This window comes from Pyrgilauda ruficollis, unplaced genomic scaffold (assembly GCF_017590135.1).
Source record: "Pyrgilauda ruficollis isolate IOZ18807 unplaced genomic scaffold, ASM1759013v1 scaffold38, whole genome shotgun sequence".
In the NCBI taxonomy this organism is placed as follows: Eukaryota; Metazoa; Chordata; class Aves; order Passeriformes; family Passeridae; genus Pyrgilauda; species Pyrgilauda ruficollis.
Window position 1 is genome coordinate 5,188,579 of NW_024525267.1, and position 243,126 is coordinate 5,431,704.

The following is a 243,126-nucleotide window of genomic DNA, read 5'->3' on the forward strand; positions in this document are numbered from 1 at the left end:
GAAGATTGGAAATACCTGCGGCTGTTGTGAGAGCGTGGTGGTACCTCCACGTTAGGGAGCTGCTGGCTGCCTGAAGGAAGAGCAGGTTTCTCTAAGAAGGTAAAAGGATTTCATGACCCAGCTCCTACTGACTTTTCTTATTTATTTCAGTGGGATTTCAGCACAACTGCCTCGATCACCTGGGCCCTGGTTGTGTAGGCTTCTTTGGGAATCACACAGCACCGTGCTCCTGTCAAAGGCTGATGCACGAGGGGATTGTGCAGTGGCAGAATGAAAAACAGGACCTGACACCCCAGATCTTCTCACAGCTCTTTCTTAGACAACAGTGCTCTCCCAAAGCTCAGCAAGAATCTCCTCCAGAGCAAAACTCTCACACGGCAGCATCCCAGTGCCCACAAGTTCTTACAGTACCTGGATGCAAATACAGTTAGATAATGTCTTGACTCATGTCACAACTCATTACCAAATCAGAGCATGCAGCCATATCAATGCTTAATGATCTTCTGAAACTTTAATTCATTTTACTCTGTAGCCATTTTCATTAATTAGCTGCATTAATTTTATACAGATTAAAAATGTAAGTCAATCTCTTTGAAGTAGAAAAGTGGCATTTTAAAATCTACATTCTATCCCAAGCCTATAAATACATCTGCCTCATAGAAATCAGCTGTTTATGGTAGTTCTTATAGCAGAGAGGGTGACTCAAAGAGGCTTATGTGCTGCATTAGTTTTATCAGAGCTGAAAAAAACCTCCCAAATTCCCTGTGAATTAGAAGGATCAGTGACTATAGATAGATCCTATGCTCTTCCCCCACCAGCTGAAACATGGCACTGGTTTTGTATAGTCTGGATTCAAAGCAATCGCACTAGCAGAAAACAGTCACATTTTGTTGCACTTTTACAGAATACTTTCTCAAGTGAAAATCAACAAAGCAGCAACACCACAAAGGCTGCTAATTGCTCAAAACACAGTCAGTGTTTTCCTCCATGCCTGCCCCACTTTGTTGTAGAAAACCTAAGAGTGGTTGAATTCAATTATACAGCCCAAAATAATATTAAAAGATCATGAGTAAGGCTGCAGAGCAACCCATGCAAAAAGCTAGGGATTCTAATAGAATTAAGGCACTTTCTGAAGCCATTAGTTGTAGGATAAATAAGGCTGAGTAATGAGTTCAGGGATAAGGGACGGAGGGTTGAGGTCCTAGCTGGGTCTCACAGGAGTCTGGAGGTCACCAGTGGCGTCCTGGCGCCTGTGCTGGTACTTGTGCAGCTCAGTGTTGTTATAAATGACCTGGAAAAAGGGCTGAGCACTTTGTCAGGGGAGTCTGCTGATGGTGCACAGTTATTTATGGCACTGAGGATGGGAACAGGTTATAAGGAACTATGGAAGGACTTTATTGGTGAGTCCTGCCTAGTGACAGGCTGGGCAATAAAGCGCAGGTGGAACTCACCCAGATAAATGCAAAGGGTTACCAGGGGCAGCCTGTGGGAAACTGGGAGCTGATGGTGCTGGGGCTGCAGCACCAGGGCAGAGGAGCTCTGTGCTCAGCTGGCTGCCCCAGGCTGAGGAACACCGTGAGAGGAGCACTATCATGCTCTGAGGGAAGTACAGGCTTGTTCCTCCTCACAGGAGCTGTCTGAAACCTCCTTGCAGAGCATGACTGAGGGGAGCTACTCTAGGAGATCATTCCCATTTACTCCAATGTCCCACTGTACTTTCTTGCCAGTGGTGGGCTAAAGCTCCGTGACACTTCCCTAACATGTAATGGCTGCTTGCTGCAAGTCAGAGTCAAGTTAGAGTTGTGTTTTCAACCACATAATAAGATTTATCTTGCAAAACTTTAGTGGCTCTTAACAGTACATTTGCCCACTTGTAAGATCATTATGACTTTGTTTCCTAAACATTTGAAGGCCTTTGAAAAGCAGAGGGCTTGCTCAGCTGTGTCCATAAACATTCAAATTATACTTGACTTATTTTCTACCCTGTATTATCCTCTGTGTGTGCATGTTGCTGTTTAGCAATGCAGCAATCTTCAGAGACTGATGACGGGAGAAGCCTCCTACCTGCACTGCAGCCTGGGCAGCTAAACCTCCTGGCTCCATGCTTGAATCTGGGATGGACCAGAGAGTAAGCCTTTTAAATTACTTATTTGAGCACCAGTGCATGCCAAAAACAAGGGCAGCAGCCACTGGAGTGCCAGGAAGGCACTGCCAAGGGCACTGCCAGGTGGCAGCTTGGTTTGCAGTGGCTGGTGGAGAGCTGGGCACCCCTCCCTGTGCTGCCACTGCCCCCCAGCCCATTGCCTGCTCCAGGGGCTGGGATCCGTGGCTGCAGCAGGGAACAGCCCCATTCCCACCTGGCAGCTGCAGTGTCCTTGGGAGGCAGCACGGCTCAACAGCAGCAGCTTGTTTGCAGGCAGTGGGATTTTACAAGGACTTTTAAGAGGCAGCTCTGGGAACAGGTGACACAGCAAACACTGGTGACGGTGCTCTCCCCTGCCAGGCACCACGCAGCTGTGGGGTTTATCTGCTCCACTGCTCCTGACCACAGCTGCCCATCATATTTCAGTGTATTTATGACAACTATAGGTCCAACTCTTCCACTTCTTTTGGAAAAAAAAAAGCAATAAACACACACTACAATTTGCACAAAAAATTTCAACAGCCCAGGCTAAAATCAGTCTTTATGTGCTTGGAATTTATTTAAAATAATTGCTATTTATGCCTCTTTTTTTTTTTTTTTTGGCTTTTTACCTATTTAATCAGCATAATTTGACTGTGCTGGAACAAATTTACAAGACTCCAGAACTGCTCTTGCAGATCATGCAGATTAAACATGAACTAATTAGTAGATTTCTGGATTTCTAAATCCACAGCTTTGGAAAAAGCTGACAATGCCCATCAGTCTTCACACAACAAGAGAGAGGCAAAACCCAGACATACAAGAAAAATGGCTACAGATGGACATATGTGTCAGAAATCTTTGCAAAGGAAAAGGATTGAAAAACAAAACCAAAAACAACAACAAAAAGATATTGGGATAATAAGCAACAGCATTTTGGGGTTTTTTCCTAAATATTTCAATAATAAATTCACGTCTCTGCTTTTTCTGTCTTCAGTTCACTTTTTTGTGGAAATGAAACATGGTTCTGTAAGAACTAGAGGCCATAAACCACCGTGGGATAAAAAGGAAAAAGTAGCAGAAGCTGCGAAGATGAATATTGAATTCACCCACGAGTTAGTCTGAGCACATCCAAAAGCCATGACGTCAGTAAAAAGGAAAAAGCCTGACTATTGCCCTGGGAATGAAACCAAAAACTTGCTTTGCCAATATGTGAAGGTTTCTGAAAGTCTTCTAAAAGTTTCCTCAGGAGACAACAATAACTCGATTAGAAATGTTCCAGCAGATGATGAAGAACAATAACAGCTGCTCCAAAGCTCACTGCAAACAATGGAAAGTCCCCGTTGATTTGTTCAGTCTTGAACAGGGTCCAGAATTCACAGAATTTCACAGAAGAGGTAAAACCAGCTGTCTGCCTGTGACAGCAGCGTTCACGCAATGAGGGGACAGGAATGGCCCCATAATTCAAGCCCTGCCCAAAAACTGCCACTGACAGGCAAGAGCCTACAAAGAGGCACTGGAAAAGTGGGTTCAGTGCTGGTCTGGAGGAAGGATGCTCTCTTCCCAGGCTTGATGGGATAACACAGACAAACTCAGAAAGGTCTCTCTGGGATTAAACCTGTCATGTGCAAATTGACATTGTTAATTTCCTACGTGCCTTAAGGAGGTGGTTTTTCTTTCCTGCTTGGTTAGTCACACACAGTCAGGATGTCCACCAGGTTTATGGCAGGTCTCTCAGCTGCATTTCTTGGCACTGAGCTTATTAAATTGCCCATGGGGGTTGAATGGGCTGGGCAGGCTCTGCTCTTTGCTCTGATCTGATAAACACCCCAGTCTGTGTCACCTTCTGAGCTTACTTGGGAGATACCTGTACATAAGTTGGCTCTGATGATTTCCCCTTGTCATCGCCATCTAAAGCCTCCCTTGCTTGGCTTCCAAGAGCAGGAAGCTGCCATGTCTCTGCCCAGAGCCCCCATTCCCATGCTCAATGCAATTAGAGCCTGTTGCCCTATGCAGTGCAATTAGAGTTAATGAGGAAGTTTAAACCAATGACATCAGAAATGTGTTTGGCTCATTATCTTTGAAACACAGATAAAAGAAGCAAGACAGCCTCAAAACCATATGACAAATGTGACAGTGCTGGAGTCTGAATTCCAGGACTGCACCAGCACCCAGGGAGTGCTGGGCTGAGCGGCACAGGCTGTGGGTGACGGGACAGCCTTGTAAGGAATTTAACTACAGACAGGGAACTGCTGGGGCAACAGAGTAAGCAGTGGGTTTTGCCAGCAAAAGGACAAATTCCTCTTTCACCTCCTGGGGACCTTGGAGTAAACCTGCTCAGGGAGGCTTTGTGCCTTCCCACAGTTCAGAGAAGCTTTGTGCCGCAGCACAGGAGCTGGGCAAAGTCAGCAGGAATAAACTGAATCCTGATAACATCTGCTTCACTTTCCTAGCTCGTCCCCCACCACCACTTCACAAAAAGAGAAGCATTTGGAAAGTCCAAGAGATGCTTTCCCCATGATGCAGCTTAAAGTTGGTTTCAAAATAAAACCACATTTCTGTGCAAATGAAGCTTTAACTGCAGTATTATTTACTTAACAAGCCAAAGACAAAATAAAACTTAACCCTGTTCCTCAGCCTTTCACTAGGTACATATTTATTTTGTCCTTTCTCACAAAATTATGTAGTCTTGTATTTGAAGACAGCTTGTGTTGCTCATACTTTTTTGGCCAGGTACAATAAATACTCCTAAAAGTAATCCTAATAAAGCTTGTGCAAGCATGCACACACTAAGCATGCACCCTTCCCAAATTCCTGCCCCATGGAACTGAAATCACGCTTTTTCCATTACATGGTTAAAGCCTGTGCACAGGCAGAGCAGAGGCTTTGGATCCTTGTCCTAGTAGTTAAAATCCCTCTGGAATTTGTGTCAATTTATCCAAAGGGCTACTTGGAAATACTGTGCAGGGCTTAAACCCCCCTCCTCTGCGCTATTTTCGAGCACAAGCTCTAGCAGCTCTGAAGCATTTATTCCCAATTGCACCCACAACTTTTCATTTTGGTCTCTTTAATGTGTCAGTTTAAATCTCTTCCCCTTCCTCAGGCAGCTCTCAGGCTGTGCGGTGGCGTTGGGGCTGATGCCTGAGAGCAGGAACTGTGCAAAGTGTTCTCACAGCAGCACTTTCTCATTTCATGGCATTGCACATCTTGGAAGGCACAGGAAAATCTGGTTTATGCCCCAAAAGGCACACCGGCACTTCAGCATGTGCCAAGGCCATGCAGCCTTTGCTTTAGCTCCAGAATCACCTGTACAGCTTCACCTGCCTGAGTCCTGTGCTGCAAAGTCAGACATCAGTTATGGGTGGGGTTTTCTAGCATTAAAAGTTTTATTTGGGGAAAACAAATCAGTTGTACCTGCACCACAAACAATTCCACTCAGCCATCAGTCTGCACTGGCAAAGCAACAGAAAGTTCCCCCCTGAGGTGGATGTTCCCCAGGGGCAAAGCTGCTGTGAGCTGCAAGAGCAGGAGGATCACATGTGCGCCGTGCCCATATGTCCCTGTCACCTCGTGGGACACTGCAGGGAACGGATGTTATCCCACTGGAGGAACCATGCTGCCTCCACATCTCTCACCAGGAGCTCACGAGGAGGGAGGAGGCAATTTCAGAAACTCACACCCCAGAACTGGGAAGGCTTTTTCCATGTTCCTTGCTGAAATTAGTCTTTCCACTTCTCTGCCAGTCCTCCTCCTCCCAGTCAGGCCTGTCACTGGGGAAATGCTAACTCCAGGAACGCCAGTGCGGATTTGGTGCACAGGCAGGGAGACTGCTCCTGCCTCTCTCTGGGGAATGAATCCCTGCATTAGCAGGGCAGTTTATTGCAAATTCAAAACAAAGAAATCAAGGAAAAAGTGATTACCTACAGGAAAGCTTCAGCTGATGGAGCGGGGCCAGTGTCCCTGTGACTGTGTCCAACCTTGGATGGGCCACTTGGGTCCTGCACAGCCCTGTCACAGGCAAGGGCTCTGCAGTCAGCCAGCACAGGGCCAGGCACTGCTGCTGGCTCTGCCCTTAGTGTTCTACTGTTCTTTTATTATTCATATAAAGCCTTCTAACATGCTTGTTTATAATATTACTTTCTACTCTATGAAGGCCGTATGGACATGATGATCGATTATATGCTAAAAGCATAGTGAAGGGTGCTTTATAAAGTCAGCTTATTAGGGGTTTATTCAGTAAATTTATGTCTTTTAGAATGCTTATGTACACAGAAACAAAGATGCCTCGTAATTACATCACTCAGGTCTACAGTTTATAGATCTGAAAGCCAGGGAAAGTTCCAATATAATTCAGCCCCATCTCTGCACAAAATAAGGAGTCTGTACTGTTCATCTAATAAGAGAACAAAGTGTTCGGAGGTCTCTGGAGTAGTAGCCAAATTCAGCTTTAACACACACTATCAGGGAGCCAGATGAGCTTGTGGTAGCACATACCATGAAGGGATTCATGTGATGCAGCCCTGGGGCGTCTCCTCTCACCTGCATCCCACAGGCCTGGGTACACAGGGGCAACGCTTCCCTTTAGCAGAGAAAGTGTTCTGTCATTTTTCTCCAGATCGTCACAAGACATAGCCTGTTCTCAGTGTAAATATCAAGAATCTCAAAAAGTTCTCCCTCACACACAAAGGTAAATGAAAATGCCCCTTCCTTGGAGCTGGCAATGTTTAAAAAGCCTTAATGAGCTTTTCTTATTCATAAAAATGCCTTGTTTTTAAAAGCTTGCCATTTCCTTAACAGCTTTAAATGTGTCTTTTGCATCTCTCCAAATCTGCAACTCTTTTTCCTCCCACTTTCCTCCAAAGTCCATGTTATGGAGTATGCATGATATGGTCTTGCAGCTGCTTCTCCCTGAGGAAAGTCCAACAACTCACAAAATGGCAACAAGGAGAAAGTGTCAGTGGGGAAAGTTAATTTTAATGAGAAGAAAAGAAAATGCCCAGAGATAAAAATCAAAGCTAGGTTGTGTTGTAAGTGGAAACCACTTGGTTCTGTGGGACACCCAGAACACACACTCAGAGAAGCTGAGTCACACATGCACCTTTCTTGAGCTTTCTCTTAAAGTCCAGCCTGACACAACATAACATGGACATCTTGCATGACATCTCTCAATTCTGCCTGCCTGCAAAAATATTGAAGGATTTACATTCTCTTGTTATTTTTTTTTCCAAACAAGAATTATTTTTTAATTACAGGTGTTAAGATGATATAATGTCCCTCCTGTGTTCTCAGGCACCCTGCTGTTTTGCAGAGCAACAGTAATATCTGGCAATGATAAGATCTTTATAAACCTGATGTCCTTGTCAAACAAAGAGGACTTTGATTCTACAGTAACATTGCGTTTGGTGAAAACCTGATTTGCAGACAGTCTTTTCCCATCAGCCTGCTATGAAACTCACCCCAGTGACCTTCAAGGGCTTTTGAGTTCATGTCTAGCAAAGCAATGGCACAGTGAGCACCTGACTTTCAACCCATTTGTCAGACCTGCCACTGCTGGCCCCACCTCTGCCTGTAACCTTCAGCCATGGATTTGGAGCTTGTAGTCAGCTCTTTTACCACCTGAGCCCTTTGAAATGCCTTTCAGCCCCATTGCAAATGGCAATACAAAAATGGTGATAGAGGGAGATTAAAGGCTGATGGCAGGTCTCAGAGGAACTGTGCTATCTCTCCAGTTCTCTGCCAATATTTTCCAGGAACTTACTTCCTCTTATATAAGTTATAGATATATTTTTAAAAAATTCAATCTGCCTTATGCAAATATTTCTTATCAGCAGATAATGCACTTGCAGCACCAGACATATGTGATTAGGGAACCTGGGCTCGAGGTGACACAGTGGTAGCTCATGGTACCATGCAGAACAGCAGCTGGACTCCTTCCACCTAAAAAGTTATTTGTTCTAACTATAAGGAATGAAGCATTAAGCACAAATGACCCAGTGAGTAAAATGCTTTACAGACCACCACTCAGTGGACCCTCCAACATAGCCTAAATGTGCCAGTTCAGAAGTGGGGTGAGGGGAAAATGTGGCTTTACTCCCTTAAACTCTTGAGATGAGCAAAATAATGTAAATGTGTGTGATCCAAATTACATGTCTGTGATCCAAGGTGCTTGCTGCTGTGGCCCCCAGAAAGTCACCAGCAATGCTTCCTTTCTTCTCATGACAATAATTTGTGGACCAGTTTTTAAGGGTGCCATGCATGAAGTGTTTTTCTCAATGAAGCCATTCTCAGAATTTGGAGGTCAGACCTACACCCACAGACATCACTGGCAACCCTCCCATTGACTTCAGCAGCCTTTGAATCAGCCCCTCGTTTCTGTGGGTGCTGTGGGAACACGGATGCACAGTGCTCTGGCAGCAGCCTTTTAAAAATGTATTTGGGATAATTTCTCCCTCTGGCAACCTCGAGTTTAGCAGCTTAATCATCAGACAGGAATAAGAGTAGCAGAAAGATTTTCCACCTTCCTACAATGAGTTAATTCTCTCCCCTGCTATATTAGCCGTCATACATCTATATATACTGTCATTTGTTTCTCACCCTCCTCCAGATCAGAGAGCTGCTTAATCACTGCCTGTCAGCTCCTGCCTTGCCATATTTCAGCCTGTTCATTTAAAATGTTGTTATTTGCTCCCTGGGCAGCCAGTAGTAAACCAGAGAAGCAATCAATAAATGTCCTTAACCGGAGCTCAGGCTGCAAGCGGAAGCATTGTCTAAAGCAATGGGGGGAGGATAAATCCCTGTTTCCTTCCCCTGGCACTGCTGATTGCACATATGCACTGATTCACTTGTCAGCTTGCCATCAGCACACACGCTCTGCCTCCCAAAGCAAAGGGGTTGTGAGAGGAGAGAGAGCAAACCCCACACAGAACAGCCACTGTTCCCGTGGCTGAGCCGTCTCCTCCCTGGCTGGACACCTCCAGGACACCTCTCCCTGGGGAGGGCTGCGTGCCTGTCCCCACTCCCAGCACCTGGGAGGGTCTGGCACAGGCTGGCATGTCCCAGCCCCACAGCATCCCACGGGCAGGCCACACTCCAGGGAAAGGCCATGGCATGGCAGCAGCACACTGGCGTGGTGCTCTGCAAGCCAAGACACCAAAGTGAACCCGACCCAAGGTGACCACAGCCACAGCTGGTAGCCCTTGCACCTGCAGGTTGGAGCTGCTGCCCCTTCAGAAGGGGGGAGGAGCTGGTCTCCTCTCCATCATGACAGCTGGTGCCATGTTGCTCCATCCTTCCCACCTGTTGCCTGCTGTGCAGGAGCCAGGAATGTCTTTCTAGCCTTGAGCAGCACCCCAAAGCCTCCAGAGCCACAGATATTGTCAGAGCTGCAAACATTGCTCAGATGCAAGCAGCATCCCCTTTCTCCTGCCCTCCCAGCCTCCCGTGTCAGGATCCTTTGGATGCAAACTAACGTTGTGTCGCTCCTGCCAGCCATCCCTTTGGAAACTAGAGGGATTCTTACTCCTCTTACCAGCATTTTGCACTTGGACAATACCACAAGACTACAACAAAGCTACATGAGCATAGGTGACTTAATCATGTAGTAACTAATGAACAACAGGACAATGTTTCTCTAATATTTTGCATCTTGTGAAGGTAAGATTGAAATAGAGGCATGGGTAAAAGATTATTATCTCTGTAAAGATTTTCTTACATAGACAGATATTTCCAGGAACTTGGTATTTTTCCTTTCAATTTCCGTTTTCAGATTTTTGTATCTGTAAAGTGAAAGCTATAGGCAAATACAAGGTAGAAAATTGGGAAATGGCTGGGTTTCAAAATAAATGCCAAGGTAATGTCAACTTTATACTGACATTTGTCAGATATAAAAAGGTGGTGAAGAGACAGTTCTGCCTGGGATATGAAGAACCATTTGGCAGGGGGTGGAGATTGGGGGTTTTGTGTTTTTGGTTTTTCATTGGGGGCTTTGAGTTGGTTTTTTTTGGTTTTTTTTTGGGGTTTTTTTTTTTTGTGTTTGTTTGGTTGGTTGTTTTATGTTTACCTAGGAAAAGACATAGGGCCTTCACACTACCATTTAACAAGGTCGTCCTTTCTGAGGCTTTGATAATGCTTTAACTTGCACACATAAAATGTTGGAAAACGGAGCCAAAAGGCAAAAGCAGGCTTTGCAATTAAATCCAAATAATACTTTCCAGACAGTGGTCAAGAGTAGGAAAAAAAAGCAAGAACAGTGACAGAGGTCTTCATTGAGGCTCAAAGGTTGGATGGCTCCTACAGTATAGTATTTAAGAACTGAATGAGTTCGATTCTTAAAAACACCCAAGTTTTCTAGGAGCCTTTATGTTGCTGTTTCCAAAAATTAGTTTGCATCCCTTTCTCTACCCAGTCTTCCTGGAATCCAAGTCTGTCAGCTTTTAATGGTCAATCAATTTTTTAATCAATCCTGAGTGTTGGCTACTGCAGTTAAATTCAAAGTTGTGGTCCAGACTGCGAAGCTGCCTCCTGTTGTAACTTGGCAATTAAGTAGCTGTACCAAGTGGGTCTTTAAAGGGCAACCTAAATAGGAGCTGTTAATTCCACTGCTGGCACAACCAGTAACTGTTTGGAAAAGGGTTGGTGGGTGAAAAATGTGGTAGAAATCAGTTTTATTTTATTCTGCCATGATGGAACCCTTTTAGATGGCTCAGTCCCTGCCAAAGCTCCCATCAGTCAGTGTCTGGGTCACCACACTCCAGTCTGGCCTCAGCTCCTGAGCAAATGTTTCCATGCCATTTAATGCCACCGTGATGAACATCATAAGGCATAAACCTGGCATTAGGTGAGCAACAGGGACATAAGCTATCCCTTCTGGGGCTTTTGAAGAGCCAGGGCTGGAGGAGCTGCATGCTCTGGGACATGCCAAATGTGGCATAAAAGGGCCATAGCACAGCCACTTTGTCCCTGGGTGTACAGACTTAACTGCAAGACCAAACTGGTTTCTGTGCTCAGTGATGGGACCTGGGAAACCCATCTAGGGGCAGATGCCAGTTAGTTATTATTTTATTTTTAGTTCAATACTTAGGCTCTGATCAACACTGTTGGTCCAAACACAGCATGACAATTCTCCTGCAAAACCAGAGTCAGTTAGATGAGAATTCCTTCCAAGTCAGCAGAGGGATTCCCAGGGGTGCTAAAGTAGATCATGAAGTAGATAAACATAAAGCAGCTGTAAGTAAGAGAAGGGGAAAATATTGTAGGAAAAGAGTAAAGGAAACAGAAGGTTACACAGATACCTCAAAATATCCTTTCATTCCTGCCAGGTATTAGTCAGTTTTGTCTCCAACCATAACATGTCTTCTCCCAAAGAAACACCATTCTCTATCCTCCTTCTCCAAATGTGATCCAACATCTTCTGCCTTGACACTGGAAGTGGGGAGCAGGCACCAGCTGTCCCATTTGCAGCTGCCAAGATGGAGACAAAATCCTGGCTGATGCCCCCATGCCTGCCAGGGCTCAGCTGTCAGCAGTGACTGGCTGTCCATGTGGTCCTGTCCCATGCATTCTCTGAAACCAGAGAGCTGCATGCACAAATGGACCTGGCCCACACCTTTAACAATTTTTTTTCCTTCTTCCTCCATCTTCTCTTGTAACAAACCATCTCCCTGATGCGTCACACGACAGCAATACTCCACTGCAGCAGCACTTATGCAGCGTAAGAGCATAAGACTTTTGTCTTATGTATAACAAAACTTTGAGAGATGCTACCACAGGACTGCTTAGAAGAAAAAAACACCTTGTAAACTCCATTCTCAGATGATAAAATGTGTCACATGAATCACCCCATCCCAGCCCAAGAGCACTATTAGTGTCAAGGGCAATAATAAAGAAGATAAGGAGTGCAGAAGAGCACATGCAGCCCACTCTCATTACTCCCATCACTAACAAGTCAATGAATCAAAGCATGAAAGTGAATGCGTGCAAAAATGTGTAGAGCTGAAGAAAGCATCCCTTATTCCCTGACAGGGAGGGAGAATGCCTGTGTCAGCAAAACAAAGCTTCAAAAGCAGTATGGAAAGTTGAGCCTGAAGCTGTGCTGACAACACTGTGCCCTTGGGTTACTTGGATAATGTCTATGGTCGTTCTACAAAATATGGATGGTGCCTCCTTTGCTGCACTGGTGCTCATCTGGATTTGGTCTTTTTCCAAGTTCCCCTGGTAGGTGACCATTCTCTGCCCAGCACACAGGAACTCCCACATTTAGACAAGAATCCTCAAAACCTAAGTAAAATCCTCACAAACTGTGCTTGGCTGCATTACACACAGAGGCAGTGGGGCAAGAGGCTCTGTAGGGGGCTGAAGACTGCTAGATGTCCCTCGGAATCAAGACAACCCTGTGAGGAGACTGCAAGTGTTCTATTTAGTACCCTTTCTCCAACACAATCATCATTACTGGTCCAGTATTCATTACTGGTCTTTGTATTCCACTCTCTTTTCTCCACTTCAGAGGGCCTTGTGATATTGCAGCAAATTGGCAGAGAATGAGAGCATTCAGGCAGTTTTTAATCAAACCATGCAATGGTTTTCCTTCTTATTCTGCCAGACAGGGACTCTCACCATCATGCTTTGTAAATGCCCTCTGCTCTGGAGCAGGAGCATCAGCCTAGACCCTGACTCAGGTTCTCCATGTCTGGAAGGAAAGGACTCATTCAGGACCTGATTCAGAGCCTCCTGACACTCAGGGCTCATTCCAGTCCTGATTCACGCTGCTGTGATCTGATTCAAACCCTCCTGGCCCAGCAGGGAAGTGGGACCATGACTCAGATTTCTAGGTTCAGAGCAGGGTGACCCAGGACATACATGGACCACAGCTGGGACAACTTCTCCAAAAACACCTCTGCTCCTCTGCTACCTACTGGGGGACATGCTGCCACCTGGGCACCTGGCTTGAGCTGTTCCAAGATGCACTTTGGACCAGGCCAGTACAACTTCTCTGTACGTTCAGAGAAGTGTGGCACCAGGACATTCAGGCTGAAGTTGTCCCCTGGGTAAACAGGTGCTGATCCACCTCTGGCAATCACTGCATTTCCAACTTGTTGCAAGGACCTGCCTGGCAGAGCCCCTCCTCCTGACACAGTGCCAGCCCTTGTTCTGCAGGCGCTGTTGGACTGATGCCCTTTGCGTCCTGCCGTGAAGAATGCAAGGAGCTTTTTCAGCTTCAGCAGCTCAGGGCTGCTGGGTTTTGTGCCTCGTGCTTACACTTATGGGACCTGACAGTGACTCTTTAATTCCTAATCCTTCTGAGAAGCAGACTGTGTGTTCTTCCAGCTTGGATCCGTCTGGACCTCATTAGCTCCTCTCACTCGGTTGTGCCCAGAGGAGGTGGCAGATGAACGGACCCAGGAAAATCACAGTCCGTCACTCTGGTGTTACTGTGATCCAGCCCTGTGAATTTTATACTAAATTCGAACTGAACTCCTCGATACAGCTCCTGAGGCTTTCCTGGTATTTCTGATTATCCTTGATATACTTTCTTTTTTTGCCTTCCAGTTTCCACTTGTGTTCAGAACAGGTGTTAGACTGGACCACAGGATGCAAAGTCAGTGGTCTGTGTGAGGTCCTTGCTCTCAGTAATGGTGGGTGTTGGCTGGCCCCATATTTTTGAGGAAAGTATGTGGGCATGTGTACATGGGGGAGGCTGGAAGCTTTAGAAAATCTTTCCTGACGTCATTGATGAGCAGTGAGAAGAGCAATTAAAGGCTTTAAAGTATCCAGGGCATGATCCATAATGTTATCTTGTGAGCAGGAAATTCTACTGGTGCTCTTGGTAAGCACCCTCCTTGCACGAGGCCTGAGCAGGTCAGCTTGCAGGGGGCTCAAGGCATCAGCACATCCCATTGGATCCCAATGCTCTCCCCAGGAACAGAAATACATTGCCCATTGCTGCGTGCTTGGATAGGGTTGGACCAGCCTTCCCTTGGAATCTCAGATATGCAAACCACACACAAAAAAGTGAAAAGAAGAGAAGAGAAGAGAAAGAAGAGAGAGAAGAGAAGAGAAGAGAAGAGAAGAGAAGAGAAGAGGTGCAAACCACACACAAAAAAGTGAAAGAGAAGAGAAGAGAAGAGAAGAGAAGAGAAGAGAAGAGAAGAGAAGAGAAGAGAAGAGAAGAGAAGAGTTGTATCTCACAGCTGCAGAAAAAATTAGCTGGGAATGGAGGTGGATTGTTAACTTTGTCATCTGGTTTGTATCTGCTGGGACCAGCCTGGTACCAACAAACACCATGCCTACAGATTGGGCTTGTGGAAGCTGTTAGGTACTCCAAAAGGACCAGTACTGATCAAAATCAAACACACATAAAAATATCACTAAATATAGCAACACTTGACCCCTCCCCACAGGCCTGGGAGTCAGGAACCAAAGAAGGAAACCAGGATGTCTCCAACATCAGCTGCCTCTGGCTGTTAGCAGAGGGCAAGAGTAAGTGACCAAGCTCTCTGGCTTGAAGCCTTTACACTACTGAGGGTCCAGCCTCCTGCAAGGAGAATTGAGGCTTCAAAAGCCCTGTTCATAGCAGACCCCAAGATGCAGTGAGACCAGTGAGAACTTTTACCATGGAATTTTATACCAAGAAATGCAGAGTTTCCTTCTGCTCTTAAAGTTTACTTCTGCAGACTGGTGTCTAGTTCTGAAAGGGAAAAAATGCCTGGCAGGCCTGAGTGCTGCCTGAGCACTCAGAATGGAAAGAGGCAGAGCTTCTCCTAGGCACCGCAGCCCTGGAATTGTTTGCCTTACTAAAAAAAAATAGCAATCCTAACTTGTTTTAACCCTAAGATTCCCATCATTTTCCACAGTGCACATCAGACCAGTCACAGGGAGCTGAGGCTGAGGGCTTGGCATTGCAGATGGAATTGTCCCCAGCTCAAGAGAAGTCCATCTCTATGGGCAACAGAAAACAGGCAGGGTCCTTTGTCTAGGAGGAACAAGATTATTGGATTGGCTTTCCAAAGAAGCAAGCAAGGACCAGAGCCAGGTACCAGCATCACTTCTGAAAAATCCACTTTTAGGAACTGAGAAAGGATTCATTTTTATTTGCTGCTTTTGTCTTGGCCCTGTTACATTAAGTGTGGCAGGGCCAGAGAGGAGGGGCAAAGTTTTGTTAAGGAGTTAAGCCTTCACACTGGATCTCAGGGAAACTTTATTTCCCTTATGTTGCTCCTACTGTGGGACTTCAAAATGCACCAGAGTCTTGGCCACCAAGCATCAGCCTCCCAACAGTTAATGCAAAACACACTGTAGCAACATTAAGTAATTCCTTCTCACATGATGCAGCTGCAATCTGTCCTTCATTGTCACTAAAACCAAAAAGAGCTGGGAGTAAACTGTTCTAGGGCAGAGCTAAGTGGCCAACAATTCTGCTACTATGTTGACCCTGAGTGTATTTTTTTCCCAGAGATTGATACAGGCTGAGATATTTGCATTTGCTCGCTCATTCTCACATGATCAGCAGTGTTCCACTCCCCGAATTTTCATCACGAGAGGTTTATTAGCAGATAAGTAATCTGTGCAGCCGCGTTACCATTTTGTTCTCTGAAGAGCAGCATGTGCACTGCAACAAATCACTGGCACAGCCAAAAAGCATCGCTCCAGGCAGCAGAAGCAGCAGAGGTAACAGCCTGGCTTTGCACTATCAGCTCTGCTCCCCGTCACATCCAGCACCTTGGGCGACCTTGCTGACATTTCAAGCAACACAGACCATTTATCTGAGCACTGTGTGAGCCAAATGTAATCCCACGTATGATAAACTGAGCCACAGCTGCCTGAGTGAGAGCTGTGTGTCTGCAGGTTGTCCTTTTTCTAGGAAAATACTTCCTGTCCCCTTTTTCAATAGGGGCAAAACCGGTAAGTTGGGCAGAGCCGAGGTAATCTGTACACAGTCAGACAAATGACTGGCCATGTGGTTTATCCTAATTAATAACCTGGGCCTCCACTGATTTCATGGTTGTAGCTCCACTGGTTTCACTTGCCTTTTTATGTGAACTTTCTTTTTGGCCCACTCAAGACCCCTTTGTTGAAAGGATGCAGCAGCACATCTCTGTCACCACGGCACCTGCCCCTGCCCTGTTCCCAGCCTCATCCTGAGCACAAGTCTGCTGATGCCAAGGGTCTTTGCACACTGCAGACGCTTGCTGACATTCAAGTCACTCCCAAGATCTTTCTTTTAAATTAAGAAATCAGGAGGACATAAAATCATCAGAGAAATTATGCTTTTCTATTATCTGCTGCCCATCTTTGGAAGGTGAAGGTACAATAAAAATGCTGTTTGTGGAAAAAAATAGCCCTTAGCTGAAAGAAGTTCAGGCTCCTGTTCCTCAGTCAGAGAAATCCCAGCCTAGTTATTAAAGTCACAATCATCTTTCTTTACTTCTGATTTTTTTGTCCAATATACGCACCAGCTCCCGGCCCTGCTCTTATCTGACCTTTACTGAAAGACCTTTCTTAGGCCTGGCTGTTCTGTACCATGCTGCCAAACATCTCCCACCTTCACCAGCTGCATGGGAGCTGATTTAATTGCTCTTTAAAAAACCATCTTCCCCTAGACATTTCTTCTTGTAATTACCCAAGCCTTTGTTTCCCTTTCACTGCCTGATAAGTGCTATTTATATCCACAGCTGCTGAAGTATCTTCTTCCCAATAGCAGGTGAAGAAGATTCCTATCACAGCACATGCTCTAAAAATCCTAGTCTGTTTTCTCAAGCCATTTGATGCTACCTGTCTTTTGCCTGCTGGAAACTGCCTCTCTGTATTTTGGTGGCACATACAAAATGACAGGACTGTCCCTGGGAGGGGGGAAAGCAATGAAAAGTGAAGGAAAGCACCAGGACAATACAACTAAGCTGATTGCAGAGCTGAAAATGGTGGTCCCACCTCCCCTCACCTACAATGAGGCACTGGGGTTTCTCCAGGTATGTGGAGGAACCAAACAGATATTCTCCTTTTCCTTGTGGGATTAGTTTTTCAGGTTGTGCATCTGCTTAAACCTCCTCACTCTACTGGCATGAGAGGAAAAGTGGAAGCAGCAAGGAGAGAGGATGTTGGAAGAAAACAACTATCCCATACATCCCTAGAAGTATGCTTGGGTCTGGAGATCTTTATCCTGGGGTAATTATTTTGATGGAGTTATAAATCTCCCCCATCTCTGCTTAGAGGAGACGTGTGGAACCATACAGTAGTGATTAAATTAAAGTCCATCCTAGACAAATAGAAAACAACACTACAGAACTGGCTGAGAAGGGAGCCATACATGAGGTCAGTTGCTCCTGGCCTTGTGGCCTGTGTTGCAAACCTTATGCAATGCTGCAAACCACACTGAGACTATGCTGAAAGCCTCACCCAGACCCATTCCACACAGCTACACCCAGGCAAACATTCCCAGGGTCAGCAACACCTGTGCTGCAAAGACCAGAGTCAGATTTTCAGCTGTGGTATCAAGAAAATCAAACTTCATTAGACCTGGAGATGCGGGGCTCTGCCATTTGTTTGTCCTACCACAGGGCAGAATTCACATCTGAATTCAAACGGGCTTGGATCCCTTTTGTGTCTGTCAGTCTTCAAACCAATTGTGGTTAAAATTAAAGCTTGTGTTAAAACTGACCCTCATATTAGCAATTTCACTGTAATTATGGAGAAGCTTTTCCATTTAACCCTGCACAACAGTCCCTTCAGGCTCCACTGTGTGACCAGTGATTAAAATTAAAAAGTCCATCCTAGACAAATGAAGAACAACACTACAGAACTGGCTGAGGAAGGAGCACAAGTAAAGCACTCTGTAGCTTAAGGGCTGGTTTCTGCCACTTGTGAATTTGCAGACCAAAGCACAGAGGCTCTGGTAAGAGCATGGAAATACCCACTGCAGCTGTGTGCCAGGCAGCACAACTGATACAGGTTAGTCCCATCCATACCTCGATACCCAAGGGAGCCATTGCAGGATTCATCCTTCAGAATCCATGCAAATTGCCTGGGCATACAAAAGGGTGAAGCAGTGTGCAGTGATCAGTGCTCAGTCTTTAGAAGTTTGCAATTGCTCCTTGTACCAAAGGAGGAATGACCACTGTGGGTCCATCTGGAGAGAGATCAATGAGCTGCACCCCAGCAAATTGCTGATGGTGTCTGCTGGCTCCAGCTTTATCAGGGGCACTGCAGGCACCAATGTGCTACAAAAATTAATTTTAAGTCCCAGCACCTTGTGCTGAAGTTCAGTGTCCTGGCCTCTCATGTGAGACTGACAAGATGTATCACAGTTCTGAGAGTTCTCTTAACTCTCCAGTGCCAAATACTTTACAGGGATGTTGATGCTAAAGGGATGCTCTGAGTTATTTGCACCAGAGGCAGCTGGATTGAGCCACTGTAACATCCATGGGGACAACTCCCCAAATAAACATAAAAAGTGCAGAACACGTAATGATGTGTCACATGAAAACAAAAAGCAGGCACTGCTGTGATCCCTGAGTTCCATGCCATGAAGAGAGGCAATAATTCCATATTTAAAAAGCTACAAGGTTATCCAAGGAGGGGAAAGGGTAGGAAGTCAAAACAGAGTCATGAGAAAAAGAGAATAATCTTCCTGTTAGAAATGAAGGAAAAGTCTTCAGAGCTAAATCAGCCATGGGGAGCAGACCCAGCCCTGGAAGGGATCTGAAATGGCACAACGAGAGCCCTGATAGATCACAGTATGACCACATGTGTCTGGACTCTGAGGGCAAAAGTGCCAGTTTTGTGCAAACACCTTTGTCAGGACAGATTTATTGTGGTTTCTACCTACAGTGCCAGGCCAGCATGCCAGTCCCTGTGTGTCAGTGAGAGCAGAAGCCACTGTGAAACACTGTCCTGGGAATGCTGTACACACGTGTGCACTGGGATGAGGAAACGTCTGGAGGCACACTATGTGTCATTGGAACCTAATAACCTCTACTCACAAAAGTCACTCTGATTTTGGACCTCTCTGCCCTGGAGAGCCAAGTCTAGCACACATGAAGATGTCTGGAGAAACTGCCAGGTAAAAAGCAGAGTCCTTGGGAACAGAGGGGCCTGGATGCAGCAGCCACATCCCTCAGTAAGCACCATGGAGCCAGCAGGAGGGACCAAGGAGGGACAGCCCTTCCTGCACCAGGACACGGCAGCAAAGGCCATGCCACAGGCTGACAAGGACAAGGTGAGAAAATGCCCTTCCTCAGGATCTGTTGCCTCCCCTGGTGCCTTCCCCGGGCCTTTATCCATGAATACTTTGTAAACAGAGGTGTGTTGGCTGCAGTGTGTTCCCGACTGGGCCGGTTGGAGCTGCCTTGGCAGGGCAGAGGGTGAAGCATCCGCCCTTCAGGTGCTGCAGGACAGGTGCTGGTGGCACGGTGCCAACACAGCCATGCCACGGCTTTGGAGGCTCCTTGCTGTTCTCAGAAAAAGTCCACATCCCCCAGGGGGGTTGCAAGGCATCCCTGTCTGTCCCTGAAGCCCCATCCACATTTATATGTGGGCACAGAGGGGCTCCCACCCACAAGGTGCTCTGAGCTCCCCTGGGCAAGTGCTGACCTTCACCCACCACATGCATCCCTTCCTCCTCAAAGCATCCCCCCAGTTTTCACCAAAATGACCTGACCTCATTCCTAGTGGCATCCCCAAAGGTGGCACACATGGTGAAGACCTCTGCCTGTGCCCAGCCCTTGAGGATTGAGTCCCCCTGCAGCGGCCCAGGGCTGGGTATGAGAAATCCCGTCTGCCCCATCCCCTCCCAGGACAGATTTGCATATTGGGTCAGGCAAGTGTTTCCAGCCACTTGATTTCCAGGGGATAGTATTATTCATGAAGCTTTGCAGTCCCCAAATCCTTGGTTGCTGTTTGTTGTTTTCTTTCTCACTCCCTCTTCCCTGCTTTTTACCTCCCCTTGGCTGTTGGTCTGTTAAAAAAAAAAAGTTTCCCTTGGCTGCACTTTCAGTAGGACATTCCAAAGTCAGGCTGAGATGTGTATTAAATGAGGATAGATGCCAGGCTCCTTTTCACTACATCCCAAACTACTAGAATAGCACTGAAAGCTGTAAATTAGGTCAGCTTTGCACAACAGCTTCCCGAGTCTTTTCTGGGAGCGACGCTGCACAGCCTGCGGGTGGCTGTCGCTTTAAGCAGATCTGGTGCAGCTTGTCTTGGGGGACTGGTGTGATGCAGTGGCAGCTCTCCCAGGGCTGCCCCCTCCTCTATATAGACACAGTTTGGGACCCAGAACTGCCCCTCTGAGGGTGCACAGTCAAGGGGAGGCTCAGGAACCCCACAGCACCCCAAGGCTGCAGCCTGATGGTGATAATGAATATGGGGCAGGAGCCCAGCCCGCAGAGGGGACAGGGTGGCTGCAGGCAAGATGGGCAGCAGCAGCTCCTGGAAGAACAGCAACAGGCTGAGCAGCTGGGGTCTGAGATTGACTGGGGGAGCTTCCCATCAAGTCCTGCATGGCTTCCAGTATGTCACTGAAAAGCCTTGTTTTTGGATATCAAAAACTTCTGCCATCTGCATGAGCTCTCTTTTGCCAGATAAACCATTGCCACCTTGGTACACTGTTCACAAGGTGAAGCCAGTTCCCTGCTCCCTGTTGTGGATGATTAGCTCCCATATTTTGAAAACCTGGAAGCAAGCAAGTGGGAATATGTCAGGGGATATTTTGAGAAAAATTCCTGTGGAAGAGAATTTATGGTCTCATATGATTTTTCTGACTTTGCAGAGCACTTGCTGCTGCAACACTGAAAAGAGCTACCAACAGAGCAAAAATATGGGCTCCATTCCCAGAACACTCACCTGGCCCTGCAACCCACAGCTCAGGGACGTTCTCATTCAGGGGTCATGTCTGTGTGTTTAGTAGCCCTGGGCATATTTGCCTTCAGTGAGTTTGTCTAATTGCTTCTTGAGCCTGTGTAACCTTGGGGTGACAAGTCCCACCCTTCACATTTGTGTTTGGGCAATGTGCAGGCTGTCTTCTCTCTGCTCACTTGGATTTCAGAGTCCTGCCCCATCCCATGTGGCACCCTCAGCCCCAGCTCTTTGCTGGGGACAGGACTATCTCTGGGCCAGGAACAGGTATGCTGGGAGGAGAGAAGGAAAGAGGAATGGGTCCAAGTCCTCAGCCATTAATGGAAACACAGGAGCACAAGGAATGTAATTAGCATCTTGGCATAGTGCTTGGGAAAGGCAGAGAGGCACATCAGAGAGGGGAGGAGAAAGGGATCAGGGGATAAGCCAGGGAGCAGAGATCACAAAAACAAAAAGCAAAGCACAGGGCCAACATTGTGAGGCCCTTGAAGGCTTGGGCAGCTCCACCATGCCTCTTCTGGTGGCTTCAGGGACCTGTGGGACCTCTGGGGATGAAGGAGACAAAGCCTACAGTGTGAAAGGGCTCTTCAAGGACCTGCAATCCTTTCCAAATCCCTTCTACCCCCTGAATGCAAATTCTGTGGTTTCCACGGAAATGTCAGCAGCAGGAGAGGGAGCAGAGGTCCCTGCATCCTGGGTGGGATGGGCAGGACCAGCAAGAGCAGTCTCACTCTCTTACACATATTACAAGTCTAAGCAAGTACACAGATACAGATTAGATAGGAAAATCTCACTGCCCTGACACTTGCAGGAAGCACTGTGAAGGTTCACACATGGTGTCCCCTGGAGACCTTTGCAAGCCAGAGAATGGCGAGAGGAGATGGAGAGGAAAACAGAGAGCTCCTTACTACCCTCCAGCTGAGATCTCCATGGCAACATGGTCAAAAACAATGAGAAAACAACCACTTTCTACCCTCAATTGCAGCAGCAGATCTTCAGCAAAGCTTTGAGTTGGTTTAAATTGCAGGAGTGAGCTGCAGCTTGGCTCACCAGGGCCACCTGTCCCTGCTCCCTCCCCAGTGATCTGTCATCCCACAGCACAGCCATTGCCTCTCGGGACAAGCACACACGGTGCAAACAGGGAGGAGAAAAGGCTTGGAGTTCACTGCTGAGTGTTTATTTGCAACATGCTGTTGTGTTTGGAGAGAGTTCCAGGCAGGATGTGTCTGCAGTAAACACAGGAAAAGGGCTGATGCTGGAGGCCAGTGGAAAGGCTGGCAGTAGTCTCAAGTTTAATTAAAATGGCCCCTCTTGGGGTAGCATGTGACTCCTGAACGATGGCTGATAAAGCCAGGCCAGCTGCCAAGGGCCCATTTCTCTGGATGCTCTGGAGGAGCCTTGGCCTTTTGAGTTTTCTTTCTAGGAATGGCCCAAAGAGATACCAGATACAAACACACATATGGATTTAAACACTGAAACATCTGATAACGCTCTTCTACCTCAAAACCAAGTGTGTGTCAAGATAGAAACAAAGCCTGAGTTGTGCAGAGAGAGTTGTAAACAAGCCTCTCTGGATTGCAATCATCCTGGACAGGGAGTAAGAGGGATGTCAGAGAAGAACCAGGCTGCTAGGTCAGGCCCTGAAATGTCACGGTTTCCATGCTCAAAATGGCTGAAGGACGGTGGATGGATTTTCCATAGAGCACTGCCCCCTGCTGTGGGCTCACCATTCCCACACGTTCCACTCCTCACAAAACCTCCTGGTAGGAAAATTCTGCAAAATCATGGTGGCCTCCCGAAATTCTGGGTCATTCGCTGCCTATGTGTCAGCTCGATGTCCTGAGTGTCTACCACAGAGCAGAGGCTTCCTCAGAACGTGAGGAAGAAGTAATTCCAATAAAATTACTCAATAAAATGCTCATTAACATGGATGCAGGACTGGAAGGAATACTAAGTTTGCCAACACTAAATTGGGAGGAGCTGTTGACTCCCCCGAGGGCAGAGAGGCCCTGCAGAGAGACCTCGACGAGTTAGAGATGGGCAATCACCAACTGCACCAAGTTTAACAAGGGCAAGTGCTGGATTCTGCACCTGAGACAGAGCAACCCTGGCTGTGTGTACAGACTGGGGCATGAGGGACTGGAGAGCAGTGCCGTGGAAAGGGATCTGGGGGTCCTGTCAATGGCAGATTGAGCCAGCAGTGCCCTGGCAGCCAAGAGGGCCAGCCCTGCCCTGGGGGGGATCAGGGACAGCATGGCCAGCCGGGCAAGGGAGGGGATTGTCCCAGCCTCACCTCGAGTGCTGGGGGCAGTTTTGGGTGCCACAATATAAGAAAGACATAAAACTGTTACAGGGCTTCCAAAGGAGACCATGAAGATGGTGGAGGGTCTGGAGGGGAATCTTTATGAGGAATAGCTTGGTCTGTTCAGCTTGGAGAAGAGGAGAGAGTTCATTGTGGCCTTCAACATCCTCACAAGGGCAGCAAAGGGTCAGGTACCAATCTCTTCAGTGACAGGACCTGAAGAAACAGCATGAAGCTGAGTTGGGTGGGTTTCTCTTGCATATCACGAAAAGGTTGTTCATGCAAAGGGTGGTTGGGCACTGGAATAAACTCTCCAGGGAACTGGTCACAGCACCATCCCTCACAGAGTTCAAGAAGCATCTGGACAATGCTCTCAGGCACATAGTGAGATTCTTGGGATGTCCTGCTCAGGATCAGGAGCTAGACTTGATGATTCTGAATGGTCCCTTCCAGTTCAGCATGTTCTGTGAAAACAAGAGGAACAAGGGGCAAGAATTCAGTCAATGTATCCCTTTACCTCCACAAAATCCCCAACTGATACCTGAGATCTGGGGGCATCTGGGTGTGCAGCAGCTGCAGCCCAGGCCCTTGACACCAGGACTCCCTGCAGCGAGGCACACTGCGTGTCTAACGCAGCCGCTGGTGACAGATGGGACCAGTTGAGCCCAGCTGCACAAACCCTGGGGCAAGCCCACATGCTTGACTTTACTGCTCTGCAGGGATGGAGAAAATACACACCTCTAAAGCATCACTCGTCCTAGTGGCAGTGAGGTGCTGGCACCAAGCTGAACCCTGAGCTGGGGTGCTTGGGGAGTTACAGCCCTGCACAGCACCGGGAGTGGCACCCGGGAATGTTCAGGCTGCTCACAGGGATCCATGCTGCAGGAGCTGTGTTCAGCAAAATGCTGCTGTCACCAAAACTCTCTCAACCAGTCAGGACATAAGAATGCCCCCCAATGACATTATATCTGCAGCCACCAAACCTCTCACTTGCTGGCACAGAGCATGTCCATTTGGAACAATAACAGGATTTTCACTCTGTGATTCTTTTCTCAGCATTTGCCAGGACTAATGTGTAAAGCTCAGAGTAAGTGTGGTAACTCACAAATGTGATTCCTGGTAACTCGATCTGCTGTTGAGTGAGTGATCTGCCTGCAGCTGTGCTGCTGGATGGACAGCTTTTTATGGTGGATAATTTCTTTTGAAGGAGAAAGAAGAAGGAGGAAGACCAGCATCACCCTATGGAGGTCTCATTTCTGGTAGATGAGCGTGGTAGCTAAAGACTCGGCCTTTCACCTGCTGAAGTCCGTCACAGCTTTGCCCTTGTCTTCAGGAGAAGCTGGTAGCAATTTTCAGTTAAAGAAGGAAGAGAAAAGGTAGAGGAATGAAATAAAGTCTTGTTAGAATCCAAGCTGCAGGAGGAAAAGCTGGTATTTTTATAAAGAGGATACGGGGAGCACAGGAAATTTTGGAAACTGCATGGATTTTAGATTAAATGAGCTTAGTGTACATTTCCTCTGAATAAACCATGAAATATCTTGTCAAAAGTCCACCCTACAGTAGATTGTAAAGTATTACATGGCAGATTATAAAATGACTAGTGGGAGAATACCTTGATTGGCAGATAAGAAGAGGTGGCTGCTGTAGTGAGATTCACAGAACGAAGCCCCGGGGCACTGCTACCTACAAAGAGCAATTCCACCCACACCACAAAGACATGGCTGCAAGCAAAGGAAAGGGAGAGGAGAATTTCTTGCATGGCTGTAATTGGGACCTTGGGGAAGCAGAGATGGAGATGGCTCTGAGAGAGATTTTTTTTTTTTTAGCCAGGAAGAAGGCTTTTTTGGTTGACATTCATACTTGGAAAACCTGTTGGTGTTGGTGAACTGCCAAACAATCAGAGAACCATTGCATCATTCCATGCTGGTTTGGGAGACACAAGGTTGGATTCTGCAACCAGGTGTCTTATTCCTTACGTCAGCAACTCCCAGTAAAAGGCTGAAAATTTATCTTTGTAGTGACATCTGTGGCTGAGTTAGGAACTGAAATAGCAGCTACTGAGTAACTGCTCTGCTGGCCTGGAAAAGTCACCAAGGTAGTGCAGTGTAAGGTGTATTTCTGCATTCTTCATCCACTTTGCAGTCTGAGACAGCCAAAAGAAAAGGTTTGGGACTTTTTTTTTACCCTTCCCACTTCCATTTGTTTTCTTTTTGATGTGGCTCAATGTTGTCATTAAATTAAATGTATCCAGGCTATAGGAGAGTGAATTTGTTCAGGGATTAAAATAGGCTAACATTATGCCATTGAAAAATTCCTTAGCTTGCAACTGAATGAAAGCTCAGTGCTGACCTGCACAAGTATTTCTGCCCAGGAACAAAAACAGGTCTAAAAGACAGAACTGAGAAGACAGCTGGCAGGATGAAATGAAGAAAGAGAATGTCAGCTGCCTCTCCGGGGACCAGGCCTCTTTGAAATGAGCCCTGCCAGACAAAACAGAAGTCTTGTTGCTGGGCTCTAGCAAAATGTTAGCAAAGGCCGGATCTGGTAAGCCCCAAGGCTGGGGTATATCAGTGTATGATTAGTGGTAGGAGTGGAAATGTGAATGCTCCAACTCAGCATTAATGCTCACTGCTGTCTGCTCCTCAGCACACCCAAGAGAAAATAAATGAGTTTGCCCTGGCTCCAGGACTGGGACCCATCAATGCTGAGGGCAGTCTCTGGTGTCTCCCTTGTGCCAACCCCCTGCAAAGGACCAGGGGCAAGGAACTGTGCCCAGTGAGTCAGGAAGATGGACAGGGAGACCCAGCATGGGTGTTCTCCCACAGTGCCAGGATCATCTGTCTCAGGTTTAAATAGGTTTCACACTAAGAAGCCACTCTGTTAGCTGGTGTAGGTGGACTTCACATGAGCTGAGGATCTTCTTGAAATGCCACCAAAGAAGAGAAAGGTTTTCCTTTCTCATACTGGTATGACTGAAATCTCAAGGCCAGAAGGGTTTTGGACAGAAGGAAAGATTGTAACCAACCTCTGGCCGTAATTATTTCAAGACAGCTGTTCAGACAGGGCATTGGCACTTTTTGTCCTGCCATAACTATTTTTTGCAAGGTGTTGTTTTGGGTGTTTTTAATTGATGCATCCTGGAAACAAACTATATAGGAAGTTCACTGTTACAAGATTCATGCTGCTAGCCATAAGGGTCCATACTGTGTCTGCTACACAGGACAGATTAATAATAAACCTGTACTTACTTCTGTATGGATAAGAATAAATATTCATCCCACTAGCTGGTAAATCCCATTTCAACTACTGTATATAGTTATATGACTAATTCCCTTAGTGCATAAATTGTTCTGGTATAACGAGTATATCTATTTTAGACAAGATTCATTTAATTTATCTACATGAGTAGCTATCCCAATACAGATGTATTTATACCAGCACATCTGCAAGAGAGCAGATCTACCCCACTCAAAAGGAGTTTTGCCATGTTAACTGTGTGCACAGCTCAGCTTGAGGCACGTTCCAGTCAGCAAAAGCTGATTGTCAGAGGAAATACAGCCTGCTATAACACATGCTCCTCTGCAAGACCTGGTGAGTCCCTTTCCTCCAACAATACAGGGAGGTGAACAACAAGTAGAGCCAGTGTTGGAAAAAAAGTAAAACAGATGACCCCAGACATCAAGAGAGGTTCAAAGAAATTGTGTCATTCCTCCTGTGGGGAAAGTAGAGCTGTTTATTCCTCTTTTGGTCCAGCAGCAGTGGATGTAATTAAAGGCATGGCCCAATTTGTTTGACTCATTGACAGCCTGAACAGCCACCTCACGTTTCGTTTGACCACACCAGAAGCCAGCCTGTTTTGCAGGCTGGGGTTTGATGGGTGAACAGCCCCCATTCTCAGGAGCCTCTCTTTTCCCCTGAGCCACCAGGTTCTTTCAGCATTTGACACTTCCGTAGAGCTATCCCCCCCGTGGGCTTTCCACAAGGCTATTTTTGGGAGATTTCAGACTTGCAGCACAACCTTCGCCTGTTCAGCTTCTCTCTGACTGTAATAAAGCCGCCCTGCACCCCTAATCATCTCAGTGTTTGGTATTAAATTATCCATCAGAGCTTCTTTGGTAGCAGAGGGAGTTGATTGTACTGTTTTTACAGAGGATAAAAATAGCAACCATTGCAGGCAAGGGCAGTGGGGAGGGCTGAGGCAAATGGAGGCAGCACTTCTACTGTGACTGAAGTTTGTGCCTTCACCTGCAGACAGCAGGGATTGGTAATAAAGGATCTAGTTTCTGAAATAGATTGAAATATAAACGGTGCTGTCTGAATTCACGCTGATAACTTTGATCTGTTAGATGCAGAACAAGACACTGGATGCTGAAAATTGCCCTGCAGTACTCTGAAAAGTCCCAGTCACCAGCTCAAAACCCCTTGCTGTTTCTGCATCTGGCTCCATAAAACAGCCCTGCTTCCCTTCTCAGTGCCAGCGCTGCCCCAAGCTCGCACACCCCAGCCTTGCAGGAGGCACGATGAGCTCCTGGGCTCTGACGGGACAAAACAGCTCCCTGGAATTTCTGCAGCTGTTAAATAAGTGAGACACTCTCCTGTGCTGCTCTGATGAACCCCCAGCCCCTGCCAACCCCCTTCCAGCTGCTCTGCTCCTAATCCAGGCTCTGCCATCCCTTCTCCACACGCCCATTGGCATCATCAATGCTCTGAGGCAGCTCTCTCTCCAGAGCTCGCTGACAAACCCACTGCCTGTAGCCCAGAGGCAGGGCTGACATGCAGAGGCAGGAGTCATCTGCTGATGGCGTGTCCTGAAGTAGGGAGGAGGTGGGATTTGCCTCCTGAAGCAGGGAGGAGGTGGGATTTGCCTCCTTTGGCCCACACACCCGAGAGCCCACAGTCGCCAGAATATCGTGTGCCGCTTTCCTGCTCCCTCAATGGGCTGGCCTAGGAGAGGACAGCCATCTGGCAGCTCCCATGTGTGAATGATGCTGCTAAAAAAACGAGGATTTCACATTCAGATCCCTTTTTTTTTTTTTTTTTTTTTTTTTTTTGCAGAAGTGCCAATCAAGCATGTGCTACTTGGACTGGGAAAATGGTTTAAGAAGTTTGCCAGGATGAATGGAGCTTCATATCAGTTGAGTGGAAAGAAAATCAATAGGAGCACGTTCCCCTGCAAGGCCAGGTAATTCTGTGTCCATAATTCAGTTATTCTGGGGCTAAAGGCTAAAGAAAGACCCCAGTTATCAGGAGTACTTCAGGAGACAGCAGAAGAATACAGTGCACCCAAGCACAGATCAAAGTACACCTTTGGGTAGTGAGTTTATATCTAGAAAGGGATGTGCTTTGGTAGCAGGCAAAAATCAGTTCTCCTTTTCACTAGGATGAGGTACTGGTAGCATAAATGTCAGGGATCTGAACCTACATCTTTGGTACAATAAGAGCAAAAAAAATAGGTAGTGAATCCTTTACTGTTTCCTGTCACTTTTTAGGCCACTGTCAGAACTTACACACCCTCTCAGACACATACCTCTTCATCAGGACCTCACAAGGGACATACCATTTATTGATCTGTGATCTCCTTTTTGCAGTATTAAGCTTTCATTGACCAATAACTGGATGGCTGTGTCTCAGAAATACTGATGCTGTGCTATTTCAGCACTGCACACACAGCCAAGGGAAATCCTTCCCCAAAAAGCACTGAGCCCTGTCCATCCCTACCCCACGAACTTTCTGGGAGCACCTGTGCTCTACTGACTCAATCTCTGAGAGCACACTTTCACATGCAAAAAGCTATGGATTCCATTGGAAGTGAGACACAGTACTAAATTCCCAAGAACTTGCTTGGAGTCACAGTGCCAAGCCACCAGTGCCAGTGCCTCAGGCCAGCTCCTGAGGCTGTGACTCACAGGGAGAGAGCTCAGTGGTCCTGCATGGGTGCAAAGGAACACAACTCAACACGTGCAGACATCTGCAGCCTCAGAGGGTACCCAAACAAGGAAGATTTGCCAAGTCCCCCGTGCTTCCAGCAGCTCAGATGTTTCCAGGACCAGTGCTGAATGCAGGAGACCCTGGGGTGGGGGGAGCGAGGGGCCACACTTGGGCTGAATTTGTTGCTCACCAGCTGTGAGAATCTGCCTTTGTGCTTGTGTGGCTAACCACAAGGTAGGTATTCAGCCCAGCAAAGTTTTTTAACTGATGGAGACACTAAGGCACAAAAGGAAAAACAGTCTGAGATGATCCTGCTTTGCTAAAACTTACATCTGCAACTTATAAAGCAAATTGCCATGGCAAATAGCGATCAGTGAGGCTGAATCATCTCCCCATCCTCTGCACATTTTCACTTTGACATTTGTTGTCCTTCTTTTTCTGTTTAACGAGTGACTGAAAGATATTTGAAACTCAAGTCAGGGCGTCCTCGCAATTGAAAAAAGTATTCTAAAGAAAATAAATGCATTTAAAAACTGTTTAAAGCTTCTCAGTGTACACTGAGTAAATAGAATGATTTACCTGTGCTATTATGAATTTTATTCTGGTCTGCAGCAAGTCAGAAATAATAAATCTGAAGATCTAAAGCAATTAATACACTGCTTTCTCTCTGCCTTTCCTTGTCATCAACTCCATTAAATTTTACTCGGGTAAATTGAGCTTTGATACTTCAGCTTTATATATTATGCATAAGAGACATGCATTGACATACAAATAGATATAATCTAAATATATTTATATATACATAAAAATTCTGAGATAATGTATAAATAAGTATATAAATAATAATAATTATAAAATTAACATATGTAAGTTCTGAGATATATTATTTAGGAGAAAACTGAAGTCTCATGGCACCTTTAAAAAAGATGAGCATTTCATACAGATGAGTTTTGTGAAGATAGCAATGTGATCACTGGTCTCTGGGTTACTAACACTCCATTAGCTCTTTTTCCAGCCTATTACTCATGTCAGGAAAAATGTGTCTTTCTGAATAATCTTCATTTGAGTGCCATGTCACCCAGAACTTCACAAGGCAAATATCAAATTCAAGGAGCAAGAGACACTGGATAAGAGACTTTATACTCTCTGTGAATATCCCAGTAGTGTGCACACAATACCTTTGCTTTTTTAAATGGGAATAAATTGTTGCAGATTCAGAGCCAAAGTTACTGCTAGTGCAAGCTAAGCAACTCTTCACTGACTTGAATAACTTGCAATAAAATATGGCAGGAACAAATCAGACCTAAATCCAGCCTGGAAAATATGGAACAGTCAACACAGTTTTTTGCAAACCTGGTGATTGGGGTGGTTGGAGCAATGGCTTGTTCTGCAGAGAGGACCTGTGACATGATGCTTAGAGCTGTAGGCTCAGTTGTTTATGAATCCTTGGGAGATTGGTGGGGATCCTTGTCAAAACCCGAGAATGAGTTGAGAACATGAGAAAGGAGCTCATTATACAAATAAAGAGCTGTGCTTGTTCCCCAGTGCCAGCAGAACCTCACCTGTGAAAGCCTCTAGATGCTTTCCCTGACTCCACGAGGTGATGATCATGGAGCATGGCACGGATACTGAGCTGGGGACTAATGCCACCTATGGAATTACCTGTGCCAGTGTGCAGTGCAGGTGCATGGACTGATTCCATGGCTGTGCAGCCCTGCCATGCCTGGCCTGCAAGAGTTAGTGAGACACTGAATGACAGCGAGCACAAGAGGGGCAGGGGACCCTGTGGGACAGAAATGCCATCCCTGTGACAGCTGTCTGTGGCAAGCAAGAGAGCTGCCCAGCCAGGCGTGTCAACTCAAGGGAAACAAGCAAGCAGGACAGGAGGAGGGATGTTGAGGCATGGTCTGAATGATCTAGCACTGCTATTAAAGTGCAAATTTAAACAGCAGATGGATATACACATTTATAGACAGAGTGCATAGATGGAACTGCCTGGGTTTGGCTGGTACATCTCTGCATGAGAAGCAGAAGATGAGCCCAGACAATTTTACCTTGAAGGGAGCCCTCCAGGTAAGACTTTCAGTTATGCACTACTCAATTCCAGTCACAACCAGCATCCAGTTGCCTGAAATTCCAGAGGGACATCAAACTCCTCCTGACACATGCTCATCTTGCCCAAAGCTTCAGTGGTTGCCATGTCTTGCGTTCCCAGTGACATTTCCTTGCCCAGAAGCACCCGCTGCCCAGTGAGGGACTGGAACTGCCAGCAGCACTACCTGAAGCTACCCATTTTTCCATGACTGATTTTGTTCCTTGTACTCAGAATGCCCTTTTATTTACAAAGGGAAGAAGAAAGAATGTTTGCTCCACAGCCCAGGGAAATGCTGCAGTCAGGTCATACATCACTGCATAAGAAAGTCAAATAATTATTCCCCTGACAGATGTGTGACACTTTTTGCAGAAATGTTCTACACTTAGTTATTATGCCCAAGGCATCACACTTTCCCAGGGATAACATATGGCAGCATATTTATCCCAGGGCTTGTAGGGCTCCATCTTATTCTTCATAACTCACAGGTATGAAATTTGTCTTTGTGACCTCATGACATTTCAAGACAACACAAAATCAATAAAGTACATTGAATCATCAGCCAGCTTAAAAAACTAACCCAGCTGCAAGCATCATTGTAACAGCGACAGATGAACATTACTATTAAACAGTCAGAAGTGTCATTTGTCCCCAACCTGCTCCACAGCTTTGGTCTTTGGGGTATTTCGCAGCAATTCCTTTCCATCGTGTCATTTGAGCAGTAAAGGGGAATCTTTTATAAGCTGAGAAAGGGCTGTGCTAGCAGCTGACATGATTTATGTTTAATAAAGGCCCTTTTAGCGCCAGGAAAGAGGGGCCCTGCCAAATCTCAGGCGTCTCTCGAGCCGCTGCTATTGTCCCTGGGGCAGGAGCACTTTTGAGGTTCCCTCTCCATCCCTGTGAACAAAAGGACAGCTGTACGCTTGGCTGGCTCGGGACGGGGCGCTTTGTGCGCGATTAGCACCCCGCGCACATCATTCACGGCTCTTGAATAAAGATGACCTCTCGCAGGACGGGATGAGGGGAAAAAAGCCTCTTTATTCGGCAGGGCATGAATTAGCATAAGGACAAGGAAACCGTTCCTTGGAAGTCACAGGATGAGCTAGATAAATAAACAAGCAAACTACAGGTTCCCTGCAAACAGTCGGTGTTGAGGAGTTGGGCCGGGAGCTGTAAATCCCGGGGAATTGTCCCCACTGGCGGTGGCTCACCTGTGCCACCCCTGGCTCACCTGCAGCTGGGGAACAGCTTCGCCACGGAGGCTGTGGCCCTAAGGAGGACAAACGAAGCACGCAACGTGGCCAAGGCGAGCCGATTTCCCCCACCTTGGCCCCTCCACGTCCCTCGGGCCGAGGCAGCGGCGGTGGCTCCTGGAGCCGCCGCACTATTTGCCTTTATTTCCCGCATCGTGCGCGGGCTGGCGGGCCAGCGGCGAGCACACAATGACAGACCGCATTTTTTCACAGGCTGGCTCTCCCGGCCGCTGAAAGGCAATTCAGCGGCTTATCACCATGTATGCCGCCGCAATTAAGAGCCGTGGGAGCAGCGGCAAACGAAGCTGTCCTCCCCCAGCCCCTCGGCCCCCCGGGCCACAGGAACGGGCTGTCTCTCCCACCCACCGCAGCAGCACAATCGCCAGCCTTGTGCTCCGGGCTGGGCTCCGCCGAGCGCTCGGTGACCCAGCAGCCGGGCATGGCAATGAGCGCCAGGGAGTCCTCCAGACCCAGCCTTCGCTTCGGATTAGTTTTCAGCCGGAGTCCTGCTGCGTCAGCTGGAATGGCCCTTAGAAACGCGAATTTCTCTCCTGGAAGTCTTGGCAACAGCGGAGTTAGCTTGGATTAAAAATTAGGCAAAGGCAGAAGATAAGGAGTGAAACAGAGTTTAAAGTGAAATTAAATTCCAAAACTGTTTTTAAAGCAGCATTACCACTTTATTTGGTTTTCAATGCTCACAGTAGTTGCCCTTTTCCTACATGTTTCACCTCTTGAAAATTATCCCATCCCTCTTTTTTGCTTTTTAGTTGCACTCTTTTTGCTGGTAAAAAAGGAATATGTGGCACTGGCTGTAGTTGGAGGCTCCAAGTAGAGGAGAAAAACGTGAAAAAATACGTTATTTCAGAATTTGTGATTTTCAAGTCAGTCTCGTTACTTCTAGCCCTCTGCAGACGACAGCACAATGAACAGACCAGAGTCTTTACTGTCATTCTCGTGTTCTGTAAAAGTTTCATGACTCTCCAAAGAGTCTGTGGAAGAAACATGCACAAAACCACGAAACAAGGGAAACTAATGAGATTGCATCAGCCTCCTCCAGTGGTCTGGGTTACTTTGGGGTGGAGATTGACACAGGCCAACTCCAGTGTAGGCAACAAAGTGATTTACACAGGTGGGGGTTCTCCTCCTCACTCAAAAAAAAGGACCAGAAGCCAAGTGTTTTACCCCTAGGGTGTGGTTTATCATGGGAAAACTAAGTAGTAGGACATTACCACTCCATGTAAAACATGCACATACATGGAAGGACATGGCACACTGCAGACTTCTGACAGTGGGTGGTCAAGAAATATTGCTGGAATAAAGACATTTCCTACTGTGCATTAGTCCTTGTACTTTAAATGAGCATTTGTAAGATATTATGAGCCATTTGAAAGATATTAAACCACTTGCTTGTTTCCTCCCACTCTGGCCTTCTTCCGGCTCCTTACCCTGCACCTCAAATGTGTCTAATTTGTTTCAGTTCATCTCGTGGGGAAAAGAACAGCCTGAGTGTGACTGAGGCTAAACTCAACATCTGCAGCAGCAGCCACTGATGTGTGCGATGGCAGCACACCTGCACCACTAACAGCCATGCTGGGGCTGCAGCAAGCAATGAATGAGTCCACAAAGGAACTGAAATACGTAAAAATTTCTCAATGAGGCTGTGAGAAAACTCAAGTGCATCAAGGGGGTTGCACTACAGCTGAATGAAAGAACTTCTGAGGCGAGTAGCTAGTGAGCAAAGACTATGGAAAGTGCGTGTCATTGAAGAATGTTATTAATTGGAATTCCTGCCATCTTTGGAAGGTCTTTGCCTCTCTGTTTCATTATGGAAATGCTTCCCTCAGGCCCCATCTGCCTGGTTTTCTGCTGCAGATGAAGGTGACCCCAAGGGAAACACATCTCCTACGGCACAGCCAGCCTCGCTGCCAGGCAGGCAGCACAGCCCGGCGAGGGGGCTCTGACAAGCACAGGGCTGACAGGACACCACTGTCAAACAGATCCCCATGTGACAGTTTGTGCTTCCTCCTCATGCAGCTGGACGCCTTGGCAGCAGGCAGGGAGTTTGGGAGAGCGATATGACTCATGTAGGACTTTTTCAGGGAACATGCTCCAACAGGACACAAATTATAGTGTGTGCTTGGATCAGGCACTGTCCTGGACACAGGCAAGACATGAAGCTATATGCAAAGGAGATGTCTTACCAGAGAAATCAGGCAAAATGCTGCAGGTCCCAGTCAGGGAATATATGTATTTATCTGTCATCTTCCACTGCTCTTCTAGAATCATTCACAGATTAACCATGCAGTCCAGCTGGGAGTACTAAAGCAAGCTTCACTAGTCAGTGTTAGCAGAAAAAAATGGGGCATAAAATGTGAAGTATTTCATTAAAGGCCAACAAGAAGTCATAAACAGACCTCCTGCCTGTTTTTCAGTACTCATGACAAAAAAAAAAAAAAAAAAAAAAAAAAAAAAAAAAAAAAAAAGAAAAGAAAAGAAAAACCAAAACCCAAACAAACAGTGGAGCTAGGCTTTGCCAGCTTTAAAGGGAAAAATAAAATACATAGGGACAGACTTGGCAGTAATAGAAAATTCCCAGGTGAGGCAGAGGGGTGAGACCCTCAGCCTTTAAGTAAAGCCAGGGCCCACATGACAATCAGATTTTGAATAGAAGGCACCTTTTACATAAGTAAATTAGACAAAATTAATAATCTCATAGTTTATGTGTGTCATAAATCAGGGAGATGAGAGATGGGTAGCTGTATCTCAAGCATTGACTTTATCATGGAGAACCAGGATTTTCTGACAACCTCTATGCCAGGTGCATTTCAGCTGGGTCAAGCAAGCAGCTGAAGGGAGCTCCTTGCCAAAAGGCTCAGTCTCATAAAAACTGTTGGTAGAGTTACACACCCATGTGACTCAGCTTGTTCAGCTTTATTCCACAATAAAAAGAAACACAGATAGACCCTCACAGCTTAGACCAAGAGTATTTAGGAGGGCCTGTCACCCTGCAGGTTGTAGTGCCGGCCCAGCAGCTGACTGACATCTCTGCGCTAGTTCTTGGAGCTCCAGATGGGATGGCTGGACACACGCACAGGAGACGCTCAGTGGCTCTGGGGGACTTTGCCCTGTGGTTCCTCTGCTGCTGCTGTCAGAGGGCGAGGGCCTGGCAGAGGAGATGCAAGTTACCAGGAGTATTCCCAGCAGAGGATGAGCTCAGCATCTTTTCCAGCAGGATGTGGCACAAACATCAGTTCAGGAGAGGTTTGGGAAGGAGATTCCCTCCTCCATCAGGCATGCCTGCTCCAAGCTGTGGAACACCACGCCCTGTGCAAAGGTTACCCAAGGAAGGGCCATTGCCTTCTCCCCAGTGTGCAAATAGTTAGACATGGGCAGTAGTTCATTTTTTCACATATCTATGGAGCTGACTCGCTGTCTTTCTGGCAGTTTTCCATCTTTACTAAGCCCCAGCAGCAGCTGAGGGATGCAGCCTTGTGGGGCACATATGGGAGCAGGAAGGGGATCAGCAGCATGTGCTGGAGACTCCACATCACCAGTGGGATAGGGAGCCTGGAAAAATGGGATGTCAAGTGTTGTTTTCTGCAGACTGGCTTATAACCCTCAAGATTTATAATCTGTTGCAGCAGAAAAATTGGGGTGCTTTGTGTGTCTCTTGCCAGCTTTGTATGGACTTTCTCCAGCTTCTTGAATTTCTAACCTAGTTCTTGCTTAAAAGCCTTGATTTCAGTGTGAGGCCACGAACTTGGCCTGGTCTGTGGCATGAGCCACATGAAGAGCAATGGCAGAAACTCGTTTTTTCTGGTGGGATGGCATTCGAGTGCCCCTGGTTGGAAAGAGACATTCAGGAGGCTGGGCATCTCCCTCACTGCCCTTTGCTGTGGCCTGTTAGAGTGAAAACATTGGCAGACACACACCCAACCATTCTTTTTGGAGTATGAGTGGCCCTTAAACACCTCATTAAAAAGAGACTTATCTCAAGCTCCGACACTGGCTTTAAAGTGCTGAATCCTAATCTTTGCTGTAGTGTGGCAACTTGATGCAGTGTTTGCAAACATTTGCAGGCATAGCATGATAAAATAAATTCCACCAGTCCTCCAGCAAAATGCACGACTTATTTCCTACTTTACACGCAAATATTTGTGCTGTTCTGTCTTTGGGAGCTGCTGAGTGAGAGCAGTGAAGCAGCTCCTCCAGCCAGCTGAGCTCAGCCTGTACACAGCTCCTCCAGCCCCACATGGGCACAGAGAAAATGTGAGTGCTCAAACTGGGACCAGCCTGGCTCCCACAGTGGCAAATGTAAAAATGCATTTTGTACAGGCTGTTATCTTTCTGAAGGAGGAAAGATTATATTTATACTAAGTAAAAACCTATATGAACTTTGGAATGTTTGGGGTTTTTTTTGATGAGAAATAATAAGATACTGTTTATAGGTCATCCAGGCAGAATTAGTGGCAGATATATGAGGCAAATTTAATGAAAAGCTTGTAAGCTTCTAAGTCTATGTAAGACTGTGAAAATTTCCCCAAACTGTCCAATCCATCCCATCCTTCTCCCACCTCCCCTGCTGCCCTCAGTGTTGCCCAAAGGGCTGCCCAGGCAGAGGGGCAATGGGGAGGGTGCCCAGTCCCTCTCCCCCCAGGGGGAAAACCAGCAAAGGAGCATTTTGTTCCTTCTCTCACCCTCCCAGCACTGAAGCAGCTCACAGAGGATTGCTGGGAAAGACAGATCCCACAAACCATCAAACCACCAGCTGGAAAAAGTGCAAATAAATGCAAACATGGTTTCCTTCCTGTCCACAGCACTGGTAAGGGGTTTTTCACCACAGGCGGATGGGAGGGGATATAAATACATTTACAGCTCAGGGGAATTTGCTGCATCACCTCTGCCCCTGCAAGCCTCTCTGCAGGCTCCTGTTTTAGGGAGATTATTTCTCCCAGGTCCCAAAAGGGAGGTTGCCCTTGCCAAGGGAGGATTTATGCGAGGATGTGGCTGCGCAGAGAGGTCAGCTTTGGGGCAGCCTGGCATCCTCACCCCAAAAAGGCATCAGGGGAGAGTGGGCAGCAGGACACCAGCCCTGAGCAGCACAGCAGGGTTGAAGCAGACCAATCCAGCACCCACAGGGAGACATGGGCTGCAGGGACAGCTCAGCTTTCTCAGTCTGGGGCAGCTCCCAAAGCTTCTTTGGTTTCGTGCAGACAAGAACTTGGCCTCTATTTCTCCCCTAAAGCATGTTTCCACTCGTCATCACTTGTGTGTCCATGCTCCATTTGCTTGGACCGATGACATGCACCCTGTCTGGGCAGCAACCACTCACATTTACTCACCAGGGCAGGCTCAGATGGGGAGGGGATGAATCCCTGCAGATCTCAACTGCTCACTATGCACTTTGGTTCCCTTCCCCAGACAGACTGAGGCAGCTCATCCCTCCATCTGGGCATTGCTGGGAGGATTAGTTAGCATACATGACATGGTTACCTGAGATAGCCCAGGGCTGGATTCAGTGGCTGAGGAGCTCCCTCTGTTTCTAATGTTTGCACAGACTTTTAAGCCAGAAGCACTAAGCACTGCACATAAATGTGCAGCAAACTGTTTTGAGGGCCAGATGCTCACAGCAAACATGGATGCAGCTGGGGAACGCTGCCAATGGATACAATGAGCACTTGGGAGGAAGGGGTTGGAGTCTGTCTGTTAGCAGGAATGACATTACACGTATAGCTTTGATTTCTTTTCCCTGCAGAAGGTGCACGTGGCGGGGTTTGCACCCCAGGCTCCCTCTGCAGCTGCGGTGGCAGCACCCTGGGATGCTGCAGCTCCATGCACCAGCATCTGACCTGGTGTTTCCCCTCCAGGGACCTTCCCCAGGCTACCCACACCTTGCCACCATCTCCATGACATTGCCGTGGGCAATGAACCACGGGGCCCCTCTGAGAGCACCCAGGAGAAAAGGGGAGATGACAGGGACAGTGGCAAGAGAAAGGGGGTGCCTGAGGGCTGTGGCAGCCTTGCACCCCAGCACCAACTCTGGTCAGGGATTGCTTCCCATAAAGCATGGGTCACATTAGTCAGACTCAGTGACTTGATTTCTTTTCCTGCCTGAGCTGTGTCTAAGTGCCTGGCCATATGTTGGCTCGCTGGCAGCTCTGGGCACCCGGGGTGTGCTGTGCCTGTGGTCAGATGGAGAGTGGCTTCACCCCTGCAGGGAGCTGGCTCTGAGCTGCATCCTCAGGTGCTGGCTCTGCTTTCCCATCTCCCATGTCACCAGCTTTCACCACAAGCCAGCCCTGACTGTGGCATTATGCCTTCCCAAGTGTCACTGGGGGACCCTACTACAGCTTCCAGCCCTGGCAGAAATCACACGTTGGCCTCTTTGGGATGCTTAAAATGAGCAGAGCAGCCTGGCCTATTTTACAGAGAGCTGCTGCTCCGAGTCCCAGTCCTGCTCTCACGCTTAGCTGGGAATTTGCCTTGCCTGTGATTGCCTCGTTTCTATTTCGCTGCTGTGCTCCCAGCATCGCTGCCTGAAGATGTAAATATCTGTAAAAAGCAATCCCTGTGCAAGCATCATCTTGCACCGTGTCCCACAGCTCTGAATAACACCGAACATGGGACTGCTTTGTGGTCACTATCCAGCTGCAGCTTTAAGAGGGACACCATGCTAAAGGTCTTCCCACTGCTTCCCAGGAAGAAAGGAGAGAGAAAAGAGAACAACTAGACCTGATTAAAAGCTTTTTTTTTTTTTCTCTCTTTTTCCCAAAGCGGTCTCCGCATGCAAAGATTTGGTTCAAGGAGCATTAAAATCACTGCTGTCAGTTGAGAAAGAAGGGCTGAAGGGAATCTGGGCCATTGGCATTGTGCGAGGGTTGCTATGGCAATCCTGCAGAAAGGCAGCTTAATAGGCTTTCTTCCCAGGAAACTCAAAACTGCAGCTCGCGGGCTGCAAAACGGCGCGTGCAAAAATATTTTCATGAATAGCATCTCTGTGGAAAATTTTGTTAGCTGTTTACACCCTCCCTTTGGAAGCAGGACAGTGAGGAAGGCGGTGGCAGATCAACTAGCGGTGGCTGGTGACATGAGGAGGGGACAGGACCCTGCCAGGCAAATCTCTGCCCAGCACAGGCGCTGTGGATGACTTAAAACACAGACGGAGGTGACCGCCCTGGCACAGAGAGAGATGCTTTGGTGAACAGGCAGGACCAACAAGGGGCTGGTTGCCCCGAATTCTCTGTCTCCATTCACTGTTATCCCCAACACAAAGTTTCGCTGCCTCTCCGCTCTCCCCTGTAATATTTATTGTCTTAAAAAAATAATGGCAGCAGCTAAAATATTCATGAGTGCTAGCTGAACACCCTGCTCTTTTCAGAGGAGGCTTCAGAGAATTCCAGTGATTCAGGGCTTACCTGAAAAGGCCTTAACTGTTGTGGATTAGGGAAACATATTTTATCTTAATGGAAGGAAAGAAAGACTGGGGATTAAAACATGAGACTGCAAGAGAGGATATCTCTGGCTCTGGCAGAGCTGCATTTCGTGACGTCTGGCGAGTCACATAAATCCCTCTGAGCTTCTGTCCCTCCCTACCACCTGTAAGCTGCTAATATTATAAGCAGTTATTTACTTTTCTGGGTACTCTAAGATTTCATTGTTTTGGTGTTCTTGACTGCATGTTATATAATATATAATTTAACATAAAGAAATTACAATCAAATATGTATGTGTCCATCGTGCTGGGGAAAATATAAACTGCTCACCAGCCTGGCATATGGCAAGGAAGATTTTCCCTTTTCTTTGGCAGTAAATGCTTTGCACTTTGGAGCAAAGAGAGCTGAGTATCTCTTTGCTAAAGCTAAAGGAAATTCCACCTTATCACAATGTGTAGCACAGAGCTAACCCACAAGTCTTAAAAGGTCATGAGTTAGGTTTAAGCTACTGTACTTTTTGCTGTAGCTCTATTTTCCATTTCATCTGCAATTCCAGTGAATCTCTCTCAGGGCACCAATAATGAGTGCATCAGCTGAATAAAAACCTGCACTTATAATAAAAGACAGCTGTGTGGCCAGGAGAAAAAAATTAAATCAGAATTACTTTATATTTGAAAATCAGAAGAAAACATAGAAAAAATTAGTTGGGATGAGTCAGGATAGGAAACAATAGATAATGGTCTGAATGCTTTGCTCCCCACTGAGTTCGCAGCCGTCTGGCAGAATTATGCCATTTCCCCTGTTATGTAAAGGGATTACTGCCCTCACAACATTAGGAGGAAAGTCTGAGCTCCTAATTTTTAGATTCAAAGCCAGGGTCATATAATAAAACAGAAATCAGAAAAGAGTGAAGACTTTGGCGTCTGTGACTTTTTTTGTGGGCTCACCTCAGTTATAGAAAATTTTAACAATTAATTACAAAGAAGGGGTAGAAATGGCCTGCATGTCTTTTACTTCTTTTTGTTAAGAGACAAATCAGATGTAGGAAATCCCAAACAAGCTACAGCAGCCCTTCCTCTGTCACTAGCAGACTGCGATGCCAAAAATGTAACACATTAATTTGTAATAGCTGGGGAAAATTATGTCTGGAGGAGCAAAGCAATGCCTCAAGGGCCCACAACCTGTGAAGATTTCTTGAACTTCTTCTTGAGCTTCAACATTGAACTTCTCTGTTAACTTGATTATGTAACTTAATTAGATTATGTATTACTAAAATTTCAGAACTTGGTCTATTCTTTAACCTATGAGGTAATGAAGAGATGGAGGCAGAGCTGCAGCTGCTTCATTGTACCCAGGTGTGCAGTGGGAAAACTCCTACAAGCTTATCTCTGTTCTTCGTAGTGAATGACTACAGGACAGTGCCCTCTGTTTATCTTTCAAGCCCTTTCAGGTAGTTAATGCACAAAAGGTGTGGGCTGATCGATTTTTCAGGTGCCAGGCAGCACATTAATAATTTTAGCAAAGTCTTCTTGGAGCCAAAGCTAGAGGAGAGGATATAGACCTTCAGGGACCTCTAAATTCAAAGCTACAGTGAATCCAAATGAAAAAAAAAATGCAATTTACATGTGATTATAACTCATCTGCATAAAATGAAGTTGTTTCACTGCTATTTTTGGCAAGCTTAAGCTTCAACAAGTCCTTTTCTTCGCACTTTCAAAACGACTTGCTTGCATTTCTCATTTTCTCACCTTTGTTTCCCTGCAGCCCTGAATGTCAGAGGATGAAAGGATTATCTGGGTTCCCGGCTGCGGGGGTGCCTGGAGCCTGCACTGGGACCTTGCTTCCCCGAGCCTCCAGGAGGTGTTTGGAGCTGAAACCCCACTGCATTATCTGAATAACCGGGGCTTCCCTGCATTCAGAAAACCCATTCTTACAGCAGCTACGAGCACTTAATCCACTCAGTTTTGCTCCCTGAAGATTCAACCAAAGTTTATCCAGTGCTGGCTTGTCTGAAGGCATTCAGAAATTGCCATAAACCCTCCTTTGGAGCAGCAGCTAAAGCGGCCGGGTGATTACAATGGATGAGCTCATGCTTTTGCCTGTAACAAGCAGGGCTTTGTTCACGGCTCCGGGGATGGGAGCCATGAATGGCAGGGAATACACTAAATATCAGGGTCAGATGACTCAGGAGTAAGGAATTAAATTGTTTTCTGTGGTGAGTAGGTCAGAAAAGTTAAAAAATATGTTTTATAAATATGCTGGGCAGAAGGGGGGAATATTGTGCAAAAACCGTTCAGCCCTGCTGTCTTCTGCGTGTGAGTAGTATTTGCCATCTGCTACAGAGCCTGATCTCTCTCCCATTGATGCCAGTTACAAAATCCTGCCTTCAAGCAGCAGAACAGCGATTTTATAGTCTGCAGTGCTGTTCTGCAGTGCTTACCACGAGTCCTTTCATTTCACCCTTCAATTGCTGTCACTGCAATTTTTCCTGTAGAAGCACTACTGTAGAACCAGCACACTAATAATAAACTGCTGCTGGTATATCAAAGTTGAAAATGCTCTACTGCTAAAAAATTATCAAGGAGCAAACCAGGAAGGCATTTGAAATATTATGTTTTTATCTAGATGTGTAATTCTAGAGGAAAAAAAGCTCTCAAGTGAAATTCTCCTCAAGTGAAGCCTCATGCAGAACAATAGCAGAGACTGCAAATACCGTTAAATGGCTGACAAGGTTAAGAAAGGATTTATGTAAAAAAAACTGGAGATCATTAATTCAGGTTCCTATTTTGAGATCAGCTTGATGATAGGAGATTAAGACAAAGACAGGCACAAACGCAGAACAGATGCCAAGATATGCCAGTTTACTACAGGAGAACAAATAGTGGAATTATTCTACTTTAGCAAAAATATAAAGCCACATAATAAATATTTAGATAAAGAAACATTAGGAAAATATGTCATTTCTGTACTTCTCTTCTTGGACTCTAGTGCATTAAAACAATGCAGTAGCTGGATGATTAATTTTGCAGGAATAAAGAAAGGGAGTTAACCTGATATGAATCACAGCTCATGAAGCTTATGTCATATTCTTGAATTGAAGGAATTTCCTCCATCCCAGGAACATGGTGAGTGACAGTTCTGCTGAACAGCATGCTCAGAGTGCCACCTGATGGCTAAGCCCTGCTTTTTCCTCATCCAGCTGCCTCCAAAATGAAACAGGGCCACCCCTGGGCTCATCACTGTTTTCCTAAGTAATAAGAAAAGTATGCTGCTTAATTTGCAAATGGTCCTTTGCTCTGGAAGGTGTATCCTCGGTGTTACACTCCCTCCAGTCTGATAAAGTAGACTTTGGTTCACTCTGGATCTTCATTTCAGCAGGTGCATTTGGGGCACACACTGTGGCCATCAGTGGGGCTCAGTGGGCCAGGGATTGAGCTGAGGTGGGGGACACCCCACATCCAGGGAGGATCCTGGGAGATCATTCACAGCTCCAGGTCACCTCCAGACAGGAAGGAGGCAGCTCCAAGCTTCAGAGAACCAGGGTCCTATGGATTTCAAAAGACACCTCAAAATTCACATTTGTGGATTAAATAGTGACACCCTCAATGTCACTTCATTCTGCCTTCTGAAATCCCCCCAGATTTGCAGTTGAGGATGACTTCTTCTGGAAGCATAGACTGGGTGAGCCAGGTCACATCTACTGAGCTGCAGCCTGGATCTGGTTCCTTTCTATTGATACTGGCAAGAAAACATGAGATTCTTGCCTGACCTCTGCCAAGTCAGCAGGAGCAGCCTCTTTCTTCCTTCAGCACTCCATACAGAAGTGAGATCTTGTCCTTGAATGCCTGGTGAAAACAGGGCCATGCTCCCACCTGCCCTTGCACTCATCATTGCAGGTTTTGACAGAGGGAAGGAGAGCATTTGCTCTTCCCTCTGAGGACAGCAGGCATGAACTTGCTTTCTGGGGAGGGGGTGTCCAGGTCCTCTTCCAGAGAGAGGAACAATTCCAACTAACTTCTATTAAAATATTATCTCATTCTGCTTGATACCCATTTTTAATGTAGAGAGATTCCATTTTGCCACCTGCATGGGCCAGCACCTGTCAAGTCATAATGCAGCCTGAGGTTTGACTTTGTACCTGAACAGCTGCAGAGGCTGCTGCCAGAATACAAAATAAGAATGACTGAAATATTGCTTTGTGCTTCTACATATCTCTGGTTCTCAGGAGAAACTGCAGGCAAGACTTAAACACAGTGAGCCATGGTTTTATCTTTCCCAGAAGGAAGCAAGAAAGGAGCTCATCATTGTTTTTTAAATAACTGTATTTAGTCTTTAAAACAGTGTCTTTCACTCCTCTCCTAGGGCATGATCAGATAAGATTTCAAAATAAGCATTCATTATGCTACTGCTTGCAGGAAACCCACATCAAGGACAATCTTACTTTATTTTAAACCTTGGGGGGTAAAACACAAATCCCTCTAAAATCTCACACTCTACAGAAAAACAGAAGAGGCAGCATTCTTTATAACAGATGAAGATATTGATACAAGCTGATTTATAACAAAACAATATTCGCTATGATGATAGTGGGACACTAGAGCAGAGGAATGGAAACAGGTGGACTCTTCAGTCCTGGAGAAAACTCAGTTGGAAATGCCTTGAGCACCTCAGTCTGAGTTCAGTCAGGCCTCTTTTGGGCAGGAGGTTGGGGAAAATGACCTCCAGGGGTCCCTTGCCCTTAGATCATTCCCCGTTTCTATGATGCAGACAAGGAGACACCCTCTCACTCTGACCAGCAGCCCATGAATTTAGCATTGCCTCTCTCTCCATGGGAAGGCTGCAGCCACTGAGTTGCTGATTCACCCAGCAGTCATGTCACCAAGTCCTGCAGCATCACCCTTTGGGGAGCTCCTCTGGCTGAGGCTGACCAGCGTGCCCGTGTGTCGTCCCACATTACAGTAAACTCACAGAGGTCATTACCACTGAGCAAACACAGTGTTTCAAATCCAGCTGACAAAACAAAGTTTGGGCACCATATAGCACACCCTTTCCTTTTGAAAATCCCCATTAAATGTAGGCACACTTCTTACTCATCACGCTAGCTTTCCCGCAAAAACCTTCCTCCAGTCCATACATCAGAAATTATCCCCTTCTCAGCATCCAAAGGCAAAACTTTTTTATTAACTTCATCTGTCAGCTCATCCAGATGGGCCAAAATGCAGCTCCTGCTGGGCCTTTCTTCTGTGTGGGCCTTTCTTCTGCTCAGATGACTTTTGGTTTTGAAAACCAAAGTCCCTCTGAGATGGACACAATACAAATTTTCAAGAGACACCTTCTCTCCATTCTCTTACAGTAAGTACTCCCCAGTTTCTCTTCAAGTTAGTTTTACATTTATTATCTAAGCTATTTCTGCTTTGTCGTTGCAGCCTGTGAACACATGGCCCTCTGAAAACAATTACTTTTGCACAGTGGATCTCTGCTGCATATTTTGACCAGTTTGGATTGGAAAATTCCTGACCTAACACCTTTTTCTGCTCAATTTTCACTTTATAGTTGCCTGATTTTACAGCTACTCAGAGTTAACTCCTTGCACTGCAAAGCCCTCCAAGGTCTGAAAACCTCAGAGATGGCTGTGGAGGGGCACAGGACACGCCTGATTTGCACTGCAAAGCCCTCCAAGCCCTCTGAAAACCTCAGAGATGGCTGTGGAGGGGCACAGGACACGCCTGAAAAGACACTCAGTGCTCCTTACAGATGATGGTTGACCCAAAGCAGAGAAGACTGGACCTCTCCCCAGCTCTGCTGTCACTGGGGTCCCCCCAGGATCAGAGCAGATCTGGGCTAATAGCATCCACTGTCTGCCCTCATCACCCTATTTAAATTACTCCCACGATGCCAGATATGATTCACAGACTGTGAAAACCAGAGGGAGTGTTGCAGCACTTTAGTGTGACTCCTGAGTAACCCAAACCAAAGTCTCTGCTTCTAACCCCAGCAGCAGAGAATGATTCTTGACTTGTGATGTGGACAGGTATCTGCTGGGACACAAGCTCGTGATGTGCTGCCTCACGTAGAGTTACCAGTAAGGAAAATAAATGGGCTGTGTGTCATGCCCAGAGTTTCATTAAATGGGTACTGAGTAGCCCAGCTTCCCCAGTGAGCAAAAATCTTCAGGAGGTACTGGGACACATCAGCCTCCAGCTGATACCTCATGGTCACCACCCTCCCTCACCAAGGTCACCAAAGCATTTGCCAATGCACCGGAGTTCCTACACCTCTGAGAAGAGCGTGCCCAGCAGAGCTACCAGCTGACACCTTGCTCTTCTTCAAAAATCCTGAGGTTTTAATAGGGAAAGGAAGGGAAGGGATGAGCCCATGTGCCCTGACATCTCTGCTCACATGGACACAGGCTGGCTGAGCGCTTGTGTTTGCTCCTCATCAATGCAACGTTGGAAACAAACCTGCCAAAGCTGAAGCACCGTGTCCTTCCTGCAACCCAAACCAGTACCAGCCCTGCAAGCTCTGGCTTTATAACACTTCTTCCCATGAGCTCTTTATAACTGACTTCATTTCTTCCCATGAGCTCTGTAGAGCTGACTTCTTTCTTCCCGTGAGCTCACGCAAACAGCCACAAGCCATCTCTGCAATCACAGCCCTGATTCCATGGAGGTGAAACAGAAATGAGGGAGATGCCTTCAGGAGCTGGTGGTGGCAGAGGCAATCCCTGGCTGCAGGAGTGTTAATGCACCCACAGAACATGTTCATAAACAACTTCAGCAAGCTCCCTGCTAATCCTCAGTTCTGAAACATCTGTGGAAGAGCTGATAACCTGTACAAAGCGTACATGGGCTGAGGCATGGACAGTTTGTGCTCCTTCTTTCAACCATCTCAAGGGCCCCATGGAGCCTCCTAGCCACCACGCCACCAAGGCAGGAGTGAGTTCACCTGGTGCCTGGGACTCAGTCCCTCCATTTGGGGCTGCTGGGGCACAGGTAACACCCCATGTTGCTCAAAAGGTCTGTGGGAGGAGGTGGACAGAGGCAGATGGATGAGGGGCCCAGGGTTGCAGTGGGGTGCTGGCTTGCTTGTCTGTGAGTCTAATGGGCCTAAATACCTTGATTAAACACTGCTGAAAAGCATCTGTCATGTCTGCCACTGATTTGGCTGGTTAATTCAAGACTCCTGAACAGTTACAGGGCATTGTCTCAAAACCAGAGGAGACATTACATTTGTTGCTTGCAGTACTAAGGAATTGCTGCAAAACTTTTCCTAGGGGCTTCGGAGATAGAAAGCTCTTGGAGTGGAAAACACAGTGGATAAAAAGTGAACTTAACCTCAAAGACAGAAGTGTGGACTGCCTCATGGGAAGCCCAGTGCAGAAAATGCCAGCAGTGGGATTCAGGAAAACAAAAATTTATTGGTGCAGCTCAGGGCATGGAGGTAAACTTTTATTTTGTATAGAGCTGGTGTTTCTGAGTCCCTTTCTCATTGCAGGGAACAACAGGAAAGGCCATCTGCAGTGGATAGCCCACCCCAGGAGAGATGGGGCCTGGATGTCCCAGGTCACTGGAAGCCCCTGGAACATCCCCCACCCTCTTTGGGCTGAAGGCTCATGGAGCCACACCACATCAGCTTGCATCCATCACTTCCTCTCCTTTTATTGTGGTTTTCTTCTTGGAAAAGAGGGGTGATGGCTGTGCCCTGTCTACAAAAATGCTTTGAGACCCTTGAATGCAGAAGTGCCAAGGGGAACAGGCATGTTTGCTGCTGTGGTTGCCACTGCTGCTGTCCTCAGGAAGGCAGGCAGGGCCACCAGGCTGAGCCTCGGCTGATTTGTTAGCAGCTGAATGTGCAAAAATCATTAAATACATGTAAGGCAGAGGACAGGCACCAAATTCCTTTAGTTTATTTCTCAGAAGCACATAAAAAATGTGAATGCTTTCAGATTTCAGCCATGGGGAAAAATCCAGGAAGAGCCTGTTTTTGGCTCTACCTGGTTCTCATTCTCATCATTCTCCCCTGACAGATCTCCTCTTCTTCATATCCATCCCAGCTACACAAACAATGCTCTGCTCTCTCTCCATTCAGCCAGTCTCCCTTACCTGGCGCTCAAAAGCACAAATACTCAGCTGGCTGTGTGACCATGGATGGAGCCACAGCTTGCACAGTGAGAAGACCCATCACTCAGAGAATTAAAGCCCAGGGCACAAGGACCATGACCTCGCAGAAGGCACTCCTGGACACAAGTGAAGCAGTGGTTATCTGCCGTGCCACGCCTGCTCACTTCCAGACTGCTCTGACTATCTCACACCAGAGCTCTCAGAAGCTCCCTGGCTATGCAGGGAATGTGGATTTCCCTCTTGAGCACAGAGCCACAAGCACTTGGAGCCCGCAGCAGGAGCGTGAGTGCAGCCTCTCTCCTCACAGGTGGAGCTGATGTGTTAAATGACCTTCTACCATCTCATGTTGTTTGCAGACAGGCCTGTCAGGCCTGGCTGTCACTTGTCCTGCCAAGTCCCTGAGGCAGATCAGTGTTGGCAAAGAGATGCAAAATTGCTGCCTCCCTTCTTAGCTTTTATTCAGGGATGTTAAAAGAATTCTTCTGCTTACTGGCAAAATTTGTGGAGTTAACTACAGGAGATCAATAACTACCAGATATTTTTATATTGTTTGAGACTTCTCAGCATAAGGATAACAGCTGCTTTTTGCTTCTGAGAAATGTCTAGAAAGAAACCATCACTCAGCTATTCAGCCAGGTGCTTCTCATCAAATGAAAAGTCATTTGCTTCACAAGGCAATGCTTCTAAATTTGGATTTACCTCATCAGGAGGTACCAGGTATGTGCACTCTGCTGTGAAAAAGGTCAGAAGAAAAATCCATGCTTCAAGCATTAAATACTGGGCTAGAGAGGGTGGACACTGCTGGGGTAAAAAATTAGGGAACGCAATATTAACAAAGGTAAATGAACATTAGGCAGTGCTGTGTGCTGGTACCAGTGTGACAGCAATACACCCTCTGTGGTAAGCCCTGTACAATCCTATTTTTATCCCTTTTCTTTGAGTCAGAAACAGCAAGCACAACACTCTGGCGCCGTCTCCAGACAGTAGGGCTGGTTCTTGACAAAACATTCCTGTTAGAGCATCTGCACCTCTCACACCTACCCGCTTAGATTCAGCATCTCCAGAGAAAGTGGGCAGTTTTCCAGTCTCCTGTGGAGGAGCAAGAGGATTTACTTTTCTCAGTGCCCTGGGCATTATCTGTGTGCTGCCAGGTTGGTTTTGCAGAGGCAAGGCTGGGGCTCTCCCAGGGCAGTGGGGATGCAGTGGAGGGCAGGAACACCTCTGTGTGAGCGGCCACTGTCTGTGTGTACTGTGACACAGCCTGAACTTACACAAACGGACCAGAGATCACCGTAGGCAAAGTAGCCAGGAATGAATTAGTCCACAGATAAAGCTCTTTCTGGTGAGACATGAGAGACCTTTAGAGAAACAGTGAGAAAGTTGTTTATTGAGAAACGTGCAGGCTGGTGAAATGCGCCCACATGCCTGAAGACAAAAACCCCAAGGAAACCCTACACAGACTGTGCTGGGACAGGCTGCCACATAAACACAAACTGCCCCAGGGAGGATGTGATTTTGAATCTAAAGGACAAAGCCAGCACAAGGAGAAACTTGGTTGTCAGCAAACTTAGGTGGGACACTGCCAGACTGCAGCTGGCAGGGAGGCTTGAGACCAGGGTGATGGGAGTATTTTGGGAGGGAGCTTGATGAGTTGAAGGAGGGGATGTGAGAGAAGTGGTGTTTGCCACAGCCAGGGTCAGCAGGCAGCAATCCCCACAGAGCTGTGCAGGTGTGTGAGTGTTGGCTCTGGTCCTTGGAAGGGCCAGCAGTGCCTGGCCAAGGCTGAGCTGTGTGCCTGGGCACCAGCCCGTGCCCCGCTCTGGCTGATCTCGTGTGGAGGGCTGTGCTCTCAGCAAGAGCTCTGGAGCTGTTTGCCTGTGATAGAGCCCAGGAGCTGGAAGGGTGCCCTGGGCGTGTCCCACTGCCTATCACGCCACCAAGGGCCGCCGATTGCCTTCATTTGCTTACCCTGCTATACAAACAAGATGGACAGCAATTCTTGGAACTGCTGCCCTTCTCCATATGCTAAACCAGCAGGAGTGGAAGAAGGAAGCCCTGGGGTCAGCACACTGTGATTCACAAGGACACACCAAGCAGAAACCCAGGATCAAATTTTTGACTAAGACTTTCTCTGGTCCATTTATCTTCTGGCCATGTTTTTTTTTTTTTTTTTTTTTTTTTTTGTTGTTGTTGTAAGGAAGTCTCCTATCATTCTATCATCAATATGGGGTATTCTTGGTCAGTAAGAGCTGGCTTAGGTTGACCCTAAGGTAAAAGCTCACAGTCCCAGGCAGTGTTTGTTCTGCTAAGCAGGTCATGATGCTGTTACCATCTGGCCTTTCGTGCCATCTCCTGTGCATGGGTTTGCACGTTCAAATGACTTTGCTGGCTGAAGTAACAGAGTTTGCATTTATAAGCCAGAAACAGAAAAAAAAAAAAAAAAAAGCTAGCTAAGCACTAGTGTCATGATAATTTCTGAAAGGAGCTCTATTAACCTAAACCTCCTTCTGCTCACTGGGTTGCCTAGTGCTTCTCCTAATATTTACATTTGTGAAGGGCTTTTAAAAAAATCCTTCATGACAGCATTTATGTTGTTTAGTTGTATTTTAGAAGTAGACTCAGTCTGAAAAATGCAGACACATGCATCTTCTTCCACTTTAGTGTTTCAGTTTTGGAAAATCACAATCTTTTCTTGACTGGGTACATGATGAGACCAGCTGCAGTGCCCTGTCTGCATTTATCAGACCCCTCACAGCCTCACCCCTTCAGGAATTTAGCACCAGTGGCTGAAGACATATCTGCACCCTCTAAACATCTGCCAGTGCTTTCTTGGCACTGTGAGCAGACAGGTTCTCCTCTCCCCCTGCACAGGCCAGGCCACTTGAAGTTAGGAGATTCTGAGGATTTTGCAAGACTGCATTCCAGATGACTTTGGAGAACCATGTGTTTAGAGATGAAAGTCAGGGTTCTTTAGACAAGTGAAGGAGCTGAATCTTGTTCCCTACAAATCCACATGCAATAATCCCTCTGACATCCTGCGCTGCCAAAATGCCATATTTGTTTTATTTCTTCTACTTTTATTTCTTCTACTGTTTTGCAAAAAGGTGAAGCCAACAAAGAAATAAAAGCTCTGCTGCTTTCAGTTAGAAAAGTGACAAGTCAGGTTGGCAATAAAAGCCCTGATGAAAGCTGAGGAACTGCTTTTCCTGTTCTGCACCCTGTGACAGTACAGCAGCCAATAAGTACTGCAGCTTATTTTGAGAAGTGCGTCATGCACTCCAGTTATAGACAGAAAGCAGCAGTTTAGGTTGTGCCCTGTTTCTTTCAAGACTCTCATAAAATTTAGGGGACCAGGCACAAATCTAGTGCCCAAGCACAGGACCATGTCGGACAAAATGGGTAAGCAGAGAAGAAATGGAATTTGTCACACCCTGCAAGGCAGCAGCCATGCTAGCAGAGAGCAAGGATCTGGAGCGATGTACAGAAATAGAAAGCTGGTGCTGTGCCTCCCCCTTCCTTCCCATACGAAACCTATTTCCACCAAGCTGCAGTGACACCTCGACCGAGGGACATGTGGCTTCAAAGTGGAGCCACCCTGGTGAGATTAAAAGGTCACAGCAAATACCAAATCAGAAGGAAAATCAAGGAGCAGCACAAGACACTGCAAGGTGTTGTCAGGGTGGGTTTTCCACCTACAGGGAGGAGGAGAGAGGAGATATCCTACAGCAGAGTGATGTGCTGCCTTGAAGAAAAGAACAATGGTCCCGGCAGACAGGAGACACTCCCAAGACACCCAGCAGCTCATACAATGCCTGGAAGCATCCGAGAGCCTGTTGCAAAGAAGTGAAGTGTTTTAACTCTTTGATGTGAGGGAAGGGGTTGCTTTCATCCATAGTCAGAGGCTTTTGCCTGCACAAAGTCTCCTCAGTCTGAGTCTCAAAAAGAGCTGGGGTTGCCTTTTTAGTCCTGTGTTTCTCCAGGTGGGCTGATGCCCTTTGCATCCACAATGGGAGGAGGGAAAGAGCTTCTTCCTACGAGATGACCTCATGTGAGGGAGAGTCTGGGGTTAAGCTAAGGCTGGCAATCACAAGTGGGAATTGCAGAGCAGGTGTTTGAGCGGGAAGGGGAGAATCCCATGGACAGGCCTTGGAGGGACCAAAGCTGACATCCCAATATTTACATTCAAAACCATATTGGAAACAGGTTCAATGGTCTGTGAACTGCTTGACCTGTGGGAAGGGGTTGCTCTGCTGTCAGTTGTGGTGGCTTATCTCTGCAATGGTGGCTTGTCCTTGCAGTGCCTCTGTGCAGATGCAGCCAGGGTTGAAGCTGCAGCAGGACACTGAAGTCAGGCTGGAAACTCCAGTTCAGCCCTTGGCTTCAGACTGAGGCAGGTACTGAAGTCATGCACAGACATCTACCCTTCTCCCCAGGGTCACCAGTCTAATTCCTCACTGTGCTGGATATTGAACAAATGCAAAGATCTCATCACTAACCCAGGAACCAGCAACTCAGGGCCAGATATCAACAGATTATCCCATGCCTGTAATAATGATTGCCACTCACATTTATCTTCTTCCTTTTATGTATCGTTCCCTTCCATGCTAGAGCACAGATCTGAAAAACAGAGTACACAGAGAAAGCTTCTCCTTAAAACACAGCCTGGCAATCACTTAATGCAAGTGATACAATGCCCTGTCTGCCATAATCCAGACTATGTGGATCAGAATGTGTCCATTGCCAAAGAGCTACACAAGCCTATAAAACCCCAGGGAGAGTGCTCTGGATTGCAGGAGCAGACGAGCATGCCAGAAAGCAGAAGGCACTCCTATTTTCGGCAGCTGAACATGTAACACTAAGGAAGGGTGTGGGAATAAGGAGAAGGCTTGGCAAAATGAAGATTCTAGTGACTATGGACATCTCTTTAAGTTCTCTGTTAGAGCTCTCTGAGCAGCTCTTTTTCTTCAGAAGATGTTTGGGAACTATCTCTGAATGAGGCCTCATTTGGAAGTTTCAGATCAAAAAGCTGAAATGTGCCCAGCACAGCTCCCACCCTTGCTGTGGGCAGGCCAGGGGCAGGAACCAGTGCCAGGAGTCCTGCATGTGATGGGTGAGATCAGACAGGTCCAGGCTCATGCAGGATCCTATGCTGAATGTGAGTCAACTCCGTGATGCTCTTGCAAGGAAGGGGTTCTTGGCTGTATTTATAGGTCCGTCACAGCTAAAATATGAAAGGCAATTATGCCACGCTACTAATTGTCAATGACTCCCTAGCTGTAGTCCTGTGTCCATTTTTGGGAATAATACTTCAAGAAATAGTGAGCATATATGGGAGAGACACCTCAGCAATAGAAATGTAAATAACGTGGGGTTATTCTGTGATGGAACACTGAAGCTGTTTGGGTGCTTAGTCTATAAAAGCAATTGCTAAAAGGAGAGCCGAGGAAACAGCTATTTTCTGTGAATAATAAAGGATTAGTTATTTATTACTAACCATTACTTACTCTCCAGACTCATGAAGATAGAGTAAGAAGAAAAAAAAATCAGCACTATTTAAATCTTTAGATGAAAAGAAGAGTCAAGCTGTTAAGAAAAAACTTGCTAATTATAGAAGTAAAGAGCTAGAACAGAGCTGCCAGCAGAGTATGTGGATTCTCTGAGAAGGTTACACAGATATTGGTCACTCATGATCTGTTGATATAAATCCTCTCTTATTGCAAATGTTTCCATTAAATGCTCTCCTTACATCCCTCCCAGGTTACTAATTCTTTTGTGGTCTAAGTCACTAATTCTGTGATTTAATGTCTGCCAGACTTCTGCTTCCCAGCTTCCTATGAAAAAATGCCTTCATTTGGTGGCTGTGGGCTCCTGAAAAGTGTACTCCCACACAGACAGTGAAGGCATGTTAGAGATGATCATCTAAATTTTAACACCCTGCATACTGGGTATGGTGCAGCTTCTCCCACCGACTGTCTCCAAAGCCAATTAGGAGCAAGGAATAATAACAACCTGAGCTCCCTGGGGGTGTTCTGAAATCAAACTCACCAAAGTCAGTGAAATCTGCTGAGACTGTGATGAAACTAGTCATGGTATACTCAGAGTAGGATTTACATTATTTGCAGGAAATTATATAAATGTGGAGCCAGATACTGAATAAGGCGTTTCAAAAGAAATACTGAATAACTTTTTAAGCATTGTTACTTAACCACATTACCATCACAAGATGGCTTCTTGTCTGTAAGAATTTAACAAAATCTTACAGCTACTCTGAAATGGGCATTATTTCTAAAGCAAGGTAAGATAAATATATATGACATATACTAGTGCATCCACAGAAGACTTAAGAAGGAAGATACTCAAGGACTCAAAGGTATCTTTGGGGTAATCAAGTCTATGCAACATCTCATATACCTTCCTTCTGAGACTGTCTTTTTTCCCCATTTTCAGCCTGGCTCATTTCCATGTATTTGTATCTTTGCCCACACCATCCATTAGCTTAAGTAATTGTTCTTTCATCTTTGATACTTGACCTAGTTAGAGAGAACAATCTTATATTTTTTTCCCTCAGTTTTCATTTTCCTGGGCTACAAAACCCAGCTCTTTTACTGCCTTCCACTAAAGCAGGCCCTTCACTCTTCTGGTCTGTGTTGCATCTCTTGTGGTCACTAATCTTCCTTGAGTGGGAATGACCAAAAGTGAGTATGATATCTCAAAGGGGGTTCCTTACCCCCCTGGGCAATGACAGTAATGTTCCCCTTCTGTCATGGAGATATTGTCTCTGGTGCATTCTAGGAACATCTTCATCATCTTTACGTCCATACCACATATGGGATAGCTAGAAATACTCCAGAAAGCTCTCTGTGAGGTGGTGTCAAAACTGAGATAAGTGACCGCTCAGATTTCCACATGAAGCTCTGTACAGCTTCAGTGAGTCAAGATCAACTGGCCTTGCATTAAATACAAATATTGCATGTGCTAGTCCTCAGGCATACAGCATCATCCTATAAATCATCATCCCAGATAGCATCATCCCATAGTGAGGAAGTCAGAATGCAATTGCATCATGAGCTTTGGATGTACAGGTGTGTGGCTAAATTTGTATCATGTGATCAGAAATTGCACACTTGCTGAAGGTCCAGACCTTTTCCACACTCAGGTCCTTGAGGTATTCAGCAGCTGACTTTGCTCTCTGGATTTATAGGAATGCATCCTTATGACCTGAGACCAACACCAAATTTCCTGTGGTTTAACCTTATCCTGTGGTCCCCTAACTGCTTAGCAGAGTCTGTCGAAAACATTGGCACCATTGACTGGTATCCTTCATTATTTGGAGCTGGGGCCCTGACCCCAACCCTCGGGCTGTGTTCCTGGCCTTCCTCAGACCCGCTTTAGCACCAGCCTTGCCTGGTGATCTGGACTCCTGGCAGAGCCTGGATTTTGTCTCAGGGCCTGCCCTGCTGCCTCCTGGAGCCACATGCCATTCTCCATTTTGTCTCCTACCTTCCATCAGCTGAGTATATCAACAATATTAGTATTTTCAGTCACCTTGTTGGCTGTTATTCTACCTCCTCATGGTTTCTCATTTGTTGCTGCAACCTCCTAACATTCTCTTCTTCTGTACAATGAATGAAGCTCATTAAAGTCCTCCCAGCTGCTTTGTATCTCAAACAGCTGCTTCTCAACTACCAGGACCTGGGTCCCAGAGATCCATAACACAGTAACTCATGTGGAGAACATGTATTTTTTCAGTGTCTCCAGGTCTGACCAAGTGAGGAAAATTTACCTTTTCCAAAGAAATGCACCCTAAATGTCAGCTGTGAGGTTTGCACCAGGACAGAGAAATAACTCAGCCATCAGTGAAGTGGTGGAAACAATGCCCACAAAATAATTAGTAACTTGGGAAGAAACTCGTGCTTGGGAAGAACAAGATGGACCAGATATGATGAAATTTGCCACAGAACTGAATTAATGGTTATAAGTGAAAAGACAGAGACAAATACAGCAGAAACACAATAGCTCTGTAGAAACAAAGGAGACAATAAATTGGCTTCTGCTTTGAAAACAGGGATGCTGAGAAATGTTCCAAAACACTGAGTTGAAATGAGACTATTCTGAGGCTTTCTGAAACAGCCACTGGCTTTATTGCAAGTCAGTAATCTTTCCAGCTAGTATTCTTCAGTCTCTTAATGATCCCTGGCACTTTTAGAAGCTCCCAAAAGGCAACAGTGGGATTTTAATTAGCCACATGTATTTTTGGAGTTTATAACTTGAAGAAGGTTGAAAACCACAGTGCACAACTCATATGAATGTCCACTTGTGTATATACACACAGTAAGATGTTTTTGAGTTTATTAGATATTTTTTCTTAAGACTCTAGTACATTTAATAATGAAAATTTGAACATATCTATACATGAGAGCAATGTAAATCATTCTTCTACACTATGGTCACGCTTAGTAAGCAGTCTCCTATTTTAACTGATGATTTCAAAGACCTTTGCCATGAATTGGAGTGGACTCTCCCTGAAGAACCTTTTAATCTATTTAATCTATTGCACTTGCCTAAGTAAACTCATAATTCCAGTTGAGTGAAATGGTCAGTGAGAGGTTCTGACATAAAACCACTCACACATAGCTCCTTCAAACAACAACACACCTACTATTGATGCAAAACCACTCCAACATAGCAGAGGTTGAAAATGTTTCTAATCCTCTTCTGCACTCAAAACTATCAATCACTAGAATATTCAAATGGCAAAGCAAGCTGGGCATGAAGATAATGCCATGAAGAAAGTACTGAAAATAGGTAATTCACAATTGCAGTGCTACAGAACTAATACTAAAATTTCTTTTCTATTGCCTTTGAAACAATACATCCAACAGTGTACATGTATGGACTCCAAGTTGGAAGTTTTTGTCAGAACTGGAAAAACTCCTGAAAAAATTGCAAAGTGCTACTTATAATTTGGATTCAGAGAATAGAGATTTTCAAAGGAGCTCAGCCTGTTTGGGTGTATTTGCTTGGTAGCCAAGCAAATCCAGAGCTGAGAGGCAATTCAGCTGTGGCCTATAAATATATTGCATACTACACGCTAGGGGAGATGAAAAGCTTCTCATGAATATGTTTATGCTGGAAATTAGAAGGTTACTCAGTCCTCACAGCAATGATGCTTTGGAACAACCTTTCACTGGAGAAATGAGGCAAAGCCATTTCAAGTGGCTTCTTGATTAGCTGCAGGGATGATCCTGTGGCTGTCTGTGACAAGAAATGACAGGGTTTGGGTCGGTGGATGAGCTCCTTTTCAAAACATGCCCTTACTTGTCACGGTGGGAACTTTGGATGCCGAGTGTTTTGGAAAATCTGGGTTTTACTGCATGTCTGAAAGTGAGCAGAGGTCATTCATAAATATCCACTGACGATGGAGCTCTTCAAACCTCCTTTTCATGTGGTACTAACATGGGGCATCTGGAAGGTAAGCAAGAGACACATGATCACAGGCTCCAGGTTGATTTGAATAAAACGTTATGAAGAATTTTCTTTAAAAACCTAATAAATTCAGCATAAACACACAAAAGATATCTTACTCAGACTTGCTAGCAGTTATTACACAACCCCTTCCAATTACTAGTTTATTATAGGGTCTAACCTTCATGTTGCACACTGCCTTATGCAAGCCTTGCTGATATTCTATGGGCTAGGAGTTGCCACGACCACACATTTCAGAGAGAATGAAGGTAATTATGGTATCCCTGGAGATGGGTGGCACCCTCTTGCCCGAGGGCACTCCAAGGCTAACCCCCATCAGCTACATCATGCCCCGGAGGAGCACTTAGGGTGACATAGGCTGGAAAACAATGTGGAACTGCAGGGTGTAGACAAGGTACAACTGCACCAAGCCAAAAGGGAGCTTTGCTTTGCTTGCTTTTCTTGTCATAAAGCTAAATTAAGTTGGTCAAACCTGACAACTACACTAGTTCTTTGTTTTGTTTTCCTCCAGCCTTTCTTGTCTCTCTGCTTCTTTGGTTTGGACTCTTGGTGGCCATGATCACAGATTGGTTTGGGACACATGTTCTGGACCTTACTAAGGACGTTGCACTGTATCATGGTGTTTCCTCCCTCATGAGATGCTTTTGATTAGCTGCCTGAAATACAGGTTTCACAAGGAACTCCTGTGGCACAGAAGTTTGTCTGGCAAAACTAATTGAGGAGAAATGGCCCAATTAAGAAACTCATTGTAGTTTTCCATTTCTAATGGCAAACTCTGCAACAATTTGTGTCCTGTAGGAAGAGTTTGCAGACTTAGAAAAGGTCCTCATTACTTTTTGAGCTGTCAAGCAGTGCAACTCATGCAATCATCTCTGTTTGGCAGTCCCCAGAACCAAACGCTGTGTAGAGAATGGGTAAGTGTTGTGCAAAGCCTTCAACAAAAGCACAGCTCATTCTCAGCTTCTTCAGTTAATGACCAGCTTTTAGCTGACATGTACATGCCTACCACAAAACTGAAGGCATTGTGGACATCACTGTTCCATGTAGCAAATCAGAATCATACCCAGGTCAGCCCCACCACAGCTCAGCAAATCTTTAAACATAATTTCTCAGTTTAATCTAAAACAGATAGCCCGAGAGTGTTTCAGGGAATATTCCCCTAAGAATCCGCTTTCTCAATGAAAGCTCAGCAGCAGCAGAGGAACAGACACTCAGCTCTGAAAAACATTTGGTCGTGTCTCTGCTAGCAGTTTCCTCTAGCAGGAATGTTTTCCTGGATCCTGCCATTTAAATGTCTCCTGCTGGCAGCCAGCTTGAACCCCCAGGCCTTCAATCCATGAGCTCAGTGCTAATGTCCTTCCACTCCTTAAATTCTCAGCTGGGAATTCTCCAAAGGAGAGGATACACCTAAAATAAATATAATAATATATAAATATAATAATATAATAAAATATGGTGTTTTTCCAGTTGAACCATTTCAGGCATCAAAACACACACAAAAAATATTCTTACAAGGTGAATTCTCTTTGACAAGTAAACAGGCAATCAAGACAAACTGGTCAGCAGCTGGCTAAGCAACATCTAGAGCCATGGCCCAGAGGATTTACTGGTCTTTGAAGAATATATTTCCTTCAAATAAGCTCTGTTGTTAAAAGGGAAAGAAGATACAGTGAAGTTGTTACCTATGGGAACATTCAACCTTTATAAACCCTGCTCTTATCCAGTATTTTCTGGACAAGGCTTTTCCAGAGCCTGTGTAGTACTTTGACATGATTGTACTTTATACAAAATTACAAAAACAGACCCTGGCAGTCTTTTCCAACCTTACTGATTCTATAAGGATTCTATGATCACTTGTGACATGATCATGAAAGTGCAGCTGAAAGCTACTGGTTTATTTTCCATACATGATTCATTTGTATTGCCTTCATCATATCCCATTAGTGAAGCAGAAAATTCCTACATCTTTGTAGGAGTCGATAGTTGACACCTTTCCTTCTTCCTCCTTCAGTTATTTAACGATGCAAGTTGATCTAATGACTTGCTGCTACCGAAATTCTTACAATTTGCTCCCTAGCCCATGGCTGCACCACCCACCCCTTCATTTCACAGCATTTCTAAAAGTCAGTTTGGCTCATTAAAGCCCCTCCTCCATTTTTGTTGTTTGTTTTCTCCCATTTTATTGGATTAAATCAGCTCACTGGAGTTGGCCAAGCAGCAGAAACTGCACAAAGCTTTCTGGGCAGAAAGAGAATTCCCAGTTTCCATCAGCGACGAGCCGGTAACGTGGCTCACTGCATCTCCAAAAAACACAGGGAGCCAGCAGGGCAATCAGGAAACCTGCCTCGTGCACAGCCCAAACCCAGCTCAGCTGAGCTCCTGTAAAGGCTCTGGGATCCACACTGACTTTGCAGGAAGAGAATCACGCCATCAGTTTCGCCAGCTCATCTGCTCAGGCAGCATCCTCCAACAGCAAAGTGGCAAGATCTGCACACTGCCACGGGCACTGCTGCAGTGATCAGCCAATGCAACCCTGGAGGGTGCAAAGCTGCTGCTGAGGAATGCAGAGAAAACCAACAGGCACCAGATTTAGCAAGTAGGAGTGGTATCCACACAAAGAACTTTATTTTAATCAATACAGCAGTGAAAAAGCAAACTTTTAAAGAAGAAGGGGGGGGTGGAAAGAGCTTTATGTCTGTATGTTTAACAAAAACACTTCTCTAAGACAAAAATAATTTACATTCTGATAACTCACATTCAAAAATAAATAGAGAAAGGCATCAGGGCGTAACATTCAAATGAATACCTAGTAAAAGCGGTAATGTATTTGTATTAATAATCAAGAATTTAACACTGCAATATTTAATCTTGGATCTGTGAACACAAATGTCAACTACTACACAGCAATAACTGAAGACAGGTACACCATTAGGAGCACAGACACTGACTTCTGTTAAGTTTAAAAGGTAAGAATTGTACTTAACAAAAATCTTCTCCAATGATTTGGATTTCTGTGATATAGAAATCCAGAAAAATCACAGAAAAACCACTCTGAGTGGCAAACAACAAAAAATAAATACTGAAGTAACTAAAGAAAACAAGTTTAAAAGGGAATTTGGTTAACAAATAGGAAACATGATGCAGGATTACCTCTCCCCCAGAATATCCACTATCCACTCGATTATTTTGCTCTAAGGTACATAACGCAGCACACAGAAAAGTTATTCTATTTTAGTATAGTACTAAAACGCAGGCTTTTGCCATTTGGTCCGTTTACATTTTGTTGATTATTTTAGCCTGCTGTATTGGAAAGAGAAGTTGTGTCTCTCTCAGTCTTTGGATATGAAAAACAGAGAAATTACATTCAGCATAAAAGCAAATTTTTGAGAAACCTGTGCATTTCTTTTTTTGGTTTTTTGGGATTTTTTTTTTTTTTTTTTTTTTTTTTTTTTTTTGTTAAGCACATATATTTTATTACTTTCACTCATGCAAAAACTGTGAATTAAACCCATTCCAGATGAGAATTTTACCACAAAATTTAAACAGTCAATTTATCAGAGTACAGAACACAGGAAAAAAGCTTAATCCACATATCTTGATACTGGACTCAGTCAAATTACACTATCCTTACACATCTGCATTCTTAGAGGTGCAGGCATAACAATCCATTCAGGAAAACTAAAAGACACATTTAAAATAGAACAGATCTGATAACTATACTTACTCATTTTTACATAAGAGGCTCAAACGCTTTCTGCCAGGGAACGCAGAAACTGTTTAAACAAACTACAAGTAACCACTGCAGACCTGACAGTAATACTAAAGAAAAATTGTTAATATCATTACAATATCAAATCCTTATCTCTCCTAAAAATGTAAGTGCAAATCACAAGTTGCAATTCAAACATGTAGAGAGCTTGAAATGAGTAAAATAATTCAGGTGTATAACACTATTAATATTCTGTGTTAGCCACATAATATTCAAACAGAGATCGGAATTTTAATTAGGGGGATTTTTTTTTTTTTTAGTGAAGGAGAGTTAAATTCCATGGGGTTGTGTCTCTGAAGGAGCAGGAAGAATCCTCCAACAAACATTCTGTCATTGCCTAATTGTGCCTTAGGCACTGTACTCAATTACGTCGGTTTTGGCAAGTACATTTGCAAAGCAATCACCTGCACAATCACAAACAAAATCTATTCACACTCTGAAGGTATGCAGCCTTCAATCAACATCTCATAGTATGTTATGAACAAATATATTATTCTTGTAGCAATAGGCACAGAAGACCTGCCCAAGTCCCCCCACCTCCACACCAATGCTTTAGTTTTTAAGCAGAATACGAATTTCCCAAATTTCATACTCATTCTCAGGACTCTATAGGGCCACTGTCACCTATTGTATTATGTTAGTTTGACATATACTACAGTAGAATTAGATATATACCTGAAAAATCCAGTTTGCAAAGATTACAAATGTATCAAGCTGCCAGTAAAGAGTTCCTATATCTACATATGACGGTGCAAGTCAGCAGTGTCATAAAGGCACTTGTCTCTCACAGACAGTACTGTCTTCTCTAATCAGTCAAAAATAGATCTTAAAAATATTTATTGTAACATCTGAAACGGTTTTTACTCCTTAAAGTGGTGCAAATCATTGTCTATAGAACACTAATTCCTTAGTTCATCCTGAAAGAGGTGAGTGCAAATTATCCACAATTGAATAGATCTTTACATAGATCTATATTCTTTATATATATCTATATATACTCAAATAATTTTAATGCCATGCTCTCAAAAAAATGCCAAAAAACATGCTATAGTAGAAATGTGATTGGCACTAGCAGCCACAAATAAAAAAGTAGGTGCATACAACAGTACGAGCAAGCTTGTTTACGAAGCTTCTAAAACAAGTGAATGAGTTGCAAAGAGAGACGCTTGCCACAAGTCTTTCCAAGACATGCTTGAAGCCACACCTGACCATGTAGCACACACTTACATCATTAGGGACATCTTTATAGCTGGCTACCTAATTTTACAAAAATAATTCCAAAATGCACATTTCACTTCGAAGTGAAATCTGTTTATGTTTTCGCCAAATGTGAAAACCAGATGCAACAGCGGAGTTTAAAAAGACACCTAAGCAGACACTACATAAAGTTCAGTGCAGTTTTCAAGGGTTTATGGATGGCAGTTTGAAATCCCCAAAATCCCCTTTATCTGTTTGGTATAAACGTACAGATTTTCCTCTCCAAGTCTCAGTACCTTAAAGCAACAACTTGAAAGAATTTCCACCAACAAAAGACCTGGTTTTGCAAATCAAAGGGCTCAGATATTACAAAAATTGACATAATTGGCTTTGCCTATGCAAATGCTGATTTGCAGCTGGCATTATAGCTCCATTAACTGAGATATCTACATGGTATGATGGATGGAATAAATCAAGTACAATCCAAAAGCCAGCAGGCTTTTTGTCCTTAGTACTTTATGTCATGACAGCACATTAACAGTACATCCAGACTGCTGTGAAGTCGCTGGATGGAGCCTCATGCCTGAAACTAATTTTCATGTTCAGTCTCCTTAAATAGTTTTGCCAGTATTGTACCATAAGGAAGTTTCTGTGTCTTTGAAAAACCTGCATTCACTGAACACTGCACAAGGCTATTGAAAAAAACAAGAAAGAAAAAGAGAAAAAAAAAAAAGAAGCTATTTGATCAAGTATTAAGCTATTCCTTCAGAGAATTGCACTTCTTTGCCTATATCAGTGACCAGAATTGCTGATGGTGTACTGACAGTTGCCATGGCAAGTGGGTGACTGCGTGGGATAGCAGACATATAGCCAAGTCAACTGCTTATGCAATTTCCATGATTTCAGCAAGCACAGAATACTTTATTATGTGCTGCCAATGATCTTCATAAAGTGCCAAAGGGAAAAATGTCCTTCTGTGTCAGGCCATGGCTGTTTCAGTATTCCCATTCATCTGTTTTCATGTCCAGATAGTAAAGAATGTTCTGTGCAAGCTTTACTGCCTGCTTCCTGGCAGCCTTACACCGCTCGTCACCTTGTGGGTCAACAGCATCCAGGGCTAGAAGCTGTTTTGTAAGAAGTTCTTCCAGTCTCATGTAATTTTTATCTGTTCTGTTTCCATCAAATGAAATCACCTCTTTCTGAATTTGAGACAAGTTTCCAAGTATAGTCCAAACTGCTTTATGGGACTGATGTTCAACAGCAGTTTGCTCTGGATACATTTGCCTTTTTTCCAGTGCTTCCTTCAAATCAATATATGTTATAAGAGTCTGAACTTCAATTACTGCTCTTCTCCTGGCCTCTCTAATACAGGGATTTTTTCCTGGACTCACTTCATCTAGGTGGGAAATTAGTCCCTGCAACTCTGCTTTGGATCCCAGATACAAATCAGAGGCATTCTCTGTTTTTAGAAGTAAGGAACGAACTTCCTTCATCTTCTTACGGATCTCTTCTATTTTCAGAATAGACTGATTTTTTGCCAAATCATAAGCATGAGTAGAATTTGCTTCTTCATCCAAGTCCAGGTATTTCTGCAATTTGTTGATCTCTTCTACTACTTCCTTTCTGTAGTTTCTTATTTCCGTGCGACCACAGACATCTAGAGCATCCAAATCAGCAATGAGGCCTGTGAGCACACAGGACAGATGCCTGCAGGTATCATTACTACTCACTCCCATTAGAAGCCCAATGAGAGTTCCTCTGGCTTTGTTCACCTCACACATTACCGAGTTAATTTTGGAGACAGAAGGATGAACATCATTAGAGAGTGGCAGGGACAGCTGTTTCTTTGCACCACTCTCTATAATCTCCTGGACAGCACATATCTTTGTCAGAGTGCGGTATCTTGCCTTGCGTAGAGAAACTTTCCCTCCAGTTTTCACCTGGGTAAGCCTCAGCACAATGTCCTGAATTCCTTCTTCAAAGTCATCACCTATACAGTTTCCTCCTTCGTAAAAAGGTGTGATCTTGCGTTCCACAAGTGACTGTGCCTCCTTGAATAAAGCCTCTATTTCCAATCTGCACGGATGGTTTGCATTTTGTTCCAGTTCCTTCAGCAGCCTCTCAGTTTCCTGGGCAGCTCTCTTTCTGGCTTGCTGAATATCCCCTTTCCCTTCGGTGTCTACGGAATCGATCTCAAAAAGCTGTTTTGTAAGGTTTCTTTCCAATTTCTTGTAATCTCGGTCGGTAGACAGACCGCTGAAGACAGCCACTTGCTGTTCAATCTCTTTGACTTCTTTCTGTATTTCATGTAACCGTTTTACGGATGGGTGTTGGTTACCCATATCCATTCCTCTTCCCGGTTCCAGCTGCAGAAGAACTACAAGGAAAACGATAACAAGACTTCCTTAAGCGCTTCACGAGCACACATTGCAACTTTTACATTCTGAAGCACTTCAGCATTACATTGATGATATTTTAAGTATCATCACCAATACGAATAAACCGCTTGGTTGATATTTCACAACCCTTTAATTTTTTTACACCTTTCTCCCGGTCGGGCCGCAGGGGCGACGCTTTAGTTGCCACACGCTCAGCTCTAGGCCGTTCACCCCCAGCCTTCCGCCCTGCCTTGCCCACCTGGAGCCGCCTCAGAACAAACAGGGCACCCCCAGCGCAGGGGAGAACCGGGAGCGGGGGGAGAACAGCGGCCGAACCCGACGGCCCTCGGGCGCCACAACCGCGGGGCAGCGCTCCGTCTCCGCACATACCTTGCTGCCTCTTAGGACGCGTCGCCCTCTCCATGGCCGCAACCTCCCGCCTCCCCCGCGGTGGGGCCCGGCGCAGCGCGAAGAGGAAATGACACCGGGCCACCGCCGAGGCACCTGCGGGAGGCCCGTCCCCACCGGCCCCGCAGCGAACCCGCGCGGCGCCCGCGACCCGCCGCAGTCACTCACTCACTCACCCGCCGCACGGCGAGGACCCGCTGCCCGGCCCGGCGCTGCGCCACGGGCCGAGCGCCGCGAACCGCCCGAGCCCCGCCCGGCCCGGCCGCGCAGAGGGAGGCGGAGGCCGAGGCGGGCCCGGGCCCGGCCCCGACCTGGCCCCGCCCCGCCCGCAGCCCCCGCGCGGCAGCGTCGTAAAGCGCCGGGCCATGGCGGCCGCCCGGGTGCTGCAGGCCGGTGGCTGTTACCGCCGCCGCCCCCTCTCCTCCGCTTCCTCCTCCGCCTCCTCCGGCAGCGGCCGCGCGGCTGAGCGCGGGGAGCGGCCGGACAGCGTGGTAAACGCGGCGGGGGGCGGCACAGCTCCTGCGGGGGCCGCGGGGGAATCCTCGGGGGCTGCCGCCCCCTCGGAGCTCTGAGCGCGGAGCGCTCCGGCTGCCTCCCGGTAACGCCGGCGGGGCGGGGGCGGCCGACAGCAAACCGCGGTCCCCGCGGCCTCTGGTGTTTGATGTGTTTGTCGAGTCCCCCGGTGTTGGTTGTTGAGGGGCGCTGAGGTCCGGGCTGTTGGCTAACGCCAGATGTTCCGAACCGGGCTGGGGCAGGCACACGCCTGTGTGTGGGGGATGCAGGAAGAACGCCGGGCTGAGGAAAACTTAGAATCACAGAATTATAAAATATGCTGAGTTTCAAGGTCCCTACAAGGATCACCGAAATCCGATTCCTGGCCCTGCAGAGAACAGCTCTAAGAATCGCACCACGGAGAGAGTTGTCCGAAAGCTCCTTGAGCTTGTCACGCTTGGGGCCGTGACCCCATCCTCGGGGAGTCTGTTCCACTGACCATCACCTCAGGGTGAAGAGCCTTTAATATCCAGCCTAAACTTCCCCCGACACAGCTTCATGCTGTTCCCTCGGGTGCTGTCACTGGTCACCAGAGGGCAGAGATCAGCGCCGCAAAAAACTTGGATACTTGCTGGTTCTCTAGAGTATCAGTGGTAGAAAAATGAAAACGACAACAACAAAAAAAAAAGTTGGTTAAAAAAAAATCTCATGATTCGTGCCCATGGTCAAAGAGTTCAAGGTATCTTCTCTGTAGCGCATTTGTAAGTAAAAGTAAATTGTAAGTTGTATGCCATTGGTTTTGGTCACAGTAAATAAGCGTGCTTTATTTCTGAACTTGCTATGCTTTCGTGCTTTAAGTTTCCGTGGCGTTTGGGAATTTATTCCAAATTGAGAGGTTCTTCACAAGTTGTGTCTGTGTTTGGCAGGGCCTGGGTTTCCGCCCCCCCGCGCACTCGCACAGCGACTGGATCGGGCCCCCGGACAGGCACTCCAACCTGCGCCCCGTCATCTTCTACGTGCCCCCCGAGGAGTCGGCGCTGGAGCGGCGGCTGCGGGAGGCGCGCCAGGAGGCCCAGGCCAGCAACCAGCGCTTCTGGGCACGGCACAACCGCGCCTTCCGCCAGGTGAGCGGCCTCGCTGCTGCTGCTGCTGCTGCTCCGCCTGCCTGCCCGGAACCGGGGGGCTGGGGCTCGGTTCTGCCCGAAACCGGGGGGCTCGATCTCCCTGAGCTGGGGCTCGGTTCTGCCCGAAACCGGGGGGCTCGATCTCCCTGAGCTGGGGCTCGGTTCTGCCCTAAACCGGGGGGCTCGACCTCCCTGAGCTGGGGCTCGGTTCTGCCCTAAACCGGGGGGCTCGACCTCCCTGAGCTGGGGCTCGGTTCTGCCCGAAACCGGGGGGCTCGACCTCCCTGAGCTGGGACTCCGGCTAACGGAGGAAATGATGGTTTTGTTGTTCATTTATTTAAATGATGCACAAAACTAAAACTCCCACGTGTTTTATTGCTGCCTAGTGGCATAGAGTATTTGCCTTTTTCCTGTCTTGCGCTGAAAGTATAAAGTTGTAGCTGCTCTACATGCTGGACCTGTCTGTGACTAGAGAAGCTGTTGAAAATTATTTCATGGCTGGTTTTTCTCTTGTCATAAGTGAGAGAAATTTGGTGTAATTACCAAATGATATGTCCTATTTCACTGGCAGTGTATCCCAGCAAGGCTAAAATGAGTCTGTCTTTCCTGATTTTAGCATCTCCCAGCCAATGTGGCATTTTTTTGAAGAACAGTAACAGCTCAGTAATTCACCACTGTTTATGATGTTTAACATCATATCCTCTCAAAGTTTGCAAAGATCCCAGAAAAAAAATGAAGCTTGTTTTTTTTTTTAATTTCACAGAACTGTTTTTAAGTCTGTAAAACTCACACACAAATTATTATTATGCTTCCATCTAAATAATTTTAATTTTTTAGGCTGCATGTTTTCCTCTATGCTCAAAATTTCAGTTATACAGTACAGCACATTTCCGTAGTTTGTTTTACAAACTGAAAGTTTGACTTCTGCCAAACAAGACTGAAGTTTGGCTGTAGCTTTAATCCACAAATCAGTTTTATAAGCATCAGTAGGACATTTGCATGAATTAATTGATGAATGCAGGTAGCAGGATCTAAGTGACCAGTTTAACTAACTCCCTGGATTAAGAAAAGTGTTTAGTTGACACTTCCAAGTATAACAAGTATTGCTAGTTATTTCCAAGGGTGTTGAACACCACATTGCTATGTAATTAAAAACAATGGTTAACTTTAAGGACTGATTACATCCCATTCTAATGTGGAAAAACATGTTTTAGGAAAAAGAAGAATTTATTTATTCAAGACTGAAAGCCAAGGGTCTGGAAATGAGAGATGAATCAGGTTAGTGAGATCTTTGTTAATAGTTTAGGATGCATTCTGAATTCTGCTTAACTTTCAGTTTTGTTAGTTTATGCTCTTTATGTTCTGTCACAAGTAAATCTTAGGGGTAGGATTTAGAACTGTTTTCAGGAGTGTGATAATAAAAGAGACAAGGAGCTTTTTGGAGATGTGCATGTGGAGGTCAGATCATCTGTTGCACTGACATCCCTAATTCCTTCCCCTCAGCCAGAGGGAATGTGCTGAAATCCTAGCCCAGTAATATAATAATTGTGTAGCCTGAGGAGGAAAGGACTTTTACTTTCACGCCTCCTAAGCCAGTGAGCTGGCTGAGATAAACATGCAGAGCATTTGCCTCAAGTGCATGGTATGGTTGGGTGGATAAATTCACAGTCTTTGGCTTCAGGTCCCTGGCGTGTCCAATGAATACAATATTTTTCCTTGGGGGAGAGTAAGGCAGCTGCTATCTGCCTGTCTCTGCCTGGGCACAGTTACTGTAAAATAGTTGTCCATCTAATTCATTGTATGAAAATGAAAACAAAATGCCTTCATAATAATAGTGAATTGGGCATTGTAGTATGAGGTTGAACACTTTGTTCACAGAATAATGATCTGCTTGAGTTCAGTGAAGCATCTGCTCTGACGTTCTGTATGTCACAGACCATTATTTTTCTTTTCTGTTTGTATTCTGGTGATCAGTGTGTACTTGAGAAGTAATTTTAATTAAGATCTATGTTGTTTCAAAACCACTTATTTTATATTGCTGTTTTGTTGGGTTTTTTGTTTTGCTTTTATACTCTAGAAGTAAAAGAGAGTGACCACATACTTCCATTAAAAATAAATCTATATCAACTGCATGCCTTTGGTCAGCTATTCTATAATACAGCTGTGAATGCTTGTAAAAATAAAAATATACACAAACAGTTGGAAGGAAACTTACTTTCCTATGTAATGAATCAGTTTTGCTGTACCAGCATGAAGAAACAAATTAACTATAAGTATTAAGCTGGCAGCCTTCAAATGGTTTTATAGTTAATTTATCCCATAGTATGTTAATACATTGTGGTATATTAGTTTTTTAAATAATGACAAATAGAACCAATCAATAATTTACATTTCTGTGGTCAATCTCAAGAGGTTTAAAATGCATTTTGGAACAGTAACAAGTTGAATATTGTAATTCCATTTCCCTCATCATATCCATGCTCCCTGGGGCATTGAAATTTGACTGTCATTTTAGGGACATTTTGTGCCAGAGGGTTTGTGTAGGAATTGTCTGATAGAGTTGAGAATATTTGCTGGTTCTCAAGATTAGACATCTTGTGCTCTAGCCACAGGTCTTCCTGGACCTTTTGTATTCTGGTTATGGGTGACATATTCAAAATCATCTTTTGTATTTGCCTCTTCTCAAAATAATTGCCTACTAGATTGTTTGGAAGTCTGACATCTCAGAACATAAACTTTTTGCCTGAAGTTACTTGAAATTTATTAACAGTAACAGAAAAAGAATTACATCTGAAAATACAATGTTGATTGTGGATAGTGTTCTTTTGAGATTTATGGACTTGCTTTAGGGAGGGAAATGAAAGTTACTAAATGCTCTCATTGGTACTCTTTAGGCTTCAGCCCTGTGAGAAATTATTTTATTCAAAGGATAGATAGTCCTAGATCTATGCACATTTTCATAGGGGTTCACTGGTTTCCTAAATAGTCTAGAGCTGATAAACTTTATTACTTCCACAAGTAATAGAGGTTTAAGAACTATGCCAGCTTCAAGATGATCAGTATTTTTAATATCCTGTGCTCTCTAGATAAGTTTTAAAAGGTTGAAAGATAAAGGCATATTAATTTGTTCAGGTTTACACAGAAAGCTTGTAGGAGCAAGGAGTTAGACCTAGCATCTGAACCCAGTGTTTTGATCCAAAGAATTGCCTTGACTTTGTTACACCAAAACCTATTTTCAGGTCAGAAAGCAACACTGAATGCAGAAGAAATGGCTGACTTTTACAAGGACTTTCTAAGTAAAAATTTAAAAAAGCATTTGCAGTATAACAGGTATGTAAAAGATAGTTATGTTGACCATTATACATTGCAGTTTAAGTGAAAGGTATAAGATCAAGTTTAAAATGTGAACTTTTTTTCTGTAATTGGTAAAACAGCACAAACCCCTGTAATTTTGGGAAAAAAATTAATGCTGTTATTAGCATTTGACAAATCTGCATTATCATTTGAGTTCTGCTGCTGCTTATTGTTGTTTTAGTGGAAAGATAAGCTCAAGTCTGAGATTTAAAGAGACAAGATCAGGCACATTTTATTATCTTATGGCATGGGTCTTTTCAAGCTGCTAATTGAAACTGATAAATATGCAAATAGACCACTTGAAAGTTCTGTATAACAGATTCTAGCTGACTGTTAAATAAGGACAAGTAAATGTGATTTATCTCAAAGGAAAATCATTTAATGGGAGTAATATTTAATAATCCTGTGTCTGTTATTTTGCAAGTGTCTAGCAAAAAAGTGATCAGCTTTTGACTTTGACAAGGCATAAACTGATCACCTGTCCTGGGTAGAACCTCAGCTACAGCTTGGTAAACCCACATCCAACTCTTCAGAGCATCTCCTGCCTTGTTTCAGTGTTACTGTGTGTACAACTCAATAAACTGGATTGGGGATCTGAAAGGGGTGAAAAATTACTTGCAAACACACATACCCCTGCAAGTAGCTGTGCACTCTTGAAAAAGGGCTAGAAATGAGAGAGGAATGGGAAACTGAAGGAAGACAGCACTTAATCCAGGAATGCTGACCACTGAATGTGAAAGCACAACTGCAGTTTCCTCTCTGTACTGGATTGAGAGATTATTGGGCTCAAAAGTGTCAGGTGTAACTGGGTTCCTCATGGTCTAATGCTAGTGAGAGTTCTGCCATCACTGCAACTGATCTGTAACCAATGGTGGCTTAAGTTTCCTTGTATATTGTACTATATATGTACTATATACTATATATATATACTGTATATATGTACTATATGCTATAAATCATAAAATACTATCCTGTAAGAACAATTTAACTAACAAATATTTAAATATATACATCCTACCTTGCCCATGGAGGGGCAGGGGAGAACCTCACCATAACTCAAAGCAACAGCATGAAAAATGCAAAGAAATTGTTTTTAGTGAAAGGATTATCAATACCTTGACTATAATTGATAAGTGGGAATGCAAATAGTTCATCTTAGAACTGGTTACCAGTTGCCATTATTGCAGTGACCTTAGGATAGCATCCCATCTTCAGGGGAAGATAATTCAGGCTTTGTGCTTAAACATGACCTTCCTTGCTGCTGCTATTGCAGTGACCATAGGATAGCATCCCATCTTCAGGGGGATGCTAATTCAGGCTTTGTGCTTAAACATGACCTTCCTTGCTGCTGACTTGTAAAATCAGGTTGTATTGGCTGCACTGTTGTAGTTTCAAAGTGGAACTGCACAGCCCTGAAAACAGCAGAGCGTTTTACAGGCAGTCTGATTCTGAAGGGTCATATTTATAAAAATCTGTTTATGCATTTAGCTGTATGTTCTTTTGCAGTATTGCCAGCTGGCCTGAAAACTGGCAGCTGAAGTGTTGCAACTTCTAAAATGTAGTTAAAATTGAAGCAATGACTGTGCATAGATGCCTTGAATATTTGGTTCAGGGTACTTAGGATGGAAATACAATTTAGTTTCAGAAAAAAATTCAAGAAGGATATAGGAAATTAAACGTGAAGGGGGAAAAGAAACAGTTGCACTGTTAGCATGATACTTTTATTTAACATGACAATTGAAGGGGTAGCTCAGTGCTGCCTGTCAGTGTGAATTTGGCTGCTGTCCTCACTGAGAGGTTGGTATCTCAGGCTTATGTTAGATCTGTGCATGCAAGGTTTGCCCCAGACATCTCAGGAAAAGACCTAAATCCCAGTGTTCTAGTTCTAGAATTCTATGTATCCTATTGCTCCTTGTGAGCATTTTACAACATGGGAGTGAGATTCTTGTTAGAAACTAGAAAAAAATTTGATATTCTTTTAATTTTTAACAGGGGCAAAGAACTTGAAGCAAGTTTGCAGAGGTTAGAAAGGGCTGATACAGACTACACTGTGAATAATTTTAATTGGTTCCAGAAGCCATGCATGATTCATAAAAATTAAATTATTTAAAGATATAAAGACTAACTTTGACAATATTAAAAGTGTTATCTTTAAAAGATACTGCAGTAGAAGGGTTATACAATTAGCCTTTGAAGTGTGATTTGATTTGATTTTTTGCCACCCTTGTATGAGACCAACTCTGCCCTTTTTAACACAGGCATCTTCATCCCCACACAAACAAATTTTACCTGAAGCACAGCACTGGTGGGCAGTCCAGATAGCTTGGTGATCTGCTTTACTTCTGAAACATGAGACATGGTTTTAACTATTTTATCTCACCTGATTCCACGTGAAGTTGCAACCCTGTAACCCATGTGTAATCTGTTCCTGAATGTGGATATACACACAGACTTTTTCATAGGTTATTTAACTCTTATTAGCTGGGAAAGGGTTGCCACAAAGAACAGAAAATGCAGGTCATCAATGAAATATCATTTGTCAATGCCAAAGGATATTTTAATATAATTGTGTATATTTTTCCTGTTCTTGCTCTGTGCACTGATGATTTTCTTGGCTTTGGAATCCTAGAGATTGGTATAAACGTAACTTTAGGATCACATTCCTCATGGGACAAGTAGCACTGGTGAGAGCTCTGAGGTGGCTTCGTCGGAGAAAGAAAAATGTAGAACAATAATCACAGCTCCATGAAGAATGCAACACTGTATGTTATAAACTTGTGCTTTATAGTAATGTTCAAAATCTGAATGATTGATGCAATAATTACTTGAATTTGTTTGTTAAACTATGTAAATAAAAGTCAACACTGGTCTTAATTTATAATCACTATGTAGATTTCCTTTGCCCTTTATTCCAAGAATATCTAAAATGTTTCTGCACTGAAACACAACAAAGAAAACTTTTAAAAGCTGTTCCTTGTTCATGTCAGATGGAATGGGTAATGAGTGTCCTGTTTTTACTGTAGAGTTTTGGCTGCTAAATAATATGAGATTCAGTGTGCTGCACCTGAACTCTGGTCTCAGAATGATGTCTCCACTAGCTGTATTGGTACATAAAGACAAAAATTTTGCAGCAGTGTCTGGCTGGGGCAGTAGCTATCCATAACTAATACAATATAGGTGAAGGAACGAGTTTGATTTGAGAGTATATATACAATCAGTTTAGAATAATCCTCTCTTCAGTGTCATTATCTGCTATTTTTGATAAAGTTTTAAGATACTATTTCATATAAAGTACTAATACAATAGGATCTTCTTAGATTTTTTTTTAATTAAGAGAAATGTGCCTCCCTTGGACAAGAGCTCCTCTGATCCATAACTGGTAAATGTTTTAGTTGCTGAGCAATTAACAAATGTGCTGCCTGTCATTTACCTTGGTAAAGACAAAACTGGTAATTCCTATATGAAGAATGACATTACTACAAGCATGCACTGCTTTCTCGTGGTTCATTTCTTCCAAAAAAATGTGCTCTTCTCGCCAAATTCACCAAAGCATTGAAAATAACTTGCCTGAGGGTTGTTTTTGTGGCCTCCAGGTAGGTAACAGCAATTGGAAGGAGCTTGGTTCAAGTGAAGTCTAAAATGGTATGCCATTTTTAAATTAAAATAAGTCTTATTCCTCACTATCTTCTCTCTGTCCATTTATACAGTTAAATTGCTTTTTTTTTATCCAGTACCTACTGAGAGGTTTCTGTTAAAAAGAATATATGCTGTGAGAGGAAGTGTTTTCCTAAGGCTGTGCTGTAGGGAAGGTTCTGCTTTTGGAAGCATCATCTCAGTAGCCATTGACCTATTTTTTATATCTAAACATGACATGGTTTATTCACAGGCTTTTTCAACTGGAGCAAAAAGAGCTTTGTCCACATCAGCTATAATAATTTGTCTGCAAAATGAAATAAATGTTACTGATACAGTAGCAGATCAGTGTTTCATACAGCTGTGGTATTATCAGGCTAAAGTGGCCACTGAATTGTGATTTTACGTATTATTAGTAAATGAAAATGAAAACTGTCATTAATGGTGTTTGCTGAGATAATAACCAGCGCTTTGAAAATATTTGTGAATGTTACACTGCATCAGTACTGTAAAGGGTATATATTAAAAATTTACAAAATGCCATGTTTAGGAAAATAAATTTTTGAAATAGACTACTGTGGATATGTCATAATTCTTCAGGGCTTTACAGTAAATCATATCTTACAGTATGTAAGCTTTGACCACAATGTGAATGCACACTTTAATAGGTAGTTCTGATCTAAAACAATAATTGGATAATACAAGAAAATACCCCAGAAAGGGAGAGACCAGAGCCCCAGTGGACTGGTGGTTAATGGCCATATGTTCTGACAGCCTGTGTATAACATCCCTAAGGTAGTTTCACATGTGCTTTAAATGGGTAGAGGTCAATCAAAAGCATTTTCATTTTCTGAGCTGCTCACTTCCATTAACACAGACATTTTTGTGTCTGCCTGCTGAACCAGATCAGGAAATTGATTCACTACTCAAACTAATCCAAGGAAAAAACTGTTCGATGTCAGAGGAGTTAATGTGCCTCATCATGCAGATATGTATTATTTGGCGTGGGGGAGCTGTGGGAATTCAAATGGAAGGTTTTGATTGTGCTTCTGTAAATTCACAGTTAAAACTGTTTTCTGAACATGTAATTTTAGTGTTCATCCCCCAAAAACAATATCAGCATACACTGGACCATGCTGGGATTAAGCTGTGAGCTGCTTTGTCTTTTAAGTACCTCCAGGGACAGTGACTCAACCACCTCCCTGAGCAGCCTGTTCAGCTGCCTGACAACCCTTCTGGTGAAGAAATTTTTCCTAGTATCTCAGCTTCCCCTGGCACAACTTGCAGCCGTGTCCTCTCCCGTTGCTTGTGACTTGGGAGAGCGACTCTCACCTCTCCACAACCCCCTCTGGGGTAGCTGTAGAGAGCAGTAACACTCCAGCAGTACCCTCCCTGTCCTTCCTGAAAGGAGGGCCCAGAACTGGACACAGTGGCTGAGCTGTGGCCTCACCAGTGTTGAGTACAGGGGAAGGGTCACTGGCCCAGCTGACCACAGGCTGCCACTGGCCTTGGCCACCTGGCACACTCTTGCCTCATGGTAGACACTACTGAGATGACCTCTGCTTGTCCTTGTTGACCCTCACACCATTGGCCTTGGCCTATCCATCCAGCCTGTTCAGAGACCTCCTGCCCTCCAGCAGATCACACTCCTGCCCAGCTTGGTGTCTTCTGCAGACTGATCCCCTCATCCTGATCATTGATAAAGATATTAAACAGAAATGGCTCCAGCACTGCTGGGGGATGCAGCACCATCCACCAGCACTCTGGGCTCATCCATCCAGACAGTTTTTAACAGTGAACAGTGCACCCATCCAAGCCTTGAGCAGCCAGTTTCTCCAGGAGAATACTGTGGAAAACACTGTCAAAGCCTTACTGAAGTCTAGAAGGCAGCATCCACAGCTTTCCCCTCGTCCTCTCTTCAGGTCATCTTGTCACAGGACATTGGGTCAGTCAAGCAAGACCTTCCATCTGATCATTCTCAGGCACTTCTGGGGTTTCCAGCACATCAATATCCCTCGTGTCACTGCTGCCACATGGAAATCCGTCCCCAGTCTCCATGAGACAACAGATGAAAGGACCTCTCCAGCACACCCTCCCTCAGACACTGGCGTGTTGCCCCCAGGCTATCTCCAGGCCTGGTTTTATCCTTTTCTCCCTTCAAATTCACTAGGATTCTGTGTGGAGTGCTGAGTCCCTTCATCTAAAACCTATTGAGGGAGTGAGGTATTTATGTGTTAGGTAAGTGTTGAGGTCTGATTTAAATAGATTTAAAATATCTAATAGAAACACTGTGAAAATATGTTATTAAAATTAATCTGCCTGAAATTTTGAATCTAAAACTACATACATTTACTGAGATAATTACATTTTCCGAACAGCCAAAAGCTGTATCATTTTCACCAGTGTTGCATTACTTTTGTTGGGTTTTATCCTTGACTCAGAGCAATTGCAATAACACCAGCTGCTTTTAGATATTATTGATCATAAAACCTTTATACATCAAAGGAAAGCTACGGAGATGCCAAAGACTACTAAAAATAATTTTTTTTTATATATACAAAAGCCTGCTACAGTAACTGAAGCTAGTGAAAAAGATCAAAGAGTGACTCTTCTGTGCACATTTCCTGAGTATAGGAAAAATACAGGGGGGGTGTTCTTATCATTTAAGTATTTAGCTAATCCTGTCAGAAGGAACAGCAGTAGTTCATATTCAGTAGTGTCAGCATATGCCTTTTTAGTCTCTCTCATGTGCTCAGTAAGTCCACAATAAAGCAACAGTATTTTGGTAATTTTCAAAAAGTCTTAGTTTGTATTGACTTGAGGTGGTTTTGTTTTGATAAGCCTGTGTGCTGTTTTGCTATTCACTGAATTTCTCTATTGGCCCATTAATTTTGATAGAATATGAGAGGAGAAAGAGGAAGTGTCCAATGGAAATTAAGCTGCAGACTGACTAAAGGCTGGGCTAAAGTGATTGCAGCATCTTTACATATGATTAATAAAGACTTGTACTTAAAAAAAGAAGAGCTTTTCTCAATTTCATTATGATATTTAAAAGCAATGATAGCAGCTATGGAGGAGACAGCTTCTTAGGCATACTATTAAAATCTACTTCAAAACTCAGACTTGCTGTTTAAAAACTGACCCTTCCTGGCCCCATTTCAAGTGTACTGTCCTGCTTGCAATTTTTAGCTTCCACTGTCACTAAGCAAGATTGGTACCCTACAGGGTAATCAGATTTAGCCAAACAAGAACTTAATTTACATCCTGTGCAGAGCCCACGGGCCAATCTTTTGCATAAAGACCTGAAGATTGAAATGTTTTCGTGAAAGGATAATATATGCCTGGAACTGTAATATGCACGAATAACATTTTCATACTAAAAATTATATCCACTGATCACTGTAAACTGATTCACAGAATAATAAACCCATAATTGAATATTCAAGTTCATTTCTCAAAAACAAATTAGTAAGGGAAACAAAGCTCATTTTATTTCTTAACAGTTTATGTCTTCAGAAGAGTTTATAAGTGCATGGAATGTAATCATCTTGAAGCACATACTTATTAGTATTCACAATTATATAAATCACTTCTTTGTGCCTTGGCTTTGCATTCATTAATGGATTAAGATTTACCCAAGTATTGTGAGATTTACTTGACTGATACATTCAAACAGCAGATGCTGTGGAAGTGCAAGAGTAGTACATTGGGCTAGAAATAGTAAAGGCAAAAAAATACATGTTCCCTTTTCAAGTCTGATCTTACTCAGAAGAAGTATTACTATGTAGTGACTTATCTACAGTCAAAATCAGTTTTAGAAGCCATGTAAATGCTCTGAAGACATGGTCCATTTCATACACTGGCTTGTGTTTGTGGCTTGTGGTTCAAACCAAATACCCATTCAATTGAGTCTCCTGTATTTTGCATGGAAAGGCACAGTGATTCTGCTGCTGGTGTATGCAGGTTCTCATCCTTAGGGTGGTCCCAGGTGTGTTGAGACCGCTTGAGACAGCAGGAGGCAGCAAAAATGTCTGTATGGCTCTCCTGAGGCTGTCAGGAGGCAAGGAGCACCGGCCTGAGGCAGAGCAGCCCTGAAGCTGCTGTGATGGACCATGTGTGCCATGAGTTTGCAGCAGCCCCCCTGCCAGCCAAGGCTTTCTGGCGTTCAGCAGCGCTCTGCTCACACCGCTGCCTCCACTGATATGATTCAGCTGCAGACTTGGCTGTGATACTTCCATCAGCTGAGCCAAAACACATTAACAGGCAAAACACAAGTTTCAGAATCATAAGAAATTCAGGTCACTATTCATATCTCATTGTAAAAGAACTTCCTGTTGACAAATTGTAAGAAATCCTTGCCATGGAAATATTCTCATATGATGATCAGGGTTTAGCATACATTGGCTGTTTTTAAAGTGTTCCAGAAAAGCTACAGACTTTAATTCCTGGAATGACTCAAATTAAAAGTCTAAATTCTTGGGAGAGAGGAGAGAGGGTATGTGTTGTTTTGCAAAACAGACTTTGTAGTTAAGGCTATTTAAGAAGACAAAATCCATGAATTTCAAATTTCAAAAGAGACTGTTTTGATTGCTTTCCAAGTGATTGTATTATCCTGGAGTGTCATATAGAAAATAGCTGGTATGACACAGCATAAATATTCTGCAACAAACCAAGTCAAGCCAGTTCTGACCTTAGTAGCTCTACAATAAATACTTAGGAGAAAACACTTATTTGTTCAAAATTTTATAAGAATGGAAGACAAAATGGAAGCTGAGCTCCAATGGATATGTAAGAAAATGTCTTCTGAATTTATCAATCTTTTTTCACATTTACTGAAATAGCATTTCACTTTTACTGTCATGTCTGGAAAACCTCCAGTTTCCTCAGGCCTCATGAAAAATTCCATCATGGAAAACAGAGCAAAATACTAAGCTGACATATGAGTAAATAGCCACAGGTGCCAATTTGTGCCAAGGAAGAAATCCAGCTCACTTCAAAGAAAAAAATCAGTTCTGTCACTGGATATTGTAGAGCAACTTGAATTGACAAGAGATGCTCAAAATTAATTTTGTTTGCTGCCTCTCCCCTGGTGCAGTTTCTGCTGCTGGGTAAAAAGGGCTCTATTCAGTGGGACACCTGAGGGCTTGCTGGGCTTGTCTAAGTTACCACAGTATCTCAGCCCTAAATCTGAGTGCCACAGGACTGAGTAAAACAGGCTGCTGCTGGGACAATGTGGCTGAAGAGCTGCAATGTGCAGGGCACTTTTCCATCTCAGGAAGATTTTTCTCAGGCTTTTAAATCATGAGGTTCACAGTTTCTCTAAAAGGAACAAAGCAGCTTATTACTTACTGACTTGAGTCTATTATTTATAGGTATTATTAAACAGCCACCTAGCACTCAATGTTCAATTTGGTATGTAATTAACAATGTCATTTCAGTATTTATAGCTACTATATGTTTACATGTAAATTAGAAAAGCAATCTCACTTGTTTACAATATGGACTTTGGTTTTGGGCACTACCCAACAGAATTCATAACCAAAAATTCATAACCAAATTCATATGAGTGTTCATATGAATATTCATGCAGAATTCATAACTAAAAAGAGATAGAAAAGAAGTGAAATTAATGAAAAAGATGGTTAACACAGCATTCCAGCCTCTTTTGGCTGCAAAATGAGTGGGATGGGAAATGACAAATGTGTGAACCATCCTTTAAAGGAATTTAGAGTGCTTTCTGCATTGGTGCACAATAAACCTGGCAGCACCATTTTACAGTTATGTAGTTAATTACAAGGATGTGGGGCACGTTCAACTGCTGCCCACAATGGAACCATTTACAGGGTAGATTTCTGGTCAGTGTTATACACTGGGGAAGGAAGATACTGTCACTTATCAGCCTCTTCTGTGTGAGTCATGGCAGCTTTCAAACATATGGTGATGGTGTACTTTGTGGCCCTTCAGCATGTAAGATGAAGTGTAACACTGTGTAGGCAGCACATTTCACTTTCATGGCTAATTTATATTTATCAGTTGTTCCCAGCTTTGTTTTAGTTTTAAGTGAGGCATGTGTCAGTTCCTGCTTGCAGCTACATTATCTTCAATAGGTAGACTTTGATAAAAAACTGCACTATACATGTCTTTGAAACAATTTCAATATATTCAACAATTTCAGTATATTTTGATTTGAGCTTTCATTATAATAATTATTTTAGATATTAAGGAATTATCTTATGTTAAAATACACAGACTCAAAATCTAAAGTACTGCATATGGCATGTTTCAGCAATTCCCCAGGACTTTCCCAGGAGGCTCTAGTTAATTAGTGTGGCAGAGTGAACTGCTCTCTGTAATCAAAACATCTCCAGCAGTCCAGGTGTTTTAGGTGACAATGGTGTCATAGATAACCATGGCAGCATGGATTTTTTTCTTCAAAGAAATTACTACAAGCTCTACTCTGTGAATTTTCCTGTGCCCAGCTGACCACCAAAGTCAAAGGCCAAGGAGTCCTGCTTTAAATTCTTTTTTATAATTGTCCTCTAAAGTAAAACTGTAGTCTCAGAATATCTGTAATGACCTACATACCAATGAGGTAACTGCCTTCTTAGCCAGTTGCTGCATAAATTACCTAAATTGAATCTAGTCTTTGGCACAAGGAAAACCTTCAGAACATGATGTGATGCAGCAGTGTCTGCCAAACTTTTAAAACTAATAGCGTCCCCTCACTGGTTTTTGTATACCTATACTGGTCAATAAAAAACCTCTACACACATGTAGGAGGAATTGCTTTCTTCAGAAATAGACACCTACAAGGCTACTTTCTAAGGCCTCCTTTCACATCCCCTAAATACAGGGGGCACCCTGGGTGTGGGTAGGCTAGGTTAGAGATGGGCCCCATGGAGGGAGATCATCTGTCCTTATCCTGCATCTGCTCTGTTTCCCAGGAGACAGGATGAGGAACAAAATATCTGGCACAGACAGTTCTGTTTGCTATTGATTTTTAGAGTGACTCTGCCCTTCTCAGCCCCATGTCCTGTCTACCATCCATCTTGCCACAGGCACATTCAGAGAAGCCATTTTCTGTACAGACATAATTGGTCATTGGCACAGAAACAACAGAAACTATTGTCACACAGCAGAAGCATTTCCATTTCCCTTTCCCCTGGGGCAAACTGTATTACCATGAAGTCCCCAGTCCAGAGCAGCTGGGTAGTGCCCCTGAAATACCCTCTTAACACAAGCTTAAGACAAACTCCAACAATGAAAGTGAATGTACAATGGCCTGCCATAAAAAATGAGAAATTCCAACCAACATTGAATGCCAAGTGAATTTGGTATAATTCCATATAGACCATTAGCTAAGGAAGAGAGAAAAGCATTTAACAGAAGAAAGGGGTACAAAATATTGGCAATTACTGTGCCATGTGCAGAAAAGGAATACATCCACTGTAAGGGAGGCTTACTGATAAATCTAACTTGGGAACAAGCATTTCAGATAGTGACCATGGCACAAACAATTGTAGCTCTTCAGGCTCAAAAAAGGTGAAGCAAATAGGAGCAGAGAAGGGCAAATTGAATAATCAGGGAGATGTAGAATCTCTTTTAAAGAGATTAAGAGTTCAGTTTGTTTAGCCAAGCAAATTGATGGTCACGAGGGGAGGAAGATGTGCAGAATCTGCTACACAGGTGAGTGGAGGAAGAACCAGCTAAGAGAGTTAAGCAGGAAAGAATCTTCTTTTTCTACAATAATTTAATTAAACATATAAAAAAGAAGTGCTACCTATGAGGACTTCCTTAGAAATGCAAACACATAGAGAAATGGGGCCAATGACTAGCCAGGGAAAAGAGCCAGGAAAAAAATAACACAATTTGGCACAATATCTGTATGTATATATTACCCTTGAGAATGCACAGTGAAGGAGTGATGTTCTTGGGCAGGAAGGGCAAGATGTCTGCTTGGTTTTCAATGGACTTTGATAATTACATTTAGAAAAAGACCAGATTAGGTGGTTATCTGTAATGGCTTTTAGACTTCAGAGATTTAGTTGTCTTTCATCAGTAGGTGCAAATTTCTACTTGGAAAAAGTCACATACAGCCATACACTGGCATTACCATTTCTTGTGATTAGCTTATGCATAAGCTTTAATAAAAGGCAGCACCTGAAAAATCACAGCTTCCTTCTTCTCCAAATGTATGTAGGAACCTCAGTGAGAATAAAGAGACTAGATCTCCTATATCTGTGTGAGGAAGCACCAGTTTTCCTGGTACTGAGGCAAGTTTAGTGCCTCTGCTTGATGTTGATTACAAAAAAATTAGTGCTTTTCCTACATTTTCAGAGTCACTTCTCAAAATAAGAAAAATCTCATACTGCCTTATGAAATTATCCCAGATTTACACTAGCGTGTCACTGAAATTACAGCCCTCACAGTCCTCACATGTTGGTTGTTTTGTTTTGGTGGGTTTTTTTTTTGTTTTTGTTTTGGGTTTTTTGTGTTTTTGTTTGTTTGTTTGTTTGTTTGTTTTGCTGTTTTTGTTTTTTTTTTTAGGAAAAAATATTTTTCATCATAATGAAACTCTGGAGGATTTAGTGAAAAAAAAAAGGTTATCTATAAGTCTTCTTTGCTAAGGATCCTAAAATGACTACTGAAATTACCAAAGAAAGAGCCTCACCTAAACCAATTGCAAGTAATCTGGCAGCCAAACTGGATGAATTAGCAGCTCTCTAAAGGAATGCTGACAAACCATACAGGTAATTAAGAGCTGGTGTTCTAAGAAAGGGAAGGGGATAATGCAAGCAGTAAGAAACCAGACTCTTAGAAATTAGTAAAGGTGATCCTTTTTCCCCCTGCTTTTACCTGCATGTTTCTGGGTTTGAGCAAAGACACATGATGTTGTGTTTGGAAGAGTCTGTTTGTTGTGTTTGTGGAATAATTTTTTTTTTCCCATCAATACTAGGCCTTATCCCAATATAGAGGTAAAAAAGGGAGCTGAGTCATAGTTGGGAAGTAAGGATATAGGAAGATGAACAGGAAGTACTGTACTACAGACTGAGTATTATTATTCCAGTAGTGGCCAAGTGTGATATTCCATCAACAGCATGTTTTTTATTTCCTCTGGAGGATCTAATACACTTCTGCAATGGTTCAGTGGCTGAGGTAGGTGAATACAGAAATAAATGTAACTTCCTGTGACTCATATGCAGAGATTAATAATCCTCATAACTTTGAATGAGCAACTGAAACCCCAGGGGAGAATAAACTCACTGAGAAGTGAAAGTATGGAGGAAGGAAAGGAGGAACCCAAACGGAATGTTATCTTTCTTCATGCATAAGCACTAAAAGTCATGCAGAGTGAATATGGAGAAGAGAATTTTTCCAAGCTAGAAAGGTGCTGGTAGTCAACCATCAGCTGACTATGGAACATGGTGGCAAGTGAGGAAGAAAGTTGCTTCATCTTTCAATGAAATGAGAGGTATGACAGAAGGCAGAACAGAAATTGGTGGTGGTGCATAGTGAGTGTAGTGGTGTAAACATTCCTTTGTAGGGGTGGCAACTTATTCCTTGAATGCAAGGAGTAAAAAGTCTAATTATCATCACAAGCACTCCTCTGTGAATCCTTAACCTGTTCAGAATTTTGATGTTTGAAGTAGGATCTTGGAGAATACTGACAGTGTCTGTAAACTCATATAGCACAGAGTATTAGAACTTGTCAAAGGGTGGAATCCTTAGCTCCTTGATCACTTACTGCTTTGAAGATAACAGTGAAAGTTGGGATATATAAATATAGCTGTGTTGTTGAAATTGTCTAGTATTTTCCTCTATGTTCACATTAATATTGGCATGCAAATTCTCTAGCTTTCCAGTGGTTATTTTAACTGTACTACCTGAGGTTTAGAAGTCTGTTTTTCATAACAGAACTGTTTTAAAGCTAATTGAATGTGCTGCTTAACCTTTCATTCAGTATGTTATGCTCTTTAGCAGGAGCACAGCTCTGTAACAGTTGAGTTGAAAAAATATATTATTAACAAAATGTCCAGTGCAAGTATCCTGCTCTGTTTTAAAAAATATAACAGAAATTAACTATTAAGATTTGAATTAACACTGCAGGTTTTATTTCCTTGCTATTTCTCTGTGGAGAGAAAACAGCAGGGAAAAGCAAACTGGCTTCCATTTGTTACAGCTTCCTAGAAATCCTTGTGACTCTGAAAAAGGATAATTCACTTGCATGTAAATAAAGCTTATTGACTTGGGAAGCAGGATCATGATCAGTGTTTATTCTACTTAGAATTAATGCCTTGCCTGACAGTGGGTTCCCAATGGTAAGATCAGGCATTTGACAATGAGTCAAGCAAAGCAAAACACAGTCCTTTTACCCCAAAGTGCCTGAATTCTCTGACAAAAAGGTAGCTCTGCATGCAGTAATTGCACATAGGAACAAAAGAGTTGGGCTAAAATTGTGCCTAGGACTGGACACTACTTGACACTTCTGAGTCTGATTTTTATGTTTTCTCTTTTCCATAAAGGATGTTCTTGTAGAAAATACAAACTAAAACATATGCAACCATCAAGTGGTTGTGATGAAAAGCCAGACAGGTTGCTGAATCTGCCCTTTCAATATTTATTATTGCCAGGATGCTTTTAAACAGCACTTTAGCAGCAGCTGAAATTACTCCAATGTCGTGCTTTATTGTGGCCATATTTCTAAAATGAAGTAATAGATTTTATAGACTATAAGATTAGATTGAAAAAAAATTTCTCTTTTGGTGGGAAGATCCTCTAAGACAGAAGGATGTTTTTTTTAGTACGATGGTGTGGTGGCGGCATTTGGCCAGCGTCAACCCATCACAAATGGTAAAATAAAATGACCCACACTTCTTAAATGAAGTGAACCTGAATTTCTTTAGAGTCTTGCCTCATTTGTGGATGTCAGTTAAGCTGGCCTCAGTTCACTGTGTGTATTTCTCACACTGCTGCACTTCAAAAACCACAGAGCTTTGTGCTGCATTAGTTGAACTGTTTGCTTTTTGCTCCCCCACTGTGAATTACAAACCTCCCTCTCTCTTCCAGGGGAAGAGGAAAATTGGTATATTGAGACTAAAGAATCCAGCACTGTAAATAATGTGTTATGGGGTTTTGTTTTGGTATGCACTCAGAAGTCTGCAGAAAACCATGGTGACCTTGCTGGTGATAGGCAAAGGATCATAGGAGTCACCATCCTTGGAGAAGTTTAAGCAAGACTGGACATGGCACTTGGTGCCATGGTCTAGTTGACAGGATGGTGTTAGGTCATAGGTTGGACTTGATGATCTCAGAGGTCTTTTCCAACCTAATTGATTCTGTGATTCTGTAATATACTAGAGACAGCATGTCTCGATAATTTAATCAAAAAATCAGGGCATGCAGCATAACTACTTCCTTAAGAGAAAATGATAATGTGGGCAGTGAATAGTTTTTACTGCAAGATGAACCTGGATAATTCTCTTTTGATGAGACAGGAAAAACAAGATCCAAATGAAGAGGAACTCTTTGGATATTTCAGGTCAGGCAATAGCTTGAGGAAAAATCATCTTCACTAAGTCTCTCCTGTGTCTAACTTCTGCTGCATGCCATAAACAGAGAGGAGTAACACTGCACTATAGCTCCATTGAGCTAATCAACCTTCCTGCAGGAGGGAGCTTAGAGTGTGTGCTGTTTATGTGGGAAATTGCCAGGATGCAAATACTTGATTAGCCAGCATATTATGAATCAGGGTCATAGCTGGAGTAGTTGCTTTGTTCAGAGATGCTCACATCCCTGGGGTGAGCAGCTAATTGCAGGAAATCTTTTAAAGCAAATGTGTGATAGGAAGAAAGCAATGAATATTGTTTATTCAAAAGGCAGGAGTGGTTCCTTTGAATCAGTTCTCTTGCATAATTATGTAATTAGGGCATGTTCTATTTTTAATTAAATCTCTTGCATATTCATGAGAATACTCTGAACCTGTGAACCAATTGGCATAACTCTTTAAAATGTAGTTTGTGTAAAGGAATGCCCTTCAATCTTTTTTCCCCTTTCATATTAATGTGCAAAGAGATATTTCACATTGTTATAATTAGGTTGTATTGCCTGTCAAAACTAGAATGTGGTTAATTAAACCATTAATATAAAATTGACAGAGAAATGTCTTAAATGGAGATGAAGAATGCAAGAAACTGCTGCTTGTAAATACTTGTATCAATATTGGGTTTTGCTGGACAGCTTGATCTGCGTAAGATATCAACCAGAGAGTGGAATTCAGTAAGTATACTTTATTTCCCTCAGCTTTTCAAATCCAGCAATGATTCTCTGTATTTACAGTCTGAAGACAATCCATGGTCCCCTAACTTTGTTTTATTTCTTGTGGGCTTCTGTGACTCTTCCTGTTCTTCTGCCTCTTTGACAACAATATTAGCTTTGATTCCTCTTCCAACTTCCTGCTTATTCTTAGGAGCCTTGCTTTCTCACCTGACTCTTGTTCTCACATCTGCTATTCTGTAGACTTGCTCAGCATTGTGCATGAGGGCAAACATACATAAACTCTGCTTTCCTTGAATATTTTAAATATTACCACTTAGGTGAGGCTTCATATTTTGATTTACCACTATACCTCTGTGTTCTTCTGTTAAGTTATGATTCATACCCTGTGCATACTGCAGGGACTAAATGGCCACTGCAGGTCCCCTCCAACTGAACAATGCTATTCTATTCTATGTGGAGCCCAGGTGATAATCAATATAACAATCACAATATAACTCTTTCATGAAGTTGTCAATAATCCCTGATGATTTACAATGTACATTTTACTGCTTTGCTATATTTAATGTTTTGGGTGTTTGGGTTTTGGGTTTTTGCTGTGTTTTTTGGTTTTTGTTTGTTGGTTTTTTTAAAAAAATTGTTCTTTTTCGTACTTTTTTTCCTATCTTATACCTCAATTCCTTCCATCTTTCCATTCTGGGCTTAACTTCTACCTCGTAGAACATGACACAAAGAAAATACTGTGGCTGTTCCTTCCTCTCTAGCAAGAGTGGGAATGAAATTGGAAGCTGCAAAGAAATAGTTCTTGTGACAAGTGTCACTGAGTTCTCAAGGAAGTCTTACTTTTCATGTGTAAACCTGTGTAAGAGCAGGGATCTTTCACTTACTTCCATGCAGAACAAAGACAAGAGCGTTGAAATATATTAGCAACACACTGAGCTCTATGTGGGGGCCCAGCCTTCAACACAGAACTCGTCCTTCAGCCTGTTTCTCTGACTTGCTCCATGAGCTGCTGCACACTGTGAAGATTTTCAAGTGCATTTCAAGAGGTCATGGTTGGAAGAGACCTTCAAGATTATCCAGTCCAACCATTCACCCAGCACTGCCCCTGTAACTCCATGACCACTAAACCACGCTGCCCAGTGCCACATCCAGGTGCCTCTTGAGCACCTCCGGGGTGGTGGCTCCACCACCTCCCTGGGCAACCTATTCCAGAGAATGATGAGGTTCCTCCTGAGCCTCCTCTTCTTGAAACTAAACCAACTCAGGTCCCTCAGCTATTCCCCATAAGACACGTTTTCTAGACCTTTCATGAGCCTTGCTGCCCTTTTCTGGACACACTCCAGCACCTCAATGTCCTTTCTAAAGGAAGATTTTCGCAGAGGCGTCCAGCTGAGCTGGGGTCCTACAGTCACCATAACCTTGAACTTCTTTCCACTACAGTAGGTCAAACCAGCGCCAAGAGCATCAGCAGTGGTGCCCCCTTGGAGCGAACCCCCCCAGTGTCACCGAGGGCGCCCTGAGGAGCCGCCGGGATCTGCTCTCCGCTGACATCCCCTTGAGGCGGACGAGGCAAATCTTAGCACGGCTTAGCGTGGCCCGCACTGGCAGCCTCGGGGATGCACCTGAAGCCCTGAGCTCCCTCAGAGCATCCCGCCCGGCTCTGTCCCGCTCCCGGGGAGGGATGACGCCATGAGGGGGGGCGGTGGGAGACAAGGGCGCGCGGGCGCTTGTGGGAGAAGGGGGGCGCCGCCATGTCAGGCGGGGCGGGAGGGAAGGAGGGAGGGGAGCGCGGGGCGGGACAGGGGCGGCGGCCGCAGCCGCAGCAGCAGCAGCCGGGGTGGTGGTGGCGGCTGCCGGCAGCTGTCAGCGCCCGCTCCGCCGGCGCCGACCACCGCGGCCCTGCCAGCGCCTTGCGGGAAGCGCTGGGTGCGCCGTGGTGCTGACTCGCTTCTTTCTCGCTTTCCCTCCCTCTCTCCGGTCCTCTCTCCCCCCCAAAAACCCTTTTCCTTCCTCCCTTTCGCCCGCCCATCGCTGACATCCTCCTCCGGCCGCCTCCCCGCCCCGGGCTGCGCGGCCCCCGCCGCCTCAGCGAGCGCTGCGCACATCGCCCGAGCTGCAGCACCGAGCGGTGAGCGGGGGGAGCCGGCCGGGCCGGGGCCGGCGGGCCGGGACGCGGGGTGTGTGTGTTTGGGTGTGGGTGCGTGGGGTGTTCAGTTCCTCTCCCTTTTCATCCGCCGCTGCGCAAACAACAAAAGGCTGCGCGGGCCGCCCGGTCCCCCCGCAGCGCCGCCGCTGACAGCCGGCCCCGTCCTTTCCGCGCCCAGGGCGGGGTGGCTTTTTGGGCAGGCTGTTTTTGGGCGTTTTGTCAGTTGCGCTCAGCGCTCGGCTGCGGGCAGGGGTACGTGCCTCGGGATGGGGATCGGCTCGGCTTTGTCCCCGTTTCCTCGGCCGGCTCCCCTCGGTGCTGCGGCGGGCGCCGCCCTGGGAGGGAGCGGGCAGAGAGGGCTGGGGAGGCTTCGGCCTGCGGCTCCGGGCGTGCGGCGCTTTGTCTGCGCTCCCCCGGCTCTGGGGCTGCGCCGCTGCCAGGGCGGAACTGGTGGAAGGCGAGGCTAGGACAGGTCTTTGGCTTTGTACATAGTGACCGGATTTATACATTGTAGGTCACCTGCCGTGCTGTAGTCGGAGGCGATTCATAGACTTAGGTCTTGTCCGGATTTCTGCACCTCCAAAATAAGGAAAGCATTGGTTAGAAACACATTGGTTAGTGGTTATTCTAGCAAAAATATATAATTGATTTAGTTGATAACTGTGTCTTTAGAGCAGAGATTGATTAGAAGGACACTTTAAAACCTTACTCATTTTCCTTTAGTCTTTCTGATATTTCTGAGTAACGAGATGCCAGATTTGTAGATCTGCACAGCAGTTGTATGTAATCAGAATAAGGAAACTTCTTGACACTTCCTTGAATTCGGTGTTCTAGGCATATTGAAGCACATTTTAATGGCCAAGGTGGTACGACCTAGTGTGGCTTTTGAAGGTGGCTAAATTAATGAATCAATGATGGTGCTCTTAATCCTTTTTTTTTTTTTTTTTTTTTTTGGTGTTAGTGATTTCCATTAGTGGATATGATGAAAAAGTAGTATCAGTACTCAAGATACTGGTCATGAAGTCAGAATACAGACTCAGAAAACAAAACTGGCTAGGAAAAAGCAAAAGTCTGTTTTTACAGTTTGCTTTGAACAGTGAAATTATGAGCTAGTGTCATTCATATAGCATGCTTTCATGTTTACATATAAATATACAAAAAACTAAAACAGTTAAAATTTGTTTTTAGCTGTGGTGTGCTTGACAGAAGGTTTAACAACAATTGCTCTGCAAAGTAATTCTCTTTCACTTCCACTTTTGCATTTGCTCATCACTTAAATAGGAAACTTATGCACAAAGGGTGTCCACTGGAAGCTTAAGAGGAACTGTTGAGATTTTAGGCAGCTTAGCATTTTGATGAAAAAAAGAAAAGCCCAACAAGACTGAAAGCAACACCTTTTAGAATACCTTTTAGTTGATTTAAAACTCTCTTGGAAAATAGCTTTATTTTAATTGAGTATGAATTCCAGAGCTTCAGCGAAACACGATAGAGGATGTTATAACCCTAGGATTACAGATACAATTGAAAGTTACACATTCAGCATTTACTGGCAGCAGAGAGAAAGCTGATCCATCTGGTGAGGCTGAGCAGAAGACCTTAAAAGTCACTTGTGCAATTATTTTTGTGACCACATGGTTTAGGCGGACCTTTTCCATGAAATTAGAACAGCTATGGAGAACTCTGGCAGTTCCATTTAGGCAGGCATTTCACATAATGGAGAAGCATGTGGGTAAATGCAGGGAATTTAAATTCCTGAAACTCACTCACCAATGCAGTATCACTTCTGCATCATGTTGCAGTTAAAGTTTGGCAACCTTCATATTTCTGAAGGATGATGATGGAGCTGGACAATTCCAGTAATCAGAAATTCTAACAGCAATTTGAGCATAGATTCTCTTTACTTGCTACCATATATAACTAAAAAAGAGTATAAAGTTACCCACCAAAGGTCCTGTGAAGTAGCCTCATGAATTGTTAGTCAAATTCCTATGATATGGTTAGTAATGCCTTATTAATGGAAATGGATTATTTTAAAAGGTCTGTGTTTGACAACAGGGTACTCACATACATAATTTGTAATTAAATATACAGGAGTTAATATGAATGTTTTTGACATAGAACAAAATACACTGTACAGGTGTTTAAGGCATATAAGGACAATTGCTGCTTCCTGTGTTTATGGAGAACTTGCCATGCTAATATCAGAAACCTCTCACTCATGTGCTGCTCATACAGTACACATATCTCTCTCTCTAAATCTTTTTGTGTATATACACATACCTACATATGTCTCTTATTTAATTGTGAGTTTGGGGAAATACTGTAGCCTTATATTCAGTTCTGAGTCCATTTAATGCAGCTTCTGTTTCTCTTGAAATGTGGGCTTGTGCAGTTACTCTTTCATCTCTTCTTCTGTTTGACTTCTCTGGCAGACGTGCAATTGAATTTACTCTGGGATTAATAGCATCTCTCCAGTTGCATAGCTCATGATTATTTTAAAACTCAATTCAGTGTACAAATACTTGTAAAATAAAGTTTTTATAAGAGGAGTAAAAAATACAGAAATTTGGGTAAATTCATAAATAAGCAAAGTGTACTCAGTGTACAAAGCAAAGTGTGTTCAGTGTTGAAGAGCAGAGTCGCAGATAGTGATGGGGACAAGCATGCTAGGTCTAGTTAAATAAACATTTTTTGTAGTCAGTATGCCTCCAGGGTGTTGCTCAGTATGACACAACTGTTGTAAAAATGGACCATTTCCATCATCATCACAATAAAGTGGATAGCCACAGGCTTTCTCTTAATTCAGCCTTCATAATATTTCATGTTTCCAAAGCATTTCTAATTGTTTTACAAGAACACAGTATTTACCTTGACCAAAGTTTAGAAAAGCGTTTCTTTTCAATGTTAACTCTGATTTTCCTTCAAGCAAAAGCATGACAGACATCATGTCTCAGATGTATTTGTTGTACCCAAGTACCAGTCAGAGACACCTTGTTCACTCTTAAAAGAATCCTGTTTGACTTCAAAATAGAACTGGTTGTAGCTGTTACCCTGAGTCAGAGTCAGCTTCAGGTGTTTTTGAGGTAATAAAGCCTTCCCAGTGTTTTATTCAGTGAAACATTTTTCTTTCTGAAAGTAGGATGTAGAAGGAAGTGTGGTTCCTTTGAAAAGTTACTAAATAAATGCCTGACCAGAGAAAGGTGCCCTTTTTCTGGCTTGGATTTGCTGAGATATTTGTTGTCGTCATCTTCCGGGATTTAAATTGGGCACTTCGTTACGAGGATTAGAGCCAGAATTGCAGATGCTTTCAGTGATACAGGAATTACTTCCAGAGGATTCTGTGTGAGGTGTTTTGTATCATCAGGCATGAGATGACACTATACGTGGGGCTTTTTTGTGCTAGACAATTAACATACTTAATAGTAAGAGGCCGTACTGAAAGGGCAAGCACAAGGACTGAAGGTTGTATGTGTGCTTCTAGTACCCATAATATATTGGGGAATGTGAACAAAGGATGAACACTAAAGCACAGTTAACATTAGAGATGCTAATTTCTTTAAATGTATAAAGGCAGTCTGTGATAATTGGCAGTTTCTTCAGATTCAGTCAGCTAAGAAAACAGATGCAAGTAACAGTATCTGTGTGTTGATTTAATCACTGTTTGTTTCTTTGAATCCAGCTTATCTCCCAGGGATGCTGCTACTTAACTGCAGTAAGAAATCTTTACTCTGGAAGTTGAATATTGGCATGTGGCATGTATGTAGAATTAAAATTAATTTAGTTTGTCAAATAATTATTGTTAGTTGTGTTTCTTGCTGAAAATGAGGAAACATGAGATCATGCCATCTTATATTTCCAATATGGATATATTTTGTACATGATTTCTCAATATCAAGTCTTCCTTACAAGTGAAAGCAGTAGAATATCTTTTGTGGATAGACTTAAAAGTGAGCAGTTTCATATTTTGATTATTTTGTAAATACCCACCATAAACCCAATTCATCATGTTTAGATTTTCTTTCTGAGATTATGTTGGAAACCTAGCTGATTTTATTAAATTCTAGAGTGACTAGAACAAAGGATGTCACTAATCTAGTGGGTAGTACTGGCTTCCTTATGTATCTGTAGGGTTGGGGTGGTGGCTAATTATATTATATTTACTATTGGATGTACCCCAGCAATCAAGTTGAAAAGTTAACACTGCACTTACTAATGTTCAGAAGTTCAAGAAATGTCTGACATAATCCAACTTTTTGATACTACTTAAAGTGTTATATCTACAAGTTAGTCTTTTTAAAGGGCAATACATATATTTTTCAGGATTACTGGATAAATTATTATCTTCATTCTTGTCTGTGTTTGTATGTAGTAGTTAAGCAGTTAATGTTAACAGAAAATTAAGATTACTGGCAGTGTGCTATGGTTTGAACTTGTGAGCCATTCCTCAGTGCAGAGGGTGGTGGTTTTAAGCTTTGTAAAGGATTGCAGTAATTGCATTCCTGCCCTGTATTTGAGTTTGCTCCTTCCAGTTGACAGTAGCTGAATGATTTGCAAACCATGTCATACAGATTAAGGACTGGCAGGGAGGAGCAGGGTGTGTGTTGGTGTGGTTCTGTTGCCTTCATTTTGTTTTTCTAAGTAGAATATTGTTTTAAGATTAAGTGTTTTTATGGATGTTCCTTTATCAGACAGTGTCAGCCTGAATAGTGTTGGAAAGCTGCAGTTTCATCTTTCTCTTCTGGCTTGAGCAGCTTCCATTTCAGAGACTGCTGTTACTCTGTCGTCCCTCCTGTCTTTGCCATGAGTGGATTTTAGTATATCCCCACCTTTAATGTTTCATTTGTTCATGTGCTTAAACTGGATGTTCCACCCTGCTCTCCCCCAGCTCCCAGTCGCATTTAGTGTGTATTTAAAGGGAGGGTTGATGAAAGAAGTGGATTCATCTCTCCCTCACAGTGCCAGAGTGTAGTCAGATTAATCCACCTAGTGGGATGGTAATATGTGAGGACATAGGGGAGGTTATAGTTTTGAGCTAGGAGTGGGACTACAACCTCCTGTAATGTTTCTGTTGACAGAATAGGAACATTTAATTGATCTCTAAGGATGTAGATGAAATGTTCCTCAATCTCAGTGCTGGTTTACGTTATTCCACAAGTCCTGCTGCTTGTTCCCTTGTCCTCGTTTTATTAACACAGCTTGCTGCATGGCAGCCTGGGGAAATAAGTGTATTTTGGTTGGCCTGAACCTTTTTTCTTTTCTGTCCACTCACTTCTGACAGTAAAATAATCCAGTAAAAGGCACATGCCTTTATTTTGAATTATTATGGACAGGGATGTGAATGAAATGTGTGTCTGGGTGAGGAGCATTGCCAGGTTATGATGTCTAGCTGTAGCCTTGGTGAGTGAAAGAGTGCTCATGGTCTGGTGTTTGCAGGAAGCCAGACCAGATGATTCAGTTTCTAAATTCCTCTGGACATAGAAGACAATAATGTGTGGAAAATAAAAGAATGTGCTATCATTTGTATTTACCATTTCCTTGGATATAGTGGCCCAATTCAGTATAGTAGCATTCAGTATAGTGAATATTACTGTACTGAAACGTGGAGGGGTGCAGAAGTCATGATGATGGTTGGAAGTGTTATCTTACATGATAGTGACCTAAAGGTCTTACTAGAGGTATAAGGGAATGAATCCCCAGAAAGACATGTTAATTTTGAGGAATGTTGTATTTTGGGAAGATCAGGACTATGCCTGTGGTAAGGTGGAATTGTGTTTATCAGAGAGGATGTAATAAAACTGCTTAATAAGATTCTGGTCTGGGAGCATTCTGGAACACATGATACTGGTCCTTGGTAGGCACTCCCAAGGGCTTAAGAAATCATACAGAGATGATATGTAATGTTTTCTCATGGTACTTACAGGTGTCATAGCCAGGTGTCCTAATTTTTAAAGAATTTGTTATCCATTCTATACCTTTTGAAAAAGACAAGAGGCACCAGAGGGTGACTTTGTCTCAGAGTCTCAGTAATTTGCTGTTACTTAAATACATCTCCTTTCCATTGTTCAGAAAACAGATAAAGGCAGATTAATGAATCAATTACTTTGCTTTTAAGTACTTTTGATTCATTTAGTATAAATTTCTCTCCCTGGAGTTTTAAGAAAAAAATCATATTCTGCATATTGATTTTAGCCCACACTTAAAATATTGCTGTTGGAATACATTGTTGAACTAAACAAAAATATCTTAGGTTTGGTATTTGTGCTGAATGCAGGTGGAGAGCGAAGATGCACAGACCATTTTTGAAGGCAGCAGTTGGTGGGGTTTGAATTACAGTGACTGCTTGTACTTTGTGTGACCATTGAATCCACACCCATTTGTTAGGATAACAAATAGCTTAAAAATATGTTTGCTGACTTCTATTTTTTCTTTTCCTTTTTTGTATTGCAGCCTGTAGTGTGGCTGCACAGGGAGCAATGCTTGCAAGCGCATGATATGGTGCTTTTAATGGCATGGTTGTTTTAGGAGGCCACTGTTCTGCCATCCTCGGGAGGGGGATGCTTTCAGAACAGATTATCCAAGTGAGATGGTTTAAAAAACAATATTCAAATGAAACTTCTAGCTTCTGTGTTTGTTTTCCAGTTTGTATGCTCTTGTTCTGTGTCAGTCCACCAGAAGAGCGGTGTCCTGCAGCAGGGTGGGGGGAGCTGTCATGCGAGTGGTGTAACCACAACGAGGATTTCAGGAGTCCCAAAGGGACACTCTGTGCCCAGCACTAGCTAAGGTAAATTAGGAATGTGAAAGATCACTAGAGAACAGTTGGAACTATGGTTTGGTCCTCAGGTGTGAGTGCAAAGAATGCTAAGGTGCCTTTGTGAAGTGTTGGGTTAGAGCCTGCTTTATTGCACAGTACCTCCTGACCCAGGAGAGTTCAGAACATCAGAATAAAGCCTCCAGATTATGGAGTACTTAACAAGGAAATTATTTCTAGCCTTACAGCTAAATCAGCTTTCTGCAGTTGTAGGTAAGAATCTGTGAGTGATATGCAGTTGTTTTTCTCGATGGTTGTATAATTTGCTGTGCTTTCTGTGAACTCAAATATGTAAGATATAAAAAAAAATTATTCTCATAACTGGTAGTTGCCATTGAAAGTATTGATTTTAATCTAATATCAAATGGGTTAGCATTAATTCTTTCTCAATATTAAGGATTATGACTGAACAGTTTAATTGTGAAACTTTTTCTGTGGTCTTTTTAGTTTTGCATTTCTTTTTTTAATTATTGAAGGGTAAGCAGGAGGAAGATACTTTCCCTAAAGCTTGAAGAGACACTGCACCATTTGTGTGTCTTAATGTAGACTATTAAATAGCTTCAAAATCCATTGTAAGGATTTGTTGAACCTAAAGGCTACTGTGTGCTGAAACAATGTTAGTGGATGTTCCTTTTATGTCTGCAGAAGAAATTGCCTTTTTTTCTTGTTTCAGTCCAAATAACCCTTTTCTTCAATGTCATCAAGCATGTAAGAGAATTGTAGTCAGTACTCACAGCAAATTGTCAGCAGAGCTTCCCACATGGATCCAGTGATAGGAGGCAAGCTGTGGCCTTCTCTGCCCTTCCTGGATGCATTTTCTAGATCTTTATGGGTATGCTATAAAAAGTAGATTTGGTTAAGATAATAGAATTGATGTTAGTAAGTGGAAGCTGATAGCATTTCTAATGTATTCTGGAAGACTGATTTGATGGGAACATTCCTGTGCTTCTACTTAAGTGCTGTTTAGAGATTAGATAAATAGATAACATAAATGGATGCTTACTTTGATTTGTCAATAAAGCAGTTCTTGTCCAAAAATAACAGTACAAAATGTAAGAACTAGAGTTAAGCTGAAAAAATGTTTTCTCTACACTATTGACAGCTTCAAATTGCAAGGCAGGTAGCTTTTGATGTTGCTGTAATTCCTCTTATGCTATGTGCCCTAACCCTATTCCAGTATCAAAGGCTCTCACATCAGCAAGAATCACCCTTATCAAAACATTTATCAAAATTCAGTGGAGACCTGTTTGCACAAGGTGGCCAGTCCGTGAAGAGCCAAGTGCTATTTTCACACAAAAATCAATGCAGGTTCTTGGAATATTGAGGGGAAAAACTGTGTAATTTGATAGTGATGATGGATCTGTTACTCAGACTTTCTTGACAGTGTTTATTTTAAAATGCAGTCAAAATTTCCTTTCAATCCACTTAAAGTAGATAATTTATGAAGCATGTCCTTGTAACTACAAAATACTAAACTACAATACAATTCTTGAACAATTAGCCTAGATTTCTCCTGATGTATCTTTGATTCTTGTGACAAGACTTTATAGTAATTAAAGGTAATTATAACTACTTTTTAAGTTGTTACACCTCTGCCTTCTGATTCATTTAAGTAAGTTTATTCTGTCTTTATGTAACTGCTCTTAATACAGTCATGATCTTTTTGTTAAAGTGATACTGAGATGGGTTTTGTTGTTGTATCTCACAGGAGAAGGCAAATCTCCTGTGGCCTAAACTGGTATGTTGTGTCAGTGTTTTAGGGAGGGAAAAAGCCCTCCTTTCTCAACATCCATTGGTGGCTGCTTGGAAGTGTTTATTAGTGCTCAGAGAAGCTAAGGAAGTGCTGGCTTTGCAGAAGACCAGCAGACGCTGCTTCTGTTGACACAACAGTGGTACAGAAGGGAGACAACTCCCTTGCTGCAAGGGCTAGGAGACTTGGAGATTTGCAGCCTGCCTGCCTTCAGAGATTCCATGGGCATAACTAAAATCTATTTTAAAAAATCAGCATTAGATTTCGCCCAACGCTACCAAACAGCAGAAGAGGGTTCAGTTTCGTTATTCTGGAAAATAATTGTGTTTGGATCTTGCCACAGGGCTGTTTCAGATATTGAGTAAGGAAGTTATGTACCACCAGCATGTAAGAGATGATAGCAGCCTTGATTAACAAAGAGTTTACAAGCTGTACCTTCTTGAAAGTCTGGCTTTTAGTGTAGCTCCTCTGGACTCCTGACTGGGTCTGTGGAACTGCCTTAGACACACACGCCTGTCAGATTGCTTTTGCACTTGTTTCAGCTTTGACAAAGCGTAATCTTTGATGTGATACCAAATGCATAGAAGGGTCTTAACATCCATCCAGTTTCATTTGAAATCTGAGGTATTAGAAGGGCTTGGGAATGTGTACAGAGAATGAATTTTTCTCTTACATGCTTATAATACATCCAGACCAATTGTAGTATCTAACACTTCTCAGAGAATCTACAGTGATTTTAGGATATGTCTGTGTTTCAGTCACTATATTTTTAGGCATTTGGAAAGGTAAAATGCAGTTGATGAGATATGCAAAAAAGGGGATACTTTCCCTTGATTCCTTTCACACAAATAATTGGAATAGGTATAGTAATGTGTAAGGAGTAGTCACATCATCTGAGGGTCTCAGTCTGCTGCAGTATCAGAACAGGAAAAGCAAGATGGGATTTGGCCTGCAGCATTATGGAATTCCAGATATGTTTGAGTCTAAAAGAGATTTAGGAATTAGATGGGCAGGTCATCTGGATTGTCTGCAGTTAAAAGGATACAGATTTGCTGTATCATGATAATTGAAATGCTAGCTAGTAGCCAGTGTTTATTCAGTGCAGCACAGTCAAGGGATTGACACCGTAATCTTTTCTTTAAGAGGAAGAATAATCCGTGCAGTTAAAAAAAGCTTTTATGTCACTGAATACTTTTATACTGTATACAGATTTTAAACTCAATTAACTATTTCATCAGGAAGTAATAAATTTAATGAAAATAGTTTGCTTGCTGCAGAGGAAGAAGGCTGAGGGCTGAAATAACTTTCAAGGCATTTTTGCCAGCTGTCTTTAAATGTGCAAAAGTATTTTTTTCAAAATAATATTAAATTTGTTACCTTTAAGAATCCAGGTATGATTGCTAAGAAAGTGTTCATTAATGTTGAAGTAGCACACTACAGAAATCTAAATCAAAGGACTCTGCAGCAGAGCAAATCTTCCTAGCTTGTACTTTCTCAGCAGTGCAAATCATCTTAGCTTGTGCTTTCTCAAAGAGAATTGTCAGCATCACCCTTGCTAAGGGTTTTATAGGAGCTATTTTTGCTATCATCTCTTTTTTTTATTTTTTTTTTTTTTAGCAAATATGGTTTGTTAGTCTGTGTTTGTCTGTAATAAGTTTTTCAGAGAATTGAAAATTTTCCAAAGAATCTGAAGATTTCTCCTGAAAGGTATGATTTTAAGTTTTTTTAATAGCAGGCCCCAACATGAAAACATTCTAAGCTTTATCAAGGTAGATGTACAGTGGCTGTGTTCTTCAGCTAAACAAGTACATAATCCTCTTCACTTAAACATAGTTTAATGCAGTGCACGGGCTTATTGGTAGCCATTGGGGTTTTCTAGAGGCTGACAGTGTTTTTCAGAGGTGGATGCTGCTGTGATGCAGGGGTAGAATGTGAGGCCACACAGCCTCCTCCCACTGCTGCCATGTGGAGAGTAGGCTGCTCCTGGCAGTCATACGAGAAAAGCAACAGCTTTGTTGGAGATGTGGAAATTTCTGCCAGTATTCAAGAGGTTTTTTTGTTTTACTCCTTTTAGTCAATCTGTCCTTTACTTATTATTAATGTCCCATGCATTTCTTCAGAAACCTCTGGGCTTGCCTTTAAAAATGCCAAAACTGCAAAGGTTGAGTGTTTGTCCAATTTACTTACCAACACAGACATTTTGTGATGTTAAGGCTGTAGGTCAAATCCCAGATGTGATTCTGAGCTTTTCTTGGGATATGTGCCCTTGACATTGAAGAAGTACAAATGTCCTTTTTACAGTATTTACCTAGCATACCTTCACTTTAAACCAAATGGTAGGGCAGACTTCTGCATTCAGGGCTAGCTCTGAATTGAAGGCTGACAGGAGGAGCACAGAAAGATGTTCTTAAATTCAGATGCTTACTAGCTGGAAATTGGTAGAAAAAATGACTTCTCTTGGAAGGGTGAGTTTCTCTGTAGCTTTATATTGGTTGCTAGGTCATGTGCAGCTCCATCCTCTTACCTGCTTCTGGTCAGTGATTTACAGCCTCCAGAATGCGCTGCTAATTGTCCTCACTGAGTTATTTTTAAGGTAGCTCGTGTACCTGTGTGTTAAATGCTGAAGGTGCTTTCTGAGCTCACGCCTTTGGAAACCCGAGGCGGTGCAGAAGTGCAGCAGTGTTCTGTTTATAGAACTGGGTCAGCCAGTGTGCCTTAAGTCTGACCTCCACCAGGACACTGTTTGCAGGTGCAGTTCCAGATTTTCTATTTTATGCAGATTCAAATATAGATGATGGGAAGAGTGATGACTAGTACTGGCAGGAAAGCTGCAGTCCTGAATATGTCAAGAGGGAAAAGTTACTTTCCTCTGGGAGTTTAGAGATCATGTAATGGAACAAAATTCCTGACTATAAGGGATCATTTTAAGTAAAAGGAAGGCAAACCAGACAAAAAGGGAAAGATTATAGATATTCCTTATGGGAATATGACTTGTGACAGCAGAAGTAGTCTCACAGGTAAAGAAAAATTTAACATCTTAAATTTGAAAAAAACAACCACAGGTAATCATTGTTCTTTCAGACTTGGAGATTCTGACTGAAAACCATAACAGCAATGTAGTCCAAATTGGATGTTTATTTTCTGAGCGCTTTTACAAATACCTTTCTCAGCTTATGAAAGACATCCATGAGTGATTCATCCTTGTCATTTCTTCTGTTCCTGAGCTGCCTGCAGGAGGGGTGTGGCTAATGCAGTGTTTGACACACTACTAAGTCCTTCCCAAACTGTTTTTCATCTCTTACCTTTGTTGCTCAGTTGTTTTTTTTTTTTTTTTTTTTTTTTTTTTTGTGCTTGGAACAGCCTGTAATGTTAATGGTTGTTTGAGAAGGCAGTTTTCCACATTATGAAGATTAGCAGTTAAAGCAGCTGGTAGTATTTGAAGATGGTGCCTTCCCTGATGTAATGAGACGTGTTCTTGCTCTTAGCAGGGAATTAATGACTTGTAATTTGCAGCTCATATAAAATTGAAACAAGTACATGGCAGATGTAGGATGCTGAACCTTGCCATTTAATTGGAAGAACTAAGAGTGAAATTAGGGTTAAAAGCCTTGAATAGACTGATTACTGTTAGGAAACAGTGAACTGTTAGGTCCCTATTAGGGATACAAAAAGCTCAAATTAGTTTAGCTTTTCACTGTAACTTCTTGGAATTTGCAGTGCATGTAGGTGACAGAGCCCCTAGTTATGGCTTGAGCCAGTCTTGCAGCAGCTTTTACTGTTGGGAAGATGATTTACTCTTTTATATGCAAACACATTATTGTTCATTTTCAGCTATGTTTACTGTTAGCTGTAGATTCAGAGAAAAAGTTTAGGGAGAATTTCGCTTGCCAAAGCATTTTAGACTTGGGAGGGTTTATAATTTATTTATTTAAAATTGTGTTTTGCAACAATTGTGATCAGATGCTAAGTACATTAAAAATTTATCATCCAGGCTTTTAGTACTTGAAGCCCATTAAATAATAAAAATATCAATACAGAGAGGGGAAGTCCTTAGGGATTCATAACAAGGAACAAAAATTAGAATAGTTTTATTTATTTGTTTTTAGGATCCATGCAAATCTTTAGTCAAGGAAAAAAAATAGAATAAAATTCTTTTTTGGTAAGTTTTCTTATGCAAAGAGGGATTAATATATGTTTTGGCATAAGAATATTTTGAGGTGATCTGCAGGAAAATGACTCTTCTTTAAAAGCAGCTGGGTAGAAAAAGCTCTGTAAGAGGTGTTTAAATATGAGCTGGAGAGCTTAGGAACTGGCTGTGGTATGTGTATGTCTGTGGAAGAATTTAGGCAGAAATCTGTGATGTCAGCATTACTAGTGTAGTTGGTTTGAAAGTTTTATGAATAACAAAATACTTAAACTGATTACAGATAACAGCCACTTAAGTTGTTTGTATATGATGAGATTATCCCAGTGGTTACACGACTGAAAGGCTTGGCTTTGCTTTCTTTGTGCTTTTTTTGGTTCAGACTCCTGCTATTATCAGTCCATTTCTTTGTTTTGAGTTTATGTTATAAAATGTTGTGGAAACCTCTTTAGTTGCAGGGCTTTTTATGTTGATCTGTCAAAATAAACTCATTTTTGTTGTGTTTTAAGGCAGTGGCTTGATTTTTCTAGAAGTTGGAAAGCATTAAATGAGTTTTGGACTTCAGTGCAGTCAATACTATCAGAAACAAAGAAGGAGGATAACATTCAAGATCTACACAGGCACATACTTAATATAATGGTTAAATTTCTTAAGCCAGTGAGTGAGTCTGTAACTCTGGCTGCATTGCATATTTGTTTTCCTCATCCAAAATTCTGTTTTATAAACCTTTGTACATCTTAGTTCTTTGATTTGTTTTCAGTCATACACGGAGCTAAAAAGTAGTATTTGAATCTAAAATTCCTGCCCAGGTAAAATTTGCAGTGCAGTGGAGTGCAGGACAAAACTTACAGGAGCTTGAGAAGCCTTTGCCTGCTCCATTTTTTTCCTGTAGGGAAAATGTATAGGAAGAAAGAGTTAACATTTTTTGAGAAGTGACAATAGAAAGGCTGGCTAGGTTTTGTCTCCTTTCCTCTGTATACATCCTGCATACAAACTTCATTTGTTTGCTTCCTGTGTGGCGTTTGCTGCCTCAGGATAGTCAAATCTAATTTACAGAATCACAGAATATGCTGAGTTGGAAGGGACGCACAGGGATCATGGAATCCAAGTCCTTGCCCTTTACAAAACCCTCTGCAGTTATATGATTATATATTCAAATATGGGCTTGTTTGGTGAACAGGCAAGGATCTTTTGTAAAATACATTTTAAAAACATCATGATAGCACCACACCTTCACTTACTACCCTTAAAGACTATTAGATATTTATTCATAAATTTTACTCCTACAAAGAGTCAGATTTGATAGCAGGACAAATTATATGTTTGTTATCTTCCTGTTTTCTAAATTATTCTCCCAAACACAATCTATAAAACTGAACACCAATAGACATCCCTCAAAACTTACCCCAAATTATTTATTCCTTGCTTGTCAGTGGGAGAGACTGGGATTCTAACAGTGCATCAGTCTGTGTCTTGATGCAGCCTTTGGCTTGGCTCCAGCCCCAGTGGATTCCTTGTACTGGTAGTGCAGAGGCAATGGAAGCTTTTAGCTACATTTGGCTTGGAATGAGGCAGCTAAAAAATCTGGCACACTGGATTGAGACAGGAGGAATGTATTCATAAAGCAGGTCTGCTGCTGGGATGGTTTTAGTGTGGTTTTGCCCCATCATGTTTAAACCTGCTTCTCCTCTTTCCAAAAGCTGCTGTGCTGGCTTAGCCATCTTCATTTGCAGCTTCAGTGTATTCAGCCAATACTATGGACCTTTTAATTTATCTGTTAATTTATGGGTGTTAATTTATCTGTATTCATAATTTACAATTAATTTTATTTCTACTGAGGTGTTTAAAATTTGTATTTTTTTTAAAGGCAGCATCTATGCGTGCATCACATATATGTATGTAAACATCTGCTTTTCATTTTTGCTGTGAAATGACAGAATATTGAGGCATGCAAAAGGAACTGCTGCTATCTCTGTTCGTATAAGATACACAAATAGTCACTTTATTAGATGTATCTGCTTATTTTACTTCCATATAACCAAAGGTTCAGTTCTGTGCATTCAGGATGGAAATTGTTATTTGAGGCTGTGAAAGTGTGCCAAGGCTAATTAGGGTTGAGTTGTGTGCTCAAGTTAGCATAATCTGTAACAATTTCTAATATAACTGTGTGTTAGAAGCATTGATTTGCAAATTTGGTCCACATTAAATTGCAGTTCATTTTTCTATACAACTTCAGAGAGTCTGTACTTTCAAACTGTCTTTTTAAGCATAGTTTTCGGATTAGAAATGGGAAATGTGTAAATATCATTCTCCTCATCAGGTCTTCATGGGTTGATTTCTTATGTCGTGCTAGATTAGTTAATTTATACAGATTCATATGTTTCATATTGATTTATTTGTGAATATGAAGTTACTGTATTAAATCTGGGTAAAACCACGCTCATGCTTCCCCAAATTCTGTGTTTTCAGACAATAGATTATTACAAAAAAAACACCTATTGTCATCTACAGCTTTTGTTTGGTGACAAGTGACTATGCCTCTTGGGTATTGTATTGCAGGAGATCACAGAGAGGGTAATTTCAGCACATAGAAACAGAGCAGCCTTTTAATATAATTTTTAATATAATACAAAAGTATAAGAGCACATCCTTTGGCTGCTGTCATGATGTGCACATATGCATCTTCTTACAGCAGTTTTAATTCAAGACTTAAGTGGTTCTTATTTTTTTTTGCTTTCTCCTAAAATTAGACTAGCTTTTGTAATACAAAATTTTAATACACTTTTAATTAATTTTAAATGTTGGTTTGTCAATGCTTACCCAGGTGTCTTCACATAAATGGGATAATTTATTGCTTTTGAAAAATCTTTCCTATTGTATTCTAATTTATACTTCCTGGTTCACTGAAAGATTTAAATATCTGAGGTATAGGGGAGTAATTTCTCAAGTCTTTATTTTCATTATAGAACATTTTTCTGGTGACATTTAAAAAGGGTCAAATGGTTTGTGTGTCTTCTCTTTACATTTTTACTTTTATAAGCTTGTTTGTCATTTCAGTAACAGCATATGTGATAATTAGAGTGAGTTTCTAAACTTTTTTGGGTCTTCATTTGCATTTGGTAGAGGTGTTGGCAAACATCCAGAAATTTACTCTCTTTAGTGTAATGTGTTAGATACTGATAAAATAGCACAGTGGAATGTTTTTTGCTGCAAGGGGTTGTATTTTACAAACTGTTTTTTCTGGCATCAGACAGGTGTTGCATCTTCATCAAAACAGCTGCATCTCAACCTGTAGGCAATTGAATATCTATGTGTTAAGTGCAGAGTTAAAATAATGAATTAAAGTTGTCCTAGAGGGTAGTTGTGATGTTCAAAATATATAGTGGTAAGAGCTTTTCTAGTCCTTGGGAAAGGATGAGGCTGGTGTTACGTTTTTACAGGAGAAAGATGACTTTTCTCATGACTGACTGATGAACTCTTTCAGAAGGCTGTGTGGTATTTCTTCAAATTCTTCAAGCTCCATTTTGTGGGGTTTTTTTTAGAGAACTACAGTTCAGTGGCATCTGCAAATAGCTATATTTATTGTAGTGTGTATTTTATACACCACCTACTTTGCTTTTTCACAAACCAGAGTCCTGGATATGCAGCCCTGTTCCTCAGTAGTTGCTACAAATTCTAATGCCATGTCACAGTTTGTGTTTCATTATATGTTGTTTTTTGGTTTATCAATGAGTGTTAATATTAAATCTGGAGATAGAAACTGGGCAAGTTGAAACTGTTCAAACTCAGGATATGAAACACTGTAAAAGTTGTGCACAAATATAATTGTATTCTGAATATACCTTTCAGACTTTATTCACTTACATACTTACATGCTTATTTTATTTTTCCTTTTGTATTAACTAGCATACTCTTCCATTTCAGAATGTATGAAAACATGTCCACAATGGTGTATTTAAAGGAAGAGAAGTTGGAGAAGCTTACTCAAGATGAAATCATTGCCAAAACTAAGCAAGTGATTAATGGACTAGAGGCACTGAAGAATGAACACAATTCAATTTTACAGAGCTTACTTGAAACATTGAAATGTTTGAAGAAAGATGATGAAACTAATCTGGTTGAAGAAAAATCAAACATGATTCGGAAGTCACTGGAAATGCTGGAGCTTGGCCTTAGTGAAGCACAGGTAAAGTTGTGGTAAAAATGAAGCATTTCAGACTTTTCTCCCCAGAAATTAGTAATATGCTGGGACATTTACATTATTCTTGGATATAATGGACAAAAGCTGCTGTAATTAATAGAGGTAATTGCTGTACATCATGCTGTGTTACAGAACTAATTATGTGGTTAGTGTTAAAGCACTGAAACTCATGACTGGGCTCCACTTGACATCAGGGAGACAGTAACGTTTTCTGTTTAGACTTTGCACATCAGGCATTAGGTGGGTAATGTTCGAGCAGCTCAAGAACTGAGCAGTGGCATTTTAACTCTAAAAGATGGCACAGAAAGGTCTCAGACAAGCACACATATAATAAATGTATTTGCTCCAGCCTTTGAACTTTGGTGTAGCCTTAAATTCATGTTTATATTCCCTTGACTCAGATTTTTTTTTATAGTAGCACATAATGCTTTTAGAACTTAAGAATCTCTGAAGTTTATTGAACATTTTACTAAACCAAAATTGAAACTAAAAGCATTTTAAACTTTAAGACCTGAGTACAGAATCTGAACATCTTTGATGCATTAAAGAGAGGAGTCTGAGCTAATTTCTATGGACTCTCAGTCAGTGAAGATACCATCTGCAGAAGATAAGTGAAAAATTGTATGTTTATTGGGTTGTCAGGACTATATTTACAGTACAACTTTATGATATTTTGTACTAAGTCAAAAACCTGAAATGATGTGATATGACCGTCACTAGTGTAAAATGGAAGAGTGTTTGCAAATGAGTTGAAATGCCAATGAGTTAGTTCTACATTAATAGGCTTTCTCTTGGTCTGTAACTGTGCTCAGGCTTCTCTTCTGGACTGAGCTATTATTGTGTGGTGATCTGGAAGTTGTGTGCATTGGATCATGGTGAATTGAGACTGAGAGAATGAAATGTAGGTTATCAGACAGGAGAATGTAGAAGCTCTGGACAAATTGTCAGCCTTTAGTGTATACAGTGTACAGTCTTTGATGGGAGGAAAATGCTAGAAGATACATGGGTTGAGTTACCTTTAATGTTCGTTTGTAGATGTGCAAGTGAATGAGTAACTTCTGTGTAGTATTAGGACTCTGAGAAGCCAGTTCTGATTCTTGACTTGTCAGGAGCCTCAGTTGCAGATGTTCCTGCCTTGTTTGCCTCCCATGGTACTTTGTGAACTGCAGTGGTGAGGAGCCAAGAAGTCTGCATTTGCTTCCTTTGTTAGGAAGCCAATTACACTTCAAACTGCTGCTCTCAGACCTGATAAGGTTACTCTTCCTGAATGCTTTGAGTTGTAACAATGTAGTATTTTTTTAAAATTTTTAAATATAAGATACGGAAATAGATTTTTTTTTTTGTGGCATGCATGTAGGTCTGGTGATGTGTTATTTCCATGAAAATGAAACTAGTTTTGCTGAAGAAGTAATCAGACTTTTATTTCAGTTAATTCTAGTAAGACTACAAAATATTTCAGTTTGCCATTGTAGCTTCTTCCGTGTTTGAATACGTTGACCCTATTATCACAATTTTCTAAATATGCTTTCTCATTATATAAATGCCACTGTTTGAATTGACCAAGTAATTAAAGATATTAGAACAATTTTTAATATGTAAATAGGTAGGTGCTGAAGTCTGGAGTTTTGGACTGGTATTAGGAAATTATACCTGGAGTTTTCCTTACCTTTATAGGAAAAATTAGTTTCTAAAGGCTTAGTGAATATTTTGACACCTGAAATTTCAGCTAAGGACACCATCTGTTTCACATGAAATACTTAGTTTAAAACCACTTAAAGATAACGTTGTTTTTAAAAAAACCATGAACTTGAGGAGATGAAATACAGGTAACTTGGATGTCTAACAGATTTGAAAGATTTGTACTCTCATCAGTGGTCCATTCTTGCAAGGTGTGCATCCTGGGACTGCTGCCAGCTGTTCTACATGTGTCAGTGGGAGATTGCATAAACAGTGAAGGGAGAATATCTTCTGCTGGTAGTGTTTGGCTTTCACTTAATAAGCTCCTTTTTCATTTAACTTTGCTCAGCAAAAAACACCCAGTCCAAGTAAGCTGCTTTTATAGGTGTTCTATTTTTGCCCTTAATGTGACTGTGTTTGAAAGTCTGCACACTCAAGCTTATGGTTAGTAGTATAAAGTGCATCTATAAATTGTGTGTTAAATTGCACATGCAGATCTCAGTCGAATAAATATCCATTTCAAGTGTTACCATTATGCTGAGGTGTTCGTCTTTAGGAGCTATAAGCATGTATACAAATCCCATTTTTGTCTGGGAGGTGCTAAATTAGAACTCTGTGTTAGTTCTTAGGTTATTTTTATGATCGTGCAAGTTGAAAGTATTACTGCTCCATTTTATGTTAGTGGAACAAAGACTTCCAGTTCAGTAATCTAGTTCAAATTTTTAATGTATTTTAAGATTATATTTAATGTTCAGGGAATTCTGAAACAATTTTAACTTCTGATAGCGTCATGGAAAACAATTATTTAGTAAAGAGTTTCTCTAGGTTGGGACCCCAGCAAGGGAAGGACATGGACCTGTTGGAGCAAGTCCAGAGGAGGCACATGATGACAGTCAGGGGGCTGGAGAACCTCTGCTCTGGAGACAGCCTGAGAGAGGTGGAGAAGAGAAGGCTGCAGGGAAATCTTAGAGCTTCTTCCAGAGCTAGAAGGGGTTACAAGACAGCTGAAGAGGGACTTTCAAAGGTCATGTAGTGGTAGGACAAGGCAGAATGGCTTCAAACTGAAAGAAAGTAGGTTTAGATTGGATTTGATTTAGGAAGAAATTCTTCCCTGTGAGGGTGGTGAGGTAGGGGAACATGTGCACTGTCCCTGGAAGTGTTCAAGGCCAGATTAGATGGGGCTTTGAGCAGCCTGGTCTAGTGGAAAGGTGTCCCTGCCCATGGCAGGGAGCTAGAAAGAGGTGACCTTAGAGGCCCCTTCCAACCCAAATCATTCTAAATGGTAAAAATTGGTTTAGAGGACAAGCGAGAACCATATCTAAAATGAAGAGAAATGGAAATGTTTACCAGATTTCATAGCTGACATAGGTTTAAATAATGAAAGCCTTGTACATTGTGAACAGGAGTGCATTCTAGGGGAAGTATGCCATGTGACACATTCTGCTTTTCAGGTAATGATGGCTTTGTCAAATCACTTAAATGCAGTGGAGTCAGAGAAGCAGAAATTGCGGGCTCAGGTTCGCCGGCTGTGCCAGGAGAATCAGTGGCTACGGGATGAGCTCGCCAATACACAGCAGAAACTACAGAAGAGTGAGCAGTCTGTGGCTCAGCTGGAGGAGGAAAAGAAACATCTAGAATTCATGAATCAATTAAAAAAATATGATGATGATATTTCACCATCAGTAAGTACCTCCATAGTAAAACAGTAAAAGCACCTTGCATTTACATGTGTTGTAATCTGCCTATTTAACAAGAAATAACAGATACATTTTATTTTCCATTAGATATATTTGTCATTAAAATACTACCTTGTACTATTGTCACATAGTTTGCAGAATGATTCTGAGCGCTCATTCTTATTTTAAGAGAGTATATATTTTACTGTCTGCAGATAATAAAATACATGAGGAACAAAATCGATAAATGCTCATTTAGTAGCTTAAAAATGTGAAGAACTGGACTAAAGCAAAAATCTCACTTCTATAAACTCAGCAGTTAAAATAAGTGAGAAATCTAAGCTGTGAGACATTTTACATACCTAGAGGACATGGCTTATTTTGACTGCAGGAAAAATACTTAATTTTTGTATTGTGAAATCACTGTATAGCTTTTGTATCTGTTGAGATACAAAATTATTATTTTATGTTATTGAATCCCCTTTCAGGACCATCTGCCAGACACTGTGATCATCTGCATGTATACAAGCCTGTTGTGTTACATATTCTTAGGTTCAGAGAGAAAATGGACACAACTTTAATTTACAGAAGGAATTTACTACTTAAAAAGACTTCATATTTATTTGCCCTTCATTTTATAATTTATTTTGCTTGCTTAGGTTAGGTGGCGCTGTAGAGAAGGATCTAATTTTGTGTGTTCAGATCTTCTCAGTGGTGTCTTGGAAAGTGCAGTTTTTCATAACTAATTATTTCAGCAATTTTAATGGTTGAAAATGGGTGTGATTTAGTCATGCTTAACTGACTGCTTGACTAATCCTTTTTAACATACTGTACATGGCGAGAGTGGTCAGTTGCACCCCAAATTTTTCAGTACTGTTCCATGACTTGGTTTAGTAGATGGATTTGCCAGTGAAGCCTGTTCAGAAAAGGGGCAGAGGAGGGAATATTGGGATTGTGATGTGCTGTGTTGCCAGACAATACTCTGCAGATGAATTAAATAGCTCTGTTATTTAACAAATAGAGTTCAAGTAAGCCAAGCATGTTTATAGTTTTGCTAACCATATGGACAGTCTCTGTTTCTAGCCTTTGTAATAGTTGTATAGACTCAGTATGAGGTTGGAATCAACACTTAAAATGATGAACGTCTCATCTGAGATGTTGTCCCATCAGTTTGCTGGTTTTACAGTGCCCTTACTCTTCCATCACTGAATTTGAATGCCAGCAGCAGCAGTTGGCTTTGTCCTCATCTGTGGAAAAAGGTGTTGAATGGAGAGCCAGAAAAATAAGAATGTGTTCTGCCTCTGGGTTTTCTCCTTACTGAGCCCATGATTTCTGAGAACTTCAACTATTTATATTGTGTACGCTCAACATTTAGAAAACAGGACTGAGGGATGGTCTGTGTCTTCGTTTTACATTTCAGATGATCTTTGGATGCTTAAAATAATTTTAAACGGATGGATTGTGTAGAAATTAATGTTTCCAGATGGAGACTAATGGAAATGAACTTCATTTCAAGTGTTCTTGTTTTGTTTTATTTTGTTTTTTGATTTTTTAACCGTCCAGACTATAATTGCAAAATCTTATTATTTGTACAGAAGTTGAGTACTCAGAAATTGAGGTCTCCTTATTCCACTCCCCTGCCCAGCTATAACTGTGTTTATGACTAAGAGAGGTACCATGGACAGTTCTGTACTGAGCAGTGCTTGCTCTTCAGTGGGTACTTTTATGAGACCTAGTGCCTCTGTGAGAGTGGCAAATGTGTTCTTGTGTGCTTAAATTGAGACTGAAATCTAGGAGACCTCATTTGTATTCCTGGCCCTTCTGAAGGTGTCCTGTATTGTTTTGGGACAGAGTGTGTAAATACATTAAAATATAAGACCTTTATAAAACTTCAGTGAGAAATGTTATTCTTATCAGTTCTGAATGTGGTGTTTTCCTTTTCATTGCTGGTTAACTGGCCTGTCCTCTCATGCCTTAGATTTAATTTGTTGGGTTTGGGGTTGTTCTGTAGGAGGATAAAGATACGGATTCCACCAAAGAGCCTTTGGATGATCTATTTCCCAATGATGAAGATGACCAAGGACAAGGAAGTAAGTGTACTTCAGGTTACATTGTTGGTGTGTTTCTGCAGTGCAGAATATAAAGATGCACTTTACAAAAATGTGTCCATGCTTGGGGATCTCTGCAACACAGCTGGAGTGATGAATGTCTCTGCTAGAATAAGGAATCCAGTCCTTGATATGCATTCTGTACATTGGTGTGTACAGAACTGGGGCCTAGGTTTTCTAGAGCTTACTAGCTGCTGTAAAGTTCAGACTGATTTAAATAAAGAATTTCTCCTGTTATCCTTCTTTGGGGCCTCAGCATGGTTAGTTGCAAGTGACTGAGGCAGATTCTGACCAGATAGCGAATTCTGTTAATAACCTTTTTAATGATCTCATTTGAGATTTTTGTGTCAGGTTTCAGTATGAAATCTTTTTTATAGTCTTTTGTCCTTCACCAAGGTTGTCTGCATTGGTTTTAATACTAATTGTGGAAGCATTGTTTGTCTTCAGGTGAGCAGGACTGAGGGATGTGCTGTGGAACTTGAGGTAGATGTTTGGTAGTGTGATTGGAAAAAGCTCTTGGTAGATAAGTAAGCTCTGCTTAGTGGAATGTGGTTTTTGTATGTTTGTAAACATAGAACATATTGATGTTGTGGAGTCAGTGCAGTGTGGTGGGAGCAGAATGGTTTTGACCAGACAAATGACTTGAGGGAAAATATCTGAAGGGACCCACCTTTGCTATCAGCAAATTTCAAATTTCCTTTACGGGCACACTGCATTCTTGTCAGCATCGTAAAGCAACCCATAGCCAGCACTGAAGGGAAGGCTTGAAGAGTTTGCAGTAGGTCAGTGTTGATCATGAGCTCCTTCCCAGCTCATCCTTGCTTCCCTAGAATTTTGTAGTTGGAAGGTTGAGAGGCAAAGCTCCCTTACTTCACTTTACAAAAGACAAAATTGACATGTCAGTGATTCCTCTGACCTTCCAAAAATAATGCTGAAATTCTTCAGTGCTTTGGCAGGCAGTGATTTTGGGTATAGGCTTGAACTTGTGTGATTCCACTGACATAAAAATGCTTCCACGTTCTGTGAGAGTGGTTTTTGCTTAATAAAAAGGAGAGAATAAAACCAGGCTCAGAGAACGATAAACTCATTCCCTAGAGTTTAATGAAAATGAACAAGACAGAATATTCTAAATCTTGGGAATTGTTCAGGTGAAGAGAAAAGGAGTAGTACATTTTTGGGGGCAGTGGGAGAGTGACAGTTGTGACAACCAAAGGTTAGGAGCTACTGGAAAATAAGTGGCTAAGCTTGAGGGTTAGTGAGTAAAACTTAAAGGTTGACTTTGACTCAGGGCCATTTGTCCTGCAGCTGTTATTTCTGGCATCCAAGGTGTTTCAGTCCTTTATGTGCTAGCCTTAAGTGATCCTTGGCATAGCAGACAAAGGGAAACAAAAAAAATTTGTATGTTTAGAGTAGAAGAATAAAGGAGAAAGTTTTTCTGCAGGTATTCAGCTTATGTATGTTAGTGTTCCTTTCCGTATGAAAACAGCAATAGTTTTACATGCAAAATTATGATATAATCTTGAGAATGTTAATGGTTTGCTGAGCTGAAATAGTTTCCTGGTTTCTTCATTTGTTTATTACATTTAGCTCTTTAAGCTACAAGAATTGTAAAAATAATAGCAATACAATACTGGACAGGATATGAAGAACAAAACAGTCATACTTCCACTGTCACTGTTGAAGGCAGCCTGACTGCTGTGGGGTATGTTCTAATGCTAATTCTGTGTATTGAAGAAATAAAATTCAGTGAGTCTCATTTTGTGCCACTGAGCACTCATGTGAGATGTTTTATTTAGAGTCATCTTTTCCACACGTTGACTTTTTGTGGATTTCTTTCAGTTCAACAGCAGCACAGCAGTGCAGCAGCTGCTGCCCAACAAGGTGGCTATGAAATTCCAGCAAGATTACGGACCCTACATAATCTTGTTATCCAGTACGCTTCCCAAGGTAGATATGAGGTTGCTGTACCTCTCTGTAAACAAGCTCTTGAAGATCTGGAGAAGACTTCGGGTCATGACCATCCTGATGTTGCCACTATGTTGAACATACTTGCTTTGGTGTACAGGTGGGTATACTGACAGTTACCAGTGAAATAAATACTTAGTATTTGACTGCAACATTTTCACATTCAGACTAGATTTTTTTCCCCTGTTTTCCTTTTAAAATTATTATTAAAACTCCCAAGAAGTTCCTAAAATATTTGTATGACTCCCTATACTTAAAAGTCAAACAAGTTGCTATATTTTTGCCTATACCTTTGCTTTGGGAGTGAAGCTGGGTTTGATTTTTGGTTTTTTTGTCTTCTGATTGGGCGTGTCTTGATTATCCACTTCAAGGTAATCTAGGGATAGAAATTGGACATCAATGTAGAAATGGTACATGCTCAGTATAATCCTCAACTACTAAACTATTTACAGTGACAGGCTTCAGGGTTCTACTTCCTAATTTATGAATATATACTCAATTATTCTTCTTTTGTAGTAGCATCTTTAGGTCAATAGTGAACCCAGCTTAATTTTTATGGTTTTTCATTCCTGAATCCCCAGTGTTAATTACATCTCTTTACAATTCAGAGACCAGAACAAATACAAAGATGCAGCAAATCTCCTGAATGATGCCTTGGCCATCCGTGAAAAGACTTTGGGCAAAGATCATCCAGCGGTTTGTATACATGCGATATCATCATTTTAGTTTGGTTTTCACTCAACCTTTTTCAACTAATTCTAATGTCAAACTCAACAGGAAAGGTTTTAAGACCTGGCTTGTCTTTAAACAGTACAGGAAGGAGGCCACATTCTATTCAGTGCTGTTTCACCATAAATAATTTGACCACACTTGATTTTCGATTGCCTGGTTTTTTTGTGGGAAATCAATCTGTGAAGAAAGATTTTTGCTTACTCAAATCTCTTTACTATACTCAGATTGAAGGGGCACTTCTGGTTTCATTTACTGCTGCTTATAAATGAAATGTAAATCAAGCATTTGGAAAATTCATGTGATACTTTCGTGGCCTGTGGAACGAAGGGCAGCTCAAAGTGTAGATGTGAGAGGTACCTTTGTAAGAAAAAAAACCCATGAAGATGTGTGCACTAAATGACATTTCCACAAAGGAAGCAAAATTATTTTTTCTTTCTCTGTTGTGTATGTATGCTTTTAATAATAATTATTTCTTCACTTCCAAATTTCAAGAGGTCTGTCCTGTGCATGGAAAAATTTAATAACATCAATGCCTTGCAGATGTGCTCATTTGTCAAGTATTTGTATCAGCAGATTTCAGTGTACTTAATGTTTCTCTGCTCTTGACAGGTGGCAGCAACTCTTAACAATCTTGCAGTACTCTATGGTAAACGAGGAAAGTACAAAGAAGCAGAACCGTTGTGTAAGCGAGCTCTGGAAATCAGAGAAAAGGTATGAGTGATAAATGCAGAGCCTCTAAAGGGACTTTGTGAAGGGTAAAGGCAAAGTTAAATGCTTACTTTTTTATGCTTTGATTGGGTAGATCTGTCAGATAAACCCCAGAATTAACAATGCCTAGTAGTTAGGAGTGTCTGAAATTCAAAACAGTAGGAAATTCCAGTAGTGCTACGGAATTGCTGGAGCACTCTGGATATGTGCTAAATTCTGTACTTTGTGAGAAACCTTCTTTACCTTTTTCGTTCCCCTTTGATAGCTAAATAATCTTTGATTTGGCAAGAGCATTGGAATTATAAAATGAAACTTAGCTAAAATTTTTAAGTTGATTATTCTCTATGTGGATGTTTATTTTAGTCCATGAGATTGCATCTTCTGGTTTATATAAATAATAATTTCCCTATAATGTTGTTTTACTACTTATTTTGTTCCTCTTCTGGATTGTTCTACATCATTCTCAGTTTGCAATAGAATTGAGTCATTTTCATATCTTTGAAATGCAGCTTTTGCTTTTGTTGAATTGAGGAGGAATGAAACTAACAGGATGTTTCTAAATGATTTTTTTTTGGACTGTGATGTGATGATTAGAGAATATTTTAATACAGTGTATTTAATTTCCAGGTCCTGGGGAAAGATCACCCTGATGTTGCCAAGCAGTTAAATAACTTGGCTTTGCTGTGCCAGAACCAGGGTAAATATGAGGAGGTTGAATATTACTATCAGAGGGCACTTGAAATCTACCAAACTAAGCTGGGACCAGATGATCCAAATGTTGCAAAAACAAAGAATAATCTGGTAAGCCTTTCCCAAAGTAAACCTAAGACAAAATTTCTCATTAATTGAAATTCACTTCTGTCCACAATGTATTGTATTTCTTGTTTACAACGACAAATAAAGCAATGTGCTGATATTTTTGGGGGGTATTTTGTTTTTAGGCATCCTGCTATCTAAAACAGGGCAAGTTTAAGCAAGCGGAAACTTTATACAAAGAGATTCTTACTCGTGCTCATGAACGGGAGTTTGGCTCTGTAGATGGTAAGAAACTGAGTCCCTCGATTTCAATTTAAGTTTTAGTTTCGTAGTTATGGAATAAAATTTTTTTAGAAGTCAGTAGTGTCCTGATTAAAATTGTTGTCTGCTTTAGGTGGACTTAAAAGATAAGCTGATAGATGTGTTGGAAGTAACATTCATCATAAGAAGGCTTTTAGATACAGCAGCAAACATTTGATTCAAAAACATGAGGTAGACTTAGTGGGTTTATATTTTATGGATTTTGTTTCTGGCCTAATTTATCTTACACCCTACTAAACACAACTTTGATATTTTTATAGAGGCAAAAAATGTACATTATTTTCCAGTCACAGGGAAAAGTCAATGCAGGATTTTAGTGACGTAAATAAAGACATTGTTAATGCAAGTTCTTCGTTAACATATTTAAAGAATGGGGAAATACCTTTAAATTGAGAATTACACTGTACAATGAAGTCGTGCATTTTTTAAACTAAAAATCCCACTGAAGCATTTTCACTGCATTCCATGACAGTAGCATATGCACCACTTAGTAAATGACAAAGTAGTTGTTAGGATAAAAGAAATAAATTCATGTTTTCTAGCACAGAACTAGACACATGACAAATGGGTGGCAGTATATACTGACTTCAAAGCTTCTCAGAAGTAACTGTTTCTAAGTTCAGATAAGAAAAGGAGACAGAATTGTAAAACTGTAAAAGATCTTTGTGTCTTACTTATCTGCTGCTTGTAGTATGGACAGTAAGGTTTTTTTGTAGCAATAGTACAATTCCCTGCTTCTCAGCTTCATTTCAGAGTAGTGAAAATCCAGCAATCAACACCTTGTAGTTTTGTTCTTCTATGAAATACTTTTCTTGTTTTGCCAGATGAAAATAAGCCTATCTGGATGCATGCAGAAGAGAGGGAAGAATGCAAAGTAAGACCATTGTTGTAAATCTTTTTTGGAGCTTGTAATTCTTTAGGTTGCAAATCAGATATTTTTTTCAACTATACCTTTGTTCTAGGGAAAGCAAAAAGATGGCACATCTTTTGGAGAATATGGTGGCTGGTACAAAGCTTGCAAAGTTGATAGGTGAGTAACTTCTTTACAGGACACACAACTCATTAATACTCAGTGTCTCAGATTAAAGCATTTTTAAAAATGGAACCAAAGCAACTCCTTGGTTAGGACTATAAAAACGAAAGTATTAAAAATTCCAGGCTCAAGAGTGGTTTTCAGGAATACAGCAGCAGTTTTCGAGTCCTGAGGCTGCTTTTACTCGAGGCTGGTTAGATGCAGTGGCATGAAATTGCACCAGTTGTGTTCTTGGCAGTCCTTCAGGTGGCAGCGTGGGTCACCTTTCCCTCTATTCCAGTCCCTGGCACGTCTGCCCTCCCTGCCCCTGCAGGGCCTTTGGAGAGGGCCAAAAATGAGACTGCAAATAACTGCACCTTTAGTTACCTAGCTGGCATAAGAAAACAAAGCTAAACTGCCATTTACTTGAGTTTCTAAATTTTCAAGATTATAGTTGTGTGAATGACAATGTGTTCTTTAAAATGAAAGGAGAGAAATGAGGATTTCAACTTGGATTATAGTTGGTGAAATTTTTTTTGTTTCCTCGAATTTTGTTCCACTGCAGCTTTTTTAACATGTAGGTGGTGCAATGTATGAAAACTAGTACTGATAGTCAGTGAGAATTTTTTGTTTATTGAGTATTCAAATGCTCATGTTTAACAAGAATCAGAGCGCTTGCACTGTTGAAATCTTTTTTTCTCTGTCCTGAGTTCTGTGTACAATATATTTTATTGGTTTTTCATGTACTTGTTCATTCTAATGCATGAGAAGATCTTTTCTCTGTTGTTAGTGGAGCGAAACTTCATCCAAAAATACTATGATTGAGCTAATTTTGTGCCATTGAAACAAAAATGTCTCTTTTGTGAGACTTGTTAATGAAATGGGCAATTTTTTGCTTTAGTTGTTCAAGCACATTAGAAAGCATAGAAACTGCAAATAGGTGTTAAGTAAAAGCTGGTGAAAGAAGCTGTTAATTATTTTGTGACTAACACCTGCTACATGTGGTCTCTCTAATGGTCTCTCTATGCATGAATAAGCATTTTTTTGAAGCTGCACAATTATTCAGTTGGATACGCTCATCTAGAGCTAAATTGTCACCTTGAGGTGCAGCTGAGGAGCACAAGCTTTTGGCATTCCAGTTTCAGGGATGTTGGCTGGGCACAGAGACACTGATGGACTTTGAAAGGGGTCAGCAGGTTATTCTGTGTACATGTAGTACAGTATCGTGCATTTCAAGCGAGAATAAATTCCTACAAAAATATGATAAACACTGTATTAATTTAAGCTTTTATTAGTGAATTGAGAGGAGTTTACTGTGTGAGTATATACTTTACATCAAGTTATTTTTCTTTTCTTTCAATAGTCCAACAGTAACAACTACTTTAAAGAACCTTGGGGCACTTTACAGACGACAGGGCAAATTTGAAGCTGCTGAAACATTAGAAGAGGCAGCAATGAGATCTCGTAAACAGGCAAGTATGAAAAGTCACCTGAATGATGTTTCTGTACCGTGGTCATGCAGATGTTCAGCTTCTGTATGCAGAATATAGAAACTTTCAGTGCCTGGTAACCCTCTAATTTCAGACTGAACTGGTGACAAACTGATACATCTTAACACTTGCAGTTTGGTTAATTGTTAGGGCAGTGGCACCATATATTGGGGACATGATTCAAACTGGGGATGCAATTATGTGGAAAATGAAAGAGCAGAAAACATTGTGTTGGCCAGCAGTCCTCAATTAATTGGCTGCTTGTCTTGGGAAACAGACTGTAGCTGGGGGAAAATGGGGAGGTTCTGCTGGAAATCTCCTTTGCCAGTCATGCTGTTCTATTTTTAATGAGGAGCTGTCAGAATTAAAAATGTTCAGTTGCTTTATACAACTGACTAACAGAAACCTTTTGTTACTTCTGTAAAATAATGGGATAGACATTACAGTTTCAGTGGGGACTTTCTTGTGGTGTACTCTCTTTGTGCTCTCAGATCTACTGTTCAAGTAACCCTTTCTCTCTTCTCTTAAAAGGTAGAAGAGAGGTGGGGTTTGTTGGGGGTTTATTGGCTTTTTTTTTTTTTTTCTTTCTCTCTTGGATAGTTTGATAAGTGACATTTAAAAGACACTTTTAAAAGTATCTAAAACTGGGCAAGAAAATATGGGTTGTCAGTTGGTGTTAAAATGGAAAGCAAAGTAAGAAAATGCAAGTAAGCAAGCATCATGAATGTTCAATTTTAATTCAATTATTTTTTAATATGAGAATAAATAAGACTTGCATTTTTTCTAGAAGCTTGCTGCTGACTCTTTATTTTTAAGGATGCTTCAGAATTTAACTGTGCATCATATACCACCTATTCCATTAATCCATAATATATGGCAGTATATATACTCCTAGATTTCGATGTGTAGGAGACAATGCTGTGTTACAGAGGCATTTAACACTACCTTTTTATTCTGGGTCATTCAAGTAATGCTCTTCACTTAGAGAGAGACAGTTACATGGGAACAAGAACCTGACATGTCCATGCCACTAAAAAAACTTTCATGTTTATTCATGCACTTTTAAGAACTTTGGTATCCTTTTCACTTTCTGTATTGTGGTTGGCTTTATGGATTTGCCACACACATCCCTGCTGCATTTGCTGCTAGTGCTGTAGTGCAGAAGATGCAGAATATTTTGTAAAGTATAAGGCATTCATCTGGGATCTCTTCCTGTCAGCAAATACTGGTTATGATGTGGAGTAGATTTATTATAAAGAATACAAAACTGAAAATAAATATGATTTAAATTTTGATATTGTCTAGTTTCTGTGTTAAAGATTTTGCCTTTAGTGCTGTGTTTTTGTAGAAGGTACTTTAGCACTTCTGAGATATTTTAAAAATCATTTTATAATTGATAGGCATGCTTTAACACAAAGTAAATATATTAACCTTATATTTAGTATGTTCATCACAAGTTTCTAGTCTATGTCATTTTTTTCTGAAGGAAAATTACATTAATGCCAGGTGTTTTAGGTCAGTATTTTTAAATAACACAACCTGTTTCTGAGGTATTAGATATACAGACACCTCTCCAAAGGCAGGTGAAAACTGCACCATTTGATGGGTGGAAAGCTTGAGAATTGCATTGATGGTTGATGATCTGTAAATTGCTTCAATATTTAGCTGCTTGCCAGATTGCTTCGGGTAAGTGACATGAGCACCACAAGGCCTGGGCAAGTGATAAGAAAGGCAAGTCAGTGAATTCTCAAACTGCTAAACTGCTCACTTCATGCTGTGTTGATCCTTGCAACTTAGAAAGGGAAACTCAGCTGCCCTCTGAAAGCAGAATCGGGCTGATGGAACTGTGGGTTGGTTTTACTCCTTGCTCGATGCGTTTGTCGTGTGTAAGCTGTAGCCTAACAGAGTTTGTAACAAGATAAAGCCTCTTCCAACTCTATCAAATTCTCAGGGTCTTGACAATGCTCACAAACAGAGAGTGGCCGAGGTGCTGAATGACCCTGAGAGCATGGAGAAGCGGCGGAGCAGGGAGAGCCTCAACGTGGATGTGGTAAAGTACGAGAGTGGCCCTGATGGCGGCGAGGAAGTGAGTATGAGCGTAGAGTGGAACGGGGTAAGTACAGTACACAGTTGGACAGAATAGCCTAGAGCTCATCACCTAACAGCTCACCAGCCTGCTGTGCTTTCAGGAGTTTCCTGCTTGATCTACCTTGTATTTTTTAATTTTGCAGAATCAATTAAGAAATGAAGAATAACAATTTTTTCTATCATAATGCTAAAAAACTCATAATATTTTAAAACAATATTTTAAGACATCCTTTGTGTTGCTGTCCTGAATGGTGACATTTCTGCAGGATTCCCAAGCAGTTGTATCTAAGGCCAAGTTGTGTAATGCTGATTGAGTGTCCTGGTTGTGGTCTGGTGTACAATTGCTTGTCAGTGGTTTGTTTTTACTGGTAGAAATATTCTTGCAATTAACTCACTTTTGCTTTTTTCCTTTTGGTGCTGTATTTGCTTGTAATTTAAGTGTTTATTTTAAAAATGCTCCATCAGTTGGAATCACAAAAAACATTTGCTATGGAAATATACTGAGTGTTAGCAGTTTCAGAGTTAATTAAAATGACCAGTCTAACACTAAAATAATTCTAATCTCCTCCTTACCCAGCTTGCTGGAGGATGGAACACAGCTTTCCAAACTGCTGTACAGTCCATTTTAAGAGGCAGTGCCATCACATAACAATGTGATGGTGACTTCATGACTTTCCCATATTAAAATTTGTCTGGAGCCAGGGCTTGTTCCTGTTTGTTTCCCATATATTGGCTTCCCTGTGTTACACTGATTGTCATAAAGTAAAAACATAACATATAATATATATATATAATGTGATTACATGTGCATTTTTCTAACCATTGTTTTCCTTTAATTTGAAGGACAGTGCAAGCTTTCAGTTATTACCTGGCTTATGTAGTTTGCTTTTGTCACCAGCTTTCCCATGCTTTATCCCATTGCTGGCAATGGGATACATATTGCACTCTTAACTAACTCCCAGCTGCAGTTCTGCTGAAAATACTTTTAGATTATAAAACTGGTGTTGCTTTTGCTGTATGGGAGGGGAAGTAGCCTACTTTGCAATATTGAGTGTTCTGAAGCTTCATTTCTCTTACAATCTCTTTTTTTCCCCATCTTTTTGTAAGCCACATCAGACAAAGCTTAGCATTCCAAAGCAACCTTGAGAAAACATGTAGTGCTTTAGTCTTAAAGGAGAATGTTCTTTCCATCTTTGCTTTTGTCTCTTTGTTACTGTTTTCTTGGCATTGGTGTTCTCAGTGCCAAGACAGTCAATCAGCATCTATTGTGAATTAATACTGCATCATTAATAAAGCCATAGTCAGGTTGAATAACTCTCTTTTTAATTCTCATTTTGCCCATTCAGCATTAGAACTGTGTACTGTACTCCTCCCTTAATTTTCACTATACTTTGCATGACTGTATATTCTAAATGAATTAAACTTTTTTCTGTTATAGACATTAATGCATGCAGGGTTTGGATGGAAAGGGCCTCCTGGGGAAAAGCAATAGACAGTATTTCTAGGTCAATATTTGAATCAAACTCAGTAAAATTTGCTGGTCTGAAAAACTAAATTTTGACATCTGAGGGTAAGCAAACTTCATTTTTAGTGTTCTGAAGTGGCATTGCTTCATTCTCATCTTCGTTATTTCTTTTTTTCCCCCCTCTTAAGAGAAAGTATTTTGTATTACTTGTTTTATGTGAAGTGGGCAACTCTCTCTCCCTCCCCCTGCAAGTGTTTCTATCTCAGTGATGTTCTTTCCTCTTCTTTATATTGTGTAGGTTTTTCTACCCTTGTGTGTTCCCTCCAGACAAAATACTCTGATTCATAAAGTGGTGTAGGAGCTTTTATTTGTGTCTGCAGAACCTGAAGAGAGGCCTTTTCCATTTAAATTCTTTTGAAGTGGTCAAGCTGACTCTGAGAGAATAGGTGGAGTATGCAGAGGGACAAACTCAAAGAAAATTCTGTCAGAAGATGTAGTTAAGGCCTTCCATATATAATGTAATCCACAATAAGCATTGTAGGCTTTGATGTAATATCTTACACTCTTACAAAATATCAGAAGTACCTATTGAAGTAAATCAGCCAATAACCATTAAAACAGACACATTTAAGTGAGGTGTTATAATGCATCTTTACATGTCAATTTTAAAGTTCATGACTTAAAGTGAACAGAAGATACTTCAAAATGCAAGGAAGTACTTGTTCTTAAAAATATAAGGTGGGAAGGCCAAGATTTGGATCTCTTACTATACTTTTATATAAAAAACAACAGTGAGTACATGGAACTGGCATTTTTTAACTGATCTGGCAGCCTGCTGCGAGACAGATCAAAATCCTTGTGCTACTTATTATAATGTTTGTAGTGTGAGGAATTATCTTTTCATAACTCTAAGCCATATGCTTCAGAGAGACAGGCTTTTGGGCATGTAAGTGCACTTCCAGGTGTGAAGGGATTTCACTGCCATCGACAAGAGTTACTCTTGTTTAAATAAGTGCCAGACAGAGGGATGTTGTGGCAGACAAAGTACAGGAGATGGTGAGATGGTGGGGAGGTGTAAACAGCAGTAATAAGGTGATTCTCATTCTGAATGACATAAAAATTGGCAATTAAACTTTGCCATAAAAACAGCTTGTGAGTTTGGTTTTTGTTTCCTCTGTAATCAGGAATATGTTTTTTTGTTTTTTTTATCCTGAGCTCATGTTTTAGAAGTGTTTTGTTAATCAAGCAGTCAGTGTTTAACTTAGGAGTTTGATACTTTTATTTTAGATTTGAAGTACCCAAAAGCTTGTCTGCTTATTCCTACTATTCTAGTTAGGTTTACTGTATAGAGTTACACTCCATACGTACCAAATTTGTTTTGCCTTTGGATCATTTTCACTACTCTAGTATTGCTGATTGTAAACCACAGGAATAATTAGCCTTTTCACTGATCTGATACTCCTAGCTGGAATTTGGACTTCAGTTTATTCAATCTTGCAAAGCTGAAGTCTGTCTTTAAGTGTGAACAACATATGCAATTTATTTGAAACATAAATACTCAGATTTAGATCTTCTGATCACTTGGTAGGAGGACATTTTGCCATTTCCAAGGATAATTTTAATTACTGTTCATTCCAGTTGTTATAAGTCAAGGCTCTCAAGACAGGTATCATGAACCCGTCAGTAATGGTCTCTGTACTTGTACAAAGAATGAAGAGTGTGCAAGTTGAACCACAGTTTATTTTAAAGGTGCATTGTTTCAGCTGCCCCTCACTGCATTATTAGGGACAGTAGAGAAAATTCCACTTGGATTATATATATAGACACAAACACAGATATGTTCTAAAAATACTTGTGAAAGTGAACTGACCCAGGCCAGGTGGATTCTAGTTCCTTAAGGGAATGATGAGAATTTTGTCTGGAGGTTAGGTGAAGACCTCTTTCTTCTTGCACTTTTGTTTCAAGGAAAATTCCTGACAGAAGTTAAAGCTGAAATGAATGCACTTTGCTCTATTATTTTTTCTTTTTTTTTTTCCTTTTTTTGTTGTGTTAATGTCAGCTGAAAAAAAAATCCTTTTTTTTTTTTCTTGTTTATGAAATGTAATAGCGAAGCTATTTCTTGTTAAAGGTGTTCTGTATTTGATACAAATTCTAACTGGAATGCACAGCATCAGTCATGCTCATTTGTCAGTCCCATCTCAGTGGTGTAGGTGAAACTGCATAAAGATGTAGCTTCTGGTAATTGCAAGGGCCTGCACTTCGTACTTAAGGGCTGTCCAAATAGCTACTCTGGAAAAAAAAAGTTTTGAACATGACCTAGAAATACTGTAAACTAACTGTTCAAAATTGAAAACTGTTGAATTTTTCCCAACAGTTTCATTCAGTTTTTCTCTCTCCATTTCTGACAGGCCTAGATGCCTTTTGTGATTCTTATACTGTCTCCTGCATGACGGGCGTGCACCATCTTCAAGCTTTAACTTCTCTCTTCAGTACTGACTGCTGTGTTTTAGCAAACCCCTTAAGATTCTTGTCAGAGCTACACTTCCCTGTAAACTGGCCATTCCTTCAGTGCTGGTGTCGTTTTTGGTTTTCTATTTCTGTACCTGTGTAGCTTTGCCAGATATGTATCTAGTCATACCAAATGTTATTACAACCATTTGCTGTGTAATACATTAGTAAAAAAAAAACCAAACAAGTAACGATGACCTTTATAAGTAGCTGTTCACTATGGAATAAAGGTAGTTAAAAGTATCACACAAGGTATTACTGAAATGGCATGATGGTGATCTTTACAGGAGAAAAACCAAACCCGTAAAAGTAAAGCATGTTCTCCAAGTGCTTTAAAATGTATTTAGAGACCTATTATATGGTTAACATCAATATGGAACTCTGGATGTCTTCACTTACAATTATTCTAAAGTAGCATTGCTGTTTAGTCTTTGTGTGAGATTTTGGCAATTATGCTTTTCTCTACTAATCTTGGTGTTCAGTGATTTGTGTATTTGTCTTTCTAACTTCTAATAAACTCACTCCAACTCAGGTGTCTGTCTTTGCTTAGTAGTGCTTTTTTCTTTTTCAACTCTTCTTTCATAATCACATAGGTTTTCTGTGGAATAGGAAATGGTCACTTCTAATATTACTAAACTGTTGGGGTTTTGTAAGAGCAAAAACATTTAAAAATAGAATTGTGGTCACTCTTGCGAGTTCCTCTGGCTCAGCACAAAAGTGTAAAACATGAATGCAATATATGAAAAATTAATTTCATTGTAGTTTACTTTTTTTTTGGTAAAAATTAAAAACTAAACACAGGAACTTGGCTATAAGTATTTCTGATCAGAAATATTTTTGTTTAGGGATTTTAGGGTTAATTAAAAATGTTTGCAAGTAATACAGCTGTTTAGAAAGAACAAAACATGTTTTTTTCTTAGACTGATGGAATGCTTTTGCTTGGGGTTTATACTCTGTTAACCATGGTGTGCTCATATGAAATGGTGGTGGTGAATTGTTGGACTACTGTGGTGGGGCTTTATTAATGAAGAATTGTTGCTTGGGCATGTCTTCACATGTAGAAATCTTTGTTACACTTTGGAAGGATCCCTTTTGCTTTGGTAAAGTTGTAGCTATATGGTATTACATGTTTAGGTAAATGTATGTAGTATAAGCATATATTAATAGCAATTAAAAAGTAATAATTCATCACTGAAATGTTTTCAAGCCAGGCTTGGGGGAGGGCAGCAGGCTCTTGCAGTTTCACATGTGTTCAATTTCTTTCAGGATGGCACTGGATCTCTAAAGCGCAGTGGTTCCTTTAGCAAGCTCCGAGCTTCCCTTAGGCGCAGCAGTGAGAAGCTGGTTAGGAAGCTGAAGGGAGGAAATTCCCGGGACAGTGAACCAAAGAACCCAGGGTAATTCATTGTCTGTTCTTGGCTGTGCTGCTGTCCCTTGCTCTGTGCCCCTCTGGAGCCCAGGGTAGCTCCCAGGGCACTGTTCCCTTCCCTGCTTAGCTAACTGCATATCAGACACAGCTATAGCTTAAAGAAAAATGAAATGGGAAATAACTTCTTAAACTTCCATTGTAAGTTCTGTAACATCTGAGGATTTATATTTGCTTATAAGAATTAACTCTATTAAATTTTTTTTCTTTTTGCTGTTTTACTTACTTGAACATTAGAAAAGCTTCATAGAACTACTGATAAATGTTAGTTACCTGCAAAACTATTCACATAGCAGTGGAGAACAATAAATATTACTGGTTTCTACAGTAAAAGCCTGAATACACTAAACCTGCAACTAACATTCTTGATATAGCTTAATATCTTGATATATTCTTGATATAACTTTATATGTCGCTGTGACAATGAGAATTACCAACTGAAGCCCCCCCTTAGTTTCTGTTTTTGGAGAACTCAGATGTCAGAGAGCAGAGGAGAATGTTGCAAAACTTGAGCCTAGTTGTGCATCTTACTAACATTTTGGCTCCAATGAAATCTGGTAAAAATCCACATTTACTGAGTCTGACTGTTTACTCTTCCCAACTAACCGTATGATGAAGGATTTGAATGTAATATTTCTAATAAATCCATAGAATCATTCATCACTTCTTGGCTGCTGCAGAGAAGTTGAAATGTTAAAACTTACCTACTTCTTTTCATAGTGGCACTTCTAGGGTGTTCCACTCACCCCCAACACAATTGCAGTCAATTTTACAGGGCTTTTTGCCCTTGTTATGAAAAACTAGAACTCATTTAGTTGACAGGAAACTGACAGTGTGAACTTGTGCTTTAAAACAGTCATTTTGGAGAACTTGGGGTAGTTTTTGGTGGAGCAGCTGAATCTGACTAATGTAGATGATGATGATGGTTTTACTTAAGACAGTTACCTGGAGGCAGGGTCTCACTGTGTTTCTGGAAGTGCTCCAGTGAAGTTTTGTCTTTTTGTTTTTATGGCTGTAAAACATTAAGTACAGCAGCAGTACATGTAGAATTAGCTTCCTTGCATATCTGTTCAGATTCAGCCTCATCTGGATTTTAGAGTTGGTACTTAAAATTTCACTGCCAAACACTTGATGTTGAAGGCATTGAACAGAATTGAAAGTCAAAATTCCTTTGCATTTATTGATGCATCATTAAGAACTACCTCTGAGATAAGAGGTTGGGAATAAACTATGGAGAGCACATGATTAGAAGAAGGAAATGTGTAAATGTAAAAAGCTTTAGGGAAAACAAACAAAGGCAAGCTGAAATAGAATAAAAGGGAGATTTCCTTGTTTTTCTTCAGTATTAGCATTTTTATACATTGGTTTTCTCTTTCTATTAAATTCTGTCCAGAGTTCATACATCATAGTTCAGGTATATTGTTGTATGAATAGATACATTCATCCATAGCTAAATTCGCATTTTCTCCTCATTTTTGTGAGATGTGGAAAGGCTTTCAGTTTCACAAAAGCCAGGAGGCTTATTCCTTATTCTCTGTAGTATTTGTAGCTAGCTCTTTCTGCAGGTAAAGTAACTCCATGTTTATAGGTGTAGAAAATGATGCTTACATAACTGAAGATGTTTGGCTTTGCAGTGCCTGTGAGAGCTCAGCTGCCTTGTTACTGCCTGCACCTGAGTTGTGTTCCCTGACCAGAGTCCTCTGTCCCTGCTAACATGAGTTACACTCTGGGGTCTGTCTGTAGCACCAGATGAGATTTCCTCAGATGAAGGCATTAATGTGAAACAAAACTGAAAGCAAAGCAGCATCTTCCTTGCTTTCCCTTTCTGACAAAATCATCTTGTTTTTACATGTCACCAGAGTTCTCAAGGAATAATTTATTCTTAGAACTTGCAGTAAGTGTATTACATTGACAGGCTTTTCTGTAGATAGGCACTTTGAGTGTATAGAACAATAAATACTATAATTTCTGTTCTTGTAATAAATAAGAGTTTTAAAATCCTGATTTATATTAGCTGGTTTTAATAACAAATGCAGATGCAGAAGTTTCTGGAATTAAACACCAGCTTTGTAGGTCATAAAGCATAGCTTACATATTGATATTTCAAGAAATCATTTTGATTTCGTTTTATGAAGAAACTTTAGTGAATAGAATTAATTTTTTTTCTTCCTCTGAGTGTAGCAAAAGGCATGTTCAGTTGTTACCATGCAGACCTTTGGGTTTTATTATGTTTGACAGCTGAATATTTCAATACAGCCATTGCACACATATAAATCTTCTTGCTGTGAAGGCAGCCACTTCAGCTAGAACACTTCTGTGCCTCCCTCCTTAGCAGTGCATTCCCTGCCTGTGTCTTGAGGAAGGCTTTACTCTGAACTTGATTTACACCTCTTGTTTGTACTCTGCTTCTCTAAATAGAAATTAGCAGTGCTGGTGTGAGCACTGACTGAGAAATACTTGAGTAACAATGACTCACAGGATGAAGGAAGGACTTGGTGTCCGTGTTGTTACTTGATACAGAAGGTTGAAGAGAACAAAGTGGAAAACTCATCAGGGAAATTGTTTCTTTACAATCCTGCAAATGCCTTTTTGACAAAAAAGGTATCTTAAAACTGGTCTTTGAAACGTGCAATACCTGAAGCAAGGTATCAGTTCTTTATAATATTTCAGAATTCAGTTCTGTAATAATTTAACTTTGATTAATGAGTATTTTTTATTTTTTCACTTCAAAAATATTGACCACACAGCAAAACAGTAAGGATTTCTAATCTAAAAGGGAAAAAACAAGCTTTCATTATTGTTATTATTTATGCACCAAAAAAATGCCTTCATGTTCTTTTTGGAGTTATGTTTATAAAATGGAGGGAACTAAAAGTGCAATTGCCAGACTTAAAGTTCTTAAAAATGTTGATTTAAACAAGCTCAAACAAATAATAGACCAACACACAAACAAAGTGGTATCTCAGGTATTGATATTTTTTTTTTTAATTGGCACTTTAGCAAGAACCTAAAATACCCTTGTGAACTTTTACTGGTGGATTTTCTGTTTCCCTGGAAAGGTTTTCCATAAACCTTTGTGCTCTTTTGGAGAGTTTCTGTAACATTTTGTTTGTTTTACAGATTAACTTCCTTTGGCTTCCATATATAACCCCTGTTGTACCTGTTTCCTTGAATAAATGAGAGGTGTACACCATGCATGAGTCCTTGCTTTGTTGTTGCTAACACTCATGTCAAATATTTGAAATTGTGCTTCTGGCTTTGGAAACACCCAGATTTAGTGCTGGGGAGAACCAGCCAGGCTGTGTTGTGTGGCAGCTGCTGCCTCCTCTTTTGGTTCATTGTCCTGCTAAGCTTTTGCTTTACCAAAGCATTTAAAACTTGTGCTTTGACTATTAGCAATGTTGCTTCAGTAGAAAGAAAATCTGGTTAATGTCTAACTGATCTGTATGGATAAACCTTTCCATGTTACGGGAAGGCGTTGGAAAGTTTGCTTTAGTCAGTTGTGCCAAGCTGCAGGCAGCACTGCAGGGTTAGGGCTCGTTGTCTTGTGACCAGTTCATCAAATACCTATTCAAAGCCCTCATTTAGTTCTGAAATAGTTAAAGAGCTCATGAAATATTAGAGCAAATGCAGAATATTCAGAGGAATGGACAGGCACTGGTGTAAAGGACAACAGACATTCCATGATAGGAATCTTCGGGCTGATCATGAATTTCATGATGCACACTTCAAAATATTTTTTGTTTTGTGTATATTTGAGAAATGTAGGTAAATTATTAATCCTCATTTGAAACAGCAGCAGATATTGCAGTTAATGCAGTGATATTTTGACTGTCAGTAGCTCCTGGGCAAGTGATTATTTTTTTCCCCTCTTCCATTGCTTTCCATACTGTATTCCAGGGTGCTTCTTACCATTGCTTGGAGTGTTGTAAAGCCAAAAGCACAACCAAAGTTAACAGCAGCAACCATCTTATTTCCTTTCACTTTGAAGTAATTAAAATAAAATATTTTAAAATGCTTTTAAAAATTTATTCTGAAGACTTAGCTAAATGAGGCAGAAAGTACCAAACTATCTTGTGTTGTAGCTTTTTCAAGGTAAATGCTGCCTACACAATAAACTCATGTTTCAGATGTTTTTTCCTAAACTGTTTGAATGTTTTGATGCTTTTATAAGAAGCCACACAAAATTGAAACGGATAATTAATTAATTAATTAAAACTCAGTGTGTATTAATTTAATGCACTTTAAAAATTGAGATTTTGAGTTAAATCAATTGCCTGAAATGTTTAAGCTCCGAGGAGCTTGTAATTTTGGGGGGGTTTATATGTAATTAGAATTGAGTGCAAATATATTTGAACTTCTGTAGTTGTTACCTTAAAGGCTGCGCCTCAGGTCAGTGTTGAGGCGTTGTTCCCACTCCCTTCTCTGTGCATTGCTTGTTGTTGTACTTGTGTTTTTAGAGCTGTAGTTTTCAGCCATTCTGATCAGTTTATCCTTGCATGTTCACTGTCCTGGTTGCAGCATGAAGCGTGCCAGTTCTCTGAATGTTCTTAACATGGGTGGCAAGGCTACTGAAGATCATTTTCAAGTAAGAAGCCCTACAATACTCTTACAAAAATAAATACTGTTAGTAGGGTTTGGGATAAAAAGAGTGTGATAAATAATACGCCAACAACCTCACAGTGATTGTACCTACTTCAGTACGGTGTTGGAAGGCTGTGCTTAAGGCATCATTCTCTGACACTTTTGTAAATTATGATTAATTTTAAGAAAGGGTTCAAGTCTAGCCAGAAAAGAGCATTGGCTTTTATGATACCAAGCAGTGTCTGGCTTTGGACTTCTATTACAGTGGATATAAAACGTATGGAATATTACATTCTTGTAAAAGCAACTTAAAAATGCAAGAACTGTTAAAGCCCAACATTTTCAATATTTTTTTACTTCAGCCTGTTTATTGCAAAGAGCCCTGTCATTGTAATTGCTGTATGTTACCAGGTGCCCTTAAACACTTCAGTTGTTTCTGAGGTAGCACAGGAGCAGTCTCAAAAGTTTGTCTGGTCTGTGTTGTGCTTCTGCTAATTTAAAACCTTATTTTGCTTAACTGTTCATGGTGTGCCCAAGTGCTGCTCCTCATTGCCTGTTTTTACCTAACAAATCACTGTTTAAATTGTCAAATGAATGAGCAATGTCCCTCTAAACACTGCTGTGTGTTTTACTAACACAGTAACTGCTACTAATTTTAGGAAGATAAAATTGCTTGCCTACTAACTAAACTGTAGGTGAGGATCTTCATCACCATGTGTCCTAAAGTAGCAGCAGGAAAGCCTCAGCTGTGGCTCTTGTTGTACTCCCCAGTGGTGTAAAGGTGTTGGAGCTGTGTGATCCCTGATGAATGTGCTGCAGAGTTCTCTGTCATTGGAAGTGTGAGCAAAACTTTGCTCAGGGTGAAGTTCAGCCAAAACAAGTCCAGGGTTAAGCACAATTCCTGACTGGATGGATCCCCAGTGTGTTTAATTGTTTAACTGGTGTGACTTCCAGAGGAAGAGCTTTTTGTTGGTGTGTACAACCCAGTAGTAAAATCGGTTCTTTTTTGTGAACTTCTGTAGTCCCTTCACTATCGATACCCATGGCAATTCCCATAAATGGGCTCTTGCATTTCTGGGAAGGCTTAGGCTGGACTGTAAGGATGTGTATACTTTATAGTGTTGCTAGTTAAAAACTGGAGAAAAGATGTTTCTTGGACTCTGGAAAGCATCCCCCTATCCAGCATGAATGGTTCTCAGTAGTAGTTCCCTATGTTCGTTCCCATTTGTTAAAACTGGTACTTTGCTTGTTTGCTTGAACTATCTGGACATCTGCTTAATTTCTTTGTTTGTTTTTTTCCCCTTCACACAGGAACGAAATAATTGTCTGACAGACTCGCGAGCTCTGAGTGTCAGTCATTCTGATCTGGCGCATTGAGATTTGGGACAGAAGCTAGCTAATATTCCTGTGTGAATAAAGAAGCACTGAGACCTTCAAAGCTTTGGTTCCTCATCCTTGTCTATAGGAACACCTAGTTTGTAGATGTTGGTTTTTTTCCAATGGACTGCTGTTTTTACTTTTTAAATAGGGACAATTTTCAACACAGCATTAGTGAGTGTTTTCTTCTAAGGGAAAACTATAGATACATATTGCTCGTTGCACTGCCCCTGCTCATGCTACTTACATAAATTTCTTTAATAGATCTGACTGTTACAGCAGCCAAAAAAAAAAAAGTAAAAAAACAAACACATTCAATGCATACCAAAATGCTATGCTGTTGGAAAATATAAGCAGACTGTGTGGCAGTAAATCCATACAGTCCTGAAATGAGAAATGGATAAATTTATGTGCATTACTGTAGAAATTCCAGTTCAGCATTCTGTAGTGGTTTGCACTTGCACCGCTGATTCTTGTAATGGTAGAAGCCTTGGCTAGCAAAACAGCACTTAGACATGACTGACTTAACCACTAGACTGAGCTATTCAATCTTACAAAAGTGATGACTGGGGGTGAGTTAATTCAGATAGAATGAATAGCAACACCTGTGAACATAACTTCTGATATTGTAAGTCTTAGGGCACAATAGTCAATGGATATAGGATGGTTTGTGTACATCAGGAGAAATGGAAAAAACCCTTTACTTTGTGTGATGAAGAATACTCAAGTTTTGGACTGCAACTGTCCCAGAGCAGCTGCTGCTGCTTTCAGGGGAACATCGAGCCTCAGGTTGACTTTCTCGCTTGTCCACTGGAATTCACAATCCCACTCTGTTTGCTGAAAGTGCCCAACATTTCCTTATGCTGATCCCAAATCCTGCCTTTTTCCACACCAGCTGGTGACAGCAGGAGCAGGCACTGCACGCTGGGATGTCACACTGTGGAGTGGCTGCTCTGCAAGGACCACTCCGTGCTAAGGGCCCTCGTGGCAGCACTCGATGGCCGTAAGTGACCTGTGTGACCACATATCCATGTTATAGGTTAATATATATATATGCTGTCTGTATACAGGACTGCTGCTGGAACAAAGTATGTATGTATGTTTTAAGGATTTTATAGACATTAGGATTTCCTTTTGCTTTTCTGTAAAGCTTGTAATTTTGTTCTTTTGTAAAAATTCCTGTTCGTATGAAGTTGGATGAGAAAGTAAAAAAAAAACAAGCAGTGTGTGTAAAAATGTATTTGTGGTCATAGTTGTGAGTTGGAAAATGTCGAACAAAATTAACTTTGGGAAAAGCTGGAAAATTCATTCAAAATCAGCACCAACTGAAGAAGGTGAAATATAGGAACATAGGAAAGTTTTAGTATTTGAACAGGCTGTGAAAAGTAATCAGAATTAGTACTTAGTAGGAGTTTTTGACTGGGTTTGCACCTGGTTTTAAGTTGGTTACAGTAACTGATGCAGAAGTTGTCTGTGTAATGCACTTAACAATGTTTACCAGGAGGTACCGTCTGAGCATCTCTGCAAAGGAAGCTGTGCATGGTGCACCTGCTTTAGACAGTGTAGGAATGGTGAGAGACAATGCTGCTAATAATTTTGTAGAAGTTTTAGCACATAGTGCAATTCATTAATGAACTCGAGCAGGAACAGGTTGTTGCTCGGTTATCTTAACAATAGATACTCATATAATTTTGACTCTTGAGTTTTAATCTTTTTATTAAGAGCTTTTTATATTAAAAAAATATGTAATATATATACTTCTTTTTTCCCCCTAGAGTAAAACGTGCTCTATGCCCCTGCTGGCTGACTGGGCTCTCTGCACTCAGGCAGACTGAGCTGGCTTTGCTGACAGAACCGTGTCAGGCTGCCAGGCCAGGGGTGCCCATGTCCAGCCCCCACCCCACTGGAGTCTGGCTTCCAAAAAAACCCCACAGAACTATTCAGACACAAAACTGTTTTGGTAGTAGGGAATTACATAAACTGAAGGATGTGATTCCCACATTCATCTTTGAAGCAGAATGATTTTTTGCAACCTCTCAAACCCCTGACCCTGTGTAAATAAGCAATAAATTATGTAACCATGCCAAATGACAATGTACAGTAAGTTTCAAAGTGTAAGACTGTGGTATGTAGAGGGTGATCGTGAGGGAAATTGCCTGGTCAAGATCTTGCTGGTGGTGGCATTACTAATACTGTGCTTCTAAATGTTTTAATCCTTTATATAGTATTTTAAAGTGTGATGGAAGGTTAAGTTGTTGAGCTAATGCATATTAAACAACTTTCATATTTAAGAGGTTCATTTTTTTTTCTGAGAAGAAACAAATTTCAAGACTTCTTTAATCCATAATCCCTGAGAATAGTAGCCAAGTCCTTACTCTTAGGAGCCAGTTACCTGTTACTGTTTGAGAACTTTAAAAAATCACAAACCAAATCAAAGTCAACGTTGCCTGTGTTTGAAGCATGGATGAGTTACTGTCAGGACATGGTTTATGTACATTTATATTTCAGGTGGGCTTCTCAGTTCACTTTTATGCAAGATTTTCTTTCTGGATTTCCTTTTGTAAGGTTAAAAGTGTAGTTATAGCTAAGGGTCTGCATAAAGAACATATCCAGCACATCCAGTTGTATAATTCTGGGATGTCTTCAGCACCAAACTAAATCAACAGCTCTTGATGAAACAAAAAACAGGAAAAGACCTTGAAAATTGATAGACACCTTGTTAGGAAAACTGCAACCTTGGTAGTGCAGTTATGTTTTTAATCTGGCATTTTTGGCCTTGACTAACATTTTAAGGGTGAACTTGAATAAAAATGTAATGAGGACTCCACACTAGGCCTCAGATTTTCCCACAAACAGTGGTGAGTCTGGATGTACAGCAGGATGTGGGATGATTTGTACATGGAATTGTTCCTGATAGAAAGGTGCCTGTTGCCCTTCTGGCTGTGTGCTATATTGGCAATATTCAGTTTTGAGTTTAGATCTTACTAAATAGTCTTGTAAAATGTAATTGTTTTGTGATTTGCTCCTCTTCTGGAGGAGTACCTGACCTGTTGCTGTGGTGTGTCTGCACTTACACAGTGCAAAGAGAGTCAGTTATCTACAGTTTGTACTCACAGTAAATGACACCTTCATCCCCCAAGCACTCCTGAATTGTAGTAAATTAAAATGGTTTTGAGCTTGAGAAGCCTTTGTACTTAAATTGTATCATTTGAATCCAGAGATTTTGCAAATGGTATGGTTCTGTTGTAAATATCTAATAAAAGGTGTGTGCAGTGCTGCATTGACAGTTGTGTTTACAGTAGATTATGATAGTTGGTTTTTGTTAACGTAGGTCACATGTTGTGTCTGAAGGCTGCTGAGAGTGGCATTTTTGGTCATGTTAGTCTGTACTGAGAGAATAAATGTTAACAGATGTGATGCTGACAAGTTTAGTTTCATTGTCATCGATTTACAGAAGTACACAGGGGGTGTGTGTGTGTAAATATTTAGAAGTGAGGAGTATCTCAAACATCTAATTGAATTATTTTTCCCCCTTTAAAACCATTCACAATTGTGCCAGTACACTGAATAGTTAAGGTCAGTTGTTAAAAACCTGAAACAACAAAGCAAGAAGGCAAACAGAGTGTGGGGGTCTGGTAGAGGTCCAAAGGCCCATGCTGGGAGGATGCTTGTGTTCACAATGAAGTTGCAACATTTCCTTGGTTACATCTGCTTGTAAATGAGAAATATTTAGGGAACCATAGTTTCTCAAGTGTCATTTAACATTTCTTTTCAACGTGTAGAAGAATATTTAAGTAGTCTTGCAGGATAAAGACTTAATACATTCTAGACTGTAAATCTTCTTTGTAAAAATTACTTCAATTTTTTTTCTTGTATAGAATACAAATCTCAGTTGTGAAACCCAAAGATGAATAAAGCTCTATAAAGGGAAGGTTCTTAAATTGCATTTATTAAAACTTAAGCACATTTCAACACTTTTGACACAAGGCTTCTGTAGATAGGTGCTGTGTCGGGTTCCTGTGAGGGTTTGCAGCCCCAAAGGTGCCCTTGGGTCAGATGGACACTCTGGGCTGTGCTGGGGGTGGGACTGAGGGATGGGGCAGGAATTGCAGTGATTGTGTTGAGATTTCAGGGTTTGTGTGTGCTGAGCCAGGAGACAAACTGTAATGTACTCTGACTCAGCTGGAGAGAAATAACCAACAAACCAACAGGGTAATGACAGAACACTTGAGCAGGCAAAATGTTACTTCTGTTGTTGGTAAAAGTGTTTTTCACCAGGTAAATCAGAACTTTGATTACAGACCCATCTGTGACTTTTAACAGTTCAGGGCTGTTCAGCAAGCAGCTGCAAGTTGCAAAAAAAAGAGTGATTAAAATATGACAGACTGAGCTTTTGGAGGTTTCACACTGTTCTGGACATGGCTCACAGCAAGGCAAACTCCTGGGATTGGAGCCCAGCATTTGATGAGGCTCTTCTGTAAATGAATATCCAGGTAGGGTTTGATGACTCCATTAATCAGCTGCAGCTCTCTGTGGCTGCTTTTCCCAGTGAGCACAATAGGATGAGCATTACCTTGGCTGCAGTTCCAGCCCAGATGCACAGGGCAGGAACAGAAGAGAACTGGAGTGTTACCTGTGCTGCATTAGTTGATCTTTATTGAAGTTGTTAGGGGGGAGGCACGGAAGGTAAGGATTCAAAGGAGGAGGTGGCCCTGCCTCTGAGCTGTGGCATTCTCACTTTTTCTTCAGAGGACACAAAGGCTTCTAAGCTTCATGGTTGGCTTTTATTAAAAGAAGCTGTGTGGTCATTTCCAAATACAGAGAATTAAGACATTTTAGAAAAATGATTTAGACACAACTTGTGCTATTTGCACAAGGGCCCCTGAGACATCTGAAGGGGTTGCAGAAGGCACTGAAAGCAACTCATCCTTTCTGCTTGATTATGATCTCCTTCCTTAGCTTCAAGCTGTGCCTGTTCTCCTCTGGAACTTCCCCAGGCAGTCACACAGGGTCTCTTTTCCTTTAGTCATATACTCATTTGTCCCTTGAGAAATCTGCCGTAGCTCCAGCTGAGGCAGTTCACAGCCAGACAAAACTTTCCCTTTCAGCTACCCAGCTGCATGCTTCCACATGGAAACAGGATGAATGTCCTGAAGGAGTGTGACTGGGGAAAGGCAGAGGAGGCAGCTTTTCACAAACACAGGGTTCCTGGCCAAGAGACCTGAGCAATGTCACTCCACAAAACACGTGGAGTTCCTGTCTGGGCCAGCAGCAGAAGGAGGGGAAATGTGAGAGCTTGATGAGTGTGTGAGCATCACTCACTGATGAGAGCAGGCACCCACAGAACAGAGGCCTCTGGACAGTGTAACTTCACCTGGATTGCTTTCACATGGAACAGAGCAAAGGAAAAATTCAGCCATAGGAAGAGTGGATGTCATGGCAGTGGTCTGAGGACAGCAGAAAAATGTGACACATAGCAAAGGCAGGAAGAAAACCCATGTGAAGATGTAACTGAACAACAAAAATCCCCTCAGAAGAGCAATAGCATCTGAATGGATGAAAAGAGCTGAAGGTGCCCTTCAGGATCATGGCTGAGCTGAGAGCCCAGCAGCAGGGACACAGGACATGAGAGGCAGCAGTCCAGAAGCCCATGAAGAATGCTGATCCAGCAAAGCACAGAGCAGGGCAGAGCATCAGGAAGAACAGAGACCTTGCCCTGGGGCTGCACAACTTCAGCAATGGGCAAAGAGAACAAGGGGATGGGGGATGTGATTTGCTGTCCTTCAAATAAAAGAGGTTAAAGAGGCTTTTGCTATGAAGGGAAGGGACTGGAAAGCAGGAAAAGAGTGGGAATGAACCATTAAAACAGTTTAAAGAGTGCTATGAAGCTAGATACACTCATCTAGTACAAAGGCAGTGCAATTTTAATTCTTACAGTAAGATGGTAAAATAAAGTATCTTTATGGGATTATTTTCTTTAAAATCTTAATAGGAAGTGGTTTTAAAATAGGACAGCTGCTTTGTGACAAAGAATGGCTATCCTTAATTGGCAGCATGAGACCAGAACCACCAGCAGGCAACGTAAACTGCTTGAATTTCAAATCCTGTTGAGTCTGGAAACAGGGTACAAAACTGCAGTAAAAGCTGTTTCTAGATAAGCATTTAAAATAAAACTGTTCTAGATGAGCTATTAAAATAAAACTAGACATCAGCTCTCCCCCATCATGGGGATTGCTAAAGCCCACTCCACAGTGCAGCCTCCACCTGCCCACAGCTTCCCTTTCCTTCAGAACCTCCAGGACACTCATCACACAAGGAAAAGCTGAATATCCAAGATAATCTTGCACAATGCAGACAGGCTAAATGTAGCCATACCATTGTCACAAGGAGAAGCTGAATATCCAAGTGTAAAAAGATAATCTTGCACAATGCAGACAGGCTAAATGTAGCCATACCATTGTTCATATACTTCACCATCAATTTCTCTCATCTAGGAAGAATTGCATTTCACCGGTAATTCTTCCTAAAGCAAAGTCCTGGTACATTTTTGGAGCAGGAGGCTTTACTATACAAAAATGTTACTCTATTCCTTTTACACCTTCCAACTGTACTGTATAGTAGCAAAAGGATGGAGGGAGATGAGGAGCAAAAACAACACTTAAAGTCCTCGTGCTGGCAGCGCAGTGCGACGCCGCTCCGGGTGCGGGTCCGGGCACCCGCCTGACCATCAGTCTCATCAGCAGCTGGTTGGACCAGGTTATCCCAAGGGCTGGAGTGACTCTGCTACCCACTGCCCTGTAAGGGAAGCATGACACATTTCTGCATGCATGGATTTCATGTGAAATACCTCCTGTTGTAACAAAACTGCACTAAAAGGCATCATTTACTGTTTCTCTAACATACATTGAAAACTATAGGTCTATGAAGACAGAGGTAACAGGGTTTACTCACAAAACTTAGGTTCTCCCTGTGGCAAGGAAACAGCTGGAGGAGAAGTGCTTCTGTACAGAACAGCTGTCATTCTTTCAACTACAGCTAGGGGGAATACCTACCTCCATCTGGACAGGCCTCCCTTGCAACAGGAAAACCACAAGAGAAAAACGGTTAACTTTTAATATTTGAAGTGTGTAACAGTTGGCCTTGGATTCCATTTGCAGGTATATTTAGAAATGTTGAGTAAACAGAACACTGCATATGTGTGACTTTCAACTCAAGGTTTAAAACAATTTTTTTCCTGGAAAAAGTGCAATTTCTCCAGTAAAAGAAATACAAGATAACCAGGCAAAAATAATTATTGAACCTTATCTTTGTTCTGTGTCAGTTCCAGAATCTGAAGGACAACAAATATATACATTCGAATCCTCTTAATATCTTGGTGTCAGAAGATACTATTTTGGGTTTTTTCTTAGCTCACTAACAAAGCTGCTAGGGTTTGGTTGCTATATTTTTTAAGCAGACAGAAGGTACATGCAGTTCCATCAGAACAAGACAAGATGCAGAAATAGTCTCGTGTCAGTAGGTACTGAAGCCATTAACTCCAGGGAATTTTTCCTGCTAACTTGTGATTAGGATTAGGATGTAAATGTATATGACAGTTTCTTCCTCTTCACAGCACGAGCTAGTGCTGATCTCCAGCATTGCTGGGTAAATGCCCCAGTGCCCCTCACAGGATCTTGTAGCCTACCCTGGAGTGCCAAAGAGCAGAATGTTCAGAGCTGTGTTTGACATTGTCACTCTGTGTGGGTGACTCACCTGCAGCTGCACTGAGCCGCTTCCGACTCACTCACTGCATCCGTCACCTGCAGCACAAAAACAGGTTTGCAGCTGACCTGGGGTTCTGGGTTCGTTTTCAGCAAGCAGGAGGGCAGGGAAGGGAACCAAGGCAAGAAAATCCAAGTTATCAGAGCATATATTAAGCCAAGTTAGAAAACACTTATTCTTTCAAGGCAAACTAAAAGGGATTTGGGAATCACAAGCTGAGTTTACAGTGTTAGAGTTACTTAGCAAGCTACAGCTTACATAAATTATACTACTACTAGATGCCTTATTTGTTAAAAAATAAACCAAACCACAAACAAACCCTCCACAGTCACAAAACTGTTCCAGTGGTATAGCTGGAGGTAAAAAGTACAAAAGCCCAGATTTCCCAAAAGTGCCTGTCCTCAATGATTTCTCTACCTTTGAAGTTTCTCAGTGGCCTGCCTGCACATTCCCTTCCCAAGGCCACACTGGAGTGTGAATGCTTCACTTCTAGCATTCAGATGCTCCTTCAGTTTGTGAGTGGACTAAGAGCAGTGTCTTGCCTTGTTTTCTCAAAAGAATACTCTTTCTGATCAGTATCATTGTGGGCTTGTTTTGGTCCAGCTCAAGTCAGTGCATGCACTTTAGTGCTTCAGTAATCTCAGCAGTCACACAAAAGAGTTGAGTTCCACAGAAATGGAGCAAAGTCTCCAGTGCTTCACTGTCTCCTGGAATATAACTGCCTGCAGAGCTCCCAGAGCAATCCTCCTGACAATGGCATTTGAAGCCAGTGATAAGAAAGAACTCTGTTATTTTGCTTTGATGCTCTGTGTAGGTGCTATACATACCTATTTCTGTTAGCTTTAGTGGACAACTTTTGAGAACATTAACAGCCTATAAAAGCTTAAATAATAAACTTTGAGTAGGTAACATTTACTAAAGCACATCAGTTTAAGGAAGCTTCAGTTTCCATCAGTCATCCATCATTTACCATCATCAGTCAGCTGATGGTGGTAAATACACCACCATGAAATCTGCATTTACACAGACTGTTCCATCACCCTCCAGCCATTTATTAAACAGAGTAAGAAGCAATTTGATATCCTACCTGATTAATGCACATGATGGGAGTCCTGAACCTCGTGCTCAAGCGGTGCAGCTGTGCCCCAAAGGTCTGCAGGTAGCGAGCCTTCAGAGCCGCCTCGGCCGGGCCGAACTCGCAGCGGAACAGGGCGGCCATGGAGTCGATGACCACGAGGCGCGCCATGCCCCGGGCCAGCAGCAGGGACAGCCTCCTCGTGATGCACTGCTGGAAGGTGTCCTGCCACACACACAGTGACAAAGGGCAAAGAATGTCCCCTGCTGGGACATCAAGGGACTGAACTGCAGCAATCACCACTGCAGCACGAGCTCAGGGAGTTTTGACTCATGTGGGCAGCTGGTGGATCTCTGAGTCTCACCGTAACCACATGTGGTGGTTTTACTGAGGAGAAAATGGGAGAGACAAAACTGCAACCTGCATTTACCTGCAGCTCTGACTTCACTGATACTTTTAAATCTCAAAGGTGTAGTACCACATTCCTAAACTGTTCTGTTTTCATACAGTGATATAATGTTAAGGGGTTGGGATGGACCTTCAAAATCATCCAGTGTCAACCCCTGCCATGGGCAGGGACACCTCCCACCAGACCAGGTTGCCCAGAGCCACATCCAGCCTGGCCTTAAACACTGCCAGGGATGGGGCATCCACAGTTTATCTGAGCAACCTCTTCCAGTATCTCAGCACCCTCATAGTAAAGATTTTTTTCCTAATATCTAAATTTCCCCTCTTTCAATTTGTACCCTTGCCCCATCAACGTGTCCTTACAGAGAGTCCCTCTCCAGCTTCCCTGCAGCCCCTTCAGACACTGGAAGGCTCCTATGAGGTCCCCACAGAACCTTTTCTTCTCCAGGCTGAACAGCCCCAACTTTCTCAGCCTACCTGGGGAAGGAATGGTTCTCACTGAAACACTCAGGACAGACATAAGACTATCATTAAGTGTCCCAAACCAGTTACAAACTGTGCTGCTCTTCCACTAATGACCCCTTAACAGTAAAATACTGCTTCAAATCCATATTGATCAAGAGTCTTAGAAACATTCTTTGTGCTACTACTTACCAGGTCTGCTGCCTGCTCAACAAAAATACTGTTTCCAAATCTGATCTTCTGTATGATTTCAGCTGGAACATCTGCACGCAGCTTATGCTGTTGATCTATGAGCTGCTGCAAACGTTTGCTTGGGAACACATCTTCTGTACAAATGTAGACAGCTCCTGTAGCCAAGGAAACCACAGGGCTCTTACACACACAGTCTTCTGAACAGCACACAAATTACATCAGACATTCTGCATTTAAAAGCTACACATACAGACCTGGAAGTTCATATTTGTTTGGTTGGTTTGCAGCCACGTTGAATCAGTGATGAACAAAAACCCACTTCTGTGACTTTGCTGCAGCTGCCTGCTCCTTTCTTCAGCACCAGCTGGGACAACTGGATTTTGTACTCTCCACTGGGTGACACTCACTGTGCACAGCTGTGGAGCACCTGATCACCTGCCCTTGGGGATCAGGAGTATCCCAATTTATCCAACCCACAGAGTGACACTGCACAGTCTGCCTGCTTCAGTCAGAAATCCAAAACACAGCACCATGAATTTCAGGCTAAAAAACCCGTGCTAACTTGTGTTGAGACAATACTCCTAAGTAAAACATTCTGGCCTTCTCAGCTACCATGCTTATTTAAGCTGACTGCCTTTGCACAATGTTGCTTTAATGCTGAAAGACAGGGATTTCCCTACCAAGAGTTCTGGGCTCACAGAGAAATCATCTGCTTTCTGAAAACCAGACCTGCCTTAAGCAGGAGGTCCCTTGTTCTCTCCTTGGTTTACTGAACAAGGGTGGAATGTCCATTTCTTCAGATTTCATAGTCACTGGGGTTCTTCCAGATGCACATTTGCCTTTCTAGATAGATTGATGCTCCATTGATTAAATAATTGTATTTTGATCCACAGTTATTGCAACATTCAGAACACTGAAAACACAAGTCACAAGTCCAACAAAACCCCAACAGAAATCAGCAATTTCATCAAATCTGCTATTCAGGCCAACAAATGTGTTATGCTCGTTGTTGACAAAAAAATACCACCAAAAAATCAACCAAAACAGGAATAAAACCCACTAAAACCCCTCAACCTCAGAAAGAACAAATTTTGATTCCTATGATCATAATCTGTCAGGTACCAAACCAGTTTGTTACCAAGAATCAGTAGCAAACATTATTTTCTAATTCAGAATTCTAATGTGGATATTAATTTGTTCCATTATATTCACATATTACTTATGAATATGGGCATATAAAATAAATTCAGCCAACACAACTGACATTCCTGGAAAAGCAGAAAGATATCCTGGAGGCAAAGGAGGCCTTTGTTTACTTTCAGCATTTCTTTGCTGCCAGCCTCCTTGCACTGAGAATTACAATGAAGACTAGCACTAAATTTGATGAAGTAACTGTTTAAAGAAATGTATTTCAACATCACCACTTATGAGAAGGGAAGTTTCCCTTCAGTAAATCAGTAAAAAAATACAGTGCACCATAATTTTAAATCAGTAGCAAAATCTTCCACTGGTAGTGCAGAGTCCTGTGAGAGTTTCTAAGCATTGCTGTTCTACAGTTTGCTAAAGGATAAAACACCTCCCATTTAACCTAAGCTTTAATTGCTGTATTTTTCATGGGAGGCTCAACACGAGAGTACCAGTAGGGTATTGGGCACCTTCCTCTGTTCCTTGATTTCAACACAAACAGGGAGAAGTGCTGGAGTACAGATAAAATGTATTTAAACTATGTGCAGCAGTTAGCAGCAGCACACAAAGGAACAGAACAAAATACAATTGCTTCTGTTCTGATTAATGACATCATGTAATGTAAGCCATGGGCTACTCACAGCCCTTTAAACAAGATCTCACTTTGTACAGTCCATAATTTTTACCACATGGGTGGACAGAGTTCAAGAAATTAGTGAGTTTCCCCACAAGGAGCCACTGAGCTGCCAGATAAAGCCAGTGCTGTGTGGAAGGAGCAGCAAGGTCACAGGCAAAACACACCTAAGGCAGACTACCAGAATTCTCAGAAGTGACACAGGCTTCCTCCCTTTCTACAGCAGCAATAGTAAAAAAAAATAAAATTAGGAGTTAGATTAATATGACAGAAGGGTAAAAAAAACCATACTCAAATCAAAGAATAAACCTGTATACTTTGGTAAACTCAGGAAAATCACAGGCACAAAACCATGTTACTTTTCTTCAATTACATTTCCATCAATTTTACTCTGTAAATCAGTACAATTGTTGTTATCAAAACAAATAATCTTTGAAATTTGAAATCCCCAGCTAGGGAATATATACCATGTACCCAAGATGTTTGTAGAAAGTTATCTGCTGAGCTGTTCTGAGGAGTCAATGAGCTCTCATGACAGCAACACTTTTCTTACATTGCTTGAGAGTGTGTTTAGTTTAACCCACAGTGGCAGGCAGCAAACAACAGCCAACAGCAATGTGGAATTAAGTTATGTTGTGCTGCAGGATGTGCACAGCAAGCTTTTCTCTCTGTAAAGACACATTAGTCACTAACTGGCTTCCTCCTGAAGTTAGACATGCACTGAACATGTGCACCTGCTTTAATGAGGTTCCTAAAGCAGTATATTCCCTCAAATGGGACATGAATCCAAGTTGACAGTTCTGCACTTACCAGACTCTAAGCCACCGTACTTGTAAGGATACTGCACACACAGGCACAGCTGTAAACTGATCTGAGTCTTCCCAGCAGAACTCTCCCCAGCAAGCTCCGTGATTCCCACTACAGGAATGCCTCCTTTTAGCAACTTGTCCAGCACTGAACAGCCCAGGCTCAGCCTCTGGTGCTGGGAGGTGAAATGATCTTTATCTTGGTAGAGCTGAAGTGCTGCAGGGTTTGGGAGTGTTTTTTAATGATTAAAAAGAAAAAAAAAAAAAAAAGAAAAAGGTAGTTTCGTTTATTATTTTTCCAACACACAATGATACAAAATAGATGCTGTATACAAGGTTTATCCCTACAAAAGATGCTTTCTTTGTTGATGGAGAATTTCCCTAATTCAGCCTGGTCTTCCCCACCTCTCTCTCCCCATCAGACCTCTGCTGAATATCTGTACAAAGATTGATAATTTACACAGAGTTCTTTCTCCCTCTCAAACTCTTTTTTTCCTTTCTCTGCCTCTAAGGTGTCCCTGAGGAAAGTTACACTCAGAGAGGATTTTGACAGCAAAGGTTCAAGCACAGCAATTATGGAAATAGAAAGCTATAGCAGAGTATAAAACAGCACAGCAGGCATCTGGTCAAAGCCTGAAGACATATGCAATCACAAGAAAATATGCTTTAAATACAGAGTTGTCATTAAGAATTTGTACAGGAGGAGCTATTAGGTCCTGCTTGTTTTGGAATGACATGTTTATTACAAATCAGTTTATGGAACTTTTAATATATCATATACATTTTTCAACTAGTCTTAGTCCAAAAGGAGAATAGTGAGTGGGAGGAAGAGAGTGTGAAAGAAAAAGAAGAAAAAGGAAATATTTTCTTCCTGTATTTAAGTGTTTCAGACTGGAGAAACATTTTGTCCTGTTTCAATCAGGCTGGATCCTGAAAAACTACACCCATTCGCTTCCATTTCCCCCCAGGGGAGCTGTCCTTAGGATAGTTAAATAATTCACTACAGCATAATTAAAACACTTCCATTCTCATTTTAAACCCACATTTCTGTGTCACTGATGAGCCAGAACCATATTTTCTCCCAGTGACAGTTATTGTGAGTTCTAGAGAGAAGCCTTTTCATGCCCTGACTGCCTTACCTGTGAGCATGCTGTTCCTCCTCAGTGTGTGAGAGACTGTTTTCAGCAGGCACTGGATGTCTGCACTGGAGAGCTTCATCAGCCTCTGCAAGTCTGCTCCAGACAGGTTTAAAATCTCTTTTACTGATTTTATGTCAGCTGAAACAAGAGGAATTTTTATCAATACTTTTTGGCTGTCTGACACAGCAAAGTTTTCCCAATTTGTAATTCTCATTTACTTGAGGTTTATCTATACTGCATTCTTGTATGGTGGGCAGGCAACACTCACGTGGACTGTACCAACACAAGCTGTAAAAATGTTTGGAAATTTTTTATTGAAGCATGGGCAAAACCCAACACTTTTAATTACTCAGAAAACTTCTTTATGAAATACTTAATTACAGTTCTAAAATGTTAGTGTCCATCTGTCTGCTCATACCCACAAACACACAATTATGTCAAGGATGTCACTGTGGTGACAGATCTGTTAGTGAGACAGTGGCAAATTAAATTACCTTTTTTCAGGGCAGCAATTGTTTTAGGGTTCAAGTCAAACTGGTCCCAATCCATCTCCTGACACAGCACAGCAGTGAGCAGCACATCCCGTAATTATCTGTGATTAAAGTGGCTTTTATCACAAACACAGGCATGAAAAAATAGGCATAAATCAGTGTCAAAAGTTTCCATTTTCTATTTTTAACAATATCTTTATCAGTTATCTTAGAGAAGTAACAATTCTGGGGTTATTACGAGAATTATTGATATTACTATTATTATTTTACTGTGGGAAGAGTGTGACCAGCAGGCTGAGGGAGGTGATGCTCCCCCTCTACTCAGCCCTAAGTGAGGCCACATCTGGAGTGCTGTGCTCAGTTCTGGGCTCCCCAGTACAAGAAAGACAAGGAGCTACTGCAGAGGGCCCAGCAGAGGGGATGAGGGGTCTGGAGCATCTCTCTGCTGAGGGGAAGGGAGGGGAGAGGCGAGGAGAAGAGAGGAGAGGGATCCCATCAATGCATATCACAATCCATCTCTCTGCTGAGGGGAGGGGAGAGGAGGGGAGAGGAGAGGGATCCCATCAATGCACATCACAATCCCAAAGGTGGGTGCCTAGATGATGGTGCCAAACTCTCTTCAGCTTCACCTCAAGATGAAGAGGAGCTCTTGTACCGAGGGTGGCAGAGCTCTGGAGCAGCTGCCCAGGAAGGCCATGGAGTCTCCCTTTCTGGGAGAATTCCACACCCACCTGCACTCATTCCTGTGTCACTGCTTTAGGTGAGCCTGCCTGGGCAGGGGTGTTGGGCTGGATGATCTCCAGAGCCCCCTTCCAACCCTGGCTATTCTCTAATCCAGCCCTTTGGCAGAAGTCTTCTCTGATGGATGTTTACATTTATCCTATTGAAGAATTCAGCCAATAATCCTGCAGTTAAGAGCTCCTGGTAGTTTTAATTGCCTGTAATTCTGCATAGTGCTTTTGCTCTGGAGTGCAGCTCACAAGCAAGCTGGACAGTGATTTACTCCTGTCAGTCTTCACACGAGGCTTTCAGTTTCTAATAGAAAAAAATCTCACACATGGCCAGTTCAGGATGACCGAGGATTATTCATGCATTGGACAGTCATTTATTTAGCATACACATATACGTTTATTAGTTAAAAGTAAATTTAATATTGAATCGTTGAAGTCTGTCTGTTTCTTGTAACATTAAATAGCTCTTTTAATACTTTGGTCTGAAACACAACAGTTTAGTCCCATGGCTACCTAAAAGAGGTTCTTAGCATTATTCTGATAACCTTTATAAAGGATTGAAACAGACAGCCGGGAGTTTAAAGAGCATACCCGACTTTATGAACAATCCCTTTTTCAACATGGGGGGAGAGGTTGTGATGGCTGCTAAAAACAGAATAAATCTAAGAGAGGCGAGCTACTTTTAAGTAACACCCATTTAAAGCAACATTCTGAGAAGGTTTAGAAGCCGAAACTTACTGAAATAAGTCATGATTACGACGGCCCTTGACTGACGGGCTCCAAACCATTGCGCGCTCCGCTCACAGGAAGCCGCTCCGGGGATGAGGCCCAGGGGAGAGCGAAACTCCGGGAGCGGCTCACGCTGCAGCCAGGGGGGTCCCACGGTCCGGCAGCGGCCGGGGACAGCGAAGGGCGGACACACGGACGGACACACGGACGGACACAGGGACAGCCGGACACAGGGACGGACAGCGCGCGGCGCCGCCACAGGGCCCTCACGAATCCCCCGCTGCCTGCGCAGCCAATCAGCGAGCAGCCTGCCCGCCGCAGGCCAATCAAAGCTCCCTTCAGTGACTGCCCCGGCGGGACAGCCAATGGCAGGGCGGATCGTTCCCCTCCCGCTGGGCCGGCCGGGAGTGGCGGGGCCGGGCTGGGTCAGAGCCTCGGGCGGGCTCTGCGGCAGCGACCGCGGGCTCTCTGCGGAGCCGCCCCTCGAAGCCGCCCCTCGCGGCCACGGTGCGCCGCTTCCTGCAACTCAGCGACGCGGCCGTGGCGCCCGCGCCCTTCGCTTCCGGGTTGCGGGGAACGGAGGAGGCGGGACTAGCACGCCAAGGGGCACGGGATTGGCTGGCACTCCCTGAGCGTGTGGGCGGGGCCGGAGAGTCGCTGCTTCCCATTGGTTGGACGCCGTGTCCGTCGCGCAGCGCCGCGCGGCCATTGGGCGGTGCCGGCGGCCGTCCCGCGGCGGCGGCGGCGCGCGGGGGAAGATGTCGGGCGGCGACGCGAAGAAGCTGGTGCGCTCCCCCAGCGGGCTGCGCATGGTGCCCGAGCACCGCGCCGCCCGCAGCCCCTTCGGCCTGGACGAGCCGCCCTGGGTGCCCGACAAGGAGGTACCGCCGGGGCAGGGGCGCCGCGCTTCCCTTTGCCCGCTTCCTTTCCCTCTTCCTTGCCCCTTTCCCTCCGCTTTCTCGCTTCCCGTGGGTTAAAGGACGCAGGGACGCGGCTGTCACTCGTTCTTCAGCGCTGTGCGGCCCCGTCGCGAAGATTGCGAGCGATTGGCGATTAGAAGTGTAGCGAGTTGTGCAGTTTTGCTTTAAATGCTTCTAAAGGTGGTTCTGGAGGCCCTGTAGGTTTGAAACTAATTGCATAAATATTGAAGCAGTAAGGCTGAGGTCGAACAGCCCTCCTGGCTCCTGGTGCGAGTGTTCGTAGTGTTAAACTGAACAACTCAGTCTGTTCCAGCCAGCTTCGCTTTTAAATACTTACCGAGTGAACAGCGTGATGGTGATATTTTAAATTCCACGTAACGAGAGTTAATTGTTGCCAGTCGCTGCGCCCAGATGCACATGCAACACAGAACCCATTGTTTGTTTATTTATTTATTGCCACAGCGTTCTGTGGCGTGGCCCCGCGCCAGTGCATTTGGATGCGACCGGAATGAAGATTTGTTTTGGAGGAGGCAGTGAGAATTTCAGGCGGCGTGATCCAGCACGATGTTCCTTGGCACACAGGGACGTGCTGGGTCTGCTCTGTACGGGAACACCGGGTCCTCCTTTGCACAGCAAAGTTTGCTTCTTTCTGTGAAGAGGAAAACTTCTCCCTCTGCCTCTGTCTCTTGAGGCAGAAAGTTCTGTGTAATTCAGCTAAAGATTGTCTGGGGATTGTGGTAGGATCTGTTTAAACTTGTTAGATATATGGAGAGAATTAAGTCTGTGTATTTTAGATACATCAGTCTGATGTGTGTTGTTAGTTTTATATTACAGTTCTATTGTAGCTATTCATTCTCCTTAAAATTCAACTTTTCCCCTGCAATCTGCTGAGCTGTAGGCTGAGGGTGTTGAATTATGACTGAATGTGTTCAGTGATATTTGCTGTTGAGAGGAAGTGTGATAGAGGTAAATATTTTCAATGCATTTGTTAATGCAGGATTAAGAGTATGAATTCTTATTTTGTGACTAGTTATTTACTAGATAAAAGTATGTTAGAATTCTGACATCCCTTTGGTTAACAATTGCCAAATATGTTACAAACTTTTTCCTTAAATGAAGCAGGTATGTGATACCCAGGGAAGTTTATAAATTCCATGTTTTTGTTAAGAGCAATTAAATTTAAAGACACAGGGTTACCTAGGCAATGAATTAGTTGAGAATGCTTGCTCTTGTTACCGTGTCAGACATAATTAAAAACGAAGTGTCTGTGTCCAAGACAAGACCATGAGTGGTATTAGCAAATTCTGATCTGGCTTTTTAAATCCACTGGCTTTTGCTGTGCAGCCAGTAACACTCACAAATCCAGTAGTTTTATTTTTCTTATGCAAGAAGAGTCAACTGGCTTATTTTTCTAAATCAAGGCCACCTAAAAATTATGGCAGTTAGTACTTTTGTGCAGCTTATACAGCATCAAAATATAATTAAGTTTTAATTTTTTTTTTAATTGCAAGGTTATACAGTCTTAAAATATCAGTAACTATCAGGAATTTGAAATGCAAGCCTGGAGCAGGACTACTGAAAACTTTACTTTTTGAAGTAATCTTATTTGTAATATAGGTAATGAGTTGAGGGGGATTTATGAAAGTGTGCTGAGCATCATTAAACTCGGGACAGAGCTTAAAATGTTGGTCTCTGTATGTGCCTTGTCTGACTCAGAATTTCTTTGTTAATCACCAGCAGAGCTTAATTGATGATATTTCTGTTAAGGAAAGCTTGGAGTAGAAATTGAGTAGAATGTGCCAGTTTGCCTGCAGAGGTGGCCAAACCTTGTGATAGCCAGCTGTGTACCAGATGTTTCCGTGGCTGAGGAACACTCTGTGCTGGGGGGAGCTGACAGCTGCGGTGGAAGGGTTCCCTGGGCTCCTCCCTGGCTGCAGGAGGGAGCTGAGCTCTCCTGCCTCCTCTCTTGGCTCCGGCTCTGGGAGGGGCACTGTGGAAGGGTTCCCTGGGCTCCTCCCTGGCTGCAGGAGGGAGCTGAGCTCTCCTGGCTCCGACTCTGGGAGGGCACAGGTTGTGTGGCAGGGCTCCCTTGGACCCCTGGCAAAATCCAGGCTCAGGCAGTGGCAGAGCAGCTGAGCTCTGTCTGCCCCGTGTTTGCATCCTGCCCTTTCCCCCTTTGGCCAGGTGTGCTCCAGCTGGGATTTCCTGAACTTCCTCTGTGCAAAGGTTCACTGTGTTAAGGAGCCCGGCCAGGGGTTCCCATGCAACACTTCTTGAATCACTCTGTTATTATTTATGCAAATAAAGCATGTGAAGTGTAACTACAGATTCCTGGCCATCGATGGGATTCTCACCTCTGGCTGGATCAGTGGGATTATGGAAATATTCTCACACTTGAGCAAACCCATGAGAAGTTTGCAATGAACCAGCTCTTGGTATTTTTAAATTAATGCCCAGATCTGTTCTTCCATTTTCCCCTTTCTAGATGATACTGGTGTTGGTGGTTGACTACAGATGAAATTAATTTACTTCTGACATGAATTCTTATTTAATTTCTTGCTTCACATCTTTTTGGTTGAAGACATGAGAAGTAACTTGGACATGGTGCTTCCTTCTCTGTTTATGTGATAAAACCCCTCCAAGCGATTAAACTCAATTCAAATCTAGTCGCTCTCTAATTATGTTGGTGTATGGATGAACAGGAAGAATTCACCTTTCAAGATGTTCTCAATAAATGTCTTGTCTCAGGCAAAGCAGAAGTTGACATTATGCAAATGGTTCACTCCGTTCTGGTTACTTAAAGCAGAAATACCTCGAAGGAACAGTATCTGAAGCTTGCTTGTGTCAGAACATTTTCCTGGGAAAATCCCATTTTGCAATGCCAGCTACCATGTGCTACTTGACTTGTGATTTATTTAGGACTGCTGTTTGTATCAGGCAGGGCAGTCATCATGCGTCTGGAATTCAGAAATATTTTTCTATAGTTTGGGTTAAATAAGAGGATGGATAATTTTGTTCCTTCCTAAAAACCAATTTTATGTTTAGTATAGCATTCTGTATGAAATCTATGTAGAACAGTATTTAGAAGAATTTGGGTCTGATTTTTTTCTCCCCCCCCCTCCTCTAGCTCCTGACTTGTGCTTTCTGAATTTTGGCAAAAAAAACAAATAAAAAACCCCAAACCTCAACCCCCCCTAAAAACCCAATTCAGGCGAACTAAAAAAACCCTACCACCACCAAAACCCAACCAAAAAACTCCCAAATAATTTCTTTAAGAAAATTAATTAGAACTCAGGTAAATGCAAGGCATTCCAAAATTATTGTGAGGTCCAGCTCCCAGGCAAGCTGTTAAACTAATGACAAAAATTAAAACAAGGTAGAGCAGAACATGGCATCAGCTGTGGAGTTCTGCTTGTTACAGAGGTGAAACCTGGTGTATGCTGAAATTGCTTCATGCTGAGTTATTTATCAGTGAGTGTTGAAATAACCTTTTCTGCAGCCATTGTGAAAAGATGTGTTTGGATGCCCGAGTTCAGTGTTAGTTAAAACAATTCAGGAACACTTCCAGTGCTCATCTGTGTGGGATTTAGAAACAGCTTGTTGTAACAAATTCTGCAAGTAGGTGTTTACGTTCCACTACAGTGACTGCCATTACCATCTAATGTGTTAAACGTCTGTTTAGACAGCAGAGCCTTTCATATAAACTATCACCAATTATTAACAAGCTTGCACTTCAAAAGGACATGAAAAATTTCTGGCGAATTTTTAATTTAGCTGCTGTGTAATATTTTCTTGGCTGCAGCTGTTGAACTTGTGGCAGTGATTGAGTATCTGCTGGAGCAAAAGTCCCTGAACAGAAGCTGTTGTAACCTGAGGGGATTTATAGAAGAAAAAGCGTTAAGCATTGAAATATGTTAATTAAAGGCAAAGGGTGATTACTGTGTGCTTAGCAAATAGCACCTGCTCAGCTTAGGGCATGTGGTTAAGAGGACATTCTGCTGTAGTCTGAGATAGTCTGGTGTGAGGACTTTGGATTTCTGGAGTTATAAAACCTAGTACAGGATCTAACCATGTTCTTCTGAGTAAGATGTCAGGCATAATTTTGCATTAATATTTGCAAGTAAATATAGCAAAAATTGCATTATAAGCCTCAGACCTTGGGGTTTGGTATGGTAAATAAAAATATGTAAAGTTTAGTTGAAAATCCAGTGACCTAAAGGTTGGGTATCGACCCTTCAGTAGGTGACTTTCTATACAGAGAATTTTGATTGTCCAGCAGTCACTGATCACTTCTGGTTGTTAACACAGTCAAAACTGTCACCCCTTAAACTCTACTTAGTTGGAAGGGAGAAACTCCTTCAATTTTTTCCTGTCATTTTTTTGAAAGGAGTGTGGGTGTAAGTTTGTTTTAGGAAAGATATATTTCAGGAAGTGACTTTTTGTAGCTGGAATAAGCATTAGGTCTTGGTGGCTTGGAAGAAAACCAAGTATCTCTTAGTATGTTTCAAAAATGTGTGAGTATTGAGAGCATTAAATTGTGTAAACAATGTTTCAGCGAGTCAGCAGAGCACTGTAGTAAAGTGAGGATAACTTACAGGAAACCAGTTGACTCTGGAATATGGGACTGAGCATTAAATTGTGTAAACAATGTTTCAGCGAGTCAGCAGAGCACTGTAGTAGAGTAAAGTGAGGATAACTTACAGAAAACCAGTTGACTTTGGAATATGGGACTATCTCGATAGCCAAACATTATCAAGAATGGTAAATAATTCTGAGGTGTAGTTTTGCCTGCTGGCAGGATGCACTATTCATTAGGGGGAAGTTGGGCAACTTTTTTTTTTTTTGTCTTGCTAATGGCAATGATGTTATTTTGCTACATCAATATTAAATGAAAGCTATTCATGGTGAAAAGATGAGGGATGGCAATTTGTTGGACGTGTTTCTTTATGGGGCATAATATAAAGCTCATTCTTCGTGCATGCTGGTAGAATTAAAGGTTTAAAAAGACTGTAGACTAATCTTAATTTGTACTGTTTTCTAGTGCCCAAGATGTATGCAGTGTGATACAAAATTTGACTTCATAACTAGAAAGGTAAGATAAATTAATGAAATATGAAGTAGTAAATGTTGCAAAATACTAAAATTGACATATTTTGAAAAGTAAACCAGGATTTGTCTTTAGTTTGGAAGAGAGAAATTCCAATTAAAGTAGAAAGTATAAGCTACATAATTGGGCTCACTGGATGAAGAGAAAACACTGACGTTAAATTCTGGTTATTAATGATAAGAGGTCATTGTGGAATGCAGACTGGTTTGCAGAGTATGACATGGAGAATTCTGCAAAGCACCCTCCCAAAGAAGGCCAGCAGTGATTTTTAGGAGGGAACATCATTCCTTTGTATAATTACATTGACACTTTGTTAGCACAGGCTTACCAAAGTGACGAAAGATGTGAAAGTGTGATTTGTAGTGCAGTGACACAGTTCATGTTTTTTAATTTAATTGTTTGGAAGAGAGGGAAGGAGAAATTTTAAACCAGACACTCATATGTTACACCAGATGACAAGCTGCTGTGTTTCCCTTGTGTTAGCTGTGAGAACCAGTTGGAGGTAGCCCTGGGAAATAGGTACTCCAGAGAATTTTGCAGAACATTTGGAAGGAAAGCCTAACACTGACCAAAAGTGCACTGTTATCAGCTCCTTGTATCAAACTTTCAGGCTTGCTTTGAGCCACAGATGAGTTCCTGCTTGCCTGGGAGTACTTGTTGTGTCATGAGAGCTTGCATCAGGAAGATCTGCTGGCACTGTCACACCCCTGATCTGGAGCACAGGCCACTGGTTACAGATTTAGGGGCTGTGAAACACACTGCAATACTCGTTCTGGTTTCACAACTTCACTGGATTTGTGCTGTGCTGCCTGATACTTCTGATAAAAGGAATAGCTTTAGGTTCTAAGTATGAAGATTCATCTATTTTTCCCATGGGAGAAACTTGAGAATAAGTTTTAAAAGAGAAGAATAGAAACTTCGGCTGAAGTTCTCCAAGATCTTTTCTCAGAAGTCGGAAGGGACCTGGAAACCACTCTTGTCATGGGTTTTTATTGAGAGGGAGGTGAAGGATTTACTGGAAACCAGAGAAGCCCTTTCCCATCTTTCTGCTCCAGAAGCATCTTTACAGAGTGCCAGCAAAGGCTTAGAGTGCTGCTGTTCATATTATACTCAGTCCTTTGTGTCCAACCTTCAGAGATTCCTGTCTGCCTCCGTGGCAGTTAATTTCTTCTACCTGTCCCTCAGCTTGCACATTTCACACCTGAGAAAATTGTTAAAAAAAGCTATTAGTTTCCTTAGTAAGTAAGTAAAGGAAATGTTCTCTCGTGCTTAGCATCACTGCCGAAGGTGTGGGAAGTGTTTCTGTGACAAGTGCTGCAGTAAAAAAGTGCCTCTGCCTCGCATGTGCTTCGTGGACCCGGTGCGGCAGTGCGCGGAGTGCGCCCTGGTCTCGCAGAAGGAGACAGAGTTCTACGACAAACAGCTCAAAGTGCTCATGAATGGTAAGCACCCGGGCTCCTCTTTGTATTTATTCAAATTCCAGTGAACAGCACGAGCAGTGCTTCTTGTCCAACAGGCTGTGGTTTTGTCTCCTCTTTGTCACGCCTCTTGTTTTGCAGTTAATGGTTTTGTGTTACTGGTTTATTTAGAGAGAGGTTCACACTTCGTAGTCAATGCTTGCACCTCTCAGTTTGTACTTCTTGGTCTTGAGAAAGAGTGATTTAATTAAACACAAATTTTTAATACCTGTGAGAACAGATGAGTGTGCAGTTGGCATTTTCCTTGAAATAATGCATCTTTTAACCGTATTCCTGTTACATTAAATAAGGTTGAAAAATACTTTAGAGAATATTTTAACATTTTCAAATAAGATACAGTGCTTGTTTCAAGCTTCATCTGAGAGCTTTGATCTTGTCCATGGCCTACAGCTGTGGTTGATGACAGATCATCATGAGTACTCAATTTTATATAGGTTTAAACCTTCACGCAATACAGTAATTCATGTTCAATTACATTAAGAAAGCTGAAACTTCAGTTTTTAAATTAGTCTGTGATCCTTTAGTGCCTTCTGATGATCACTCAGCATGATGCCAATGTGCATAATGGGTAAGCTAAGCCCCACGTGTGATGGACACAGATGTTCTTGGGGAGGTCCTGGGCTCAGAAGGGAGTGTGCTCATCCTGGAGCACATAAATCATTCTTCACTCTGCTTTGCCATGAGGGCGTAGACGTGTTTTTAAATCACACCTTTTAAACTGAAGACTTTTTTTAAAGCTTGTCCTGTTTGCTTTCATGTTCTGAAGTTGTTCCTGACTTGCTGTAGAGCCACAGACATGGTCAGATAGGTGGTGATGGTGGCTGTAATGTCCTTCTCCAGCCTTGGTGCTGCTGTCTCTGTCTCCCTTCAACAGCACAGGGTCAGTGCTGGGGTCAGTGAGTCTGGGTGAACTGGGAAGTGAGATGAAACTCCAGGGCTGCATGGTTCAGGTTATGGGGATGGATTGCAGACCATTGGGCAGGGCTGGATGTTATTTCCTTCGTTTCCCAGGCCAGCAGTATTGGGATTAGGTAATAGAGAGAGCATGAGGCATGGAGGAAGCAAAGGGGTCGGGCGTGTAGGGCTGCTTGGAGTTCTGAGTCACTTCTCCTGTGTAGCAACAGTGACTTTCCCCTTGCCAAAGCAGTTTTGAGGGGGAAGAATCAACATGAAGGCTGAAGTTCATTGACCTCACAATAAGACTGAGCCAGCCTTCAGTAATAAAAAAGAGATGTCTTTACAGTTTCTTAAGCATAGAACTGGAGGTCACATCCTGCTATTAAATTGGGGTTTTTTTTTTTTAATACAGAAACAATCACTTGTGTTACAGTGATGATAGAGGGTCTTTAATTGCTTGTCTTTGCCACCTCCAAATCTCTTCTCATTTCTAAAAGATTCCTTTTGGATATCATCTGCATTTCTACACATGGGAGAAATTGCATAGCATGTGTGAAAGGTCCTTTAAGTCAGAACATGATAATTAAAGATCAGCTTTTTATACTTGAGTGTTTTGCTGATGTTAATTTTCCAGTTTAATATTTCAGTTATTCCTTATTTCACTCAATTCAGTGTATTTGTAAGTAAAAGTTAGCTGTTCTTTCTGATACTTGAATGTTGCTTCTTGAATTCTGTATTAGAATACTAAACCATTTCTTTCCAGGTGCTACATTCTTTGTAACTCTGGGAACATCTGATAAATCTGAGCTCATGGTTTGTCGACTTTCCAACAACCAGAGGTGAGAAAGATTGATAGAAACTGCACTTGTAAACTATGGCATTATTGTACTTGCAGCGCTATTCTTACATAACCTAAAAAAATATGAGAGTAACATGCCCTGAGGATATTTGAGAGTAATCAGACTGAAAGGGTAGATCCAGCAATTCCAACAATAGGAAGGAATGTTTGCCTGAGTGTGGATCAGAATGTCTTGGAAGGGTGAAATTTCAATGAAAAGTAATATTTTCTTCTTGATTTCTATCCCTCCTCACCCCAGAGAAGACATAAACAGTGTTACTGAGAGATTGTTTTATTTTTCTCCTTTGATTTGAACTTGATATTGTAGAAAAAAAAAAGTGAAAAAACCCTTTTTCTTCTATTATGTAGATACCTGGTTTTGGATGGAGACAGCCATTATGAAATTGAAATTATACAGATTTCAACTGTTCAGATACTTACAGAGGGATTTACTCCTGGAGGTAAATTTTTCTTTTAATATAAATGAACTATTAAAAAAAAAAAAAGAAGCTGCAGTTATTGAGCTAGACAGTGCATTCAGCGTGTAACTGTGTTGGTTACAACTGCTCACAGAAAAGAGCACAGTCTGTGAGACCCTGTCCCATGTGGCTTCTGGGACTTGGGGGAACACCTAAAGATGGAGAAGTTCCCCTACAGCCTTAATGTGGGAGAGCCTCTTGATGAACCTGAGTAAGGGTGGTTGTCACCTGTTCTCTTGGCTATGTACAAATATTTACTGATTTAAGAGCTCATAGGAGGGAACTGTTAGTTTTTGGTAGCTTCCATTTCAGAATCCAGCTGGGATTTTTGCCTTGACTGGTTCAGACATTGTTAACAGAATGAAATGGGGGAGGGGGAGTAAATAATTCAACTATCCTTTCTTAATTTCATTCAAGACAAAGGGGTGGCCAAATGAAACTGGTAACATCTAAATTGGAGTGCAGCAACTTACTGCCCCATCTCTTACCAGATTTTAGAGTATTTCAGGATGAACCTGAATATGAATTGACTGAAATGAGAACAAACAAGGTCAGGAATTTCAATAATTGTTCTTTATCAACACTTCTGTCACTGCTGGGTTTTTCTAATTGCACAGCCCATCTGTGCATTATTCAGTCAGTACAGCATGTTAACTTGAATAAACTTACCTTGGTATTTAAATCAACCAGGTATATTGCTGAGTCGCTTAATGCTCCTGTAATTCCTTGTTCACTACTCTTCTGACTGCTTTATTTCTTTTCTGCCTGCCTTCCTTCTTGATGGTAGAAAAAGATATTCACACTTACACCAGCCTTCTGGAGAGCCAGCCTGTTACTGAAGGTATCTGCAGTGCCTTTCAGCATGACTCACCCAAGCATGTCATGACCCCCTCACTTCTTTCTTCTCTGCAGCGCTGATTATTTGCTTGATCCATAATTGCTGTTCAACTTGAGTTATGTTCAAGTTTGACATGTATCTGTTCCTTCCCATATGTCTGTTTAATAAACCAAGAGTGAATGTTTTGTAACACTGGAGGAGAACTAAGGTACTCAAGGCCTTCTTTAGACCAAAGTGCTGTTGTCCATGCTGGGAGAAGGGAAGATGAGAAATGGTATCTGCAGTAGTACACAACGTTACAGGTCACCAGCTTAGCAGTTTGCTGAATTGGGGCATACTAGAAATGAATATACTCCCTGTGTGCTGTCTGGAAAGGCTTCGCACTGGAACTGTTAATTAATGGCTTGCTTTTACACAACTTTAAAAGAAAGGCTTCTTTGTTATGCAAGGTGTGTTCTGTCTCAGTAATGCCAGACATGGGCAAACTGGTCAAGGTTGTAGGTGTGTGATTTCCTCTGGTTTGTCTTTCAGTAGACCCTTAATCCGTTATTCTGACCAGTAGGTGCAGAGAAGCAATCGATGAAGTTGTATTTCCATTTATCGTAGGAGAGTAGAAAATAGCTCTTTTATAAACCCTGCTGTGGGCTTCTGATTGGGTTAGGTGCATTAACAGCACTAACTAGATTGAGTTTGGCTTAGATTGTGATTTGTTTAGGCTCCTCAGATATTGCAGTAATAGCCTCCAGGAGCCCTTTCATGCAGACACTTCTAAAAAGAGCTTTGTAAGAAGTGTCCTGTGTATGCTAGTGCTGTTCCCAGGGCTTAGTTTATGCTCCACTGCTGCAGGAAGTAATGACAGCAGTATGTCATTCTAAAAGTTCTTGTTAAGTATCTGTATTTTTGCTTTGGTTTATCTTCTCTGCAGCCTCAGTAAGAGAGATACAAACACCTCGGTTATTGCACGGTTGACAGAGCTGAATCTTTGGCTGCAGTTTCCTTCAGGAAGTAAATGATGTTGCCAGCTGTTCTCTAGCCTTATGTAAGCATCATTCCAACCTGTGCCAGGTTTGGAGGGACTGCTGCCTGCTGTGCCAGACTGTATCCAGCAGAACCCTGCTTTGCCATCAGTTTGATTGGACCCTAAGCCTACAGACTGCAGGCTACCATATGAAACTGTGGTATCAATGTCTGAACATGGTGATAGTAAATCATGAGGGTGTTTCAGGTGTGTGACTTTACCTGAAGGCTGATGCAGGTTCTGCCTTGGTGCTTGGCAGAGAGAATGAAACAATATGAGGCTGCAGGTTCCACTGCCTGGCACTATGAGCCATGGTCGTGAGCTCCTCAGATCCAGCAGCTGCTTGGGCTCTGAACTGAGTAATGAGCACATTTCTCCAAACATACTCGTGAGCAGGAAGATGTTGTGTTACTTAGTTACCTGCTGCTGTTCCAGATGTTATTTCTCTTTTCAGGAGGCAACACTCGTGCCATAGGAATGATCCTGCAGTACAAGGTACCAGGGTCGGAGGAGGTGACGCAGATGAAGTTTACTGCTGGTGAAGACTTCAGCTGTAACAAGAAGCTGTCAGCAGCCTGGCTGGCAGCTATGCATAAGGTAAGCAAAGCAGCCAAAACTTAGACAAGGCTGAAGAAAATCATTACATAGGGTGTTCAGCAGCACCAGACAGAGCATTCAGCCTTATGAGTATTTCTATTATTTTTTTAATAAGGACTTCACGGTGATGTCGCTTAGAAAACAGAAGCTATGGCTGGGTGTAATGAACATGACTTTAGCTTTCTGCTCAGAGACCTGAAGAATTTATGTACTCTGAAGGGTTTGCCAAGATCTTACGTATGTTATTAGATGAAAAGAACTAAGAATTTGGCTTTAAACTTCCTTGGATTTTGTTACTGGCTGAAGAATGTGCACTATGAAATATTCATTTGACCCTAAGTTCAGCTAATTGTTTTTACTGCTTCATGAAGATTCAAAGAAGCTGTTGATTTTTGGAAATGGAAGATTTTAATTTTTTGGTGCTAGGCCCTGCATGGGTAATGAAATTGAAGGTTTATATTTCCTAAATTCAAGTTATGGTGGGGAAAAAACCAAAGCCACACTCCAACCAGTCACCTGATCGATTGCTGATCAGAACTGTCATTTATAATGTGTATGGGCTCTCTGGGGCTCTTTGCTGCTTTATTGCCATTTTAGAACTCCTCAGGTGCCCCTACCACAGCCTCTACTCTGCTCAGCACAGTGTGCTCAAACTTCCTGTCACCATGCAAACGCATTCAGTACAGGTCTCAGATGGAGGAAAGCAGAGGAAGAATTTAAAGCCAGCCCTGGATTTAAAGGAGGTTTTTGGAGGGGTAGGAAGCAGATAAGGTGGCTGCAAGTGAAACTTCAGTTAACACTGACATTTTCCCTTTCTATTAGGCAACAAAACTTCTCTATGAGTCTCGAGACCAGTGAGAACTGCAGATGTGGCCTCCTGAGGGCACACAGAGACACCAGCCTCCACAGACCTGCCTCTCACTTTGTGCTGATTTGACAGCTGGAAATATTTGCTGTTCTTGACTCTCTCTCTCATTCCAGCGTGGTTCATTATGTAAGAACTGGCAAATGCAATGTGAGTATTTTTTTGAACCATGAGTATTCACGGTAGTGTGCAATATGTATACAGTTAATGCTTTAAACAGCCTCACCTTTTAAGACTTTGTATATTTTGTTAAGCCTTTACTGGCACTTAATATGAAAGTGACCTGCACTACAGCTAGTGTACAGCACAACTTTTATAGTAACCATTATATATACTGTTTGCTACAGGAAGCAAACAAATGTGTATGTCTCTTCTGCAGAGAATAGCTTTTGGGTATAGATCTCAGGTTTTTCCCTCTATCCAAATGTTTAAAATCAATGTACAAAAAAACTGCCTTAGATATGATTTTATAGAAATCACGTGAGTTTTTTTAAACATTTAAGTATCTAAATTTTTCACCAAATACCACCAAATTTGACTTACATGAACTTGACCTTAAAACTTCACTTCTATAATAAGCTTCCGGAATAATTTTTAGTTTTGTATTTTCTTTTTTGGTAACGAGCTTTTGTTAATCTAACTGTAATGCTATCTGAAATTGTATACAATTTAATGTACAAATATGAATAAATTAATTCACTTATTTAAAAAAAAGGTGCTATTTAATTTTTTAATATACAACTTCTATAGTAATGGTCTCTGAACTCTGAAAATTTTCACTTTTTCTAAAGAAAACACTAATTTTTGTTCTAAGTTAACTTTTCCCAGTTGGAATACTAGTGTGTAAGCACATCTCCAGTGAAGCTGATAAAACAAGGAGGAAAGGTGGGCTGACTGTAACCTTGGCAAGCTACAATTAGTGTTTTCATGCAGACTCTGACCGAAGCCACATCTGCTGTCGAGACCTCTTATAAAGAGAGTGGAGAATGCAGCCATGCCTTAGCAGTACTTTATTGTGCACATTTACATGTTCTCTGAATTAGTGTATCATAGGCTCTTGAAATCATCACATTCATGTAGCAAATTCTTCAACAATAATACCCTTTCACTTTTCACCACAATATATACAGTTAATGCTGACCTGTGGTAAAAGCAAGTTACAGCACTGCAGAAATGGATATATAAATTATACACAGAACTTGTACATGAAGAGTTAATCAAATTGCATACTGTTAAATGGGAGAAAATTACAAGAAATATGGCTAAAACTTATAATGGGAAGTTCAAAATATACTTTTGGTATATAAAATCATGTACATTTAAAATTCCAGTGAAGTGCCTGTTTGTGGGGTTTTTCTTTTTTGCTTGAAACTACAATGTAGTGGAACAGGTTATTGCATAACTTGCCTTGGCAGCAGTTGTAGGCTGCCAAGAACCACAGAAACTGTCCTCAAATAAGCTATTGCCTTTCTTAAATCCTTCTCTAAACCTTATTTCTTTCTTCTCCTCAACTTGGCATCTACACGACCGTCTTTCTCTACTTCTATCCCGTCCTTCATATTTTCTTCTAGACTGACTTAGGCAGACTTCAGGTGACACAGTATAACCCTTACCAGACTCTTACCCTTTTCAACTATTGCACTTTCATCCCTGCAGACATACAAATCCCTTAAGCTGCTGCAACTTCTGTACTAACTGTTGTGTCCAGGCTGGACGAGCTCGGGGGGTTAGTAGGGGAACCTTTACATTCGTAGAGGTAACACCGGTGCTGTAGGCTGAATAATAAGAAAATAAAACACCAAGTGAAATATTGTGTAGGGACTTAGAGAAGTGTACAAATACTGTTGGTTTTTGTTAGTTCTCTAGCTTGATTCTAAATGCAAATACTGCAAGATGCTAGACTAGGTAAAGCTTTCGTTGGGGTTGTCCAGACTAGGATTTAAGTGTTTACCGTGTTGCCACCTAAAATCCTAGTCTTCACCAAGCTTTGGTAACTACTTAATTATGCATGTAACAGGTGAAGATCTTGTGTCCTAGAACCCAAAGAGTTGATGGGTAATGAGAACTCAACATTCACTGGTATGGAACAGAAATACCCAAAATCCCGACATGGGACAGTTGCTGTGGGGGGTTGGAGCAAACTGGACAGTGCATCTGCACTCTGCAAATGACACCTCTGAACACGGAACACAAGAAAGCTCCTACCACGGAACTCTGACTGAAAACACCGCGTTAGACGAGAGCTGGCGCAACACTGGCTACGGTAGCGGAGGCATCGCTCTCCTCGTCAGTGCTGGTCACACAAACAATCCTCATTTACAAACCGCAGATCTTGGAAATCCTGGATGCTGTCCATTTAACAAGAGAAAGCACCATTAAAACTAAATATCATAGTTTTATTTTTCTGTGTGAAATGACCAAAAATGATGGCTCCAGTGTATGTTGTAAGTTTCCAGTTACCAGCGTGGTGCTGCACTGTCGTACAACTGAATTCAAGCAAGGGTTCGCTGTCGAGGTTTTATTCGTGGATATAACTAAAAAAACAGAATAACAGTATTAGGCTTTGCATGGTTAATACCAACTTAAATACTTTTAGGGGTACTTATTAGGCAGAACTGGGTTCTGCCCAGAAGTGTTTTGGGGGGTGGGGTTTCTGTGCGCTTGGGGGTGTTCTTAGGACACTCCTGAAAAGCAAGAAGCAGGAGGAAAAGAGCTGATTTACTCCTGCCAATGGCAGCAACATGGCTGCTCCGAAAATGACATGGTGCATTTAGTTCAAGATCCAGAACAGACAAAGAATGCTTTTACATAAGTACAAAAATTCCCTGTTGAGCACTCCAGAGAGCTTATTTCCTGCTCTGCAAGGTTCTCTTATGCATTTTGTCCTCAGTAGCTCTCTTCTTAGTCACCTTACATTCCTGGCCTCTCCTGACAGTGTTCCACCTGTCTGAGCAGAATAAACAATGTGCCCACAGTTGTCATCTTCAAGGCTCTTTCCTGTTTTAAACTCACACACACACCTATGTTCTTATCTTGCACCAGGTATTAAAAACCTTCCCAAAGAACTTTTTGAACCAAGGCTTCAAGCTGCCTAATAGAGCCACCATACTTTCCTTAAGGGCTCTATATTTTAGCCAAGGAGGAGAAAAAAGTCTCATTAAAGCATAAACTGTATTCAATATACTAACTTGCTCAATGACAACCAGCACCAATCTCCTAACAGTAGCCCCTCCTGTTTGTTTACAATGGCAGAGAGGCCAGAGAGAATAATCTGCTTTACACCACTTCATAGTGCTGTGGATGGTGCACAGAGGAATTCTGACTAAAGATCCATCTTTTGCTCCGACTTCAGGTGCACGTGAAATACAAGGGAGAGGGTGAAAGAACTTACCCCGAGGAGGTTTTTAGGCACATAGCCTTCTTTGTCATTGAGGCGGGCCCACCACCACTCCGTTTCATTGTCATCCTTGCGCCTCAGGATAGTGATGGCATCGCCCTCGTGGAATGACAGCTCATCATTGTTCTGGGCTTCATAATCCCACAGAGCATACACCACCCCTTTATTCATCACTCCCAGCTTCTCCTGCACTCCTGTTAACAACACCAGATGGTAAAATAGCCTCTTTTTTCCCTCTGAGATTTTTACTATTGACACGGTGGCCCAAATATTAGTCTCCTGTTAATAACATTTCATGAACAGTTTTCAGCACTTCCATGATGAAATGTTGTCAGAAATTGAACTGCATGATAAAGAAAAATCTTACAGAATGATTTAGAGAATGAGGTTTTTCTCTTTTATTATATATGCAGTGGAAACTGCTTCCTACAGGAGACCTTGTACAGGGACGCTTGAGGCTTTCAGAATTCACACAATGTCAGATCTGACAGAGCCTTAATGAAGCTTAAATTCTCTGATGGAAATTAAAAATTTGTCTGCTCCATTGAAGTGCTTTTCTTGCAAAATGTATTTTAGTAACTAAGCACTCCTGTAAATGAATTTTTGTAAAGTGTATTTCTTTCTTTGTGTGATCTGATAGAAATTTGGGTATAGATCTCAGGTGCCCAGATAATACAATAGCTGCCCAGGTAATAGAATAGGTCTGAATTTCAGCATAGGGATGAAAATGCACTACACAGAAACATGCTGCCTTGTCAAAATGCCTTGGAAACACCAACTCTTAATATCATTTTATGGGAAACAAAAGGCTGTTCCTACTATTAGAATTCAGTCGACAGCCTGTGCATCTGGAAGTTAGAGGAGTCTCTCTGTCAAAATACTTGACAACTCACTGTTACGGTCAAAACCTCCCTGTAAAAGCATTTCCTGGAAATGAAGCCAAATTAAAACTTTAAAAATCTTAACATTTGAAGGAGCCTGTGAAGTAATTCAAAACCCAGAAGGACTAAGACCAACATCACAGTGAAAAGGTGATGCTGGTTTTAGCACTTAGAAAGCACAGGAGCATGATGGGCCATATCATCCAGTCTGGGCCCTAAGCAAATGTTTCACACACATCAGAGGGACAAATCAGGATGAATCTTAGAAAAGGGTTGGTGTCACAGCTTACCATACAAAAATTGGGAACACTGAATATAACCTTCTTCCATCTCCTCACACTTGTCTGCAGCAGTTTCTATATCACTTATAGTTGAAGCAAAAATAGCTGCCCCAGATTCAACCAATAGTTTACAGAGATGAACACTATTGCAAGAAGCTGCACAATGCAAGGGTGTCCTGAAATAAAGCAAAAAAATGTACATGTGAAAAAAGAAGCTTCCATGAATCCTAACTCTCATCTTGCCATTTACAGCCTGTCTGTTTTAAAAGGAAATTTTTCTTTATAGTATGTGTATGCATTGTCTAAAACCTGTCAAGCAGCTAGGGTGGATTTCAGGATTTACCTGACTCCAGTAAAGCCAGACATTATGAAACAGATGATAGCAAAACTAATAATTTTCACAGCTTACAAAGCTGTTGGGTGTGAAAGGGCATTTTCCAATACAAGGAAGCCTGAAAGGTAAAACAAAGTTGAGGATTCACATTCCCTCCCACCCCGAAAGACTTCAGGAATGCTACAGCCACCCGAAAGGTGAGATTTTCCAAGAACACCAACATCTGTCGTGGCATCTATGATGAAGAAACAAGCAAAATGACTTTCGTCATTTATTCTTTATAGTTTAATTATTTCAGCATCTGAACAAGAAATGCAACTCTACCACTAATTATCACAAAATATAATCTAATTTATGGTTTAAGTGTGCTTGCTTGGGGGATGAACACGCTGTAACCTTGCATTTGAGTTCATCTCCATCTACAGCTTAGAGAGTACTCATTTGATGGGGATAAAGAGGAAGGAAATTGTTCCCAGAAGAGGTTTCAATTAAATTTTGAATGTGCATCTAAATGGTGCTTCTCCCAGACATTAGGTTAAAAATCTTGACACTTACCAGCCATCACTATCTGCTGCATTTACATTTACACCAAAATCGAGCAGGAACTTGACAATGTGGTGATGACCAGCACATACTGCATTATGCAAAGGTGTAATGCCTTCATCATTTGGTTTACTGGGATCATCAACCTGTTGAAAACAAAATAGTTCAGCACTTTCTTTTTCCTGAATACTGACATCATTTGGTTTACTGGGATCATCAACCTGTTGAAAACATAAAATAGTTTAGCACTTTCTTTTTCCTGAATAAAGTATGGGGTTGCCATTGTTTAAAAGCTTACCTCGTATATGATTCGTTGTACCAGATCAAATTCACCCTCCAAAGAAGCATCTAGGAGGAGAGCCAAGGGATTGAACTTCACTCTCAAACCATGGCCTGTTCTTTCTGAGTTGGGTTTCTTCAAGTTGGTACGTTTTGTCTGAGTAAAGATGAAGGGTGGAAGGCATAATTTCGGGTTGCACAAGTAGAAAAAATGATTCATTTATTAATCTTGTCTTCCTTAAATTATATTTAGAGCTATGAAATCATTTCTATTTAAGTCTCTAAATAAAAGGCTTGATACATTACTACATTTTATGCAGTTAAAAAACTGAAAAAGCAAGCCAATATAGTTTCAAAGCTTCTAATTAAAGATAGTACAAGGCATGAAGTACTTAAGTCAGTGTTTTAAGCATCATCATCTTAATTGTATCTAATATAAGCTGTGCATATTACTGGTGGATTATCTAAGACACTGAAAACTTTTGCTTAGCCTGGAAAGCACCACACGATTAAGCCAGAGTTTGTACTTAGAGGAATCAATGTCTTGAATTAGCAGGAGTCTCTGTTGTAAGTCAGACCTGGCAAGTTGGGAATTTTGTTATAGGAATGAAAAGTACAGAACGTGAATCTATTTTATGTGACATTCTAGAAGGTGTTATCAGAAGCAGCATTTTCAAGATCTGAAGCACATTTAAATGTGTTTTGAGAATATTCTGAATCCCTTACATGCATCTTTGTCACTTGCTGTGGAAAAAATACTCTATTATTAACTATAGCTTTTACAGAATGCTTTTTGTCTCTAGCTCCATAGGATCTGTTTTCACTTATGGTCCTATATAGGATGGCTATTTCAGTTTGGAAAATAAACCCTTGACATTATGAATAATATTAGTTGCTAGCGTATCCCATTCTCCCAGAAGTCTCCTAGCCCTTATGCTCATGGAAAACCATACAACGCCTTGTCCACACTGCAGTCGAATTCTCAGAATAATGCAAGGTTCCTACCCGAATCTAAAAGTGAGGATATCACAACAACAAAGAATAAAATCAAATTTTTTCTGTATTTTTCAATTCTCCAAATGTGGTAGTTTTGGTAATGGCAAATATTTAAAAGATTTTAGTGCAGCTAGAGGATGGACTTTGAAAGCAATTCAAAGTATGTGACAAGCCCATTAGAAGAATGTTTCTGCTATCACAAGCCAGCTGTGCTGCTGCTGAAGTTGTGTTCCATCTCCTTTGAGAGGGGAAAAGGAGTGCAGTTTCCCCAGAACAGCTATTTCAGCTTGCCTGCAAATTAAAAAGCTTCCCACTGACATAACTATTTGTATGAAACTAAGGGTAAGCTATCTTTGAGGGCCTGAACAAATTAAAAAAAAAAAAAATGGAATCTCCAATTCCAGAATTAGTTCTACAACAAGAACCTCCAAAAAGTTGAAAAACACATACACAACCTCCCGTTACCTGTTTGCATGTTTTCCTTATTAAGCACCTAGAGTAGTAAAGAAACAAAGAAACTAATCCATCAGAATCCTCCCTGAAACTCCCCTCGTTTTCTTTCCTTTTAATATCATGAGACTTCAAGTGCAAAGATACCGCTGAGCACAAGCTTACCATGTTCCAGTTATGCTTAAGCACAAAGGTTATTCTTAGTTCACAAAGTTGTTCTTTTGCTTTGTTACTTACTGGAGGAAGTGGAGGAGGAAGAGCAGGTGGCAAAGGAGCTTCATCTTCTACTGGAGAACTGACCTCTGGCGTGGGACTAGGTGACTGCTCAGTAGAAGGAACTATAGAAAGGTTGTTGTTGTTGTCTTCAGTTGTTTCAGGTGTTTGATTTGTGGTTTCAGTGCTTATCAACTCCTCAGTAGCAGGAGAAGGTAACTCATTGTCATTGGCATCTGACGAAGGGGGAGGTTCATCAGGGACAGGAACCGTAGGTTGCACAGGGATTGGTTCTTCAATATTGCCATTGGTGCTGGCGTTCCCATTATCAACGTCAGCTAAGTTGCCTATGAAGTCCTGTGGATTGCTTGGCTGATAAAAAGGAGCACTTTCTATCCCTCCAGCCAGGGTATTAAAGCGCTGGTACAATAACTTTTGTATATTTGGTCCACTCGGGCCCTCTGGCTCGGTGATGGAGCTGCGTTTCTTTAACGGCCTCGGAGCATTGGCCAATTTTCTCCTCAGAGCCTCCAGGTCAGCATCACTCTGATACCGCAGGGGCGAGTGCACAATAGGGGTGAGCTTAGTAGGACTGAGAGGACGGGGAATGTTTTCCACATTGCTGTTTTCACTGGGGGGTGGAGCATTTTCCAGCTCTTGATCTTTTTCAGTGACCTCAGTCTGAGGCTGAGATTGTGGCTGTGAGGGAGACTGGGCAGGCAAAGAGCCATGAAGGAATGGCAAGGGTGAGGGAGAAGTAGAACCAGACTGTAATACAGGCTTTCCATAAACTGAAGGAAAGAAAGATGGAAAACAGTGAAGAGCTGTTCTTAAATAACATAATAAAATATTTTAATAAACTATTGCTACTTGTTTGACACTAATACAGAAAGAAAACAAATTTCTGTTCTGGGGACTGTCAAAATAGAAATAAATACTTACCTGTTGGTGATGCTGATGCTTACACTTAAAAGCTACAAGTAGCATCTGGAATGTTTTTCCTCTTTCACAAGGAAACAGTAAGAGGAGCAAAACTCTCTTATATAGACACTGCTTTTTCAACTTATTTATCAAAGTATTGATAAAGTATCCAAGCTATATTGTTCCAATTGCATATTGTTTTAAAACAAAAGGCAAATCAATGCATACTTATTGATAACCTCAAAAATATATAGAATTTTTTTTTTTGCTATGCTGCATATGCAAAAATTACTTTCCTCACAGACTTAGACAAGTTTTCCAAACCAATATGGGAAGTCAACTAAGCCAAACAAGCAAACAAGTAGATCTTAATGAATTTCAAAGGAAAAAAAAAAGCAAAATATATTCTACCTGCTTTTACTGACTTATTTAAAGTATTGTACACAGCTTGTTGGTAATTCTTTGGTGGTGTTGCTTGCTGAAGATACACTGAGTAGATGGAACTGGAGTTCACTGTCTGTGGCCCTTTCCTGGGAGACTGAGGCCTGGATCCTTTATCAGCGAGAAAAGGTCTGATTGCCACAGTCAAAGGCAGTTCTGGCCTGCCCTCTCCTCCTGGGAACAAGGGGGGACCAGAGGGTTGATACGTGGGGCTGGGAGGGACAGAAATTCTCTGCTGGATCTGCTGAGAAGAGCTGGGCTGGTGCACGTTGCTGGGCGGCGGGAGCGGAACCGGCCTCTGCCGATTTGCTATACTGGTGCCAGGTCTGGGCAGGCTGCCATCCTTCCTTCTTTCTAGAGAGTTTGTAGAACCTGTTCCTAAAGGAACTGGGCTTGGATAGGTCCCATAGTTCTGAGGCAACTGCTTGCTTACACCAGGAACTGTTGGTGGCACCTTCCCCAGGTCAAGACCCTGTGTAAGAACAATAAATAGTATATACCGTTTAATTAAATAAAGTACTTCTCAGCAAGAACATTCCTTTTTCAACATACCACACTAGCAATCTTGTGGGACAGAAAAGGAGTCAACATAAGCAATTTGTGTTCCTTTATCACTAGATATGATTCTGCCTGAGTTTATCTGAGGATCTCATCATACCTCAGACAAAGGCCACTGTTGAAAGGCACTTTCAGCTGTAACACATTCATGTAAATTTAAAACTATCTACATACACGTAAAGCCTGATGAACTTGTTCTAGGTTCCAGATCTCAATGTCTAGTTGATCTTGACAACACACACTGTCAGAGTTTACCAAAACAACTTAAAGATCAAGTCCTTATTCTTTAAAGATTATAGTCTTAAAGAATTCATAAAAAACTATCACAACAGTGAAGACAGATACCACTAGTAATCTTACTTAAGGATGGAGCTAATGACTTATTTTGTGAGATTTTTGAGAAAAAGAGTACACTGAAAAAGTAATAATATATACAAAGGAAAAAGACAAAAAAAGATATGAATTAGAAAAACATGAAGGAGGGGGAAGAGGATTAGGAGAAGTAACGAGGGAAAAGGGGAGATTAGATATGTAAAAGAACAGGAAGGAATACAAAGTACTGAAGTTAAAATAAACCCACACATTTTAATGTGATAAGAACAGAAAGGAACAGAAAAAATATCATTTTCTTTATGACTTTTTAAATAAACAGCAGCAGGGAAATGGAATGTGTATCTAATTGAAGTGAGTTCAGCTATGAGAGCCAAAGGTTCATAATTTCAGCAAAGCAGATCTATAAATATATCACAGATGAAACCCACCAGCTTATCAGTACTTCCTAATACTGAAGTTGGCAAAGGCTGGCTGGATATAGTTCCTTGTTTTAAAGCAGTATCCATGCTTGATTCTTTCCAGTCTGTGTTGGAGATCTGAGGGGGTTTTACCACAGGGGCTGAGCTCTGTTTAAGTATCGGCCAATTTCCATCATTAGCTTGAAAACAGACAAAAATACTAGATTTAAGATAATCCATACTAGCATTGCAAACAAGCAAAACAACATGCAAAATAAAATATCTTAATTACAGTGGGATTAGTTTTATTCTAGAAGTGAGACAAATCATTATTAATACTTGATTCAGAAATCAACACTGAAAGCCAAATCACTGCATAGAATGTGCTGTTCACTACCCTTTAACATTCAAATTGCACCGAAAATTTCTATAGAAAAAATGTGATCAAAATTTTGGCTTGAGTGTTGCATATTCTGTTATTAGAAGGCAAACAAATTCAGAGTAACAATCCGTACAGAAACACTTCATCAACACAATTCTTTGGGTCCTATCCAGAGACAAAGTCAAACTACAGTAAATGTTAAGTCTATGTAAGCCCTGAGTGGACTTACTCCAAATTTAAACTATGGTTACCAGATTCATTCACCCATAACAGGATGTAAAAACTCCCTTCAACAGCAGGGTGGAACAAAAGCACACATTCCTTTGCTGGAAGCGGTAGTTAACTCACCTTTTGTTTTTCCTCAACATACTCACCCGATTAGAATTGCCCCAGAGATTTAATATTAAATAAATTTATAAAGTCAGCTGACAACTTTAACTCACAGCATCAAGATGCAAGTCATGGGCTTTTATCTTCATCATATGCAAAAAATCATGCATAGCTGCATATAAACTGAAGCAACAAATCCTTAATGAAGTCCTAGATGCATGGATGTTACTTTATTAACTGTGTGAGACTATTAAGTTTCAATTCTCTAAGTAAGCAAAAAAGTTTAACTAGCCTAATAATTAGATATGGTTTATAGTAACTAAAATCCTATGTTAGATCCTAAGGATTTTATTTGCCTTTAAAAGATTGAACTTCAGGCATGTCTTCCTTTAAGGAGACTGGAGATCATTCCTCCACCCCTATGGCTTGTAATTGTTGTAGTGGAGCACTTCAATGCATAAAGGTGACTTGTAATTGACTGTACTACATGACAGGAGCTAAAATGGAGGGGGATTGTGCATTTGTGGAGATTCAATGAGATTTCTGGACCCCACAGTAATATAATATCAAATGAAAATCAGGTATTTAGAGGCCAAGTTTCCTATTTCAGTTTTAAGCCTCTAGAAAACAGAATCAGCAGGACTATTTCTAGAATTCTCTGTCTGGTACAATAGACAGTGTCAAAATAAACTGCATAGGAACATTCTGATGAGAGTGAATTTTCCATCACCACTCTACTTTCTATCCATGAGTCTTATCCTCTTTTCTGAGTATCTCTAAAACAGGATTAACACTTGTATATTTTTATACTGAGAATACATTATATATTTCAGAAATCACTTTTCACACTTGCAAACTGCCAGGAAGTAAAGCAATGAGACCCAGCTTTAATATTGGCATTACCAGCTGTAATACTGGCGTTATCCAAGAGCTGAAAATGTTGTGGGTTTTGTTTGTTATTGTTTCTAATCATCTGGTTATCAAGAGCGAGATCAAAAAGGTGTCTGAACACTTAGGCCCTAAATAATGGCAAATTTTCCAACTATGCATTGAATTAATGCTTACTGTACAAAATACACAAGACATTCTATACCTCCAGTAAGGTTACAGTTCAGTAAAACCTTTGTTTTGAAGATCAGTGAAAGGTGTTATAATTGATTCATGCTAAACGTGAAAGCATCTGGATCTGTAAGTTTAGTTATGAGGAAAGCACTTGCAGAAACAACAGCAAAAGACATGACACATTTAAACATCTTACCTGCAAATTAAACACTTTTCTATTTGAAAGACAGATACACAAAAACTTATTGTAAGCAGCATGTTTATCCCCAGATTCTGAGGTAACAGACTGGAAGTAAATTCAGACTCTCTCTTCACTCTCTGACCTACACTGTGAGGGTGGGGAGTCAGTGGCACAAATTGTCCAGAGAAGTTGTGGATGTCCCATCCCTGGAGGTGGTGTTCAAGGCCAAGCTGGATGAGGCTTTGAGCAACCTGGTCTAGGGGGGCTCTGATGCCAGCACCCTCCTGCTCTCAGCCACCCCACAGCAACTGGCTCCATCTACCCCTCCAAATGCACCCTCTTGCCTGTGCCTGTAAACGTAACACCCAGTGCATTTTAGCTCTCACCAGGCCATTGTGCATTTACAGAAATAAGACAGTGACACACAGACACAAAAGGTTTTGCGCATTTTCTCTGACTTTCCCTAAAATTTTTGTAGGTCTGGATGCAGGTTACTTACTACAGCAATTGAAGCACGCTCGAAGTCCAGTGGAAGGCAGCAAGACTTTGGGTATTGACTTGGGCAGAGTGAGCTTTTATCCCAACTCTGGGGTCAGTGCAACACGGAAACTTGAGGTTTCCCACAAAGTAACTCAAACTAAGCCTCAAATTAAGTAACTCAATTAAGATGTATTTTATACATCTATCCAATCCAAAATATACTAAAACGCTTTAGTGATTGCCAGAAATTTCTAACATTGAGAAAATGTTGACGTTTTTCAGAGAAGAAAACTCATCCCTGGTACACTACTCCAGTATTCCTGGGATGAATTTGCTGCAAATTTGTTTCCTTCAAAGATGAAAAGCAACTTCTCAACCAGTTTACATTTCAACAGCATCATCTACATGCCAGACCACAACACAGGTTCTAAAGATGCTGTTTAATATGCATCTGTGTGCAAGAGCTCAGATGACCATATTAAAAACTGAGTTCTTAGCTAGCCAGAGATCTTCTACGGACTCACAGTGCTGGGTGTCAAACAGAGTAGGTGCCAGGCGGATGACATTGTGAACAGCAGACTGAAGAGAAGTGGGAGGTGACAGAATAGGATCCACTATTATGTCTAAATCAGAAACCTTCCAGGTGTCTGGAGATTTTTTCACACACCCACAGTCTGTCTCTACCGGACACACCAAGGCAGATCCAGTTACACAGAAAAAGAAAGAAAAAAAGTGGTGGAAAAATTATAACAATGACAATGGAGAACATTAGAACAGGAACACTCAGATAATGAGAAATAAAAGCATGACTGTTGAAATAAATTCTCAATTTCCTTTCTTCCTGGGAGCATGTACGCTTCTCCTTACATAAAACTATTTTACAGAACTTCATTTAAGTCTCTTCAAAATAATAAATACAAAGCCAGTCCTAAGGCAGAACAATTACTTTTATAATATTAAAAGTCCCGAGGTAGGTCTAGAAGTGGGTATATATATTTTGGGAGGTTGATATTACAGAATTGTGGTTTTTAGTTGGTAAACTTAAAAGTTCGGAACTGTCCTTTTCCATATGTGGAAGAAGGACCCACGAATCGAAAAACAAAACTGTTGCAAATCTGTACCTTCACCCCACAATTAAGTCATTCCATCTTCTTGAGAGTTTTCCATACAAGCACAGTGATGGGGTTTGCACAGATTTTCAATACTTTTAGCTGATAAAGGTATTGCTAAATCACTAATACCAATGGGAAACACTGGAGTCTTTTTTTTAAGTTCTGTTTGGCCAGTTTTACTTTCTGACCTGGGGCTTTTTGGGGGGTGTGGCAGGGGGGCATTTCTGACATTCTTTCCTGCAGAGAGGTTCAGATTGTCTTCTCCCATCTCCTACTCCCCATCTGGAAATCATGATGTGAATTTTGCTGGAATATTCAGTTTTAAGTCCTTGAACGTATGTGAATATTGCAACAGCTTTTGTCTCCTAGTTGATCCTTATCCCCTTTTTGATCCTTCCTAGGAGACCAGGTAAAATAAGTCTTACTGTTAGACCAATGGGATCATGCATTTTTATTTGTATTATGTATATTTTCCTAGCTTATAATTTCTTAAGAATTCTGATTTTTCTAAGGCCTGAGCAGACAGGTGAGATTTGCTGGAATTGAGAAGTTAAGGCACAAATATGACATGCTTCCTTCAGCCTCCAACACAAATTAAATAATAATTCTATTTGAAAATTTTAGATGGAATTATTAATGATGTGAGACATGGGAGCCAATTTCAAACCAAAGTTCTGGGGAGCTCTGGAGGGGCAGCTTCTCCACTAAATAGGGCAGAAACAAGTAAACAGCATCAATGTTATAGTTATTCCATTTCAGAAATGCTTCAAAGACCATAAATTCCCACATCCCAGATGGAGCAAAAACCTCTCGTAGTTTTATTCTATTTTTCTATTTAGTCTCCTTAAAAGTATTATTCTTATTGTTTACTCATTAGCTTTGTTTTACTTGACAAAAAGCAGCATACTGTAATTAGTTATTTATAATATGGTTTTTCACAGAGTTGATTTCACTATCATATTCAAACACACAAACTAATTGAAAAAGTATTAAAGACACAACATAGAATCTGTGAAGAAAACATGCCCCTTTTAGGGATGTATCAGCCTGTAAAATTTCAAAGAAAACACTCAATTTCCTAAGAAAATTTCATGGAAAGAATGCCACAGATCAAATGACTAATGTCCAATTCATGGAACAGTATTAACACATCTGAAACTTGCCTCCTCCCCTACTCCAATTATGCCACCACTGGGTCTCTTAAAATTACTCCTTTTCTTTATTGCCCCTTTTCAAACCATATGTATTGATAAACATCACACAAGTACTTACCAGATTTTGATCTTCCATGCGTTGAGTTGGGAGCAATGGTCAGAGACTGTGGCTTAACTGGATCTACTGGTACAGCATAAGTGCCAGCACTTGGAACTTGGATGTAAGGTCCTACTGCTGCCACCCTTCCTGAAGCACTCAGGGATGACTGGGGTGATGAAGTTCCATTAATACGATTCAACTGAAAACGTTCAGACAAATTGACACGTGAATGTCCATTTAATCCAGACCTTTCTGCATGAACAGGGAGGTCTAAACTTAATTATCTAGAACCATGCACTGTAGCTAGGACACCTTACAATTAAGTTATGATACTCCATACTTTTGCAAAAAGAGAAAAGAAACATGGTAGAAAGCACAAATTTTGTTCCTTAAAATCAACACCTCAAAACTTGAATTTTTTAGTCACAGCACATACATCTCTTGTAGATACCTATATCTCTGTAAGGTCTCTTCACTGTGCCTTTCTCAAGCAAATGGTCTAAAATGAATTCTTAAATGATCAAATATGTATGAATTGGGTTTTTTTAAAGCAATACCTCCAGCTAGTAATACATATGGAAATCCAGAATTCATCTTTTACGATCTTTCTGAAGTTTCAGACAACTATTAAGCCTAACTTTATCAAACTGTTTATATTTTTATTCATTTTTCATACTGGAAGGTAAGTATTTTATAAAACCCAGTTTTTTAATGCATTCATACTTTTAAACATGTAGCACACAGTCATACTTTCCTTCCTAACAGAAACTTTTCTAATTTTTAATATAGTATTGTCTGTGCCATAAAGAAAAATAAAAGGAAACATTCTGTCTTACAGTTTTTGGATATCTATGAGAAACCTTAGAATAGTTTTAAGAGACCTGCTACTTTTATCACAGGTAATTGTATTACTTGAGTGGGAAAAAAGGAGATTCTATGTAGTTTTTATAGGCTCTTGATAAACTGAAGTGTGGCCCTTTTAACAGTTTATCTTACAGGAATGTTTTCTTTTTGACGTGCCTCAACTTTTTTCTTGTACAGTCGTTCGCGCAGCTCGTTGATTCTCTTGTCCATCATGGCCACCTCCATATTGCGTTTGTTCAGGAGCTCTTTCTGCTGCTGGAGCTTGGAGTTCTGCTCCTGGTTAAGCCTGTTACGGATCTTCAAAACCAAAAAAAATTAAAAAAACAAAACCCCCATTTGTTAGAACAGTTCTCGTTCTGTCTCTTAGCAAGATGGTTTGTAATGCAGTGTTAAAAAAACCCAAAGGAATTTGGATCAACAACTTGTTCTGGTGTCTCTATGGTTCCACACATCCTGTCAAGTTAGCATTTGCAATCATGAGCAACTCTGAGAAGAAAACAGTGAAAAAATATCCTAAAAAAACTAGTGGATGCCTATTAAATACATACAGACTGCATCCCATTTATAGAAAATGGATTGAGGAACTAGGCAGAAAGACATTTCAGAAAATTCTACTGTGAAGAATTAAATCACAGAAAATGTTTGTTTTAAGTTATCCTTACCCAAGACAGTTTGTCTATCACAAAAACTAAGTGATATAAAACTTGTAACAGAAATTATGCTATTGATTCTGTTTCCAGATCCACATAAGACTTTGTGATGTCTGGAGGGGGTGCTAACTGAACTGCTAGTGCAGGGGCTCTGCAAAGATTTTCCTCTCTGCATGGGGATTAAACTGAAACCTTCACAGCAGTTTTCCACTACGTTATGAGGTGGATTACTTTTATGCTTTAAATCAACCATGACACTCTTTATAATTATTTCTCCTGCTTTGCTGTTGGCATTTTTTCACACCTTCAATAACTCAGACATTGTCTGATTTTCATGGTAATGTTACAAGCAAAAAACACCTGAGGCAAATTTAAGTCTTGATAAACACATATGGGATCATTGCAAAGCACAAGAGAGAAATCTTCATCTATTGAGCATTTTTGCACTTAGAAATACTCAAAGGCAGATATGCCTTGTAGAAATGGGGAAGGGGTAAAAAGAGAAAAAATGGACACTTACTCCTAATGCATGAAAACTCTATTGAGCATTTTTGCACTTAGAAATACTCAAAGGCAGATATGCCTTTAGAAATGGGGAAAGGGTAAAAAGAGAAAAAATGAACACTTACTCCTAATGCATGAAAATGGGATTGATTAAGTTCTGCCGTATGAGTTTGCTCATCTAAATAAATGAACCTAATTTTGAAATTTAAATTAATTTTAAAATATTGAATATTTTACCTGTTACCAAGCTGTTACTTTGATCACAATAAAGCACATGAGTAAATAAAAGAAGCCTTCAAATTCCTGATACATAAGCACACAATTTGACAAAATTTCAATGTAAACTGGACACTTAACTACTCATGTGAGAACTACACTCAAGAGATAACAATCTTCTTGCAGGGGATATACAATATTGATGCAGGGAATGCTGTGTGAATATACTATAACTATGTTGCACTATCCAGTGCAGGGAATATAGTGCAGCTTGCATTTTTGATTACTCTATTAAAATGTGCTATTTAATTCCTATGTATTTTGTTTATTCACACCAGACAATATAAGTATATTTTTACAATACACTTTTAAAATTACAGTCATGTCTCCAAGTTAAGATGACATGTAAATGAGCTTGCTATACCCAGATCAGTGCAAAATAGAAAAGTATCAAAATTAGTTTCACAAAAATTTTTTGAGAGATTAAAACAAATAAATTATTTGGACTTTCAGTATTTCAGTATTAGAGCCTGAGAAACTCCCTTCAAAACACCTGCACACGTTGTATCATTACATGTATAAGAAACAAAATAGGTTTTAAAGCTAATGAAGTTCTTTCTGAAAAAAGGTTGTATGCCAACAACAACCTCACACATTAACAGCATTCCAACACACTACTTTTATAAGGTGAAACAGAACCAAATTGCCACTCATAAGAGCCGAAATTAAACTTCTAAAATCTACAGTTATAATTCAAATAGCATCTTTTTGTTACTTACCTGTAGCTCTTGATACAACTTCTTTAATTCTATTGCTGCAGGCCCTGTCATTTGTCCATTGTAAGACTGAAACCCATTCAGTTTCCCTTTCCTTAAATCCTCCAGTTGCTGAGTGAGTTGATCCACTTTTAACACTGCAGCCTGCAGCTCCTGCTGCTTTTCCTGGAACATGGCACTTATATGCTCAATTTCAGTTGCTAAAATTAACAAGATAAAAATAACAAAAACCAATTAAATAAAGCAGAAGTTGTTAATTTTTTAATTCTACAAGTACTAATAAACACACCAACTAGCTCTACATCTAAAACACATATAAAATATTTGTATTGCAAATTCGCTAACAGTCATAAGATTTCCTAATGGTTAGAGAATGGACTTAACGCTGACTTTATGTTTGACTATATAAAACTAACAAAAAGTTCTGGTGCATACAAATGTCCTGGAAACACAGAACCTCCATAAAACAAAAAACATTGTACCTCAAAACCTGCTCCAACGCTATAGTGACTTACAATACAGCATTATTTGTTAGTCATGCAGTGAACAGTAAATAAATTAAGAATTCCACATACACAAATTGCCATTCATCATCTTGCTGTAGTCCACTTGTCCTCTCATGGCACGGATTTTTTTCAGCTTTGTCTCTTGGGTTTCAACACGTTCTTTAAGTTTTTGGAGCTTTTCACTCTCAGAAACAGATTGCTGCTGGCGACGTTCTTGCTGCTTCAGGTAACGCAAACGTTGCTCCTGACAAAAGGAGGTTTGAAACAAGAGACATCTGTTACCCATTTATTAAAAAAAACCCCAACACGTTAACTTAGAAAACCCTATCGTTTTGATCAGGTTTTCTACTTCCACAAATCAGAAAATGTTGTATTTCATTGAAATATGTACCAGCCCTAGAAAAAACTCTTTAACGTCAATTAACAAATTTGGTTTAGAGCAGAGATTCAAGATTTTTTTTGGACAAAAAATAACATATTTACATAGATATGTGAATACAGCCCTAGTCTGAATGCTCATTTAAATACATCTGTTATGCTTCCTCTGGCATTTGTTTTCTGCCACTATTAACAGTTTTCTTGCTATTGGCGAAATAAATTTCCAGTGCTGTTACCCAGCTTCCCGAAGATGACAAAGTATGTCCAACAGACCATTTTAAGCAAGATGACCTGCTGTAAGAAAATGTTCCAGTTCTAAATATAATTCTTCTGCTGGGCGCACAAGGAAAAATATTTTTTTAGTATTATTTCCATCGAGAAAGAACAACAGAATCAGTAGGTTGACTCTTAGGTATTCCAAGCATCAAAGGCATGCTGAATAATACTTCAAACAACATCAACAACAATGTCAAAACCATAAAACCCCCTCCCCATTCTGCAAACATACTTACGTTCTTCTGTCTCTGAGAGTTGGAAATGCAATACATGAATTTTTATGAATTTGGCATATTCTCACCCCACCCCACTATTACTCTAGTGAATAAGTCACTAAAGATGACTTATGGAGTCAAGCCTGTTCTGCCACAGATCATGAAGGGGGCCACACAAGAGAGATAAACAAACCCTAGCAATATTTTTATAATGACACATCACATAGGTTGTCCTAGCAGTATTTATGCCAAAAGACTGTGCACTGCCTAGGCTAAGATTATTCTGGTAAAATGATAGATTGATTTCTCAAGCTATTCCTTGAGCTTAACTGAAATGACTTAGTGTGTTTTTCTCCATCCACAAAACTTATGCTTGCATATATTGAAAAAAATCGGTCTGTATATAATTATTACCTTAGCAACCAACATTTGCTGTTGATTTTCAATCTGTTGCTGTTGTCGGGCAGCCATATCTTGCAGTTCAGAAAGAGTGAGCTCAACACGTGGATTCCCAACCTGCAGAACAGAAAATGATCCATGATGTGTCGATGTGTATCAGGGCATTCTGACCAGACAACCTAAACCCCCACTCATCAGAGGAAGGTTAAAGGCTCCTCCCAGGTCCTCAGAGAAAGAGGAATGATGGGCACCTGTGAAAGAGTGAGGAACATCAGAGCAGAAGGCAGGGACACAGACCATGCAGAGGGGCAGAAAAGGCGAAAAGTGGAAGGAGATGAGAACACTAAGAGACAAACAAACAAGAGGAGAAAAAAGAGCCCTTATCCTACATTTAACTCCTCTCTGTTCAGATGTTTGGTAGCACTGGCACACAGTCCTGGTAAGGCACACATGGTAACACACATGCAAGCAGGATTTCAGGCAGTAGGAGAATCTGAAGCTGCTTTCCTTTCCTAATATTTTCAGCATAACTGCCTTGGCAGCTTAAAATGCTGGTTCTCGTTACTGACCTAGCACAGGACAAGACCACACGAGAACCCTTAGAGAAAGGATCACTAAGATGACATTCAAAGATGGTGAAAATTCTGATATATTGGGCTCATTCAGGGTAAGGATCTGTGAAAAGCAGTCTGTACAATTTAAGAAAAGTAAAGCTGATCCTCTTCAGATAAGTAAGTGGCTATTATTTTGAATGAAATGCGAAGTATTAGCAAGGCTTTCTCACTCCTTTTGCATTTCAAAACTAACAGAAGCTACAAAATTAGGATAGAGACACAAATGATGAAAATTCTTTAAAATTCATGCCATGTGTGTGACCAAATTTAATGTTTTAAAACATGAACACATTGTTTCAATATATCCATAATTCTATCAAGAAATACGATTTACATTTACAGACCGAATTACTTCAACCACACTTTTTGTATACAACCTCAAGAAAGAGAGTACAATGTATCAAGAAAAATTCCAGAAGCTGACATTTGCTATTCAGAAAACCAAAACTCATAACCTTAGAATTGCAGGGTTTAACCACAACTTCAGAATTTCCAAAGAAAGAAAATAGCAGTCTTTGAAAAATCATGCTGCAAAGTTCAGAACAGCCCAGCATCTGTTTCAAAGCATTTACACATAATTCAGTTAATTTATTGGATCAATGTAAAAGCTGGACTATAACAATTCAGTAAACAATGTAATTTTTTCACCAAATTACATGACTACACTAGTAAACTATTAGTATCAGTATTAAACTATTTCTTTTAGTGAACCAAACAAAAACTACATCACTTGCTACCCACAATACAGTCAACACTGCAGAAAAAGAAAAGATAATTAAATATTTTGGATATATTGATAAATAATACTGTTTATGTTTCAAATGCTTATAAAATGGAATGAGGTTTGAACATTTTACAGACATACAGAAAAAAAATCCCAAACCAAAACAACCCTCTAGTGCCCAAAATAGATCACACATCAGATAATTGATCTGATAACACCTGATCCCATAGGAAAACTGATATAGCTGCTCTGCTTTTCTGGGCCCACCCTACTGATACCCAGCATGTATGGCCTGCAGTACTTGTACTTTGCTCTCAGAAACTTCTTTTTGAGACCACATTATCTCAGGCACTTTGAATGGCTTTTTTCATATTTTTACATCAAACTCCTACATAAGTATCAATTCTCCAACCAACGCACAATACAGAAGTGTTTCTTTAAGCTTCATTTAGGAAATTAAAATGCTATTATAAAGAAACTGAATTATTTTTTGCTACCTGAATTACTATTTAATGTTGCTGCATATAATTCTTCAAATAAGACAAAACACCAATCATTAAAATGAGCCAGATTTGGTTAACTAACTTTTAAAGCTGCTCCATCTTGGACACATGTCAGCTAAAATGTTCAGATGAAGTTACTGTCCCTGTTTGAACATTTCCCACTGAGTAAGTTATGAAGTGAAATTATAATGCTTACTGGAAATGACAACTGAAATTCATCTAACTAGTCAACATTAATGAAAAATTTTTAGAGTAGAGCAGTAATTAATAGAGGTGAAGTCCACTCAAGATAATAATTTTCTATTTCAACACAAGGAAAAATTAGAACTTACTAGTGTGTACTTTTTTTATTAGCATGACTTATGCACAGAAGAGTCCTTCCCAATATTCTTTCAAGGCAAGTAACTTGTACTCTCTTGTGGCCACCGAGAGAGACATTTTATTATTAATTACTGACTGAAAGGCACTAATTGGCTAAGAAAGTAAGGAAGCTTCTCCAAGTGCCATTCACAAACCAAAACATGCTTAACTTGAGAAAAGAAAACAAAACAGAAAACCAGATGCTGCTCCCAAAACACTTTCAGGCTCTGCTGACTTCAGCTGGCAAGACCAACAAGAAAACCATAAACTTCTACATCTGCTTCTGCTGGGCTCTGCAGGCAATTCAAGGGTCTCAGAATGGCATGATGGCTTCCCAGGATCACTGATTTTAAAAGTTAAAAGGGGAGTGTGTGTGAATTAATAGTATTTTCTCAATACACATATGTGCTTTTTCAGAAATATGCAACTTGCATCAGACTATGCATAGTGTTCCCAATGCTTCCTTTCTGCTTTAATTACCAGTTGAAGTTAAAAACATTGATAGCCCATTGTATTTCCAGTAGAAATTTTGAGTATAACACTGTCCAAGAAACAGAGATGTTTTATTCCACTAATAATTCCACTTGTTAAAAATATATCCGGACTCAAAAAGTGGTATCTGTATAGAGACTGTGAGCATGTCAAAGTAAAAAAGGCATTTCACCACATGAAAATTAAATATTTTCTAAATGGATCATGTAACCTGGAAAGCACAATGACAATAAGAAACTGATGGGTAAAAACACCAGAAACTAAAAAAAAAATAAAAATCCCAACCCAGTTTAATCCAAGAGCTAAGAATTTTTACTGCTCTAAACAGGCATATTTGGAAGTCTCCCTCATAATGCCTGGCAAAAGTACTGTATTATTTTGTATCACGTAAAATATAGAAGATTAATTATAAGATTAATGCAGATATTAGCATTTCCTTGAAGAAGCTATTAACTGCTGTAAAGTGCTCCATTTAGAAAGTCTAATGTCTAAAACCCTTTTATAAATGGCAAAGCACAAGAACATGGGAAACATGATAATTAACCATTTAAATATAAACACCCTATGAGAAATCTTTTAATGTTCACCTCACTGAATACCAATATGTATCCCTTTCACTTCAAGAGCTACACTATACTTAGGGAAAAAAAAATAGACAGCTAAGAGAACACAGCCTTGAACCTGTAACTTCACTCGCAGTTTTCTCCTTTTCATCCACATGGCAAAAGCAGCAAACAGCGTGAGCAGAAGTCCTCTTCAACATCAAATCAGTTCTTTTCAGATAGACTGTTGCTGGCTTCAGGTCTCCAAATCAGCACAGCTTCATTTTTGAACCAGCATAAAGATCACTGAATCCTTCTCTTGTCGAGATCTCGTTAAATTGATTAGTTCAGAGCACTTCGTATTAGTTGAGTCTGCTTGTAATAATGTGCATGCAAACACCACCACAGAAAAAAATCCTGTCTCAGTCCTTCTCCAGAACCTCAGGCTACGCCAGGCACAGACAGCGCTGCGCTGTCAGCTCTTTAATGAGGCTGCTGGTTTCTCAGATTTTTACGTTTGCTGTTCCTAGCAGTTCTTAACAATTCCATCCACGAAGTCAAGACACTCACCTCTCATAACAAACATGAGCCTATCACATATAAGGTCCAGACCTCCTCCTTCCTCCTGCAGCAAGGGAACCAGACCTCCTACAGAACTGAATTCTGAAGGAGGTACTAAAAAGCCACTACAAATACCTACTCCTCCAGATTCCACAGATTCATTTGCTACATGGTGATACATCAAAGCAGACAGTTTTGCTGAATTGTAAATTTCTTTTCATTGATTCACAGCAGCATTTACACAGGGATGAACTCCTAAATGAAATGCCATAGAGCAAACACTGCATTATTAGGCACAGAGGAAGTATTGTGCATGTCTCACATAGGCAAGAATAATTTACACCTATATTCACCAGTTTCTTAATATTGACAGGGATCTTAAAGAAATGATACTTATGTTATTTAACATGCACTTTAAGAGGGCATGATGAAAGATAGCATTTGTAATGAACTCAAGTTTCAGCTTCTGACATCACCCTCCTACTACAAGCTAATATTTTACCATTTGATGATTAATATTTTTGAGACAGGTGAGATGAATAGTACAGTAGTAATTAAACAGTTTGGGAACCAGTTTACAAGCAGCCTCAAAACAAATCATACCTTAGGCATTTAATTAAGGAAACAAAACTCCTTTAACATTTATTTCTACATATTAGTCTTGTCACTCTGAAAATTTATTTTCTTATTCCTCCTTCCTTTCTATGCTGTTTAATATCACAAACGCCTCAGTCTACATACTTCTGGGCTATTATGAATTGCTTACTCATTGGCAACTCACAATGGTAAATGAAAAATTGCACCTGAACTTAAAATATTTCTTTGACAGGCAGGATGGACTGTAGTCAAGGGATGGAAGCAATAAGGCAGATTCCAGTGGTTTTTTGCCTTTACTCCCAACAGAAAACTCTCTTTTAAGAGGAATCTAATTATGTCAATATTAAAATAAAAACCCCATGAGACTAACCTTTGGAATAGATTATTTTTTAAAAGATGATAATTGGGATGTGGTCTGATTTTATGCATCTTTTTTGCCTCCATGCTTAACCCATGAAGATACTTATTTTTGATAATTTTCTAAATTTGTACTAGTAAGTACAGTTACTTTGAAAATAGTAATAAAACATACACTAAATCCACACCTGAAGCTGTTATGATTTCAAAAGAGCTTTAAAGGAAAAACCAAATATTCAAAAGCCTTACAGGCCACCATAAGGACTGGTGGTCTCATGCTTAGCTTCAGCAACACCCAGCCACTCAAGCAGCCAGTAAAGCATAATGTAACCAACTAATTGAAAAAGAAAAGCAGAGTAATACAAGAACTTACTAATCATTTCCTGCATGCTATCTCTTCGGATCTTTTTCTAGTTTGCAAGAACCACCATATCATTAACATCCCTTATCTATTTCTTCCTTCTTTTTAGTTCACACCCATCTCCCACACAAATCTTCTGAAGTTCCCTTCCCAAAAGCCTGCATGAAGAACCACAGGTTCAAGTAACTCAAGCTTCCTGAAACTGGCCAAGCTCCACCTTCTCCTGTGCATATTCTTGTACACTCAATCATGTCCTATGAGCTCTCACATATTTTCTAGTCTTCTTCCTATCATTCTCCCCCATCACCTCTATCCTTTCTCCCTCATTTAGTACTTCTCTTCTTGTACTTCGTTCTCTTACTCTGTTCCTCTCTTGTCACAGTCAGAAATTAATCTGAGGTTAAGCCACCAATTGCCAAGGTCAATGTCACTCAAAATGTGAAGAACCAGCACACAGTTTAAAAAGTCTGTGCCTTAGCTTCTACTGTGGAGCCCAGAAGAGCTGGTTCTGGCTTTGGCCGTCAAAACGGCGACCCAGAAAGTCTTTGCTTGTATTGCACTACTTTCAACCATCTTTATTAAACCAATATTGTCATTCTGTCAATATTCAACCCCTTTATTAAAAAGTCAATACAGAGCAGCTACTGAAGTTAAAGCAGCAGATACTCCACCTGCAGCCCAGCTTCACTGTTAATTCTTTACATAGGCTGCCACTCTAAAACTGTTGTACAGATAAGGAAGATTTTGGCCAAATGACCTTTATAGAAAAAAAAAAAAAACCCCAAAAACCAAACCAAAAGGGCAATCCTTCTCTGAAGTCCTCCATACCTTTCTTCTTGACATAGTAAAGGTAACTGTACCCTCAATGAGAAAAAATGTGAAAGAAATACTCTTTACCCAAATGGGGACAACACTAGCATATCAAAGACTGAGGGGGTGGGGACAGACACCCATCACCAAACCAAAACCACAGTACTATACTAGAGGCAGAAACTGCAAGAGAGAAAAATCCCAAGAAGTAACAACTTTGAGCTCGTGAAAGAATTTACATCCCCCATGTGGGCTTCATTGAGGAGACATACAATTCTGCCACAGCAAAAAGAAAATGTCTCACCACCCTAACAGAAGAGCACAGCACAGGCAAGAAAGGTGCCACAAGCTGCTCCTGAGAAGGCTTAAAATGGCTACATGGAAATGCACAGTAAATACTTAGGTTTTACTGCACATAGTGGAAGACTCAGCTTTCCATAATCCACAGCAGTTTTAAGTTTCTCTTCCTTCCTAGGGCACAGGAGGGAATACAAAATTTATCTCCAGACTAGGGATTTACCTTTGCAGAGCTGTCAAATCTGGAACTAGATATACAAGCACGTGGGCAAAAAGGGAGTGAAGCGTACTACATAAATGAGCATTTTCCCAGAATGAAGCAGAATGACAACTATAAAATGAAAAGGGGTAGGTTGGAGTGCTCTCCAGCCACTGAATTCCAGACAGAGATTGGTGCTTTGACAATTCTCAGCCTCTCCAAACCACAGAGCTGCCATCCCTGCATTTCCTCCCCTGTGCGGCGTTTACAGCCAAGGAATAGCAGCTCTGGCTGAAGAACTCCAAACTGCCAGAGCAGGACAGAAACAAACAACTTGCTTTGCCTGCTGAATCTACCAAAACACCTCCTAATTCTCCAATGCTAACTTCGACCTGAGCAGCAGAAGCCCAGGCATGTTCCATCTTTGCCTTAAGCTGCATTCAAAATAACAAAGTTTGGAGGATGCTGTAAAAAGTTCACTTGGCAACAAAGCTTTAAGGGTTGCTGGTGAGAATATCCAACACACACCTTGGGTACCCGACCTTGGCACAACAGTAGTGATGAGGAAAACAGATGGAAGATATCTGAGTTTATTAAGTCACCCCTGCATCAGATAGGTCTTATATGAAAAGTAGGTGGCCTCCTTTTGCTCTCTGAGGTCTATAGGAGGAGATGGAGCAGAGTAATACAGAGTAATAATCTACTGAAGATTAGTGATTCAGACCTCTGTAAATTTCTGAAATATATTGACCCTATATATCATCAAATTCAAGGATTTTAACAGATTTTTGACCACATTTTCCATAAAGCCTGATCTTAGTGACACACACAACAAACTTGAAAATCCTTTGTCTAAACTCATGTGTAATGCTATAAAAAGACAAAAGAAAAGTATCTGTTTTTATTTAAACTAAAAGAGAGTTCTTGCTGATCTTGACATGGATGACGTTATTTCCAGTTTAGTGGCTTTATCCACAGTTCAGCCTTGCATTTTTTTTAATTGGGTCAGAAACATGCCGATAGCAGAAATCCATTTTAAAGAATCCAATGACAATAGCACGTGCCTTTTTTTAGCTTAATGGAAATGAACAAGCTAATTAAACCCAGAACAGATACTCAGAATATTGGGAATTAAAGAAAATCTACCAAGTGTGTACTGTCTCATGATAATAAAATAATCCTGCAATTAACATCACAAACAGAATTGGGTAATTTTAACCCAAAATCCTACTGTAAAATATTATTACATCATGCAAATAAATACACTAGCAGTTTCTTACAATAAAGTTGCTTCACCTGCATCACAGTTTGCTGAAAAATGTCACATTATCTATAGTTGATAAAAATCTTAACCTCTCTTAGTCTACACTGTCTTGTTAGTAATTCCTCCAATTTGCTGATGCTTGTGAGTCATTCCATAAGAAAATGTTTAAAGTCTATTCAGTATAAGCTACAGACTCCAGATTTCCTGTTTTCCCATATTACTTTCTTAGCGAGGCTGCTATTTTAAGCAGAACAGCTATGAAAAGACAGAACTTAACAAAAATGAAAACAATGTTAGAATAGATTTTCAAAATTAGAAATGGATTTAAGCATATATTGAACATCTGCTACATCCGAAATAGACTGCTTATAAATTACTTCTAGGAAAGCAGCATCTGAAACTTGTTTATTTAAAGCACTACTCTCTTCCTTGTCCTTGCAGCCACTTTTAAACAGCCACAGAAATCTTAAGTATGTTTATATTAATTTTAGTCTTGGCTAAAATACCCAGTAGCTGATTTTTAATTAAACAACAACCTCATACTCCTAAAAAAAAAAGGCATCTTAAAAGAGATTATGCATTCTTGTTGAAATATCAGTTGTGCATAAAATCTCAGACCTTTTTACAACACCAATCCTTTTACTCATAGTGATTTTGAGTCATAGACAAGTTACAATACACATTGAAAATACACTGTCTACATCCTTTAGAAATGCTCTTGGAACTATATTTTTCTGGGTCTTTTCTAAAAGCAACAGCTTATTCTGATATGATTGCTAAGGTTGCTCAAGATGCAGTTATCATTAGTCTGAATAACGTTTAGCACCAATTCTGTGTTTACTCTGCCCTTAATTGTTTCAATACAAAGTTCTTCTGTGATGTAACACTGTTCATATGAGAATAGTATAATAAAACATTTATAAAACACAAAAGCACTGAAAATAAGTATCCTGTAACTGAAAGGTGTGTTGTGACCATAGCGTACAACTTGTATTCCCCATAAAACCAAACTGTCAAAAGCAAATGTTGACAACAACATTTTGAAGTAATGAGCTTTTGATAAAGTTATAAAGACAGTAAATGCATGTAAGAAAATCTGATAAAGAATTTCAATTCAGAGATAAAGTGTTACAAAACCCAAGCTGGTCTGCATTCTGGTCATGTGACAACTAAAACCACAATCATTTAAATTGAAGTGCAAAAGCTACACAGAACTTAAATAACATACCCACCAAAGGGCAAAACAAACAAATTTTCAAAAGTAATTCATTACCTGTTCACCATTTTCCCATCTAATTGCAAGAGAGCACATCTTTATTTCGCAGCACTGCCCATCAGCTGTAAACATTTCCGATGCTTCAACACGCTTCAGCTCCATCTTTCTGCTCTTTTCTGTCTACACTACTGGTTTAACAGTTTGTTGTGAACAAGCCAAAACAACAACCCTGCACATCTTACGAGTTCCTGCATGGCTTTTTGGCTCAGTGCAATCAATAGTAGGTAGGATGCCTTTTAATCTTATTCCATATGGGATGCAGGTTTCCCCAAACTCTTTATCGATATGAAAAGCTGTCTCTCTGCATTCATCAGCAATCAGCTAACGGAAAAGGCTAGTGGATTTTGCCAGCAGTAAAAGACCTAATCACGGCAAGATCAAGCCAGCTGTCAACTATAATCAGCTTGATTCATTGCACTTTTCATATTCAATGGAAAATGTTGAGCAATATACAGTTCTTTCACAGTTATCAGGTTAAACTGAAAGTGTAAGACTATAGACAATTTAGCTTTAAAAACACATGGATTATTTGTTCCTTTTTATTTTTGTAGTATTACCACTGCTGGGCCAAAACTGAATACCAAAGAAATCAAAAAAATCATTGTTTTTTGTATGTAATTTTACTGTTTAAAGTGACAGCAAACCATACCACCTGAAACTTAACGAAGAGTTTCTTTATTAACAGAGACTGCCTAAGATAAAAGGCAAACAGTAGAGTCAGAATAGATACCACAATCTTATGCAAATAACCTTTCCAGTGTTTGCTATTTGCTTTTCCCTACATAATTCAGCTTTTTCTTAAATCTTGCATGCAATAAGATGAATATATGAGCCAGCAATAAAGCTAAAGCATGTGTGTAATAGCATAAATCAACAATCTGCAAGCCAGGAAAGACTGGAAAAAGCCAAACCCAGACGTAAGGATTTTTATATATTAAACATTACAGAAAACACTAAACCCCATTAACAATTTCTTATGCATTACAAATCAGGATACTGTAGAAGATAAAGCCCCAAAACATTAAAAGCTGTAATTTACCTTGTCAAACTCATGAATGCCATGCAAGTTCACCCTCTCTTCCTTCTTTCAAGAATGTAATTCAAGCATGATTCACTGCACTTATACAAGAGATCCAGTCAAATGGGTCTCCATATGAACAGTGAAGAACTCTATGTCCAAGCACAATACAGTGACTATTCCAGCTGAATAAAGAACAGGCTTATTTTTAGCAAGCAAGTAAAGGTATGAGCTGTAGAGTACGATCATCCACTAGGAATACGAGAAGAAGAACAAGTTTAACTCCCTTGCTCCTAAATTAGCCAGAGGGACTTTCATTTTTCTCGGCTTTGATCCGAGGAAGACTGCAGGGGGAACAAACTTAGCAACCATTAGATCTGGAGGCAGCTGCAGAAACAACAGAGAAATAGAAAGGTTCACTCGCCTGGGAAAAAACATGCAGGTGGGAAATAGGTATGCCTGGTGTCCAGAGGCAAGATGGACAGGAAACTAAATGAGCAAGCCAGTGAACATGGAAAGGTGTGTCAGAGAAAGGAGGCCACAGCAGCACCGCACGAGAAACACCACAGAGACCATGGAAAAGATGAGAGAAAACACTGATCTGCAAATGACACAGCTACATAAAAGACAGAACTCTAAATTTGGGCTGAAAATGAATAGCTGGCCTTGCATGGGCCAGTAGAGTCTCCTGTTCTGAACTGAAAGCTGTTCAGAGTCAGAGCAACATTCAAACTCTAAAACTTTCACATTTAAGCTCTCAGAGCCATGCACTGAATTTCATAACCAGTCTCCTATAAAGACCTACAGAAATAAAGGAAAGGACAAGTTCCAACTTCCTTAAAATAACTTGATACTAAAATATTTGGTTTAACTAAAAAATGATACTAATGTGACTGCAAAAGGATACAGTTGTGACAAAGGGCGTTGAAGTGTACAGCACAGGTGTAAGAGCTGCACAGCAACACATCAGAAAAATAACAAGTCTTTAAGTAACATTTACTTTGAGTTAATGTGTATAATGTTATACATCAGCTGAAACACTCATTCTAAATTGTTCTAACTTTATATAAAGAGCCAAGCAGCTCAGGATCTCTATGTGCATTGACAACTGCAAGCAATTCTTCACATGCTTCATTTATTTAGAAATCCAGGGAAAAGAGTGAATTGCATTGCTTCACATCCACAGCACAAACATAGGAAAATAAATACCATAGTTAGAGATTTTAAACAAACATACAGACTTTTCCTCCCCCTCCCACAGATATCTGCAGCTAAGTATTGCTATAAAACTGCAAAGCCAAGAGTGAAGAAAAGCAAAGCTAAATCTGCAAAAAAAGGAACTAGAGGTAGAGATTCAGTAAGTGGTGCAATTTAGGTATTTTCTCCTCTGTAAAATGGGAACACATCTGTTGGTTGTCTGAACTAGAAAACCACATATTCAGTTCCTGTAACTCATTGAACAGAACTCTCTTTGATGCCCAGAGGAGCAGTAGAACTACAAAATCTATACACTGCAAATAAGTGTGTGTAAATGTCTGGATAATACAAGTCTCTATACTGTGACTCTCATATCCACAGCCATCTACATAGATATCTGGTATCTGGAGTGACAGAGATTAAAAATTACGTAACTACATGGAGAAGACATGGAAAAAAACAGTCCTTTCACAATGTTCCAAGTGGATTCCAAGAATGATCCCTAGTCCCAACTAGTCATATAACCCTTAGATTCCTCAAACCAAATAAGTCAGATGTTAAAAGTAAGTATTAGTAATAAACTAATCCTAACATAATTAAAATTGTAACAGGAAAATAATCACAAAGTAAGTGCAATGAAACCTATGAAATTATTCTCATAAAATCTAAATATACAGTAACTTTGTCCATTATGGACTGACTGCAATATATTTGAGATTGCACAGGACAAGTCAAAACACTGTTATGACATTCCAAATCCAAGAAATACGTGATTCTGCCCAAAAGGTTTAAAAAAGGCCTCAGAGGGAGGTATGAGGTCAAGAGCATTTGAACTCCCTACAGCTTCACAGAAATACTTTCTATAGGATCACAAAATTATTAGTACTTTAGAGATGCTCCCCTACATAACTATCCTTTACTGAGGTGTGAAAAGACTCAGATTTCTAGTCTGGCAAGAATTCAAAAGCTATTTGTATGCATTAAAATTAGCTACAGACTTTAATTTTTTTTTCTGCTTCCTAATTTAATTTTTTTCCCTTAAATCCTTTAGTTGGATTAGTTTTTCTATTTTTTTGAAGAGCAACATACTGCCAGCTGTCTGGAAAACGCTTCAGACAGACTTAAAGAACACTATCAGTTTGTGGAGAATCGAAACTCTATTAACTCTGAGCTAGGAACTGAACTAGGAATTTGATGGTGCAAAGGGTTGCTGTAGGGGTAGCAAGGCTTCCCTCTCTAACAGATGAACAACTTTCAGAATCTATACCTTATAAAAGGGAACATCTCTGACAGCAGGAGTAGAAGACAAGTTTTTGTCTCTTTTAACAAAAGCAACAGAGAAATTTGCAGCAGAAACCTGGGAAAACTTGAATATGAAACTTTAATTACCCTTTTATTAGAAGGTCAAAAGGTTCCAAGAAGCTTACATCAATATTTCTTCAGAAAACAAAACTTTTCTGCAAACTGTTAGAATTGTTTGTGCCTAAACTGTTAAAAATCATCTTTTAATGGAATTATTTGCTTTGATTTTGCTATGAGACCCCTGAATCTAAATTATAAGCGTGACATAGTTTTCTGTTTGTTCTAAACAAATTTGATTAAAACCTGTCTTATGTGAATGGCAGCCCCTTCCAAGCACACTGTTAAATGTTATAAACAGAGTGCTTAATACTTACAAGCTTATATTAAATTGAATTTGCAGCTCAGCTTTGAAGAACAACTTCTATCCAGACTAAGCTCTTTATCCTTCAATAGTTCAAATGAGAAACTTCAAGCAAGTACATATAATGTATTTCTCATCTGAGTTTATTACTTCTGTTAAAAATGTGGCTTGCTTGCCTTTTTCCTCACACAATTAGATTTGTTATATCTTCACCTGACAGGTTAAGGAAATTTTTATTATTTTGTATGTGCAAGAATACTTGTAAATGCCTCACCCCCAACAAAATGTACATTAGATGTTTAATGCCTTTTTATCTGGCCACACTCATATGAATGAAATGGTTAAAACTAATGAACAATATATAATTCTATTCAGGGATTTTGGCCCCACTTGTACATCTATCTAATCTCTAAGCATAGAATGGGTCAAGTCGCACTACAGGCACTCCAAAGCAGTGTAGCTTTCCTGCTGTCATGATGGAGTGGAATACAGAGACTGTGTCAGAGGGTATCCACCCTCCATCAGCAACCATACACTCTCTGAAATTAAATCAATGCTGCAAAAAACTGCCTTGTGGATGGATACATGAAGTTTTAACGCATCCATTAATGGAATTTCCTGAAGAACTCCCTCAGTATAAGAGTCTCCTGATACTAAAACACCCGGACTACCTGTTGTAATTTTTGCTAAAAGTTTGATTTGAGACACGTTAACAGAAACAGTGAGCATGAGTTATCTAATCAGCACAAAACTTTTAACACTCAACGTCATCTACTGGTCACAGCTTCAATACTAAGAACATTTGCAGGAGTGCGTCTCTGGTTTGGGATGATGGTCAAGTTTTCTTCCTCTACACAAATTTTCTTTATACTAATGCTAACACAAATTCTGTAATGAGATAAAATGAGGTTCCACTTTGTATTTCTTGGCAAAGGCTTCAGTCAATATCCATTAAGAAAAAAGCTTACTGATATCATTCTCTCTAAATCAGGGGAGCAATTTTAGAAACAGCAAAAATAAGCTTTAAAAATTGGCATCAGAGACCACAAACTGAGATTTTATGCTCCCCAAGTAAATTACAATGTCTAAAATAGTTTAAATTTAAAACATATTATTATTTGTATATAAGCAACTACAGCAAATGAGTATTTCTTCATATACAGACTGTTTTCATTACACTAATCTACATTTATTCAGTCCAATACATTTGATTTCTGTCATGTTCCTGTACCACATTCTTTTTTCCCTCCTGAACTACATCCGTTTTCTCATCTGCAAGAAATTTCGTAGTTATCTGATTACCTTTTCACCTGGACAACTGTCCTCATCCAGTCAGTGCTCTTTCTGGGAGAGCAGCATCTGATCCACATCTCCTACTGAGGGCTGGCAGCTCAGCTGGGATGGGGCTCCCCAGTCCCTCTCCTGTCTGCCACTGACCCCCAGTGGTTTCACCTATATTTGCTGTGCCTCACTGTTCACAGACTGCTGCTGCTACTATGGAATGATGCTTGGATCAAGCTAGCACATCTGAAAGCAAACAAGACCCAGCATTTGGATGACCACTGTTTCACGGCCACCAATCACAGAATCAAAGAATGATTTAGGTAGAAAGGAGCCTCTGGAAGTCATCTGCTTCAATAAGCCCTGATTGGAGCAATTCAGGCTGCTCAGGACTTTATTCAGCTAGATCAAAATTCCACAGACTGAACAGTCTGTTCCAATGTCTGTTACTCTCAATGATAAAACGTTTTTTCCCTTATTTGTTTAGAATTCCCCTTGTTACAACTTGTGTTCAGCTCCAATTGGCTCAGTTACACAAGCTAAAGAAAGGAAGCAGAGGAAGAGGCAGCTGTTCCCAGAGAAGAGAATCCCTCCTGAGACACTGTCCAACCTCCCTGGCAAAAGGAAATGTTTAGTTATGTAAGTCTGATCTTCACTCATCTGTACCTTTGTGTACTGGCAGAAAGATCAGGTCCCAATACAGCATAATTCTACTTCTAAGAAAGAAAGTTGTAAACGAAAAAGCAAACCCCAAAAGGTCACCTCTGGAATAAGAGCACTTGTCAGTTCACAAAACCCCACTGAGTTTTTTCCTTTAGACTTTGTTATGCAGAATGCGAAGTTCCCAGATGAATACTTACAGGTAAGTATTCTTTTACAACAAATGTTTCACGGCTGGAAGAGACTTCGCCTATTCTATTTTTAACTTCAAAAATAATCTAATGAAATGTAAGCATTTACATAATGTGATTTTAAGATAACCATTATTTAAGTAATTGCTGATCAAGCACATATAGTTTCAAAGAACAACAACAAAAAAATCTTACTGCATACAACAAAATGCCAATTAATAGAATCATCTAAATTTAACTGGATAGAATGTCCATAATTTTTTCCAAGATTACTGGTTCAATCAATGAAACTAACGCTCATCTTAAAGTTTTCTATGCATATCATACTTGCAGCTCTACCCAATATTAAGCAAGAAATCAACAATTTCATCCTTAAAGCAGGTACACGTAATAAAAATATACCTGAATGCAGAGTATTTGGTAAAATCTGAGCTGTCTTCAATGTTCCATTGGTTTGTGTTGATTTTAGGGCCAGTCTAACATTCAGCATGCCAACAACAATGAATAAGCCTAATGCATTACGTAAGTGTAAGCTGATTAAATCCTTGATCCTGAAGCCACCTCTTTTTCCCCCTCCCCCTCTGATTTAAAACTTAGCACAACTGAAAATCTTAGTTTTAAACACTTCCAAAACCTAATTTGTACCATTTTTAGCATAAAACCCATTACAATTTTACATTACCATAATGCCCTCAGGTTTTAGTTTTTCTTCTATTTTCATAAAACTGGTATTTAATACACTTTATTTCCTAAACCTGATAAAAGCTCTTTTTAAAGTGATCAGTTCCCCAACAAATTTTAATTTTGTGGCCAACTTTTGGGATTTAAAAAAAAAAAAAGAAAAATAAGTGTCCTGAATGGAATGAAGATAGAAGTGTTATTCAAGTCATCAGGTCTGAACTTTACCCATAAAACTCACAGCAAATTCAATTCAATACAGAGCCATGCTACCATAAAGCTTAGCCCTGGCAAGAAGTGAGACTGTAAGGCATTCTGCACATGCCAGTCCTAATTTCCAAATATACTATATCTCAAATGTAGTATTTGAGCTACAACACACACAGAGGAGTAGATCAGAGGAGGTCATGAAAGAGTTATGTTCCCCCAGCACTTTAGAGCACCATGATCTCACTACATTGTCAATATGACAATGGCAGCAGGATAAACGGATCCATGCAGCAGAGGGTATCAGCCAGTGTTCTCTACAGAAAAGGAACACAGAAAGCAATACATGATTAACTGTTGTGAATAGGGAAAAAATTCTTTCCCCTAGGTCCACATGCCATACACAAAACAAGCTGCAAAGAGCTGCAAACAGACTGAACAACTCTATTGCTACATGGGAGAGTGTGTGACTCTTAAATGTTAATTATCAGGCAATACACAAGCACAGAAATGTTGAATCTGTACAATTGTCTTTAAGATTCTCAGATTGAAAAAACTGATTTATCTGCCTTTAAACTTTAAGTATTATTTTACTCTGAGAAAGAACCATACACACATTTGTAAAGTGACAGTGCTTTATTGAGATAATAGAACTATGAATTGGTGAGTTCAAAAGTGTTTATTGAAATTTTAAAATGTTTTAAGATAGCTAACTATAGCTGGAGTGTCTTGGTAAAGGCAGCAGAATGGTCCTGAACAAACAAGACCAGACTATGTTTTGCAGAATATTCATTAGTATTGAAGATGAGACAAGAGAAGAAAGTAAGGAGAATTTCAGCTCAGGAGTAGAAGGCTTTTAAGCCATGTTAATTTTGAAAGAGATATACTATGTTTTATGTATAAAAGAGAAAACGTTGAAGCCAGGAATCACAGGTTGTCTCTGGTATGTAATCTGTATTTTAAATTGGAAACCTAGTAATATATTAGTCAAAAAACCTTCATGTGTAGAAATGAATCAAGTGCATAAAAACAGTATAAAGTGATGGCTCTGAGGGGTATGCAAGCTCTTCTACCAGCATCTGAAAAATTCCAATTCATAGATACATCCTCGTATTTCAACATATAGCAGTGTGCCATGAATCAGTACCCGTGAGATAAATCAAGGAAAAGATATCTGGACAGGCAATATAAGTGTGAAAGAATAATGAAGCTTGTTTTTACTTCACACTGAATGAATACAACAGATTAGAACATGAATTAATAAGACTCCAGAGCTACTCACGTCACACAATTTCTTTCAAGACAGAAAATTCAGAGTAGTTGATGAAAAAGACACATTGTCCCATTCACTTTCTAACAAAATCAAAACCAAGATCAATATATTTTTCCCCAGTTCCCATCATTACACACCTTGAAAGGTAGCAATTTTTAAAACACAAAATAATTATCCAAACCTTTAAGATTTATTACATACCCCATTCTCTGTTCGTTTCTCCACAGGTATATTTATACCATTTCTTTGATTTTGGGCTGGACGTCCACCTAAAAGTAAAGCATCACTCTTAGTGCAAAATTCAGTTTTCAACACAAATGCATTTTACTCTCAAGTCTGTTCTCATATGTTCTGAGAATTCTGTTCAAGAATTTGTATCAAACTTTTACTTGTGAATTTTCATTCTGCTAGTTCCAACTTTTCCTCAGTAAAGTTACTTTTTGTAAGCAGTGAATCAGCAGAAATAAAGCCTTTACTTCACAGAATTCCTCAGTTAAAAGTACAGATATGCAGCTCTATTTTCCTGACTTCTCTTTAGGGAAAATGTCATGAAGGGCAACGTACTCAAGTTTTATATTTTGTGCCCATAAGAAACAGTAGCTTCAACTGAATACATTATAAATTAATATAGAAGAGGAAGTTTTTCTAATGTCTAACTTATAAACAACCTTAATCTAGAAATCTATCCAAAGTTCTGTGACGAATTCAAAAGCATTGCAAGCATGGTTCAGGAATAATGCTTTCCTTGTACACTGAAGTTCTTTGGCTTTAAGTGTATCTTAAATTTCTTAATATTTTATATTTGTACTGCCCAAAGGATAACAGACTATTTTACAAAGTACCTAATTAATACAAAATTCCCTCAGACATTTTTGGGTCTGCTACTACTGCATTCAAAACAAGCATGAACCACTTAAAAATAAAAAGCCTCAGCTGAAAGCAATAAGGACTCAGCAAAGACTTGAAATCCTGCTGTTAAAAGTAGTCAGATTAGTTGAATGAGTCAGGATAATCTGGGCACGCAAACACACCTCACTGGGACACCTTTCCTGTCCTTCAGACAGTCTGACAGCCATTAAGTCTACAATGCACAGCCTCAAAACTCTTCTCACAGATTAAGCACAGTCTACACCAGTAAGTTCAGAAAGCTAAAACACTTGCATTTTTTTATTCTTCATAGGCCCCACTTCATAGGGCCCTGTTCCATATAAACACTTCTATAGAACCAAGCAGACCAGCAATTTTTCAAGATACAAATTTTCCCGACTATTAAATATACCTACATGAAGTACTGAGAACGCAAAGGTACTGAAACCTCTGCCAGTGATGTCTGTAAAATAGATCTGAGTTTTTAAAGGAGGCAAAGGAGTTTACCAAGTCTCTGTGCAACTGAAAGAAGAAAAAAGAACCATTCTACTGTATCAAAATGTAGGGACTTTCAATAAGAAAAAAGCTACATCAAGTCTCTAATCTCCACCAACTTTTCTGGATCCAAATTAAGCAGAATACAAACATATCTTGCTATTACTCAACAGACTGGTAAAAATTATTCTAAAGAAGAGAATTGGTGCACAAGAACAAGAAAAAGATGCCCCTGGGAAGGTTCAAAGTGGCTTTGGTACAAGGAAGTTTTATTACATACAACCACTGAGGTTCACTGAATGTACTGAAAACCAAACTCACTTCAGAAATCTTATAAAATCTGTTTCAGTGACAATGCTACTGGATAAATGTACTTACTCTGTTCATTGCTTTCAGCTGGTGACTCTTCATGACGAAGAAAAAATTTCACCTCTTCCCTGCGGGGCCCCCATTTCTGCAGGTGGTCATACATCATGTGATCAAAGGGTATGGGGCGCTCTGCAAGTACAAGACCAAAAAAACCTCATCACAACTCCTTAAAACCAAGCAGGGTTATACAGAACTCTTATTAATAGTCAGAATGTCCTTTCTGGTAGCAATTCAATCTATCTGATGTATCTTGTCTTACATGAAGTCTAAGCAACAGGCACCCATTGGATGTATGGTATTAAAAGCTGGCTGGCCTGTCTAACACAGCTCACTGCTCCACAGGACTACAGAACCAGCTTGCAAACCCATACCAGTGTTTAGGAACCCTAATTTAGGAAATAGCAACTTAGCTCGCCTTCAACACCAAATGGGCCATTTGTTCTATTATTAAAATGAGTCATTCGATTAGAACCTCTGGGTTTCCACACAGACAGAAAGCCTTAACATTTTATTGACATTTCATCTCCTAAGAACTTGAGCAGGTACTCCCACTCTAACACACTTTGCTAGACATTAACTTCCAGTATATGTGGAATTACTGGCAACTCTTTGAACAAATAAAGACTAAGTTCTATGCAACAGTCAGTCTCTGTGCTTCTCCCCAAGAAAACATTTGCATAGAGTAATTATTTCTTCTAAATTGATCATATATATTGCTATTAAGAGACTGCACACGATGTATTTAGTATTTCAAAATGAAAATACATTTAAGACAAGTTTTTCATTGCTTCCATAATTACACTTGAATTTTTTACCAGGTGTTTTTATTAAGATAATAAAATCCCCATTTTAAGATCTAATACTAGCTAAGGTACCAAAATATATCTTCTAACCAGAATAAAATTTTATTATACTATATACTCTACTTTGTTGTTAAAAGCAAAGTACTTTTGGCTTCCAAAATCCAAACCACACTATCTCCTACCAGGAAAAGTACCTCTAAATTTGTTATCCATTTCATACTTTACTCATTTGACATGAGAAGACATACGATTCAAAACGATTCAAAGATATAAGAGAAATTTTGGGAAAGGTTTGGGAAAACCAATTCATAAATATATCTTCATGTAATGAAATTTACTTAAATTTATATACATGATCAACTACATAGATGTACACGTCTTGATACTCCTAGGATACTTAATTGTTAACAACCAATACATTTTAATCAATTGTTTTACAATTAATTTAATACAATAAACTTTTGTCAGAATATGTCATGTCAAGTAGGTATGTGATTAACACAATTTAGCCACAGTTAGATCAGCTGCTTTCAGTGAGGAAGGGTCATTCAAACCACAAGCTAATCACATTCATCAGGTGACTGGTTATTTATCTTTCTTTAAATAAAAAACCTGCCCCCCCCCAAAAAAAAACTCAACCCCCCAAACCAAACCAACAACTACATTAAAAAAATTGATTATTTGCTTCACTTCTTCCTGCTCCTCACTCAAGTGGTGTTGTAGAAACATTGTCAATAATGTTTAAGCACACGAGAATAAGGTCAGTGGCTTATTACCACTCAGTTTTTGAAAAGGAATTTTAAAAGCATGACTTTCAGGTTTTTCAACTCCTAAAGTAAAGTAAGGTTTCAAGTGCTTTGAAGCATATCCACTAAAATTGCAGCATGAGTCTTCTAAAGATCACTGAATGTAAAAATATTTAAGTGGTTTAGTTCAGAGACTTTAGAACACAAGATATGAATCTTTAGGAATTTCTCCCAAACAGAAAAATTGCTAGGCAAACCCAGCTGCAACAGGGCTGGACTAATTCTGGAATGGTGAGGAGTAGCTGCAGCTTCACTCCTGGTTGAGCTGGTCTCCCATTGAAAGTAAGGCCTTATCCCAGGAGCCAGTCAAAGTAAGAGGTGCCATTTACATAATGCACCTTCAATAATTAAGACTAATATCTTTCAAACAGTGACAGTGGAAAGAAATGGCAAAGATGTTTTCTACTTATTTAGCAGTTCTTTCACAAAACCAGTTTGGGATGTTATCCTAAAGTAGACAGAAAACAGGTTAAAGTAGTAACAGCATCATCAACATCACTGAAAGAATGAAAAGAAAGATGGAGCAGCACTAATCATTCTGTGCAACCTGGCTACACTAAACAAATTCAGGAAACAAAGAGGAAGAAGAAATGGACATTAACACTTAACACAAGACATGGTAAGAATTGAAATCCCCATTCCTTCCTACAGTTTAAATCCTTTAAATCTATAAGAAGTGTGGGAAGAAAGCATGATTTTATATTTGTAGTATAATAGTACAAGAGATATTTTCTGAAAATCCCCGTTCTTCAAGAACCAAAATCAAATCAAATCAAAACAAAGAGAAGCACTACAGTTAAATTTTTCCTGGTTGTTATAGCTTGAGAAATATTTGTCAGCAAATGGTTTCTCAAAACTATTTTAAACTTTAATTTTAATTTTAAAAAAAAATTTAAATAGAGAGCATTCTGCGAGTGTGAAGAAAACGTTAAATAGGAAAATGGGTGTAATAAAAAAGCTGGATTCCTATACTTTAGCAACACATCAAAAATGATCTAAAGAACATTTGTTTTCATGCATAACAAAGCAGAAAACCATGATAAATGCATACATCCATACTTACCTGAAAAAAACTGCAATAGATTTTAAACTGGATCAAGATTCTAAAATATTTTTTGAGAAATGAGCTATAATCCTTTCCTTTTAAGCAAAAGTTTTAGGATAGGCTAGTTTTAGGTATTCCAAAACAAAATACCCTGTAAATCTGAAACACAGACACTGCACCAATGTTTCAGAAAAGAGCTGCAAAATTCTTCTAGGGGAGCTACAAATCCACTACTTAAAAGTAAGTGTCAGTCTTCAAAATCTGTTTTTATCCTGATTTCAAGGATCCCGCTATGTGAAATAAACACGTTTATGCCTCCTCTATGTGAAACCAGAATAAAATATAATGGATTTTCCCCATTGGGGAGTTTGCTGAGATATCTGAAATTAGTTTTTCCCTGCTCAGATTTGCAGTAGTACACTCAGAGTAAGAAACTATTTCTTTCACACTCTCTTGTCTCCTATGTTACCACCACACTGAGGAATACCTGTTATGATCACTTGCTGAAGGGCACTCCAGGTGTAAATTGACTGAAAAATTCAGTACTGGGTGGATTTAAAGGTTGTAATCAATTCTCTTGAAACATAGTCCAAGTTCCTGGCCTCACACCTGTCTTTGACCCTCCTTACCGACTGCTATTTGCAATAACAGGGGAATGAGGAAGAACATTCTGTTTTTGTCTTCTGTTACAGCATCAGAAATCCCTGCAAAAAGAGTAAGCTCCAAACTGACAAAGCCTGATATATGAGGCACAAACCCTCTTGACTTTTTCAGCTACTGCTCATCTCAAGAAACTGGAAAGGAGAGGGAATGGAGAATGAAACACCAAAATTAAATGTGAATAAATGAAATGCTTAGTCCATGCAGCTCTGACTCTAATGCAAACAACACCTAAACTATTTTAGAACTCTTGTGAAGCCCTCAACCATTTCTTTGCCACACAAAAGCAAAGAAATGAAAGCTACAATAATAAATAAACCAATGTTTTCCAACAGCTAAACTATAGTAATCTTCCGCTGCACTGTAGAAATCTTACATAATTTTTAGATTTAGTAACATTTTTCTGGAAGAAAATTGGTCTCTCATCCTCTAAAAATAAAATCAAGTGTTTATCATCTACCTGTACATACACGTTCAAAACAGGAAGACTATTAAAATAGACAGTATTTTATTAGAGCAGCACAGTTTAGAAAGGCTTTTGGGCATGCAAACTGTTATTTGTACCTGATGATAAGATTACAGTCCACAAGCCCCAATGCTTTGAATTTGAATAGACACGCATTATTCAGCTGGGCTACCTAAAAGAAGCTGTGGCTACCTGTAGAGCAGAGGAGTTAAGCATAGACTCTCTCTTATGGAGGGAGTTGTAATTTGTCATTTGTGCCACAGGGAGAGACTGCCAGGAAAACAGACCACTTACAGTGTGTGACTAAATCTAATCTGTTTTTTTAAGCCCATGATTTGCTGTATTAACTTCTGTTTTGAATTTTACTTTTCAAAATGTCCTCTGAAAGAACACTTGCAGATCTCTTGAGGATAAGGGTGAGGGATCAGAGACAGTGTAATAAAAGAGATAAAATATGCTTTTCCACTGGCACAACATGCAGCAGTTTTTCTGCAAATTGCCTCACACTTCCCACTCAGAACCATAGTTTAAAGTTGGTTGTTGTAACTGTCGCATTTAACTGTTCAGACTCTTGTTTCCTACATCAGATCTCCGCTCCAGGCAAAATTATTTTTAAAAATTTCTGTTGAAAGAGTTCAATTTAGCTCTCAGAAGAAGCGGAAGGAAAAATAATCATACAGATGCCCAGGTCGTCCCACTGAGAAATCTATGTACCCTAGACTTTGGGTCAAGAAGCTGAGGTCACAGATTTTCTACCAGCATCCTACATTTAAGAACAATGAAATAAACATTTGTGCTGAAAGTCCCATCAGAGAGCCTTAAAACAAATGTGCAGGATATCATTTTCGCTGACACAACAGGTCAAAGACCCAGAAACATAAAGTGAGTGTTTTATTTTTTCTTTCATTCTCTCCAGTATTTTCCATTCTACACTTCAAGTGGACTAGATCTATACAGTTATTACCTCGGGAATTTAGCAAGTAAAGCTACCTTTGTGAAAGCACCTTCATGTCAGTTTTAGCAGAAGCTCAGAGCTTCAACAACAACAGGTAGAAGCTCTGGGCAGGCCTCTGCTCCTTCACCTAAGTGTCTGTATGTAGATATCCCCTTCAGAAAACTGGGTGAGATTAACAGAAATTTAACAGAATTAACAGAAAACAATCAGGTAAAACAGACATCTCCTTATTCTATTCACAGTAATTAATATCCAGATCTCCACTGACTTTAATGGGATCAAAGAAAGATAATTCTCAGGGCAGATACACAAAATTTAGTCTTAGTCCCTCCATTGCAACTTCATGGATAAGCTCTATTTCCCACTTAATAGAAGCTTGTAGCTTTCGATATCTAACACTTTGAGAAATAAAATATTACATCCACAGATGAAATATTTTCTCAATCTTAAAAGTTATCATAGAAAACCTGTGCTTCTAAGGTCCAAGGTTTGCAAGGTTTAAGCGTTCCAGGAAGATGCTCTGGATCACTTTTCTAGTTTCCAATCACCCTTTAAACCTAGTTGACAACATTCTTCCCTACATTTTTAAAGAAGTATACCTTCATAGTATTGTGAAAGCAAAAAAATAAATAATACCACATATGACAGTTTCACTGACAAGAGATTGGAAAATATTAGGAATATCTGAGTGCAGTTGAAGTCTGCAGATCCATTCTAGAAATCTGTGATGCACTTGGCATCACAAACTCCATAACCTAGATTTCCAATTTGAAGAAGTTTTAACCATTCTTCAACTTCTGTGCTTAAACACAAGTTTTCTAACTCCGTGTGTACTGAGTTTGTATTCCTAGAATTGCAGGCACACAATTCTTAACCCTTCTCCGGTTCACTCTTGCCTAAACTCTGTGTTTCCACTCAGGTAGGAAATGACTTCTTCAGGTACCTTTTCCTTTTACGAAGTCTTAGAACAGTTTAGAAAAAGAAGAGGCATAGTTTTTCTAGGAGGAAAATATTCTGGACTGCCACTATGTAAAAACTCCAAAGGCATCAGAATAATGCCTGTTGTGTTTGTCTGGCCAAACAGGCCCCAATCAAAATAAAACACCTCTATACAAAATTTAGGAATTTAGTATCAAGTTATTGACCTCATCAGCCCTTATACAGAACAAATTACATTAAGTAGGGGTCACTTTAATAACTAAGAGATAAGAATGGGGGATTGGAGCTAGGTGAACTCTAAAATTCCTCCCAATCCCAACCCTTCTATGCTCCTATTCCATGATTCTATGAATATGTCTTGTTATCCCATCCACCAACTCTACTTCCATCCATACATTGATAAACAATAACCTGGAAGTTTGTACTACATGCAACTACAAGAATCCATTTAAAAACAGAATCTACCATGCATGGATTTTGACACATTCCTGAAAAGAACTGCCGGCCTCATGATTCTGTGAAATAATAATTGCAACACAAATAGGATATGGACACTACTACCTGCTCCTAGGGAGGCTGGCAAATCTTTGAGAGCAAATATTCATGAATAGGTGAGAGATACTAACTATGTCCCATTCTGCCATAACTCTGTCTGAAGAGTATCTGCTATTCATGATACAGAAGGAAAAAATAATCTATACAGTTTGTGTTCACATGCTAGAAGTGAGGAAATAGGACTGGAAAGAATGCAGGTGGTGATCTGCACCCACTGACTGAAGAAATATCATCACGAGATTCCCTACTGTCATTTAAATATCCTCCATCCTATTAGAAAAACAAATACAGAACACTAACAGGCCTTACACATGCATTTTATCAAGTACTTCATGCTGAGGAAGAAAACAGAGAAGAGTCAAGAATTACATTAATCTCTACAATTATTTGAATTACCATCCTTTGCATAAAGGCTAATAGACTAGAAGAAAAAAGATTACAGTATGTAATTGAAATAATTAGTAAGATGAAGTCACTCCTTTTTTATAATTGGTGCACATATTAAAATCCATTTCCAGTGAACATTTTACTTACCATTTCCACGCCATACTTCAGCCAGATGGCAGCTTCCTTCTCCAGGCTCTTTGCAGAACTCCACTACATCGCGACAGGTTGTTTCTGGTGTAATTGGAACTTCTGTCAGAATCTGTTCATTGTTGCTCAGAAACACAGTTAATATCATCTGAAAGAAATAAAAAGAAGAGTAGCAGAATATTAAAAAAAAAGAGAGACATAAACAAGCTTATGGGTAAATTTTTTTCCCCTCTGTAAATGGAAATGTATGACTAGGATTAGTTACCACATTCCAAAATTGTTTTCAGTTTCCTCTAACTTTGACAAAGATTTAGTCCTTTGTGTTCATTTTTTTTTGACAATACATTGAATTGACCCTTTTTTTAATAAAAGCTTGAGTTGAAATCCTTTAGTGCTGTCTGAAAATAAGGTTGGGAAGAAAGGAACAAGTTTCAGTTGTGTTAGATACTTGAAATCATAGCATTCAAATGTTGAAAATAAATTCACACTTTGGCAAAGTAACCAGAAGCTTCAGGATGTACTCAAAGACAAGTATTCCGAAAATGCACTAAATACTTTGAAAGACACCATACCCTAAGCTCCTGCTTAAAATTAAATGAATAATTTTATACATTCTCACTGTACCTTAATTCCCATCTGTAGTGACAAACTGTCACTACAGTTTACTGTTTACTATTCTGTAAACAGGGGATGGAAAAGAGAGAAGAACATCATTTTTTGCCTTTTAGAAGGCAAAAAATACTGTAAGTGTCCCTAAAGAACATGACAAAGTTAGTAACTTTACCTGCAATGAAAGTTCTGCCAGATCTTTCCCATAAATAAAATGTGGCGTCACATATAGAGCCTAATAACAGCTCTTCACTAAATGAGCACTCTCCAGGTAAATAAAAGTTGTGCTCCAATTTGCATAGGTAACTCCTAAAAAGATTCATAATACTTTTATCTGTGGGACACATACATCAGCCAGACTGGAGACTGACATTAATAACAGCTAGATACTGAGTAAGAGCAGTCTGTCTACTTTAGAAATAGACACAGGACAAATTCCAAGAAAGCCCAGGCTTCAAGCTCTCAGTCTCGTCAGTCCTCCAGGCTATTTCAGTCCAGGTTTCTACTCTCCCTCAGCCTGCCAAGTTTGCATGCTGCGTCCTGAAGTTTTCAAGTACCTACACTTCAACACAAGAAGCAGTCAACCAGAACTGAAAATATACCAGAATTCACCCCCAAGTTTTTCCAACAGCAGCATAAAGGAAGCCATGGTAAAAGCTATAATACAAGCTGGAGGAAGCTACAGGATGCAGCCAACAGATAATAATGGAAGTGCCTGTAACCACCTACTGTAAACAGCTCAAAACATTATTGTTCCCCCAACAGAAGATTCAGACAGTCTCAATATTCAGTGACTGTGGTTATATAACAAGTGACTGATGCTGAATCTATTACTGGAATTTGACCTCGTATTTAAGAAGAAAGAGTCACATACATGAACATAAACCAACAGGCTTAGAAGAAACCTTAAGAGGTCATCTAATGCAGTCTCTTGGCCTCAGGCAGGATAAACTATACCTGCATTACTCTGCAGAGATGCTTGTCTAACCTGTTCTGAAAAGCCTTTCATGATGAAAATTCCACCACTTCCCTAAGTCATCCACCCCAGAAATCCAGGATTCTTGTTGCAAGAGGAAGTTTCTTAAAGCCTAGTTAAAGTTTTCCTCAGCACCATTTAAACCCCATAGTTCTTTTAGCCACAGGGGAAATAGAAAACACATTTTTTCCTCCTTTTTCCTCCACAGTTAAATTTAAAGAACGTGTAATATGTAAGTAAATTAAGTAACTTAAATTAAATAACACCAGTTTAACAAAGTTATTACTGCCAGTATTTCAAACATTTTCCCCATAGCACTTGATAGCAGTTTCAGAACAAAACCAAAACTTCTGAAACTTTTTGAGAATACCAGACGACCCTGGCTTTACTGCCTCATAATCATGTGTGGAAGACCTGTTTTCTTGGTTTGAAAGGATATACAGAATGTTTTAACATCATGTGACTTTACAGGGTTTCCATGTTTTGATTTCCTTATTCCTGTAAAAGTAACACTAGCCCAGAAAACTTGTTTTATGTCTTCAAGATTATATATCTGCTTCTGTAGACAAACTGAAAGAGAAAGAAGAGCCCTGTAGATGTGAGTTATCCTATTTATCTCAGTCACTTCTCCATAAATTCCAATCTCAAGCACTACATGAACTCATAGTCGCCTTGGCAACACCAGGACAAAGTTTGCTGTACCTCAATCACACCACTTGACTCCCTCAGCTCAGAGGGCATCAGTATTGTCCTCTGCAAAGCTGGGTGGCACAGTTTCAGCCCAGGGAAAGGTATCTCACTAATGAGGAAGCAAGGTGCTGCAGCCAACAACTGGCATAACACTCCTCAAAGAAACTTGATTAAGTAAGGATTTGTTTTTAACAGGTTGAGTAATACTAAAGGAACAGCAACACTGTGCTGCAAAACAAATATCCTGAAACATACACAGCAAGACTTGAAATATTAAACATTATTACAAGGTTAATTATATATATATTGCAATATTAATTACAATTTCAAGTCAGTCATACCTGTCCCTGTTTGTGGTGGGAATGGGTAAGAATCAGAGGTACTACATGGTGATAAAATAGAAATAAACATTGATGGAGCCTGGAAATTTGCTGCTGAGGAACAAAAGTGAAGCATACACAGGAAATACCCAAGTATACCCACTGAAGTAAGCCAGTTACATGAAAAAAACATTCTTCATCAAAGATTAGGACACAAAAGAACTGATAAAGTCTCGGATTTCTCATTTTAAATTGTTTTCTAAATAGGAGCAGCTGAATAAAACCTCTCTTGTAAAATTATGCCCATAACCATTGTAGCATTTCTTTGATGATCTCTCAATTCACAGTTTTTAATACATGAACACAATGTCACACAACAGGATCAACCTAACACTCATGAGAAAATCACCTCAGGGATTCTAAATCATGTCTTTTTTCCACAATAAACATCAAGCTCCAAACTTTACACTTCTTCCTTTTCACCACACACATGGGTATTACCTGTTACTTCCCTCTATGGTTCCTGCTACCCAACCAATGGTTTGATTCCAACTTTCACAAATTCTCATTTATTTTCACTCAGTTTTTCTTTTTTTTACCCTTCATGCAAATTCTAGTATATCCCATCACATTTCAGATATTTTTCATACCAAATAAGCTACAGCAAACCTCCCAGGCTGGCTTCCAAACTACTGTCATCTCACTTCCCAGCTGACAGATGATCTCCTAGAACTTAGAATCAGTACTCCACCTGAATCTTCTCTGTCCAACAGATTCCTGTCTAATCCTTGCACACACTGCTCTTAGCATGGTCTCTCCCCTTCACCCATTCCCTCTTCAAACCATACTTCATGTATTATTTAAAGGATACATTTCATCATCCCTGCAGTTTCTCAAGGAGATAGAAACAGGGATAAACCTACAAGAACATTTTCCTTGCTTATTATCTCACCTCTTTCTACAGTTGAATAATGTCACCTACAAAAATTTCAATAGGCATCACTCACACAGATGACAGTTTTATCTACCTAGACCTGATCTCTTGCTAAGGAAACTGAAATGTTAGCAATCTTCAATTGACTCTTATGAATGCCTAGCTGTCAATTCAAGTTCTACAAGGCTCTAACACAGTCCTTAGCCACGTTTCTCCAATGATTCCCTAGATTTCATTCATCATAACACACAGGTACCTAATCACCCTGAGTGTAGTGTAGACTTCTCTGACACAAACCATTTTCTCAGTCTTCTGTCTCAGATCTATCTCTACCTTTCCTGTACCATAAGTGAAACAGAAAAAGGTGTTTTCCCATAAAGTGGTCCAGCTAATGCTCTCAGTTTGCAAACTTGTAAAAAACATTTTCCAACATTTCGCTGGTGTGCCTTTTTCACTCATGAAAACTGTCACAATAAAAATCACTCTTCATGTCTACAGCCTTTACCCAGCTGCCTTTCTGTGTCAGTCCTGATAAGCACAATTTATTTGTTTTCACTTTCAATCTTCTTTCTTATCACTTTTCACTCTCTATCAAGAAATTTATGTTAAATTGGCCCTTTACAGCTGTTTCTACTCTCCATGTGTTTTTAACACTAACAGGTGTTTTTATGGTTTCTTCAGTGTTGTCCACCATGCCTTATGTGCACCTGCAAAGCAACCTCATTATTTTCCTTGGAGATCCTCCTTTGCTGTTCTGGCTAAAAGAACACATCAGACACAAGTCTAAGTCACTAATATGCTGCACAGTGCTGCCAGTGAGGTGATAAATATTGTTTTGTCTCCTTAGACTTCTGTAACCATCCAGTTCATCGCTTTCTTCATCACTAACCAAGATTCCAAGAGCTGTGCCACAGAGATGCATTCAATTTGTCTACCACAGCAGAGATCCCACTAGTTACAACTAAATGCCTTACACACAACTATAGAGAAACAAATCACCCTTCAAATGGGTCTAATGCCCTTTCTTATAAATGAGCTTGGTCTGGCTGTCCTAGAATCCACCTTGACCCCACTACTTGTGTTTTGCTATTTAAGTTACACTCCCCTAGTACAGTGTGCAATTACTTATGACTGCAATAAAACTAAACTGCCACCCCAAAGACAGCTGATGTAGCATGTTGATTCTTAGCTACGGAATGGTCTAGAAAGCCAAAATTCCAACTGTTGAACAAAGTCTTTGCCTCACCATTTTTCTACATTCTTACTGAAAAACCCAACCTTTTCTTCATCTTCAGCTAGTGAATTAAAAAAGTCTACAGTTAACTAAATCCTCTTTACCAATTTTTGTGAAGACAAGAACTACATCTCTCTCAGCTATTACCTCGTGCTACCAAGACCCAAAACACTGCAGCTTGAGAAGAAAAATTGTACACCCACACCTCCATTGCCTTATGCCCAAGCCAATTTACTAAGTCGGGCAGTTGATAATATTTATTGTAAAAATAACAAAGTCCATATAAGTAGGCATTTCCTGATATCCTACTCACACCAAAATGAGGTATTTAAGCTACCAGAAAGGAACCAGACAAGTATTATTTCAGAACATACTGAAACATTAGAACTGAAAACAGGTTTAAGATTATTTTCTTACAGTAATATTGGCATATTCTACTGCAAAAAAAAAGGAAGTGAGTTCTGTGGTTGAAGATGGCGAATTATTCAGTTGGCCTTTTATTTTTCCATATAACCATTTTTTAACTTAAACCCACGTTTCCAAACAAAACCAGAGTTTCTGGCAAAATCTGATCTGAAGATCATTACTTTTCCTACAAGTAATTTTATGTCCAGAATTTTAAGAAGAAAGACATATATAGCAAAGTTTAGAAGCAAGATCACTCCAGCAAAACCCAAAGGTTAAGAAAAAACACTCCTACATCCCAAGAAAATGAAAACCATGAATTTTTCTCTTTGTGCTATTACTCTTATGACTCAAATTTAGAATGTCTACATGGTATTAAAGGCAGAGCAGATAATAGAGAATTTTTTGAAAAACTTTTGTCAGTTTAAGAATTATCCAACATATGACTGCAATTTAAAAACATACCGGATATTTAATATGGCTAAAGTCACATACTACTGTTTAGTCATATTAGACTCTCCCTTTACTTTTTTTTCCATCATTAAACCAGCCTAGAAATTTCACTGTGTAAATGAACAAGAAAAAAACCAAACAAAAAACCCTTCTCTCCTAGCAGATCACTGAACAGACATTTAAAATATAAGGCTGAAACACTATGAACTTAAAAGTACAAAACAATTTCTGATAGAAATGCCAACTTTAATTCTTCTGTTTCACAGGAACTGGAAGGCATTATCTTCTCACCAAGCATTTTCCCCTAACAAAGAGTTCCAAAACATCCATTCATGATCTTGCAGTGCTTTGCCATTTCAGAGCTTTTAGCGGTGCCTACAACTCCGAGATGAGAACAATCAGTGAAGACAAGACTTGTTCAAAGCGAATCTCTCTAGAATAACAGATCTCAGCATGTCCCAAGAATTTTAACAACTTATGTCCTTGATTTTGCTAACTCAGGAGTCCCAGGAGTTTGCTACTACAATAGAGTTTTAAGTGGAAATCCCAAACCCATATCTTACTAAAATGTACTAGTCCCATCAATCAAATAACAGCTTTGAGTAAGGCTAAGGATTTCAGCTACTAGAAAAATTACAGAATGAGAGGCAAGCAAAATGTGAATACTTACAAAAATCATCCTTTTGGCGATGAGATATATTAATATGCACAACTTTGCATGTAAAATGGTCAGAAAAAAGTTACAAGTTATCAATTACCTCATGCAAGTTTGCTTGCCTGGGATTCATGCTATTATATAAAACTTCCATCAGCTACACTTGCAGAAATTGCAGCTGTACATTTAAGCATTAAAGCAGAGCTTTCATTTTTGTTGCAGCAGGAACACAATGCAGGAACACAGCCTTTTTTATGATTAGACTTAATTAGGTAAAACTTGAAGCAATTACATTAAAAAAAACCCACCGACTATGAAATTATAACCACAGAGCTGTTTGAATTAAAGCCATCTAAAGATCCTTTCTTGACTCAAGTCACGAGTATTTCTTTATACTACTGGGACTTCAGAAGAAACAAATCCCAAATAAATATCTGATGTTATTATGTGGAAACCCCAGAAAAATAGTAGTAAGATCAAACAATTTAACTTCTCTGTATTAATAAGACAATTTCAAATCCATCTAATCAACAAGTTATCCACCAGCATGTTTTTTCCAATAATTATTTATCTTCAAAATGAAGCTGTTATTTTAAAAAAATAAATCTCTTGAAGAATTTCTTGCAGTATGTTTATGAGGCTTAATTCAAATTAAAGCGTTAGGACATACAGCAAATGTATTATCAATTACTGTGGTTTATACCAGAAGATTTCTTTACTCTAACATCTTCTTGTATCATTCCCCATATATGGGGTGAGAAATTACTGCAATCAATTTCCATATTTCTAAACAGCTTTCCTCACATCCTACTCACATTCAAGCTGTGTAAACTTAGAGTTCAGGACAAAATTTAAAGCCCAGTGATGCTTTTGACTGTATTAGTAAAATTCACAAAGGTAGTGCAACCAACAGACTTCAGCTTGCACAGAATAAAAAAATGAGCAAAATTTTCTGCCAAAATGTAGACTTGTGAAACCAGCAGTTTCTTAATACACTTTCCAATTTGAAGCCAACTGCCTCCATATGGCCTGCAAAAGAATCCACAAAACTGGGAGTGAATCTCAGACACAAAAAACTTATTCAGCTATAGGCTACTAACAAACATTAAAACCTTAAATTTTACTATTGGTAAACTCAAGCATTCATGCTGTTACTCAAAAATATGAACAAGGTCATATTATTTATGGTCAACACTTCTGATTTTGATCAAATCTGAAAAGTTCATGCTGCCTAAATTTACTTCAATATACTTATCTCACAAAAGCTTTTTTTTTTTTGTATCAGCTCATGTGCTAGTTACATTAACTTGCTATTTTGCTATCACTGGAAAAAAAAAATATCTATGTTGAGATCCACCTTCACCATGCTCTGCAATAGACAACCTGCCCACAGAGAAAGCACAACCAGGAACTTGTCAGACAATAGTTGTGCATAAAATTACTTCTCTTGCTGAAGCGCAGGAATAATTTAATTAAATATTTAACTCCTCTCATAGAGGAGTTTAACTCCTCTTTTAGAAATGTAGAAGTACAGATTTAAAAGAAAATCTTATAAAAATGTAGGGAAATTTTGTTTAAGGCCTACATGTTGTGAAGGGTTAAAGAACTGACAGAACCACAGAGATTTCCTCTCAGGATTTCCAGGATTGTTACCTTTGCCCCTTTCACGAGCTGTCATGTGCAACAGCAGTTGTTCAACAGGACTCAGGCTATTTCAAATACCTACACCTACCTGGTACTTATTTGCTGAAGGGATACTTAGGACACTTTCTTTTCTTTGACAGAAAAAGAGCTACAGCATCATTGTAGATCTGCAATCTGAAGCCCCTTACACCTGCAGTGGCAGGGAAATAAGCCAGCATTTTTGCCAAAGGAAGGAGACAGCAACTATCATCAGCAAGACAGATCCACAAACTGTTAAATGAAAGGTTCTCTGCAGTTAACTGAAAGACTTCCAGAGCTCTAGGAAAACAATACCTACTGGAAACAAGAGCAACTAAGAGTTCACTTGTGTAAACAACAAAAACAACCCACAAACTACAGGCTGTGAGAAGCAAGATATCAACAGGACTAAAAAAAACAACTGACCTTACAAATGTTAAGTTTCTAGCATCTGCCTAGGACAGAAGAGCGACATCACTTAGGCATTATAATCCTATATCACATTTTAAACTACATTTTGCTATGTCAGAAGTCAGAGTCAATCCATGGGAGTGAACCACTGCCAGATCACCAGACATTATCTTTAGGGAAGCCGTTTGTTATTTATTAAAACATTGAAATACCTTGTTTTAGATTCAGACAGTTCTGCTAAAATCAAGCAGGAGCTGAGATTTACATAAAATTTAAAAGGTGGGCAGTAAACTTCTGGCTACAGCAGGGGAAAATGAGTATAGCTTAAAAGGGACAAGCGAAAAAAAACAAAGATTGCATTACATATAAAACTGCTATTTTAGAAGAATAGCTGTCCAAGTGCAATATTTATCATCATCAGCTAAAGCAACACAGCCTGAAGTTAGAGAAATCTATAAAACATGCCTCTTGTGATGTTTTCTAGTGGAAAATATAATTTGGCACTTGCTACAGAATGAGTTCAACATCCCTGCATCATATTATCTTTTGGCTTGATTCCTAAATTGCTACATCTGGAGGAACAGCAAGAGATCTTGTTGTTGCTCCTTGACGCAAATAATTCTACCAAAGGACTGTCAAGACACCAGTTACCATGTAAGAGACTTTGGAACACAGGGATAATTCTAGGTACACTAACGAGTTCTGGCTGATAACGTTTCTCCATCAGGCAACACAGATTAAAAATGGACTTTTATTCTCCCCAAAACAAGGCTCTGAAATTTTGCTTTCTTTCACTGTTTAAAAGACAGTGGGACATATGCTATCTTTTCACAATATACACAATTATCATTAAAAGGTGGAAGCTGAAGACTCTTCCTAAAAGATTTCCAGCTCTGATCAGCTGATGCTTACAACGTTCATGACGATTCAATACTTAAGTTCTCACCTTGCAAATCAGCATTACACAATTTCTTACGGGATTATTGCAAATGGGTCTTATTAACCAAGAGCAGAAGACTGATCTTTAAATCAAGTGGCTCTGAAGAAGTTCCAGAGGTTTTTTTTATATTTGCTCTCTTCATTAAGGATACCCTATCTTGTGGAATATTTTTTTCTGTGAATCTTCAAATGACAAACCTCATCTAGTACTATCTGCCTAATTTCAATGAGATTTGTCTAAATTTTATGCTGACCTCATCTAGTACTATCTGCCTAATTTCAATGAGATTTGTCTAAAGTAGCTTGAAACAAACCAATAAAATCAGCTGTCAAAATTTTATGCTGGTTAATTAAAAAGTAAAAAAGAATGTCTAATTTATTTAAGAAACTAGCAAATAGCCCAGCTATAACAAAGGATTTTGGAAGTTGATAAGGCCTATAAATACGAGGATTCCTTAAACAATGGATTCCTACTAAACTCTCAGAAACCTGCAGCATTTGCTGCATTTGCAAATGCACAAAATATTACTAATACACAGGAAAGGTCAGAAGGTTGGAGAACAGCAAGACTCCAGATCAAAACAAGGCTGCACTGGTGCAGTGATCTTTCCCATTGTCCATAAACTTCACCAGCCCTATTTAACAAAATATGAACATGATGCTCATAGTTCACTATTTTTCACATCTTCAAGTCAGGGTCCTCCAAATGTAATGGTTCAGAGTTTTGTGGGGACCCCCAGTATAAGGTGAGGTGTGGCCTCACAGCACCTTGGGAAAAGGAGGAAGGAACCACTGTGGCACTACAACTGCATCTCATTGTACAACATCCCACACATCACTTAGTTCTAATGTTCAGAGATCTAAATGTTTCATATCTGACAGGGTAACCAGTATGCCCCACCTCAAATGCATCACAAGCTTACTAAAACAGTCCTAAAGTATAAGCTGCCCATTCCATTTCATCAACTGATGAGATATGAATAAGATGTTAAAAATACTCTTAAATATTTTATTCCCCAAATCATTAAGGAAGATGTGCTTGAAGAACAACATAACTGTGGTGCTGTAAAATTCGCAGTACACATGGGTGAACTGGCAATAAATTAAAACCAAAACTAAATGAATTCAAGATGACTCAGCTTCAAAGATCCTTTTATTACATAATAATCCCAGCTGGAAAATCAGGGGGAAAAAAAAAAGTTGTGTTCACTAAAATGAAAGGTTAAAAAAAAAAAAATCCACCCAAACCAAAAAACCACACACAAACACAAACAAAAAAACCCCCACTTGCAAACCCAAACCAGAAAAAACCATACACACACAAAACCCCCTGAACCTCAAACTCTACACAAAAGGACACCCACCACCAAGACTCCAGAACCAGATGATAAACAACACAACTAGATTATAAACGACAGAATGACAAAAAAATTAGTATTTTTTTTTATTAGGTGGGGATATGCAGCAAAGTCCCATTCAAGTTTTTTTTTTGTATATTGGAATTGGCAACACTGCAATTTACTTGGAAACAAAGCTCAGTCTGACAACACCAGGCAAAGGTGAAGAGCAGAGCAGCTCAGTGTGAGGGTTTGAGTCAATTTTCCTGAACAAAAACAATCTTCAAAATCTGCACATAACAGAAGTGTCCCATTGAATTTGTACCATGGAACCAAATGTTCTCAAATTATTAAAAATATTTTGGCCAAGGTTAAGGACAGGGAGGTGCTGATGTTTCTACAGTCTTGTGTTTGACCTTGTCAACAGCTACAGCAAAGTCATCCAAAATCCACTGAATTCCAGAAAAGCCTGACCTACCTACTGCATTGAAAAATCATGCCATGGAAAAAGCATAGGATACAAAGACAGGCATTTGTATCTTTTACAAACCTTTCAACAAAATAAGAAAAAGACACCCCATCAAACAAAATATCTAAACCACAAACCAAAACAAAACCAATCAACATGGTATTTTACTAAAGATCGTGCTTTTTGTCAAATAATAAAGGTGATTTGCAGCACTGATCTTAATTTTATCATTTTACAAACAAGGAACAATTTCTACAAATTCTATAGACACACAACCATATGTAGTGTTGTAAATTGAACCAGCACTATTCTTTCTTCTTTATTTTCAATAGTGTGAATGCAGAAAGTACTACCATAGCTCTCTTCCACTAAGCAGGAAGTATTAACAAAATACTGATTGTTTAGTGCATTGCTTTCAGGGAATACCAGCAATTCAATGTTAGATGTAAAGATGTTATCTGGCTTGGTAAAAAAATAGTAAATGAAAATTGAATACATCCTTGGGGATTCAACAGGCAAGCCAGTAGAATTTTCCTTCCATCAGAGTGGCATTACTCTTTCCAAAACATTTCTTTAGTCTTAAGGTGGCAGATTTAAAAATTAAAAGCTACTGTTTTATACTCAGAAGTCCACTTTGGTTGAATCGGAAACTAATAATAATAATAAATCAAGCTATGCAAAGTAAAACTAAAAATTTCAGCCATTTTATATACAGAAGAAACTCATATAAGGCAAAAATCCCCTCTGTTCAAGTAAAAATCTCTCACACACACACACACTTTCTAATCCACTATAAAGAGTCACTGTTTGGTTTTACAAAAAGAAATCCAAAACTGCTTAAGATTACAGCAAATAAACAAAAAACCAATGTTGTCCCACCTTCTTTTTTATAATTCTGTCCTTGGTCCACTGTTTAGATTTAAGTCCAGTCTTTTTTGGTAGCCAAGATTTCCCTTTTGATGCTTTTACAATATTCTGAAGAACCATCCTTAAAATATTCTTCATGTGGACAGTTGTAAATAGCAGTGAATATAAAAACCTTGAGTAAAGCTAAAACCTAATAACAGTTTCTGTGCAACAACTACAGTGAAAAACTACTTAAATGGAGTATTTGTGGTCTACTGGCACATGAATTCAGGCAGTAATGACGAGCAGTGATAAGATGTTCTAAAGAAACAAGACAGGCCACAGTTGTGACAGGAACAAGATAGGCTAGATCAAGTTTCACCTAATTAGGCAAGGTTGCAGTACAGGAGTTCTGCTATCCTCTCATTGTGCAATAGTAGTCTTTGTTGCTATTATAATAATGACAAGCAGTAAGTATTTATCTTAAATAAATTCACATGTAAGGCTCTGACTGTCTCAAAAGACACAGAAGTGATTTTCCTATTGAAGGGGCAATGACAGGAGCAGAAGTCCTAAGAGCAAACGATCCTAACAATTGTCAAAAGACATTTCCATGACACATTTTCTTAAATGAAAAGAAAATATTTAAGTGGAACAACCAGCTTAAAAACAACACCACATACCTAAAAACACTGTAGCTCAGGCACTACTCCATTCTTGGCAAAGTTTGTCTTCTTGCTGAACATAATTCAAGCAGCAGAGAATATAAACTGTAAACTATGTTTCTGACTGTCTCATCATGTCAAGGGACAGCAAATGTTTATCATCTTTCCTGTCAGCACTATACAGGACTCGGGCGTGGGGAACAGGCAGCGCAACAGCACCAACAGGGCATTTAGCCTTTACTCTACAACTGCAGGAGCAAAGCATAATTCTGCAGCTTGATCCATTCCCTTCCCAGAGCAAATGGAGAGAGGAGGGACTCAGGAGTAAAAACAAAACAAAAATAAACCCAAACGAATTGATCCATACTATGAAATATCAGCAGAATCACACAACTCACCTCTCTCAGAGCTATGAGACACATTTTGTGTAGCACATTGCACATTAACAGCAAGAACAGAAAAGTATGGAGCTCTCAACTTTGCCTGTGAGCTACAGCATTTTTACTTTACCCTTCCCTACCAGCAGTAGCAGAGCAGACAAAGCGAATGAACTTTATTTGATGTGCTTCAACATTCAGAATCAGTACTGTCCCTCCATAACACATTTTGTCACTAACAAAAACATTCTGATCCCATGCAGTATTCTTCCTTCCTGCACAGCAAACATGTACCATGTTGAGAGATTTATTGAGAATATCATTGGTAGAATAGTAGATGTTTAAAATGCTGCAACTTTTAAAAAAATTAACCTGTTAGCAACTAAGAACATTTTAAATAAATGAGAAACTCAAGGTTATTTCTTATAAGGGAAGGGTTGTTTTGCTTTAGGAAGGATGGAAAAAATCTAATCTGGTTGTTCTCCAAAACCAGATTGTATCTTGATCTGCCAGAAAAACAAACTATCACATGAATAAATATTTGAGAGGAAAAGCTGGGCCTGTTTTAACACATACTGTGCCACTCTTTCAACCACAGCTATGGTCTGAATTCTTCTAAACTGCCCCCCAAACTTACAAAAACCTTACTTAGGAAGGCAAGACAGACATGCACACCAGCAGTATTATGGCAGGATCAAACACTAAAGCCTGTCCTATCTATTGGATAACGGGGTTCTTTCAAAAGAAGAATAGGAACTAAAATAAACATGTGTCACTGAATTTCTCTTTCATCCTGTCATTCCCTCCTGAAATAACTGAAAACATCTGTGTGTAATTTGTTAAATCAGATAAATAATAAAACCAATACAAACACAGAGTAGCCCCTAATGTTCTATGAAAGAACCATCTCCACACTGAGTACCTGATCCACTGCAGGCATTTGGTTGCTTTAGAAGTGTTACTGTCAGATAGGTAAATACAAATCTAGGCTATATGTGGAGATAAGAACACCAGTCTCTGGTTGCTTAATGTATCAGCCTCAAAATCCTAAATTAAAGAAAGAAGGGGATTTTTCTCACTAAAATGTCAAGAAGTTGTGAATGTTCTAAATGAAGGAGGTAAGATACATGCACTATTTCACTGACATAAGCTGTTTTCCGACATTAAATGCAAAAAAAAAATCCCAACGAGTCTTGCTCTGTATGACAAGGCTCATATGTAGCAAATCTATACACCTGCAGACTATGTAAATCACTCAGCAGGAAAGTAATTGCAGCCTGTGATCCCACTGAAGTACTTCAATATTAACACACTCGTGATCTCTGGAAACTACATGGAATGATGTAGGAAGAAAGGATATAAAGGAAAATTGAGAAGTCTAATTCTCTAAAATGTATACAACTTTGCATCAAACGCCTATACAAAATGGAAAACTACTGAAAAGTAGCTAGAGAAAAATAAAGCTATAGAGAACAAAACTGGTAGATGTGAGCAGCTAAGAACACTTAGAGAAGTAATGAGCAAGTAAGAAGAAAAGCAAGAGTTCAGAAGGAATGTAACACCATACTGCATGCAGGGTAGCAATAACTTTAAATTAATTGTTTGCTTATTTGTTTTAATAACTTTTGTGTCACTTTGCCAGCCTATTTTATTTACTCTTTTGCTATTGTCACTTCTCTTTCTATATAAGCCATATTGTAAATGCTGAACGTGCAAATGTACAGTTTATTTAAACATGCTTAACTACAAATATGCATGATTGCACAGAGGCTCTCTAAGCTAAGCTTTTCTACATTTGTGGAAAATGAATCTAAACAGACACCTTAATATTACATCCAGATGAAAATTAACTTCTTATAATTTGCATCCAAGACTTTTAAAAACCCAAACACCTTGGGGTTTTTTGTATGTATTCTCTTTCTGTTTCTACAGCAGGATCAAGCAAAAATCCATGGATCATACTGGGAAAACAAACAAACATAAAACCAAAACCCCATCAACAATAACAACAAAATCAATATTTTCACAGATCATTATAAATTAATAACACTTAATGAGACAGGTACCTAGGTTTACATATCCCTTCCACTTCAGTAAACTGACAAGCAAGATTTATGCATTTCTTAAGCATATTGCATGAGGTAAAAACATGATGTTCCATTACACTAACAACTGTACACTCAATAACCTACCCAGAGAATGAGTTTTGGGGTTTTTCCTTTTTCCCGTATGAGGCTGGAATGAATGGAAGGGATTTTACAATCTGCTCTCCAAAAGATGTTAGAAACACAGTGGCACCCCTAAGCCCACAGGAAACCAGACTGTTTATTCCATTATGACTACAGATACTGATATATAAAACCATACAGATCTACATGAAAACATTCCTATTTTTGCTTTCTTTCACATATTTGAATACATCTCGTCTCACAAGAAAATGCACTACTTAACAAGAAGAATCACTGAAAGACTTTGGTCCCTACTTCAGGTGTGGTGGGGGAGGAAGACAAATTCAGACACATCAGAACACTCACCCCTGAGCACTGGAAGAAAAGAGGCTGTTGAAACCTCAGTGCTTGAAAAATTTCTAAATCATTGGAGGGATAATAAGAAAAAGCTGACCAAAAGCTTTTTCCTGCTCAGAGAAAATAAGGGCAACTACATGCACACTCTAGATCAAGCTTCCTTGTAATTTTGTGTCAAAGCTTCTCAGTTCTTCAGAACTGAGCAGTATTAGGTAGCTTTAGATAGCTGGGGGAAAGGAGCAGCACCAAATGGGGGTAAATCCAGCAATGCCTTGAAGACTCAAATCAAAGATTTTTCAGGTTGAATGTTACAAAACATCCAGAGACACAAAAATACCATATTAGAAACACTGTACAGTAAATCCTCTGATGTAGTGTGTCTTTTATGTCCCTTAAAGTGCTTTTTCAGGTTATAATTTTGAACCATAAACACAAGAATTCCTCTATCAAAATATTCTAGAGGTTGGTACTCAGCAAAGTGGATCCAATTCAAAAGTACTTTATGTTTAGCTAAAAATAAGCAAAACTAAAATACTTGATATATAAATTAAATTATTCCAATGTAAGTATTGAACTGGATTTCAAAATCACACTGAGGTAAACAGAACAGTTTTTCAGAATTTAAACTGATTTAATCTCCTTCACAACTTTACCTCCTATCACTTTGACAAAAAACAAATACTATTGCTCTCCACCATCTCGGAGTGAGGGGAAAAGGTAAAAATAAAGTACTGCAGCCAGGAATTTGGCAGGAAGAGAGCACTGTAAACAAGACTTTAAATTTATTTGTTTGAGTGTAAAGCCTGGATATGTATAGCACCTTCCTATATCTAACAAGCCCTTGCTGAAGTGTTAATAAATAACAATAAAATGACAGCTACACTGTACTATTAGTAGACCAAAAAAACTATTCAGAAGAAGGACTCAAATCCATGTGATATGGTTTTAAAATGATTGCATTGAACCTGACATGATTTAGAAGTGTAAAGGAGGTCAACCATTACAGATCTTTTTTCCACAATCAGAAGTATGTGATTCAGACTTGCAGCTAAAATTGACTGAAACTTAGATGACTTGGGACAATAAAACAGTACATTAGGAAATTAAGCATCAGGCATGCTGAGACATTCAGGGCTGCACGCAGAGATGAGGCTGCACACAGAGAAGAGTTTCATAGTTTATTTTTACAAGACACTGTTTCAAGAATTCAGCCATCTCCCAAAACATACCTAAAGTCCAACTGTTTGGTTCCTGAATAGTAATTAACCCGTTCACTAGCCTGAAAAATCATTCAAAATTTCAATTCCAAGAACTTGCATTTTAAGTACACAGCAGTAAAATCTAACCACTTCTCTGTGGACAGATCTGAATAGCAACTTTAACACTAAGAACTAGGTTTGACTACTTTGACACATATATTTGAATAAATCAGATATCTAACATACCCATGTAGTATAAAAACTATCTTGTAGGATTTGTAAGCAATGGCTTCACAGATGCTTTCTCAGATGCCCAAACAAGTTAGTTCAGCTGTCAGTGGGTTACAGTTTCTGTCAAATAACCACTGGTTGAACTGTTTAAACTTGTTAGGGATACTAGTTTCCTATGCTGTCCACACCATGACATGGTTTATGCTCTGGCTACCACATTATTCTCTCCATGAAACACTAACAGCCTACCAACCATTTTACAGATATCAATTGTACCATAACAATGTGAATATCCTCTCCTTACATTTTATCTGTTCAAAGGAAGTGACTGAGATACCAGTAACATTTATTAAAGACATATTATGACAATGTTTGGGATTTAAGCCATTTGAAAAACCCTCTGCCTAGGTAGAATAAATTCAGGACAGATTTTGACCACCACCTTGGTTAAGATTTCAGAAAATAGTCAGATATGCTTTCTAATGCATGTTTGCTTATAAAGTAGTAAGCATGGGGGAAGGAGGAGGAGGTAAGAAAATAAAAAGTTGAATGATGTTGAAAGTACCATAGTATTTTGAAAGTATCATCTGCAGAGCAGCAGTAAGAATACCAACAGGTGCAGCACTGTCTTGAAATATAAATTAGACAAATTGCATTAGGAAACAGGATTAGAAAAGGATTTTCTCATGCGAAAATGCATTAAAAGTATGTCTTCTCAACTTAAACTGTACCTGTTACTATAAACATAGACTTTGCCCAGCTTCTTAGAGAAAAAAAAATTAAGCAGGTAAGCCTGTACTTAATGGCTGTGGTAAACTTTGCCAGTCTCAAACCATTCTGTTTCTTTTCCTTTAAACACCAGAGAGCAATGTAGGCAAGACTTTTGTCCTCATGTTAATGCAGCTCTTCTACTTTTTTCATCTAATACAGGAACTCTGAACAATTCTCAGCTATTCACCTTAGTGGGTCTGGACAAACACATTGTGGATTTAAGGAAAACAAGGCTTTCTGGTCTGCCAGTGTCCAACTGGCTCCCAAGAGATTAGAACACAGAATTAATTCAGATGCTAGTCAATGCATTGTGCTTATGAGCATGGGATTTGGGACTGGAGAGACTCTCCTAGATTAGCCTGGCAGAAACCTTAGAAACTCAGTTTACTTGTTCTGACTTCAGAGAGCAGGGAAGTTAGGTTCTTTGCCATTTTGGACATAGATCTAGATGCTTTTGGTATGAATCCATCTCCCATATTCATTCACCACCATGGAGTCATCTCAGGCTACAAGATCCAAACCTAAACTGATAAAACTGATTACATCCTTCCTGCAATCTACACACTTCTGCCCTTTCTTGGGCTGGTTCCAGTGCTTATCTGACCCTGCACTGAGTCATTTTCAGGGCGCTCAGATGGCAGAGAAGTATCTGGCAGGGAAAAAAGCCAAAAGGAACAAAGGAATTAAAAAAAAAAAAAAAAGTAAAGGCAAACAACTTCCTGCTGAGTTTGCAAACAGCTCAGCACAGAAACAGATAAATACCAGAGAGACCCAATACAAGAGAGGGGGCAGCAGGGATGCAGGACTTCAGCAACCCCTGCAGTTACATCCATTTCATCTACACAAAATTGAAGCCTCCATTTCTTCCCCCATTCTCAATTTATAAACAAAAGTTTAATCATGCGAACACTGAAATCCTTTTGTCAAACAGACATAAGGACACATGGGTTAAATACAGTGTCTGCAACATATGCAAGTTTAGATGAGATTGCTTCCTGCTGGAGTTGAAATTCCTTAAATAAAGTATTTTATAGCTACACTCTTCACACATAAATAGAATTCTGCTGCTAAGCAAAGCAGTGAACTGGAAACTAAAAAATCTTAATTGTACTTCCACTAGCAAAGCTAGAATACACTATGAATCTAGAGAATAAGGAAATAATGGGCAGAAATCAGAAGGAATGCACTACTGCAAAGTGAGGGGTGGGGAACGATGATAGACTAGCAACTGCCAGTTAAATTTTATTTGTTTTCCATTTTTTTTGTGTCCCAACTTCATATTTGTTTCTCAAGATTTCCTCAAAGACCACATATTTTACCAAAAAACCAATATCCCTTACTTTTTCCCATTTCAGAGAAAATGTAAAGTGTTACTGGGTACGCAATAAAGATGTGGAAACTGGTGAAACCATAACTTATCTCTGAAGTAACAACGTTACCGCACTGCAGAGACTTTAGTTTCACCTCACTGCTCTACTCACCTGTTCAAAATATATTGCCTGGGGTAGAGCTCCACAATAAACTAAACTGAATAAACAAAAATACTTGAAGAGAGAGATTCCACTTGCCCATCCCCTTTTCTGTTATCACTCTTAGCCAAGCAGTCTGTTCCCTCCTGTACCAACGTGGACAGGACAACAGTCAATGCAATACACACACACATACATGTATACACTCACATACACACACGTGTACATCAATCTCTGCAAATCTCTTTGGATACAGCTATTGTTACATGTTCAGTGAGCTGGACGGGTTTGCTGAGACAAGCAGTGCAGTCCATTCACAGCCAATGGTGGGAGTGGGCAGCAAGGAAGAGGAAGCAGCCCACTTCCAGAGCTGCAGGAAATGGTTAACCCAGCTCATCCCTATTGTGAAACCTCAGCCCAGAAAGGAATTCAGCTGCTCCAACATCCTACTGCACCACAGTGATAAACCTGCTCTCCAGTACAGCACATGTACTTGTTCCAAGCATGATCTAAGAAAAATAACAGGGTGACCTAAAATCCAAGTAAGTGACTGAAATTTGAAGTTCAAAAAATTTTTTGTCCCTCCACTAGGCAGTTCGCATTCTTTGAGTTATTACAGAATTTATGCTTTGTCCTCCAGGTACCATTGTTGCTTTTGACACACAAATCTGCTTCTGAAGGATGGTGTCTATTATTGCACAATATAATTCTATTATTGTCTGTCATAAAAAAATTGCTTTCAGAACCTCAAAACATTGAGCACACTCCACTGATAAATTGCCTAACACATTCAAGATTATTACATGCTTTCAGGTTTAATAGATGATAATGGCAGATTTCCCAACTCCCAGAAAAATGTACCAGCCTGAAGTGTTAAAATTCCTATCTTAGAATATTTGTTTACTTAAAAATCTTACCCCAATTTAAGAACAAATGAGACACCAGATTCAAGGCCGACAGAAAAACTGTTCATAAATGCAGAATGATTTCAAAGATGTTTCGGATCATATAATAATATCATTTTTCAATTTAAGAAAAAAAAAAATTTATGTCTCCTTTTGCTGGGGTCTTATACAGACCCAGGAATGAACCTCCTGTATCCCAGGCTCACACATTCATTTAAGAGGTTAAGTATTTTGAGCTATCTTGTGCTAGTAATTAATGTATGGTAATACTAAGCTTTTAATTTAGACAAACACATAAGACTTGTAAATTCCAACAGTGAGTCATGAGGGAAAGGGAGCAAGACGCCTTCCCCCCACTCCCTGAATCAGGCAATAATTTGTTTCCTTCTTCAAATCTCTATTCTCAGTAAATATTTTTTCTTTTTAAAGATGCCTATAGTTTACAAAGATAAAAAATTATCGAATCCCCATGATACTTAAAAAGATAATAAACATGAGCACTGATTTTAATACCAAGCATCAGACTTCAAATTCTTTACAAAAAAACACTGCCTTTTTTCTGTCCATGGGCAACTCTTGGCATAATGGGGGCTGCTCCACAGCTGTATGCATCTAAATATAAATATGTGAATAAGCGAGGGTTTTTTTAAATAATGTATTTCATATGAAACTTGGCTTAGAAAAATCAATCTGGTGGAATGGAATTTTGTTGTCAAACAAACAGTTATTTTCTCTGGAGTCTGCAATGGACAACAAACTCATCTATGTTAACATATGAGAGAGCATCCTTTCCCTCAATTTCTCACACATTTCACAGACCCACACATATCTAATAAATATATTTAAATATTCTATTATCAGACTAGCACATGTATAGTACATTTGTTGACATGGTGAAACTGATGAACTTATTTTTACCACAGAATAGGCCATATTCTGTCAACCTAAAAAAATAGTGACATGATCCAAAAAAACATGAAATGGCCTTTAAGCTTTGTTGCAATAAATAACTCCATTAATAATGGCTGATAAACATGCAAATTATTCTCTACAGTCAGTTCAGATTTATTCAGCAAACAAGGATATCAGTATTGCTGAGAACTGTACAGTTCTGAATTAATCACAATATATTTTATCTTCTTATCACTGAAAATTGCTCATATTAATATAGTGAAAATTCATAATATTGAATTAATTGTATTAAAGTGACATATCTTCCTTTACAATGTTTAACTATATCAGTAGAAACCTTCCTAAGGAAAGAGAACAGGGAACACTGATTTAAGAATATTTTGGTTTTAAATTATAAGCAATATAATAAACAATACCCACTTTGGACTTTTTTGGAAATGTTTTAGACCCAACACAGGACAAGTGTATACTCATTTTAAAACAAACCAAAAAACCCAACGAAACAACAAAAAGTCCACCAAACCCCCACTTTTTCTTAATTCACCAGCTTAATTGAAAAATAATTCCTGCAGATATCCATCTTTGCTTTGTATTTTATCAGTCATATTATTCATCTTCATAGGTCAGGAGCTTCCATATAAATTCTCTAGTCTAACATAAAATATGCTTTAGTCATGGACATCTTCAGAGAAGACTTGCAGTGTCCCACAAAATTAATTAGGAAAAAAACCCACTAAACACTCCAAACTTTTCACTCTCCGTTCTCCGAAAACAACCATCACGGCTACCTGATCCTACACACAGATGTGTCCAGCAACTCTAACCTCACAAAAAGTCTCATAAGGTTCCTCAGATGCTGTCAAAAATGTGAATGATGGCTGCAACCTCACTGATATTCACTAGTAATAGGCAAAACCAGAAAAGCTCTGCTAGGAGAACATGCAATACCAACTCTTCCTCCTAAAAGATTCAATTCATCACAATTTCTTACACAGTACCCACCATCACCTCTCTTACCACGTTATTGATATTACACAAACTCTACATAGTTCTTTAGTGTGGTGTTACCTCACATGCTGAAAAAGAATTATACCCATAATTAAGGAAAAAAAAAAAAAAAGAAAAAAAAAAAAAGAAAGTGTTACACGCTTTTCCAACATATCAGTTCCTTATTGCATTGTATTTCTTTATAAGTGGGAAAACTGTGCTCCTCATAAGTGAGTTTTTTCTTGCGTGCACCCTTGTGCCCAAGAAAAATGGTAATACTTATTTAAGGAAAATTCTCCAATACTCTTTCAAACACAAACTCTACAGTACCACAAAAAAAGTCTCTCTACTGGGGCAAATAGACAAAAATATAAATAACTAGGTTCCTCCAATCAGGTTATAGATTTTGTGGCTGAAAAGGGAGCTTTATCCACAATAATTTTGCAAATAAATATAACTCTGGTTGTTTTAACCCAAAAGATTTCCTCTTTGAAGGAATACCACATAGATGTTTGCACACTTTATTCCAAGAACGCAAGAAAGACTAACCTTTACTTTTCAGTGAAAAAACATCCCTCTAGTCAAGGCATACTTATAGGAACAGTTAGCAGAGGTGATATTCAGTGTAGCATCATGAGCTCATCATACACATAGTCCTTATCTCCTGAAGGCAATGAAAGGGTTTACCACTGATATGTCTTGTCAGCAAAGCAAAGGGAAAAAAAATCCAGTTGAGAAAACTGTAGTCTAAATCATGAATTCTTCTTCAAGCCCATCTGCATTCAGGACCAAGAACAGTTATTCTGTATTTTTCAGAACCAGAATAGGCAATATGAAAAAAGATAATGAATAAAATCCTTCTAAGAAAAGGATGCTGAAGAACAGAGTGGGAAGTATCCCACTCACAAAAGAAACTGTAATTGATAAAAACCCCTGAGAAGTAACACTGTTCCCCATATGAGGGGAGAAAAAAAAATCACAACAAACACCAAAGGAGAAAAACAGGGACTTCAGATACCCCTTCACTCTTAAAAATGGTTGTACAAATGCCAAAAAATTACCAGTGCAAAAGTGGCCCCAATCAATTACTACAAGTCTAATAAATGTGAATCTCAAGAAACTACAAAAGTTTAACACTTAGTTTTAACTATGGTGATGAACTGTTGTAACAAGTAGGTAAGTCTAGCAGTTATTAAAATCTCTCCTCTTGCTAGTTTATGCTTTTGATAATTACATAAAAAACACCCAAAGCCCAAAATACCCACAAACAAAAATCCAACAGCTTTAGGGGAAAAAAAAAAAGCTTCCATGAATATAAAGTCAAGGAATTCTCTAAGGTAAAAAGTTAGATCACTAACTTATCCATTCTCAGAATACAAAAAAAAATGAGTAAAAACCTAAAACACTTGGACCAGTTCTACAGCCATATGTTCACATTATTTGGATATTATATATTGATGAGTCCAGTAAATGGAGTTGGGTTTTTTCACCCTTGTTGTCTAGCTGGGATGAAAAACTGGAAGACTGAAGGCACTGTCATGAGTCCATTTAAATATATATATTTATTTAAATATACATATTCCTGACTGATAGACTGTCCACAACAGCATCTAAAATGGCTTTAGAAAAATTAAATATTTTTTATTTTAGGACTCGGACTCACTAAGCTCTAATCTGCAACACTACTACCCCTATAGCAAGGTAATTTGTTTTTATTAAAATTCATCCGTCAGTTAAAAATGCTTTGAAGTGTGTTTCAAAAACACAGTAAAAAGTCTGAATCTTCAACCACCTTCCAACAAATATAAACAACCTCCACATTTGAACAAGCAAGAAGGTAACACAAGACACTGGCAGAAACACTCAAATAGGTAAAAAGAAACTTTCTAAGAAGTCAATCACTGTACTGCCCAAGTTCTGACGTTAACCTGAAACCCACACATGGGTTAGTAATGGGAAGCAAATACATTTGTTCTGACTTAGCATGTCATTGGCATGCTGGGTTTTCAATAGGAATTTCATGAATGTAAAGCATAACCCAAGCTGAGATTGAAGATGAAGCTGTCACCTTGTTTTTGTTTCTACATGCTAACATCCATAAGTTTATGGCACAAGTCTAAATCCATGAACTTTGCTGCTGGTTTCTAACATGCCCAGTGCACTGCAATTCTTATCCATATCAATAGAGTATTTTGGCACCCAGCAGCTGGAAGTTAAAGTGCACATGATGTTAAAAAGCTTGTCATAATACCTGGCTTTTAAACACTACCTGCACTCTTCAATCTGAAATTTTACACCCAGTTTGAGCTATTTATTTTCTCCTCTCAGTCATGAAACAATTTAGAGTAATAAAATCTTGTAAAAGATGTCTTTAATGTTCTCACAGAGAAACATTCTGCTGCAGTGCTTCGGCTGCAAACACTGCAGAGGAACTGTAAATAAAAAGCTAATTTCTACTAGAATTAGAGAAAACATGGGAGATGGCCCCTTATATTGGAGTATCTCATAAAGCCACATTTGAGATCAAATAGAGTTTGAAAGAAATCAGCAAAAGGAATGTGATTGTTTATTACTCCGTCCCAGAGGATCCTGTCATAAAACGAACAGTCATCAGGAACAACTCTCTTCTGACCACTGCATCAGCCCACAGCGACAAGGGAGGGAAGCGGGGGGCAGGAAACCGACAGGGATTCAGTCACAGAAGACAATCAAGGTTGTTTGCAGGAAAATGAAAGGGTTTGTCTTCGATAAATAAGCGACGATTTCACAAAAGCGGTGACAGGAACCGAGGAAGGAACCAAGCTGACACGGTGCGGCTGCCTGCGCTCCCTTGACCCCGGCAGGAGGGCCGGAGCCGCCTGCCCCGGGACGGTTCAGCCCTTCCCCGCACCCAGGCGACGAGGGATCGGGATTTGGGTGGAAAACCCCGAAACGAACAGACACACCGCCCGCACACCCACTCACCCAAACACAACGCACCCCCACGCCTCACGGCGGGCCTCGGCGGCCGGCAGCGACCCGGAGGCGACCCCCGCGCTCCCCGCCGGGGTGCGTGAGGCGCCGCTCCGCCACAGCCCGGGGGGACGCGGCCCCCGACCTGTCACGGCCGGTGCAGCCGCCGCGGGTGGAGGGGCGGGGGCAGGTCGTGCACCCCCACAGCCGGGGACGCCGGTGACCCGCGGCCCCACCCCCGGCACGGAGCCCGCCGACGTCTCCGCAGCCCCGCAGCCCTCCGTCCCGGCTGGCCCGGGGATGACGGCGGCGCCGAGCACTCAATCCGCCGCCGGCAGCCCCGCAGGAAACGGCGAGGCGTCCCAGCGCCCGGCAGCGCGGCGCCAGGCCGGGGAGCGACGACGCGAACTCTCCCCGTTCTCACTCACCGGCATCATCTCCGCAGCCTTCTCCGCGCCGGGCCCGCTGAGCTGTGCCGGGCCTCTCCTGCTGCTGCTGCTGCCGCCGCCGCCTCTCACCGCGGAGGACGCCGCGCTCGCCCTGGCGGCTGTGACAGGTGCCTCCCGCGCGCCTCGCTCCGCGCAGCGGGCGGAAGGAAGAGGCGAAGGCGGCGACGGCGGCCGGGCTCCCAACCCCCTTCCTCCTCCTCGGAGCGCGGCCGCCTCTCCCGCCTCCCTCCCCGGGCGCTTCCTGCTCTGCTCGGCTCCGCTCCACCCGCGCCGCCCCGCCACGGGTTAACCCCCGCCGCCGCCTCCTTGCCGGGGCGGGGCCGCACGTGACCGCGGGGCCGGGCCGGGAATGCGGGACCGGCACCCGCGCCCGCCTCCCGTTCCCGCCGGGACCCTCTCGCTCCCGCAGCACCGTGCTGAGCGTGAGGCTTGCCACGCCGGTTCTCGCCCGCCCGGCCTCCTCCTCCTCCCGGCGCTCTGCCGCCCTGCCCCCGGGCCCGGCCCCGGCGGGCACCGCCTCTTCTGGGCGGGCTGCCCGCGGTCCATTGCTCCCGGGCCCGGGCGGTGGAGGAAGGGGCAGCGGCCCCGGGCGCTCTCTGCCCCCGGAATGCGGGGAATGCGGGGCGGCTCCGCCGCTGTAGCACGCCGGGCGTGCGGGGGCAGCTGGGCGGTAACACGGGGGTCGGTGGTCTCCTCTGCCTTTGAGCTGAGGTGGCTTCCTGACAGCTTGTCCTGGTCCGAAACACACCTTGGATAGCTCATGCCTAGCGTCACCTTCCTTCCACCGTCCCTGCCTTGTGAAATGTTTGATGTACAAAACTCCGCGTAGCAGCAGGAGGGGAAAGGTATTTTTGTCCTGATGTCAGACTCATGAGATCTGGTCTCGTGTTTGAAAGTGAGGTTCAGTTTCCTTCATTTTATAGTCTCTCATTCTGTAGAGTTACAACAGCAAAATGAAAGTTAACAGCTTGGAAGAAGCCAAGCTCATCTAGAAGTCAAAACATCACCATATGTTAGTACTGCAACACATGCGATGTAGACAAATTTCATATTGCTGTAAGTCTTAAATCCTAATCTCCAGCATACATGGACCTACCCAGCACTCCAACTGCTTCTGAAAAATGGCTGGTTTCCAGTCTTTGTTACTTTATTTGCAGAACACCGTGACAGATCTCAGCTAGGAGTGGGAAAAAAATGTTAACTTGGCAAGTTTTTGAGGAGCTTAGATAACGTTTGTGTAAGTCTTTGAAGGTAAGTGGTAATAGCATAATAATCTCACATTAATGTATGAGCCTGTATGGTAAGCATAACCTATTCATGTAAGATTCTGTAACAGATAATAGTGTAAATTATCTTCAAATATACATGCTTAAGATTTCACTGTGTATCCTTCTCAGTGCATTTGCAGGCTCTGGTGTCAGCTTTTTGACAGGTCAAAGCCTCTGCCTCTTTTACTAAAATAGTCCTACAAGGAAAATCTATTCGCATCACAAGACAGTGCTTTGCCAGTTTAATGCTATTTTGCAAGTACCACTTGGAGTGCTACTTGCTGGCAATCACAGCAATATCATCCTCAGGTTCTTGTAGACTGTGATTCCACCTCACACACAGAGCTTTGGAAATAGGTTACTCAAACCCCATACAGAACTCCAAGATCTGCTCAGAAGAGTATTAACCCTGCAGCTAGGCCGGCTTGAATAAAACAGGCTCTAAAATGCTCATGGTCATCTGTCTTAAAAAAAAGGGGGGGAGTGATTTATCTTCATCAAATTAATATTGAACTTTAATAAACAAAATAAGAGGAGTGAATAGAAATTTATTTGTCCTCTTACTACTTAATTTTAATTTTAAAATTAGAAATTCTAAAATTCTAACACCAAGGGATTTGTGCACCTTTTGTCACACTTGTTCTATAAAAATTAGTCTTTTGTCACACTTGTTCTATAAAAATTAGTCTTTCTCATTTACTAGGTTAATTTTCATTGCCAGCAATTCTCAAACAATGGTCTACAATTTTTTTTCCAGGTATACTTGATAGCTGACATTTCCCTGCATTCAAGAATAATAACAAAAAATAAAATACTGTAAATATTATCCCACTATTACTTTTCCCACTATTACTGTAACAGCAGGAATACCTACAAAATGAAAAGTGGGATGTAGACACTCCTCCACGCAATTCCTCTGTTGGAATAATGACCTGTAGTATAAAAGTTTGTCATTGTGTTGCTTTTGGCAGATGAAGGTTCAGCCAGTGCAGCAACCAGACAGACTGGATACTGAGGGCTAGGAGGAAATGTCTTCAAAAGGTAGAGTATGTACTTTATATGCAAGTCTGCTCCTACTCCTATTTCTGCTTCCCTTGAAAACATCACTTGTCTCAGTTCTTCCCATCTCAATTTTTCTATAGAAATGCAGAAAGAAAAAAAAAATTAAAATGCAGAAAGGAAAAAAAATTAGCCAATATTTACCAAGTATAATACTTAAAATTCTACCTGCAGCATGGGAAGTTATTTAACACTTCTCCCACAGAAAAATCTTTTTGGGAACCACTCTCTTAGCAGTCAAGAGACAAAACAGCCTTTATAAAATTTTCTGCTTCCAACTTATGGCTAGAAATCTGTTTACTGTGAGCAGGAAAATGATCACTTGTAATAATGTAGAATTTTTTCCCCCATTGCCCATACATTTCCATACCAAATGATTTATCCAGTTTTGTAGAAATTATGGTGCTTGGCCCAAGGGGCCCGTGATATCTACAACTCAGTTGCCTTTCTGGGATAACTGAGGTTGCATGAAAGCAGTCAGGATTTGGGGAATGCCTAAGAAGATAAGGGAAGAGAATATGGTTATGGAAGCAGATAAAGCCAGAGGTACTAAACCCAAATTACTTGCTTCAAAATCTGCTTCCTTTGTGAAAGGTGTTCTAATTTTGTTGATGTCTTTCTAAAGGAAAGGGTTTGTGCTTATTTGTTGGTGTAAATACTAAAACATGCTATACAAATACCTTTTATTCTCCTCTTGGTTCTTAAAAAACCTCAGCAATTCTATTTAACTTTACAAATTGAAACCACTGTAGCTTAACACACATTTTTTGAACTCATATTACATTAAAAAAATGAAGAATTACTGCTTATTGGTTATGGTATGGTGAGTTTTTGAGATGTGCAGAAGTCGTATTTACCTAGAAACTGAAATTTGATTGAAATGCAAAAACTGTCATTTAGTGTTTTGATAAACATTGGCATTTATGGGTACATAGAAAAAAATGACCAAAACATGGTGTGTATTTAACCTAGGTTTATTGAAAAAAGGGGTTTTAAATTCTGTTTATAAATTGCCAGGCCTCTTATTTGATCATTATTTTTCTTAAGACAAGCAGAGAGTCCCAAAGATAAAGGTGGCAGACTAATAAAATTTTCAGGAGCACTCCTGCAGAAATTCTGAATGCTACTTGTGTTTTCTAAGTATCTTCTAGCAAGATTTTCAGATGTACATGTTTTTAAAATTTTAAAAACTAATATGTCTGAATCTCTCCTACTTCTTTTCTATGCATAGACAAAAGGAGGAAAATGAGCTTTCCTACCTTTTGAGATCCAAGTGTTCTCCAGTTTTGCATTCACTTGTTAAGATGCTTTTCCAGAGCATAGGAAAATATTTTCACACTTTGGAGGTGTCACAGGAAAATAATTTTGAATTAATGTAACACTTTTTTCATGTGGTATTATTTTAAATAACAGATACTGCTATTTATAGCCAGCAACAGTGTCAGAGGTCAAACACTTAGGGTGGGATCCAACTTTACTAAGGTAGGAGTTAGGTGTGTCATTTCAATCACTCATTGAGGCTGCTTCTACAGATAAATCGGGATGGGGAGGGGAGAGAGGCAGTTCTGCAGGTAATTCATTCACCTCGAGATACTCATCCCACTATCTAATCTCTTGGTCTTTGAAGGTGCCTATCTCTGTATTGATTTAGGATGGAGCCTGGATGACTGGCTCTGATTGAGGAGCAGACTTTTGGATGGCTACAGTTCATAACTGGCACATTAAAATCTCTAAAAGTGAGTATGGGTAGGAGCACTGTGGTTTTTTGCATGTATTTAAAGAAAATGATGTCTCTTTGCTAAATGAATAAGTAGACTACTTTATTACAGAATACAACTCTCCTTTCAAAAATTGTATTTTACACTTGCTGTAATGCAGGAGGAACTCACTCTGAGTAGGTAAGCAATTTAAGAAGCTGAATGACAGAAGTACTTCTATCTTGCCAGGCAGTTCATGGGGTGGCTACAGTGCAGTGCTGTGTAACAGATGATACAAACAAAAAGATGGAATGTTTCATGGGGAGTTTCACAGCAGGAGCCTAAAATCTTTACTGAGTTACAGTGGGAAGTAGGAGTGTATATGTAAAGGAAAGGTATATTAATTTGTTACTGTGGCCTTAAGTAGCCTTTCATTCCAGAATCACATTGACTTGCTAAGGCTGCAGCCATAAAGTGCTCCTAGTGAACAATAGTCATATGCTGCCATGCTTGAATTCACATGCAGCCAAGGCATTTCAAACCCCACCAAACCTGTTCAGAGATAAATAAACTACAAATAACAACCTAAAGGAAACACTTTGATGTCTGTTTGGTATACAGTATTTAAGACACGTGAACAGGAGAAAAACACTTTTTCATCACTGCCTTATAATATTCTCAAGTAATGTATGCTGGACTAGGTGACTCATGATCTGAAGTCTCCATAGCCCAGCACTCAGTGCATCATTCTGAGAAGTGTACCAATTAAAGCAGGAGTGAAGCATTATGTGTGTGTAGCATAGCTGTGTGCACTTCCTGGGATTTGGGTGTCTGGTATGTCATGAGTTGCAGCCCTGCATTTGGTGGATTAGAGGTAATTTCTTTAAACAATCACAGAAATTGTATACTTAATCCAATACACATGATGCAAAAGCACGTACTTAGTGGAAAAGGCTGTGGTCTTATTGGGACTGTGTGCTGTCAGCTCTCATAAAATTATTGCACTAAAAGGCATTGGTTTATATTGTAGCTACAGAAGACACAGTCCTGTAAGATGACATGCCAACAACTTTATAGATGGAAAATCTCATTCTGCTCCTCTGTAATTTATAACAAGGAAGCCATTAACCATATGCAAAGAGGTGGAGAAAACAAAAACTTCAATGTCCTGGGAGATTTCTTTGTGCTTGTACTTTTAGGCTTTATAGCCATTGAGCTGTCAGGATGTTTCTTTATAAAAATCCTTTTTCTTGAAATTTTCAATATGCCCATGATGAGTGCAAGTATCTGAGATGAGCCAGATGATGGGTCATTAGTTGAAACATTAATTAGGGACAGTCAATCCTTCACTCTTTAGTCCTCTTTTATTTATGTGCTTCTGTGTTTTGGGTGTACCACTTGGTTAATCTGAGGGGAAAATGACGGGCCATGTTTTAAGATTGAGCCCAGCTTTTTAATTTGTTACTGGAAGGCTAAAATTGTTCTCATGTATCTCTTCTATGACTTAAGTGTTTTTTACAGTTTCTGTGCGAAGGGATTTCAAATACTTTCTCTTTCAGCTAAAAGGCTAATGCAGAATTCTGTGACACATGATTAGTTTTTCCCTCATGCTGCAAAAATTTTAGGTTTTTAGTCTTCAACTTTTTTATTAACCACACCATTCTTTTGTTTTAGATGGCCAACTACTTATTTAATATAATTGAAAACAATCTTCTTTCTTTTGCTTACTACTGTATCAAATGCAGGTTTGTTTTCATATTAGATTTGTATTACTGCAATATTCAAACCCAGTAATTACCAATTTGAAACGTGCATCTCCTACTACAATTTTTCCTTTTCTTAGTTACTTTTCTTGAGGTAAACAGATCTAGTAAGAACAAACATGAAGAGGGTATCATGTAATGAAGCTCCTGCTTCCTGCTGTTGAACCTGGACATGGGAGAACTTGAAGGACTGCAGCATGGAAGGGCAGATTGGCAAAGTCCTCTGCTCAGTTCTGAAGTCTGGGATGTACTGAAAGGTATTTTCTAGCAATTACTGACAAAGTGATGTGCAAAGGAGGCTTAGAGAGGAAAACATGCCTCTGAGCAGAAGAATGTTCATATAGAGGAGAAGAAAAAAATTATAAATCAAATTACATGTGTATTTTAAAAACCCAAAACCTTATCTGTTTCTACTTAGTATTTAAACAACTACATTATTAAGACTACACTACTGGAAATAACATTCTTGACCTTTTTTTTTGTATGTACTTATCACAGATTTTACAGATTAGAATACACAAGGTAAATCTCCCCTTAAGAGACTAAGAGTATTAAATCTGTTAAATAAAACACCATTGCAGATGTGAAACAGGTTCTGATTTAACATGCATCTCTATGGAAAACATTTCTGCACTCTCTCTCTCTCTCTCATATATATCTATATAGATAGAGATACACATATAAATATACACCACCTTAAATTACCACTTTTTGGGCTTTTTGATTACCAAAAATTGTCAAAGCATGCCTGTCTTCTATACAGGTATATGCAATTTATTGTGAATCTGAGTTTTTCAGTCACAAACACTATTTTAGTAGTGCATTTTAATAGAAGAACATCTGCACTCAGGTAATCTGACCAGCAGATGTAATCTAACGTTTGCAATTATGATTTTTGCATGTTATGAAAATAATGGGTTTATTCCTTATTAATGCTTAAGGTTCATCCCTTCTGCTTCTGTAAATATTCCTTTTCCACATAAAGCAACAATATTCTACTCCAGGGAACATTATTGAGACAAGTTGATTCTGTTTCCAAGTGCCCTGATTTGTAATCTTGCAGAAATACATTTCTGAATAATTTAGTATTTTTTTACTACTGTGATCCTACAACAAGGTTTACTACAGTTCTTAGTGGTGTAAGCAGAAGAATGTCAACAGCAGAAGCAGATGAATTGTGTAGGGCATTGATGGAACCTTATTGAAAATATTCAGTGAAAAGCTCTAGAAATAGTGACAGTAGAAAATGTATCACTGGTATGTGTTTAGAATCTATTTTAGGTTGACTTATTCAAAGAAGATACCATAGTATGCAGCTGAACCTGAGAATATTTAGAAGGCTGGAAAGGAGTGTGTTCATCACGGAGGAGTACACCCAATAATAACCTACTTGCTGGGGGATGATTAGATACTACTTTAAAGTTTGTCTACTGTTTATGTCTCAAATTCAAAACCAGTATTTCTGTTCTGTAAATGGACAAGCTACAGCACAAGGTACTGTAATCTTTTTTTCTATTTCTTCCAGTTCCTATGGGAATAATTTTTTTTCTTGCCTTCTGCCTTTCTTCCTTCTAGAAAGGTCTGAGTACATGTTTAATGCACTAGCCTTAATTTAAAAGGAGGTGTGATAGTTAGCATTAATAAGAATATGTAATTTGAAAGCAAAGTAAAAACATTTTTGCAAGATTCCTTTTCTAGTTGCATTACTCCAAAAGAATTACTTAAATCAAAGAAGGCTGAACAGTATTATGTCTTGGTGTTTACTTAAACCAAGAGTCAGGTCCTTTGTTAAAAATGGTATGACTCAAATTCTTAGCTTACTGAAAGAAATGCAGAATTTAAATTTTAGCTCATTATTTTAAAAAAGTGCCTAGACATCCTAAATGAGACCAGAGGAATTTTCTTTTCAAGCTGTATGTGATATGTGGAATACAACATCAAGGGTAAAAGGACAGAATTGTCAGGTTTAAGAGAATTTAAACAAAGCTATTTCTCTGTACAACTGCACTAAATTAAAAGGTGTATCTGAAGCATCATGAGTAAGGAGTCAATAATAGTGCTGAAAAATCATCGCTTGAAACATTTATATGTACAAAATAAAAAATAGAGTTAATTATAAAAGTGGAAATGCTTTTGGTTAGACTTCCCCCAAAAGGGTATCGCTCCATGTATTCTTGGTCCTCTACCAAATGCCTGTTCACATTCTAGTCCACTATTACTCCTTCCTTTTTCCTCCCATAATACTCTGCTTCTTTTCTGTTTAGTTGTTGCCAGTTTGCTTGTTTACATAGCATTCCATATGAAATGCCTCACAACAGTTTCTACTTCATACCTAAAGAATTCCCCCTTAATTGCAGCAATTCTTTAATATTATCAAAAGCATGCTAAACACAACAGGTTAAAACAAGAAATGAAGACTACAACTAATACTGTTGAAAAAAAATCTGTGTAGGCAGCAGTCACCACAGATGGGATTCACTCAGTATACAGCTCTTAGTTCTACCACCCACATAATCCCCATTATAATTTCCTATCAAACACACTTCATTAGCTCTGAAGAAATCTCTATTGTCTCTCCCAGCAGATCACTGAAGGTACTGTCATGATATGGGTATAAAAGTTAAAGGTCATATCAATTAAAAACCATTCCTTTACGATCCTTTAGAAGGCCATAACAGTTAAGCATATTTTCATTTGATGACAACCAATAATAAAATTTGATGAACCCCTATCAATTTTATCCTTTATAAGTAAAAGTATTCTTCCTGCTAGTACTGAGCATTAGGATATCATCATGTAGTGGTTCTCCCTGTTCCCTATTTGTTTGTCCATTTGTCCCAATTAATTAAGTGATAGTATACACTCAAGCAAGCGATGTGCTGTCCCAGAGGAAGGAAGCAAGGCTCTGCCTTTGCTGGAGCACAAGCTGTCGTTCCTGATTTCTGTACAGGGTGGAGTTGTGCATTCTTTTTATTGCTCCAGCTGTTGACACTGATGACAGCTCTTCCAGGAGAGACACTGCTTTGATCACGTGCGTAGCTGCGGATGAGGAACCTTGCATTGCCTCGTTATGAGGGACACAACGACTTAGGGAACTTGGCTGAGTAAATGGGAGGATAGAAATTCTGATTCTTCTGCCCTTTTTCTGCAACCCCCCTTCCCTCTCAACTGCTGTGCTATCATCTAGTTATAAAGCAGCTTTGCTGTAAATGGAATCAGATGGGTCCAAATTAAAATGGAAGAAAAATCCAACAAGTGCTTGTTGTGTTATTTTAGAGGGGGAAAACCCCATAAAATTATGCAAAATCACCTGATCTGATTCACAAATAACTATATCAACACAACTATGAGGAGCAAGGCACTGCAGTGTAAGGGTGCAAACTCCACAAGCTGGTGTAGCCACCAGAGTACTCATACCGTTCAACCACAACCAAAGACAGAATTTAATTAAAGCCTCTAAATCATCCATTCTTGTGGTGGTCAGTTAGTTTTGGATTAGGACAGAATAATTATTTCCAAGTACTTTGCCTGCAGCAGTGGAGTAGACTACGTAAGACTGTCTTATTTATGAGATTTTAATAAATTACCAAATCAGCCATGTGGCTTTATGTTCTTAAAAATATTAGCTGCTAAGTGTTAGTTGCTAAAGGTCATGGAATTATAGTTTGAAGAGTTTGCTGTTCAAGCACTAATCGTGTCACTTCTTGTTCCTCCATTTAATGAATTGTTAACTAACATATTTAATGCCTCGGGGACTCTCCATCTCACTATTCTTCCCTTCCCAGTAACTTCACAGATTTCTTTGAATGAAACAATAGAAGTTTCACACATTGATTTCCTCTGTTTCAGTTCAGCCAGCTGGTGGTGATGTCACGCACAAGCACCTGTGTCTAACAAGCACCTGATACTGTTCCTTCCTTAAGGACTGAAAGTACAAGACACACCAACATAGCAGCTCTGTATCTACCAGCTCTTTGTACTACAAACACTGGATTGCTATCATGATTCAGATAAACAGGAGACTTGTTCAGCTGTTTTAGTTACTTTGGATCATTTCCTGCAGCTTTACTCATCCTCCCAATTAACATGAATACACATTTGGGTTTTTTCCAAGTTAGCCATTAAGGAGGTTAAGTAGGTTGGGCCTTGTGACTAATGTTTCCTTGGCTCTGACTTTATTTTCCTGCTCCCCTAGAGTATTCTATCATACTTTATTAGCACGCAGGAGAAATTCTGAGATTCCTAACTGTAGGACAGAACTTGAAATGTTCTAGAAGTTTCCAAGCTCCAAAATGTCATCCCAGTTGCAAGTAAGACCCAGCATGAAGGGGCAAATACAGAAGTACTTGTACTGTAAAAAGACCTGTTGCATTAGCATTGTCATCATTAATACAGTTACCTACTGCTGAGCTTTCATGTTCTGTATTGATTATTAAAAAAAAGTTACCAGTGCCACAACAAAACGTAGTCAAAAGGTTGCTGCAGTAATTGGATGAGGTCCTTCAACCCCTAAGTATGTTTCACTAACATGGTAAAGGTAGCAAACAGGTGTTGTCACTGCTGATGCCTCATCACAGGCAACAAATTAAGAATGCAGTTGCTTAACTATTTTACTACATAAAGTTTATATGCAATCCTGTTTTAGAAATGTCAGCAATATAAAGAGGCAGCAGCTAAAGGAAAGCAACATAATGCATCAATGTGCAGTAAGCATATCCCTCACCACAGTTTAGTTGTGAATCACAATGAATGTTACATCCATGGATTAATGTCCTAATCTTACATAGTCATTTGCATAGCAAATGAGTTTGTTCAAGAGCTGAGTATTGTCTGTTTAGATACTTACCTGGAACAAGAAAATATTTTTGTTTTAAGTTAGCTTTGGAAATCAACTTAGCAAAATTACTAAAAAAGAAGAAAGGCACATACTCTAAAATAAGAGTATTCACTTTGAGGGTGGGTACTCCTTGAAATGTTTGTCTACCTAGGGCTATGCTCCAGGTGCTACTGCTGCAATGAAAATTGATTACTCTTTCCACACCTCACTGTAGATATGAAATGGCTCTTACAATGCCTTAGTTTGCTTTCCTCTATTGTGTTTTACATTACTTCAGGATAGAGAAGCAGGAAGTATAGAGATAGTACTACAGGTTTACATGTTATGGGTGTGTTGATTTCTGCTTTCGAGTCAGCCACTGACTGAATTTCCTCCTTCTGTATGCTACTCAATTAAAAAACTAAAACAAAACATCTATTCAAACAGAAACACCAGTCTTACTTCCTCTGTCTTTTGCAGATGTTTGTGTTAAGGATCACAAAGGAGGGAATATTCTGTAGCCTTCATAGAAATCCCTGACAGAGAAGCACCAATGGAAGAACCAGTTGCATATGCCTTTTGTTCAGAGAAATTTTCCTTTTTCTAACCCAGACACTGCTGCCCATATGTACTTTCTTTTCCTACTAGAAAATAAAGCAATCAGATACAAGTGTTAAGACTTGAAGCAGGTGAGGTTTACCTAGAAGTGCAGTGAAGTGTGCTCCAAGGACAGGTCAGCAGAAGCTCTTCTTGCCTTCCAACCCAGGAGATCAGAAGAGCATGTTGATGTACCTCCGTGACAATGGTCTGGCTAAGGTGAAGCAAATCCTGCAGTGATTAATATTTTTTTCCTGATCTGTTTGCCTGAGCTCTGTAATTGAAAATTCCTAAAGCAGGTCATTTGAAGTATGTGTGGTATCTTAGGAACTATAACTTAGTGATCATAAATTTGCATTACAAATGCTCCTATAGCTCCTTACTTGGCATAAATTTTCAATCTGAACTGCTTATTAAGTATACCACAACTCACCCTGTAATTATCACTGGCTTAATATCTGTTCATTTAAGTTCCATTAGTTCCATTTTCTTCTAGTTTTTATTCTCTATTCCTTTCTGTTGGATGCTTTTGATTTTATGTAAAAAAATCTAAGAGTTCTTTCGATTTCTCATTCATTTTTCTGTGGTGAGGAAACAGAAAAACCCATATAGAAATGATTAAAGAAATCAGCTAAAACAGATCAAGGAAAGGTGTAACAAAGAAAACTGTGGAAGGTGGAATAAATATCAAAAATGAAGGACAGACGTCACCTTTTCAAATCAGTGATACTAAATTTGCCTTCTTTAAAAAAAAGCTTTCAAAAAATATGACTGTACATTTTACTCTACTCAGTAGGTACAGCTATTAAGCGTAAGTATAAATTTTGAAGAAATTAAAGGCAACAGTGTTTGGAATGTTTACCATCAGCAGGTGAGGTTATCAAGTTCCTGAGTGTTTGAATACAAAACATTTAAGCTATGGCCAGATACTGCAGTCAGGAGATTGAAAAGCAAAACTTTAATCAAGCTGAAAGATTTAAGATGTTTCAGTGAAGTAGTTAAAAAGATGTACGTAAGCATTAAGTCATTAAAATGACTTAAACCTCTTAATCTTCTCAAAGGCAGATTAGGCTAAATTTAAACAAAACATGACATGAAGTCCAGTTTTGGTTTTGCACACTATGTATCCTTGGAACAGAGATCAGTATGCACAGTTCTGAACACTGATTTTCATAAGATAGCATATGTTCCTACAGCCTCCAAAATACACTTGCTATGGAGTTCTAACAGCTATCTGCAAAAAACACTAATACCCATCCTAATAACACAAGTATTACTTCTGCCCTTTCAGGAAGAAGGAAAACTCTTTGAAGCCAGTTAAATGTTTGTGCTCATACCAACTGCTGCCAGTGTGTGGTTTCATTATTCCCTTTAAATTCTGAGGTTTTCTGAGGTAAGCTCCAATGACAAATGGAAGTCCATGTAGTATCAATTTTCTTATACAATATTAGCATGTTATTACTTATTCCTTTGCAAAACTTGTGACTAAAGGAAAAGCCTTTCAGAATAATTC

At 40.5% G+C, this 243,126-nt stretch overlaps 6 protein-coding genes across 18 annotated transcripts; 3 read left to right on the plus strand and 3 right to left on the minus strand.

The window, feature by feature from the left end:
• Positions 1 to 60,187: 60,187 nt before the first annotated feature.
• BAG5 (BAG cochaperone 5) lies at positions 60,188 to 65,632 on the minus strand. 2 transcript variants are annotated; one of them, XM_041476148.1, is made up of 2 exons: positions 65,508 to 65,632; positions 60,188 to 64,922 (listed from the first exon to the last, which is right to left on the minus strand). In XM_041476148.1, exon 2 carries the CDS (start codon positions 64,891 to 64,893, stop codon positions 63,541 to 63,543), a length of 1,353 nt encoding a protein of 450 aa, XP_041332082.1. In that variant the 5' UTR covers positions 64,894 to 64,922; positions 65,508 to 65,632; the 3' UTR covers positions 60,188 to 63,540. The 2 variants fall into 2 exon arrangements, with proteins under 2 accessions (XP_041332082.1, XP_041332081.1); XM_041476147.1 differs by having other exon boundaries at positions 65,314 to 65,602.
• A 33-nt stretch (positions 65,633 to 65,665) lies between these two features.
• LOC121358193 (cytochrome c oxidase assembly factor 8) lies at positions 65,666 to 74,506 on the plus strand. Of its 2 annotated transcripts, none has more exons than XM_041476149.1 (5): positions 65,666 to 65,822; positions 66,750 to 66,947; positions 68,162 to 68,225; positions 70,187 to 70,277; positions 72,931 to 74,506. In XM_041476149.1, the coding sequence occupies exons 1-5, from the start codon at positions 65,697 to 65,699 to the stop codon at positions 73,034 to 73,036; spliced, it is 585 nt and encodes a 194-aa protein (XP_041332083.1). In that variant the 5' UTR covers positions 65,666 to 65,696; the 3' UTR covers positions 73,037 to 74,506. The 2 variants fall into 2 exon arrangements, with proteins under 2 accessions (XP_041332083.1, XP_041332084.1); XM_041476150.1 differs by lacking the exon at positions 72,931 to 74,506 and adding an exon at positions 72,560 to 72,924.
• Positions 74,507 to 88,205: 13,699 nt separating this feature from the next.
• On the plus strand, positions 88,206 to 135,083 carry KLC1 (kinesin light chain 1). 5 transcript variants are annotated; one of them, XM_041476207.1, is made up of 16 exons: positions 88,206 to 88,338; positions 104,983 to 105,244; positions 108,388 to 108,618; positions 110,624 to 110,702; positions 112,560 to 112,785; positions 113,294 to 113,381; positions 114,027 to 114,128; positions 114,753 to 114,926; positions 115,067 to 115,166; positions 116,027 to 116,076; positions 116,165 to 116,232; positions 117,578 to 117,686; positions 119,656 to 119,817; positions 125,032 to 125,162; positions 129,713 to 129,779; positions 131,087 to 135,083. In XM_041476207.1, the coding sequence occupies exons 2-16, from the start codon at positions 104,984 to 104,986 to the stop codon at positions 131,150 to 131,152; spliced, it is 1,914 nt and encodes a 637-aa protein (XP_041332141.1). In that variant the 5' UTR covers positions 88,206 to 88,338; position 104,983; the 3' UTR covers positions 131,153 to 135,083. The 5 variants fall into 5 exon arrangements, with proteins under 5 accessions (XP_041332141.1, XP_041332142.1, XP_041332143.1 ...); XM_041476208.1 differs by having other exon boundaries at positions 119,656 to 119,790; XM_041476209.1 differs by lacking the exon at positions 129,713 to 129,779.
• A 2,455-nt stretch (positions 135,084 to 137,538) lies between these two features.
• Positions 137,539 to 146,849, minus strand: XRCC3 (X-ray repair cross complementing 3). Of its 2 annotated transcripts, none has more exons than XM_041476217.1 (8): positions 146,775 to 146,849; positions 145,309 to 145,421; positions 144,815 to 144,952; positions 143,680 to 143,892; positions 141,051 to 141,205; positions 140,001 to 140,213; positions 138,905 to 138,951; positions 137,539 to 137,947 (listed from the first exon to the last, which is right to left on the minus strand). In XM_041476217.1, the coding sequence occupies exons 2-8, from the start codon at positions 145,361 to 145,363 to the stop codon at positions 137,731 to 137,733; spliced, it is 1,038 nt and encodes a 345-aa protein (XP_041332151.1). In that variant the 5' UTR covers positions 145,364 to 145,421; positions 146,775 to 146,849; the 3' UTR covers positions 137,539 to 137,730. The 2 variants fall into 2 exon arrangements, with proteins under 2 accessions (XP_041332151.1, XP_041332152.1); XM_041476218.1 differs by having other exon boundaries at positions 145,309 to 145,406; positions 146,775 to 146,847.
• Positions 146,850 to 147,381: 532 nt separating this feature from the next.
• ZFYVE21 (zinc finger FYVE-type containing 21) lies at positions 147,382 to 160,507 on the plus strand. Of its 2 annotated transcripts, XM_041476219.1 has the most exons (8): positions 147,382 to 147,646; positions 152,727 to 152,777; positions 154,066 to 154,234; positions 155,931 to 156,006; positions 156,375 to 156,466; positions 157,272 to 157,325; positions 158,795 to 158,937; positions 159,760 to 160,507. In XM_041476219.1, the coding sequence occupies exons 1-8, from the start codon at positions 147,524 to 147,526 to the stop codon at positions 159,793 to 159,795; spliced, it is 744 nt and encodes a 247-aa protein (XP_041332153.1). In that variant the 5' UTR covers positions 147,382 to 147,523; the 3' UTR covers positions 159,796 to 160,507. The 2 variants fall into 2 exon arrangements, with proteins under 2 accessions (XP_041332153.1, XP_041332155.1); XM_041476221.1 differs by lacking the exon at positions 157,272 to 157,325.
• A 290-nt stretch (positions 160,508 to 160,797) lies between these two features.
• Positions 160,798 to 230,793, minus strand: PPP1R13B (protein phosphatase 1 regulatory subunit 13B). Of its 5 annotated transcripts, none has more exons than XM_041476214.1 (18): positions 230,393 to 230,793; positions 205,032 to 205,179; positions 198,278 to 198,397; positions 196,739 to 196,806; positions 179,428 to 179,529; positions 178,214 to 178,388; positions 177,642 to 177,838; positions 175,625 to 175,789; positions 174,647 to 174,827; positions 172,787 to 172,942; positions 169,858 to 170,027; positions 168,509 to 169,010; positions 167,201 to 167,967; positions 165,537 to 165,674; positions 165,251 to 165,384; positions 164,371 to 164,537; positions 163,194 to 163,393; positions 160,798 to 162,336 (listed from the first exon to the last, which is right to left on the minus strand). In XM_041476214.1, the coding sequence occupies exons 1-18, from the start codon at positions 230,399 to 230,401 to the stop codon at positions 162,295 to 162,297; spliced, it is 3,441 nt and encodes a 1,146-aa protein (XP_041332148.1). In that variant the 5' UTR covers positions 230,402 to 230,793; the 3' UTR covers positions 160,798 to 162,294. The 5 variants fall into 5 exon arrangements, with proteins under 5 accessions (XP_041332148.1, XP_041332147.1, XP_041332146.1 ...); XM_041476213.1 differs by lacking the exon at positions 230,393 to 230,793 and adding an exon at positions 217,005 to 217,180 and having other exon boundaries at positions 175,649 to 175,789; XM_041476212.1 differs by lacking the exon at positions 230,393 to 230,793 and adding an exon at positions 217,005 to 217,180.
• Between the last annotated feature and the right edge of the window lie 12,333 nt (positions 230,794 to 243,126).

What these genes read in the sequence shown, in the direction of transcription:
- XRCC3 (XM_041476217.1), bottom strand. Translation starts at nt 145,363, where the DNA reads ATGGATTGGGACCAGTTTGACTTGAACCCTAAAACAATTGCTGCCCTG. An exon ending in GAGGAACAGCATGCTCACAG is followed by an intron (nt 143,893 to 144,814) that starts GTAAGGCAGTCA and finishes CAAACCCTGCAG; the next exon opens with CACTTCAGCTCTACCAAGAT. An exon ending in TTGAGCAGGCAGCAGACCTG is followed by an intron (nt 140,214 to 141,050) that starts GTAAGTAGTAGC and finishes TGTGTGTGGCAG; the next exon opens with GACACCTTCCAGCAGTGCAT.
- PPP1R13B (XM_041476212.1), bottom strand. Translation starts at nt 217,130, where the DNA reads ATGAAGAATATTTTAAGGATGGTTCTTCAGAATATTGTAAAAGCATCA. An exon ending in ACAGAATTATAAAAAAGAAG is followed by an intron (nt 205,180 to 217,004) that starts GTGGGACAACAT and finishes TATTTCTTTCAG; the next exon opens with ATGATATTAACTGTGTTTCT. An exon ending in AAATAAGTCAGTAAAAGCAG is followed by an intron (nt 167,968 to 168,508) that starts GTAGAATATATT and finishes TCTTTCCTTCAG; the next exon opens with TTTATGGAAAGCCTGTATTA.
- BAG5 (XM_041476147.1), bottom strand. Translation starts at nt 65,347, where the DNA reads ATGGAGAGGGCGACGCGTCCTAAGAGGCAGCAAG. An exon ending in GCGTCCTAAGAGGCAGCAAG is followed by an intron (nt 64,923 to 65,313) that starts GTATGTGCGGAG and finishes TTTTCCTTGTAG; the next exon opens with TTCTTCTGCAGCTGGAACCG.
- LOC121358193 (XM_041476149.1), top strand. Translation starts at nt 65,697, where the DNA reads ATGGCGGCCGCCCGGGTGCTGCAGGCCGGTGGCTGTTACCGCCGCCGC. An exon ending in GGGAGCGGCCGGACAGCGTG is followed by an intron (nt 65,823 to 66,749) that starts GTAAACGCGGCG and finishes TGTGTTTGGCAG; the next exon opens with GGCCTGGGTTTCCGCCCCCC. An exon ending in AAGCATTTGCAGTATAACAG is followed by an intron (nt 70,278 to 72,930) that starts GTATGTAAAAGA and finishes TTGGAATCCTAG; the next exon opens with AGATTGGTATAAACGTAACT.
- KLC1 (XM_041476207.1), top strand. Translation starts at nt 104,984, where the DNA reads ATGTATGAAAACATGTCCACAATGGTGTATTTAAAGGAAGAGAAGTTG. An exon ending in TGGGCAAAGATCATCCAGCG is followed by an intron (nt 113,382 to 114,026) that starts GTTTGTATACAT and finishes TGCTCTTGACAG; the next exon opens with GTGGCAGCAACTCTTAACAA. An exon ending in CAATGAGATCTCGTAAACAG is followed by an intron (nt 117,687 to 119,655) that starts GCAAGTATGAAA and finishes TCAAATTCTCAG; the next exon opens with GGTCTTGACAATGCTCACAA.
- ZFYVE21 (XM_041476219.1), top strand. Translation starts at nt 147,524, where the DNA reads ATGTCGGGCGGCGACGCGAAGAAGCTGGTGCGCTCCCCCAGCGGGCTG. An exon ending in CGACTTTCCAACAACCAGAG is followed by an intron (nt 156,007 to 156,374) that starts GTGAGAAAGATT and finishes TCTATTATGTAG; the next exon opens with ATACCTGGTTTTGGATGGAG. An exon ending in GAGCCAGCCTGTTACTGAAG is followed by an intron (nt 157,326 to 158,794) that starts GTATCTGCAGTG and finishes TTCTCTTTTCAG; the next exon opens with GAGGCAACACTCGTGCCATA.